The sequence below is a fragment of the Pinus tabuliformis genome, chromosome 6 (assembly GCF_031772625.1).
Source record: "Pinus tabuliformis cultivar Carrire ecotype Pingquan chromosome 6, CPIR1, whole genome shotgun sequence".
Classification (NCBI taxonomy): Eukaryota; Viridiplantae; Streptophyta; class Pinopsida; order Pinales; family Pinaceae; genus Pinus; species Pinus tabuliformis.
This window is the reverse complement of record NC_142292.1, coordinates 574214562-574502919: the sequence shown is the minus strand read 5'-3', so window position 1 is coordinate 574502919 and position 288358 is coordinate 574214562. Positions and strand designations below refer to the sequence as shown.

Below are 288358 nucleotides of genomic sequence, written 5' to 3'. Positions count from 1 at the left end.
CAAATCACATAACAAAGGACAAAGCCAAGGAGGGGTAACTTAGGAAAACCCATCGAAGTTGTAGACAAATAATAACACCACAATGATGAAAAAAGACACAAGAAAGTTGTTTGAGTTCCACATGAGCCTCACTCACAGGACAAGTGAGTGTCTCACTAAGTAGTCACTGGTGGCTGAGCTAAAGGCTTTAGAGTTAGATGCATGTTACGACTCTGATTCAAAACCCACCAAGAGGAATGAAAAAGGGAAGAAAATTATCGATGAAGATCCTAACGCCATTGTTGCAACACCCAAGGTCCAGAAGATTGATCCCAAAGATCCATAGGAAGGGGAGTGTCTCTTCCACTCGTAGATATGGGCGAAGGGGTCTTCGTTGCAGTTCATTGTCAACAATGCAAGCCAAAATAAACTCATCTCACCATAGGTCAGTGATTGGTTGGGACTATTGACCACACGACACTTGTAGCCATACAACATCGGGTGGCTCCACCAGGGACAAGATCTTCACGTCAGCCAACAATGTCACCTTCCCCAAAAAATCAAGCCCATCATGGATGAGGTGTTGTGTGATGTTTCTCCTCTTGAAGTATGCGATGTGTTATTAGGAAAAACATACTTGTGGAATTTTCATGTTGTGTATGAGTCCATGCCTCACTTTATTTATTTTACTTTGGGTGACAAGTTATATAGGACACCAGAGGTAGCCCCACCTAATGCCATTTCTTTGATCTCTACTAAGCAATGTAGTAAGATCATCTCCTAGACCAGGAATTTTGTTTTCTTTCTAATTGATTCTCAAAGTAAGGGGAAGACATGGCCACATCTATGGCCCCCAGGAAGGGGTCCCGCATGCAACAAAATCAAGTGGATAAGGTCATGGAAGAATACATGGACATCTTCTAGTCACCCATTGGGGTACCTTTGCACTTTCAGGTCAAGCATTCGATCGATCTGACTCCTGGAGAACCTCTACCCAGTGGGATGATATATAATTGCTCTATTCTAGAAAATGAGGAAATTGTTGGGTATGTGTTATATTATTTCCATGACCAATTGTAGGTGTTGTTACATTGCGTTGGGCGCAGGGGCTGGCAGCCCCCCTTCATGGCATCTAGGGCAGCACCCCGAGATTTTTTCTTTTTATGTGGACCCAATAATAGTTGGACGGACCCAATGATGGTAGGCAAACCTACCCATGTTTTTGCACATGATTTTCACGCATGGTTTTGGGCATGATGGTTTTTTTCCCATGTTATTTTGTAGATCTAGTCATGGGAACTGTAGTTATGTTCTAATCTAGGGTTAATGGATTGGGGTTTATGAATGCTCCAACATGTATATATATGTATTATAACATTGAAAGGAATATAATGAAAAAATAATTTGGTATTCCTAGTTTTGGGATATAGGGGTAATCCCTATGTATATTTGTTTTATGTTCTCACAATTGTATATTTTTCTATTTTAAGAATTTGTTTGCAGGTAATTTTTGTATAGGGTTAAAACCTACATAAATCAAGAAGAAGATGCAGGAGTTGCTACAAAAATAGTACTTCTGACCAATTTTCTTACCTTGTGGGAGCCTGATTGTAATTGTATAATAGAAGGATGGGACCTGGAGACTCTGCATTAATTATCAGGCACCAAAAAAATCATTGTTAGGAACAAGCATCTAATCCCATGGATTGATGACCTTCTTGGCCAGATTAAGGAAGCCAAGTACTTCAACAATATATTTTTGATGTATGTCTATTACTAGGTTCCAATAGAACCTATAGATGTAGGGAAGATAACCTTCAAATCCAAGGAGGGCATTTTTGAGTGGTTGGTCACGCTTTTCAGGTTGACAATACCCCCACAACTTTTATGAGGATGATGAATGACATCTTGTGGTCCTTCACCAACTTGTCTATGTTTGCATATTTGGATGACATCCTCTTCTTAAGCAAGATTTGGGAAGAGCACTTGGAACACATTCGACAAGTCCTTCAAACCCTGTGACAACACAAACTATTTTCTAACTTAGAGAAATGCACCTTTGGCATGAGCCAAGTCCAATATCTTGGTTACATCATTGATGAGAAAGGTATTCTTGTGGATCCAACTAAGATCCAACTCATTCTGGGTTGTCCAACCTCGACCACTCTAATAGAACTTCACAACTTTTTTGGCCTTGCTAATTTTTATTGGATATTTGTGTTGGAATTCTCTCATATCACTTGACCTTTGAGTCAAGTTACAAGGGCGGAGTGAAAGAAACATTTTCTTGGTCCGAGTCCAAACAAAAGGAGTTCATTGAGCTGAATAATTGCCTTTGCTTTGCACCTTTACTCACATTTCCAAACTTGAAACAAAAATTTTGAAATTGAGATAGATAACTCCGACTATGATATTGGAGTAGTTGTCACCCAACAAGGGAATCTAGTGGCCTATCACAGTGAGACACTTTTCAATACAATTCATAAATACCCCACCTACAATAAAGATATGTAATCTATTATGCAGGCTTTCCGGCAATGGAAACATTACATTCTAGGGAAGGAGATGGTCATCCATACAAACCACCGACCTCTCCAATTTATACAGACACAAGGGAAGTTGCAGAATGATCACCATCAAAGTGGTCCACATATATACAACAATTCCATTTGATCATTAAATACAATAAGGGTAACACCAATCACTTTGTAGATCACCTTGGTCGACCCTCAGTTGCAACGTTAACCATTGTTCTAGCAACGTTTGTGGCCATGAGATGTATGGATGGACAAAACCATACAAAAAATGATCCAAATTTCATGTTGGGTAGCAGAGGCCCCGCGTAACAGTTTTGGGGCTCAAAGCCCACAATTTTGGGTAAAAGTATGGTAAAGACTCCACGAAGTGCGTGGAGCGTGAATTGTAACGAGTCAAGTCAAAGGGTTGTCCGCCCGAGAATAATGTAAAATAATAGGAAGTGAGTCGGCCTGCCCATGGTCTGCGGACCATGGGAATGTATAAATAGAGCAAGGCTCTATGGCTAGAAGGCAGTTTTAGTTTTGGATCTGGAATGTAATGGGTTTATGAAGGTAATATTCTCTCAACGTTTGTAAGTTTGAGTCAAGGGTGTCAATGGATAGATAGAGGCTCTGCAGCTGTGTGTGCAGAGGCCTGGTAGAGTCCGCAGCTATGTGCGCGGACCCCTGCCGCTGAGTGCGCAGGGTGAATCTGGTTGTATTGACGGAAGATATTAATAATGATAAGTTGTTTATGAAATATCGCGGATCTATTGTATTCTGGCTTATGCATCTGTTATATGAGTTTACGTCTTTAAAGAATTATGATTGCACGCACTGGGTTTTATTGTTAATGTTTGCTTAAAGAATGTAACAAGAAGATTAGATCTGTAACAATTTCATTAATAAGAAAGTGCACCTGTGCAGATCTACGCAAAAGTTCGATAGCAATACAGAGTGGTGCGAGGCTGCAGAACAGTTCGCGACCCCTCCAGACCACATCAAGACATCCCAAGGGTGCGGAAACCTGGTTCCAGCACCCTCCCCTGCTACCTACGGTGAGACCTTAGTCTGCGCTCTATGGACTGTTGCTGAAAGGGCCAGTAGCTGTGGGATTTGCTTGGCTAATAACTCTTTTGAACCTGGGTCAAGGCCCAATAAGCTAACAAATGGTTCCGTTGCTGGGACTGGGATCTGCCTAAGGGATGTCTGATGTCGGAATGCTAGAACCCTACAAATAAAGAGGTTGAGGATTGGTTGGATCAGAAGCTTCATGAGTTCGTGGTACAGGAAAACAGAAATCCGCGGATTGTAGGTTTTAACTCCATACAGAAATTACCTGCATACGAATTCTAAAATATAGAAAATAAACAATGCTAGATCATAACACATAAAACACATATACACAGATATTTTCCCCTGGATCCCAAAACTGGGACTACCAGCTTGATTTTTCATTATGTTCCTTTCAATGTTACAATACATATTTATACATGCCAAAGCATCTAATACCATGGACCGAAAACCATCGCGTCCAATACCATGGACTGAAAACCATCACGTCCAAAAAACATATGCACAAAACCATAGGTGGGTCTACCCAACCTAACATAGGGTCCAAAACCAAAATTTTCCGGGGCACTGCCCTGGACCCCATAAAGTGGGGTTACGGTGCCCTTGAAACCCCCTGTTAACTACGTGGAAAGAATATAACACAACCCAAAATTCTCCCACTTGTTGTTTTCTTTCCACAGGGGGTCATAAGAGAGCTTAGTCATTTTCCCAGCCTTGAAATGCCCATTGTCTCTCTACACCAAGAGAACTTCTCAGAGCTCACAGATTTTGTCAATGCATCTGCAATATTCTTCAAAGTGTCCACCTTTACCAACAACACATTTTTGTCTTCTATCATATTCCTTACAAAGTGATACTGAACATGAATGTGCTTTGTCTTTGAATGATATGCAGGGTTCTTTGCCAAGAAAATTGCACTTTGGCTGTCACAGTCTATCCTTGTAGCTTCCTGTACTAACCCCATACTTGAACACAATCTCTAAAACCAATTTGCTTCCTTGCTTGCATGAGTGGCTGCCATGTATTCTGCCTCTGTAGTTGATAGTGCCACTAAAGATTGTTTCTTACTCATCCAACTGACTGCACCTCCAAATAGGTTAAACACATACCCACTTGTAGATCCTCTCTGATCCAGATCTCCAGCCCAGTCTGCATCAACAAAGCCATGAATATCCAACACTCTGTCCAATCCTAGTCTTCCTTGGTAGCACAGACCATAATCACTAGTGCATGCAAATACCTGAAACCCCGCTTCACTGCTGTCCAATGCTCCTTCCCTGGTTTTGACATAAACCTGCTCAATACTCCCACTGCATGTGCAATGTCTGGTCTAGTACAGACCATTGCATACATCAGGCTACCGACTCCACTTGCATATGGAACACGGGACATGTCCTCTTCCTCTTCTTGTGTCTTGGGACATTGTTCAGTAGATAACCTCACACCTACAGGAATAGGAACCTTCACCGGTATACTATCCTGCATATTAAACCTCTGCAGTATTCTCTCGACATACTTCCTCTGGTTTAACCAGAGCTTCCTCTTTGCTCGATCTCTTTTAATTTCCATGCCCAAAATATAGTTTGCAGCACCAAGATCTTTCATGTCGAATTTGGAGGACAATTGGGTCTTCATATCCTGGATAATTTCTTTATCATTTCCAACCAGCAACATATCATCCACATACAAGACCAGATAAATAACATGATCACCAATTAATTTAAAATACACACAGTGATCTGCTTTGCTTATGGTGAAGCCAAGTCCCCATGTAAATGTATCAAATTTATGATACCACATCCTTGGTGATTGTTTTAACCCATACAGAGACTTCTTTAACTTGCATACCAATTCTTTCTTACCCTTTGCTGCAAAGCCTTCAGGTTGCTTCATGTAGATTTCCTCTTCCAGATCCCCGTGAAGAAATGTTGTCTTCACATCCATCTGTTCTACCTCAAAATCAAAAGCAGCAGCAATAGATAAAAGTAATCTAATAGAAGCTACCTTGGCAACAGGAGAAAAAATATCACCAAAATCAATTCCCGGCACCTGGGAATAACCTTTTGCTACCAACCGAGCTTTGTATTTCTCCACTTTTCCTTCTGCATTTGTCTTCTTTTTTAACACCCATTTGCTGCCAATGGGTTTCCTTCCAGTCGACAACTCCACCAGATCCCAAGCCTCATTTTTGTGCAAAGATGACATTTCATCAACCATGGCCTCTTTCCAGAGTTTTCCATCCTCTGAATCTACTGCTTCCTTCACAGTTCTGGGATCATCATCGGTAATAGATAAAGAAAAATTTGAACAGAAAGCAGATGGTCTATACCTTTCAGGTTGCCTTCTTTCTCGAACTGATCTTCTCACAGCCGGAGTTTGTGGCTCTTCATATTCTGATTCCTCCTCTGCTGTAGAGTCTGATTCTTCCTCCTTTAGCTCAAACTCTATCTTCTCAGGTTCCTTTGGTTGGACTTCATGTTTAATAACATCTTTCACCTCTCTGAACACCACATCTTGGCTGTACACAACCTTCCTTGTTACTGGGTTCCAAAGCTTATAACCCTTCAAACCATCCTTATACTCAATAAATATGCACTTTTCAGATTTACTATCCAACTTGGTTCATTTCTCCTTTGGAACATGTACATATGCATCACATCCAAATACCCTCAGATGTGAAAGAGAGGGTTTCTTACCAGTACATACCTCTTGTGGAGTCTTATCCTCCAACGCTGATGAAGGTGACCTGTTGACTAGGTAACATGCAGTATCCATCGCCTCTGCCCAGAATTCCTGTCCTAACCTGGCACCACTGAGCATGCTTCTTTCCCTTTCCATCAACATCTTGTTCATTCTTTCTGTAACTCCATTTTGCTGAGGTGTATATGGAGTAGTTTTCTGCCGTGATATACCACACTTCTTACAGAATTCTTCAAATTCCTTACTGTAAAACTCTCCACCATTAATTTGTCCTCAGCACCTTTATTTTCTTCTCTGTCTGATTCTCCACGAGAGCCTTAAATTCTTTAAACCTGTCAAAGACTTCAGATTTCTTCTTAAGGAAATAAATCCATGTATTCCTCGAGAAGTCATCTATAAATGATATATAGTACACAAACTTACCCAGTGATGGTGTTATAGACATTTTTGTGCCTTACAGCATTGAGCATGAAATGTCCATAATCTAAGGGATCCAAAGTCCCTAAACATGTTGTTCCTACCCCTAGAGGAACAAGGCCAACAAACCACAACAATTCACAGAAGTTCTCCACCAAAAACTGCTCAAAAACAAGTCAATTCAGGATCAATTCAGTGGCTCCACTAGCTGTCTGCGCTGAATGTCAAAGCCAACACTGGCTACCTGCACTGCAACGCAGGTAGAAGCACTACCAGGGTGCGTTGAGCGAGAATTTCCAAATGGCAAGTTCATTCCAAGAGGTGTCAAGACCCAGGAAGCTTCCAGAATCTTCCTCAATGACACTTGCCTCAGTGAATTCGACTATGATGAGTAAGAGGTTCCCAATCTCCAAGTGGAAGCAAGAACCTCCAAGTGGAATCAAGAACTGACAGAGGGAGAGGACACTAGTCAAATCTCAAGCTGACTCATCCTCTCTCCAAACATCTATATATGGATCTCTCCTCCATGAGATCTAGACGCTGGAATTTTGTTATTGCAAAGAATTGCTGTTGGTTTGAGATTTGAATCATTGGGTGCTTAATGCTTTGAAGGGGGTGAAGATAGGAATTCCATTTGCTGGGAAGGAGATGCTGGATTGGAGCCCTCTGGGTTGTATCTCTTCCTGAACCTTGTTATTCATCAATAAAGCTATCTTGGTTTCTCCTATATACTGATGTATCTTTGATGTATGATTGCATTGGTATGTTTAGTTTATTTCTAATCCTGAACTAGTTATGAATATGAATCCATGTCTTGTGTAGTGTTCTCTTCTTGTGATCTTGTAGAAACCTCTTGAAGCTGGGCGAGCGAGAAGGCAAGTAGCCGGGAACCCTCAAAGAGAAGAGAGACCGGATCAAGGGACAAACGGAAGACACCTGTTAGTCCATCTATCTCTCTTCATTCTTAATTCATAAAGGAAGAATACTAGAATAGTTGTTTCTGTTTGTTGCTAAGGCACTGTCACACCTTAGGTGGATAGGATCGTCCTGCATAGGTATTTTTCCCCCCAACAAATTGGCGACTCCACTGGGGATATTTGTTTAGTCATTTTATTTGTGTTTCCATCATTGTTTGTTTCATAGACTCAACAGCAACAATCGAACTGCATCTGCTATTCTCAGATGCAAAGTAGACAGCTGCTGCTTTGATCCAATCACTGGATTTGTCTATGATCTGAACAATGGATTCACAAATGATTTGATGATCCTTTGTGATAGATCTTAGTACCCCCTCAAAGCATCCCTTTGATTGTATCTTGCTTGTTGCTTTTATTTGGCCTGAAACAGTAGATTAATCAGCAATCTGTAACCTAGAACCCAGTGAGAAACTCTTGTTTCTCCTTCAGCGCGACCCTTGTGAAGAGGTTCTGCATTTCAATGCAGGTCCCGTGAAGGCTACCTGCGCTGAATGTCAAAACCCCTGTGTTGAGGTTGCGCTGATCCAGTTAGGCCTTGTGGAGCTGGGGTTCTCTGCTCTGTTTTGCCCTGTTTTGATCTCTGATTTTTGCAGCCTGTAACCAGCATAGGTACCAGTCTGATAACTCCTTTTCTCTGCTTAAATTCCGCCTCCTTTTGTACAAAAATACTGTGAGTGTTTTTATGTGTTTGTGGCGTCATTTATAGTTTTCCTTTGCATGAGTGAAATAATCATCCTGTAGCCCTTGATTCAGATCTGTTGATTGTGATCTTAGGAGAGAGTTCATTGGCTGTTTACAGTTGGTTATACATTCATTCTTGCTTTTGGTTTGAGTTTGTCTCTTTTAAAGTGTCGAAACAAGAGTTTATTTCGAAAATCGTTAAGTGTTGTAATCTCTTCTACCCTTTCTGAGTTCGAAAAAGTAAACTTGTTTGTATTTGTCATTTAAAATCAAATTCAAAGTTGTGCAAAAAGCTTTCTTTGTAGGCATCAATACTAAGAAAGCGGAAAACAAACACCTGCATTGTGCATTTGCATCTTGGTAGTTTGCATGTTTGATTTAGGAAAAGTGCATTAGAGTGTGCTGATTGCTCTTTGAGAAAAGATGGTGTCTTTCTTTTCCCTTTGTAGCTAGGATTTTCATAAGTTGAAAAGATATAAAAAACTTGCTTATCATCTTTAGACTACATTTAGGAATTTGTATCATACATCTCGTGGTGAACCTCAAAAGGCAAACTTCTAAAAAGATCAACCTAAAATAAATTGAATGAACTTAACAACGCTTTGCAACATAACGCACAACATAGAGGTCTAGGCTAGAGACGTGTTCCGGCGTCGTAAAGCCTGGTGACTGTCGATCTCGTTGATGGTGGGTGATTCCTCCTGAGGGACGATAGCGCCAGTACGGATTGTGCTCCCACGTACCGTCGCGTATATATTGGGAGACCTATAGGCATAAAACCTTTATCCTTAGGAAGCCGTGTCGGCCGCCCTACTGATCGCAATGCACTGAACACAGCATTCAGGAAGATCGACTGCCCGTACCCTAAAAAGTATTCTGCGGTTTTGCGAAAAGTTTGGCACACCCTCTGCCTAGAACTCCAGAGCAGTTCCTTTTGGCCTTTTTCAGACTCTATAACGGAAAAAGTCCATCCGAGCATTTGTCACTTCGGGCTCGTTAAAACATCGAAGGAGACTAGAGTCATACTTAGCTTTTTCTCGACTCTTTAAAAGTGAAAAAGCAAGTTGTGTCTAAAGCGTCGTTAAAATTTATTTTAAACGGAACAATCACCCCTATTCCTGCGTTGATCTTTAGGTTGAGAAAATGGAGCACACCAACCAAGGAATTCCCCTTGGTGGAAATCCTAGTCCCTTCTCCTCTTGGGGAGATGTTGGTGCGCCTCATATAGCCACATTGTCGCTTCCAGGACTGACAATTGGCTTGCCGGTCTGGCTCTTCTCAACCAATGTCGTTCAGAACACCACTATTCCTGAACAGTCGAATCAACAGTCAGACCAGACCAAAGTTACCCACCAGCCTTCTACTTCATCTAATTCTCCCTCTCCTCCTTCCTCTTCGCTTGACGGAACTGGTAAAACAAAAAACCAAGTTCCTAAGGAGAAGAAGGAAAAGAAGAAGAAAGAGAAGAAGAATAAGGAGCCAAAAGCGACTGGGGGCAAACAAGTGGCGTCTGACCAAAATCCACACACAACACTGACTAGGCCTAAATCGCCATGTGTCATATGCAAGGGAGACCACTTCCACAGAGATTGTCCCTGTATCCCTCAGATACTAAGGGACTGGTCTCCCCGTTTGCACAATTCGGTGGCGTCAACCTCTGATAGCCATGTTGACAGCTCACCGTCAACTAGTGAAAGTGAAGTCACAGGACAGAGAGGGAAAGCTAGATTTCCCTGCAAACTGTGTGAAGGCGACCATGCCATCCACCGTTGTCCCTTCTTAGATGAGGCTAAAAGAGTTTTGGAAGATCGCCCTATTTTACGAGCGCAACTTCCTCCTGGATATCAAAAACTCCTGCCAAGTCCTTCACTAGTTGAGAACCCGGCTGGCCCGCCCAGTTGGTCAGCCGAAGCACCTATCATTGAGGATGAACCGTCTGAATCCATACCTGACGAAAGTCAAAAGGTTGAGGCGGCAGTTGACCTGGTTTTGCCTTCAGAGGCTCTATCCTCAAATGATACCACCACAGAAGAGAATAAAGACGACACCGTCCAAATTCTCTTCATCAACACAGACTCCGACGAACAAGGGGGCAATTTGCCCATTCCTTTATCGCAGGAAGGAACTTCGTCAGAGTCATACCCGACCATCTATTCGGTCCCTCCACCAAGCAACCTAGTTGTGTCCTTCGACTGGAACCAACTAGGCAGACCCCATTTGCCAGCAAGCATACCATTCAGAATTATCGTTCAAATATACAGAATGGTAATGGCTGGCACTATCATTGATGAGGGGGCATCTGTGAGTATCCTTTCCTCTATTGCTTGGAAAGCGCTTGGTTCGCCAGCACTTTTGCCTGAAATGAGAAATCTATCAGGCTTTGATAAAGGAACCAGTCGACCTTTAGGGATCCTCCCCAATGTGCCCATAACATTGAAAGGGAAGACCGTTCAAATTAACGTGATGGTCGTTCAAGGACCCTTGGATTATAACCTACTCCTTGGACAAGACTATATATATTGCATGGGAGCCATCGTCTCCTCACTCTTTAGAGTAATGTGTTTTCCGCATGAAGGAAGAGTGGTCAAGCTCGTGGACCAGCTTTCATTTCCCGGATCACGCATCACAAATAGTCATATACCATCCCTAAATGGTCTCTGCATGCAAGAAATGTCTCAACCCACGGTCCGTCCTCCTGATGAACGCGAGTAATCCGGGAGGATATGACTGGAACCCAGGGGGCATGCGTCCTGGTCTGCTTCGGCAGGAAAACTTTGGGTATAGGGTAGGTTTCCGCGGGAGAATATGACTAGTCTGTACCCCGCCCATGCTGGAAGGGGGTTATTCTAGAATAAGATTCTTTTGTCAAAGTTATGTGAGTTGGCGGGCTTCGTCGCTCACCTTTGTCTATTTCGGTAGATATCGCCGAAGAAGTGTTTTGTTTGAAAGATTAACGAGACAATCTTTGGGTAACCTGAAAGAGGTAGGCCTCTCTCGGTAAAACAATTGTTTTACCGGACTAAAGTAGGGGTAACCTTGAAACTCTGTTTTATACCTGGGGGCATGCAAACCTTTCGGAGTGCAAGCAAGGGGCGGCTATTTATTTTTTAAATTTTTAGGTCCTCCCTTTAAACCTGTAGGTCTAACCCTTTAAACTCGTAGGATTAGTCGTTTCCGAACTTGCATAATGAAAGGATGCGGGGCATAGCTTTGTAAGATGAAGCTCCATAAAAAATAGAATCTTAATGAGACATTCTTATCATATGACTGGGTAATCGAGCAGTTTTAGCACACAGTTCATGCTCGTTAAAAAATAAACGCAAGATCCGAGCAGTTTTAGCACATAGTTCATGCTCGTTAAAAAATAAACATAAGATCGAGCAAGTGTTTCAATCCGCGTTTAAGCTCGTTAAAAAATGAACTACCCGGTAAATAACCACAGTGAATGTAATATCATCAGCCATTAAAGCCTTGGTCGTGTTTGCACCATCACCTCCACTATTCCATTGGCCGATCGTTCACCTCCATATGTTTGTTTACCCATTTTGAGGAACAGCTGCGAAGACTGATTTCACTAAGCCATCCTTGTGACACTGCCGTGATTGGAAAATTCCAACCTGTACCTGGAATCAGCTGCTAACCCATTTTATCACTCGTTCCTCAAAAGACGAGTCTTCTTTAAGCTCTTTTCATCTGACTCGTAAAATATGAAAAGATTGCCGAGTCCTTGGCCTTCCAGCTCGTTAAAGGGACAGGAAGTGCTATCCGTCCTCTAGATTTTAATCTTTTTGGACCTGAGGGATTATTGCACAAAAAGATCGAGCGCTTGTTTTATTCGGCTCGTTAAAACTATCGAAAACTCATCCCTTCTGTATTGTTTTATACTTTTTCGGACTTAAGGGATTAGATGACGAAAAAGGACTTTTGGAGTTAACTTTACGTACCTTTTCAGACTCTCTAAAAATGAAAAGGACCGAGTTATCTTTGTCGTTAGACTCGTTAAAATCATTAAATAGCGACAAACTTGTCTTTAGACGAGAACGAGTTTCACTATCGCTAGGCTCGTTAAAACATAGCGATGGGATTGCCCGAAGGGCAGGTTATAGAACAAGCATATGTTATCCTCCTCAAGCTTGACAAAAATAAAGAGGTACTGGTCAGCAATGACTGGGGAAAAATTGGGAGAAACTCAAGAAAACTTTGATGGTAGCAAGTCGCTCTTGAACATGACACTTTTCCTTCGTACCACAATCGGGTTGGGTTGTTTCATTCACCGGTCACATCCATGGTCTCGCCATACCATCCATATTTGGGGTAATGCTACCAATCCATCGCATCAGTGTCGCCATATGTTCAAGAGAAGTCGTTCAGAAAAAGTCAACCGTATCCCATCCACTGCCGTACATTATCCTTCATCCTTTCATGACCGCCACCCTGAATCATATGTCACAGATCGTTTTCACCTCCATCAAAATCATTAGCTCCGTTCCATGTCATTGATGTGGGATTCATTAAGGCCCTCCTTTGACGGATCACTTCTTGTTGACATCAACTCATTATCCGAGAAGTTGATCTAGGAACAACCCCTCCAGTACTTTGAAGCTTGCATGCCTCAATGGCAAGTTTCTCACTTCCGGCGACAGGTATACATCAATGACCTTCGACCGAAAGATTTTGCGTGGTGTTCGACGCCAAGTCCATTATTCACACCACGAGAATTGTACTGCAGTACCTTGAGGGTCATTATCATTATCGGTGATTCCTCTCGCGCTTGTTAACGGTTTACCTCATTGACCGGTAATCAAGCGATGTCTTTCCATGTTCGCCTTCAGAACATTTCTCACATGGATCGACTTGTACTTAGAGTGAAGATCGAACGAGTTTGAAGACCCCAGATCTAGTTCCATCCATCCGGGCTGCGATATATATTCAGGAAAAATAAAGACATTGACATGTACATCATTGCAGCAGATAATCATCCTACCCAAAGGATGATAATTTCATCAAAATTATCAGTCTACCACCAGACGATTGTCTGTTCTATGTACAGAAAAATGAGTTTATAAAGCTAAGCATGGGAATGCCCGCCTCAGCTAGATCATGAAAGCAGTATGAAAAATAATGTATTGTATTGTATCTTATTACAGGTCTCCTCCCAGCATTGGATGAACTTCGGATCCCCCTGATAAAGCATTTCACCCGATAAACGACCTCATACTTTAGGGGGCAACTGTTATAGACATTTTTGTGCCTTACAGCATTGAGCATGAAATGTCCATAATCTAAGGGATCCAAAGTCCCTAAACATGTTGTTCCTACCCCTAGAGGAACAAGGCCAACAAACCACAGCAATTCACAGAAGTTCTCCACCAAAAACTGCTCAAAAACAAGTCAATTCAGGATCAATTCAGTGGCTCCACTAGCTGTCTGCGCTGAATGTCAAAGCCAACACTGGCTACTTTCACTGCAACGCAGGTAGAAGCACTACCAGGGTGCGTTGAGCGAGAATTTCCAAATGGCAAGTTCATTCCAAGGGGTGTCAAGACCTAGGAAGCTTCCAGAATCTTCCTCAATGACACTTGCCTCAGTGAATTCGACTATGATGAGTAAGAGGTTCCCAATCTCCAAGTGGAAGCAAGAACCTCCAAGTGGAATCAAGAACTGACAGAGGGAGAGGACACTAGTCAGATCTCAAGCTGACTCATCCTCTCTCCAAACATCTATATATGGATCTCTCCTCCATGAGATCTAGAGGCTGGAATTTTGTTATTGCAAAGAATTGCTGTTGGTTTGAGATTTGAATCATTGGGTGCTTAATGATTTGAAGGGGGTGAAGATAGGAATTCCATTTGCTGGGAAGGAGATGCTGGATTGGAGCCCTCTGGGTTGTATCTCTTCCTGAACCTTGTTATTCATCAATAAAGCTATCTTAGTTTCTCCTATATACTGATGTATCTTTGATGTATGATTGCATTAGTATGTTTAGTTTATTTCTAATCCTGAACTAGTTATGAATATGAATCCATGTCTTGTGTAGTGTTCTCTTCTTGTGATCTTGCAGAAACCTCTTGAAGCTGGGCGAGCGAGAAGGCAAGTAGCCGGGAACCCTCAAAGAGAAGAGAGACCGGATCGAGGGACAAACGGAAGACACCGGTTAGTCCATCTATCTCTCTTCATTCTTAATTCATAAAGGAAGAATACTAGAATAGCTGTTTCTGTTTGTTGCTAAGGCACTGTCACACCTTAGGTGGATAGGATCGTCCTGCATAGGCATTTTTCCCCACAACAGATGGAACCTTCACATGTCCAAACACATCACTGTGCACAAGCCCTAATATCTGTTTCGCCCTCTTACTACCAGAGGGGAAACTCACCCGATTCTGCTTCCCATAAATTTTCATAGAAATCAAAATCCAAAGAGCTATTACTCATACCTTCTACCATACCTTTACCATGAAGTATCCGAAGGCCCTTTTCTCCAATATGTCCAAGCCTTTGATGCCACAGCATGGTCTTCTCTCCAGAGACCACTATATTTTCTGCTCCACTTTCAGGAACCACATAACTATTGCACCCATCAATAACAGTGCTACCTTGCAGCTTGTACAAATTTCCAATCTGAAGTCCCTGCATCAATACCAGTGCTCCCCGAACCATCTTGTAGGTATCCTTCTCGAACACTGTTTTTACGCCTGCATCATCCAGCTTGCTAATAGAAATCAAATTTTGGCTAATGTAGGAATATGTAGAACACCTGGAAGCGTTCTAACCCTTCCACCTTGCAACTTCAACTTTATTTTTCCGTGACCAACGATTTTAGCCTTCCTGTCATCCCCCAAGGACATCACCACCATCATATTTCTCATACTTGCAGAACCACTCTCTATGGGGAGTGAAGTGAAAGGATGCACCTGAGTCAATCAACCATGCCTCATGATCTACATGTGTAATTGAAGAAGCCAAGTACACATCCCCACCTTCATCTGAGGTGGTTTTCGCCTCTGCAAAAGGAGCCTCATCAGATCCCTTTCCTTTTTCAGGAGCTTTAGATTTACAATCCCTTTTGTAGTGCCCTTCCTTTCCACATTTCCAGCACACCACCTTTACAGGTTTTCTTGGAGATTTATATCTCCCTTTAGATTTATATCTCCCACTCGATGACTTATTTTTGTTTCTGTTCTGGGTCCGCCCTCATACAGACAAGGCATCACCATTTTGGCTCTCCATATTTTTCCGTCTCATCTCCTCTGTCAGCAAGGACGAGACTATTTCATCAAATTGCAAGGCAGTTGCATTTCTACCTATTGCAATAACTAGACTATCCGACGAATCTGGTAGAGAACATAACAAACTGATGCACTTATCTTCATCTGAAATTTTAATATCAACAGATGCTAACTGACTTACCATAGTATTAAATGCATTCAGATGCTCTGTCACTGAGTCTCCATCTTTCATCCTCAGGTTATATAGCTTTTTCTACAGGAACAGTTTATTCACCAGAGACTTAGATTGGTACAAAGTCCCTAACTTTTCCCACAAATCCTTTGCCATAGCTTCCCCTGATACATTCAATAATACTGAATCTGAGACACACAATTGTATTGTGCTCTTTGCCTTCCGATTCAACTTCTTCCATTCTTCATCAGACACTCCCGTTGGTTTAGTACCCGGATCTACTACAATCCACTGGTCTTTATCCACCAATAGATCCTCCATATTGAGTTTCCACAACTCAAAACTCTGACCATTATATTTCTCGATCTTTATCTTTCCACTTCTCGCCATCTTCTTTCACCACCAGAATCGATCTCGCAGATCTCCCACTGAACAGGGTCTACCACAGGCCCGAGCGAAACCTCTCAGCAACAAAGGCATCCCCTTGAAGCCAAAATAGCTCTGATACCAAATGTAGGTTTTAACCCCGTACAGAAATTACCTGCATACGGATTCTAAAACACAAAAAATAAACAATGCGAGATCATAACAAATAAAACACATATACATAGAGATTTTCCCCTGGATCCCAAAACTGGGACTACGAGCTTGATTTTTCATTATGTTCCTTTCAATGTTACAATACATATTTATACATGCCGGAGCATCCAATACCATGGACCGAAAACCATCGCGTCCAATACCATGGACTGAAAACCATCGCGTCCAAAAAACATATGCACAAAACCATAGGTGGGTCCACCCAACCTAACATAGGGTCCAAAACCAAAATTTTCCGGGGCGCTGCCCCGGACCCCATAAAGTGGGGTTATGGGTGCCCTTCAAACCCCCTGTTAACTGCGTGGAAAGAATATAATACAACCCAACATGTATATCTGAGGAAAGGTGCTGGATCGCTACATATACACAAAAATCCACGAGATATTCTTCACGTATTTCTCGACAGAACTGTATGAGTGGATTGCGAGGCTAGCTGACAGTCAGGGAAGGTGCAGACTGGATCAGCCCATCGTGTGGACTCCAGAGTTGGTGCGTAGGCTGGAAGCGTCTAAAGATAAAATCGCATGGGCAGTAGATCACTAGTTGGATCGAATAATAGGAAGGTTTATAACCAAGTTCGTGATAGACACAACTATGAGTTACAGCGAGGCAGAAAGGCGCTTTCTCCAAGGACCGCGGGGTAAGTACATCAAATTGTTGAATACTTGGATTGAAATGCTGTTATGTGAAAAACATGTTATGTGCATCCATTGATGTCTAGGGTAACAAGGAGCGGAAGAGGCTACCGAGGGACCGAAGGATTAGAAAACAGTGCTCTGGTTTCACTCTCGCGAGAAAGCGAGGAGGAGCTTGCAGGGTTCTATCCGAGAAGCACAGTCTGATTGATATAGCAACACATTCCACTGATACCACCACCGTCCACGCCATCACCTACTTCACTTGCATCAAACCCATCTTCACCTACCCCACCTCCGCCACCACCAAAGGTTGGGATGGTGAGTGTGGTCAAGTTGCTGATATTTAGAGGCGTAGGAAATGAGGAACCAGATTAGTTCTGGTTCGTGGTAAAGGTTGTATGGGAAGCCCAAGGTGTAATGGATGATAACATAAAAAAGGCTAATCTAGTTAGCGAACTGCAGGACTGCGCGTTGATGTGGTATATAAAGTACTCTAGTGATCACCCGAATGAGGGAATAGTGGCGATTCAGGACGCGTTGAATAAAGAATTTAGCCGACCAAAGTCAAAAATGCAGTTGATCATCGGGTTCAAGGAGATCGCAATGATGCCTGGTGAAACTCCGTGGGATTTGGATCAGAGATTGAAGAGTACAATCCACAGGCTAACATGACGCTGACGGATGCGCAACACTGCGCGTGGTTTGTGGCGTCTTTGACGCCACATCTGAGGATGGAACTATCACAACAAAATATCTCAACCCAATCTAAAGCATTAGAGACAGCAATGAGGTTGCATGAAACTCCAATACAGTATCCGGGGCTGGGGGTTCGGCAAATCCACGCGCAACTACAAAACCTATGCTTAGAAATGCAAAGTTTAAAACAAGATAAGGCACCCCGGTCAGAGGAACGCATAGAGGTGTGGTGCCTAAAATGTAAAGGCCAGGGCCATGATAAGGACCACTGTCCGATATTCACAAACTATCTGGTAGGAGGGGGACCAATGCCATTGCGACTAGAGGCACAAGTAGGGCCAAGCACGGCGGCCGCACTCTGGTGCGCGATCTGCCAGGTGGGAGGAAAGCACACCACGGACAACTGTCATCTATTGCAGAAACTTATACAACCCCCTTAGCAGCTATTTTGCAATTTTTGTAGATCGATGGGCCATGAAAAATGCAATTTCTGAAGTTATGAGTTGCTGATGGATCGGACACCTGCTTATAGGATGCAAACCGAGGCGCGAGGTCAGGATCTAGCTGCACCACAAGCGTGGGGTGGATTCCAGAGACACGGATGGGGACGAGGAGGAATGGGACTCGGAAAAGGGTGGGGACAATTAATCTGCTACAATTGTGGAGGACCTCAATATTACGCGCGATATTGCATGAAACCGACCAGAACATGTTGCTTGTACTATTACCAATTCGATCATGAAGCAGTAGATTTCCCCACACTAATTGCACAAATGCGGGAAAAAGGGGTGCTTCAGGCTACTCCCATGCAGAACGTCCAAATGATGAAGGCAGAACCATGCGAGGAGGATCCTAACGTGAACATAATGCTCAGAAGTGGTGCAACTATAGGAGAAGATAAGGGGAAGCAACCTGAGGAGGATGCATGGGTTCATAAGGCCCATATAAAGCAACCTGAATTTGATTTGGAGTGTGTGAAGGAAGCGTTTATGGAAGCTAAGAAGAGCTTCGTGGAGACTTCTACTTCAGGTAGCAAGGACCAAACTGAGCCGGAGGTGGATACTTCTATGCTAACTACCTTTTTAGAGACATGCATGAAGCTACTACGGGACACTAAAGCGGTGAAGGGATTGCAATAATTGATAACTAGATGTGCAGGGTTGGGTGAACCGCGCATGGTCAGGAAATTAGGCAAGCGTGCTTTGTGCACCGGGCGGGAAATGCGGTTGACTACCCAGATCGGGACTATGAGATGGATCAGGTCATTCTGGACTTGGGGTCAGATGCGAATGTCCTACCTAAATAGACATGGGAACGCATGGGCAGGCCCACATTATAGTGGTATCCTATTCAATTACGGATGGTGAACCAACAAAAGATCGTGCCCATGGGGAGATTACAAGGAGTCACAATGGATATAGAAGGCGCGAGCACACAAACAGGCTTTGAGGTAATAGAAATTGTGGATGATAGTAACCCTTACCCAACACTATTAGGGATAGACTGGGCCATGGGCATGAATGGAGTCATTAATTCAAAAAACCAAAAGATGATATTTGAAAAGAAGTCCCTGCGCGTAGTCGTTTCGCTAGATCCGGCTGAAGGAGCATGCTATAATGAACCCGTACGTGATGATGAGATCGATGAGGACTTGGATCATATCTACTAGATCATAGCGCAAGATCAGGATTGGGTGAATCCGATAGCAGACAAGAGAATATCATGGGAACGCGACATTTCCTGTACATCAGACACCGATGAAGAGATTGAGCTATGGCAGAACCGATTGCATGAGGTAACAACACTAAATTGTAATCTGATGGTTAGATCACTACACCTTGTAACGATAGAAGCAAGGGAGCGGCCAATTGATAAGGGTGCAATGAAAGCAGAGGAACCAGTAGACTGTGGTGAAATGGCAAGTTTGGAAGAAAAGCAGCAGGGTGTGCAAACAGGGCTGCCATGTGCAACAAATACACCAAGGTGGAGTATACACCAAAAGACTAGGGGAAAGTGGTGTGAATATAGGAGGCAGGCATGCGTGCGGGTTGGAGGAAAAAATGGGGTGGGAATCCATCAGCAGCATAGGGTACAAGTGTATGGTGTGCCAATGCCTAACCGAATATGAATAAAAAATTCGAATTCACCGCAGCAATGTAGTCCGCCAACTGTCCACTGCAAAGCCAGTAGGAAAACAGGGGGGAGCACGAACAACGTCCGCCTGATAAGACGACCCACTGGGAATCTACGGGTACCCGGGATTTGATGGGCCTATAACAGGAGGGAGGAAAAGATGAGCTTCTCAATAGTAAGACAAGAGGTAACCAGAATGGGTGCGGTAGTAGAAGGCTTCACGAAATCAATGAAGAATGGGCACAGCTGAGAAGGAAAAGTGTGATGTTGGGGGACAGAATCAGCAGCATGAGAAATGGCGTCACACCAGTAGGCTGCGTGAATCTGCACATAAGGGAACCAGGTCTCACCAAGTATACCACGGTAATAGAGTGAGCTGTGACCTTGCTATCTTGGCTGCGACTGCACCAACGGAGGAGTGTACCTGAGACAACAACACCTAAGCAGACAAAGATACGAAGGCACTTGAAAGGTGCCCACAGCCCGGGCTAGAAGGAATGCTGAGACCTCACACCTGGGGCATGACCACCTAACTAGCTGTGGAAAGCACAGTCTTAGCGACCCGAGTAGTTGGAAGAGGGCACAAGACTATAAACAAGGCTGCGAGAGGCCGACACGGAAAGAAGGTTTCGTGCAGGGCCATTTAGTCAGCAAGATCACGGCTACACCGAAGGGGCTGTACTACCACGTGGGAAGGTTGGGAGGCGACCGTTAACGTTACTATTCCTGACAAGAAGTTGAAGCTACGACATAAAGGAGTGGGCGACGGGTCATTAAGATAGGAATCCCAAATTAGATATGCAAAGATCTTCCACCTAGATGATATTAATGAACTGAAAGTGGAGGGAAGGGATACATTCAAATTCACGAACCTGTGGACAATACTGGGACATTTGAAGGTTAAACCATTAAAGACCAACAAACACCCAGCTACCAGGCACCCCATGAGTACCATGGCAAGAACCCGAGCACAGTTCGTGGAAGAGCTGTATCCAAATCAAGAGGGGCTCGATGAAATGGTTGCAACCCCCGAGGTTCCAAAGCGCCCATGCACACTTCCGTCCCAGAAAGACAAGCAGACGATAGGGCCATTCAGGGTATCACCACGATTCAACAAATTGTCAATAGTTGAAAAGGGCAAAGAAATCACCACCGAACCTAAGGAGGACAAAGAAGATTTGCAAGCCCTAATCGCTCAGATTGAAGCACAGGATGAGGAAGAAGAGGATGCATTTCAAATACCTTCACTACCCCCATATTTCTCTCCATGGAACGGGATGGCTAAGATACCGTAGGACCTGGACGCTGCGAAGAGTACGCTCTAGACCCCGCTTCTTCCGAATGAGATAAGGTTTGATGGTTTGCCGCTGGGCTGTGTACCGAGTATCAAGTTCGAAGATTGGGATCTTGTGGACAGAAAAAGTTCCCCCAATTGGCTGTACAAAAATTACTACCGTGGAAGTGGTTAATGGGGGTGGAAAAGGCAGGATTACTTAATCTGAGGTGGATACCCCACTATCACTGCACGACCATCACCATTTTTGTTATCCGACGGTTACTTTGTCTAGTACATGATGGGTATCTCTAGTTGGAAGAGTCGATTCCTATCACAACCGATTTAGCACACCAGATTACTCACCTGCCTATTAAAGGGAACGACCCCATAAACATATCTGGAACAAGTAGCGATGTGGGTCTCGTAGAAGCAATGAAGGTTAAATATAAGTTGGAAAAACGAAAGCGTGGGTATGTAATAGAAAGAATTAAAGACTGAGGGGTGCGAGTCGCCACCCAGCTACTAGCCAATATACTCATGAGGAAATCCCGCGAAGATGAGGTGCCAGCCCCTGTCATTATGCTTGCGGAGCAGTGTGCAGAAGGAGTTCAGTTCAACTGGGCGTAATTCTTATGCGACAAATTTTTGACAAATTGCAAGGAAGCACAGGAAAAAGGTAAGACTTTCCATTATGCATGGTTGCTACTCTCAATCCTTCTGGTTGCAGGAGAACTACCGCCAGGTAGCCAGTTTCCTGGCATTGAGCACAACCTACTTGAAGCAGTGCGGTATACCTTGCTTTGGGCTACAAAGGACGCCACGAGGGCTCGGGAGATCAAGGTATTTTGGATATTCATGGAAGAAAGTATTTAGACATGGATCGCTCACAGACCGTAGATGTCCCCAACAGTCTACAACAATTTTCAAATCACGGCGAGTTCAAAGTAGACATGCACAACCTATATATCCGGGCGCGGAAGGATCCAAAGCGAACATGGGTCAAGCTTCCATTCATTGTAACGGATGATGCAATTTACGAGGTATTGGCAGCATGGCCTCCGGAATGGTGCGCCTTGGACTTGGCCACATTAGAAAGGATGGCAGCATAGTAGCAAAAGAAGGAAATCTAGCTGCGACTCACTAAACTGGTGGAAAGGACACGTCAGGGACAAAAGGCTGCTTTGCAGCGGGAGGCGACCTAGGCAGTAATTGCCAAGGAAATCACGGAAGATCAGGAAATTTCCTCGGAACAGGACATGTAGAAGGAATCAAAAACATGGGAACACACGTACTTCACCACAAAATCAACCCAAGGCAAAAGGCCGTGCAGTAAGGAATCGCCACATGCACGCAAAAAGTCAAAAACAACAAAGACTTTGGAGAAATAATTTCTTGACAGTAGCGAACCAGTGCGCAAAGTCGCTACCAGTGCATTGGAGGAGCTGATGACAGAGCAGACAACTGTGTTGGGGGAGCTCAGAGCGCAGCTGTAGGCATTACAGGTGCGACCCTCGGGAGGGATGATACCAAACCTAGCAGATGATACAGCCGCAGCCGAGCAGATGGTGCGTAGTCACACAATGAACACTTTAGTGTTTCCAACAGGTGCTGTCTTAACCGAAGCTGAGGGTGACATGCAAAGTTGGGGGTTGAATTTGACCACTTTGCCTCGAGAAACCCTCTACCAACTGCAGGATGGGGTAACTGCTAAGCTGCATGCTAGGGAAGGCCGCGCCCTCCAAATCTTAATGGAGCATAAGGAAAATCTGGAGCAGGTCAACCTACAGTGTGATGACTTGGTCACCCAAAACCAGGAAGTGGAATAAGCCATGGCAGTGGCTTTGTTATGAAACCAGCTCACAAAAAGATAGAAAAGAGAGATCCACGCCTTAGAATTCAGCCTCTTCGAGGGGGCAACCTCCTTTACATTACATAAATGAACAATTCTTGGATGATACAAATGACAAAACCTCCTTTCTATATATAGGAGTCTAAGGAGTCACAATATAATCCAGCCGACCTAACAATAATAATAATAAGCCACAAAAATAGCAATAGAGGGATTCTATGGGGCACAGAAATAACAATATGGGGGTAATAGGGGCACAACAATATAAATAGGGGGTATAACTACAATAGTAATGGGGTAATCACTAGTATTATAGGGACCCAACATGCCCCTCTCCTTCAAAAAAGTGTTGTCCTCAACGCTTGAGCAGTTCTGGATACTTCTGCATAAAATTCTCATCCTCCCATGTGGAATCTTCAGCGGATAAGTTCTTCCACTTGATAAGATACTCTGAAATTGATCGATTTCGTAGCTGTCGAGTTCTTGTTTCTGTGATTGCTTCCGGTTCCAATATAATTTTTCCTTCCTCGTCAAGTTTTGGCAATATTGTTTGAATTGGGAGCTTGTCACCTATAACCTTCTTTAAACATGAAACATGGAAAACTGGGTGCAATCGAGAAGCTGCAGGAAGCTCCAATTTGTATGCCATAGTACCAATCTTTTCCAACACCTTGTACGGACCATAATACTTTGGTGATAATTTATTATCCTTCTTAGCTTGCTTTAGGGACATTTGCTTATATGGTTGTAGCCGTAGGAATACCCAATCACCTACATCAAAACTTCTTTCACTGCGATGTTGATCTGCCTGTTGCTTCATTCTATTTTGTGCCAACACGAGGTTATCCTTTAAGAGTTGGAGGAATTGTTGTTGATGTTCGATGTGATGTTCCACTGCCTGAACCTTAGAATTTTCTCTTAAATATGATGTGATGGATGGTGGTTGATACCCATAAAGTGCCATAAATGGGGTCATTTTTGTTGCTGTATGGAAGGAAGTGTTATACCACCATTCAGCTAGAGGCAACCATTTGACCCATTGTGTCTGTTTATCAGATACAAAGCAACGAAGATATGCTTCCAAACATTTGTTTACTATCTCAGTTTGCCCATCAGATTGAGGATGATAAGATGAGCTATGAGCTAACTGAGTACCAAGACAAGAAAATAATTCTGTCCAAAAATTTCCAGTGAAAATGGGATCTCTGTCACTTACAATAATCTTTGGGTTTCCATGTAGCTTTTGAACTGTTTCCATAAATGCAGTAGAAACTGTACTGGCTTTAAATGGATGTGATAATGCACAAAAGTGTGCATACTTGGTAAGTCTGTCAACTACCACCATGATGACACTCTTTCCCTCAGACTTGGGTAAACCTGTGATAAAATCCATTGAAACCTCCTCCCAACGTTGGCTTGGAATGGATAAAGGTTGTAATAGACCTGGTGTCTTAATTGTTTCAACTTTATTTTGCTGGCAAACCAAACATTCCGCCACAAACTTTTGAATATCTGATTTAAGGCCATCCCAAAAAAATTCCTTCTTAACCCTGTGGTAAGTTTTTAAAAATCATGAGTGCCCTCCTAAGGGAGAAGTGTGCAATTCCATAAGAATCTTTTGTTTTAGCTGGGAATTCTTACAGAGGTATAAGCGATCTTTGTACCATAACGAATCATTTTCCAGCTAAATGTATCAGAAGTACTGGAATCTTGTTGTAGCTTTCGAATAAGTGCCCACACTTCTTCATTCTTCCATTCCTCCCTTGCTTCGTTTATCCAATCTGGTTGGATAATAGAAATGGCACACAACAATGCTTCCACATCCTCATCCTTTCTTGAGAGTGCATCTGCCACCACATTTTGCTTCCCTTTTTTGTAGATGATTTCAAAGTCATAACCCAACATCTTTGTGACCCACTTTTGTTGCTCTTCAGAGGATAATCTTTGTTCTAAAAAGTATTTAAGGCTATCATGATCCGTTTTTACCTTGAAGTGTCTTCCCATTAGGTAGGGTCGCCATTTCTTAAGTGCATGGAGTATTGCCAACATTTCCTTCTCATAAATAGCTTTGTTTAAAAACTTTCCCTTGATTGGACGACTTTCAAAAGCAATGGGTCTTTCATCTTGCATTAGAACAGCACCAATTCCATTTCCTAAAGCATCACATTCCACAATAAAGGTTTTTGTGAAGTCCGGCGTAGCTAAGACCGGTGCTTGGCACATTGCCTCTTTAAGATGTTCAAAGGCCTTTGTTGCTTCCGAAGTCCATGAAAATGAATCTTTCTTCAATAATGTTGTTAGAGGTGCTGCTATTCTCCCATAATTCTTAACAAACTTGCGATAATACCCTGTCAACCCAAGAAATCCTCGCAGATGCTTTATGGATGTGGGGATTTTCCATTCCTTAATGGCTTTAATTTTGCTAGGGTCTACCTTAACTCCTTCATGAGATACAATATGACCCAAATATTCCACCTCCTGGACTCCAAAGAAACATTTGGATCTTTTTGCATATAATTGTTTCTCCTCCAATAGTTGTAACACCCTGTCAACATGTTCAACATGATCCTTCCAAGACTTGCTGTAGATTAGTATATCATCAAAAAATACTAACACAAATTTTCTAAGGAATGGTTTGAAAATTGAATTCATCAAACCTTGAAATGTTGAAGGTGCATTGGTAAGGCCAAAAGGCATGACCAAAAATTCATAATGACCCTCATGAGTTCTAAATGCTGTTTTCGGAATGTCTTCAATCTTCATTCTAATTTGATGATATCCCGAACGAAGATCCAACTTGGTGAAGTAAATTGATCCATGCAATTCATCCAGTAATTCATCAATAACAGGAATGGGGAACTTATCTTTAATAGTGAGCTTGTTGAGCTCCCTATAATCTGGACACATGCGCCATGATCCATCCTTCTTGTGCACCAATACTACTGGAGCTGAGAAAGAACTTTGACTCGGTTGAATTATACCAGCCTCTAGCATTTCTGCAACCATACGTTCAATTTCACTTTTTTGGACATATGGATATCTGTACGGCCTGATGTTTGGAGGAACACTTCCTGGAATCAGATGAATAGCATGATCATGATCACGCATAGGTGGGAGACCTTTGGGAGTCTCAAATACCTTGGAATGATTGTCCAGGACTTTTTGGAGATCTGGAGAAATAGATGATTCCAATGTGGAAACATCTAGCGAACATAATTGTGCAATTACACCTCTTTGCTCCTTTTTTAGAAGCTTTGTCATGCCATTAGAGCTGATTATCTTTCCTGGTTTCCCTGCAATACCCCTTAATTCAACTTCCTTTCCTTCCACAGAAAATTTCATGAAAAGTTCTTGAAAATTAAAAGCTATTGTACCCAAGGATTGTAGCCATTGGACTCCTAGTACAACATCAGCACCTCCCATTGGAATGGAAAGCATTGGGCTAGTCAATACATATTCTCCCATGGATAGCTTGATATTATGGCACTTTCCAGAACAATTTATTGTTCCTCCATTTGCAATCATCACTTGACACTCTGGTGCTGGATATAGGAAGCAATTCAATTCTTTTGCTACCCTACAATGAATAAAATTGTGGGTGCTTCCTGAATCAATCAACACTATTACCTTTTTCTTCTTGATTTGTCCTACTATCTTGATGGTTTGAGGAGTGGTAATTCCTGCCAATGCATTACAAGATATGGTCGGATTTATTTGTTCTTCATCTAGGCTTTGTTCTTGGAATATATCCTCTTCTTTTGACCTTTCTTGCTCCTTTTCTTCTTCCTCTTCACAATCTATGTAGAATAATTTCTTCTCAGCACACTTATGACCTTTTGTGTATTTGCTATCACAATTGTAACAAAGCCCTTTTGCTCTTTTTTCTTCCAATTGTTGTGGTGTCAATCTTGTAGGTTGTGGAAGACTATGGGCAACAAACTTCCGTCTTTATAGTTGTGAACGGTATGCTTCCTAGTTGCCATAATTTTGCTTTCCATTTTTCTTGCTAACCTGAATGCCTTCTCTAATGAATCAGGTTCCCAAAGGCGCACATCATGTTGGATATTATCCTTTAAAGACCCTATGAACAAATCAATCCTATGCTCCTCTGGAATATCTTTTACCCTTATGTTCAACTTTTGGAACTCATCAATGTGCTCCATTATTGAACCCTTTTGTTTGAGACTTACCAATTGGCTAAAAAAAGTGTTTCTTTTTGTATCCTCATAATGTGTTACCAATTCTTCCGTAAAAATTGCCCAAGTGATAAATTGTTTACGAGAACAAAGCCATTGATACCATACAAACTGATTTGGTTCCAAATATAAAGTTGCCATACGTACCTTTTGTGTGTTTTGCACATTATTGAGATCGAAGAATTGCTCCATCTGTAATATCCATGTGGCGGGATCCTTGCCATCAAAATTCCTCACATCGATTTTTGGAACATGGTGAGTCTTCGATCCAACATTAGAGTCTATGGAATCATGATTAACATTTCTTTTATTCTCATCATGAGTTTCATTTAGTACCCTTTCACCCTTAGGGACGATTTCTTGTAGCAACTTATTCATATTTATCTTCAATTCGTCCATGTCTGTCTTCAAATCTATCTTCAAGTCATCCATCTTAGCTTCCACACCTTTCTTTAAACCATCCATCTTAGCTTCTACATCTTTCTTTAGACCATCCATCTTAGATTCTGTTCCTTTTTGTGCAAGGGACAGTTGTTTCACTTGGTCTTGTAATTTTGATATATCATGTTGCATTTCTTCCTCTTCTTCATGAGTCATGCTAGAGCTTTCAGGTCCCTTACTAGGTGTTTGCATTTTCTTTCCTCGGGGCATCAGTTACTGATAATAATGCTTTACTATGCCCTTTGAATTCCTTCAAACCAAGCTTATGCAAAAATAAAAAATAAAAACTACACACCTTTTTTTTACTTTGTAGAAGCCTGGTATTGAATCTGATGTATCTCTGTAATTTCGGATCATCCAATTCTGAAATTGCTACCTGCAGTAGCCTTCTAAGTCCTCTTTCCAATGCCACAAGTCTGAGCCAAATTGGATTCTCCAAGGAAGAGTTATGTGAAATCTCCCACAGTGACTTGCTTTTAGACTGGTTCAGTAGAGCGAATTTGTACGACGTGCCACGAGTCACTGTTTCAACTTTTGAATCTGAAACACATATACAAGAAACTACATTCCGTCCTCTTTCTGTACCTTTTTACGAAATTTCAATCCGATCCTCAGAGAGAGAGTTATGACGATTTTCCCCAGGTCACCTGTTTTGAATGTAATTCAGGAGTCTGCAAAAAGGCCAACTTCCTCAGATCATATCTCCGAAAATATCGCGCGAAAAGCTCTGAAATTCGGACCCAAGGTTCAAAGCCAATTCTTCTCAAATGGGTTGTTTTTGCGACTTCTGAAACATCACAGAAAAAAAATTTATAGCGAAAATGCCACGATGACCTGTTTGGAGCAGCGAAACCCTAGAATCCAAAGCTCTGATACCAAATGTTATGAAACCAGCTCACAAAAAGATAGAAAAGAGAGATCCACGCCTTAGAATTCAGCCTCTTCGAGGGGGCAACCTCCTTTACATTACATAAATGAACAATTCTTGGATGATACAAATGACAAAACCTCCTTTCTATATATAGGAGTCTAAGGAGTCACAATATAATCCAGCCGACCTAACAATAATAATAATAAGCCACAAAAATAACAATAGAGGGATTCTATGGGGCACAGAAATAACAATATGGGGGTAATAGGGGCACAACAATATAAATAGGGGGTATAACTACAATAGTAATGGGGTAATCACTAGTATTATAGGGACCCAACAGGCTTGCAGCAAGGTACCAAAGTTGGCTGTCCTAGCGGAACTTCCAATAACTGACAAGATTCATTACATGGCCGCCAGATTCTGTACGACCTAAGAGGAGGCCATGAAAGCTCAGTGGGAATTAAATTTGCAAATTGCGGAGCTAAGACTGAAGGCGCAACCACCCACACCCCCGGAAGTTTGAGCGCAGTGCCGCGGTGAAATTCAAGTAGGATTGGAAGTCATAAAGTGCATGGTCCAAGATTGCTCAAGATTGTTGGATCCGTCCCTCCTTACACTCACGTCCCTACAGGATGATCCAATGCTACAACATGTAGAAATAGAAGCGTGGGAGTTACAACAGGCGTATGAAAAAGTCCGGGGGACTGTGAAACTGGTCGCCATCACACAACGACTGGCCAAAATGAGGGAGGCCCAGGTTCTCAAGGCACAAGTTGACGCTGCTCGGCAAAAGGAAGCAATTCTTAAAGAACATATCCAACCTTGGCTTGATGAGGCATTCGCGGTCTCCACCAACATCGAGGGAAAGTTAGCACACATGCAAGCAACATCTAAACCCAGGCAAGCAATAGAATCAGATACTGATGCATCGATGGCTTGTGTAGAATAGCTACAACAGATGGCGGAAGATTTCGTTGCAGTTGTAAGTGAAGCGCAAAAGTTTCTGCATGACCTTCGCACGAAGATTTTTGAACTAGCCGAGTGACTCAAGATGAGTCACGATGATTGTGTTGGGGGCTTGTTGGGTAGCGGAGGCCCCGCGTAACAGTTTTGGGGCTCAAAGCCCACAATTTTGGGTAAAAGTATGGTAAAGACTCCGAAAAGTGCGTGGAGCATGAATTGTAACGAGTCAAGTCAAAGGGTTGTCCTCTTGAGAATAATGTAAAATAATGGGAAGTGAGTAGAATGTATAAATAGAGCAAGGCTCTATGGATAGAAGGCAGTTTTAGTTTTGGATCTGGAACGTAATGGGTTTATGATAATATTCTCTCAGTGTTTGTAAGTTTGAGTCAAGGGTGTTGGTGGATAGATAGAGGCTCTGTTGCTGTTTGCGTAGAGGCTTGGTAGAGTCCGCAGCTATGTGCGTAGACCCCTGCAGCTGAGTGCGCAGGGTGGATCTGGTTGTATTGACGAAAGATATTAATAATGATAAGTTTTTTTCTGAAATATCGTGGATCTATTGTATTCTGGTTTATGTATCTGTTATATGATTTTATGTCTTTAAATAATTATGATTGCGCACACTGGGTTTTATTGTTAAATGTTTGCTTAAAGACTGTAACAAGAAGATCATATCTGTAACAATTTCATTAATAAGAAAGTGCACCTGCGCGGATCTACACAAAAGTCCGATAACAATACAGAGTGGAGCGAGGCTACAGAATGGTTCGCGACCCCTCCAGACCACATCAAGACATCCCAAGGGTGTGGAAACCTAGTTCTAGCACCCTCCCCTTCTACCTCGGGTGAGACCTCAGTTTGCGCTCCGCGGACTGTTGTCGAAAGGGCTGGTAGATGCGGGATTTTCTTGGCTAATAACTCTTCTGAACCTGGGTTAGGGCCTAATAAGCCAACATTTCACCACCACATACTAGATGCTAGTGGATGGCAAGAAAGTACCATAATTTCACCTCCATGACACATTATTATGCTACTTGGGCCACCTTTTTGTTCCTACAAGCAAGCGAGGCAAGCTCATTTGGGATGCAAACCATAGTCGGGTCGCATGACACTTTGGTGTGGAGAAAATTGTGGCAGTACTACAGAAGAATTTTTATTGGCCAAAACTCTGACATGATGTTAGAAAATATATTAGACCTTGCACTACTTGTGCCATCACCAAGCCAACCATCAAGAAGGAAGGGTTATACACTCCTTCGCCTACTCACAACCAACCCTAGGAATCCATCTCCATGGACTATCTGTCTATCCTCCCTTCTACCAACCATGGTAATGATTGTGTATTTTTGGTCGTGGATAGATTTTCTAAGATGGTTATATTGGTGGCTTGCAAGAAGAGTATCATGACATAGAAAATTGAAAAAATCCTCTTCGAACAAGTGTGGGTACATTTTTGGATCTCGTAGATCATTATATACGATCAGGATAGAAACTTCTTTAACACATTTTGGTCGAGTCTCTAGTAATTATTGGACAACCAAATCACCAAGTCGACTAAATTCCATCCCCAGACTAATGGTTAGAAAAAGGTCGCCAATAGGATGGTAGTGCACATACTATGCATGTACAAATCCAATCATCCATGAACATAGGATGAGAGCCTTCCCTATGTGTAACAGAATTATAATAGAGATCTCCATAACTTGACTGGTCGAAGTCCCTTTCAAATGGGTATGGGATTTCAACCATTGTGTTTGATTGATGTTTCCATGCCTCATGCGACTACATAAGAAAAATATACACATGTACAATCCGAGGTAGATAAAGAAAATAGGTTTATTGAACACATCCAACACATCTTCCAATAGGTTCATGACATCTTGACTAAAACCAATGCCAAGTACAAACAACAATATGACCAACATTAGGTGCCACATGAGTTTTAGGTGGGTGATAAAGTTTGGTTGCATTTGCAGAATGAATACCTTATCGGAGCCCATCGGAAACTTCAACCACTCTAATATGGGCCTTATACCATCACCAAGGTTATGGGAGACAACACTTTTGAGTTCATAATTCCCCCATTCCTTAGCTTGCACCCAATGTTTAATGTGGACCAACTTCAACCATACTTCCCACCATTGCTGGACACATCAAACATTGTCGAACAACTGATACCAACAAATTTCTACCCAGACTGCATGGAACAAGCCACAACTGATCAGATCATGGACACACATATCAAGAACACTAACCAACAGAGGATCCAATTGTAACAGGTTGTCAAATTTCTCCAACTCCTACACCAAGGCAAGTGGATCACCATGGACCATGATCAACAAATGTTTTCCCATATCATGGAGGTGCTCAACACAATGGGGATCATTGCTTCCTAAGGGGGGAGGAATAAGCTAGGTGGATATTGGTGGCCATCCAACTATTACACTTAAACCCCCAACACTGTTTTCTTTTAGTTTCCTTAATTCTAGCACAACTTTATATTTTTGGCATTTTTTTGGGTGTTGAACTTCCAGAGTCGTTTTGAGGCCCTAAACGATGTTTTTTTTTAAACGTGCCAAACCCAATGCCCATGGGTAGTTACTTGCTAGGAAAATTTATTGGCCTCAGATATATCTTTCGAATAAGGTATTGCACATGCTAAAAAATGATCATATGGCTGATTGACGACTTCATGAATTTTGCATTCCAACTAATCCAATGAGGCTCACAAAATTTTGGCACTTCATCTCCTAGGGTTAGGTTTTTGTATGTTTCAGGTTTTCCATTATTTCTCAATAATAAAATGGCCTCCACGTTTCATTGTAACCAAATTTAGAAGGCATGTATCCATCACATCTCTTCTTAGATGCTATAGTGTTTTCTTCTCAAAGATGTATGAAAAGAACCCAATTAAGATTGTGGATGACAAACAATCTCAACAATATAAATGGCTACTAAACATTGTAGATCTACAACAACTGATAGAAATAAAACCTGCCAAAGTTCGGATCTATGCCACAATCATAGTTAAACAACAAAAAGAAAGAGTAATAACTCCAATCATCTAATGGAAACCAGATATGTAAAGAATAATTTTATTGTAATGCCTGTGAAGGGAACAAATAGATGTTACCAGTCCCCCTCTATGGGATGGGTTCTTGGCTATCCTTAAACGTCTTTAGCTTGTGTAGAGGCTCTCTCCTCTATAATGTGTTTAACCCAACAAAAATATGGTATGCGACAATGAAAATAATCAGAGTTACAACAATGAGTGCAACAATGAAAATAATCAAAGTGAATAATGAATGGAAAACCCTTCTATTTATAACAAAATATTGAGTTATCCTCGAATAATGAGCAATAATAAAATATTATTGATCCCATTCTTGGAATAACCACCTGGAATATTTTATTATATTTGTTTAGGAGGGAAAAAGCATTTAAACTTTTACTTAGAAATAATAAATAAATAAATGATTTATTTATCATCTCAAGGAATTAGTTAAGGAATAATAAAAAAATAATGATTTATTTAATTATTCCTAAGGGATTTAGTCAAATTTGACAAAGAATAATAATTAATTAGTAATTAATTAATTACCCTTAGAGAAAAATAAGATAATTAACTATTTATCTGTTTATTTTTCATGATTGGGTCAAATATGACAAGGAATAATAATTTAACAATGGTTTAATTATTTTTTTCTAGAAGAAAATGAAATAGATAGTGATTTATTTAATTATCCTTCATGCATTTAACTATAAATTACTTAACAAAGGTGGTTTATTAAGTAATTTCTCGCAGTGAAAGCAATTTTACTTACATGGCGTACTTCGATCCATCTAGTAAATTAAGCTAGATGATCAATTTTTGGGTGATAACAGATTGCCCCCCAATGTACGAGTGTTAGGATAAAAATGTATGACCGAAGTACGTTGTAAAGACACAATCACTAGACAACACAGGGGAGACAAAGAGAGAGAGAGAGACCAATGAAGCTGAATTGAAAGAGGATAGGGATAGAGGGGGTGAGACTAATGCACATCTCCTTTTATGTTGTGGCATAGGACCTCAATGAGGCGGGGGAGGCATACCCATACCTACCGAGATAACTTAGTAAAAAAAAAAAGGTTTGCCCAGAAATATAAGATTGAGCAATGAAGTACATGCTGAATGGTACATGACACGCTGGCATAACAGAGACAAAAAATAATACAATGTGTCCCATATACATAATGCACTTGGAAAAACATGAGCCAGGACTGAATACAATAATATATGAGTACATAAGATACAAAGGCCCTTCCCTCAATAAATGGGTGGGAGGGAGAGTAGAACAACCGGAGAAGCCCTGTTGAACAGGGAAGGGCTCTGCAAAACTAAACGGATCATCTGAAGGAGACGTCCATGTTATGAACACTGCAATTGGTAGGAACCGAACCCATCAACTTTGAGGAGCTGCATATGAGGTTGTAGTAGCATAGGAATGCATTCGGGTATGTGGGGGGATACTTGAAGGGCCACCCCCTCATGAGGTATCAAACATCTCACACACATTCGAGAATCACTGGTACAATCTGCTGCATCACTAGACGATCAAGTGTATGAATCACGAACATGAAACAATCAAGTCAAAGGGAAATAATGAGTCCCTCTGCTCGATCCGAGGCACCGAATAAGAATTAAAGCTGGAACCAAGATACATCGCCCTCTAGGTCATTCTTCTGGAATAAATGAGTTGATGTCAATAGAATAGGGCCTGCGATAGGTGAGGCAATGAGGATCCTCAACTAAGGCACCAGGGAAAATAGTAATGTGATTGATGGACTAACATCAGGGATAATGTGGAAAGTGATACTGAGGGACAAACAAATGACTTCCCGTGTCAGAGCGTAAAGTGCATGGTTGACCTGGCAGTGACTGACTCAACTCCGGATGGGATGGGGACAGTTTGACTGGAGGCCAAAATGGGCAACACATGATGAACGGTATGCAAATATGGATGGAATATTGTGACATGATATAATGGGACATGAAATAGACTCCAAAAATACAAGGGTGACTCATCGCAGATGCTCTGAACAAGGGTGACTTGATGACGTTGCCACATAGACTAGGCCCAGTGGGGACCATCAAAACATGAGTAAGCAATGCTTACTCATGATGAAAATTGACATATGGTACAACGAGTATTCAGAGGAGGAGGACCTCAAAGTACAAGTGTTTATTTGAGAAGAAATTCGATTTTGAGAGGCAAAGAAGTGACCCTTCTTGGAAAAATGAATTCCCGGTGAAGTGTCAAATCATAAAAAGTGAAGGAAGACCCATTATAGAACTTAGTGAGAGAACAATGTTGATGGTTCGTCAAATGGAGCTATGGTATGGTCACAATGTGTGACATAAAAACTGTGGGTTTTCCTATAGAATGGCGTGTTTCCTCCAATTTGAGAGGAGGAGAACGCCCCAAATCTTGTGTAGATCGTAGCGGAAAAACCAACCATCAGAATCAGGATCTGTGACTTTCAGGCAAGTGGCCTTACTTGTCTAAAGATGGCCTTAATTCTTCTTGGAACGATGGTTCCTAATGAAGAATTAAGGGAAGAGGAAAACAAGAATGAACTACTAGAGGAGGTCTAGAATCATCCTCACCCACGAAGTCAAACATGAGGACTATGTGGACATAGAGTAGAATATTTGAATATATGATATCAAATGTCTATGATATGCAATGTGCATATAGCTCGCCGGAGAGGTCGGTAGGAGAAACTATCCAAGGAATGGGAGGAAAATCAACCATACTTAGATCCAGTGGGATTTAGGTCGGGACTTAATTGAGAAGGTGGCTAGGGGAAAACCATCATGCCCCCAGGCATGGGATATTGCTTGCAAGCATATGTGATGGAGGGGACTGATCTAGCATGCAAAGGTGGGAATGATGCCCCCTAACAGGAGGAGTTTGTGGAGAGCCATTATGTTCCAAGTGCTTGAAAAAGGGATTCAAGCATCTCCACCCAACTTGGCATGAGATCCTCCAAAGGAGATGTAGGGGCCTATGTGCCCCCCATTATGTTATGGGTGTACTGGATGTATTTAGAGCTATGGGCTCCAAAAACTTATATAATACATGATATGGTTATGCATTTTTATATGACGATGATAGTTCGCCATGTGTTGTTTATGGTTATCTTCTGTGGTATACATGTGATAGATGCCAATCTAGAATGTTGTTTGTGATGGTATCTACATAGTGATTCTGGGCTCTAAGAACATGACTGAACATAATGGTTTCAAATTCACGTACCAACAGCTTAACTCGTAGATATTTTCTAAATAGGACTTGGTTATACACATGATACACACCATTCAATTGCATCACAAGTAGCAAGGAATCTAAATGAACATGAAGATGAAGGGCGCAATGAGAAAGGGCATCGATTAACAAACCTATAACTGCATCATATTCAGCCTGATTATTGGTGGCAGATCCAATGCAAACACCATTCGAAAGGACTAACATATGAAAGGGGGTAAAAATGGTTGAGGTTACCGACGCTAGATTCCGAGAGAAGCGACTCGCACCGTCATCATGACCGATATACGGTGTGGATGATGGATCCATCTGAAAGGTGCAAAAGACAATGGATGAGATGATGCAATCTATCTAACTACATAGTAGAAATAAAGACATGCAAATCAAAGGGATGTGCCATGAGCGAAATTTCTTGAGGTAGAGTGCATTGGGAGAATTAGGAAGGAAATGGCCTTCAAAATCCTTTGAAGAAATGCCCCCTTGATTAAGTGCAGGGGTAATAAGGGGTAGACATAGCTTCCATGGTGTCCTTATCAGGGTGGGAGATGAGTGGGCAAGAGGAACACTAACTACATTATGCAACGACGTTACCTGGTGCATCAACCTAAGAAAGAAGGTTCACATACGCATTGCTTGTAATGGTAGATGACAAGTTGGTAGATGGAGGATCTACAGATGTTGAGACCTTGGTTTCTATTGAAAGAGGTTCAATAGAAGCGTGCACAGAAACCTCAGAAAGGTTTTCCCGTGAGGAACTCAAGGATGACGACAGGTAAAGGATATGGCCTATGGTGTCTGTCATCTCAACATTAGGGGGAGGGATCACAATAGTGGGGCTAGAGTCTCCCTATTCTGGTTGACTAGTCGTACCAGATTCCATGGGTAGAGGAGTAGATGATCCACTGCAAGAAATCTCGTATTCACGAATTGCCCCAAGGAAATCACAAAATTCATCGAGACGAGGGAAATAGTGGGAATAGTGACCATGATGATCACATAGGGAACAATGGTGATTTGTGCGTAGCATTTTGAGTTTCGTAGGTGGGACCGGTAAGTTAACATGGACTTCCAGAATATTTGACTCAGGGAACGCTTCATGAACAAAAGGTTTAAGTTGAGGAAGTTCAAGATAATTGTTGGTGGTGTTCTAAACAACCTTACACAAAGCACACGAGGGTGTCGGCTTTGGGGCCTTAGGGGCTGGAGGAGCTTGGGGACCTTGTCTTTAGGTTCTTTCCTCTTAGCTTTGTCCCCTGGCCAAACGTTTTCACAACAGGAGCTAGTTCTTGTTGAGGTTGCGATGAAACTGAAGCAGCGACAAGAGTCACGGGGATCGGCTGAACTGGGGTCAAAGCATGATAAGGTATTAGCTGACCAAGTGAAATGCATGCAAAGGGATCGATGTACCATAATGAGGTCCCTAGAGTCATGTCAGGAAGGAACAACAAATCCATGACAGGGGCAGAAAATACTCCCAGAGGGGGGGGGGTTAAGAAAGGTATCTGGCCTGTAGGGTAATGTCCTGACCGAATAGCTCCTGGATGGTTGAGGCCTAGAGGAATAGTTCCTAGTGGAAACATAAGAGAGGCACCCATAAATAGAGGAAGTCTTGGGGGCTAGATCCAGAGGGCTTAGTTGGAAGAGCAACAATAGGGTGCTGAAGAGCTGGCTATTGATCAGGTGTACCATACTACTTAAGGGCAGCCCATGACACTTGTAACATGCAAAAAATCATAGAGTTAGGCTTTGAGATGGGAGGGGGAGGACCAGGAAAAGAACCCAACAATGAGGAATCTTTATAGACTCTGGGTGAAACACTGGTAGGAGGAGTTGAAGACTATTTGTCGGACATTGACAAGATAATGGACTCGGGGGAGGTCACAGATGCTGGCTCATACTAAGTCAATTGATAAATAGTAACGATCTTCCCTTCATGGGGGAAGCACATATTGTGGAACATCGTAGATGCGACAGATTACATGGCATATGTGTAAATATGACTGAAGAGAATGTTGTAATCCAAAAGGGCATCAATGACTTCAATGTCGACATGAACAGTCTTGCCCGCAAGGGTCACTAGATAGTTGCGGTACATACCAAGGGGCTAGGAAGAGTGTCCATCCCAAGCACGCAAAGTGATGGTGGAGGGGGACAACTTAGGTGACTTAAGTTGTTTCCAAACAACAATGGACATCAAACAGGTGGATGCGCCTTCATCAATAATACATCAGGAGATGATGGCATTACAGATTCGGACTGGTATTTGGAAAGCAACAGATGAAGGAAATGGGGGATGTTCTGATGTATCAACCAGGAAGACAATAAGACTATCATCATAATGATTTACTACACCCAAGGCAGTTAGTAGAGCTTTCTTTTGAGATGGGAACGAATGGAGTACTTCCAGCGTTGACATGGTAGAAGGTGATTGCGCCAAGTCATCTACTATACTATATGTATGGGTAGCTCAGTTAGACACTGCAATACGGCATAATGGTCCCTTTGGAATATTTGGGATGGCCTAAACTTTAGGTTGACAAATCTGTAACGGACCGTTTGGTGTTGTAAGAGGCTTAATATATGCTTTGGTTTTGGACTCAGTGGTAGACGAAGTCGATGGCTTGTCATATTGACGTGATCGAGTTTGCAGGTTGATATTGGAGGGATTAATCTAATCATAATTTATCATAAGGATTCGGTAATCACCAGGACTAGAAGGTTGGTGGGGATGGGCTGCTTGACCTAGCTAAGGTTGAGCAACAATAAATCCTTTTTGAGGGAAAGGATTTGTGAGCACTGCCAGTTGAGATGGTGCAGGATTCTGAGGCGATTGTTAACCTCTAGAAGTTGCTTAAGCTTCCCACATTTGGTGTGTCTAGGGTAAGAGAGGACAATCATGTGTATAATGGCCATGTACACCACAACATGCACAAGGCTTGTGCGTACGAATAGCCATGTTTTGCTTGGGTTGGCTGCCCTATTGTTGGTTGTTGGTGTTAGGCTGGTTCCCTTGGGGTTCACTAGGTTGATTACCTTGATTACCCTGGTTATCCTTCCCTTTATTCTTTTTCTTTGAATTTTGGGGATTGGTCACACTTTGCTGTGCAAACACCTGGCCCTGAGGGGGCAGTGGTTGTTAGGGCTGAGGATGAATGGGAGGTTACGGTGCTAATTCTTGAGGGGTTGGAGCTCTAGGCTGTGCATAAGGAGGAGCAACAGTTTGGTAGATAGGTTGGGGCCCTAAAAACATGTTGCTAGTAGGCGGGGTGTAAGTGTTGGAGGAATTGGTTCCCCCCTGTGGATACCCATAACTTTTCTGAGTATATGGCGAAGGGTATGAAAGGGTTCCAACGATACCGTCAGTGGTCCGGTGCAATGGCACTTCCAGGACGAGGGAGGTCTGGAATGATGGTATAGACATAACTAGATTGCTCATAAATCAGGTCATATCTCAGAGCAGTTTGGAGACATTCTTCCTTGGTTTGAGGAAAATGGGACGTGACATCCTTTCCAATGGGAGATAAAAGGCTCCTAGGAAACCAATCTAGATAGACACGTCTTCCAAGGGTGGGGCACGACGTGTGATCCTACTTCTACGCCACTCTTGAACATGGTCAGAAAGGCGAGTGGTGGAGGACTGACGGAATGAGGTCAATAGCTCCGTACCAGTGTCTTACCTGAGAGGTAACTGGAAATATGAAAGGAACACTTTAACAAGCGTCGCAAAAATGGAATGAGATGCAGAGGGTTGGTTTACATACCATTTTGCAGCATCTCTAATGAGTGTACATTGGAATAGCCTAAGACAAATGGAGTCATTGGTTATGGAGTTGGATGAACACCACATGTGAAAGGATCGAACATGGTTGGTAGGATCCTCTCCAGCGTTACCCTTAAACTCTGGGACGTATGAGGGAAACTTAGTTGGCTAGAAGTCCAACCAGCATCATGGTGTATGGGGTCATTTATCAATTGGCTAAAATTAGGTAGACTTAATCCAGCCATAAAAGGGAGCATCGAGGCTACTGGAATGGTTCATGAGACTGTTCCGCTTGATGTGACCATCGGGATAGACCCGGAGCCAACACCAGGTTGGGTTCCAGCACCGGCTGTGGGTCCATACATGGTGATGATATGTGGTGAAGGAGGCTCAGACTCAGATGAGGAATCAGGTGAACCAGTAGAAGAGTTGGTATGGGGACTCGAAGGGCTATGAAATTGAACTCGACGGGGAGGGGTAAAATGCCCAAGCGGAAAATGGGGGTGAAGGCCTAATAGTCTCCGCGAGAAACACCTTGGTGGAGCAATGGTGGTAAGACATACGTGACACATAAATGGTGAAGGGAGATCAACAATATGCCTTTGTCTCAATGAGAGGAGATACATTTATTATGTTAAGTCTTGGATTAGTGGTGCAAACCAAGCACACTTCACTTAAGGTGTGCTTGTGTGTGAAAGTGCATTTATTGATTAAGCCTAGATTGTGTTTGTAAAAAATAAGAAAGCTTGCTGAAAATAAATTGAAATTAATAACAGAAAATGAACAACAAAACAATTAACTAAACCCCACCCTAACTGGGTTTGCAAACACTGTGCTGGTTGGTGGCTAAATCGATGGAAAATACAATGAAATGATCAAGAGATCTAAATGTTGCCATGACTGGGATCAAGTGCCACTAAGCTGCTGGAAAGTGGTGCAGTAACAACAAAAAACCAGAGAGGAAGATTGCTGCAAAAAGATATGGGGATGGGTGAAACACCTAGGGAAATCAATGGGACCCTAAGGGAAATGACCAAACAAGTTTAAATGTGAAACTATGGATGGTAACAACCTATCCTAACAGATATGAAATAGAAGGGTAAAAATCTGGACAATGTTGCTGAAAGCGCTGCTGAAACTCAGACTACTCACTCAGCTGAACTCCTCCTAGAAATGTGGAAGCGTACTAGAAGCCCTAGGGGGGCTAAATTTGACTTCTACGAGTAAATTAAAGTGTATCAAGGCCTAAGTGGGATGAGATAGAGGTTAGACAACCCAGTAGATAACTCTCTGCAAAACCCAGAAATAGATCTGAGAAAAACGATAAAACCCAGAAATCACAGGTACTGACCTGTTTTCCAGTAGGGATCACACTTTTTAGGCTGATAAGTGTGCTCTTGCCTCTAGATCGCACTTTTTGGGCTAAAAAGTGTGATTTCTACTCCGTGGATCTCGGTCGGAAAATCTCGGAAAAGAGTGTCGCCTTTGTTGCGACTGGTTCTTGTGACCTGCGGAAAAGACGAGAAAGCTTGTGGAAGTCATAAATTTAACAGATCTAGGGTTAAGAAACTAGGAAACATTAAGAGAATTGAAAAAATAAGAAACCATAAGCTGAAAACCAATGGTCACCCAGGTTTCTGGATCTGAAGTATAAACCCAGTGGAGTTGTCACTTTTGTTTTAATGTTTTCTTCTCAAAGATGTAGGAAAAGAACCCACTTAAGATTGTGGATGACAAATAATCTCAACAATGTAAATGGCTGCTAAACATTGTAGATCTGTAGCAACTGATAGAAACAAAACCTGCGAAAGTCCGGATCTATGCCACAATCATAGTTAAACAACAAAAAGAAATAGTAATAACTCCAATCATCCAATGGAAACCAGATACGTAAAGAATAATTTTATTATAAAGCCCGCGAAGGGAACAAATAGATGTTACTAGTCCCCCTCTATGGGATGGGTTTTTGGATATCCTTAAACGTTTTCATCTTGTGTACAATCTCTCCTCTATAATGTGTAAACCTAGCAAAAATATGGTGTGCGGCAATGGAAATAATCAGAGTTACAACATTGAGTGCAGTAATGAAAATAATCAAAAGTGAATAATGAATGGAAAACCCTTCTATTTATAACAAAATATTGAGCTATTCATAAGTCATGTAGCCATCACATCTCTTCTTAGAGATAAGATACCATCGCCTGAGCTAGTTTGTTTCCATTCTACATGTAAACATTATGAGTATTTATTATTAACGAATTCAAGTTAAATTTTCACTATAGCTCTTTGTTTTTGTTTAAGTCTATATTTCACTTCGTTCTTGCATAAATCTGGATCAACTATTTTACCTATGGTTGCAATTTCTCCCCCTGAGTTCTTAACAACAAAACAATTACTTATTTTGATTGCTTACTTCTAATTTATCTACAACAAGGCTCCCCATGTCAAGGTTGTGTCACACATTTCCTCTTCTACGAATCTACTCTTGATACTACTACCCCTATGCTTGAAATTCCTTTTACTAATTATTTTTTGGATTGCTCCCCCTAGGATTATACTTATGTTTGTCTACATCATAACTCTTTTAATATGAAAGGGATGCTCCCCATGAACTAAATCTTCTCCTTGATGGGTAAATTTTATGCTTATATTTCCAACATTAAATTATCAAACCGAGATCATGAATTTCTAGATGCAAGATTAAAGCCCTAATCTATTGGTCTGATAATGAAATCTAAGACAACAATAAGGTATTACAAACTTATGTGCATGGATTTGTCTATGTCATTTTAAGCAATGGATCGGTAAGATTGAAAAATGCACAGACAATGAAGCAGCAAACAAAACATAATAGAAAACACATTACACAACAAAATTTAATAAGGAGTTCACCCAATACTCCTGGGCTACATCTCTCGGTCCAGCCTTCAGCGGTGGCCTCTCTATTATGTATTCAAGTAGAGTTCTGTTTACAATAGTGAGCTCAATTTGAGCCTCACACACAACAGATTACAATAACAAGAGCTTACTTGAACCTCTCAAGTTCTCTATGAGTACACAGACTCCCTCAAGGCTCTCTGTCTCTGTCCTAAACTCTGTCTCAGCATTTGCCTGAAAAATATTGCCCTCCTGCTGCGCTCTCTGTCTATGGCTTTTAAAGCCAACGCTTCTTATTTGTTTCGATTCCTGTCTCTCGGTCTCCCCGGCCTCTGCATGCTTTGAATCCCTCTGCTAACGTTATACCATCATTTCTTAATGCATGGAGAGGAGGTAGCCACCCATTCTGAAACGTAAGAGTGCCGCAGGCCTCTACAACTCCTGAAACGACCGCGCTCTATTTTTCACAGTGAAAATGTATTTTCATAGAGAAATTCCGCCAAAACTCAATATCTTGGACTTTAAAAGTCCTTAACTATGATTCATTCCTCTATCGGGTCCGCCTATTGGTCGTTGTCGCTTATCGCATCGACTCTTCCCTCTTCGCTTTTCGTTTGACAAACGAAACTGCGAAAACATATAAAAACACTGTAAAATCTCACATACTAGACTTCAAAATATATACGTTATCACCTAATTGCCCGTCGGGTTCAGTTCATCAGGTCGCTCCGATTGTGATATCACAATACCCCCGAGCCGTTATAAGCACTCCTGCAATCCCCTGATAGCGATCCTGTGATGTAATATGGGCCGTCGATCTGTGCGCTTGATCGACGGTCCATATTAACTTCGCCAATCGCCGTCACCATATATGTGTGTTAAGCGTTGATATTGTTGTTCGCCATCGCAATTCTGAAGTGGGTTCCATCGATAAGCGCCGATAGCCACCACCGATAGCGATCTGCTAATCGGATCTGGACTGTTGATTGGCCAGATCTGACGGCTATTGTGTCTTTTTGTTGTTCCACCTCCGATAGCTCCATTTTCTCTGTTTTCATGGGTTTTGGGCTTCCTGATAGTGTTTATTTTCCATGCTAAGGGTGTTCCTCTTGCGAATACTTTGATCCTTTTAAAATATTTTGATCTTTGGCATGATTTTTAAGGAGTTTATGAAGACTTAGAGAGCATTCTAGGATGAACTTGGATCACACCTTCCCACTGAAAAAGGCTTTTGGACCACCAAATGTTGGTTTTCAAGCATCGCTTAAGTGAGGATACAACTGCCTCACTTGCCCAATCTCTATCCATTTTGCATTGCTGGGTTTTGAACCCCTGAGTCCTATTCTTAGGTACTCGACATCCCCTCTACGCATAGTCCTCACCTTCTTGTCCAGAACTATATCTTCCTGCAACTCATTGAGGTATTCAGGCAACAGATCATCAATGGAAGGCAATTGACTTTGCTCTTCAGGATCTTCAATTAAAGAAGGTTCAAACAGTCTTAAATTTTTTGCATTTACTATTGAATAGATGTGCATGTATGTTGGCAGATCAAGGCAGAAATCTTTCTCACCAATTTTCTCAAGTACCTTAAAAGGCCCATACCTTATTGGCTTCAACTTCTTTCCTTCACCTTGCATTCTGTCCTTGCTAATATACAGCTAGACTTGATCGCCAACTTGGAAGTTGTGCTCCACCCTTGCCTTGTATTTGGCTTGCCTCTTTTCTAGCTATTCCTGCACTTCCTTGTGAATTTCTTGGATTTGTTCAATGAATATGGTCACTTTGTCCACACCACTGTGTCCAACAACTGTAATGTCTTTTTCAAAGACAAAATCCAAGGGAGACATTGGTGTAAAACCAAAACAGGTCTCAAAAGGAGATCTCTGTGTAGAAGAATGTTTAGCATGGTTGTAAGCATGTTGCACATAACATAAGTGTTCATCCCAAAGCTTGGAATGCTTACTGTAATAACCCCTGAGCAACTGGATCACTGTCCGGTTGACTACCTCTGTTTGGCCATCTGTCTGTGGATGAAAGGTTGTTCTTTTCTTTAGTCTAGTGTCCATTAATCCCCACAGAATTGACCAAAACTTCCCAACAAATCGGGAGTCTTGATTAGATACTATGGAAGTGGGTAACCCAAAATGCACCCAGACATGCTGAAAGAACAATTTCGCTGTTTGTTCAGCTGTAATCTTCTTATTACAAGGTATTAAAATAAAAATTTTGCTGAACCTGTCCACAATAACATATAAATATTCATGTCCCTTTCTAGATTTTGGCAATCCCCCAACAAAATCCACGGAAAAACTTTCCCAAGGATGGGAAGGAACTGGCAGTGGAATGTACAAGCCTAGTTTTCTATTGCTGGGCTTGATTTTAGCACACATGGTACACCCTCTTACATATCTAGAAACAATTTCATGCATTTTTGGCCAATAGCAGTATATTTGTAGTTGTGCAACTGTTTTACTTACCCCAAAATGACCTGATATCAGGGAAGTATGTGCCTCCCTAATTATGTTAACTCTCTCTGTTTGTGGAATGCATAGCTTTCCCAAATGATACAAGAGTCGGTCCTTAACATAGTAATCCAATTCTTCTACCTTTTTGCCATTACTTAAAGCTGCATATACATCTTTAAAGTCTATATCTTGAGCATATTGTTCAATGTAGCTTTCATGCATTACCGAGTTATGCTTAAGTATAGTAGATGCATTTATGATTGGTCTAGACAACATATCTGCGACTTTATTGTGTATGCCCTTTGTATATTTGATGACTAAATGAAACTGTTGTAGGAAACCCATCCACCTATAGTGTCTTGACTGCTACAGTTTAGTTTGTGAGTGCAAGTACCGAAGTGGCTGATGATCAGTATGTATTATTGTTTCTTTGCCCATTAAGTAATGTTTCCACTTCTTCACACTCTGAACTAATGCATACAATTCTTTATCATATGTAGGATAATTAACTACTACAAAATTAAAAGTCTCAAAATGGTAGCATATGGGTTTACCATGTTGCATCAACACTGCTCCCATGGCATAATCATTGGCATCTGTTTCGATCTCAAATGGTTGTTGAAGATTTGGCAATGCTAGTACTGGTGCTGTACTAATTTTTACTTTCAAGGTGTTGAAGTCTTTCTGCTATTTGCCTCCCCACTGAAACACCTTGTTCAATCCTATCAAAGTGTGTAAAGGAGATGCAATTAAGGAAAAGTTAGCAATAAACTTTCTCCAATATTGTGCTACCCCTAGGAAGCTTCTAACTTCGGTAGCAGACTTGGGTTTAGGCCAGTTTACAATGACTGCAACCTCAGAGGGATCTATCTTCAGTTCACCACCCCCTACAATGTGACCCAAATAATTCAAAGATGTTTGACCAAATTCACACTTTGATAATTTAACATAAAGATTTCCTATTCTCAAAACATCTAGAGTCTTCTTTACATGCTTCAAATGTTCTTCCCATGTTTTATTGAATACAAGAATGTCATCTAGATATACAATTACAAAATCATCAATAAAAGCCCTGAATACATCATTCATTACTATCATGAAAGTGGCAGGAGCATTAGTTAAGCCAAAATGCATAACTAGCCATTCATACAACCCTTGCTTTGTTTTGAAAGCAGTCTTCCATGCATCTTGCTCTGCTACTCTGACCTGATGGTAACCACTATGTAGGTCCAACTTGGAAAAGTAAATAGCCTCTTTCAACTGATCCAATAGATCATCAATTCGATGAAGGGGACAACGATTCTTGATCATTATTTTATTCAGTGCTTGGTAATCAATGCACATCCTCCACGAACTGTCCTTCTTTCTCACCAACACTATTGGAGATCCGCATGGTGATGTGCTTGGTCCTATGAACTCTTTCTCGAGCAGCTCCTGTACCTACTTCTTGATTTTTGCATTCTCTAAAGCAGATAACCTGTACATTCCGATGTTAGGAAATTGAGCATCTTGCTACAAATTAATACCATGTACAATTTCCCTTTTTGTGGCAGACCTTTAGGTTCTTGAAATAAGATATCATATTCGGAAACAACTCTTTCTAAATCAGCTTTTTGTTTAGCATCACAGCCCTCAAATACATTGGTTTTTTCAGGTTTCTTTTCTTTTAAAACCATCAGTAAAAATTGTTTGCATGAATTTACAATCCTTTTCATCTGCCCTGTGTTTATGGGAGTATAATTATTTTTGAGTTTGTGAGCTCTTACAATATATTCTATTCCATCTTTAACAAGTTGATACTTATTTTCAGCTCTATAGAAGATGGATTTTCTATCATACAAGTAAGGACTTCCTAAAACAATTCCACATATGTCCAAGGGAATTACATCCAACTCAACCTCATCTACGAATTTTGAAACAATGGCAAACCTAAATTTACATTGTCTAGTCACTTGTAGCTTTGCTTTATCACATACCCAACCTAATGGATATGGCTTCTTGTGAGGTGTGGTTAGTAGTCCCAACTTCTTTACAATTGCTTCAGAAATTAGTTTTACTTGTGAGCCACTATCAAACAAAGTATCAATCTTTTGATGCTTGGAAATAACTCTAATATGAAAAAGCTCATGTCTTCTTCTCTCATTTTCTTCACTATCAATAGTTTGGGTAGAATTACTAGTAGATGCTTTAGAATTTTTACCTTGTATACCTGTGGCTGTGATGGTTGTTTTATCACCTGAGTCTGACCCCAAATCTCTTTGAACATCAGCAAAAACCTTCTTCTTCTTGCCATCGAACTTCTTGGGTTTCAGCTCTGGATGCAAAGACCAACAATTTTCATCATCATGTCCATCCTTCTTGCAATGAGTGCATGAAGGTTTGGCCTTTTTTACAACATTGGCCTTCCTCTCTTTCCATTTCTGCTTCCTATTTTCCTTGTTTTTGCTTGTAGTGGGTTTTGATAACCCCCCAATATCTAGGTTCACATTCTTTCCTCTAGCCTCTAGATGGGTAGCCTAGACAGATACCTCATCTATGCTAGTAGGGTTAAACATGATAATGGTGTGCCTTAATTGCTGTGTATACCACCTATATACTTTAGCAAAGTTTCAGGTGAGTCTAAAGAAATGCCTAGAATCAAAGCTCTTTTCCTAAATTCTTGGGTGTAGCTTTGTACACTTTGCCCTTTTAATTGGCGAAGAGTTTGCCAATTCATAAGCTAGTGGATAGAATTGTTTTTTAATTGCAGAAACAAATTCACTCTAGACAGAAAGAGTTTTACCATGCTTCTTCAAGTAAGCTTGTGTCCTGCCTTCCCACCATACCAAGGCAGTTCCTCCAAGGCATAGGCTGGCCAACTGAATTTTACTCCTGTCTGAATCAATATTCTGCACCCTGCAATACACATAAATCTGTCTGATCCAGTTATCTAGCTTCTTTGCATTCAACTCTCCATCATACATAGGCAAATCAAATTTAGCATCTAATTTAACCAAAGATGTTTTCTTCTTTTTATTTTCAGGGCTATCAGGAGGTGTGGATAGAGGAGCCTCTTTTTCTTTCCCTTTGCCTTTAGAATGGCCATCTAGAAGAGATTCTTTTGTTCCTTTGTCTTGTTTGGAAGTGGAAGAATATTCACTTCGACCTTTCTTAAATTCTCTATACATTTCTTCTACCATGGCTCTCATGGTCATGAAACTATCCATGAACTGAGAGTCTGATTCCAAGGGGTTTTATTCTACCATTTTCCTCCTAGGATAAACTCTACCAATTTCTGGGTTAGTTTCAATCAATTCTCCTTCTCCTAATTTAAGCTTTGACCTAGTTATCATTCACTAACAGTCCAGCACAAGCTTGTCTAACCTTAACAACCTAAAGCTCTGATACCACTTGATCTGATAATGAGATCTAAGACAATAATAAGGTATTACAGACTTATGTGCATGGATTTGTCTATGTCATTTTAAGCAATGGATCGATAAGATTGCGAAATGCACAGACAATGAAGCAGTAAACAAAACATAATAGATAACACATGACACAACAAAATTTAATAAGGAGTTCACCCAATACTCCTGGGCTACACCTCCTGGTCCAACCTTCAGTGGTGACCTCTCTATTATGTTTTCAAGTAGAGTTATGTTTACAGCAATGAGCTCAATTTGAGCCTTGCACACAACATATTACAATAACAAGAGCTTACTTGATCCTCTCAATTTCTCTATGAGTACACAGACTCCCTCAAGGCTCTCTGTCTCTGTCCTAAACTCTGTCTCGACATTTGCCTGAAAAATACTGCCCTCCTGCTGTGATCTCTGTTTGTGGCTTTTAAAGCCAACGCTGCCTGTTCGTTTCAGTTCCTGTCTCTCGGTCTCCCTGGCCTCTGCACGCTTTGAATCCCTCTACCAATGTTATACCATCATTGCTTAACGCATGGAGAGGAGGCGGCCACCCATTATGAAACGTAAGAGTGCTGCGGGCCTCTACAACTCCTGAAATGGCCGCGCTCTATTTTTCACAGTGAAAATGTATTTTCACAGAGCAAGTCTACCAAAATTCAATATCTCGGACTTTAAAAGTCCTTAACTATGATTCATTCCTCTATCGGGTCCGCCTATTGGTCGTTGTCAGTTATCACATCGGCTCTTCCCTCTTCACTTTTCGTTTGACAAACGAAACCGCAAAAACATATAAAAACACTGTAAAGTCCCACATACCGGACTTCAAAATATATATGTTATCACCTAATTTCCCACCGGGTTTGGTTCATTAGGTCGCTTTGATTACGATATCACAATACCCCCAGGCCATTATAAGCGCTCCTGTAATCCCCCGATAGCGATCCTGTGATGTAATATGGGTTGTCGATCTGCGTGCTTGATCGACGGTCCATATTAACTCCGCCAATCACCATCGCCATATATATGTGTTAAGCGCCGATATCGCTGTTCGCCATCGCAATTCTGATGTGGGTTCCTCTGATAAGCACCGATAGCCACCACCGATAGCGATCCGTCGATCAGATCTGGATCGTTGATCGGCCAGATCTGACGGCTACTGTGTCTTTTGCTGTTCCGCCTTCGATAGCTCCATTTTCTCTATTTTCACGGGTTTTGGGCCTCCTGATAGTGTTTCTCTACCATGCTAAGGGTGTTCCTCTTATGAATACTTTGATCTTTTTAAAAGATTTTGATCTTTGGCACGATTTTTAAAGAGTTTATGAAGACTTAGAGGGAATTCTCGGATCCATTTGGATCATCTATCCTAGTCTAATGCAAGAAATTAACACCCAAATAACATGTGCATTAGAGAAAACCGAATTTCAATAAAGACGTGGGGACTAAATAATATATACTAGTCCTAGTTTCAGATCTCCTAACAAAGCTCCATAAAACAATATTTCACTTTGTGAGACAATGTTCATGCACTCAACAATAGGTTGAATTAAAAAAAACACAAGATTCTAGCTCTGGTCTTTAGCTTTTCTTCTACCAAAGACTAAGATAAAATATGAAACAAAGTATTGAAATTACAAGGTAAACACCTATGCTAAGACAACCAACTAATGCTCGATCAAAGTTTCTTAACCTAATTATGAGATATATGACAATCCTCTATTGATCAAATGTAATCTAGACAAAACATGAAAGGAAAAATTAGAGAATGAAAAATAAAACCTCTATACCTTGAATAGCATGAATTGCATTCAAACATCTAATTTATAAGAAAATTAGTGAAAGTAGAACGTTATGGATCCTCCCTAGATCAACTTTGTTTAACGACGAAAAGTCAAACTCTAGCATCAAGTGAAATTGATTGCTACTCAAATAAGGAGTTAGACTTAAGCACAAAAGGGCATGAACATATCGAGTAATAGATCAATATCAAGATATAATATCAAGTATTTATAAAAACGAGGTATTGAAACCATGGTATGAATCTAAGGACCAATACAGTTCCTTCTTATCAAAAAACTCATAATAAAATTGTTGATTTAAGGCAATGTATACACCTATGGCAGAGTGATGTTTCGAGTCTTCAGGGTTAATGATATTATATGTGATATATAAAACCAAAAATAACAAATCAAATTGAAATATAATATCGCTCAAAAAAATTACTTAGTTCAATACATAGTGAATGTTAGATATTTGACACTTCAATTCTCATGGTATAGTAAGGAATTTAACCATAATGAAAAGAAACAAAGCATCATCCAACACAAACTTTGATATTATAGTGAATTGACTCAATATTTGAGTATTATATGTTATAGTTTCTCATGAATAAAAACACACAACTTTTCCCTGTTACACACTCACACATAAGGTCATATATATATATATATATATATATATATATATATATATATATATATATATATATATATATATATATATATATATATATATATATATATATATATATATATATATATATATATATATATATATATATATATATATAGATAACATAATGCGACAAGAGATAACATAGATATTGCAATGAGATCGTCAAACCACAAACACAAACTATATTGGTAAAATACATATAATTTCTACATAACCAAGTGAGGGGTATTTCCCACTGATATTGTGTTAATTATATTATAGTCACACAAAGAGAATTATAGTGAAGCCATGAATTGAAGTCAAACTTGTATTGATAAAAGTATGTTACAACAAGCTTACCACTATATAGCACAGAGAAATATAGATTCACAGAGTTTACAAGAAAAGGATTCAAACATTAACTTATTATCGACTCCCCCATCAGAGTGTTGTCTAACCTTATTTATATACATTATACCACAAGTTCTTTCCCTCAAGGGGCCATCTACATAGATAAGAGTGGCTCCCCTATTTTAGGAAAAAAATCAGAACTCAAAATAACCAAGATACTAGAAAAAATATCTTCCTTATGCTTTATAACTTTTTCCAGGAAACATAGGAGTGTGTAAACAACCATATCTTCTCCATTTTACTCAATCCTGCTTTCATCTAAAGAGGTATGGGAATTGTATGTGCAATGTGGGCATACCTGTGTTGAAGAACCATTTATAACTCCCAAATCATATCTCCTTTTGGAAAATGGCCAATGCATTACTCTATTTATCACATTATTGAAAAAACCCATGTTCCAAAATTTCTAGATTTGTCTTCATTTAGCGAGAAATCACGTTGTAAATTTGTTGTTTGCAAACTGTTGCCAAATTGGGCTAAAGCGTTGTGCATGAAATATATGTCTACATGTGTGACTTGGGTGTGTATTTAATGACACAAAATCACATTGAGACCTCATACGTGAAAATTCATGTGGTCGATTTCTTTATAGAAGCACACACATATTCTAAATAATAATTTTGCGTACCAAAAGTGAACTACTAGTACAAGAATTAAATTGTAGTTAGCTATAGGAATTATACTTCATAAAAAATTATTAGTAAACCTAATATATAATCATATTTAATCACTAAAAACATATAAAAATGATGTATTAACCACATGCAATGTATGAAAGCAATTGATAAGGGTTTATGGCATAATTGGACATGTATTATTGGTGAACTATAGGGAAATGGTATAAGAATAATGACTTGATTAGGCGAAGAAATATGAAAAAAGAGGAGACCAACACTCCTTGTTTGCAACTCTCCCACTTTTTATTTTCTTACTGGTTTACTTTCACAATTTACTTCATTTTCAGCCTCTAATTCATATCCTACAAACTTTCCATTTCACCATCCTTTTCCTACAACTCACTCTCAAAACTCCCCATCTTATTAATGCGGCTTGAGGTGCTATAGTATCTCACTCATGTCTTACCAATAAAATGAGAGAAATAACACTCTCATACAACAATATTCTCCTTTATCTTCATTAAGGACATATATAGTGTTTGAAGTCCTAGTTGCTTTTGCCACTAATCTTCCATATCCTTCTTTTGTTGTTGTTGTTGTTTTTTTTTTTTTTGATGTGGTTCACGGACACCCGTGGTCACTAGGTGGCCGCTACGTCCATGGAAATATCTAATCTTGATCAAGGGTATCAATTCCCATGGCCAATAGCTAGGCCTAACCCCAAGGGCTTTAGGGAGAATTGACCCTGTTAGCTCCCGAACGACGAGGCACTTATTTGACCAGTTGAGCTAACCCTTGGGGCTCATATCCTTCTTTTGTTATTTTAAAACATTTAGAATAAAATGTGACCACATGTAATTTATAAACCATTTGAATTACACTTAAGATATTTTGCTTTAAAACTTCAACATACAAAATGTCTTCAAATTTAGAATTTTCATTGTCAAGGCTAACTATTCCTTTACCCATTATTCTAGGTAATCTATTATCTCCAAGAGTCACACTGCCACCTTTGATTTCCTTTAGAGAGACACATGCTTTTATCTCCTGTCATATAATGTGAATATCCATTGCCTATATACCATTGGATTTCTTTGTTTTGAACACATAGATCTAAACCACATTCTTCCTGCTTCTCTTGCTTCCTTATCCATATCTTTGTTCTTTGATTTCCATTTCTGACAACATCTTCTTATTTTCTTTGATTCAGAGGACTTAATATTCTTCTTCTACAATCTTGAGCTTTGTGTCGAACATTATTGCACTTGAAACATTCAACATGATCTAATAACGGGGAAAATGAACTGTAATTATGAAACCATTCTCATTAAAACTTCCAGGATTGTTGCTCACACAACCATTCCTTGAGATATTATATGATCCCCTACTTCTAATCCTCATATAGTCATTTTTACATAGGCTCTGAAATATATTTCCTTATGACCAAAATTATTACATGAAAATGAATAGACATAAAATAAATATTGATAAGTGGATATGAAGAGCCTTCTTAGTAGAGAAATTCTTCTAAATCCATTCCCAGATATCTGCTAGTCTTCACTTTCTTTCTTGTTGACGTTTGTATTATTGATAGGGTCATGTATTTTCTAATCCTTAGCTTCATTTATGACTTGTTTGCATTGTTGCTAGATCCTTTGAGCATATTAACATAAATTTTAGCTTTTTCTTCTTCTAGAATCATTGAGCTTGATTCCCCATTGGTAGTTTCACGATAACCTAGATCTGTTTTAATAGAGGGAGGCCTATGGTAACTAAGAATGTTATCTAACAATTTAATCCCTTTTACAAACTTTAAGTTTTGATTCAACTGAGAATTTTCCTTCTCTATATCCTTTCTTAAGAATACAACCTTTGCTTCTAGCTTCTCACAATTTCTTTAGCCGACTTATCAATGTATCTTCTATTTTCTTAGCTTATTCTAGTTCTATCTTTAGGAGGATAATTGATGCATCATCAAAATCATGATATTTATTTTCATATTTATATAATGGATCCTTTAGCCCTTTATTATTTCTTTTGAGTCTTTTTGTTTCTTCTAGGGCACTCACTATACCTCCTTCAAGATCCACCTCACCTTCAACTTCTTTTCCTGGTTTTGAATCTTCATTTTTATGATCATTAACTTGATCATTCATGGTTATGAGATAGATTGCACTTCTTCTGCATCTAACACATTGTTGGATTAATCACAAGCTTTTAACTCTTCTATATTCTTCAAATATTTAGAGGTTGATTCCTTATGAGTTGACTTTTGTATCTTCATTTCATATCTAATGTGAATTACATCTCCCTCATAGATGCTTTGTAGCTTATCCAACCTTTTTTTTGTTTCACAATGAATCACATTATCAAAATCTAATTTTGACAGGCCATTCAAGATGGAACTCATTACTTCTGCATTGTGCTTATCATCCTTCCTTACATCTAGTACATATTTCCAAGCATCAACACTAAAATAAATTAGATATGTTGTTATCCTTATCTTCCAGAAAGCATAATTTGATCCATCCAATAACGGAGCTCTATTTGTGTAAGAGCCATCTTGAATATCCATGGTCCCTTTTATATCTTCATTATAGTGGTTAGAATACTTTTGAAGGAACCCACTCTGATACTAATTGTTGGATTCACAAGTATATGGGGTGGGGGGGAGGGGGGGTGAATTAGTATAACGACATTTTTTACTTATTTAAATATTTGAACAACATAAAACATCAATCTCATAAAATGAATATGTAATACATGATATATGTGGAAACCCTTACAAGATAAAACCACAAAACTTCTTTATATGAATGATCTTCTAGGAACTAACCTACTATTACAATAATTTGTAGGCACCGATCTACATGATACACCAATCCCCTCTATTTTTTTTTAGCACCAACCTATAGGATACACCAATCCCCTATATTACTATGTAGGCACCAACCTATAAGATACATCAATCCCCTTTCTTTGTTTGTAAGCACCAACCTACTAGAGACACCAATCTCCTATGCTTCTTTTTAGGAACCAACCTACAAGAGATACCGATCCCATTTTTTATTTTTAGTCACCAATCGAGAGGAGACACCAATCCCTATTGTTGCAATATTTATCAGCACTAATCTACAAGAGAAACCAATTCCCACTATTGTCAATATTTGTAGGCACAATTCTACTTCACTAAGTTTTCTTTCTTATTCACAATGTATGGTAGTTGCTTCTACATTCATCTATTATACTTTATGCTTCTTCATTCACTAGGTATTTTAATTATTTTTTCCTTCACTAGGTCTACTTGTTTCTTCTTCCTTCATCAGGTCTACTTCTCCCAAAACTTGTTGTTTTTGGCTTCTTCTCAAGAACAAATTTCAAAAACATTCCATGTGTCCAATTTTACAAACATGATTATGAGATTTCTACCATGGGTTAATAGATATATCTTCTTTGTCTCATCCAAATTTCACAAACTAAAACATCTAAGAAAGAAAGTTATAGAAAAAATGCCAAGCTGACCTATTTGAAGCATGTTTCAAGAGCATTCATGAACACTAAATTCCTCATATCATATATCCAAAATTTTACTGAGAAAAGGTTTTAAATTTATATAACAATTACCTTGATATATCTTCTATGTCTCATTCATATTTCACATCCTGAAGCATCACAGAAAGAAAGATATAGTCAAATTATCAAGAGAGCATGTTTGAACAAGATTTCAAGAGCATTTAAGAAACATAACTTCCTTAAATAAAATCTATGAAATTATAGTGAAACAAGGTCTATAATTTGAACCACATGTTGGAAATATTCTATCTCTATCCTCTAAGTTTCAGGATTTGAAACATTCCAGAACAAAGGTTATAGAAAAAATTACAAGTCAACCTATTTAAAGAATATTTTAGGAGCATTCAGGAAGCCCAACTTCCTTAGAGCATATCTATGAAATTATAGCGTACCAAGGTATGAAATTTGAACCATAATTACATGACAATATTCTACCTGTTTCCTCCAATTTTTATGGTCTGAAACATCCCAAAACAAAAACTATAGGAAAAATTCCAAGCTGACACGTTTGAAGAAGATTGTAGGAGCATTTAGGAAGCATAACTTAGATGATATCTTTGAAATTATAGCGAATCAAGGTCTAAAATTTGAACCACAAGTATACGGATATCATTTATATGTATCATCCAAGTTTCAAATTCCGAAACATCCCATAAGATAATTTATAGTGAAAATTCCCAAATGATTCATTCACCCCATAAATAACATTTTTTCTTCCACTTTTAGACTTCACGAATTACCCCAAATATTATTCCTCAGCTCCTCTTGCAACCTCATATATATTTTTCCTTAGATTTTATTCAAATGAACTCATATTCTCTTTATTTATAGTGCATGTATGTTCACTTTTGGGTCTAACTTGTAAAACTGGTTGGGTCAGCTTGTTTGTAATTTGGTTGGGTCATCTTGATGACATATTTCATATCTCCTCATTCCTATGGATTTATAGGGGATGCCATATACCATTGGAAATATCTCAAAATAATATTTCCAACCACATATCCGATGCTCCCATTTGAGTTATGTAATTGGAGTAAAAATTCCTTCAAATATAGGGTATCCAAATGGAGCATTAAAAGTCGAAAAACAATATTTCCAACAATCTTCATTTTGCAATCCTTATCTTGGACATAAGTTGTCTCCCAATGCCTTTGGCATCAATGACAAAAATATTCCAATAATTTCATATTCTTAATTTTTATAACCAATTTGTCCTTCGATAATTTTTGAGATGACTCTTGTTGCTGCCCTACATAGTCCTCCACTGCTTGAGATTTTATAGTCCCTTTTAGAGGTGATGTCATGGATGGAGAATGATATCCATAAAGTGACATAAATGGGGAAATTTTTGATGAATTATGGAAGGATGTGTTATTACACCATTCTACCAAGTGAAACAGATTGATCCATGGTGTCTGTTTTTCAGGTACGAAGCAATGATGATATCCTCTTAAACATTTATTCACAATCTCAGTTTGTCATAATAGTGCAAAAATAGATTTTCCATCAGTGTTAATTTTATTGATGAATTAGGGATAGTTGTAATTCCCCTTTATGTATGCGGAGTCATGTTTGGAAGTCCCTACATGTACATGCAAGATGCAATCTTCATGAAAATTTCCAACGAATACTGACTCATCAAGGATGGAAAATAATTAACCATAAATGCGGACAATGGAAAGTTGAAAATTTCACTGGTAAGTGCCAACCAAACCAAGAAATTGATCATTTATAGAAAAAAAGTTTATTCTATCATTTTCAAGAGAGAACATTTTGTAGAAGAGTCAGTAAGAGTAAATACATCCCTAGAGGGGTGTACTAAGAAATAGAAGCAACAACTAGAAGAGTTGATACAAGCATACAAGGATGTGTTCCGAGAGCCTGCAGGGTTACCACCCAAGAGGGAAGTAGAGCACGAGATCTCGTTATTTCCAGACTCCCCATTGCTAAACATTGGGCTATACATGTAGTATGTTATAGAAGTGAGTGAGGTGAAGAAATAGTTTCAACAACTGCTGGAACAAGATGTCATTCAATCGAGTAAACCATGATGTGGATCACCCATCATCATTGTACCAAAGAAGCATGGGACTTGGAAGATGTGTACTGATTACAAGGCGCTGAATAAAATTACACTCAAGAACAGATACCCCCTACCTAAGATAGATGATCGGCTGGATCAGTTGCATCAAGTGAAATACTTCCTTCACCAAGATCGACTTAAAGTCTGGATATCACCATGTTTGAGTCAGTGAAGAACCTACCTAGAAGATCACATTCAAAACTAGGCAAGGTTTGTATGAGTGGTTATTCATGCCACTCAGCCTATGTAATGCATCAACTACATTTATGAGGTTAATGAATGATATAGTATACCCTTTTATAGATTCATTTGTTATTATTTATTTGGATGATATACTAGTATATAATGTTACCTAGGAAGGATCATATCTCACATTTGACACCATGTGCTGGAGACATTAAGGAAGCACTAGCTTCCAGGAAAACTCAAGAAGTATGATTTTGTAGAACAATATTTTGTGTATATGGGGTATGTGATAGGTATAGGAGAGATGAAGATAGATTCTGCAAAGATGGAGGCCATCATGAACCGGTCGGTTCCTATGTCTAATGTTTGAGGTTAGGAGTTTCATTAGGGTGGCACAATACCTGAGGAAGCCTCATTTTCATCGGTAGTAGCAGCACTCCATGTTATAAAAATAAGTGGTAAGAGCTTCCAGTGGGGAAAAGGTTAGTGGAGGGCATTTGAGGTGTTAAAGAAGAAGATCAATCAAGCACCAATTATGACATTACCAAACTTGCAACAACCCTTTGAAGTGGAGACAAATGCGAGTGGGTATGCTATGGGAGCGATCTTGGTGAAAGGAGGAAGGTATGTATGCTACCATTCTGAAGTATTTCATGGGTAATTTCTTAACTCCCTTCATATGACATGGAGCTCTATGCCCTGGTGCAAATTTTGAAGAAGTAGAAGTACTATCTGATGAGAAAGGAAATAATAATCCACACAAATTACCAGCCACTACAGTGCTTGTAGGCCCAAAGTAAGCTACAATAAATAGGCATTACAAGTGGTTGGTGTTTCTACAACAATTTCATCTAGTGATCAAGTATAGGAAGGGAAACACAAATAATTTGGACGACATGCTTTCAAGGCCACCTACATCAAATATTACAACTTTGGGAAATCTGATGCACATGGATCCATTCACCTATGATGCATATAGAGAGGCATATTAGGAGGATGAGGACTTCAAGGAGGTGTTTCAACAATTGTAGAGCCAGTTTCATGTTGATGATGGTGGTAACACAATTTACTACCATCTCTAGGATGGGTTACTATGACAGGATGGGTAAGTTATGTGTTCCTAAAGGTGAGTGATTGCAATTGATTAGAGAGGCCCACACCTCCAAGGTTGCAAGGCACTATGGATTTGGGAAGACAATGGGCAACTTGTAGAGGTACATGTATTGGCCCAAAATACAAGAACATGTAGCTAGGTTCATAAGAGGATGCATGCTTTGTTGTACCAACAAGCCTAGTAATAGGAAATAGGGTCTATATCATCCCTTACCTATACTCACTCATCCCTAGGAAAAAAATTCCATGGAAATTTTGGTAGGTTTACTAACTACTAGGAAGGGGCATGACTACCTATTTGTGGTTGTTGATAGGTTCAACAAGGTGTGTGTTTAGATGCCTTATAAAAAGACCATTAATGGGCAAGAAGCAATGAACTCATTCTTTGGACAGGTCTAGGTGCACTTTGGGATACCAAGGAGCATTGGTTCAAATAGGGGGACAATATTTCTCAGTGCATTTTGGAATACATTGTGGGAGAAGATGGACATGAAGTTAAAGAGTTCTACCACATTCTATCCTCAGATAGATGGGTAGACAAAAGTAGTCAATAATAATTTGGTGCAACTTTTGAGGGGTTACAATCAAAAGAATCTGAAGGCTTGGGATGAAATCTGGTATGTATACAATACTTTTATATTAAAGTAGTGCACACTTCTATTGGTAAGTCCCCATTTGAAACTTGTTTTGGATATTTTCGACCATCATCTTTAGATATTGCAAATGGGTAGTAAGGAGGAGTAAGGGAGTTTCTTACAGGGGATGCCTTAAGGGCCCAAAAATTTATTAAGAAGATCAGACATATCCATATACAGGTACAAGAGACACTACAAAAGTCACAAGAAAAATATAAGGTCAGGCATGATCAACATAGAATAGAGAACTCATTTGAGATGGGAGATAAATTATGGTTACAGTTGAACAAGGAGAGGCTTTTAGAGTGGAAAAGGTAGACAAATAAGCTCATAGGACCGTTTTTACCAATGGGACCCAATTTGGAAAATTTGGGTTTGAAACTTTATGGGCTTTTTGATGTATCAAATGATGTTTTTTTGGGGTAAAAATTTTCCACTCTAGCACCACACCTTATTTTCATATTGTACACACAAAGTCCTTTTGCAAAAGTTATGCCACTCAAAAGTTGACCTTCCTGTTTTCACCACCATAATTGGAGAGGCTGCCACGTTAGTGCCCATAACTCATGGAAAATGGGTTATCCACATGATTATTATGAAGAAGACTTTATAAAGACCATATTGTAATTTTGGTTAAGAATTGAGGGAGTCAGACCTAACCATTAGTAGGATATTAGGCTGTGTCATAACCAGGCCCCAAAGAGGAAAATGGGTTCCATTATTTTTTAGCACGCTTGTTCCATAGATGATCAAAGTAGTTGATAGGTAAAGGGAGAGAGTACACAAAGAGGATTTGTGCACTATAATATCCCACGAGCCACAAGACTTACTTCTCTATACTCAACGATTTTCTATTCAAAGAAAGAGAGTAGAGCGACCTCACCTTCTAGATGAGTTTTCTCCAAAAAGGTTTTCCTTGGTTATATCTTATGTCAAATCATGGTTTGTGGGATTTTATTTCACTGTTATCTATTTTATGCATAAATTTTAATTTTCATGTATACACAATAAACAATAATATACAAATCTAGGAATCTAAAGAGAAATAAACCCTCATACTGTAGATTTCATATTTTTGAAGTTTAATTTAATAGATCTACTGCAACGAAATGTCCAGTGGAATATCCACGATTGTTTATGGATCATGTGAGCTTGATATTTGGAGTAAAAATTCGTTCAAAAATTGGGTATCCAATTGGGGCATTAAAATTCCAAAAACAATATTTCCAACATCTTCATTTTCTAATCATTATCTTGGACATAAGTAGTCTCCCCCTATCTTTGACATCAATGACAAAAGTATTCCAACAATATCCCCCTTTTTCATTGATGGCAACTCTTAGTCAATTCTGCAATAATATTGTAGAAATTCGCAATCTGCAATGCTCTTTGTGCCTACATCTTCTCATACTTTGACATCAATGGAAAATGTATGCTCCCCCTAAAATTGTGCTTTTCATTATTTATAACTTTTCTTCTGTATTCAACTTTTCTTAGTGTCTACAGGTCTTCCTCTATTTTTGACTTCTATTAGTGACTGCAACTTCTCCCCTTGTTTGCTATCTCTCCTTAGGTCTACATATTCTCCTCCTTTGACATAAACTGTAAAGGGCTATTGATCCAAGCATATATTGGTGACCACCTGCCTATTCCACTTAGACCCCCAACACTTTTCTCTTTCAGTTTCCTTAATTATAGCACAACTTTATATTTTTGGTAGTTTTTCGGGTCCTAAACTTCTTTGACATCAATGACAATAATATTCCAACAATATCCCCCTTTTTCATTAATGGAAACTCTTAGTCAATTCTGCAATAATATTGTAGAACTTTGCAATCTACAATGCTCTTTGTGCCCGCATCTTCTCATAATTTGACATCAATGGCAAAGGGATTCTCCCCCTAAACTTGTGATTTTCATTATTTATAACTCTTCTTCTATATGAAACTTTTCTTAGTGTCTACAAATCTTCCTCTATTTTTTACTTCTATTAGCGAGTGCAAATTCTTCGCCTTTTTTCTATCTCTCCTTAGGTCTACATATTCTCCTCCTTCGACATCAATTGCAAAGGGCTATTGATCTAGGTGGATATTGGTGGCCACCCGCCTATTCCACTTCGACCCCCAACATTGTTCTCTTTCAGTTTCCTTAATTCTAGCACAACTTTATATTTTTGGTAGTTTTTTGGGTCCTGAAGTTCTACAACATTTTGAGGCCTTAAATAATGTATTTTTTAGAATCAAGCCAAGCCTAGAGCCCATGGGAAAGGGCTTACCAGGAAAATTTGTTGTCCTTAGATAGATATTTCTAATGAGGTAGCATTCATGTCAAATAAAGATCATATGGCCAAATGATGACCCAGGGAAGTTAACATTCCAACTAATCCCAATGAGGCTCACAAAATTTTGGCGCTTCATCTCCTAGGGTTAAATTTTTGGATGTTTTGGATTTTCAATTGTTTCTCAAATTCCTTCGAGCCTCATTATAACATAGTTCAAAAGGCATGTAACCATCACATCTCTTCTCAGAGATTCTACCATCACCCGAGCTAGCTTGTTTCCATTATGCATGTAAATAGTTTGAGTATTTATTATTAATGAATTGAAGTTCAACTTTCGCTGTAGCTCTGAGTTTCTATTTAAGTTTGTATTTTATTTAATTCCTACATAAATCTGTATCGGTGGCATCAGAGCAGTCTACTCTTTCTTTGTTTTTCTATGAATGTTTCCAACAAGGTCAGGGTATAAGGAGTTAGGAATTGAACTAGTTGTACCCATGTAAGATCGGCCTCATTGAGCATAACAACCTCCCATGGATAAAGAAAATAAAGATGGAGGAGCAGGAGATCCTTTCAAAATATTGCTCGAAGAAGCCCTCGATCAACAAAGGATCGAGATAATGGATATATTTTCTCAGATCCTTCAACAGGTATCAACGAGCGAAGCATATTCATTTAGAAGCCACCTACGAGGTGCCACTCCCTTTTAGGTACAAGTGAAATTTGACATTCATATATTTGAAGGCCGGATAGATGTAGATGCCATAGATAAATGGTTGAATATGCTAGAAGGATATTTTTCAGTTCATAATTTTTCCAATAAGGAAAATATTACTTTTGCACTCCTAAATTCCACTGTCCACATCAAGGACTGGTGGGAAACCTACTGTGGGCAGAAGGATGAGAAGAAACCCTCAATTTTTTTAGCTGCCACATGGAATAATTTCTAAGACACTATTAAGGAACAATATTACCCTGTATGGAGTTATGAAGATAAGTACATAAAATGACCACATTGCAACATGGAAGGGACCAAGACGTGCTGAAATTCACAAATATTTTTCACACCCTTCGCACGAAGTTGGGTGTCAAGGATTTTGATTGGCATCTACTACTCAAGTACGACAATTGTCTACAAAAAAACATCTAGAACTAGATGGAGTTTTTGGACATCTCCTTTCTTGGCGTCGCATACCAATATGTTATCAGGATTGAGTAAAAATTTAAACATAAGAAGCGAGACTTTGGAAGAAGCGGGACTTTGGACATATGAATCCGAAGCAAGGAAAAGGCACCCCCAAATCACATAACAAAGGACAAAGCCAAGGAGGGGTGACTTAGGACAACCCATCGAAGCTGCAGACAAATAATAAAACCACAACAATGAAAAAGGAAACAAGAAAGTTGTGTTAGTTCCACAACAACCTCACTCACAGGACAATTGAGTGTCACACCAAGTAGTCACTGGTGGCCGACCTAAAGGCTTTAGAGTTAGATGCATGTTTTGACTCTGAGTCAGAACCCAACAAGAGGAATGAAAAATGGAAGGAAATTATCGATGAATATCTTATCACCATCGTTGCCACCCCCAAGGTCCAGAATATTGATCCCAAAGATCCACATGAAGGGGTGTGTCTCTTTCACTCGTAGATGTGGGTGAATGAGTGTTTGCTTTAGTTCATTGTCAACAATGTGAGCCAAAAGAACCTCATCTCACCACAAGTCATTAAATGGTTGGGCCTACTGACTACACGACACCCGTAGCCATACACCATCGGGTGGCTCCACCAAGGACAAGATCTTCACGTCAGCCAGCAATGTTGCCTTCCCTACAAAATCAAGTCCATCATGGATGAGGTACTATGCGATGTTGCTCCTATTGAAGTATGTGATGTGTTATTAGGCCAACCATACTTGTGGAAGATTCATGTTGTGTATGAGTCCAGGCCTCACATTATTTATTTTACTTTGGGTGACAAGTTATATAGGATACCAGAGATAGCCCCACCTATCACATTTTCTTTGATCTCTACTAAGTAATGTAGTAAGATCATCTCCTAGACCAGGATTTTTTTTTTCTTTCTAATTCACTCTCAAATTAAGGGGAAGATCATGGCCACATCTATGGCCCCCAAGAAGGTTTCCTCCATGCAAAAAAAGTAGGTGGATAAGGTCATGGAAGAATACATGGACATCTTCTGGTCACCCATGGGGGTACCTTTGCACTGTCAGGTCAAGCATTTGATCGATCTAACTCGTGGAACACCTCTACCCAATGGGATGATATACCATTGCCCTGTTCTAGAAAATGAGGAAATTGTTGGGTATGTGTTATATTCTTTCCATGACTAGTTGTAGGTGTTGTTACATTGCATTGGCCGTAGGGGCTAAAAACCCCCCTTCATGGCATCCAGGGTAGCGCCCTGAGATTTTTTTTATGTGGACCCAATAATAGCTGGGCGGACCCAAGAATGGGTGGCAGACCTACTCATAGTTTCGCACGTGGTTTTCATGCATGGTTTTGGGCATGATGGTTTTTTTCCAATGTTATTTTGTAGATCTAGTCAAGCGAACTACAATTATGTTCTAATCCAGGGTTAATGGATTGGGGTTTATGAATGCTTCAACATGTATATATATGTATGTAACATTGAAAGGAATATAATGAAAAAATAATTTGGTATTCTTGGTTTTTGGATCCAAGGGAAATCTCTATGTATATTTGTTTTATGTTCTTTCCATTACATATTTTTTTATTTTAAGAATTTGTTTGTAAGTAATTTTTGTATAGAGTTAAAACCTACATAAATCAAGAAGCAGATCCAGGAGTTGCAACAAAAAGAGCACATCTGACCAAGTTTCTCACCTTGTGGGAGCCTGATTGTGCTTGTACAAGAGAAGGATGGGACCTGGTGATCCAGGTGGATGTTGGTGGCCACCCGCCTATTCCACTTGGATCCCCACCACTATCTCTACCAGTTTTTCAGTTTCCTTAATTATAGCACAATTTACTATTTTTGACATTTTTTGGTCTTGAACTTCCGAAGCCTTTTTGATGCCCTAAACGAAGTATTTTCGGAAAACTAGGGCCAACATGGATTTTTGGCCCATGTTGGCCATGCAAAAGTTGTAGTCCTCAGATAGACCTTTCTAATGAGGTATTGTGCGCTTCAAACGGAGATCGTATGCCAAAGTTCTGACCTCGAGAATTTGATGTACCAATTTACCCAAACAGGGCCCATAGTTTTGGTGCTTCATCTCCAATGGTTAGGTTTTTGAATGTTTAGGGTTTTCCATTATTTCTCAATAATAAATAGGCCTTTGAGCCTCATCATAGCACAGTTCACAGGCATGTAGCCACCACATCTCTTCTCAGAGATAAGCTACCATTTTCCGAGCTAGTCTTATTTCCATTCTATTTATAAACATATTTCAGTATTTGATATTAATGAAATGAGGTGTTATTTTTGCTGCATTTCTATATTTATGGTTATATCTGTAATTTCTTACATTTATGTTTAAGCTCAAATCACTAGTATCAGAGCGCTTTGCTCTTTCTCTGTTACCCTTTGCATGTCCCCAATGAGGTCGAGATATAAGGAGTTAGGGCTTTAACTGGTTGAACCTTCGCAAGGCCAGCCTCGCAAATCTTGACAACCTCCCATGGCAGAAGAGAAGAAAGACGAGGGGGCAAAAGATCCTTTCAAAATCTTGCTCAAAGAAGCCTTCGAGCGACAAAGGAACTTGATGATGGAAAATTTTTCCCAAATCCTTCAGTGACTACCCAAGGGCGACACATCTCCTTCCAGCAGCTACTACGAAAGTGCCACACCCTTTAAGGTACAAGTTAACTTTGACATCCCCATACTTGAGGGCTATATAGACACAAACGCTATAGATAAATGGTTAAATATGCTAGAAGGATATTTTTCTATTCATGATTTTTCCAGCAGGGAAAAGATTACTTTTTCACTTCTCAAAGCCGCCCCCCCACATCAAGGATTGGTGGGAAACCTATTGTGAGAAGAAGGACGAAAGTACACTGTCACTATTTTTAACCACACCGACTTGGAATTCATTTCGGGATGCCATCAAGGAGAAATACTACCCTGTCGAGAGATATGAGGATAAATACATAAAGTGGACCACGCTGCGATAGGGAAGGGACCAAGACTTGCTGGAGTTTACTAATATTTTTCATACCCTTCGCACAAAGTTGTCTATCAAGGATTCTGAGCGGCATATGGTAGTCAAATACCGCGAATGCCTACACAAGTACATCCAGGATGAGATACAGTTCCTGGACATCTCATCGCTCGACACGACATACTGATACGCTGTCAAGATCGAGTAGAAGTTTAAACAAAATAAGAGAGACTTTGTTTCTATGAATCCAAAGCAAGGGAAAGGTTCCCCCAAACTGGAGAACAAAGGATAAAACTAGTGCAGGGCAACCCAAGGCAACCTTTCGAAGCCGCAAGAAAATATAAACACTTTGAAGTTAAAGAAGGACACAGGAAAGTGGTGTGAGATCCATAAGAGCCCCACTCACAACCCAAGTGAGTGTCGGGCCAAGCAGTCGTTGGTGGCTGAGTTGAAGGCTTAAGAATCAGATGCATGTTTTGAATTTGAGTCTTAATGTGACAAGAGGAATGACAAAGGGAAGAAGAATATTGATGTAGAGCCCAATGCCACTGATGCCACCACCAACATCCTGAAGAATGAGCTCGAAGATCTAGAGGAGGGGGAGCGTCCCTTCCACTCACAGATGTGGGTGAAGGGTTCGTCGCTGCAATTCATTGTCGACAGTGGGAGTGAAAAGAACCTCATTTCAACAGAGGTCGTGAAGTAACTAGGCCTACCGACCACTCCACACCCGCAACCATAAAAAATCAGGTGGCTTCACCAAGGATGATATATCCAAGTTAGCTAGCAGTGTTTCCTTCCCTATGACATCAAGCCCTTCATAGATGAGGTATTGTGTGATGTTGCTCCTCTTGAAATTTGTGATGTATTATTAGGACAACCATACTCGTGGAAGTGACATGTTGTATATGAGTCTAAACCTCGCTCTATTATTGTTTCTTTGGGTAATACGTTATACGAGAGGTAGCCCCACCTATGACCGTCTCTTTGATCTCTGCTAAGCAAAGCAGTGAGATCACCTCCTAGACTAGGAATTTTTTTTCTTTCTGATTAGCTCGCAAAGTAAGGGGAAGAGCATATCCACATCCATAGCCCCTGGGAAGGGTTCCTCCACGCATAAGAAGAAGGTGGATACAGTCATGGAAGAATACATGGACATCTTCTCCTCACCCACAAGGGTACCCTTGCACTGTTAGGTTAAGCATTCATTCGATTTGACTCTCATAGCACCTCTACCCAACGGGCCGATATATCATTGCTCCATTTTGGAAAATTCCAAGTATAAGAAGCGACATGATCAACATCGGATGCCACACAAGTATCATGTGGGCGACAAATTGTGGTTGCATTTGTAGGAAGAACGCCTTACCAGAGCACATCGGAAGCTCAGACCACTCTGATATGGTCCTTACACCATTACTAAGGATGTGGGAGACAACGCTTTTGAGCTCAACATTCCCCCATTCCTTGGCTTGCACCCAATGTTCAATGTGGACCGCCTTTGACCATTCTTCCCACCATTACTCAACACATCAGACATTGCAGAACGACTCACACCAACAGAGTTAAACCAAAACTAGATGTAACTAGCCACAACTAATCGGATTATGGATACACAGGTCAAGAAAACTCACAAGAAGAAGATCCAACTATATCGGGTTGTCAAAGCTAGCCAACTCCTGCACCAAGGCAAGTGGCTCACTAGGGACCAAGTTCAGCAAAAATTTCTCCATCTCACGGAGGCACTAAACGCAATGGGTACCATTGCTTCCTAAGGGGGGAGGACTGATCCAGGTGGATGTTGGTGGCCACCTTCCTATTCCACTTGGGCCCCCACCATTGTCTCTTTCAGTTTTTCAGTTTCCTTAATTGTAGCACAATTTACTATTTTTTGCAGTTTTTTCAGTTTCCTTAATTGTAGCACAATTTACTATTTTTGGCAGTTTTTTGGGTCTTGAACTTCCAGAGCCATTTTGAGGCCCTAAATGATGTTTTTTGGGAAAAACAGGGTCAACATGACACGTCCACCTATGTTGCCACTCGAAAATTGTAGTCGTCAGATAGATCCTTCTAACGATGTATTGTGCACATGAAATGAAGATCGTATGCCAAAGTTCCAACCCCAGGAAGTTGATGTACCAATTTACCCAAAAGGGGCCTATAGTTTTGGCGCTTCATCTCCTAGGGTTAGTTTTTCGGATGTTTAGTGTTTTCTGTTGTTTCTCAATAATAAGTAGTCCTTCGAGCCTCATTGTAACACAGTTCAAAGGCATGTAGCCACCACATCTCTTCTTAGAGTTAAGCTACCATCGCCCGAGCTAGTCTTATTTCCATTTTGTTTATAAGCATATTTCAATGTTTGATATTAATGAAATGAAGTGTTAGTTCTGCTGCATCTTTGTATTTATGGTTGTATCTATAATTTTTTGCGTTCCTATCACTTGGAGACTCTACATCAATTATCAAAGACCAAACCAAACCAGTGTTAGGAACAAGCATCCAATCCCATAGATTGATGACCTTCTTGACCAGCTTAAGGGAGCCAAGTACTTCAACAAGATCAATTTGAAGTATGGCTATCACCAGGTTCCAATAGAACCAATAGATGTAGGGAAGACACCTTCAAATCCAAGGAGGTCCTTTTTGAGTGGTTGGTCATGCATTTCGGGTTGAAAATACCCCCACAACTTTTATGAGATTGATAAATGACATCTTGTGGCCCTTCACCAACTCATTCGTGTTTATATATTTGGACGACATCCTCATCATAAGCAAGAGTTGGGAAGAGCACTTGTGTTGGGATAGGGTCCCCTGTGGTCAATTTTGGGGCAAAAGCCCAAGCTTTTGTTATGTAAAGTGTAAAGTCTCTGCAAGTTGTGGTCATGGAGCACGTAGATAGTTAAGTGTCATAAATGATTTTTCCATTCTTTTATGTAAGTTGTGTCGGCTTTAGTAGATCTACCCATGGTCCGTGGACCATGGGATTGTATAAAATGAAGAGTCTTAGAGAGTCTAAGGCAGTTCAGTTCATGATATTGATGAAGACGAAGGTAATGGGTCAGTAGAAGTGAAAACCAAAGAGTCTTAGAGTAGAAGAAAGGCTCAGCAATTGAGTGCGTAGAGGCCTAGAGTAGAGTCTGCAACTGAGTGCACAGGGTAGTCTTGAGTCTGTAAGAAGAACTGAAGTATCAATAAAGAGATTATTCCAGAAATATCTGTGTTTTTTCCATTTACTTTTGTTATGAATGAATGCGTTTATTTTATGATGAATAATCAGGTTATGATTTAATACTGCATTGATGCGCGATTCTGCATGTTTCACATTGTTATAAGAACAAAAGTAATAGTATTTATTTACGCGAAGAATATATTAATGCATCTTAAAGTTATCAGACACTTAAGCCGATCTGGGTAGATACAAAGATAGGAACATTTGCAAAGGCACGTAAGTGGTTGATTCACTTGTTTAGGGTCCATGGAAGATAGTTGTGGACCTTCGTGGAGGTATAGAATCTAATTAAGAGAAGTTATATCGATAAGCCCTCGGGGCTTATCGATCTGCATGAAGGTAGGTTTAGGGCATAAAATGACATCACGCTCATCTCTGGGTCCGGAAAATTGGTTCCAGCATCCCCCCATACTGCTTCGGGTGAGACTTCAGTTTGCGCTCCGCGAGTTGATGATGAAAGGGCCAGTAGTGTAGGGATTTGTTTGGAAAACTTAACTCTGAACTTGGATCAGGACCCACTAAGCCAACAAATGGTTCCGTTGTCGGGACTGGGATTTGCATAAAGAGATTTGTGATGTTGCATCACTAGAATCCAACAAAGGAAGAAATTAAGGAGTGGTAGGATAGAAAGATCCATGAATTCACGGCGCAAGAAAACAAGAATCCTCAATTGAAGAAAGAACAGTGTTTAGATAGGTATTTGTACATAGAGATACATGAAATTTTCTTCTGGTCCTTCCCGGTCGAATTATATGAGTGGATTACTAAATTGGCAGACGACCAAGGAAGGTGGAGGCTTGACGATCCAATAGTGTGGACCCTAGAGTTAGTGCGGAGATTAGAAGACTCTGAAGATAAGATCGTGCATGTTGTCGATCACTGGCTTGATTGTGTCATCAGAGGGTTCGTGAGAGAGTTTGAAGTCGATACCTCGGTCAACTATAGTGAAGCAAAGCAGTGCTTCTTCAAGGGACCGCGAGGTAATTATTTAAGATCCTTGAATACTTGGATTAAAATGATGTTGTGTGAAAAGCGGGTTATGAAATTACCTTGATGTTTAGAGCTACGCGAAGTGGAAAGCTATTCATGGATAGAAGGAGAACAGGTCCTGAATATGGCCTGCTGATTGAGCCTCCTCTGAGTGATGACGAAGGAGCAGCACAGGCTTCTCCATGGAGCGTTGTCCAGTTAATAAGGCAAGGGTTCCCGTGAATACCCCATCCTCCCACACCACCTCCATCGTCACCTCCACAATATACACCTTCGCCCACACCGCCACCACCTCTGCGAACGTTCAATATGGAAAATGCAATGAAGTTGCATATTTTCAAGGGCTTGGGAAATGAGGACCTGGACCAGTTTTGGTTCGTTGCGAAGGCCGTATGGACGATCCAGAACATTACAAATGACATTTTTTGGGATTCAATTGCGTTAAGTAAGTCATTCATCTATGACCATTTCCATGAGAGGTAGTCGTAACTGACTAATTTCTCATGATTTTTGAATAGTCCACTTAGCACTCATTGCATTGGGTGATGCTCACAGGGGTGAAGAAGTGGGATTGAAACAAGTGAAATAAATCACATAGCGTCAATCATCACAAAACCCCCAATACTTACCATTATAGATGATCAGATGAAGAAAACAACGTTGGTTACTGGTTTACATGATCGCGCGCTAATGTGGTACATTAAGTACTGCACTGATAACCTGATGGCTACGTTGGAAGACATTCAAACTACGTTGAATAAGGAATTCAATAGACCCAAGTATGAAGCGCAATCAATCATGGGATTCAAGGAAATCATGATGAAGCATGGCGAGACACCATAGAGCTGGATCAGAGATTGAAATGCAATATCCGCGAAGATAACATGAATCTTACGGATGAGCAGCACCGCGAATGGTTTGTGGCTTCGCTCTTGCCTCATTTAAGGGTTTCTTTATCACAGCAAAAGATTGGGACCCAGGCGGAAGCCCTGCAGATTGCGATGAGATTGCATGAGAAATCGATTCAAGATACTTCTTTGGGAGTTCAGTAGATTCACTTGGAGTTGCAAAATCTTTGCCTAGAGTTCCAAAGTCTGAAGAAAGATAGAGCAGCTCGACCTGAGGTGTGCGAAGAAGTTTGGTGTTTGAAATGTAAGAGTCAGGTCCATGATAAAGATCATTGCCATGTCTTCGTGAATTATGTTACAGGAGGAGGGCCAATGCCTCTTAGGCCGGAAGCTCAAGCAGGGCCAAGTATGGGGCTCGTGCTATGGTGTGCTATATGTCAGGTAGCTAGGAAACATGTGATAAATAATTGTCACTTTCTGTAGAAATTTGTACAGGCACTAAAACAACTCTTCTACAACTTCTGCAAATCAGTAGGTCATGATGAGCGCAATTACCATAGTTATGAGTTAATGATGGAGAGAACACCTGTGTATCGGATGCAAATAGAAACTTGGCTTTTGGATCAAGGTGCTAGGGGAGCACGAGGAGGATATCAGGGGCGCAGACGAGGCTGAGGTGGAGGAGGACCTGCTAGAGTTCAAGGACAAGTTATTTGCTACAATTTTGGAGGGCCAAGACACTACGCACGAGAGTGCACGAACTTGACGCGCCTGTCATGCCGATATTGTACTCAATTTGACCATGTGATAGAAGACTGCCCTGTATTAATAGCTAAGATGCGGGAAAAGGGGATGCAACCTCAGTAGCCTACCCAGAACCTACAAATGCTGAGGACTAATTAACCCCGCGAAGAGGATCCTAATGTGAATATAGTGCTGCGAAGTGGAATGATGGTTGGCGAAGATAAGGGAAAACATCCTGAAGAAAGTGAATGGGTCCATAAAGCTCTCAAAAAGGAAGTTGGCTTTGATTTAGTGTGCGTGGAAGAAACCTTCATGGAAGCAAAGAAAATCTTCGTTGAAATTTCTACCTTGGGAAGCCAAGATAAGCAGTCTGAAGAAATGGACCCATCCATGCTTACTACCTTTATGAAAAACTGTATGAAGTTGCTACATGATAGTAAGGCCGTGAAAGGATTGCAGGAGTTGTTCAATAAATGTGCTAGTAAAGAAAATACTCCTAAGGGACCGCGTGTGCTCAAGAAAATCGGTAAACATAAGGCAAGAACAGGGCATGAGATGAGGCTCACTGTGCAAATAGGTGAATATGAAATGGACTAGGTTATTCTGGATCTTGGGTTCGATGCGAATGTTTTTCCTAAACAAACATGGGAGAGAATGGGGAGACCTGTGCTGTAGTGGTCTTTGATTCAATTGAGGATGGTGAATTAGCAAAAGACTATCCCCATGGGAAGATTGTGGGGAGTGACAGTAGATATTGAAGGCACGAGCGCGTTGGGATCGATTGGGCTATTGAAATGAATGGGGTGATCAATTTGAAGAAGTGGATGATGTCATTTGAAAGAAAATCGCTCTGCGTAGTAGTACCTTTGGACCCTGCAGAAGGACTATGCTATACTAAACCGGTATGCGATTATGAAAGTGACGATGATTTGGACCAAATTTATAAGATAACGACGTGAGATCAAGATTGGGTGAATCTGACAGCTGATGGACGTATTGCATGGGACCGTGAAAGCTCTTGCACATCAAATTCATATGAGGAATTGGAACACTGGCAGAATCAATTGCACGAAGTGTCTACGTTGCGTTGTAATATGATGACTAAATCGTTGCGCTGTGTATCATCGAAGGTAAGAAGTTTGCCTTATTATGATGGTTTAACTAATGTTGATAAATTTTTGGATGCATTTGAAAGAGAAGTGCCAGAGAAGCATCGCTTCCAAGCCTTCAACTTGGCGCTACGTGCTACACCTGCAAGATGGTTGGGTATGCATAAAGACAATTTTGATGGATGGCGCGAATACAGAAGGATGATGAGGGTGTGGTTTGGTCACCCAAAAGTACGATTGACAGAGAAATATGATGGGAGGAGTGACCCGCCCGATCACTTAGGTAAATGGACTGATGCTTATGGAGCAGAGCCGCAACCAGAGTGGTTGCATTTGTTCTTTCATAATTTAGATGTAATACGAATGAATTGGTACCTGGAAACAGAGCTCCACCATGGCATGGATGAATGGGATATTTTGAGACAGGGATTCTTGATGACATTCAACTTTGAGGATGGATTCGAGTGCATCGATGAAGCATTGCAGGATATCAAAGCAACGATATTTAGAATCCTGCAAGATCCCTTGGACTTGATTCAACCAAATTGGACCACCTAGTTGTGCCATGCGCTGGAGTGCTACAATGTGACTGCTGAAGAAGAAGAGGAGGATCCAAGGAACATTAATATCCCAGAGGTAGAAGGTCACCACAAAGTTGAGGGGTCACAGATAGAGAATCCAGATATCAGTGCGTTACTAAAAACTAGGCAAGTGAACATTGGAACAGAGGCAGAGCCGAAGTTTGTGAAGATAGGGGACTACTGGGATGATACTACAGTGGATAAGGTCGCTGATTTGCTCCGCGAGTACCAGGATTTGTTCCCTATAAAGTTTTCAGACTTGAAGGGGATAATAGGCAATTTAGGAGTGATGAAAATAACGTTGAAACTAGATGTGAAGCCTGTGAAGCAAAGGCCATATTGCCTTAATCCTAAGTACAAGGAAAAGGTCTACTTGGAGTTGGACAAGATGTTGGTAACGGGTATTATTGAACCAGTGGAGGAGTTCGAATGGGTAAGTCCAATGGTCGTTTAGGAAAAGAAGAAGGATGAGATAAGGATTTGCGTAGATCTCAGGAAGCTGAACGATGCTTGCGTTCATGATCCTTTCCCAACTCTGTTCATAGATGAAGTGCTGGATAATGTTGGCGGGTAGGAGGCCTATTCATTCACTGATGGGTTCTCTGGAAACCATCAGATAAAGATTGTGCCAAAAGACAAGAGTAAGACTACCTTCGCGATTGAGTGGGGATGATTTCAGTATATGTTAATGCCTTTTGGAATTAAGAATGCGCCAACAATATTTTCGCACGTAGTCATTATGGCGTTCAAAGAGTTCATTCACAAGTTTTTGGAGGTATATTTTGACGATTGGACAATGTTTGGGCTAGTAAAGCACCATGTAGCTAGTTTTCGCTTGATGTTGGATATGTGCAGGAGGTATTAGATCACACTAAAATTGAAGAAGTGTTTATTTTGCATCCATTTCAGAATCTTGCTGGGTCATGTAGTGTGCAGACAAGGACTAATGGTGGACCTTGCTAAGATCACGGTCATAATTAACTTGGAGGCACCAAGGAGTGTTAAATAGCTGTGTGCAACATTGGGTCATACTGGATACTATCGAAGTTTCATCAAGAGCTATGCCCAGATTACCGCGCCGATGGAAAATTTATTGAAGAAGGATGCTACATTCTGTTGGAGTGAAGAATGTTAGTGGAGCCTGGATGTATTGAAAGAAAAAATGGTCACCGCGCCAATCCTAGTCTTCCCGAATTGGAAGAAGGAATTTCATGTGCATGTGGATGCGTCATGTATTGCACTGGGAGTAGTACTGACACAGGTCAGTGAAGGAGAATTGGATCACCCGATAGCTTTGCAAGCATGAAGTTGTTGAAGGCTGAAAAGAACTATTTGACAATGGGGTGCGAAGGGTTGGCTATGGTGTATGCACTCCAAAAGTTCAGGCATTACTTGCTAGGCAGACACTTTAAGATGTATATAGACCATTCTGCATTAAAATACCTGGTCAAGAAGCTTGTGTTGGGGGGGCGGGGAGGGAATATGCAGATGGCTACTTCTATTTTAGGAGTACGATTTCGAAGTAATTGTGAAGCCAAGGAGATTGAATGCAGGACCAGATCATCGGTCGTGCATTGAAACAAGAGAGGAGCCTACTAATTTGTAGGAAGGACTGCCTGACGCAGAGCTCTTTATAGTACGCGTAACAGACAATCATTTTGCAGACATTATCCACTTCCTGGCTACAGGAATGGCTCAAAAGAGTACACTTGTTAACAAAAGAAGGAATTAGCGGTGCACACGATTGACTTTTCTATGGTTGCAGGCCACTTATATAAAATGGGATTAGACAAAATATTGTGCCACTATGTGCTTGATTTTGAACAAAGCAACATCCTAGCTGAAGCTCACAGAGGAGCTACGGGAGGCCATTATGCAGGAAAAGCAACAATGCAGAAGATTTTATGAGCTAGGTTATGGTGGCCAACATTGCGTAAAGATTCCAAAGCATATTGTAGGGCGTTCAATGGATGTCAGAGGACGGGCAGGCCATCGCGGAGGGATGAGCTGCCTCTGAATCTGCAAGTGTCATTGTAGCCATTTGAAAAGTGGGCAATTGATTTTGTAGGACCAATTCAGCCTCCAGGAAAGAAGACGGGTGCGCAGTATATCATCATCGCAACTGAGTATTTGACCAGATGGGCAGAGGCACAACCCGTAAAGGACTGTACAGGGGAAACATCAGTGAATTTCCTATTTGAATATGTGCTGACCTGTTACACAAAATATTTTCACCATGACTTTCTGTAGTCAGTGTGAGTCTATCACGACTCATACTGTCCTCCTTTGCAAGTCTCAAACCTCAGCTCTTCATGTCAAGCATTAAAAATGAGAGAAAGTCTTTAAAAATCTATAAAACTCTGGTTCCGCACTTTCTCTTACCGTTACCTGCGGTCCTGCACCCCTTGGTCATGTTACCTGCAGACCTGCCCGCTCTGTCTCTAAAGGAGTGGGTGCGGACCCCTGTGAAAGTCAAAAAGGCGCAAGTTTATTCTTAAAAACTCACTTTGGGTTAATTCTAGATGCTTCTAGAAGGAATATTGACGTGGTTGGTTCGCTCCTAGGTGGTTCATGCATCCCGTAACTAAAGGAGCTAACCCCTTGATGAGAGGAGCTTATCCCTTTGAAGGAGGGTTCTATCCCTTTGAAGGTGGACCTAGTAACTTCCCTCCTCTACACTATAAATTGAGGCATTGGGCTGGTTGCTAGGGAGGTTAAAAGCTGAATATTTTTGAGGGTAAATGATGTTGGAATTGAGACTTCCTAGTTAAGCTTGAGAGGAGAGATTACATACCTTTTGGCTTCATTGGGAAGAGAGTGAAACTTGTCAAAGTAGAGGAGATTCTTGTTGTACCCTGGGAGGAGCTTGTACAGCATCAAGGCACCAAGGTTGTAAAGTTCTTCTTTGATTAAAGTTAATACAATCAGATTCATTTTTCTCAATAAATTGTCTTCTATGGTTTATTTCATGAATTCCTTGATCATCATGATAAATATGGTTTATTATATTGGCTATGCAGGTGCTATTTGATATGTGCTTGTTTGTGTTTGCAGATTCTTTAAAAGAGAGCTCATTTGGACAAATGGAGCGTGGCTTCCACAAACTAGCACTGGACCTGAGGTAGGCCTAAAACACCTGTTGGACTTTATTTATAAATTGCATATTTAGAGAAATATAGAATTTGTTTGGTTTGCTTGTCGCTAAATATCATTAGATACTAGGGAGATCGGTCTTGTCCGCAAGAACGATTTATCCGCCCGACAAAATGGCGACTCCGCTGGGGACTTGAATTTTTGGTTTTTTCCTTTTCTTTTACTTTGACTTGAGAAATTGTTTCTCTGTTTCTGGTTTTTGCTTGCTGTGTGGGATTGGGTAGGTTTTTAGATTTTGAATTGTTTTTTTTCACGTTTTTGAGAGTGGACCGCACCTGCTATTTGTAACACAGTGTAGACATACCCGCACTGTTACTTTACTACACAGTGCGGTACCGCACCTGGTTATACCAGGGGCCTGCGGACCCTGTCATAATTTTGGAAAACTAAAATCTTTTCATCTAGTTAAGCTTAGGATTCGTTTATGTGTTTTAGCCTCTCTCCATATCTACATGTGTCTTGTCAGAAACTTTTCGTAGGTTGATTCCATTGGCATTTGGGTTTTAGGTGAATTTCTAGAAGCTTTGTGTGCCTGGCTTAATTTTTGTTTGGTCTTTGTAGTAACTCAGAGCTTAGAAGCCTTAGTAACCTCAGATCACCATGGTTTTTGCTGGTCTTCTTATGAGTCTCACCGATTTTTAAAATCTGCCTTTGTTGAGGAATACATCTTGTTTTTCTCTTTGCGAAGCTTCGAAAGAACTTATTTTGAAAGTTTTGGATTTCATTTAAAAAAAAGAAAACAAAAGCTGGTTGTTTTTTGATTAATTTGTGATTCTAGACAAATTAGTCCTTAGTTTGCTCATAGCTAAGTAAAACATCCTTGAAAATAAATTTTGTAAGCTTTTACTTCAATTAGTTTTTTAGAATTTATAGATCTCAAGATTAGATTTTTAATAGTTTTGAGTGTTTTATAAAAATTAAAAAAAAAAAATCTCTTTTGAAAAGTTTGTTTTTGTAGTATTTGAGTGTTGAAGGAAAAAGGATTTTTTCGTGAGCATAATTTGTGGTCTTGTTTTTGAGTTAATTGAAAAAGACAAAAAAGTTCTTCTTTTTATTTGTTTGTTAAAGAAAGATTTGTTTTTCAAGCAATTGCATTCTCAACTCTTTCTTTAGCTAGAAATTCATTGAAGAAAAAGGATTGCTTATCATCTTAAGTGCATTTTTAGTGTTTTGGAGTCGAGTCTTCACACCATAAAGTTTCATCTCCACACCTTTTGACTTAAGAAAAAACCAATAAAAATAACGCTTAAAGTAAAATCTATCTAGTAATCTTTTTATTTCTAGGGCTCTTTATCACCAACATAGCTTAGGCTAGTATCTTGGAGTAGGGAGTAATTAACTCTCCAAGATAGTAAAACAAACAAGTAGTTGTATCTTGCAGTAGGAGATAAATTCCAATTGTTACATCTATGATCTGGGAAGCTCCTCTTAAAGGAGTCAAGCATGAGGTCATATCTGAACCAGTGGGGTAATGAATCCTTCCTCATTGGGAATGATAGCAGATATACACATATTAAAAATGGTAAACCTCGGATTACCCATTGTCGAGGAGCCTGGGGTCACTTGTTGGTAAACCTTGGATTATGTCAAGGAGCCTTCAAGGGGATTGAGCTTGCTACTCTGCCCTTTCGTGTGTGTTGGATCATAGACTGTTCCCCCAGGTATATTTGTTTCTGTTGGTAACCATAGTGACCATATTCTATAGGATTCTTTCCTAAGGTGATGGTGGAGGGGAGATCCCACTGTACCTGGAGTAGACATCGACTAGACTCACTTGGATTTTCTAGGGGGTTCTCTTCACTCGATACGGTTTAGTGGAGAAACTTGTGCCAGTCTATTCATTAAGCAGGTTGTCGGGGTAACTGTTCGAACCGCCATTTATGTATTGAATTCTACGACGTTGGATTTCATCACCAACTAGTGTTTTCAGTACGGAAAGTTACTATTTGTGTGTGGTTTGACCTCCTCGATTCTTTAGGCGTGTGATTCAAAATTGTTTGGTTCTTTAGAAACTTTAGGTGGTTTTCATTGAGATTTTTCTTTGTTTGCGTGTGAAGTAATTAAAATTTTTAATCGTGGCTGAATTACCGAGGCAGTCCCGTAGACTTTGGGGACAACCTCCTGAGTTTTCACCAAGCCAGCTTGAAGGGCTACGAGCCCTTGTAACTCCTAGTGACAGTAGAGTTGGGTCACCTGAAGAAGGAGTCTTCTTTAGTTGTACATCCTGATTATCAAGTTCAAGCACCAGAGTATATTATTGAACCTGTTTCATTTTCCAAAGTAACTAGTAGTTTTTCTTCTACTAGTGAATTAGCCGAGGAACATGAAATTTCTGAACCTGAAATTGAACCTGCTGCTACTCCATCATTAGGATTTGCCTCTCCAACTTCTAGTGGTCTTGGTTCACCCTGGGTAGAAAGAGTCATTACCCAAAATCTTCCTTCTGGACTTATTGCTATTGAAGAAATTGTTACTTCGGAAGAAGGTATACCTATCCCTAAAAATCAACCAGCTATAGAACTTAGGGAGCGTGAATCAATCTTTTACAGTCCACCTAGGAGGGATGCTTGGTATCTTTCATTGAACAATATTTTGGAAAACCCAGGACTAAGTTTTTCACCACCTCGCATTCCTTTTCATCCAACACCTATGGGTTATTATCCTCCTTTGAATATGTCGAGACAGTCATCCATGTTTTATCAATCTCCAGAAACATTTTTATATGGTGGTCCTTCTATTCCCTCTGGGTATCAGTCACTTACTGGTACTTTTTCGGGAGCATCTCCTCAACCTGTTGAACAAGGGTTATTAACTGGTAATAACGGAACTAAGCTGTTGAGTGTAGAAGATATTCTTATGATGTCAGGTACCATTCCAAATCCGCAACCTCAAGGCGGCCAGTTACCGCCTGGGGGGCAGTCTCAAGGTCCTCAATTATCGCCTGGGGGGCAACCTCAAGGTACCCAGTTACCACCTAGGAGGCAACCTCAAGGATAGTACATACCTTCGGGATAGTACATTCCTCAAGGTCAACCCTAGACTCAGTATGTACCTCAAGGTCAACCCCAGACTCAGTATGTACCTCAAGGTCAACCCCAGTATCAATATGTACCTCAAGGTCAACCCCAATATCAGTACGTGCCTTAAGGTTATCAACCTCAAGGTTAGTACCCAACCCAAGGTTTCCAACCACCTTCAGGTCAACCATTTGTCTAAGGAACTGGAAATGTACCTTTGAATTATCAACCCTATCCTCAACCCGGTTATGGTCCTCAATATGCTCAACCTTCTATGGGTCCATACCCCGGAATGAACGTCGTGTGGGATCCATCTCAATCTCAACAGATCTTGCAATGGAACGTGCATTTGTCATCTCAAATTAGACAACCTTTGGTTTCTAGTTCAACCCAGCAACCTGTCCAACCTACCATTCAAACTTCTGCACCTTCTGTAGTTTCTCAGCCTGGGCCTAGTTCGCCTCGAACTCTGCCTCAAACGACTGCTGCAACATCTGTTCCATCTACCCCACCTACTTCCGGAGTATCGACAGCTTCGGTTTCTACTATTCCTGTATCAATTCGTCAAGCATCTTTACCTCAGTCTGGACCCACAATTCAGACTTCGGTTCAAATGCCTATAGGACAACCAGGTCTAAGTACGGTTGTCACAAGTCAACCTCAATTTACTTATCAATCGTACCAGGGACAGTACCAATTCGGTCCTGCTATGCAGAACCCAGTCTATCAGTATCAACCGTACCCTGGATATACTTATCAGCAACCTCAACAACCCTAGTACGGTCCGGTTAATCCTGGTTTTCCGGGAGGATATAATATCCCAAATGCAATTCCAATTCCTAGTTATCCTGGATATCCTCCTCCTGGGGCTGGTCTCATGACCCAGGGTTTTCGAGACCCTAATCGTCAGTTACCGTTCATTGCAACTTTGGACTTGCCTGATTTGTCGCACCTTACGAACGATCCGATTAATTATCTTCTGTTTTGGCCGCCAATGCCGAATAAGTTGCCTAGTGATATTCCTAAGTTTGAAGGTAAATCAGGAGAGGATCCGTCGAACCATGTGATGACTTATCACCTCTGGTGTGCATCTAACTCCATTTCAGATGATTCAATTCGTTTACGGCTTTTTCAACGCACTCTAATTGGTCTTGCGGCCAAGTGGTACATTGAGTTACCGCGAGCCACTTTTTATAATTTTAGTCAGCTAGCTACTTCGTTTTTAACTCATTTTCAGTTGCCAGTTAGATATGACAATGGCACGGAATTATTAACTTCATTAAAACAGTCAATGTCCACTTATATTTCAGATCACATGCTGAATGGAGACGTCGATGGCGTTTAGTGAAAGTTTTTATTCCGGATCAAATATTAGCAGAATGGTTTGTCAAATCTTTATTACCTAAAATCACTGAGGATGTAGCTAAGGCAGGAGTCATTACTCAAGAGCAAGTAATTTCTCAATCTCAGTACCTTGACCTCATTTATACGCAGTCGGGTACGTTACACGAGAAAATCCCCGACCTTCCTAAACAAAATCAAATAACTACAGCTCCTTCAGGGTCTCATGCCGCTGACGGTATGATTTGTACAATTAATACCAAAAGTAAGAAGAAATCTTCTCCTATCATAACTTTACCAGATTCCCCGATAGGAGATTCTTCCGTGGAAATTTCTACCGATATTCATGTTGTAGAGTCATCTACGGCCAAATCAAAATCCGGCGGTAAAAAGAAAGGGAAGAGGAAAAATAAAACAGATAAAAATTCAAAAGAGAAACCAGAAAAAACGGAATCTACTGATGAGAAATGTAAACCTCGTTATCCTTGTCTCATTTGTGACAAAGAGCATTTTACAAGAGACTGCCCTCATCGCACTGAGGTTGCGAAGATCGTCAAAGGTTCTCAAACGCCTTCTGTATTGAAGGATCCTTTTCCTAGTCAAGACAATAAGATGATAGGTTCTTCCTCAAATGCCTCAGAAGAACCCATAATGATGATGTCCCATGTTAGCATTGCGACACGATCGCAAGATTATGGAAGTAAAAGTCTTGTTGGTGGTAAGGAAGCAGAATCTTCTAATTCGAACCCATCAACTTCAACTCCCGGTTTCGATCCGCTACAGATCAAGAAACCTAACGCAGACTTAGTAATCAAACTGCCCGCCAAGTGTATACTTCGAAATTCAGCTTTCAATCCACATGCGAGAGCTGCTCAGAACTATAACATTGTTGAAGATTTGGCTATTTCACCTTCAGCAATGTCGGCTTTGGAGGTGTTGCAATCATGTCCATCACAGCGTAAATTGCTATTGTCGGCTATAGGAGCTGTTGATATTCAGGACTCGAACCTTATAATTTTCGATTTAGAAAATAGTACACCTCGCTTACCTCATCAAATGGCTTTCTAGATTCCAGTGTTAGTCAAAAACAGACCTTGCTATAGGACTGTGATTGATGAGGGAGCTTCAACGTGTATTATGTCGATCCAGTGTTGGAGATCGCTTGGTTCTCCTACACTTAACCAATCCCCGACGATTCTAAAGGCTTTTGATGGCCGTGGGTTCCATCCTTTTGGCATTCTACAGGATTTACCTATAGGGGTTGAAGGCAAAACTATTAATCTAGATGTGGAAGTGGTTGATGCCCCTCTACATTACAACCTTCTCTTGGGTCGTAGTTGGTCTTACGCTATGACTACTGTTGTTTCATCGGTCTTTCAGATTATAAAGTTTCCTCATAATGGAAATATCGTAACTATAGACCAACTAACTTACTTTTCATCTGACCCAGCCTCTTCTGAAAGTATCCAGCATGTCGGCAAAACAACTATCCCTTATAAGGATGTTGGAGTAGGACTAGTTAAAGATTCTGGTTTACTAGGAACTTTTTCCTTTCCTCCTCCTAACGTATCACCTTCTACTGCAACCATTCATATGATTTCATCAGACACTATTGTTTATGATGATCCTTGGATCATACCTTCCGAATCTGAGATAGATTCATTTGGTGATGCTATGCCTTTGAGTCCATATGAAATTGCGTATCAGGCCGTACAGTCGTTTTCCGACCCTTCTTCAACTGAAATTGACTTAATGAATGTGGTCCATGAAGAATCACTTTCAACGTCAAACTCAGATTCAACTGATGAGCAAATTCGTGAAATCTTGTCTGTTGATGATTTACCATGGGAAGATCTTCATCATAGATCTTTGTTTTTACCTGAGATTGATCGTTTTGAAAATGATTTTCCTTCTATTTTTACAACTGATTATGTCAAGGAACCTCAGAATCCATTGAAAAATCCTGATTCTGAGTTAAATTTGAGAAATATTTCTCGAACTATTCCTATTGACATTTCGGTAAAGCCTGGAATTGTTGAAAACATTCATATAGGTTCCTCTTGTACGGAAGATGAAATTCAAACATATAAGGCCCTATTTCAAGAATTTCGCGACGTATTTGCCTGATCATATGAGGAAATGCCAAGAATTGACCCAACAATTGTTGTTCATGAAATCAAAACTTACCCGGATGCTAAACTCGTCCGGCAACGTTTGCGTCAGATCCACCCGCGAAAAGATGCTGCTATTAAGGCAGAAGTTGAAAAATTACTTAAAGCAGGTTTCATTTATCCAATTCCATTAATGGATTGGGTATCGAATATCATTCCTGTTAACAAAAAACAAGGAACAATAAGAATATGTATCGATTATAGGGATATTAATCGAGCCTGTCCAAAAGACAATTACCCAACTCCCTATATCGATCAAATCATTGATGGTTGTGCCGACAGTGAAATATTTTCCTTCATGGATGGTTTTTCGGGTTACAATCAAATCAACATTCTACCTGCTGATCAACCAAAAACGGCTTTCATTTGTCCATGGGGAACATTTGCTTATTTCAAATTACCTTTTGGGCTTAAGAACGCCAGTGCAACTTTTCAAAGAGCCATGTCTTACGCGTTTCATGACATCAAGCACATTGTGCAACCCTATCTCGATGATTTACCTGCTCATTCATTACATCGAGCTGATCATCTCTTTTGTTTACGAGCAATCTTTATGAGGTGTAGGCATTATCGAATTAGGTTGAATCCACACAAATGTGTTTTCTGTATAGAAACGGGTCGGTTACTGGGATTTGTTGTTTCGAAAGCCGACATTCGTGTCGATCCCTCGAAGTTTGAAGCTATTGTCAAATTGCATCCTCCTTCGACTCTTTGCCAACTCCAAAGTTTGCAAGGGAAAGCAAACTTTTTACGTCGATTCATTCCTAACTACGCCGAGATAACAAAGGGTTTTACCTGGTTGTTGAAATAGAATACTCCATTCTTTTGGGATGAGATAGCTGACAAATCTTTTGATGCACTAAAACACGCGTTGACCCATGCACCGTTATTGCATCCTCCCAACTACAACCAGGACTACTTCTTATATCTCGTCGCCTCTTATTCCACCATTGGAATGGTGTTAGTTCAGGAAGATGAATTTGGTAGTGAACATGTGATTTATTACCTTAGTCGCACTTTGAATCCAACTGAGCTAAAATATTCACATGTGGAAAAATTGGCCCTGGCAGCTGTTCAAGCTGTCCAACATTTTCGTCATTACATTTTACTACGCAAAACTATTGTAATTTCCAATTGCAACCCTATGATCTATATTTTGACTAAACAATTGCTAGGGGGCAATTATTCCAAATGGATTTTTATCCTGCAGGAATTTGACTTGGAGTTTGAAAAATCTAAGTCAAAGAAATCTTTAGTTTTTGCGGAGTTGATGTGTGACTTCCCGCGTGCTGATACTGAAACTGTGGTGGAAGAGCCCATTGCGGATGAATCCTTGTTTCTAATCAGCACTCTTGATCCATGGTATGGAGATGTCATAGTTTATCTCCAAACCCAATCCTTTCAGCCTGAAATTTCAAGATCTCAGCGTCGGAAAATATGATTCCAATCCCAACAATTCAAAATTATTGGAGATACACTTTATCGTCGTGGGGCGGACTCTGTTTTCCGACGTTGTTTAACTCATGTGGAAGCTGAAAGGGTTCTAAATGACTGTCACTCTGGAGCGTGTGGCGGTCATATGCCTGGGTTTGCCACAACCCAAAAGATATTGCGCGCTGGCTATTTCAGGCTGTCTTTGTTTAAAGATTGTATTAACGCGGTCCGAAAATGCCACAACTGCCAAATTTTTGATCTAAAGATGCGCGCTCCACCTGCTCATCTCCACCCTATAATTTTCGTTGGTCCTTTTGCGAAATGGGGTATTGATTTTATTACATGTAACCCTCACTCAGCCGGGGGGCATGCATATATCATTCTTGCGGTAGATTATTTTACCAAGTGGGCCGAGGCGATGCCTACATTTTCGGCAGACGGCAAAACTGCTGCGATTTTTGTTTTCAATCATATAATTGCTAGGTTTGGTGTTCCACAAGCCATTATCACTGATCATGGGTGTCATTTTCAAAATATTATGATGGCTGAACTAACAGACCAACTTGGCCTGCGTCACGATAAATCAACTCCATATTATCCACAGGCTAATGGTCTGGTTGAAGCCATCAACAAAGTTCTAGTCATTATGATCCGACGAATCATTGGGATTCATAGGTCGAATTGGCATAACATGTTATTTTCAGCGCTTTGGGCATATCGAACCTCAGTAAAAACATCAACTGGTTTCACTCCTTTCCAACTAGTTTATGGTTTGGAAGCTATGTTACCCATTGAATGCGAAATCTCGTCATTGCAAATGGCCATAGAATTACTTCCAGCCACTTCCGAAGAGGAGAAACGTTTGTTGTACTTGGATCAGCTAGATGAGAATCGACGTGATGCTGCACTAGCAATCGAAACTCATGCCAAACGTATTAAAGCTCAGTATGATCGAACTGTTACACCTCGTAATTTTTTGGAAGGAGACCTAGTCTTATTGTACGATCAAGCAAATGATAAGTTGGGTGCTGGAAAATTCGTACCCATGTGGCATGGTCCTTATGTTGTTAAGCGAAAGCTGGCAAAAGGGGCCTATGAATTGGTAGACTTTGATGGAGTCTCTTTAGGTAAACCCAGAAATGGTCTTTACCTGAAGAGATATTATGCTTAAACCTGGGTGTGGAGATTTTAGTTAGGTTAGTTTTCTTTCTAGCTGGTGTGTTTTAGATTAAAAAGTGTGCTTAGCTTAGAGAGTGTTTTTGTCATTATTCCTGCTTATCTTGATTTTACTCTTGATATTGCAGATGTCAACGTCTCTCCAAACATACATTGGTTTTGCTGATGGTGCTTGTTGTAATACACGGAACATTTCTTCCGCAGCTTGGGTTATCTATTCGCCCTCTGATGAGTTGGTATCTATGCATGGGGTAAGCCTCGATCAAACAACGAACAAAATTGTAGAATATAGTGCAGTGATTGAGTTATTATCTGAATCCATCTCATTTGGGATTCAAAGTTTGATTATGAGGTTAGATTCTGAACTCGTTGTATTGCAGCTTAATAGAGTTTATGCCATTAGAAATCCAGTGTTATTGAGATTATTTTTGAGAGTTCGTCCCTTGGAACGTGAATTTGACTATATTGAATATCAGCATATTCCAAGATATTTAAATACATTAGCAGATGCAATTGCTTCTCGAATGTTAAGTAGACATTTGTAATAATCAAACAAGTAAATTTAAAAACATTCCATAACATGTTTTACAAGATAGTCGATAATAGTGATATAGCATAGCATAGAAGTGTGTCAAATATACATCGTCTTCGATCATAGGTTGAAAAACACCTTATGATCGGTAAAAATGATAAGTCCAAAAAGCAAAAATGTCATATGAGTCTACACAGGCGATCATCCTATCATTGGTGATGATAACGATAAGAAACCACTGTACGGGCCACCCTACAAAGGAACCTCCTGAAAGGTCCTGGGACCCCAATCACATAGCGTTGTAGCCTAAGAGGAATGTCATCTATGCTAGTCTCTGGAATGTATGCTGTCAAACGCTCTAGATGGTTTTCCAATTCGGCCAGGGTCTCTGTAGATTCGTCCCGTGGGGTTGGTGCTGCTGCAGCTGGCTGTTTCCTCTCATAGGGCCGGAGAGTGGCTGGTCGCCGTCCACCTACATCTGCATTTGAAACTTTTTACTATCAATTTTGGGACGATTTAAAAACAAAACAAACAATTAATTAGAAAATGTTGAAAATGATTTTACCTGGGTCATCCCATTGCTCTCCTGGTGGAAGAGCCATGTCTGGGTCACGACGATAATCCATCCCAACATAAGGAAAATCCTGAATAGCAAAAGCTTGGTTCTCCAACCAATGAAAATACTCAGGAGGAAATCGAACAACCTCGGAACCCTCCTCAGGATGACGGGCCATAACTGCAACCCAACGCATCAGTTTGGGCTCTCGGGAAAGTCCATCTTCAATGGAAAGATGCTGTGGTACCAACATTGGGACCCTCTCTAAACCAAAGCTCACAACTAAGAAACCATATCCAAAGTTTTTCAGTTGTCCGTTCTTTGCTCTAGTCAGTTGGCCTTTTACATTAGCCAACATAGCTTCGCACTAGTTGAAGACGGTGCCTCGAAAGCAGTCTACTGCCATCCGCATTTGGGATCCAGTGGCCATATGTAGTGTTGTGCTTTCGCAAAGCCTGGTGATAGTAAATGCAATCACTTTGAGTTCAGGACGGGAAATGGTTTTGATATCAATCCCTTTGTCCTTGGTTTGGTCATTACAAAACTCTATCCGGAGGCTATTGACAGACTGGCCACCTGGCCTAGTCCAAAATAGAGTCAATTGTTGACCTCTCTTAGGCAAACCAGTCAAAAAGTAAATTTCTTCCGGCTCCATTTCGAGCTGGTGGCCACCAATAATGAAACACTAGTCCTGCACATTCCACCTGTCCACCAGCCACTGCAGAAAGTCTACTTAGGCCCTCACGCCAGGTATGGCCCAAAATTTAAATAGCCCGCATGCCTTCAATGCATCTATCGAAGGTTTATGATTAATTGTGGCTAGGTCCACATCCTCGTGCTCCCGTTCCTGCCAGTCAAGCATGGTGTATACCGTACAGTGAAACAAAAACGCGGATTAGAACATCTTAAATCAAAGTTTTTGGGCAAATATTGGAAAATTTGGAATTTTAGAACATATGTCGCAGGGACTGCACCCTCTAAGATAGAGACAGTGTGTAGGTCCGCACTCTGCCTAAACAGCGGGTGCGAGCCCCTGACTTTTTTCTGCACGCGAAAAATTCGGGGTCCACAAGTTTCACATGCTGTGCCTGCGGACCCCCGCGAGCGGACCTTTAAATGAAATTTTTCCAAAAAATCAAAATATAAACCTAAAAACAAAATTTCAAACAGTTGAAATGCAAGAGTAAGGTGATGTGGATTACCTGGAGGTGATGGTGTTCTATTCCAATGGACGGATTTTCCGCAATCTTCACGAGAAGTTTCTTACCCAAAAGCTCTCTTTCTCACTGTGAAGGCAAACGGTAAAAATGAATTTACAAAAGCCCTTTTTATAAGATTTTTTGAATAAATGAATTTTTAATTTGTTTATTTTTCACTTTAAAGAGGTAACTTTGAAGCATTTTTATTTATTTTAAACAGGTATGAGTAATGTTTGAGTTTTTATGCAGGATAATGGATTTTTCAGGAAAAATTAATCATTTTCGACAAAAAACATTAGAGTCACCTTTAAGCTCTTTTCTGACTCCTAAAATATGAAAAGATTGCCGAGTTTTTCTTTTTAAGCTCGTCAAAACGGAATTAAAAAGACGGTCCACTTATAGCTCTTTTCTGATCGTAAAAACATGAAAAGATTGCTGGATTTTTGTCATTTCAAATTCGATATTGGTTATAAAACGACGTGTCATTGATCGCTTTTTTACTTTTTTGGATCAGAGACACTAATTATGAAAAGTACTCCTTGATCGTAATGGTCAAGCGGTTCTCTCAAGTATTATTTTATATTTTTTCGGGCTTGGGGGACACAAATTTACGAAAAAGGACAACCATGGAGTTTTCTTAAGTTTTTTCAGACTCCCTAAAATTGAAAAACGCCGAGTTTCTCCTATATTGTACTTGTTAAAATTTAACAGTAAATGACCTGTCCAATTACAAACAGGAATGGACCACTCCTTCTTAGGGTTCGAATTTAAACTAAGTTGGACTCATCCGAAGGATGAGCTTATAATCAAGCAAATGTTATCCTCCTCAAGCTTGTCAAAAATAAAGAGGTACTTGCCAGAAATGGTGGGGGAAAAGAAAGAAAAATGAACCTGTTTGTCATACTTTGTGTCTCAGAAAAACATTTAACCACTCTTGAACACGACACTTTTTATTCACCTGGGTTAGGAAATCCTTTGCCTAACAGTTGATCAAACCATATTGAAAGTCTTCAGCTGGTTTCTGGGTATTAACTTTGGGTCAATTGTCACCAAACCATCTGCTGTGTCGTTTTGTGTTCAAGAGGTCAGTGCAAATAAACCATTCATCTACAAAATATTTGTCATCCATCTTGACCATCCCTGAGTCAGTCCTTGCAACTATATTTCTTCAAACTTGATCTATGATTTCGTGTTGTGGGCTTGCCTACAACGGATCGCTTTCTATCGACTTCAGCTCATTATCTAGAAAGATGATCTAGAAATCGTCAGTACCTTGGGATCTGCATGCCTCAATGGCAGGTTTCTCGCCTTCGACAATAGGTTGCACCATTGACCTTCGATCAAAGGATTCCATGACATGTTCGACATCAACACATCTATTCACATTTCACGGATTGTACTGAGTACTTTGAGAGCCATTGACATTACTGGTGGTTTCTCTCACACTTGTTAACAGTTTACGTCATTGACTGGTAATCAAGTGGTTTCTACCATGTTCGACTTCGACACATTCATTCACATGGATAGAATCGTACTATTTCGGGAAGTAGAAATCAAAACCCTGGATCTAGTTTCCACCATCCAGGTTGCGAGGAATTTTGTATTCATTATACAATGGACTATTTATAAACAGATGGCTGCGCCCATAATGTGTCTACATGTGTCTATACTTGTGATGTATTACAAGATCATTCCTACATCAGAGCAGTTTAGTTAGTTTTCTAGTCAGTTTTGATCTGAGTATGGGAATGCCTACCTCAGCGATGATATGATCTCATATATATATTTTGTATTAAATGTTTTTACAAGTTCCAACCAGGCTCTCCACAAGATGATCCTCAAAATGATAAAGTACTTCACTCTTCTTAGATGATAAATGAAATCCTCATCTACTACAGACTTCACACTTTAGGGGGCAATGTGTTACACAAAATATTGTCACCATGACTTTTTGCAGTCAGTGTGAGTCTATCACCACTCATACTGTCCTCCTTTGCAAGTCTCAAACCTCAGCTCTTCATGTCAAGCTTTAAAAATGAGATAAAGTCTTTAAAAATATATAAAACTCTGGTTCCGCACTTTCTCTTACCAATACCTGCGGACCTACCCGCTCTGTCTCTAAAGGAGTGGGTGCAGACCCCAGTGAAAGTCAAAAAGGCGCAAGTTTATTCTTAAAAACTCACTTTGGGTTAATTCTAAACGCCTCTAGAAGGAATCTTGACTTGGTTGGTTCGCTCCTAGGTGGTTCATGCATCCCATAACTAAAGGAGCTAACCCCTTGATGAGAGGAACTTATCCCTTTGAAGCTGGACCTAGTAACTTCCCTCCTCTGCACTACAAATTGAGGCATTGGGCTGGTTGCTAGGGAGGTTAAAAGCTGAACATTTTTTAGGGTAAATGCTGTTGGAATTGAGACTTCCTAGTTAAGCTTGAGAGGAGAGATTACATACCTTTTGGCTTCATTGGGAAGAGAGTGAAACTTGTCAAAGTAGAGGAGATTCTTGCTGGACCCTGGGAGGAGCTTGTACAGCATCAAGGCACCAAGGTTGTAAAGTTCTTCTTTGATTAAAGTTAATACAATCAGATTCATTTTTCTCAATAAATTGTCTTCTATGGTTTATTTCATGAATTCCTTGATCATCATGCTAAATATTGTTTATTATATTGGCCATGCAGGTGCTATTTGATATGTGTGCTTGTTTGTGTTTGCAGATTCTTTAAAAGAGAGCTCATTTGGACAAACGGAGCGTGGCTTCCACAAACTAGCACTGGACCTCAGGTAGGCCTAAAACACCTGTTGGCCTTTATTTATAAATTTCATATTTAGAGAAAGATAGAATTTTTTTGGTTTGCTTGTCGCTAGATATCATTAGATACTAGGGAGATCGGTCTTGTCCGCAAGAACGATTTATCCGCCTGACATGACCAGGTTCGGTTTCTCAAGGATTTTGAAGAGTGATTGCGGTACGCATTTCCTTAATGAAACAATCAACACGCTAATGGAAGAGTTCCAAGTGTATCATTAGAAGAGTACGCCATATCAGCCTCAAGCCAATGGGATGGTGGAAGTGTTCAATAAGATATTGGAGAATGCATTGAAAAAGGTTTTCAATGCACAGAGGAATGATTGGGACGTGTGCGTACCAACAGTGCTATGGCCTTATAGAACTACTTGTGAGAAGCTGACTGGACATACACCTTTCAAGCTAGTCTATGGCGTAGAAGTTGTGATGCCGATGGATTACATTATGCCTAATATACACATAGCGACGTTTACAGGTATGGCGGACCACAGAGTCTTAGAAGAAAGGATCACACAACTAACAGAGCTCGAGGAAGATAGATTTTTGGCTAGATTCCATCAACAATTTCAAAAGGAGCGTGAAAAGGCATGGCATAATCGACACATCAAATTGTGCACCTTCAAGTTAAACTATTTAGTTTTATTATATTACAATAAGTTTGATAAATTCCCAGGAAAATTTTAGATGCATTGGCTAAGGCCATACGTTATTAAAGAGATTACCGATGGTGGAGCAGTTCAACTTGTGAAATTGAATGGAGATCCATTTCCGGGAAAGGTAAATGGAAGCTGATTGAAGCCATACACCGGGGATCTGGCCAGATGACTATATAAAAGTAGCACAGTCTTAGCACTCTAGGTAAGGAGGAGCAGACTATAAACTACACTGCCCAGGTTGAAGAGCTACGCGACAAGAGGTCTGTGTGGAATGGGAGAGTGTCACGATATCAGCAAAAGCACGAAGGGAGCTGCATTATAGGAGAAGAGATTGCATAGTGCAGCCAGAAAATGACCGTTGCTATCATTGTTCATGATTTGATAGTGAGAAAATTATTAAGAGGCACGAGAGGGGGGGGGGATTTAAGGCTGAATTTAAGAGTGAGATCTTCTGAAATCTGCTTCCAATCTAGCATTTATGAGCGGATTTTGGGGTGAACAATCGAATTTGAATTCGAATTTGCCTATAAATTACAGATGGTTGTCTAACGAGAAACACTTTTCCTTCTAATGATTTCTGTGTTGTGATGTCTGTTGTGCATGAACTGTGAATTCTTTGAGGATTTTCTTGACAACCCTCTATTCAATCAGTATCCTAAGTTTGACCGCAAACTTATTCATGACATCATGTTAGGACCAGGTCTCGCAAAAATTGAAAGTGCTGGAGGGTCTATTGCCTCTAAGGGAGCTGCCCATGAGGTTGTGAGTATGGAGGTTCCAGCAACAGTGCCTACAGTGGTGAGGTCACATAGGCTGAAGCCTAAGACGACAAGAGAGGTCCCCAAGCCGAAGAAGGATAAACAAAAGAAGACGCTTTCGGTGCGCGAGTAACCAAGGAAACATCAAAATACATAGGCTCGGAGAAAAGAAAGGGCAACTGCGCAGGAGAAAGGAAAAGTGGAATATGTGGAGGCCGAGGAGGGAACAAAAGACATATATATTAAGGGGGTAGACCCTATTTCGAAGTTTTCAGAGTACATCCCTCCGCGCCAGGTCAAGGTGAAGGTTCCGAAGGACCCAGATGAGGGACAGTTCCTCCTTAACACACAGCTACTACTAGAAAATATAAATTTTGAAGGTCCGCACTTGGCACGCATCCCACATCTGAAGCTTGAAGATTGGGATTTGGGGGACATCGATATGTTCCCCCACTTGGCTACTAATACCTTTATAAAGCGAGTTTTCTACAAGGTAGGGTTGTTGAACCTGTTATGGGTGCCTCACTACCAAAGCGTCCCCATAAATTTGACAGTCATTAAGTAGTTTCTATGCCTTGTGCATGACGGGTGCTTATGGTTGACTGAGCTAATACGAATCATCAATATGTTGATCCTATTAGGTTCCTATGCCAACATGAGTCATAATTTTGAATGACTAAGGTGAAGCTTTGTAATATTGTACATACCTTTGCTTTCTGCAAACGTTTTCCATATTAAAGAAATTAAAAAATGTAAAGAGGGCATGTCCTAAAAGAATAATCAAAGGAAAAAAAGAATGAAAAAGGTCAAAAAATGAAAATATATGAACCCAAAAATACAAAAAAAAATACCATGAAAGTGTGCAAGTCAAAATGCCACTGTTATTCACTTTCTGCATAATAATGATTGTGTGTAGCTTGTCACTCATGCCACAATCCATGATAGTCAAAATGTTTAAAATTGGCTCTTTCATGCTTTGAATTTTATGTTTATAGGTAGTGAATAAATTTGACCAAACAGTGTAATCTTGGCAGATCATTAGATAGGTAGAATGAATAAAAGGAGCTCATCAGCTTAATCTGAGCCCTTAGATGGTATAAGGCTAGAATTAGATAGTTTATTTTGTAAAGAAAAGAAAAAGATTTGTTGAGAATGCAACAAGATGATGGAGCTTAGTGGAAAGGAGTTGCCTTCACTAAGTGGGCCCGTAGGCCAAGTATGGCACAAAATCTATTTTTGGATCACAGCAGGAGTGATCAGAGTCTATTTTTAGACTGCTAGTCAAAAATAGAAAAGTCAAATATTATTGTCTCATAATAATATTTAGACTATAAACTTTATCTTATTCTCTTGGAGCACTTCAGTTTGAGCTATAGATGTGGCACATGTAGCTGTCAAAAGGAAATATGCTTTCTTTGTGGGTCAGTTGAGTTTTTGCATGCATGACTTCAATTAGAACTCAAGCAGTTGAGTTTGGTGGAGTTGATTGTGGAGTTGATGGAGTTGTGTTCAGTTTGACTTGGTTAAATTAGTTGTAATTAGTCTAACTGCAAATATACTAATGATGAGTTGTTAAAATAATTATTAACTCATAAAGCAACTAAATAATACATCAGTTAACTCAGTTGCATGTCAGTGCATGTACAGTTCAACAGGGACAGGTGTTATAGGATGAGATTGCTATCAATTGTGACTATAGTTGTGCATGAGGATTTGCACAAGCAATGTATTGAGTATGCCAATGAGTATTGTGTTAATTTGCCCAGTAGAATAGCCTGTGCTCACGTGATTTCCAATGTGAGTGATTCTCAGCAGGTTTATGCAATAGAGGCAGGCAAAGCAGTGGAGAAGATTTGAACTTGTGACTTGTTTGAGTCTGAGCTTTTTTGTGTGTAACAGGTGGAGATAGTGTTGGATACTTGTGAGAAGTATTGATTATGTAATGTTACATGTTCTTAATCATTAATATACAGATAGTGTGGGGTTTTCAGCTGTAAGCTTTCCCTGGGTTACAAACTGTGTTAATGTGTGCATGCTATTGATGTTTTATTGTTATTGATGCTGCTAAATTGATGATCAACGTAGAGGAGCTTATGTATTGTGTATGTATTCTGCAATAGTACATGATCAGGATAATCTCCATTGAATATGTGTTTATTATTCAAAATTTCTACATGGTATCAGAGCTGTTGATCATCATATCTACTATTCAGGAAGTGTTTACATTATATTTCTTTAGGCAGAGTCTGTAATAGGGCCAGGTAGCCTCTGGATTCATCCTTCCTTTGGAAGGTGAGATATCCAGTAAAAGCCCATACAGTCAATCTCTGTACGAGAAATATTTTGTTCTCACGAATCTTAGATCCGAGGCGGTTGAGTTTGGAGCTGGTGGAATTCGAATTTGCAGCAGTGTTTTCTTGGTGTCAAAGAAGCAATGTCTTTCAACGGATTGCGATTGGAGTATGCTCTTGAGGGCAGCTCAAACTATATTTCATGGAAGGAAAGGATGGAGGCAGTATTGGATGATAACGAGCTGAAGGAGTTCATAGAGGTTGATGTCCCAAAGCCTACTGATGCTACTCAAGCTGATGCTTGGCAAAAGAAGACAACAAAGTGTCGAAGGATTCTGTTGGAGGGCGTGAAGGATCACATTGTGTCCAGCCTGCATGGAAAGACTTCTCCATACTTGATGTGGAAGGCTTTAACATATCAATTCCAAAGCAAGAGTGATCAGAGGAAGCTGGCGCTCAAATCTAAACTCAGAAACATCAAATGCGAGAAGGGTGACAGTATGCCCAAGTATCTCACGAAGTTCACTCAGTGTCAAGATGAGCTGGGAAGTGTGGGGATTATTGTTGATGATGAGGACTTAGTGAGCTTGGCTCTCCTTGGTCTTCCGAAGAGTTGGTATTCCTATCAGGACTCTGTCAATGGTCGGGAGAAATTTCCAGGATGGGAAAGACTGTGGTCAGATCTTGTGCAGGAGGAGATCAGGCGGAGTACCAGGGACGGATCTTCATCAAAGGGAGCTAATGAAGAAAATTGCACTTTGGTTGCCAAAGAAAAGAAGGGGAAGAGCAAGAAATCTTCTCAGTTTGGTGTGAAAGGAAAGAAGCAGGACATGTCCAAGGTGAATTGTTTTCACTGTCACCAGCACGGACACTATGCCACTAATTGTCCGCAAAAGAAGAAGAACAAGCAAGCTGCTGGATCTGCAGCAAGAGAGGCTCTAGCCTCACATTTTGAGCCTGATTTTTCATTGATCGCATGCTTGGTTTCAAGTGTGATGGGATCGGTGTGGTTCTTGGACAGTGGTGTGTCTTTTCACATGACAGGAGATCGAGATTTGTTTTCTGATCTGGAGGACAAAGATCTTGGAGTGCACATCGAGATGGGCGATGATGGTAGATACAGTGCGACCGGTATCGGTACTATTTACTTTGAGAGGGAGTCTAGTAAACCCTTCGTATTGAAGGAAGTCATGCATGTTCTAGGATTGAAGAAGAATCTTATCTCTATGGTGATGTTAGAAGACAAAGGGTATGATGTTGTTTTCAGCGAGGGAAAGGCTTTCCTACGCAGCAAGACAACTGGTGAAACCCGGAAGATAAGGGTTCGAGTGAGGAACCTTTATCAGTTGCATGTAGATGGATGTGCAGTAATGGCATGCAAGGCAGAAGGATTGATGACCCGGGATGATGGCGAGTTGTGGCACAGGAGATTGGGTCACCTTCACCATGAAGCCTTGAAGATATTGTAGCAGATCACTACAAGGCTTCCTAAAGGCACTCTTGCGCAGTCAGATCAGTGCAAGGGGTGTACTTTGGGGAATTTTGTGAAAGCCACATTTCACAAGAAGGATAGTCACGCCACGACGATCCTTGAGAGAATTCACATAGACGTGTGTGGACCTTTCTCAGTTGCTTCGAAAGCAAAACACAGGTATTATGTGATTTTTGTTGATTATTTCTCTCGTAAGTGTTGTATCTTCTTCATGCAAAAGAAGAGCGAGACATATTCAAAGTTCTCTGAATTCAAAGCACTGGTCGAGAACGAGTCGGGGAAGAAGGTGAAGGCTCTTAGGAGCGATAATGGTGGTGAATACATCTCTGACGAGTTCAAGGATTTCTGCAAGGCAGAAGGGATTCGAAGAGAGCTCATAGCTCCCCATAACCCACAACAGAACGGGGTTGCTGAGAGGAAGAACAGAACGATCGTGGGTGCTGCACAGGCGATGTTGCATGATCAGGGCCTACTCCTTCACTTGTGGGCGGAAGCATGCAATACAACAGTTTATGTGCAGAACCGTTGTCCTCACAGGATACTTGGCATGAGTACACCCGAGGAGGCTTATTCTGGTAAGAAGCTTGATCTTTCTCATTTGAGGATTTTTGGTGCTAAAGTTTACATGCATGTGACGAAGGATGCCAGGAAGAAGTTGGAGCCGACCATAGAAGTTGGGATATTTGTGGGGTACACTGATACACCCCACAACTATCGTGTGTATTTTCCAGATAGTGGTAAAACTGTTGTGCGACGGGATATAAAATTTCAGGAGGAGAAAGCCATGAAGTGTTCGCTTGAGAGGGAGCTACACTTGCATGCAGATGAGGAGCTATTAGTTCCTAAGGATGAGCTTCAGGACGTGGATCAGCCACAGGACTAAGTTCATGGAGTGGAAGAGACCACTCATGCAGCGCCAACCATCAGAGGGCAAAAGCGCTTGACAGAAGCTGAGCGACTGGCTCAAGATGCAGAGAAAGTTGTAGGACCATCTACAGCCCAACACAAGAAGAGACAGTCACCTGATCGGTACACTGGATACATGGCTCTTATGAGCAAGTGTGTTGTGTCTGAGCCATCCTCTTTCGAGGAAGCTGTGGAGGATCCTGCATGGGTAGACGCCATGGTGGAAGAGTATGATTCTATTGTCAAAAATAGTGCATGGGAGATTGTTCCTAGACCGGAAGGGAAATCAGTGGTGGGTTCGAGATGGATCTACAAAGTTAAGCAGGCAGCTGACGAGAGTGTGGAGAAGTACAAGGCAAGATTTGTTGCCCGAGGCTTTTCACAGATAGAGGGGATCGATTATGAGGAGACCTTTGCACATGTCACAAGGTATTCTTCCATACGGATGATTATTTCTCTCTCAGTGCAGATGGGGTGGCACATTCATCATATGGATGTGAAGACTGCGTTCCTCAACGAAGTCATTGAGGAGGAGGTGTACATTGAGTAGCCCAAAGGTTTTGAGATCTTCAGTAGCGAGTCGCATGTGTGCAGGCTCAAGAGAGTGCTGTATGGGTTGAAACAAGCACCACGTGCTTGGTACACACGGATAGACAGCTATTTCACTGGACTTGGATTCTCCAAGAGCGAGGTAGATCCTAACCTATACCAGATTGTGGTGGAGGGTAAGTTGCTTATCATTGTACTGTATGTAGATGATTTGATTCTAACGAGTGATGAGCTGTTGATACTTTCATGCAAGGATGATCTTGCTAAGGAGTTTGAGATGAAGGACTTGGGCCTCCTTCACTATTTCCTGGGATTGGAAATTTGGCAGTGCAGTGGTGGACTGTTGGTTTCTCAGGGTAAGTACGCTCAGGAGATACTGGAGAAGTTCAACATGCAAGGCTGCAAGCCTGTTGATACTCCTCTTCCTCGAGGTTGGAGGAAGGAGGATGCCACTTCCGCAGAAGAAGTGGATGCCATTGTTTATCGACATTTGGTGGGGTCGCTTATGTATCTGGTCAATACACGACCCGATATATGCTATGCAGTTAACCAGCTTTCACAAGCTATGGTTAAGCCTACCAAGCTCTTCTAGAAGGCGGGCAAGCATGTATTGCGTTATTTGAGAGGCACATCGGGATATGGATTGTGGTACAGACAAGAGGATGAGGTGAAGCTATGTGGCTTCACGGATGCAGATTGGGCAGGAAGCCCAACGGACAGAAAGAGCACATCAGGAGGGGTCTTCAGTATTGGGTCTACAACAGTTTCTTGGTACAGCAGGAAGCAAAGATCCGTGGTACTTAGTTCAGCAGAGGCCGAGTATATGGCGACAAGTTTGGCTGCATGCGAGGCTATATGGATGAGGAAGATCCTAGTCGGTTTGTTCAGTTCTCATTTGGATCCTACTGTGATTTACTGTGATAACCAGAGTTGCATTAAACTCTCGATTAATCATGTATTTCATGATAGATATAAGCATATTGACATCAGGTACCATCATATCAGAGATTGTGTGCAGCGGAGAATCATGTTACTTTCGTACATTCCAACAGAGGATCAGGATGCTAATATCTTGACGAAGGAACTCACCAGGAGCAAATTCGAATACCACCGAGGCAGGATAGGGGTTGCTGATAATCCATATCTTGTTGAGAGGGAGTGTTGAGAATGCAACAAGATGATGGAGCTTAGTGGAAAGGAGTCGCCTTCACTAAGTGGGCCCGCAGGCCAAGTATGGCACAAAGTTTATTTTTGGATCACAGCAGGAGTGATCACAGTAGGAGTGATCAGAGTCTATTTTTAGACTGCTAGTCAAAAAAAGAAAAGTCAAATATTATTGTCTCATAATAATATTTAGACTATAAACTTTATATTATTCTCTTGGAGCACTTCAGTTTGAGCTACAGATGTGGCACATGTAGCTGTCAAAAGGAAATACACTTTCTTTGCGGGTCAGTTGAGTTGTTGCATGCATGACTTCAGTTAGAACTCAAGCGGTTGAGTTTGGTGGAGTTGATGGAGTTGTGTTCAGTTTGACTTGGTTAAACTAGTTGTAATTAGTCTAACTGCAAATAGACTAATGATGAGTTGTTAAACTAATTATTAACTCATAAAGCAACTAAAGAATACATCAGTTAACTCAGTTTCATGTCAGTGCATGTACATTTCAACAGGGACACGTGTTAGAGGATGAGATTGCTATCAGTTGTGACTATAGTTGTGCATGAGGATTTGCACAAGCAATGTATTGAGTATGCCAATGAGTATTGCGTTGATTTGCCTAGTAGAATAGCCTGTGCTCACGTGATTTCCAGTGTGAGTGATTCTCAGCAGGTTTATGCAATAGAGGCAGACAAAGCAGTGGAGAAGATTTGAACTTGTGACTTGTTTGAGTCTGAGCTATTTTGTGTGTAACAGGTGGAGATAGTGCTGGATACTTGTGAGAAGTATTGACTATGTAATGTTACATGTTCTCAATCATTAATATACAGATAGTGTGGGGTTTTCAGCTGTAAGCTTTCCCCGGGTTACATACTGTGTTAATGTGTGCATGCTATTGATGTTTTATTGTTATTGATGCTGCTAAATTGATGATCAACTTAGAGGAGCTTATGTATTGTGTATGTATTCCGCAATAGTACATGATCAGGATAATCTCCATTGAATATGTGTTTATTATTCAAAATTTCTACAAGATTGATAAGGGGTTGCTAGCCTAAATGCACCCAGATAAAGTGAAGAAAAAATGGTAGGATGAGTAAGTGGGTAAATAGTAGAAAGGTTGCACAAATATCATGTGATTATACAAAAGCACTTATGTCATTGTCTTAAATGCAATTTTCAAAAATGGTTCACAATTTGGTTTACTTAACATCCCCTCATTCATTTTAACCCCTATAACACTCACTAATTTCCCTTTCATAATAAAAATATTAATACCTATAGTTCTTTAAGTCAAAAAGGCTCAAAGCATTTCTCTGACTTCTGGTGGGACCGGACCCTTGGCTTGATGACTTAAGAAGGAAAGGTATTAAATTCCCTTGCAATTCATTCATCCCCCTCACAGAACCCCTTTTCCTAAGGTTAAATTATTTTTGCCTAGGAAAACCCCATGATAAACATATTTTATGAAAAAACCCATCAAAATACATTTAACCTAAGTACTAAGTGTATGGAAAGCGCATAATGTTTTGTATACCTAAGTAAAATACCCCCTCTGCTCATTTCACCTCATATTAACTTTTTATTAAATATGTATAATTCCCGAAAACCCATTAGCCCGTAGATGTTTAACTCCTTTATATAAATAATCCCACCCCTTATTTTATTTATAAACTATATGACTACCCCATATCCCAAAGAATATATTAAAACCCCGCCCACAGTCCTTAATCCCACATTAAAGTGCCCCTGATGAGATTAAGTGTTCATTTAATCCTATATCGCCGATGATTAGACCCATGGGCCCCCCGAAAACTTTACGTGTAAATCACCGTGCAAATCCATCCCCCGACCACCGCTGATCATCCCTCCCCCTCATCCAACGACCCGTAATCATATCGGTCGCGCCTGATGTCCGTCCTTTACCCGCCCGATAAGAAGATTTTCCTCCTGACCCCCGATGCTATGTGTCAAGTGATGAATGGAATCGAGTGACCCCTCCCGAACGCTACCCGCACCACAAAAGCGATGCGATGGCCCTCCTAAACCGCTTCCCCCATTTTAACCGAAAACCACCATTGTTCATCAATCAATGAACCCACCAAAATTAACGTTTTTTATATATAACCCCAATTAACCCTCTTTTCACTCTTTTCATGCATTTTCCATTTGAGAACTCAGAAAGCCGTTGCGACCCCTACAAACAGCAAATTTGCTCACAAACCTCCGCCATTGCTCCACAAACGCTGCAAACAGCCCAACTTGTTCATTAGTCCGTACCAGAACCGTACAGACCTCTGTAGCCTCCATCAACGTTTTTTTATATATAAGCCCAATTACCCCTCTTTTCACTCTTTTCACGCATTTGCCATTTGAGAAATCAGAAAGCCGTTGCGACCCCTGCAAACAACAAATTTTCTCACAAACCTCCGCCATTGCTCCATAGACGTTGCAGACAACCCAACTCGTTCATTAGTCCGTACCAGAACCGTACAGACCTCTGTAGCCTCCATCAACCACCATTTACAGTTAATTTCACCCAATTCTAGGCATTTAACTGTGGAAAACCAACTCCATTGTCAAATTCCAAGTAAATTCACCCTCGTAACACTGTTAATTAAGTAAAAAATATCAATTTTTAATTTAATTTCAACACTCTGAGCCATAACCATCTACAAGACCTCTGTTTACCCAAAAAACCCTTTGGAAAATCCCAAGAACCTTTGCACAAACACCTAGAGCATAATTCAAATCCAAAAGAATTGAATTATGGTTGCCCCCATCGCCATGGACATTAGACCCATTACCACTCCACACCTAGACCTAGACCACCTTCTCCTGGCTGACAGGGACTTTCAAATAAAAGATACCACTACCCTAGAGCCCCTACTCAAGGTGAATTGTCAAAGTAGGAACAAATACCTCAACCATGCTGATAAGAATGGCCTTTGGGAGTCAAATTTGCCCAAATACCAGTTCCCCCAAGTTCACATCTTTCCAGAAATTGTCCATATGTGCTATGCATGCTACGTCCCCAGCCACAGAACCATAATGTCTCATGACCAGAAGGTCCTATTCGCCATCACAGTTGAGTGCATTCATGAAATGATGTAGTTCCAACCATGGCCAAACCTAACCCCACTCTCAATTGGAGACCTATTAGACCAGTATCCCAGGCTAAGCTCTGCAAAGTTGGCCTAGTTATTCCAAACCTTTATTAGGGAGGAAAAACACATCCCCAAGGACCCCCCTCCATATGTAGCAACTATTTTCTCTCCATGGGGCCAGAACATTGTGGCCATGATATCATGTGTTTTAGATTATACCACAAGTGAGTACATTGATGAAATTATCCTTGCTTTCATGTCCATCTATACCCCATGACAACCTCCTGCAACCATATATGACTTTGCCACATTCATAGCTGACAAAATTCATGAGAAGTTCACAAGGATGGGAAATGAGAGGGTGTTCAAATATTCCTCTGTTTTATACCATCTATTTCTGTATTATCAGCTAGAGAAGTTTCCTTTTACCCTTCAAAAGCTTGACGCTAGGGGTCAGCCCAGATCTGTTATTTTTTGGACCCCACATTTCCATGAGTTTGGATCACCATATACCTACTCAGACTTTATAGATTCTTCTGTGCATCCAGTCATGACCATGCTCACTGGGAATCCTCCACCTAGGATAAGCCCAGAAATAAAGAGAGTCCTCCAGATTTCTAAGCAAACCAAGGTAGGTGACTAGTACCTCTATCAGAACCATACCGAAATCAGAATATATGGTTGCATGCTTGCACCGTATAAATTGCCAAGATACCTCCCCATGAGGTTGCTTGCCTTAGAATATTACAGACAGATCATCAATGCAGATGAAGTCAATTTTGTCAATGCCAAGAAGAAGGCCTATTTCAAAATCAAAGATCAATTAGGTCCCTTCATATGCAATTCTAGAGAGGCAGGGAAAGAGGTAGACCTAATCCTGCAAAGAATGAATTTCCAAAGGAGTTTTGTATGGAGATATGACCCTTTGGAATTCATTACCAAGAAGAGGCAAAAGGTCAAGCTAGGACCGCTCATCCACCACCCCATACCAGAAATAGAGGAATTTTCCAACCAAACAGAATGGGTGGAAGGTACCCTAGTAGACCAAGATAGCACCAGAGTAGATGTAGAAAATGCTCTAATTGATTTAGAAAAGCAGCTTGCTGACAACTCTTTTCTACAGGTACCAGAAGAATAAGAAAGAACCATGAGTACCCCTCCAGTCACACAGACTCCTGAGAATGAGGAGAAAATTCAAAAAAAGAAACAGAGAGGGAGCTTCCACATCAGGGGTGGACACCTCAAATTTGCAACAGGAATCAATCAAGAGGCAAAGACTAAATCCGGCCTCTGAACAAGAATACACAAAAGATTTGGCAAAGGTCACAAACACATAAGGAAACAGAAGCAAGCCTAACACTCCATCTGAAGGCATGCAAGAGCCTTCCACATCACAGACTCAGATGTTGGAAAGTCAACTTAGTGTGGAAGTGTCTTCATTCAGCAGGCCTGCTGATAGAGACTAGGACATAAAGGACATGTATAAGGAAATCAAAGCAAGAAATGAGAGGCTTAAGGCCCAAACTTATGCTCAGTACCTAAAGCTGACTCCCACCAATCAAACAAGGCTAATGTCAGCCTTTGACATTAAAGAGGGAAAGCTGCAAATGTCTTTTATTAAGCCTACAGCTCAGCAGCCCAAGACAACATCTGATTTCAAGAGGGTAGACTTTAAAGTATTGGTCAGGGATATTCATCCCATAGACCAAATTTAACTGCACAAACAGGAGGGAGAGATGATATACTCCACCCTAATAGGTAAAGCCTTAGCTGCTCATCAACTACAAAACTCTTTGAACAACATTTATGCACAATTTCAGTTAGAGAAGGCCTCCTCATAGGCCAAGGGTACAAGGATCAAGTCCTTAGAGGACTTAGTGATCGAATTGGGACACGATCCCAAGGATATAAAAGCTACAGACCAGCTTATAAAGAATAAAAATGATGATATTGCTGCACTTAAGAGGAAATTAAAAATACCACAACTACAATATCCTCAAACTCTAGAAGTCATAGAAGGCCAAACTAGAAATGAGGAGTTGATGGACTTGGTCCTAAAGTTGAATGATCAATTAAAGGAGACAGAAAAGGAGTTGGACGCTTTAATTCAACTGAAGCAAAGCGACATGGCCACAACTTCCAAAGTTGTCATCCCTACAATATCCATAGCAGCCCCTTCTACACTGGCAGCTTCATTGGCACCTACAATTCCACTTGCCACAACATTACCAGTAACAGAAGAATCTACAACAAAATCAAGTGCATCAGGAAAGAAAGCAACAGAATTAGTCAAAGCCATGGAAGAGATGTCTATCTAGGCCACATAAATGAACAGATTAAGAGAAAAGGTGGCAATTTTGCAAACAGACTACAAACTTGCCCAACTTAAGCAAAATGAAGAAGCACAGAAGGCCCAAAGAATGAGTGAAAAAATCAAAGTCTTAGAGAAAGATTTGACACTAGAGAAACCCCTAAGGCAAACCAAGGAAATGTTGTGGGCCAATATCATTGACTCCATCAAGGATATTTGGCCCTCAATTCAAGTTATTTTTTAGCAGACAGAGTTAGTAAAGATAGCTACAGAAGCTATCCAAAAGGTCAAAGAAGAATTAGGAGACATGCCTGAGGATGCCAATAGACTCATCCACTTCCTCAACAGCAAAAATAGGTATGAGCTCCAAGAAATCAATATAGAAGATAGAACAAAGACCATTTTGGAAATAAGGAAGGTCCTTTCTAAAAGGAACCTTATGCTTAACTTAGAAAAGAAGTGCCACAACTTGCAGATAGCCATTGATAGGTTCATGGATAAATTCCAAATTTTGAGGGAGAAAGGTCTGCCCAGTCCATTAGTCATCAATGATAAACTTATGACACAGCTGGACTATGATAACAGACTCAGGCAGTTGGCTAAGGAACAAGCAAGCACTTCATCCATAAAAGCCCTACCAATAGGAAAAGTGTTGTACAACACGTTTGAGAACTTGTTTTTCCTTGAGCATGAGATAAAAAATTTATTCCTCACCAAGCCCAATTTTGCCAAGTATACTGAAGCTGATGAGATCTATAGAAGAATGGTGAATGTAAAGTTACCTAATGCAGAATGGTGGGAGACAATGACTGATTTACTGTGATAAATTTATAGCAAAAAGTTACGGCACAGTGAAAGTGAAATCAGCCAGGTAAACAGATGAAAACGGGGCAGCATGGTCAAAGAGTATCAGGTGAAAAATAAAAATTAAAGAAGATTCCTGTGTGAAACACCACAACTGCAAGCCAACATAATGGGATACAAACTCAACCATAAAAGCCAGCAGTTCCAAATAAAAAGGGACAACATGAAACAGTTCATTATCTATCTCTATCTTCTTGCAAGAAGATATTTGTATTTCCTTGAATAAATCTCAAGTTGGTTTTGAGATATTTTTTAATAATTTTTTGTATAAATACTTCACAATTTGAAGTATGTAGTGTGGATTCTTAAACATTTCTATAGACTTTCCTTGATCAAAGACGGTAAGTTATTGTATCATTGTTTGGACCAACAAGATGGATTAATGAATAAAGCCAAGACATTTCACTAGATTCATGTGTAGTGCGAAGTACAGACAATTATTTTCTCTTGTGATTGTTATCTTTCTTTTAGAGTTTTCCATAATCTTTAATGTATTAAACAAAGTCTTTCGGTAGAAATCACATGAGATAATTTTTTGGCCGATGCGTTTCGGACCAACAAGTGTGGTTCATCATCAGGACCAAATATTTGAAATCTGAATGTTATAATATGGAATGATATCTCAGAATTTGCTTCATTGCACTTTGTTATGACTATTGTGCATGTTAATGTTTTCTGCTAATTATCTAAGTTAAGGAATTCTTCATTGCTCCTTAGTTTAGGTAGTTTTCCTCTGATCTATAGTAAAGGATTCTTAAGTGCCCTTTGCTCATGATTATCCTTTATTCCTCATTTTGATCTCGGTTTGAGGATTCTTAAGTGCCCTCTCACCCTAGTTAAGATCATTTCACCCATCCGACCTAAAGACTTATACTTCACTCTGCTAGCTTGCCCTTTGAACACTCCCTTTAATGAGTTAATCCTAGTTCTGCTGCCCTTCTTTGACTCCATAGCCCAATGGTCCAGAGACTTCATTCTATCCATCTGTTATAAGGATTCCACCATCCAAAATTCAATACAAATCCAAAACCCCCTGAACTTTAAGAACTAGCCTAAAATCCTAGCAAACAAAGCTAAATCATATAGAGAAAGCCCTCTATGAGTCATAGGTTGGCTAGAGCCTATACTTAAAAGATTGGTTTGTGGTTACCTCAGTCTTTTCCTTCTTCTGATAGCTTCTAGGGAAAAGTCGAGTGATAACATAGTGGCGACCATATTGGGGACTCAAACACTCAGTCCTAATAAATATTTAAAAATTTTGAATCTATATTTTGAGCCTCTTAAAGTAATTTATCAGAAGTTATTTTTAAAAATCTCACAAAAGAAAATAATTAGAAAATTTTTGAAATTCTAGCTTCAAGGAGAACTCATTATACTTGGGCTAACCCAGATCCAAACCCTACCCCGGTATTTGATAATCCCAACCTGATTTCAAGAAAATCAAAAAAAGAAGAAAGTTTAGCTAGTCACACACCATTGACTAAAGCTAATTCATGTCCTGATGAGTGGTTGTTTTTAGAATATATTCCCTTTGATGAGAAATTTGATTTTTCACTATTTAAATCAAAGTTTGAAAGTGAAATATACGATATTGTTCTAGACCCTGATTTCATTGCAGACCCTGGAGTCCAAAAAGCCAACCAGTCAATTGATGAATACATTTTGAATTCTCCACAATCATCCCTGAGTACTGCTAAGACCCTGAGCTTTTTGAACAATTGTCCACCACTTTCAGTTCACCGTTGTTCCCTTCAACTTCTGAAGTGCATTCTCCACCCCCATTTATATCTTCACTCCCTCACCAACCTATTACATCCCATTTACCATCTACTAGTCATGGTTCTTCATCCACATCTTAAACCCTCCTAGCCTACAGTCATGGAAAACAGATATGCTCCTCTTGTTTTACCTGCCCCACTTGTTGCTATGCCAACAAACTACCAGAGTAAAATTGTTCAATTTGATGGCACAGGGCACTACACTGCACATCACCATGTCAATAATATGATAGATTACTTCGAATTGCATGAAATTGATATTGTGGATGTTCAAATGGGACTATTTGCTAAAACTTTAGCTGGAGATGTTAGGAAATGGTTTAGAGCATTCCCTGATAATAGTATTGATAGTTTACAAGTATTTCATCAACAATTTTTGAACAGATGGGAAAAGAAGAAAAATACCCTACAAATCCTTTCAGAATATGAAAATATTAGAAGGGGGCCTAATGAAACTGTTCAAGATTACTGCACTAGATTTAACAATATATATAATGCAATCCCAGTTAATCTTAGACCCCCACCTGACTTAGCCTTAATAAATTTCCCTGATGGTTTTGACACAGATATGGCATGCCAACTTAGGGAAAGAAACCCCCCAACATTAGAAGAAATGAAAAGTGTAGTTGTTAGTGTTGAAACTAATTTGTTAGCTAAAAGAGCTAGAGTTAGAAACAAAAAGAGAGGAATTGCTAAAGATGAAGCTTCACCATTTGACATCAAAATAGATAGTCTAGCAAAAAGTATGGAAAGATTAATGGATAGAAATGATAAGATAGAAAGGAAACCCCAATGGGATAATCAACAAGCACCTCCAGTTAGAAACCCAAACTTTAGAAAAACCAAAACCAAAACACTGGAAAAAATGGACCTAATCAGAATATTAGGCCTCCTTTTCAAGAAAATTATGCAGAAACATCCCATCCTAAAGACCCAGAGCAAGACACACAGATTAACCTGATGGGATTAGATGATGAAGATGTTGTTTTTCTAACCCAAGATGATTAGGAATTGCATATGCTGCAGCAATTGCAATTCCAGTCTGGAGAGTCATTTGATTATAAACAAGGTTATGATTCTGCCATCTTTGAAGTGCATAATTAGTATAACCTAAGGAGTAAAAAGAACTCTAATATCTCTGCCAAAACTAAGAAAAGAGTGCCAAATCAACCCAAAAAAATCAAAGAAGCCCTGGTTTCTAAAATCCTCCAGATTCTTCCTAGAAATGACCAAAATCCTTCTAGCCCCACCATTGAAGATATAACCCTTAATCAACCTTCTGATGATCATCCATCCACTTCAATCCCCTCTAAAGAACTAGTGGACAAACCTCAAAACACCAGATTTGAAAACCCACATAAAGAGGTCCCAATAAAGGAAAAGAAGACCATCCTACTCAAATCCCTGCTGTGAAAATTCAAAACCCTCAAACAAAGAAAGCCTCTTTGCCATTCAATTTGGAAGCATAGGTAGCTAAGCTAAAAATTTCAATCCCTTTAACATAACTAATCAAGAATGAAACTTACAAATCACAGATAAACCAAACTTTAAACATTGTTGAAAATGAGGATTCTATTAACCTATTTGATGACCAACCAGAACTTATATTTGGTCCAGATGTTAATGGCAAACCACTAGAAGGAGGAGTACCACCTTTCTACATTAGCCTTAGCATCCATGATAAAATCATACACAATGTAATGTTGGATTCTGGAGCCTCCCACAACTTAATGCTGAAATCAATAATGGGGAAATTAAACCTAGATATTACAAGGCCTTACAAGGACTTATTCTCATTTGAATCAAGTCAAGTAAAGTGTATAGGATTGATTAAAGACCTGTGTGTTACCTTAGTTCAATATCTTGCCAAAAGCATCCTTATGGATATTGTGGTTGCTGACATCCCACCAAAGTATGGCATGCTGTTATCCAGATCATGGGGAGCCACAATTCAGGGATCTTTACAACTTGATATGTCATATGCAACAATTTCTATTTTTGGACAACCCAAGAATTTGTACCAAGAAACCTTAATGAAATACATGGTAAGTAGTCAAGATTGGCCTCAAAACTTTCCTATCTACTCTGTACATTCAGACATTGATTCCTTCATCCTGTATAATGTTGATCAAACACAAGAAACTCTTTTAGACAGTATTGATACAGAACCAAAAGAAATTGCAATTTCTATTCAAAATGAAACTAACCAAACTTTAGAACTTTCCAATAAACAAGGTGGCCAAGTTGCTTTAAATGAGGAAAAGTTTGTTGCACCAGATGATGAAAATTATGAGCATGAGATATTATGGCATCTTGAATTTGATGGGTCAGTAAATAAGTTTGGAGCAGGAGCAGGTGTATGGATATACAATCTGGAGAATAATCACTCAGAAGGCCATGCATACAGAATAAATTGTAAATGTACAAACAATAAGGCCGAGTATGAAGCACTAATTTTAGGTCTTAAATTAGTTAGGAATCTAGGAGATAAAAGAGTTTATATCATGGGAGACTCTGAGCTAGTTGTTAAACATATTGATGCTGTATATATGACAAAGGACCCTAGATTAAGTTGTTATAGAGGAACTATTGTAGAAATATTGAACACTTTCTTAGAAACCAAGCTTGCAGTAATCCCTAGAAAACAAAATATGAAAGCCTATAGTTTAGCAATGTTTTCTAGCACTTGCAAGTTACCCTTTCAACCTAACCATTAGTACATTGCTGAAGTTAGGCACAAACCTACAATTCTAGATAATTTGAAGAACTGGCAAGTATTTTCTAATGATAAACAGAGAAATAACTTTTTAAATTTAGAATAAGAGTTCGCAAATCATAACATAGCTACTGATACATCCATAGATCCTAACAATATAGATAAGATAGAATTAAATCAGATAGAAGGTGATGAACTAGATAGATTTAACCCAACTAAATTTACTAAGCCAGATGTAGAAAACCTAGAGCAAGTTGAGATTGATGAAATAATTAATGAAGACTTTGAAGTAATTAATCTCAAATATAATTTCTTACCTAAGGGATCAACCCCTTTGGAAGACTTATTTGATTCAAATGATGTTCCTAAGAAATCTAAAAAGGATCCAGTAAGGTCTGATATAGAGGAATGTAATATAGGCACTGATGAAAATCCAAAATTGATCAAACTTTTGAAAACATGACCTCCCACTGAAAAGGGGAAATACATCAAATTATTAAAAGAATTTCAAGATGTCTTCACTTGGAGTTATGAGGACCTCAAATCCTATGACACCAACATCATACAACACACTATTCCCATAAAAGAAAATCGAAAGCCTTTTAGACAAAAACTTAGAAGGATTAATCCTATATTATTACCTTCAAATGAAAAAGAAATTTAGAGGATGTATGATGCTAAAATAATTGCACCAATCAGATTTTCTGATTGGGTCTCAAACTTGGTGCCAACCAGGAAGCAAACTGGTGAGATCATACTTTGTGTGGATCTCAGAAACCTCAACAAAGTGTCACTAAAAGACAATTACCCTCTCCCCAAAATGGATCACAGTTTATAAAGGGTAGTTCGATAAACCAGAATCTCATTATTGGATGGGTTTTCTGGTTACAATCAGATCTTAGTTCATCTAGATGACCAACCCAAGACTGCCTTCACAACTCCTTGGGGCACATTCATGTATGTGAAAATGCCTTTTGGACTAATGAATGCAGGAACCACTTTCCAGAGGGCTATGGATATAGCCTTTGCAAAATAAATTCATTATTTCCTTGTGATATATCTAGATGACATTACTGTATTTTCAAAATCTGACAATCAACATCTGGATCATCTAAGGCAAGTCTTTATTAAATGCATAAATATATGGAATTTCCTTGAACCCCAAGAAGTCTTTGTTTGGGTTAGAAGAAGGAAAGTTATTAGGTCGTATTATTTCAAAAGATGGTATCCAAATAGACCCTGCAAGAATAGAAGCCATCTTACAGATACAACATCCAAGGAACATTAGAGAATTGAAAGCTTTCTTAGGGAAAATTAATTTTCCTAGAAGATTTATTTCTAATTTAGCAGAGTTAATTAGATCATTGAACAATATGCTGAAAAAAGATTCAACCATAAAATGCACTGTTGAGGCTAAGAAATCCTTTGAAGACATTAAATTGGCCTTAACTAAAACACTAGTGTTAATCAGTCCAAAATTTGACAGAGATTTCATCTTATTTTCCTTTTCTTTTGAGCACACAATTGTTGTAGTCCTACTGCAAAAAATGACTAGGGATATGAACAACCTATTGTTTTCTTTAGCAAAGCCTTCAGGGTATACATTTTATATTCTCATATAGTGGCCTACGTTCCTAATTCAGTAGTCAAAGACATACTAACTCAAGAAGGTCCAGATGGAAAAATGGGAAATTGGATTGCTACTATTTTAGAATATGACATAGAAATCAAACCAACTAAGTTAATCAAGGGTTAGGGTTTATCCAAGCTCATGGCTGAATCGAACTGTCAAGCCCTGGATATAAACTTTATTGCAGCAATAGATGATCTATGGCGACTGTACTAATCAGCCAGGCCTTTATTGAATCACCATGGTATGCTGATATTATTTATGTTTTACAGAACTTACACGATCCTCCTGAATTATCTAGGACTAAAAGCACGTTTTTGAAAATGAAATCCTTAAAATTTTGTATATTAGACAATGTTTTGTTTTGGAGAGATCATGAAGGTATTCTTGTAAATTTCCTATTAAAAGATGAATCTGACAGAGTATTGCAAGAGTTTCACGCAGGTGACTGTGGAGGACACCTTTACTGGGAAAACATTGCAGATAAAATTCTTAGAGCTAGTTTCTAATGGCCAACTTTGTTTTTTGATGTTAAGAAATATGTGACTTCTTGTCACAAATGTCAAATTTTTTAGGGAAAGAAAAAGCTTTTACCTTTACCCCTCAAGCCAATATCTGCTGAAATACCTTTTCAACAATGGGGTTTAGACTTCATTGGTGAAATTCACCCACCCTCCTCTGCCCAACACAAATGGATCCTCACAGCCATAGACTACTTCACAAAATGGATAGAGGCCATACCTTCAAGGCAAGCCACTGACACTGTTATCATAACCTTCCTTGAAACCAATATTCTATCAAGATTTGGATGTCCAACTAAGCTCATTACTGATAATTCAGCAGCCTTTAAATCCAAAAGAATGATAGATTTATGCAACAAGTATCATATAACCCTGGGCCATTCCACAGCCTATTATCCTCAAGGAAATGGACTAGCAGAATCCTCAAACAAAATCCTGGTAAACATCATCAAAAAGTTGCTAGAGGACAATAAGAAAACATGGAACAAGAAGCTAGTCAATGCCCTATGGGCAGACAGACTAACCACTAAGAAATCAATTGGTACTTCTCCCTATCAACTAGTTTATGGGATGGAAGTTGTTTTTCCATCTTCCTTGGGAACACCAGTGATGAAGTTTCTTCAAGAAATGCAGGTTGAACCAAATAGTATCTAGAGAAGAATCAACCAAACAATTCATCTTCAACAAACCAAGGAAGAAGTCTATATCAGGTCTCAAGTTGTGTAGGAAAGAGTTAAAAAGATTTTTGATAAAAGAACCAAGGCTGAAGATTTCTACCTTGGTTACAAAGTCCTAAAGTGGGATTCAAGGAGGGAAGATAGAGGTAAACATGGGAAATTTGATTTTCTATGGAAAGGACCATATGTCATTTATGCTTTCAAAGGTAATAATGTTTTATTCCTAAGAGAACTTGATGGTATAGAAGCAGAAGGTGGGCCAGTGAATGGTTGAATGTTAAAACATTGTTTTGAGCTTAATTACTAATTTTCACTTCCCATGTGTAAATATTCTATTTTCAAAGTCTAGTTTGGATTGGATGGTGATTTTTGAAGTTGAAGCCCAAAGAGAAGGCCCTAAGCTTTAAAATATCCACTGTCATAAGTATTAATAATGCAGAGGCATAGAGCAAAATTTTGCAAGCTAACATCAACAGCGATTCAGAGGCTACTGATCTACAAAGTTCTTGACATTTCACTAGAAAATGCCATCCCCAAGTGGAGCCACTATTAGGTTCCTATACCAATAGGAGTCATAATTTTGAATGACTAAGGTGAAGCTTTGCAATATTGTACATACCTTTGCTTTCTGCAAATATTTTCCATGTTAAAGAAATTAAAATATGTAAAGAGGGCATGTCCTAAAAGAACAATCAAAGGACAAAAAGAATGAAAAAGGTCAAAAAATGAAAATATATGAACCCCAAAAGACAAAAAGAGACTATGAAAGTGTGCAAGTCAAAATGCCGCTGCTATTTACTTTCTACATAATAATGATTGTGTGCAGCTTGTCACTCATGCCACAATCCATGATAGTCAAAATGTTTAAACTTGGTTGTTTCATGCTTTGAATTTTATGTTTATAGGCAGTGAATAAATCTGACCAAACAGTGTAATCTTGGCAGATCATTAGATAGGTAGAGTGAATAAAAGGAGCTCATCAGCTTAATCTGAGCCCTTGGATGATATATGGTTAGAATTAGATAGTTTATTTTGTAAAGAAAAGAAAAAGATTGATAAGGGTTTGATAGCCTAAATGCACCCAAATAAAGTGAAGAAAAAATGGTAGGATGAGTAAGTGGGTAAATAGTAGAAAGGTTGCACAAATATCATGTGATTATACAAAAGCACTTATGTCATTGTCTTAAATGCAATTTTCAAAAATGCATAAGTAGAGGACAAAGCAAAAACAATGGTTCACAATTTGGTTTACTTAACATCCCCTCATTCATTTTAATCCCTATAACACTCACTAATTTCCCTTTCATAATAAAAATATTAATACCTATAGTTCTTTAAGTCAAAGAGGCTCAGAGCATTTCTCTGAATTCTGGTGGGACCGGACCCTCGGCTTGATGACTTAAGAAGGAAAGGTGTTAAATTCCCTTACAATTCATTCATCCCCCACACAGAACCCCTTTTCCTAAGGTTAAATTCTTTTTGCCTAGGAAAACCCCATGATAAACATATTTTATAAAAAAACGCATCAAAATACATTTATCCTAAGTACTAAGTGTATGGAAAGCACATAATGTTTTGTATACCTAAGTAAAATACCCCCTCCGCTCATTTCACCTCATATTAACTTTTTATTAAATATATAAAATTCCCGGAAAACCCATTAGCCTGTATATGTTTAACTCCTTTATATAAATAATCCCACCCTTTAGTTTATTTATAAACTATATGACTACCCCATATCCCACAGAATATATTAAAACCCCACCCACAGTCCTTAATCCCATATTAAAGCGCCACGAATGAGGTTAAGTGTTAATTTAATCCTATATCTCCGGTAATTAGAACCATGGCCCCCCCTAAAACTTTATGTGTAATTCACCGTGAAACTCCATCTCCCGACCACTGTTGGTCATCCCTCCCCCTCATCCATCCTTTACCCGCCTGATAAGGCGGTTTTCCTCCTGACTCCCGATGCTACGTGTCAAATGATGAATCGAATCAGGCGACCCCTCCTGAATAGCGCATGCACCACAAAAGCGGTGTGATGGCCCTCCTAAACCGCTTCCCCCCTTTTAACTGAAAAACCACCATTATTCATCAATCAATGAACCCTCCAAAATTAACGTTTTTTCTATATAAGCCCAATTACCCCTCTTTTCACTTTTTGCGTGCATTTTCCATTTGAGAACTTAGAAAGTCGTTGTGACCCTTGCAAACAACAAATTTTCTCACAAACCTCCGCCATTGCTCCACAGACACTGCAGACAGCCCAGCTCGTTCATCAGTCCGTACCAGAACCGTACGGACCTCTGCAGCCTCCATGACCCACCATTTACAGTCAATTTCGCCCAATTCCAAGTATTTAACCATGGAAAACCAACTCCATTATCAAATTCCAAGTAAATTCACCCTCGTAACAATATTAATTAAGTAAATTATATCAAATTTTACTTCAATTTCAACACTTTGAGCCATAACCATCTGCAAGACCTCCGTTTACCTAAAAAACCCTTTGGAAAATCCCAAGAACCTTTGCAGAAACCCCCAGAGCATAATTAAAATCCACAAGAACTGAATTATGGCTACCCCCATCGCCATGGACGTTAGACCCATTACCACTCCACACCTAGACCTAGACCACCTTCCCCTGGTTGACAGGGACTTTCAAATAAAAGATACCACTGCCCTAGAGCCCCTGCTCAAGGTGCATTGTCAAAGTAGGGACAAATACCTCAACCATGCTGATAAGATTGGCCTTTGGGAGTCAAATTTGCCCAAATACCAGTTCTCCCAAGTTCACATCTTTCCAGAAATTGTCCATATGTGCTATGCATGCTATGTTCCCAGCCACAGAACCATAATGTCTCATGACCAAAATGTCCTATTCACCATCACAACTGAGTCCATTAATGAAATTCTGCAGTTCCAACCAGGGCCAAACCTAACTCCACTCTCAATTGGAGACCTATTGGACTAGTATCCCAAGCTAAGCTCTGCAAAGTTGGCCCATCTATTCCAAACCTTCATTAGGGAGGAAAAACACATCCCCAAGGACCCCCCTCCATATGTAGCAGCTATTTTCTCTCCATGGGGCCAGAACATTGTGGCCATGATATCATGTGTTTTAGGTTACACCACAAGTGAGTACATTGATGAAATTATCCTTGATTTCATGTCCATCTATACCCCAGGACAACCTCCTGCAACCATATATGACTTTGCCACGTTCATAGCTGACAGAATGCATGAGTAGTTCACAAGGATGGGAAATGAGAGGGTGTTCAAATAATCCTTTGTTTTATACCATCTATTTCTATATTATCAGACAAAGAAGTTTCCTTTTACCCTTCAAAAGCTTGACACTAGGGGCCAACCCAGATCTGTTATTTTTTGGACCCCACTTTTCCATGAGTTTGGATCACCATATACCTACTCAAACTTTATAGATTCTTTTGTGAATCTAGTCATGACCATGCTCACTGGGAATCCTCCACCTAGGATTGGCCCAGAAATAAAGAGAGTCCTCCAGCTTTCCAAGCAGACCAAGGTAGGTGACTGGTACCTCTATGAAAACCATACAAAAATAAGAATATATGGTTGCATGCTTGCACTGTATAAATTGCCAAGATACCTCACCTTAGAATATTACAGACAGATCATCAATTCAGATGAAGTCAATTTTTTCAATGCCAAGAAGAAGGCCTATCTCAAAATCAAATATCAATTAGGTCCCTTCATATGCAATTCCAGAGAGGCAAGGAAAGAGGCAGACCTAATCTTGTAAAGAATGAAGTTCCAAAGGAGTTTTGTATCGAGATATGACCCTTTGGAATTCATTACCAAGAAGAGGCAAAAGTTCAAGCTAGGACCCTTCATCCACCACCCCATACCAGAAATAGAGGCATTTGCCAACCAAACTGAATGGGTGGAAGGTACCCAAGTAGACCAAGATAGCACCAGAGTAGATGTAGAAAATGCTCTGGTTGATTTAGAAAAGCAACTTGATGACAACTCTTTTCTATAGGTACTAGAAGAACAAGAAAGAACCATGAGTACCCCTCCAGTCACACAGACTCCTCAAAATGAGGAGAAAATTCCAAAAAGAAACAGAGAGGGAGATTCCACATCAGGGGTGGACACCTCAAATTTGCAACAGGAATCAAGTAAGAGGCAAAGACTAAATTCGGTCTTTGAAGAGGAATACACAGAAGATTTGGCACAAGTCACAAACACATAAGGAAACAGAAGCAGGCCTACCACTCCATCTGAAGGCATGCAATAGCCTTACACATCATGGACTCAGATGTTGGAAAGGCAGCTTAGTGTGGAAGTGTCTTCATTTAGCAGGCCTACTGACAGAGACCAGGACATAAAGGACAGGTACAAGGAAATCAAAGAAAGAAATGAGAGGCTTAAGGCCCAAACTTATGCTCAGTACCTGAAGCTCACTCCCACCAGTCAGACAAGGCTAATGTCAGCCTTTGACATTAAAGAGGGAAAGCTGCAAATGTCTTTTATTAAGCCTACAGCTCAGTAGCCCAAGACAACATCTGATTTCAAGAGGGTATACTTTTAAGTATTGGCCAGGGATATTCATCCCATAGACTAGATTGAACTGCACAAATAGGCGGGAGAGATGATATACTCCACCCTGACAGGTAAATCCTTAGCTACTCATCAGCTACAGAACTCTTTGAACAACATTTCTACACAATTTCAGTTAGAGAAGGCCTCCTCACAGGCCAAGGATACAAGGATCAAGTCCTTAGAGGACTTAGTGATCAAATTGGGACATGATCCCAAGGATATAAAAGCTACATAGTAGCTTATAAAAAATAAAAATGATGATATTGCTGCACTTAAGAGGAAATTAAAAATACCACAGCTACAACATCCTCAAACTATAGAAGTCGTAGAAGGCCAAACCAAAAATGAGGAGTTGATGGACTTGGTCCTAAAGCTGAATGATCAATTAAAGGAGACAGAAATGGAGTTGGACACTTTAATTCAACTGAAGCAAAGTGACATTGGCCACAACTTCCAAATATGTCATCCCTATAGTATACACAGTAGTCCCTTCTACACTGGCAGCTTCATTGGCACCTACAGTTCCACCTGCCACAACATTGCCAGTAATAGCAGAATCTACAATAGTAGCAAGTGCATCAGGAGAGAAAGCAACAGAATTAGTCAAATCCATTGTAAAGATGTCTATCTAGGCCATAGAAATGAAAAGATTAAGAGAAAAGGTGGCAAGTCTGCAAACAGACTACAAACTTTCCCAACTTAAGCAAAAGGAAGAAGCACATAAGGCCCAAAGAATGAGTGAAAGAATCAAAGTCTTAGAGAAAGAGTTGACACTGGAGAAACCCCTAGGGAAAACCAAGGAAATGTTGTGGGCCAATATCATTGACTCTGTCAAGGATATTTAGCCCTCAATTCAAGTTATTTTTTAGCAGACAGAGTTAGTAAAGATAGCTACATAAGCTATCCAAAAGGTCAAAGAAGAATTAGGAGACATGCCTGAGGATGCCAATAGACTCATCCACTTCCTCAACAGCAAAAATAGGTATGAGCTCCAAGAACTCAATATAGAAGATAGAACAGAGACCATTTTGGAAATAAGGAAGGTCCTTTCTAAAAGGAACCTTATGCTTAACTTAGAAGAGAAGTGCCACAACATGTAGATAGCCATTGATAGGTTCATGGCTAAATTCCAAATTTTGAGGGAGAAAGGTATGCCCAGTCCATTAGTTATCAATGATAAACTTATGACACAGCTGGACTATGATAACAAACTCAGGCAATTGGCTAAGGAACAAGCAAGCACTTCATCCATAAAATCCCTGCCAACAGGAAAAGTGTTGTACAACATATTTGAGAACTTGTTTTTCCTTGAGCATGAAATAAAACATTTATTCCTTACCAAGCCCAATTTTTCCAAGTATACTGAAGTTGATGAGATCTATAGAAGAATGATGAATGTAAAGTTACATGATGCAGAATGGTGGGAGACAATGACTGATTTACTGTGATAACTTACTGCACAGTAAAAGTGAAAGCGGCTAGGTAAATAGATGAAAATAGGGCAACATGGTCAAAGAGTATCAGGTGAAAGATCAAAATTGAAGAAGATTCCAGTGTGAAACACCACAACTGCAAGCCAACATAAAGGGCTATGAACTCAACAATAAAAGCCAACAGTACCAAATAAAAAGTGACAACATGAAACATTTGATTAGCTGTCTCTATCTTCTTGCAAGAAGATATTTGTATTTCCTAGAATAAATATCAAGTTGGTTTTGAGATATTTTGTAATAATTTTTTGTATAAATACTTCACAATTCGAAGTATGTAGTGTGGATTCTTAAACATTTCTATAGACTTTCCTTGATCAAATACTGTAAGCTATCGTATCATTGTTTGAACCAACAAGCTAGACTAATGAATAAAGCCAAGACATTTCACTGAATTCATGTGTAGTGCGAAGTACAGACAAGTATTTTCTCTTGTGATTGTTATCTTTCTTTTAGAGTTTTCCATAATCTTTAATGTATTTGAAATCTAAATGTTATAATATGGAATGATATCTCAGAATTTGCTTCATTGCACTCTGTTATGACTATTATGCATTTCAATGTTTTTTGCTAATGATCTAAGTTAAGGAATTCTTCATTACTCCTTAGTTTAGGTAGTTTTCCTCTGATCTATAGTAAAGGATTCTTAAGTGCCCTTTTCTCATGATTATCCTTTGTTCCTCATTTTGATCCTGGTTTGAGGATTCTTAAGTGCCCTCTCACCCTAGTTAAGATCATTTCACCCATCCGACCTAAATACCTATACTTCACTCTGCTAGCTTGCCCTTTGAACACTCCCTTTAATGAGTTAATCCCAGTTTTTCTGCCCTTCTTTGACTCCATAGCCCAATGGTCCAGAGACTTCATTCTATCCATCTGTTATAAGGATTCCACCATCAAAAATTCAATACAAATCCAAAACCCCCTGAACTTTAAGAACTAGCCTAAATCCCAGCAAACAAAGCTAAATCATATAGAGAGAGCCCTCTATGAGTCATAGGTTGGCTAGAGCCTATACTTAAAACATTGGTTTGTGGTTACCTCTGTCTTTTCCTTCTTCTGATAACTTCTCTGGAAAAGTCTGAGTAATAACAGATCCATCGGATCACATTGTTACCTCATTCTGAACTAAATCCGGCTAAGGCATTTGGCGGAAAGGCGGGCGAGCATGACCTCATCGAGAAGATGAAGGACAAGTTCAAACTTGTCAAGAAACCATGCAGGTATTCCATTTCCAGTATTACTGACCCCCTGGTGAAGGTTTCCACCCAAATTTTGGCTAGCAAAGTGATGAGAAAGTGTCACGCAGACGAGGTGTCGGCACTGGTAGTTTCATTAGCGGCTTAGTGTGTGGAGGGCATATAGTTCAATTGTGTGTGCTACCTGTGTAGTGAGTTCCTCGTGAAGTGTAGAGAGGCACAGGACCATAGCAAGACATTTCATTATTCATGGCTATTACTCTCGATTGTTCTGGTCGCATGGGAATTACTGGAGGACACCCAATTTCTTCCAATTGAGACATATTTTCCTGAAGCCACAAAATTTGCATCTTTATGGGCCACCAAGGATGTTGATCGATTAGGGAAAGAAAAGTGTTTTGGGTACTGATGGAGGCAAGCATCCGCACAACCATCAACCAAAAGTCGTGGTTGTCACCAACCGTCTTTGAGCAACTATCTAGGTACTCAGAGTTCAAAGCGGACTTCCATTGTGTTTACATCTAGGCGCGGAAGGATCCAGATCAGAAGTGGTATGATCTCCCCTACTTAGCTACGAATGATGCCATTGTAGAAGTCTTCAAGCATTGGCCAACAGATTGGCACACAACATTGGATTTGGCTGCCGGGATTAGTAAGTCCGCGGAGAATTAGAAAAAGTAAGCGGTCGTCTAAAGTTTCTATAATTGGTTGAGAATAGGAAGGAGACTGAGCAGAAGGCCCGAGCAGAAGCGGAGCACGCCGCAAAGGAACAAGAAGATCGGGAAGAGCGTGGCTCTAACAGAAGTAAAAAATCCCTTTTTCCCCAAACAGAGGAAGAAGAGTGGTCAGAAGAGGGTGGTGGTGATCAAGAGAGCACTCCCTTCCGCATAAAGCGACATAGGGAACAGGAAAAGGAGGGACAACGAAAGAATGCCAAAGCCTCCAAGTCATCGCTTGATCCAATTGCCTTGACAAAGGGTGACTTAGATAATATTGGTGACAAGGTAAGGGACACGATAGCAGAACTGCTGCAGCAGTTTGAGCAATAGTAGAAGAAAGCACTGGTTGCTATACAGATGGGTTTGCACAAGCTACAGATCCAAACAACTAGACCCCAAGTAGGTGCAGGGCAGAGCAACGCGACATCGACTAGTTTGGCGCCAGGGACCACTCAAGTGGCAGAGTTGGTTCGATCCTTGGACCTCTAGGCTGTCGCGCTTCCTGATAGAGCTTCGAGCATGGAGGCGGACGTTGACTAGGGTACTGACAATGCTCTAAGGAATATTGGTCTAAACTTGGCTGCACTCCCGAGTGAATTCCTTCACACACTGCAAGAAGGTGTGATTGCAGAGATTCAGGCCTGAGAGCAGTGTGTACTGAGCATGATCAGTGAGTACAAGGTCAACAACGAACATATGTTCATTGAGAAGACAACAACGCTAGAAGCATGGAAGAAGGTTCAGGAGCAGAACGAGTGAACTATAGCCATGGTAGCCGAAGCATGCCAAATAGTTCCAGAACTACATATACCAGACGAAGCACCATTGGAGGCCAAGATTAGGAAGTTAGCTGCAAGTGTGTGTGATGCAAAAACAGAAGTGGCCAAGGTTCAGCTTAAACTAAACCTTAAAATCACATAGCTTGAGTTGAAGTCACAACCTTCAACTCCACCAGAGGTTAGAGCACAGTGTGAAGCCGCTGTGAAGGATGGGGTCATCACCATAAATGTCGCGGTGGTGGAATGCACTGTGCTCTTCGAGCAATCTATGGAGGTACTTATGACTCTACAGGAAGATCCTAACCTGCAAAGGTTAAACACAGAGGCCTGGGAGTTGTAGCACTAATATGATGAGGCAAGAGAAATGACGTGCACCATCGCTATAGCACAAAGATTGGAAAAGCTGCAAGAGGTAAAGCAATTGCTCAAACAGGTGGAAGCAGCGCAGTGAAAAGAGGCACTCCTCAAGGCTAGATTGGGGCCTTGGTTGGATGAGGCCTATGTTATCTCTGCCGCCATTGGGGAGAAGTTGGAAAGCTTGCAAAGGACGCAACAGAAGATTCAGGAAGATAGTGTGGGACCAGAAACAGAGCAGCTGGTGGTGCAGATCAAGCAGGCAGCCACACAGAGCGCGACTGAGGTAGCAGTGGCACAAGTCAATCTGGGAGGTCTTTGCAATAAGATCTCTGTGCTAGCAGAGTGACTTGAGGGCGAGTCATGATATTTATGTTGGGGCCTGGAGGGTTCCTACGAATACCCCATCCGCCCACACCACCTCCATCGTCACCTCCACAACATACACCTTTGCTCACACTGCCACCACCTCTGCCACTGTTCAATATGACAAATGTAGTGAAGTTGCCCGTTTTCAAGGGCTTGGAAATGAGGACCCTGACCAGTTTTGGTTCGTTGCGAAGGTCGTATAGAAAACCCAAAACATTACAGATGATCAGATGAAGAAAGCAACATTGGTTACTGCTTTACAGGATCACGCTAACGTGGTACATTAAGTACTACACCAATAACCCGATGGCTGTGTTGGAAGACATTCAGATTGCGTTGAATAAGGAATTCAGTAGACCCAAGTCTAAAGTGAAATCAATCGTGGGATTCAAGGAAATCATGATGAATCTTGGCTAAGACTTCAGTCCGCGCTCCACGGGTTGATGCCCAAAGGGCCAGTAGTGTAGGGGTTTGTTTGGAAACCTTAACTCTAAACCTGGGTTAGAACCCACTAAGCCAACAACTTGGAACACATTCGACATTTCCTTCAAACCCTGTGACAATACAAACTATTTGCGAACTTAGAGAAATGCACCTTTGGCATGAGCTAAGTCCAATATCTGGGTTACATCATTGATGACGAAGGTATGCATGTGGATCCAACTAAGATCCAACTCATTCAGGGTTGGCCAACCTCGACCAATCTAACAGAACTTTGCAAATTTTTGGGCCTTGCGACTTTTTATTGGAGATTTGTGTTGGAATTCTCTCATATCACTTGATCTTTGAGTCAAGTTACAAGGGCGGAGTGAAATCAAAATTTTCTTGGTCCAAGTCCAAACAAAAGGAGTTTGTTGAGTTGAAGTACAACCTTTGCTTTGCACCAGTACTCATATTTCCAAACCTGCAAAAACAATTTTGAAATTGAGACAGATAACTCTGACTATGATATTGGTGTAGTTCTCACCCAACAAGGACATCTAGTGGTCTGTCACAGTGAGACACTTTCCAATACAATTCATAAATACCCCACCTATAATAAAGAGATGTAATCTGTTATGTAGGCTTTCCGGGAACGGAAACATTACATTCTAGGGAAGGAGACAGTCATCCATACAAACCACCGACCTCTCTAGTTTATACAGACACAAGGGAAGTTGCAGAATGATCACCATCAAAGTGGTCCACATATATACAACAATTCCATTTGAACATTAAATACAAGAAGGATAACACCAATCAGCTGCAGCGCCAACCATTTTTGTAGCAAAATTTGTGGCCATGAGACGAATGGATGGAAAAAACCATACAAAAATGATCCAAAGGGTACCACCACATACCAAATGCAAGTGGATGGCAAGAAAGTACCATACTTCCACCTCCATGACACATTATTATGCTATGTGGGCCACCTTTGTGTTCCTTCAAGCAAGTGATCCAAGCTCATTTGGGAGGCACACTAGAGTCGAGATGCGGGAAACTTTGGTGTGGAGAAAATTGTGGTAGTACTGCAGAAGTATTTTTATTGGCCAAAACTTTGACAGGATGTTAGAAATTATATCAGCTATTGCAATGCTTATGCCATCACTAAGCCAACCATTAAGAAGGAAGGGTTGTACACTCCTTTGCCTACTCACAACCAACCCTAGGAATCCATCTCCATAGACTATTTGTCTATCCTCCCTTCTACCAACCATGGTAATGACTATGTATTTTTGGTCGTGGATAGATATTCTAAAATGGCTATATTGGTGGCTTGCAAGAAGAGTATCATGACATAAAACATTGACAAACTCTTATTCAAATGAGTGTGGGTACATTTTGAGATATTGCAAACCATTATATCCGATTGGGATAGCAAGTTCTAGACATTTGGTCATGTCTCTAGTCATTATTGGACAACCAACTCACCAAGTCGACTACATTCCATCCCCAGACTGATGGTCAGAAAAGGGTCACCAATAGGATGGTAGTGCACATACTACGCATGTACAACTCCAAGCATCAATGAACCTAGGATGAGAACCTTCCCTATGCATAACATAATTATAATAGAGATCTCCATAGCTTGATTGGTTGCAGTCCCTTTCAAATGGGTCTGTGATTTCAACCATTGTGTCTGATTGATGTTTCCATGCCTCATGTGACTACATAAGAAAAATATACACATGTACAGTCCAAGGCTGATAAAGAAACCAAGTTTATTCAACACATCCAACACATCTGCCAATAGGTTCATGACATCTTGACTAAAACCAATGGCAACTACAAACAACGACATGACCAACATTAGGTGCCACATGAGTTTCAGGTGAGTGACAAAGTTTGGTTGCATTTGTAGAATGAATGCCTTGTTGGAGCCAATCAAAAGATTCAACCACTCTAATATGGGCCTTATACCATCACCAAGGTTGTGAGAGACAACACTTTCAAGCTCATAATTCCCCCATTCTTTGGCTTACACCCAGTGTTTAATGTGGACCTCCTTCAACCATACTTCCCACCATTGCTGGACACATCAAACATTGTCGAACAACTAATACAAACAAAGTTCAACCCATAATGCATGGAACAAATCACAACTGATCAGATCATGGACACATATATCAAGATCACTCATCAACAAAGGATCAAATTGTAATGGGTTGTCAAATATGGCTAACTCCTACACCAAGACAAGTGGATCACCAAGGACCATGTTCAGCAAACATTTCCCCATCTCATGGCGGCACTCAACACAATGGGGGTCATTGCTTCCTAAGGGGGGAGGAATGATCTAGGTTGATATTGGTGGCCATCCACATATTCCACTTAGACCCCAAACACTGTTTTCTTTTAGTTTCCTTAATTAGCACAACTTTATATTTTTGGCAGTTTTTTGGGTGTTGAACTTCTGCAACCGTTTTGAGGCCCTAAACGGTGTTTTTTTAAACACACCAAACCCAACGCCCATGGGTAGGGACTTGCTAGGAAAAATTATTTTCCTCGGATATATATTTGTATCGTGCATGCCAAACAAATATCATATGACCAAATGACAACCTTGGGAAGTTGGCTTTCCAACTAATCCAACGAGGCTCACAAAATTTTGGCACTTCATCTCCTAGGTTTAGGTTTTTGTATGTTTCAGGTTTTCCATTGTTTGTCAATAATAAAAAGACTTTTAAGCCTCATTGTAACACAATTCATAAGGCATGTAGCCATCACATCTCTTCTCAGGGATAGGCTACCATTGCTCGAGCTATTTTGTTTCCATTCTGCATGTAAACATTATGAGTATTCATTATTAACGAATTGAAGTTCAATTTTCACTATAGCTCTTTATTTTTGTTTAAGTCTATATTTCATTCCGTTCTTGCATAAATATGGATCAACTATTTTTCCCTATGGTTGAAATTTCTCCCCCTGAGATATTAACAACAAAACAATTACTTCCTTTGATTGCTTACTTCTCATTTATCTACAACAAGCTGCCCATGTCAAGGTTGTGTTTAACATTTCCTCTTCTACAACTTTACTCTTGATACTGCTACCCCTGTGCTTGAAATTCCTTTTAATAATTATTTTTTGGATTTCTCCCCCTAGGCTTATACTTCCTTTTGTCTACAACATAACTTTTTTAATACCAAAGGAATGCTCCCCATGAACTAAAGCTTCTCCTTGTTGGGTAAATTTTATGCTTATATTTCCAAAATTAAGTTACCAAACCGAGATCATGAATTTTGAGATGCGAGAAAAATATATGCAAGATTAAAACCCTAATATATTCTAGTCTAATGCTAGAAATTAACACCCAAATAACATGTGCATTAGAGAAAAATGAATGTCAATAAAAACATATGGACTAAATAATGTATACTAGTCCTAGTTTCAGATCTCCAGAAAAATCTCCATGTAATAATCTTACACTTTGTGAGACAATGTTCATGCACTCAACAATAGGTTGAATTAAAAAAAAACACAAGATTCTAGCTCTGGTCTTTAGCCTTTATTCTACCAAACACTAAGAACAAAATATGAAACAAAGTATTGGAATTACAAGGTAAACACCTATGCTAAGGCAATCAACTAATGCTTGATCAAAGTTTCTTAACCTAAGTATGATATATATGATAATCCTCTTTTGATCAAATGTTATCTAGACAAAACATGAAAGGAAAAATCAGAGAATGAAAAATAAAACCTCTATACTTTGAATAGCATGAATTTCATTCAAACATATAATTTATAAGAAAACCAATGAAAGTAGAATTTTATGGATCCTCCCTAGATTAAATTTGTCTAATTATGAAAATTCAAACTCTAGCATCAATTGAAATAGATTACTACTCAAATAAGGAGTTAGACTTAAGCACAAGAGGGCATGAGCATATCAAGTAATAGATCAATATCAAGGTATAATATCAATTATTTATAAAAATGAGGTATTGAAACCATGGTATGAAAGCTAAGGACCAATACAATTCCTTGCTATAAAAAAACTCATAACAAATTGTTAATTTAAGCCAATGTATACACCCGTGACAGAGTGATCTTTCGAGTCTTCAAGGTCAGTGATATTATATGTGATATATAAAACTAAAAATAACAAATCAAATTGAATTATAATATCGTTGGGGCATGGTTTATGACAAACAAATAAAGGGGAATGGGGAACAAGGCTAGAGTTGGAATATTAAATGGATTTCAGCTAGAGTTTCAATGTATAAACAAAATAGAAATGCGGCTAGAGGGATATACAAAGGGGAAAATGGGGTTTGTGAAAGAAATGGGTTTTTTAGAGAATATGGGAATTTCTCCAAAACAAATTAGACTAGACCTGTCCTTCCTTCTTTAATCTCCAATTTTCAAAGCACAACAACCTCTTTCGGAAAAGCAATAGATAGATGCAAATGATTAATCAAACTAACAAATTATTTCTAGGGGTTATCATGGATAACAATGGCTCCAATGGGGATGATGTGCCCCTGTGGTGCAGCAAAGAACTAGTAGACCAGTTGCCTTATTGAAAACTTAAAACTGACAACATAATCTTCAAGTTTTTATGGCCTTCACTTCGAGCTCAAACTTGTCAAATATATCATCCACACTTGCAAATGAGAAAAACAGAAAAATGGAATATATACAATGGTATTTCTTTCCACTAGATCAAGAGATATAATGTTTGAGAAAAGTGCCATTAACAGGTCTTCCCACATATAGTTTACCATCCATCTCTTGCAATATAAATGTATTATTCTCATGATAGGTTGAAATCTTATATAGCCCCTTCCAGAGATTCTCAAACTTGTCGTGTTTTCCTTTATCTTCAATCTTAGCTTCCCACTTCAAAACTACATCTTGAGGACTGAAATTTTCTTCTTTGATCTTTTTGTCGAAATTATTTTTTATTATGTTTTGAGATTGTTGATTATTGTTATAAACTTCTTCTCTTTTTTCCTGCAGAGAAATTAGTTGGTTGATCCTCCTTTGGATAGAATTTGGTTCTTCTTCTAGTCCCTACAACAATTTCATGACCGGAACTCCAAGAGAACTAGGAAAAACAGCTTCAGTTCCATAAAATAACTCATAAGGAGAAACCCCTATAGATATTTTAGTACAAATTCTATCAGCCCATAGAGAAAATTTAAGCTTTAAATGCCATGACCTTTTATTTTCCTGCAAAATATTTTTGATGATTCTAACTAGGCTTTTGTTCGAAGATTCAACTAAGCCATTACCTTGGGGGTAATAAGTTGTAGAATGACCAAGAGTGATATTATACTAGTTACAAATAATTACTAGACCTTTTGATTTGAAAGCCTGAGAATTGTCAGTGATGATCTTCATGGGGCAGCCAAATCTTGACATGATGTTATTTTCTCGAAATTGAATAATGACTTCATTTGTAGCTTGTCTTGTGGGAATTGCTTCAATCCATTTTGTGAAGTAATCAGTGGTTGTTAAGATCCATAGATGTTGGCCTGAAGATGTAGGATGTATTTCGTCAATAAAATATAACCCCCACGACTAGAAAGGGGCTTCCATAAAAACAGGTTTCAAAGGCAATGAGAGTAATTTCCTTTTTCCTTAAAATATTTGACATTCATGATAAGCAACAACCTTTTTGTATACATCTTTGAACATTGAAGGCCAATAAAATCTTGTTATGAGTATCTTATTCACTTCTTCTCTCCAGTAATGATGTCCTCCACAATCACCTTTATGAAACTCTTCAATCACTTTTTCAGCTTCATCTTCCAATACACAGTTAAGAAGTATTCCACCTGAATCTTTCCAATACAAAAATTTATTCAAAATACAATATCTCATTGATTTCAACTTAACAAATCTGGATTTTGACTTTGTTAGTTCAGGAGGAGCTCTATGATTTTGCAGTACAAAGATAACATCTTTATACCAATCTGACATTGTAAACTTTTCTTCAACAGGGATCAGCTCTTCATCTTCAATTGTATCTAAATTTTCTGCTACAAAATTAATATCTAGGCAGTCAAAATTTGATTGAGTCATCAACTTTACCAATCCTTGTCCTTTTACCAATTTTATAGGCCTAATTTCCAAATCATACTCTAGCATAGTAGTAATCCATTTACTACTTTTACCATCTGGATCAACTTGAGTTAATATGGCCTTTACTACAACATTAGGTACATGTGCAATAAAGTGTGAATGAATGACATACACCCTGAAATCTTTAAGATCTTTCACAAAGAATAATCTTGCTTCTCCATGATGTTCTATTTCAATTCAGAATTTCCAAGTGTTCTACTGAAAAATGAAATAGATTGTTCATAACCTTGTTGTCTTTTCTACAACAATACTCCAGCAATTGTGTGTTCTAAAGCAAAAGTAAAAAACAAAAATTGCTTTGAAAAATCATGATTTATGAGGACTGGAGCCTGAGTAAAAGCCTTTTTTATTTCTTAAAATGAATTTTTAGCCTCTACTTTCCATTTAATATCACAATCTTTCCTAAACATATTTGTGATGTGTTTCACAATTTTTGCAAAGTTAGGAACAAATCTTCTCACAAAATTCACTTTGCCTAAAAAAGATTGGATTTCTTTTCTATTTTTGGGCAGACCAATTTTCTGGATAGAAAAATCTCTAGTTGGATCAATCTTAGTTCCTTCCTTTGATATAATATGACCCAATAACTTTCCCTTTGTTAAAGCAAAAATACTCTTAGTTGGGTTTAAATAAATACCGAATTTTCTGCATTTTTGAAAGAATTTCTCCAGGTGCTTGAGATGTTCTTCTTCTTTTTTAGAAAACATAGTGATATCATCCAAATATACCACTACAAACTTGTTTATCTCATCTGCAAATGCAATGTCCATACCTCTCTAAAAAGTTGCCCCTGTATTCATAAGTCCAAAAGTCATATTTGCATACATAAAGGTTCCCCAGGGTGTGGTAAAAGTTGTCTTCCTTTGATCATCATGATGTACCAATATCTAATTATAACCTGAGAAACCATCTAGCATTGACATCCTTTGTGATCCTACAATCTTCTGCAAAATATGATCCATTTTGGGAAGTGGATAATTATCTTTTAATGAAGCTTTATTCAAGTTCCTGAAATCAATGCATATCCTAATTTCCCCATTCTTCTTTCTCACGAGCACCAGGTTAGCTAACCACTTGGAAAACCTCAATGGTACTTTGATCTTTTCTTCAAAAAAAAAATTTATCTCCTTTTCAATCAATGACAAAAGAAATGGATTTATCCTTCGCAATTTCTGCTTGAAAGGTTTTTCATTTTATTTTATTGGTATTGTATGTTGAATAACATTTGGATCATAGCTTTTTAAATCAGCATAACTCCATGCAAAAATATCTATGTATTTCTTCATCAAATCTATATATTTTTGTTTTTCCTCAAGAGAAATAAATTTGGATAACTTGACATTCTTTAGATTTTCTGTAGTACAAAGATTATAAGTCTCAACCTCCTCATCATCAGATTTCATCTTCGGGTTTTTTGCCACATCATTCTGGTCAAATAACTTCTCAAGAGGAATCAGTCCCTTTGGAATACAATTGTTTTTGAGTTGAACAACTTCGGTATTGGATTTTGTTTCAACAAAGATGTTTTGCTGGTCAACTTGAATAGATTCAAATTCTTCTTTCAATTCAAAGAAATTTCTGACTTGCTAATCATTATCAAACACTTGCCAGTTTATTATGTTATTAGGTATAGTAGGTCTATGCCTAATTTCAACTTCATATTTGTTGTTGGAATGAATTAGAATTGTAAATAAACTTGTTGAAACAGCCAAAGAATCTGCAACATTGTTCTATTATCTAGGCTTGATGGTTAAATTATACTCTTCAAAATTTTCTAGTAATTCAAGAATCAAATCTTTGTATGCTCTCATTCTAACATCCTTAGTTTGATAGGTGTTGTTAACTTGTTTGATGATCAATTCAGAATCACCAAAAACAGATATTTTCTTAGCACCTAAATTCTTCAAGACTTCTAAACCCAAAACCAATGCTTCATACTCTGCCATATTATTTTTGCAATCGAAATTGAGTTTATAAGAGAAAAAATTACTTTCATCTCCCGGGCTAACTATCCATATGCCTTCACCATCTCCATCTCTTCTTGCAGCACCATCAAAGCTCATGTGCCACCACCCTTTCCTACCAATTTCTTCAACTTGTTGCTCCTTTTCTGCATGTTGATTTTATGTGTTGTTGGTGATTTCATTAACGAGTATCGATGAGACAAATTCAGTATCCATTGCATATACTGGAAATTTTTTAGGTGTGTCTTTGCTAACCATATATGCCATCCTAGACTCTCTATATAATGTCCTTTGTTCACCAAAAAATAGGATAGTAGCATATGACATATCCATCTGAATGGTTCCTTTGACTTTGGAATCCCATGATCTTGATAGCAATATGCCAAACTTTGGTGGAATACCAGCCACAATAATATCCATCAATATAGTCTTAGCAGGAATTAGACTTAAAGCAACAACCACATCTTTTATTAGACCTATACATTTCACCCTTTTTGAATCAAATGAAAACAAGTCTGTGTAAGGCCTAGTTATGTCTAAACTCAATCTTTCCATGATGACCTTAGGCCTTAAATTGTGTGATTCCCCTGATTCTAACATAGCATTATGTACTATCATGGCATGGATGTTTAAACTCACATAGAAAGGTGTTACTTCTTTATTCTTCTCATCTTTTGCTCTTGGCCCTAGGAACATAGTAGGATGATCTTCATGCAAATTCAAAATATCAGATGATCCAGCTTTAGCATTAAGCATTCTAACAATTTTCTTTCTGTATTCTGTAACTCTTATTATTTCTCCAAAGGGGACAGCAATTTTTATCTTTGAGATTTCATTCTTCAAGTTGAAAATTGGTTGTGTCTTCTAAACTTCCTTTGCAGGGATTTCGTTCTTTTGTTCTGTAACTTTGGAGCATCTTTCTTAGGCTGATTTTTATTTGCAACTACATGAACATTTTTTTTTCTCAAATTATAATGATTTTGTATCTCTAGAATAGCATGTTGATATCCTTCTAAGTATTTTGATTGTGGCTCAATTTCATCACCATCCAATCAATTATAAGACTCATCATGTTCTTCTTTTGTTAAAAACATTCATTTTTCATCTCCATCTAAACAATGAATAATATCTTCTCGGATCTTTGGTTTCATTTCCTCCTCATCTACCATGTTTTGATAGAAAGGAGTCCTAACTGGTTGGTCAGGTTGATTTCTTTGTTCTCTTTGCCTCTATTGAATTTGACCCCTTCTAAAATTTGGATTTCTAACTTGTGTCTCGAGTTGTGCAGCAGAAGGATTGTTCCCAAGGGCTAGTATTTCCATTGTTTTCATTATAGTATCAAATTTAACATCAAAAGATGTAGAAGGCTTTTCTTCCTCTCGTACGTTTCATTTACCAATTTTAGACCTCTTAGTTGCAACCATATTAACTCCCACTTTCACAACATCATTTTGCATGTCATCTAAGGTAGTAGACTTTCTCTCTCTTAATAGAATGGAAAACTCATAATCAAAGGCCTCAGCATAATGTAACTGAGAAGCTCCTAGGGGAGGCTTAATGTGAGCAAGAATGGAATTATAGACTTTATTGAATCTTTTTGAAAAATCTTGTACTAATTCATGGCTTGCTTTCTTCAAATTGTTATATTCAGTCAAAGCTTGTACAGGATTAACTTTACTTCCTCGTTTCCTTAGGAAAGTGTCTTCTAATTCATTCCAATCATGTAAAATTCCAGGGGTTAAAGCTTTGAACCATTTTTTCACCTCACCAATGAAACTCTATACAAACAACCTCATTTTAACATCTTCATAATCTACCTCTTCCAGGTCTATAAAGTCATTGAACTGGTCAACATGTTGTTCTGCAGTTATCCCCTCCTCACTTCCAAAAGTTTTTATTATAGTGGAGTACCCTTGAGGTAAGTCATGAAGTACGGTTGGTAAAACAAGAGGAGCATATCTAGCAAGGCCTGCGATAGCAGAAGTACTAGCAGAAATTCCAACAGGAGGGGTAAAAATGAAACTAGTATGGGTAGTGATCAAAGCAGATGTACTTGAAGGGGCTTAAGTGACAGAGACTTTTGTACTTCTTTCAGGTAAAGGGAAACCAATTTATTTTCTTGAAAAAAATTCAAAAGGATCAAATTTTTTTATTTTTTCTAAAGACTCTTGTTCAAGTGACAATTCTAATGTAGCAATTTCCCAAAAGCCTATCTTTAACTTCTTTAGGAACCTCAAAAATAGAATCTAACTCTACTTTTGGTAAATCATTTTCTGATTTAGATCTTAGTAATATAGGCTTATACTCTTCATAATTTCTAATACCTTCAATATCTATAATATCTCCATATGGTAATTAAGTAGATCTTAAGAGAAATAAAGTACCTGATTTTGATGAGCTAGCATCTTTTTTGAGAATTTTTTTCTGGATCATCAACTATTTCTGGTGGATTAGGGTCTAGATTTCTCCTCGTATGAATCTTTTTAGAAGCCGCCTTTAAGTTGAGAGTACCAGTGGAGTTGCCAAGGTAGAAATGCAGCCTCGAACAATCTAATCTCTTGCTACCTTCAAGAGCTCATCTTTTGAAATGAAACATCCACGATGATATAACTTTCGGACTCATGGAAAACGAAGCATGATGCATCTTCCTCGTCAAGTTCTGGAAATATTGTTTGAACTGGGATCTTCTACAACTTTTGAATGAGTGGCCACACTTCTTCGTCCTTCTTCCATTCATCCATTGCTTCATTTATCAAATTGGGTTGGATAATATAAATAGCATAAAAAATGCTTCCACATTCAAAATATCAGATGATGCATCTTCAGTATTAAGCATTTTAACAATTTTCTTTCTATATTATGTAACCCTTATTATTTCTCTAAAGGGGACAACAATCTTTATCTTTGAGATTTCATTCTCTAAGTTGAAAACTGGTTGTGTCTTCTCAACTTCCTTTTCAAGGATTTCTTTCTTTTTTTCTGTAACCTTTGGAGCATCTTTCTTAGGCTGATTTTATTTGCAACTATAGGAACATTTATGTTTCTCAAATTATATTGATTTTTCATCTCTAGAATAGCATGCTGATAGCCTTCTAAGTATTTTGATTGTGGCTCAGTTTCATCTCCACCCAAGTCATTATTAGACTCATCATGTTCTTCTTTTGTTAAAAACATTTCTTTTTCATCTTCATCCAAACAATGAATGGTATCCTCTTAGATCTCTGGTTGCATTTCCTCGTCATCTACCATGTTTTGATGGAAAGGAGGCTTAACTTGTTAGTCAGGCTTATTTCTCTGTTCTCTTTGCCTCTGTTGAATTTTAACCTTTTGAAATTTGGATTCTAACTTGTGTTTCGAGTTGTGCAGCAGGAGGATTATTCCCAAGGGCCAGTCTATCCATGAGCCTTTCGATTATTTTCATGATGGTATCAAATTTAACATCAGAATATGGAGAAGGTTGTTCTTCCTCTCTTACTTTTCCTTTACCAATTTTAGACCTCTTTGTTGCATCCATATTAACTTCCACTTTCATAGCATCATTTTGCATGTCAGCTAAGGTAGCAAACTCTCTCTCTCTTAATAGGATGGAAAACTCATAATCAAAGGCCTTAACATATTATAGCTGAGCAGCTCCTAGGGGAGGATTAATGTGAGAAGGAATGGATTTATAGACTTTATTGAATATTTTTGAACAATCTTGTACTGATTCATGGCTTGCTTTCTTTAAATTGTTATATTCAGTCAAAGCTTGTACAGGATTAACTTTGCTTCCCCATTTCCATAGGAAAGTGTCTTCTAATTCATTCCAATCATGTAAAATTCCAGGGGTTAAAGCTTTGAACCATTTTTTCACCTCACCAATCAAACTTTTTACAAACAACCTTATTTTAACATCTTCATAATATACGTCTTCCAGGTCTATGAAGTCATTGAACTGATCAACATGTTGTTCTGCAGTTATTCCCTCTTCACTTCCAAAAGTTTTTATTCTAGTGGAGTACCCTTGAGTTAAGTCATGAAGTACAGTTGGTAAAATAAGAGGAGCATATCTAGCAGGGCCTTCCATAGCAGAAGTAATAGCAGAAATTCCAATAGGAGGGGTAAAAATGAAACTAGTAGGGGCAGTGATGAAAGAAGATGTACTCGAAGGGGCTTGAGTGAAAGAGACTTTTGTTTTCGAAGTAAAGGTATTTCTTTCAGGTAAAGGGAAACTAATTTATTTTCTTGACAAAATTTCAAAAGGATAAAATTATTTTAGTTTTTCTAAAGACTCTTGTTCAAATGACAAGTCTGATGCAGCAGTTTCCCAAAACCTATCTTTAACTTGTTTAGGAACCTCAAAAATAGAATCTAACTCTAGTTTTGGTAAATCATTCTCTGATTTAGATCTGAGTAATATAGGCTTATACTCTTCATCAAATTTAATACATTTAATATCTTGAATATATCGAGAGGGTAATGAGGTAGATCTTAAGAGAAATGAAGTACTTGATTTTTATGAGCTAGCATCTTTTCTGAGAATTTTTTCTAGATCATCAACTATTTCTAGTGGATTGGGGTCTGGATTGCTCCTCATATGAATCTTCTTGGAATCCACCTTTAATTTGAGAGTACCAGTGAAGTTGCCAAGGTATAAATGAAGCCTCGAACAATATCATCTCCTTCTACCTTCAAGAGCTCAGCTTTTGAAATGAAACATCCAGGATGATATAACTTTCGGGCTCCCGGCCGACGCACCAAAATGTTATCATTAGGCTGGAAAGGGTTGGGTTATATCAACCTTCAACCAAGTGTAACTATTTCAAACCAACTTTTGACTAGAAGTTAGTCCTTCTAATCTGAGAGGTCTCTCTCAAAATATTTATAAATGACTGTGATAAGCTCAAAATTCAAATGACTAACTCTGATCTCTTTTTGTGATTTTGTAGGTGAAGAAAAATGTGATGACTGCCACAATTGGGCATGGAATCAAATTAAGATAAATTATGATCAACAATAGTATTTAATGGAAGTTGAGGCATCTATGGCTTTGAAAATGATACAAATGAACACCCACAATCATACACAGTAAATGAAGGAAATTGGAGCAGTTTGACAGATTTCCAAGTAATCAAAATACTATGTAAAACTTGAAACAATATGATAAAAACCCATAAAATCCATGACATGAATCTCAGGTACAAAAACAGATTTGTTGCAGATTTTCTATTAAAAGATCAAAATATTACAGAAGGTCAGTTCTTCACATTCTCCATCCATCTTCTCAGAGTCAAAAATCTACTTATTTATAGAGAAAATATCTCTTTACATATCTTGCCACCTGGGCCAAATTCAATTCATTGTTCTAGAGACCTGTTCCTGCTTTTCTTCTAACTAACAGAGTTTTCATAGGGATTTTTTGTTTTAACAGAGTTTGAATACAAATAGGAGTCACATCTAAACAAAATTTATCTAATTGTTACAATAATTTAGGAAAAAATTGCAACTGTTTGTAATGTTGGCACTGTATTTGTGGAAATTCAAAACATCCAGCCTTTCAAATCCTGCGGTGCTATTTCTGGGCCTTTAAATGAGCAATGTTGTTTGTCCTGCTGGCAGGCGTACCATTTGCTGATTAAAACGTGTTTGAAAGTTCCTTCACTGTCCTCTTTTTCCCACTTTCGTCTTTTCTTTGCATTCTATTTGATGACCATGCTGCTGGATATATGCTGAAAAACACCCTTGATGTCCCACTAAGCAGAAGCGAAATGGATATTTTAATATTTTTTGATCTAGGTCATTGTTTCAGGCTGATTCAATATGGGTCATTGATCCGAGCCTGTTGTTATCGCAATCACAATACAGGAGAGGGGCCTTTTACCATATTCCATAATGTTTTTCTGACAGGCTCGACCCGAAACTTTAACAAACTACAATATATAAAATATCGCATCCATCGCAATAGAAAGTCGGAAGGGGGTTCAGCGAAGGAGGAAATTGTGACTTGAGCGATCCCCGATTGCGATATCACAATCAGTGGGGGAGGACTTATCGCAAATAGTGTGGAGAGAACCATTGCAATCAGTGAGGGGAGTCTTATCGTAATTGGAGGGCGGGACAGAAATTTGTGATGTCAACGGAGGAACTTGCGATATGCGATTATCACAATCGTAAAAGGGAAGGGGAGACAGGCGGATGTTATATTGATTTATGAGAAATTTCGATACGTGGCCTGCGGGCCCAGTTTATTGCAGCTAGAGTGGTGCGGGGTTTATGTTATATATAATGCAAAAAAGAATGGGGCATGGTTTATGAAAAGCAAATAAATGGGAATGGGGAACATGGCTAGAGTTGGAATGTTAAATGGATTTCGGATAGAATTTCAATGTATAAACAAAATGGAAATGCGACTAGAGGGATATACAAAGGGAAAAATGTGGTTTGTTAAAGAGATGGGTTTTTTAGAGAATATGGGAATTTCTCCAAAACAAATTAGACTGGACCTATTCTTCCTTATTTAATATCCAATTTGCAAACCACAACAACCTCTTTCAAAAAAGGAGCAAATAGATGCAAATGATTGATCAAAATAACAAATTATTTTTTGGGGTTACCATGGATAGCAAGGATGTTAACTGATTTCACATTGTTCATCCCGACCTTCTCAAGTAATTTCTCTACGTACTTCTACTGTGAAAACATGAGCTTTCCATTTTTCCTATCTCTATGTATTTCAATGCCCAAGATTTGTTTTTCGGCTCCTAGACCCTTCATATTAAACATCCTAGTCATATGAGCCTTCAACCTATTGATATTTGCTATGCTTTTACTTGTGATGAGCATATCATCACATACAACACTAAGATAATGAATATGTCATTCAAACTTTTAAAGTACATACAATAATCATACTCAGTTGTAGTATAATTTTGGCTCATCATGAAGGCACCAACTTCTTGTACCATTACTTAGGCAATTGCTTCAGGCTATATAATGATTTTGCAACTGCCCCTCCCATATTTACCCACTTTTACAAGCTCTCCATGGTAATGTGAGAAAATTACTACTATGACATGACCTGACCTCCAAATTCTAGTTATGGAAGTGGAGCCTACGAACCAACAAGTTATAGTTAACCCTCAGGGACTACAAACCACTCAGGAGCCTGCAAACCACCCCAAGTGATTAATCCCTAAGTTGGAACCTTTTTTTCTCATAGTTTACTCCCCAACAGCACCCATAATATTACATGCATGTAGTTGGGAGGCTATAACCACACACATAGGCCTGCTCCATGTGGTTATGACCTAATTTCCCCAGTTCAATGAATGTGATCGCAAGATATATGCCACTTTTTTAGGAAGCCTCTAGAGCATTGCCCATAACTTCCTGTAACTTTCCAGAATCGTGATTAAGGTGATAACAATTCTAAACATTCAAACTTGAAGCAAGAACTTTACCTAGGCTGCCTAGTACACATTAGACATTCCGTCAAACATATTGTAAACATATAAGGTACAGGTCATGAATGCATATCTGATGTTAAATATTTGAACTTCATTTGAATATAACTAAGAAGTTATAATTCCCTCTCAAGTAGCTACAACAACACTTGTTATCCGATGCATTCATCAACCATTCAAATACTTATCAAATCATGAACAAGAGCCATAACTAGAGTACATCATATAACCATGTTTATAATGAGCATATAACTAGAATATTAACCATGACATGTCAGCCATAAAATCCACATAACAACAAGTAAAAGTGATCATAGATCACAATAGGAAAATAAATCTTATTAACTTATGCAAAAACCAACCAAGTCAGGGGCTTCCACGTACCACCTAGTGATAGATTCGGCTAAACCAAATCTTTCTTTCAGCCAATCACTCCCATGCCATATTCCAAGCATGAATGTGGGATCTCATGGCATAAATGAAGACATAATCAACCAGCGACTCTAGAGGTTAAAACACCTCCATGTAGAAATAACTCGAAATTTGCAGTTGCTAATGAAATCGGATTGAGATCAATAGACACAAATTTCTTCTACTCAATTTGTGGAAATGAAAAAATACAATAGAAACACATGCAATCATTCAATCCCAATGAACACAGTATTTTTACTCGGGAACACAACTAGGTAAAACCCCTCCTATGTTTTTATTATATCATATGAGACAATGATCTATTACAATGACTGCTTCAATCCTTGAAGCTCAATCTGCACTGCAATACTAATCTCTTGTTTTTATTTCTCTGACCAACACTTAGCAAAAATAGGCCTCCAACTTCCTCCTATTTCTTTGCACAATTCCTACTCCTAAAGAATAGGAAGCTCCTATTTCTTTGCACAATTCTTGAGGAAATTAGCTCACCTGCTACATGAAAAAATCTGTAAACTCACTAGTATACAATAATAAATACAATTATGTTTTTTCTCTCTAATCAACTAGGCAATTCGAATTTCATGCATGACTAGCGCTATTTTTAGTAAATTAACTAGTTAACTAAGAGATCAATGAGTTAACAACAGTTACAATTAATCAACTGAACTCATACTGACTCTATTCATTACTAGAGCTATATAATTGATTTTCACTAACTATATCTCCACTATATTGCTATATCTTAGCAATCAACTCATGCACAACTCTACTTCTTGCCCACAAACTTGAATTGACTAACTTAACTAAGTGGCTTGGCCATATCACTTCTTCTAACTACAACTCAATTCACCATGTTGATGTGGAAATTTGAATTTCTCCATTTGACTAAGACGCACGTCAAATGAATCCTTTTCTTACTAAAATTCAACACTTCACCCTCAAGCTACCATGATCTCACCTAAACTAGTCCCAAGATCACAAAACAAAACCAAGCTTGGATGCCTCAGAATTTATTCACCATACCTTGAGAAATTTTATGTCCCCACCCACCTATCAAGGGCCTCCTTGAGAAAACCATCTCCACCCCCAACCCTTGGGAATTTTCCTGAGACCACTTAACTCGGTTCCAAAACCTTTCAATAATCCAAAGCTCAACAAAGAATGAATCACATCACACCATGACTATCCAGGAAATGGCAAGGCAAGGCTTAAACTACTGTCAAAATAGTAAAAACCCAAGCCAAGACACAAATGAACCAAATAAACAAATGCATGTACCATGCATTCACATCCCAGCGATGAAATCACACATGTAACCAGTTACATGCAAGATCTTCCTACTAAAGTCGTTGATCCAACCTTCTCCTTGTTTTCCTTTTCTTTCCTTTGCTTGCTTGCTCTCTCTCTCTCTCTCTCTCTCTCAAACTAATCCAAAGCCAAAACTGACAAAAGTTGTGAATTGTTTCTCTGATGCCTTTTTATCATTGATGTCTCTTTTTTTCTCATTTTCCTTCTAATTTCCTTAGCATGCAAATTTATGTCTCTTCACCTTCCTTTTCTCTTATTTTCCTTTATTTCTCATAATTAAATGTCAAATAATGTCTCTTCACCAATTTCCATATCCATTATTACACCAAAAGTGATACCCACTAAAGTGTTTTCCCAACATTCATCTTGGAATACGTGTCACATGAACTTGGTCTTATTTTTCCTTTATTATCCTTTATTATATGAAACTTTAACCTAGGGCGATTACAAACCCCTCCCCCTTAGGGTAACACTGTCCTCGGTGTTCTATGACACCTATGACTAGAAAACCACTGAAAAACAAAACATATTGCTTATGGAGCTTTATAACATAACTTGATGCAGTATTTACAATGGCATGTTGTTAAAAGAAAAACAAACATACCACTTATTGGAGCTTTGTAACACAACTCATTGTGGTATTTAAAACCATCCATATAGATACACACACACACACACACACACACCAAAAACTCATTTGCTTAAACCAACAAATAATGAAGGATAAAAAGCTTGCATCTGATCAGCCATCTCCCATGTAGCTTCATCAGGCCCAAAGTGCTTCCACTTCACTTTAGCTTGCTCTATTTCTCAGTTCCAAATCGTGAGGTGTTTTCGTTGCAATATGAATTGAGGTTCTAGATGGAACTCTCCCTCTGGTTCCACCTTCAATACAAACCAATCAATCACATGATTAACATCCTGCACATATATCTTAATTAATGAAACATGGAAAACATCATGGACTTTGATTGTTGGAAGTAGTGCAAGTATGTAGGCCACTGGTCCAATCCTCTCAAGGATCTCAAAAGGCCCACAATACAGAGGTGCCAGCTTGGCACATGACTCAATCCTCAAGGAGATCTCTTGTGCTTGATGTGCAAGTACACATGCTCCCCATCCTAAAACTCCTTGAATGCTTTGTGTTGATCTACATAACTCTTATGTCTTTCCTATTTTGCCTTAAAATTCCTTTTGATAACCTACATCTCATGCTCCATCTCAAACAACATATCCAGTCCAATCAATACCTCGTTTACTGGATCACTCCAGTTTATAGTATTATTACAACTCCACCTGTAAAGATCCTCAAATGGACTCATCTTCAAGGATTCTTGATGCCCAATATTATTAGCAAACTCTACCAGTGGAAGATACTCCTCCCACCTCCTCTGTTGATGCATGACATACATCCTCAACATGTCCTCATGAATCTTGTTGACCCTTTTTTTCTGTCCATTTGTCTATAGATGATAATTTGTACTGAAATCCAACTATGTCCCCAAGCCTACAAATAACTCCTTCCAAAACTTGGAAGTGAACTTGGCATCTCTATCTGATATGATATTCTTGGGAACACCATGTAATCTCACTATCTCTCTAATGAATATCTTAGCTACCTCACTAGCTGAATCAGTAGACTTCATTGCAATGAAGTAAGCTACTTTACTCAACTTGTCAACCACAACCATGATGGAATCATGTTTCTTTGATGTCCTTGACAAACCTGTAATAAAGTCCATGGAAATGACCTCCCATTTCCATTTTGGAATCAAAATAGAATGCAATATACCAGCTAGATGCTTACACTCATCTTTCACTTACTGACAGACCAAACATCTAGAAACAAAATCAGCCACCTCTTTCTTCAATTTTGGCCAATGGTATAAGTTCTTAACTACTGTCAAAGTCTTTTGATATCTTGGGTGACCCGAATATGGCTTGACATGAAACTCCCTCAAGATAAGCTTCTTGAGCTCACTGTCATCTGGCACATAAATCTTGTTCCCAAATCTGACCAAGCCATTTGCTGTAAGATGATACTCCTCATCCTTATCACCTTCACCCTGTTGTTGTAACCTGTGCCTCAGCTGTTGGTACCTGTCATCATGTTGCTTTGCCTGTAAAATTTGTACTACAAATTTGTAATATAAGAACTCACATTTGAAACATGATTTACCTACACTCTCCTACTGAGAGCATCTGCAACCCTATTTTCCTTTCCCTTAATATACCTGATGTCGAAGTCAAACTCACTAAAGGTATCCAACCATCTAGCTTGCCTTGCATTCAGATTAGGTTGGTCAAACAAGTACCTCAATCTACTATGATCACTCATCAGAATAAACCGCATGTAAATAAGATAATTTCTCCACATCTTCAATGCATGAATGATAGCTTCCAACTCAAGATCATGAGTCACATAGTTTTGCTCATGTGCATTCAACTTCCTTGACTCATAGCATACCACTTATCCTTCCTGCATCAGGACTCCACGAAGTCCTTTCTTGCAAGCATCTATATATACCATGAACTCCTTATGATCCAAGTGGATATTGGTGGCCACCTTCCTATTCCATTTGGACCCCCACCATTATTTCTTTTCAGTGTCCTTAATTGTAGCACAACTTACTATTTTTGGAAGGTTTTCGGGTCCTAAACTTCCAAAGCCGTTTTGAGGGACTAAAATACGTTTTTAGGGAAAATAAGAAATTTGCAAAAGCCCCAAATTGGTTTCCTTCTTATTTTCGACCTCCTCTTTTATACCTTCAAGATGAGGTATTATGATAGCCAAACGAAGATTGTATGCCAAAGTTACGACCCCGAGAAGTTGGTGTACCAATTTCCCAAAAGGGGCCCATAGTTTTGGTGCGTCATCTCCTAGGGTTAGGTTTTTGGATGTTTAGGGCTTTCCATTGTTTCTCAATAATAAATAGGCCTTTGAGCCTCATTGTAACATAGTTCAAAGACATGTAGCCACCAAATATCTTCTCAGAGATAAGCTATCATCGCCCGAGCTAGTTTATTTCCATTTCTATATGTAAGCATATTTCAATTCTTTGATATTAATGAAATGAATTTTTATTTCTACTGCATCTTTGTGTTTATGTGTATATCTATATTTTTTTGTGTTCTTGCATAAGTCTGGATCACCTTATCAGGATCTGTAATCTTCAAGATTGAAGCATTTGTAAGCAAATGCTTCAACTTCTCAAAACTAGTTGCACACTCGTTATTCCATTCAAACTTATTTCCTTTTCTCTGCAAATATGTAATAGGATAGGAAATCCATGAGAAGTTCTTGATGAACTTCCTGATGAACCTCATGTAATATCCCGCTAGTCCCGTGAATGATTTGACGTCATCCAACTTTCCTAGGAGTTGGCCACTCCATGATAGCTTTAATCTTTTTTGGGTCCACTGTTATCCCTTCCTTGGAAATAACATGTCCCAAGTAATGAACCTGAGACTAAAATAAATTGAACTTGCTAATCTTGGCATACAAGTTATGCTCTCTCAATAATCTCAACATTGATCCCAGGTGCTCTGAATGCTCCTCCTCATTCTTAGAATATATCAATATATCATTAATGAACACCATCACAGACTTTTCCAGATAAGGATGCAACACACTGTTCATCAAACACATAAAAGTGTTTGGAGAATTAGTAAGACCAAAAGGAACCACCACAAAGTCATAATACCTATACCTAGTACGGAATTTAGTCTTGTAGATATATTATTCTTTGATGCACACCTGATGATATCTTGATCTCAAATCAATCTTTGAGAAAAATGCTACTCCCTTCAACTAATCAAACAAATCATCAATCCATGTCAATGGATACCTATTCTTGATCATCACCTTGCTCAGCTGCTTGTAATCGATGCACAACCTGAGAGTGCCATCCTTCTTCTTCACAAACAACATTGGTGTACCCCAAGGCAATACACTTGGCCTTATGTATCCTTTACCAATAATTTCCTTAAGCTGCAACTTCAATTCCACCAACTCTGGAGTGCTCATTCAGTGAGGTGCCTTTGATGTTGGTGCTTCTCCTAGTACCAACTCAATAGATAAATCCACGTCCTTTTGAGGCAAAAACTCTAAAATATTTGCAGGAAACACATCCTAAAACTACTGCAAAATAGGATACCTCTTTAGGACTTCATCATCTTCAACATCCTTCCCTTTGGCACTGGAAATATGCACTGCTAACAGTACACACCCCTTCCTACAACTATGCTTAGCCTACATAGTTGTAACCATTCTTATTTATGTATGCTTCTTCTTTCCCTGCAAGATTCTCTTTTCTCCATCATCATCTAGGCACTCAATAACCTTCTCATATAAATCTACCTTGGTCCTATGAGTAAACAACCAATACATGCCCAAAATCATAGTACATGATCCCAACAAGCACATTTAGATGTGTTGATGTAGGCATACCATTCAACTCAAATGCACAATCTCTCACCCAATAATGAACTCTTTTCTTGGTCTAGGTAGCCAACTACAACAACCAAGGCTCTACATGCACTTCTTTATTCAAGACACACTTATCCACAAAGTCAGGACTAATATAACTATAATTAGATCTACGATTAATAAAAATGGAAACAAATTGATCATAGAGTTAACCTTCCATCTCAATAATAGATGCTTGATGATCCACCTTCCTACTGTCAAGTGCTGCATAAATTTGAGGAATGCTCTAACCAACATCCCCAACTGTTTGCACCTCCTGAGCATTGTAGATTTTAGGCGTGCCACCCTGGTACAATGGGAAATCCTTCTTGCAATGATCCTTGCCACAAATACAACATTACAATAGTTCTTTGCCACTACCTTTATTCTATTTCTCTCTAGGCTAAGGTCCATGTCCTTTCTCCACTGTATTAAACTTCTTGTAAGGAGCCACATTTTCTTTCTCAACTACATCTTGAGGTCTTCCCCACTTCTGATACCATTTTCCTTTAGCCTTCTCATTCCCTTTCCAATCATTCTTAGACTTGGACTTACACTTATATTTCTCATAACAATGCTTCAATTTCCCAATGACTTCCTCCAATGACCGAGGCTCATCATACTCAATCTTATCCTTGGATGCTAAAGGAAATCCACTTATGAACCTTTGGACCTCTGTCTTCTAATCCTTGAGATAAGACACATACCTCAATAGCTCCGAAAACTTAGTTGTATACTCTTCATCTATCATGGAACCCATCTTCAACTCATATAATTCCTTGGTCTTTCCATCATAATATCTCTTTGACAAATACTTCTTCCTCAAGAGTCTTTTAAACTCAAGCCAACTCAACTCTTCTACCTTGATGCCTCTGACACTCTTCACATCTTCCCACCAAATATCTGCTTTCCCCTTGACACTAAAGATAGCTATCTTGGCTTTCATATTCTCTATATAATCATGCAATTCAAATAACTTCTTCATCCCAACAAGACATGCTTCTGCATCTTCCAGTTTCTTCATCTCTCCATCAAATTTAGGAGGCTTGGTTTTCTTGAACTCATATGCAAAGTACCATTTCTCACTCCTCCTATAAGGATGATGGCGATGATGAAAATGATGTCTCTCTGAACAAGAACTAGAATAGAACCCATAAGCACTACCTCTCCTATCAGGTGTATCTAACCATCTGCCACCTCTGACTATGTCATCCCTATCCAACCTATATCATGATCAAGACCTGCTATCATATGCCCCATTATTCCTTTCCTCCTATCCATGAATAATTCTTGGTTGTCCCCGTATCTGCAAATCTAATATTCTCTAAAGGATCATTACATTAACCTCAACTTTCTTTTCTCGAGCTCTAGCAAGCCTTTCCTGTGTCTTAATCATCCTTTTATTATCTAACTTACAAATTCTATTTTTTTCCTTCAAGCTTCTCAATGTATCTACTATGTCAAGAGAATACTCATCTCCTTGTTGTTCAGCTGATCTGTAAGGAGATTCATGTGAATTGAAATCCACCATTTTGCTTGTCATCTCTAATCTTATTCTTCCTACAAAGATGCCATGTTAGATAAACCAAATAGAAAAATGATCAAACATAGCTTAATGAAGTTCAGGGGAGGTTATCTCATCTACACAAACCAGTCCATATTAGAACAATATACATGTATATAAATATAATGATATCAGCATGTCAACCTATCAACTTCTCACATTATGCATGATAACAAAAATTGTAACATCAACTATATACATGACAACCATAGCCACTGTAATGCATGCATATGACTGACACACCTACATAACAATCACATTTATCCTATCTAGTCTTAGTGGTTGAACTTGGAAGCTTTGATACCAATCTATAACCACCCCTCCCACATTTACCCACTTTTACAGGCTCTACAGGGTAAATTTGAGTGGAGTGCTACTATGGCATGACCCAACCTCCAACTTCTAGTTATGGAAGTGAGGCGTACAAATAGACAACTTACAATCAACCCTCAGGGACTACAAACCACGTAGGATCCTGCAAACCACCCCAGCTGATAAATACCTAAGCTAGAAACTTTTTCTCACACAGTTTACTCCCCAACCGCACCCATAAGACTACATGCATGCAGTTGGGAGGCTATAACCGCATGCATAGGCCTACTTCCATGTGGTTATGATCCAATTTTCCTAGTTTAGTGCATGCGGTTGCAATATATATGCAACCATTTTAGGAAATGTCCCATACCAATGCTCAGAACTATCTATAACTTTCCATAATCATGATTAAGTTGATAATCATTCCAAACATTCAAACTTGAAGCACGAACTTGACCTAGACTTCCTAGTACACATTAGACATTTCGTCAAACATATGGTAAACATATATGTTACAGGTCATGAATGTATATCTGATCTTAAATATATGAACTTCATATGAGAATCACCAAGAAGGTCTAACTCCCTCTCAAGTAGTTGCAACAACACTTATTAACCCATGCATTCATCCGCCATTCAAATAATTATCAAATCATGAACACGAGCCATAGCTAGATCACATCATAGAACCATGCTTATAACTATAATATAACTAGAATATTACATTAATAAGTCAGCCATAAAATACGCATAACAACAAGTAAAAGTGCTCATCGATCATAATAGGAAAATAATTCTTATTAACTTATGAAAAATCCAACCAAGTCAAGGACTTCCATGTACTACCTAACCATAGATTAAGCTGAACCAAATCTTTCTTTCATCCAATCACCCCTGTCCCATATTCCAAGCACGAATGTGGGATTTCATGGGATAAACCAAGACATAATTAACCAAGGATTCCATAGGTTAAACCACCTCCACCCTCAACCTATTGTGATCTCACCTAAACCGGTCTTGAGATTACTAAACCAAACCAAGCTTGGATGCCTCAGAATTTCTTCACCATACCTTGAGGAATTTTCCTATCTCCACCCACCTATTGAGGGCTCCCTAGAAAAAACCATCTCCACCCCCCACCCTTAGGAATTTTCCTAAGACCACCTCACCCAATTCCAAAACCTTCTGACTATCCAAACCTCAACCAAGAATGAATCCCATCACACCATGGCTATCCAGGATATGGAAAGGCAAGGCCGAAACCACTGTCAAAAAAGGAAAAACCCATTCCAATGACAACAAATGAACCTATTAGTGTCAGTCTTTCCAGCCTTCCTCCAGTGATCAAACATGCTCTTACAAAGTGATTTTAAGGTGCCAAGGTCAAATTTTATCATTTCAGTGAGTCTTCAAGTAAAATTTGGTCACTAGGCATTAGGTCTAGGGTTTGCTTTCACTCCTTTCAAAGTTGTCCAATTGTCAGTCTATGTCACTATTCAGATGAGTCTACCATCATTCAGAGGGTTGTCATCATCATGTCAGGTTCCAATGGGTCATTTTACACCTTGTTCATGCTTCAGTTGCGCCTAGGTAAGGTCATTTCCCTCTCCTAGGGTTTTGACGGCAATTTCTCTTGGACGGTCAAATAATCAGCAAAACTTGTATCATGATGTTCATCCACCTTCCCCTATCATTAATGTACCTTATTAAACATTTCCCATCACTAAGATCCCCCAAATTCCTCATTTTCACACAAACCCTAGTTTCTTGCTACAAAACCTATTTTCTAGGCTAGGCCTGTGTTTTGCCCTTTTGGACCCCTTCCCCTCACTCAATTTCAGAGATTACACTTTCCCCTACTTCTTAACATCCCTCCCTACTTTCAAAAATTTCCTCAAGAATTTAGAAGCTCCCTATCCCCTTCATTTCGCTTCATTTCGACAAATCTCTTGTTCCACACATCGGGGTAAGTTTTACTCAAATGATGTTTCTGAGCAAGGAAAGATGAATTTGGAAAACTGAGAGAGGTTTTTGTCCACAACAGGCCAAGGAAGAAAAACCTCCTTCACGTTTTACACAGGTGTCATGGTTTTAGAGAAATGTCAAAAATACAATTTCCTCGGGAGAATTGATGCACCTCTAAAGTGACCTTGGGAAAATCAAGTTTTCTCCTAGATTGGTTGGCTAAAGGACTTTATTGATGAATCAAATGACAACTAGACATATAGAGCTTTCCAATGAGCTATCATGAGCTCAATTTGGAGTTGAGGAAGGCATTCCAAAGTTGACTGCAACATCACTCTTCCTTGAGGCAGCCTCATTTTGCACATTTTGACCAGTCTTGGGAGATTTGATTTTTGATAGGGCAAATGAACTCCAAATTGAAAAATTCTAGTTGGGTTGGAAAGTATACTCAAAGACCTTTCCAACTAGCTATCCTGAACCCAATTTGGACACCAGGAAGGCCTCCAAAAGTCGCCTGGAAAAAGGCGCGGCACACTGGGAAGGCGCAGCGCATTGGGCAGTAATTTCCAGTGTAAATTTACACTGGCGCGGCGCACTGGGCTAAAAAGCCTTATTTCTCTAAAAAACTCCCTCAAATTGCCAAAATCACTCAACTCTTCTAGTGTGCAAGTAATTTAAGCCCTATTCCTTGCTAGTGAATGATTGTTTCATGCAATTTATGGTGGTTGTGTAAAAGAAAATTCAAACCCTAATACCTTGCAATTTGTGCTCACAAACAAGTGCTTAGGGTTTGTAGTTGGTGTTTTGTTTCCAAATTCCATTCCCTCACTTCCACACTCTTTGTTTCCCACATTCATTTTCTAGTTTCATCCCCATATCCCTAAATTCACTAACCCTATATTCCTAAACTCCCACTATCCCAAACCCTAGTTGTTATCCCTAAAGCTCCCTCATTCACTCCTAAGCCCCTTTTTCCTATCCCTAAGTCACATCATTCCCTATCATTCCTATTTCCCCATCTCATTTGTAAAATCCCAAGTTACTCCAACATTCAGTGGTTGTCCCCTCCTCCAAAGTTTGTCAAATCGTCAAAGGGCAAACTACCACTTGGCAAGACTTCATTGTTCCCACTCTCCCATTTTTGCCACAGTCCCTCATTTCCCTTTGGCATACATTTGGCATTGAAATAAGACACCAAGTTCTCATTTCTCATTCTCAACAAACCAAACATACACTTGGCATAGACTTTCAACACCATGGAGGCGGGCACCGATACATTATATGACCAAGACAGTGACTTTACAATTGAAACTACATGCACCAGGAGGGCACTAAAACGCCATAAAAGGGAGGATAGACTCCGAATCTTGGCCGAAGCCTCTTTGGCTGAGCATGATGCTTGATGAGGCACCTTCAATCCAAATTTCAAGAAATTTGGAGCAATTTTTGCATTTTGGAAATTTTTTGCACAAAAAACAGGGTTTTCCCCCTTATGTGTCGCGCCACGTGGCGCGCGCTTTTGCTAGGGAGCTCCAAATTGCAAAAATTTTACATCATTGGATTTGGCATGAAAAATCATGACTTATGGGGCATGGCCAAGAAGTTTGGGCAAGTTTTGAGTCCTCAGGAGGTCAAAAACACTCAAAAAATGACCTCACTGCCCCCATTTTGACACACAGGAAGCAGTCTTGGGAGATTGCAATTTTGTAGGGGCAAATGACATCAAAATTTAAAAATTCCACTTGGGTTGAAAAGTAGACAGGAAGGTATTTCCAATGAGCTATCTTGGGCTCAATTTGGACTTTAGGAAGTGCCTCAAACTCAGCCTCAAAGTGGCGCGACACATAGAGGATTTGGCGCGGCGCATAGAGGATTTTTGCTCAATTTTTCACATTCCAGCTTAGAAATTCGGCCAGTTTGACTAGTTTTGCTTTTTGATGTAATTTTTGATCTATCTTGATGTAATTGGATAAACATGATGTAATTTTGGCACTTATTTACTTGTTCTAGAGGATTCATTCACTAAAAGGTGAAAATTTAATGAATGAATCAGTTTCCTACCTTATAGAGGCAAGTTGTTTTGATTGCCTAGATTTTAGTGCTTTGTTTAGAATTGGTTGAAACAGCTCCTAGAATGATGAGCTCGACCCCTAGAGGCAAGGGAATGGGTTGGACTAGTCTATATCATGTAATTCCTAAGTCATTTTCAGGGTTGGACACTAGGGATTGCTTTGGCATATCATTGTACATTCTATCTCTGCATTTTTGGCTAAGGAAAGACCATGGTTTTGCAGCACTGTTTGGGATCCATGTGGCTTTATGTTTTTGATGGTGTGCTTCTCTAAGTAATTGTAAGTTCATTAGTGTTATGTGTATCATTTTCCTATCTTTTCTTCTGAATTTGAACAAATGAGTGATTAAGGTGGAATCCATTAACTGTTATACTCTACCTTTGAATTTGTTTAAATTTCCATGTTTTCGTCTGTTTAAGGAGAATTCTTGAGACTCTATTGCTCTCCTTAGCTCCTCACCAGTCCGATCTATTCATTCACTCAATTTAAAGCATCAAAATGATTGCCTTCCTTGCCCCAATCAGAACTCTGCAGAAACTGTGCCTCATCCCCGAGCCCAATTTTCCTTTCCCGGTTTTCAACACAAAACCCCAAAAAACTAAAAACAAACCCTTGTACTTCATACCTAGCCTAAAATTAGCTTTTATTTCAGTCATCTCGAGCCCCATCGCTTGTATTTTACCGAGATCGACCCGGAGAGAGCCCTCTCTTGTCCTCGTAGGGCTAGCTACGAGGCTGAGCGTGGTTTGATGTGGACCTAGAACCTTGTCTTTTCAGCCTGAGGCAAATCTAGGCTCTAACAGAACCAAATAAACAAATGCATGTATCATACATTCACATCACAACAAGGAAATCACACATGCAACCTGTTACTTGCAATATCTTCCTAATGAAGTTGTTGATGCAACTTTCTCCTTGCTTTCCTTCGCTTTCCTTTGCTTGTCATTTTCCTTCCTTTACTTTCCTTTGTTTTCCTTTACTTGCTTGCTCTATCCTCTTGGAGATCTCTCTCTCTCTCTCAAACTGATCCAAAGCTAAGACTGAAAAAAGTTGTGAATTGTTTCTCTAATTGCTTTTTATCATTGATGTCTCATTTTTTTCTCATTTTCCTTCATTTTCCTTCTAATTTCCTTAGCATGCAAATTTGTGTCTCTTCACCTTCCTTTTCTCCTATTTTCCTTTAATTCTAATAATTAAATGCCAATTATTGTGTTTGTCGATTCCTTTTCTAATTTCCATAGGCATTATTAAAACAAAAGTGATAGCCACTAAAGTGTTTTCCTGTAACAACCTGGGTAAAAATTCCATGTAAATATATATAAGACGACGATTGATGGGACACTTATTCCAAGATGAATGTTGGGAAAGACATCCTAGTGTGGGGTGTTCATTTGGTTTTTTATGGCTAAGGAAATTGGAAAAGGCAATGGATAAGGCTTTGGAAAGGCAAAATGGCACTTTTGGCACATTTATTTTTGAAAATAATGAAAATTAGGAGAAAAGGAAGGTGAAAGGTCATAGGTTGCATGTGAGGAGGAAATTGAAGGAAAATGAAGAAAATAGAGGCTTCATTCATAAAAAGGTTTATGAGGATTAGTTGCTAACCTTTGTCAGTTGAGTTTTGCAGCTCTCTCATTATTCTCTCTCTCTCTCTCTCTTGGACACTTAGAGTTTTCTTGGAGCTATTTTGGCATTGGAGCGAGAAAGGAAAAGAAGGCAAGAGGAAGAAAATATCAAGTTGGGAAAGATAGGATCAAGCAGCTACAGCATGCTTCATTGCAAGTATCGACTTGCATGTGTATTTTCCTTGCTAGATTTGGCATGCATGGCATTGCATGTGGTTCTTTTCTATCATGGCATGGGTTTTTCCAGGTGTAACAGTGTTTTCAGCCTAGCCTTGCCATTTCTGAATAACCATGGTGTGATGGGGTTCTCATGTTTTGGTTGAGCTAGATTGTTGGATGGATTCGAAGCTGAGTGGGGTGGATCTCCGAATGATAGAGCACATGGCCTAGTGGTCCCTGAACCAGACTGTGGATCACAGTAAAGCCACTAGCCTAGTGACCCCTGAGCTAGATTGTGGGTTGCAGTAAAGCCAGGATTGTGTTGCCTCGGTGGGCCTAGGAATCCTTGTCGGTGAATGGCAAGATATACGGTAAAGCCAAGAGGTGGTTTTCTCTCTGTTGGGCCTAGTAATCCCGGGTTTGGGATATGTGGTAAAGCCTAGAGAGTGGGTCTCAGTTTAGGGCCTAGTGATCCAGGTTTGAATTGTGGTAAAGCCTGAGAGACTAGGAGACAGGAAAATTCCTCACGGTGTAGGTGGAGAAATCCGGTGGCATCCATGCTTGTTTGGCCTAGTGATCGGGTGGAGATCATGGTAAAGCATGTTATGATGTGTTCATTGTGTTGGCCTAGTGATCCAGGATGGATTACGGTAAATCCTGGTTGGTTCTTTTGGTTTGAGTCCCACATTCATGCTTGGAATATAGCACGGGGGTAAATGGATGAAGAGAGATTTGGCTCAGCCATTATATGGTCGGGTGGAATGTGGTAATCCCATCTCTGGTTGGTTTATTGCATTCATTAATGAGAAATTCATTCCCTTGATTTTCATGTGTAAATGTACTGTTGTATATGTGGATTTCATGGCTGATATGCTTATGATATTTCTGTCACTATTATGTTGGTTATATGTATGTTTTATGAAAACAGCTATGTATGGCTCTCAGCATGTTTTTACTTGTGAATGAATGGATAATGTATCTATGGCCTAATAGATAATAATGCAGCAAATGACATGAGGGAACAATGGTTCCTAATGATTCTCAAATAAGTATGAGATCCTACACTAAATTCTATTGTTTACACCTGTAGGTTACATGTTGATGATATGTTTGATGAAATGCCTGTCATGGCTAGTAGGGGTCTGATTAAGGTATTGTTCAATTTATTACTTTGGCATCATTGTTTTCTTATACTTTTACTGATTTTAATCTATCACTCCATTCTGGGCAGTGACCTGGGCTCTGGGCCTAAAAAAATGGCTTAAATCTCTGGGTCCCTGGCACATAACTAGCAATTTTAGTCTTTAGTCGCTGGTAGGCAAGTTTGTGAGAGCGAATTTGGGTTTCTGGATGCTCTCTTTCCCATAGCACGGGAGCAACTTAGGCCTAAGATGTCTAGAACATCAGTGGGACCCAGGGACAGGTTGTCTAAGTGGCTGAATTCTCTCCTGAGGATTCTGAAGCTGATGTTGGATGACTATGTGTGATGTTTTCGTTGATTCCACTTCCTTAAGGTCACATAGGAGTTCGAATCCAATCATAGTAGCCTCTCATCTCATGTTTACCGCGGTTGGCTAGTTACTTGGGTAGATGTGGGAGGAGGGTGTCACATTGCCTAGCATTCAGCTTGGAATATGTGTCTCATGACCTTGTCCCTTTATTATCCTTTATTACATGAAACTTTAACTCGGCGCTGTTACAGATTTCTTGAGATTGAAAACTAATCTTATATTGCAGTGTTGCATAGAACCTTCTGGTTGTTCCACATAAAACTCCTCATCCAAATATCCATGCAAGAATGATGTTTTATCATCTAATTATTCTAACTCCAAGTCAAGCAAAGAAACTAGTTCTAACACAATGCGAACAAAAACAAGTTTAACAACTAGAAAAAAAAAATGCATGGAAATCTATACCTTCCATCTGTGAGTAACATTTTGCAATTAGTTTGGCCTTACACCTTTCAATATTGTCATCAATACCTCTTTTCAATTTGAATACCCATTTTCATCCAACAACCTTCCTATTTTTCGGGAGTTCTACTGGGTCCCATGTATTTTTTTCTCCAAGGCATCCATTTCCTCTTTCATCACTACTTTCCATTTCCATTTGTCACCATTGATATCATTTACAAATTTATAATAGCAAGAATTTTCTTCAACATCGGTAACCAAATCAGTAGATGAAACAAATTTGGTGTACCTTTTTGGAGCTTTTATCTCTCATGTAGATCTTCTCAATGTAAGTTTCAGAACTTCAACACTTTCCTAAGTGTCTTCAACATCTACAACTTCTTTATCTCTAGAAGCTTCTTCTTGCTTCTATATGTTTGTAGATGAATCTGTCTCAAATAGAATTTATTGACATGGTGCATGTTCCTATTTCACATCTTCTACATGATCTGATTTAGTAAGAGAATATTCATCAAATATCACATCTTTGTTGATGATGATTTTGTGGGAATTAGGGTCTCGCAATCTATATCCCTTATGAACGTCATCATAACCAACAAATTGTATTTCTTTAATTAATGATCTAATTTAGAATGTTAGTTCTTAGGAATAAAAGCATATGCATCGCAACCAAAAACCTTTAAATTTGAATAATCACATGGGTGACCTATCCATACCTCTTTAGGAATTTTGTAGTTTATTGCAATAGATATTGATCAATTCACCAGATAACAAACAATACTAACTGCTTCTTTCCACAAATCTCGCTGCAAATTAACATTGCTTAGCATGCTCCTTGCTCTTTCTAGAAGAATCTTATTCATGTGTTTTGCCACGTCATTTTCCTAATGAGTATTAACTGTAGTTTTATGTCTAATGATCCTAGCCTCCTTGCAATATTATTCAAACTCTAAAGAAGTAAACTTGCCTCAGTTATTTGATCTTAGACATTTTATTGTCTTTCTAGTTCTCTTCTCTACCATAGTTCTGAATTGTTTAAAAGTTTTAAACATGTCAATTTTTGTTTTTAATACATGGATCCATGCATTTCTAGAAAAATTATATATAAATGACAAAATATGATGATCCTCTGAAAGAAATAGTAGGGGATGGTCCACAAACATCAAAATGAATGTATTCAAGAATACCTTTACTGCTATGAATGTCTTCTTTAAATTTATGCCTACATTATTTGCCAAATATACAATGTTTATAGAAACTTAAATTCAGAGATTTCAAATTTTGAAGTAACTTGTGGTCAATGAATACCTGCTCATATGACCCAATGGTTGATTCCATAAACGAGTGGACTTTGTTTCCTCCTCATATGCCATTGTTGCTTCGATGATATGATTACCTCCCACGAGCTTGATAAAGATTCTCTGTCTTTGTAGCCTTCATGACCACTAAACTTCCCTTAGACACTTTCAACATTCAACCTTGACCTGAGAACCTATAACCACCAGAATCTGATACTCCCAAAGAAATTGGATTTTTAGTCAACTTAGGTATGTGTCTTACATATGTTAATGTTCTCACAATACCATCAAACATCTTAATTTCGACACTCTCAACCCCAATGGTCTTATGGGAAATATTATTACCCATAAGGATAGATCCACCAACAACAACTTCATAAGCTGAAAACTAATTTTTGTGTAAACACATATAATGAGATGTGTTAGAATCTAATAGTCAATCTTCATAATATTTAGGAACATCACAAATGACAACACTTCATCAATCATACCTGAACTAGGTTCAATTGGATTTGCCCCCCTTTTTAATTCTCCTTAGATTCTTGTCTTTTTTAGTAGTCTTTCTTGAGATTCCAGGATTTGTTGCAGAACCAACATATTGGTTTGCTCTTTTTGGCTTTTGATTTTGACCTTAACGAACCTCTTGATTTGTCTCCTCTTTCTCTAGAGCGTCCTCTAGCCGCCATTGATTTAGACGTTAAGGTTTTAACACTTGATTTCCTTCTCACTTCTGGAGACAGCAGAGCTCCAACAACAACATCAAATTCAATAGTTTTTGTTGTGCTTAAGTTGACACATGTTACAAAATGGTTCGATGATTCACGTAGTGAACACAACAATGTAACTCCCTTATCTGTGCTATCAAGTTTGACATCTATAATATTTAATTGGAAAATAATAGTATTAAACACATTTAGGTGATATGTGATTTGTGTACCTTATTTCATATTCAAGTTGTACATCTATCTCTTTAAGTAGATTTGGTTCGTCAAGGATTTGGTCATGTATAAACCTTCCAATTTGATCCACAACCATGTTGTCATAACTTCTCCGACGATGTTAAATAAAACATCATTAGCGAGACACAACTGAATTGTGCTGAGGAATTTGGCATCAAAGTCCTCCCATTCATCATCGAACATTGTCACAGGTTTCTTACTCCTACCACCTGACTCCTTATCCAACCCTTGTTGTACTAGTAGATCCTGAGTTTTTAACTTCCACATTTCAAAATTGTTTTTCACGTTAAATTTTTCAACTTCAAATTTTTCATTTCTCATAATTCTTTACATGGACTTTTCTCCCAAGAAAAAATTTAAATATGTCGTCAACACACAACCCCCCCCTTTTATTAACAAAAAGTTGTCTAGAAAACCCCATTGAAAAAAATGTTCTTTAAATAGTTCTTAAACCCCATTTATAAAAATATTGTTACTTGTTTCAAAAGCCCTACTCCATTTTTCAAAACCCAAAAGCCCAATTCTCATTTTTCAAAAACCAAAAATTTGATTCTCCTCAAAATATTTTAATAAAAATATTTTTCTTCCAAATTTTTTTAAATGGTTTTTCGTTCTTCAAACAAAAAAATTTCCTTCTGAAAAAAATGTTTCTAGGGTTTATTTACAAAAAATACCCTATCTCCTTATGAATTTGGTGGCTAGGGTTTGATCCAGTGTTTAGCATGCAGACTGGCTCAACCTCCACTCAAAACATTTTCAGCCTTCTTGCTGCTTCTTTGCTTAGATTTTCATATCTCCAAAATATGGGTCTTGGTGTGGCTTTGAAAAAAAAAATCATGTCCCAACTTCTTTCTCTTGCATGTGGGCTCCTTTACTAGCATATTTGGTGCTTCTTTACCACTCTTCCACGAGTCAATAAGTCAAGGGTTTCAACTTTGCTTAGGTTAGGTTGGATTTAGTAATGGTTGGGTTTTCTTCCACCAATGGTTATCATGTTTTTGTTCGTTACAATTTGGATCCCTCTTCAAGATCCTCTCTCTACTGCATGGCACGATCTGGATCTCTCTTCAGGATCCTCTCTCTTCTATATAGCTAAGCACTCTTGGCGAATAATCCTCTCTCTGTTGCATTGGTTAAGCACTCTTAGCAACATATCCTTTTTCTTTTTCACAACACGATCTATATTTCTCTTTGGGATCCTCTCTCTTTTATGCCTCTTTTATGGCAGCAACATGCAACTGCACCTAATGTGTTGCTCTCTACACCAATTTGTTTGAGAGCTCTCAACATGAATCTTGTTCTTGGAAACAACCTTTCACGACAAAGTCTACTCTCAACATGAATCTTGTTCTTGGAAACAACCTTTCACGACAAAGTCTAAACATCTCTTTCGTTAATCTCTAATACCATTTGTTATTCAAAGTATGTAAACAAAATCGTTCATATAGAAAATGGCACACAAAATTATATAGAGTAGTACACAAGATTTACATGGTAAAATCGTGACAACTTGTTAAGGAAACATCCACGAACAAGCAATTAGGATTTTTATTGTTCAAACAACCTATTACATTCAAGCTTACACTATTTTTTAACATCCTCATTTATTAGAAAGATATATGAAATACACTTTGTTACAATAGTTTTGATAACGGTATTTTTTATTAGTAAAACCCAATAATTAAAACAAATTTAAATTAAATTTACATTTACATTTACATATTGTCTCACATTTTAACATATTGTGGTTTGTGTTCTGGGATCATATATTGTAGTGCCTACATGTTTTAATTTTACTTTAGGAAAATTAAATTTACATTTACATTTACATATTGTCTCACATTTTAACATATTGTGGTTTGTGTTCTGTGGGATCATATATTGTAGTGCCTACATGTGGAAAGAGTCAAAGCAACGACCCTTTCTCGGGTTGAAACATGTATATTCTTTTCAATTTTTTCTCTTGGGAAAAAAAGATTTCATGACTACATTTTAGTGTTGTTAAATAGTAAAAGTCAATATCATAAAATGTGTGGTTTTTTTATAATGAAATAATTTGAAAAGTTATATGTATATTATGTATCATTTCCACTAGATCATTTTTTAGTTATTGCATTGAAATGTTTTTTTACAGCGAGGGATGATAAAATATCATTTTTTAGTTATTGCATTGAAATGTTTTTTCTACGGCGAGGGATGACAAAATGTTTTATTGTGTGGAAAATTTTTATTTATAATTTAGAATAAGGGAGATGTATCATTTTTATTATGTTTATCGTGTTTAAAGATGTTTAATTTCTTATATTTTTATTGTGTAATAAGTTGGCAAAATAAAAGAGATGTATAATTTTTTCCATGTTCATTGTATCTAAAAGATCTTTTACAATCCAATATGAGGGATTTGTGTAATTCCTTCCATGCTCAATGCTCAAGGAGAGTTGGAATTTGGTATTTAAAAATAATAATAATAATAATAAATTATTACAATATTTACCATTTATTATATTTCAACATCCACTTTAAGTAAAATAATTTTATATCAACTTTATATACAAAGAAATAATTATGATGTGTAAGGTCCATTCGTCATCAAAATTGAAGTTTTGATCATGTTGGCCAAAATAATAAATCTAAAAAATCTATTAAAAGAAAAAACTATATAAAACATTTAAGTAATGTCGGCTCATAAAAAAATCAATATCAACTTAAATTAAATGGTTTTATATCAATCTTACATGTAGAAATAAAGTAATTGAGAATTGACGTGTAGCATTTTAAAAATTATTCATAATTGAAAAAAAGTATTCCAATGCCTAGACAAGTTAAATAATTTTACATCAACTTTATATGTGAGATAAAATAATTGAAAGTAAAAATTTCTTACTTTTTTAGAGATGTAATTCCTTGAATGTTTAATATGGAATTGACAAATGACATTTAAAAAATATTAACCAATATATATATTAATCTTAATATTTTCCATCATCATTGCAACTAAGCGACTTTTACAACCCAATAGAGGGAGATGTGTAATTCATATGTGAGATAAAATAATTGAAAGTAAAAATTTCTTACTTTTTTAGAGATGTAATTCCTTGAATGTTTAATATGGAATTGACAAATGACATTTAAAAAATATTAACCAATATATATTCATCTTAATATTTTCCATCATCATTGAGTAGGAGGGAGATGTGTAATTCCTTCCGTGCTTAAATGGGAGTTGATATATATATAGAGAGAGAGAGAGAGAGATCCACTTCAAGTAAAATAATTTTATATCTTATATAAGGAGATTATTTTTTTCCTTTTATACTTGTCGGAGATATGTAATTCCTTCCATAGTTGACATGTGTCATTTAGAAAATTATTCCTAATAATAATAATAAATCAATATGAATCAAATTTTTTTTTTTATATAGATAAAGTAATTGAAAGTTGACACATGATATTTAGAAAATTAATTATAATAAAAAATTACTTCGTTGTGAATAAAAGAAAAAATCAATACCTAGGTGAATTAAATAATTTTATATCAGCTTGCATGTGTAATAAAATGATTGAAAATATAACATTATTATGTTTAATATGGAATTAACGAATGATATTTCAAAAAATATTAACTAGTATAAATCCATGTGAAACTTCGATAGGGATCAAATCTCTTGAGATGCAGTAAAGGAGTTCAAAACATAAAGAAATGTTTGCCACTTCAAAAGATAGATGCTATACTAATTCTGTATATATATCTTTTCTTTGTGTAAATGACATTTTTGAATGCATAAATGAATTCAACAACTTGAAAATTCCTTCAAGCACTTGAATTGTGTAGCCTACACAACTTAAACTTACTCGTATAATCTACTAAAAGATATACTTAATAAAAGACTAAAATATAAAGTGGAACTATTTGAAATGTTTTAACCATAAAATATATTTTTTTAATAATAGTAACACTACTTAAAACATTTAAAATTTTATTTTTTTCAATTACTTTATATAATATATAGTAAGTTTTTTTTAAATCATTAATAATTTTATATTAAGAATTAAATAAATTACACATTTCTCTTCTTATTATTTTTAGTAAGAATTAATTGAATTGCACTTTTTTTACTTTCAATTGCTTAAAACATATCTCAAGAGACTTGAACCCACAACATGAGGTTGGGTAAACCAACTGATCACCAAACCCCTTGAGCTACAATGCTTTTAATTAAAACTATGTATATTCATTTTTATTTCTAAAATCTTTTTTTTTGAATTGGTTTGTGGCAAACCAAAAACTCAAAGCTATCTTAGTCATCAAAACTATTCAAAGATGACACCAGGCTTCAACTACTTCAACCCAACCCATATTATTCAGATATAACACTAAGCCTCAGCACATCAACCCATACTAGGCTAGATTTATGCCCATGGGATTTAGAACACAAGACTTTTTCATCAAAAAAAAATACCTTTACAACGCACCTTGTCATTCACTACTAACTATTATATGTCCAATATTTTTCTTAAACCTTTATTACATGTAATATTCATTTTATTAAAAAGATCAAATTACTTAAAATCATGATAATTCTTCATCTCCGAAAATAAGAAAATTAATCATTATTAACTCATATTTACCATGCATCTTTATCATTTTTAAAGAAAAAGAGCATAATGTCATATCCCTATTTGCAACTACCCTGAGTAAAAAGTAATTCTAAATTAAAAACTTACGAATCAGTTGTTGAACCGATTCTTGAATCAGTTATTGAACCGATTCTTGATTCCTGTAAAATTGAACGAGGGGATGCTGGTCGGGGATCTTTGATGGAAGAGCGTGAGACTGAATAGGATTGAAGGTCGCGTGTTCGATCGGTATCTTTGTTGGGAGACATATGAGTATATAATAGAGACAGGCGGAAAACAGAAAAGAGGAAAGAGGAAAAACATTTTTCTTTTGGGATGCTATGTCTGGTTAGGATCAGATGGCATGAGGAAAAGAACTTCCTGTACACGCTAAGTCTGGTTAGGATCAGATAGCGTTACTGGCGAGTCCAGTGTTATTGCGGTCGAGTAGGACCTGCAATTGCTTGGGGGTGGAAGATCAAAGAGAAGTCTTCCTACGGTCGGGAGGTTTGGCAAGCAATAACAAGTAGGTTGCGGAAGAGCAGGTATGGCTCACAATGCTCACATCTACTAGAAATACTTCTGTTATTATTCTGTGTTGAAGGAAAAACCACTGGTAATAACTGCTATTTTCTTGAGAATGTATGATAAAGATGAGTAATTTCTATGACACAGACAGAGAGTGTTATTAGCTGTTCTTTCTTAAGTATAAGATGTAAAGAAGGTTAATTTCTTTAACTCGGACAGAGATTAATATTAGCTATTCCTTTCCTGAGAATAACATAAAAGCAAGAATAACTCTATAAACAGAGATCGATACTAGCTACTCATTCATAACTGAGTATAAGGAAGAACAAAAATCTTTTGTATTATAACAGTCTTTTGCATATAATAGAGAACGCAGTCTTTCGTATTATAACAGAGAATGCAGTCTTTTGTATTATAACAGAAAATGCAGGGATAGGCCTGCGATAGGGAAAAACGTAACCCATTCCAAATGTTTTGCATCCTTTAGCAAATAAGAAGCTAAACCAAACGTACAGGCCTCCTTATTAAACGAGAATATACAGTTCTGTAAAGATTACTGAGAAACCCTAAGACGCGTTCAAGAACCGAACCATGAAACATTACACAGCAACATTTTAAGATGTAATGGACACAAGTGTTCCGCATCAAAAAGGAAACTATAGACTATCTGAACATTAAAGCTTATACATTCACATTCACAGCAATGTCGAACTGGAGTCTTCCTTCACGCTGTAATATATAAAACGCTGAAATGAAACATGCACCATTCTTGTATAACATATGTATGGACGCCGAGGACAGAGCAGGGTAACCAGGGTTACATGCTCTCTCAGGCGGTTATAGCCGGTGGAAACCCTGACCTGGTAACTATTGCAGCGGGAGCTTACGCTCCGCCAGTGGAGTAACCAAGCCGGAGTCGAATGGCCTTAGGGTCATTCATCTGAACGGTAGTAAAAACTCAAACATGCAATAAAAGACCTGGAAAATACATTTATATTGTTCATTGGAAGCAAATGGCACGGCCCATTGGAACAAATGACCAGACGGTCGTAAAGTCACTATATCCATATACAACAAAGACTAAACAACCATTAGAGCCGAAGCCGAGCTCAAGAAATAATATTAGACTGTTTTTCAAAAAAGATAAAATGTCAGTACTGTGTCTGAGACAGAACTGTAAATCATTCATGAGCCAGTAATTCAACCCTCGGAGTCCTAGCGAAGGGTTTTAATATACAAAAGGTTAACACTACATGCCTTCAAGAGACCCTGAGCTTGTGCAGGGAACAGATTTGAGACGCAGTGTCAGAACCCCTGTCAAGCGGACGAGCACAACTTAGCCTCTAACTACACAGAACTTGTATGTATAGCGGCGGTAAGTGGGGTTGAAACTTACCTGTCGGTGAGGAAGACGAGGAGAAGAAGAACCCTCGTCCCTTATGGCGGAGGGACTCCATTCCTGCACAAAAAAGCTACACGCTGTTAGCATCATATAAACCTGGTATTAAAACTGTAAGGAATCCAGAGTAAAGAAACTAAACAATAATCATAACCGAGCTGCACCTGGTTTCTGCAACACGGTATCTTATCTCCAAACAGCAATGAGGATGAATGGTGGCCCGATCTGCATGCCTGAGGCAAAAGACCGATGTGGCGGAGCACCATGAGTCTACAGAGCTGGAACGAGGCGGAGGAAATGGAATAAACATTATGGCAACCCGAAAGTTCAGACAAGTTATAAACCCTCCAGAAGGTCACTAGCTCGTGGCTCATTGAGAACCCTTGATCTGCAGAAGGAATTGTCAACCATTCGATTGCCGGTTTACCGTGGAGGTTCTCTGGCGCGAAAAGCAACAAGGCCGAGGAGTCAGGGCCATGTACAGGGCGCACATGGCAAGTTTGCCATCTGCCTCTCATCTTTCCAAATGGACGATGGAGGATGCTTACACCTGGTCCGAGAATACGATGGCCGGACAGATGATCAATCCCGATCTCTCGGGATATGTAATAAACATTCCATTATCAACATTTGCATACAACCATACATTTGCGGGGTCAACGAATAATCTATTTCCATAGCCTGTGGGTTATGTCCTTTTCATTTACATATGATTAAGGTATAATGTAAACTGAATCATTGAAGTCATGAGTGTGGGGAACGTAAGTGGATATATATGGATGCGAATATAACAACATATATATCAAGCCATGAATATAACAAAGTAGCAATGCTTATGTATTTGTAAGGTTTGAATGCATCAAACAATGTGTAAGTCATAGTAATAATGCTTAGGTAGAAAAACTAACATTGTTGTATTATAATAAATAAAATAAAAAAAAATTGTGGAAGCGTGACAAATTGGTATCAGAGCTAAAGGTTGCAATACTGGCGCCTTTGGGAATTGGTAAGCGGAAAGGATATTGAAGTACGCCATTAGTAGGCATTAACTCAGTTATGAGTTTAATCATTCGCATATTCATTTGTGTCGTACACTATTTTTGGTATGACAGGTGTGATTCATGTTTATAACTTCTTTGAGAAGTAGGTAATAAGTTGTTGCATAACTACATTCATAACATTGGATTCCTGATGAGGAAAAAGACAATGAAACTTTTGTCGCACTTAAGAACAATATTGAACACTCAGTGAGGAAGTGACAATCAACTACCAAGTTTTAATTTGCAAATATGGCAATAACAATGATGCATAAATTGAACTAGATTGAAATTACAATGAACGAAACTTAATAGGCTAATGCATGAATATAAATCAGGGGAAACATCCTTGAATAGGATGAAAAATTGTTTTAAAAAAAAAAAAAAAAAAAACATGCAATGAGTCAAGCAGCGAGACTTGATTTTCATAACTAACTTTGATTCAGTCTTATCATGGATGCATGAAGATGATTGGTAGTTGAGATTGGTTAGTGTTGTATGACTAACCCATGGAACTTATATGCATTAATTGAATTGGACTAAGATTGCTACAATCCGTAAACAAGTGAAGTTGATTGATGTCGCATGCATGGAATGTGTGTGTGAAGATTCTTACTCTCTCTGTGCTATAGTTCTAGTTGTTTATGAGAAGAGTTCTTAATTTTATTCACCATGGGAATGCATGATGAATAGTATATGCTTATGTCCTAATAGATTTAAAGATGATTGCCCTCTAATTAAGTGAAATCCATTAGCATGGTATGTGTTTATCATTACTGGTTGAGAGATAAAAACCATTGGAGCCTTAATGATGGTTGAATTTATCTCTACTATGGGAATGATGGATTTCTTATGCATGTTGCATTCCAGTGTGAACCTAATTGGAGAGGCATGTTCGGTGGGTAACATTTCTAGGATCCATTTATGGTATAGTTACATATGATAATTACTCATAAATAGACTACCTGTGTTAATACAGTTGTCAGTAAACTCTAACTACCTTCCCCAGCTATAGATGCTTCCAAAGGAAAAGGAAGCAAGGAGAAGGAAGAAGACCGTGCTGTAGGGATAGACGGAGATGGGAAAAGAAATCGCTAAGCCTGGTGATGACTAGATAGAGCAAGCTCTGGGTACCGGAATCTTGCAGAAAACTCTAAGTCTGGAAATGACTAGATAACGCTTGATGTGCATGTGAGTATTCCCTTGACCATGCTTAAGGAGTTGGAAAATGATAACTATAGTGTATTGATGTAATGATTTTCGTAATGCCTCCTTGGAGTTATTATTCTGAAATGGACACATAGTACTGTTATGATAGTTGTTGCATCCAGCATCAAGTGGTAACTCTGGTGCGTGTGTGACACTTAGGAGATTATGCTTCTAATTGCATAAAGTAGAGCCATTGCTTCCGGTAAGGGTGGTTTAACTTGTTAAGTTATGCATAAGATAAGTGTCTTGTTCACTTTCTTGAAGAACATGTATGAATGTTTTATATGATTTCTTAGTAGAGGAAGTATTTGAATGCATACAATAAAAGAAAGGTTCTTTTATAGATTTTCTTGGTAAAGAAAATGTGTTAAAGCATGCAATTAAAGATTGATTATTTTGTATGCTTTCTTAATAAAGCAAATAAGTAGTTCTTATTGGGAAGACTCCACGTGAGTCTTGTATGTGAGATGCTTGTCTCTTGTCTATAAAATCTTGCTAAATATGGCCAAAGTAACTTCCTGAGGAAAGAGTATATTACATATATACATAAACATAGTCTCATCCTAAGAGTATGCATGCTTCATGTATGAAGATGCAGGATTTTATGAGAATTTTCTTGAAAATAGAGGTTCTTTCCTTAAAGACACATTAGAATAGTGTTCATACAAGAACCAAAATCCTTACTTGTTTCATGAAAAGTTTCATGAAAAGAACTATGTGCATTGAAGTAAAGTAATTGTGTTAGGAGAACACATGTTGCATATGAGTAGCTATTGTGACTTTGAAATTTTAAGTCGGTGTGTACTTAGAGAAAGTGGTCATGCTAGCTTCTTTGAAAATAATAATCTCTTGGAGAGATTGTCTTGTTGGATGAGCTGTGTCGATTGCTTGATTTTGATACATAAAGGATAAGTAAACTTTGTTTTTGTATCTTGATTTTTATGCCTAAAGATAGATATCTTTAATAATTTCTTGAAAAGGGAATCTTGAGAAACCCTCACATCGGAAGATAGAGAAATGAGGATTAAAATGACTTCCTTTAAGAAAGAGGTATGTGGTTTATTGTATGAAATGCTGGTAGTATTCTAGTGAAAGGAATATGGGTTGCATACATTAAAGAAAGGCTTATATGATAAGCAATGGTATGCACAAAGATTAGCCATTATGATATAGAGTTATGATCTTTATTAGAGAGATTATGTTTAATTACATTAACAATGCATGACTAAAGCTAGACATAGTAAACGTAAGCTAATACTCCATTAATGATGATTTGAATTGGAACAACAGACTATGGCAAAATTGGAAATGTTTAGATTATTAACTCAACTGTTGTTGACATTTATACATTAATGAGTATTTGCATATGCTTTTATACATGACAATATTGTATGCATGAACATTCTTGGAAATGGAATACGTGTTAACTGATGCATATTTATAACTAACGTTGCTGATGGGATTAAGTAGTGGTAGCTTAATGGCAACAAGAAAACTCATCACGTAAATTGCTGCAATGTGAAATGCAATTATAAATGAGAAAGAATGATGTTATATGATATGCATGAATTATGTTATTTGGAAAATTTGCATGCATACAACGTGTATGATGGATATGTTTCCCATCAATCTTGATGTTGTGGACCCATGTTGGGGTTAAGTGTAAATGCATGGTATACATGCATGTCTGTTGTGCTAAAGATAATGTTCATATGGTTCATTGTGTAAATTACTTTGAGAAAGAGATGAAAAAAGAGAAATATTCATGCTATGTCTGGTTGGGATCAGATGGCATAAGAGGAAAGAATTTCCTGTGTACGCTACGTCTGGTTAGGATCAGATAGCGTTTACTGGCGAGACCAGTGTGATTGCGGTCGAGTAGGACCTGCGTTTACTGGCGAGACCAGTGTGATTGCGGTCGAGTAGGACCTGCGTTTACTGGCGAGACCAGTGTAATTGCGGTCGAGTAGGACCTGCAAGTGCTTGGGTTGATGACAGTTACCTGCCCAGAGGGGTTGATGGTACTTGTCTGCCCAGAGTTGGGTTGATGGCAATTACCTGCCCGGAGGGGTTGATGGTACTTGTCTGCCCAGAGTTGGGTTGATGGCAATTACCTGCCCAGAGGGGTTGATGGTACTTGTCTGCCCGGAGTTGGGTTGATGGCAGCTACCTGCCCAGAGGGGTTGATGGTACTTGTCTGCCCAGATTCATTCTCCCTGGAATTCTTGAGCTGGTTGGCCAGTGAAATTCCATGTTAGACCTGGTAAGGTCTCTATCAAAGAAACTGTCTGGATGTGAAAATGACTCGGTTTGGTTATGGAAACCAGTTCCCATGGGTTGGGAATTCTTTAGCCTTTATGGTACTCATAGTTAAAGAAATTAACGAATCAGCTATATGATATGTTAAAGATGAATTCTATATATAGTTGTGTAAAATATGTTATGCACGTTTAACAGGAAATGAATTTAGTACTCAATAAGGAATTATTGGAAATTTTAATTCCTTTATCATATTATTAATCTTGTGAAAGTCTTAGTAGGGACTAAGACCATTTTCAAATGATGCAGTGATTGATTGTTTTAGAGTTAGGGCTCTTTTGATACATCTAGAAGCACTTTGCGGATGTCTTTAGTAAGAATTCGTTCAGTGTGCACGTGAGCAGTGATTTATCATTTGATGATTGGTGTTAGTGCTCTTTAAGTACTTGTAAAAAGTACTGTGATTTAGAAATCATCTAGCATTGCACAGTTGAATTGATAGTCAAAAATTATTTCATTTGACTCAAAATATAGTGACTAATGCAATTTATTTGTTAGTCATATATTACAGGAATTACTTACCGTGGAGGAATGAAGAGATTTCCAACTACTATTAAAATGCTTACATGAAAGTATTCATGGTTTTCAAAATAGATGGTAAGTAATGGTAAGTTGACACAGAAAATTGTTATCATGAATGAATAAGGGCCAAGTGGTGGCAATTAAAAGTTGCATAGTTTGCAATTACGAATGCTTATGATTATTGATGCTTATAACTAATGATATTTCTTATGATTATATCATTATTGTTTCGGGTATTGTCATTAATTGGAATAAAATCTTGGATTCCAAAGAGGAAGGATCATCATTGTGTGTGGATTAGATGATTATACATTGAGTACAATCTAAAGTTCCAACAAGAGATGAACACCGAGGACGGTGTTCCTGTTAAGGGGGGGAGTATGTCATATCCCTATTTGCAACTACCCTGAGTAAAAAGTAATTCTAAATTAAAAAACTTACGAATCAGTTGTTGAACCGATTCTTGAATCAGTTATTGAACCGATTCTTGATTCCTGTAAAATTGAACGAGGGGATGCTGGTCGGGGCATCTTTGATGGAAGAGCGTGAGACTGAATAGGATTGAAGGTCGCGTGTTCGATCGGTATCTTTTTGGGAGACGTATGAGTATATAATAGAGACAGGCGGAAAACAGAAAAGAGGAAAGAGGAAAAACATTTTTCTTTTGGGATGCTATGTCTGGGTAGGATCAGATGGCATGAGGAAAAGAACTTCCTGTACACGCTAAGTCTGGTTAGGATCAGATAGTGTTACTGGCGAGTCCAGTGTTATTGCGGTCGAGTAGGACCTGCAATTGCTTGGGGGTGGAAGATCAAAGAGAAGTCTTCCTACGGTCGGGAGGTTTGGCAAGCAATAACAAGTAGGTTGCGGAAGAGCAGGTATGGCTCACAATGCTCACATCTACTAGAAATACTTCTGTTATGATTCTGTGTTGAAGGAAAAACCACTGGTAATAACTGCTAGTTTCTTGAGAATGTATGATAAAGATGAGTAATTTCTATGACACAGACAGAGACGGTTATTAGTTGTTCTTTCTTAAGTATAAGATGTAAAGAAGGTTAATTTCTTTAACTCGGACATAGATTAATATTAGCTATTCCTTTCCTGAGAATAACATAAAAGCAAGAATAACTCTATAAATAGAGATCGATACTAGCTACTCATTCATAACTGAGTATAAGGAAGAACAAAAATCTTTTGTATTATAACAGTCTTTTGCATATAATAGAGAACGCAGTCTTTCGTATTATAACAGAGAATGCAGTCTTTTGTATTATAACAGAAAATGCAGGGATAGGCCTGCGATAGGGAAAAACGTAACCCATTCCAAATGTTTTGCATCCTTTAGCAAATAAGAAGCTAAACCAAACGTACAGGCCTCCTTATTAAACGAGAATATACAGTTCTGTAAAGATTACTGAGAAACCCTAAGACGCGTTCAAGAACCAAACCATGAAACATTACACAACAACATTTTAAGATGTAATGGACACAAGTGTTCCGCATCAAAAAGGAAACTATAGACTATCTGAACATTAAAGCTTATACATTCACATTCACAGCAATGTCGAACTGGAGTCTTCCTTCACGCTGTAACATATAAAACGCTGAAATGAAACATGCACCATTCTTGTATAACATATGTATGGACGCCGAGGACAGAGCAGGGTAACCAGGGTTACATGCTCTCTCAGGCGGATTATAGCCGGTGAAACCCTGACCTGGTAACTATTGCAGCGGGAGCTTACGCTCCGCCAGTGGAGTAACCAAGCCGGAGTCGGATGGCCTTAGGGTCATTCATCTGAACGGTAGTAAAAACTCAAACATGCAATAAAAGACCTGGAAAATACATTTATATTGTTCATTGGAAGCAAATGGCACGGCCCATTGGAACAAATGACCAGACGGTCGTAAAGTCACTATATCCATATACAACAAAGACTAAACAACCATTAGAGCCGAAGCCGAGCTCAAGAAATAATATTAGACTGTTTTTCAAAAAAGATAAAATGTCAGTACTGTGTCTGAGACAGAACTGTAAATCATTCATGAGCCTGTAATTCAACCCTCGGAGTCCTAGCGAAGGGTTTTAATATACAAAAGGTTAACACTACATGCCTTCAAGAGACCCTGAGCTTGTGCAGGGAACAGATTTGAGACGCAGTGTTAGAACCCCTGTCAAGCGGACGAGCACAACTTAGCCTCTAACTACACAGAACTTGTATGTATAGCGGCGGTAAGTGGGGTAGAAACTTACCTGTCGGTGAGGAAGACGAGGAGAAGAAGAACCCTCGTCCCTTATGGCGGAGGGATTCCATTCCTGCACAAAAAAGCTACACGTTGTTAGCATCATATAAACCTGGTATTAAAACTGTAAGGAATCCAGAGCAAAGAAACTAAACAATAATCATAACCGAGCTGCACCTGGTTTCTGCAACACGGTATCTTATCTTCAAACAGCAATGAGGATGAATGGTGGCCCGATCTGCATGCCTGAGGCCAAAGACCGATGTGGCGGAGCACCATGAGTCTACAGAGCTGGAACGAGGCGGAGGAAATGGAATAAACATTATGGCAACCCGAAAGTTTAGACAAGTTATAAACCCTCCAGAAGGTCACCGGCTCGTGGCTCATTGAGAACCCTTGATCTGCAGAAGGAATTGTCAACCATTCAATTGCCGGTTTACCGTGGAGGTTCTCTGGCGCGAAAAGCATCAAGGCCGAGGAGTCAGGGCCATGTACAGGACGCACATGGCAAGATTGCCATCTGCCACACATCTTTCCAAATGGACGATGGAGGATGCTTACACCTGGTCCGAGAATACGGTGGCCGGACAAACGATCAAACCCGATCTCTCAGGATATGTAATAAACATTCCATGATCAACATTGCATACAACCATATATATTGCGTGGTCAACGATTAATCTTTTCCATAAGCTGTGGATTATGTCTATTTCATTCACATATAATTAAGGTATAATGTATATTGAATCATTGAAGTCATGAGTGTGGGGAACGTAAGTGGATATATATGGATGCGAATATAACAACATATATATCAAACCATGAATATAACAAAGTAGCAATGTGTAAGTATTGGTAAGGTTTGAATGCATCCAGTAATGTGTAAGTCATAGTAATAATGCTTAGGTAGAAAAACTAACATTGCTGTATTATAATAAATAAAATAAAAAAAATTTGTGGAAGCGTGACAAATTGGTATCAGAGCTAAAGGTTGCAATACTGGCGCCTTTGGGAATTGGTAAGCGGAAAGGATATTGAAGTACGCCATTAGTAGGCATTAACTCAGGTATGAGTTTAATCATTCGCATATTCATTTGTGCCGTACACTATTTTTGGTATGACAGGTGTGATTCATGTTTATAACTTCTTTGAGAAGTAGGTAATAAGTTGTTGCATAACTACATTCATAACATTGGATTCCTGATGAGGAAAAAGACAATGAAACTTTTGTCGCACTTAAGAACAATATTGAACACTCAGTGAGGAAGTGACAATCAACTACCAAGTTTTAATTTGCAAATATGGCAATAACAATGATGCATAAATTGAACTAGATTGAAATTACAATGAACGAAACTTAATAGGCTAATGCATGAATATAAATCAGGGGAAACATCCTTGAATAGGATGAAAAATTGTTTTAAAAAAAAGAAAAAAAAGAAACATGCAATGAGTCAAGCAGCGAGACTTGATTTTCATAACTAACTTTGATTCAGTCTTATCATGGATGCATGAAGATGATTGGTAGTTGAGATTGGTTAGTGTTGTATGACTAACCCATGGAACTTATATGCATTAATTGAATTGGACTAAGATTGCTACAATCCGTAAACAAGTGAAGTTGATTGATGTCGCATGCATGGAATGTGTGTGTGAAGATTCTTACTCTCTCTGTGCTATAGTTCTAGTTGTTTATGAGAAGAGTTCTTAATTTTATTCACCATGGGAATGCATGATGAATAGTATATGCTTATGTCCTAATAGATTTAAAGATGATTGCCCTCTAATTAAGTGAAATCCATTAGCATGGTATGTGTTTATCATTACTGGTTGAGAGATAAAAACCATTGGAGCCTTAATGATGGTTGAATTTATCTCTACTATGGGAATGATGGATTTCTTATGCATGTTGCATTCCAGTGTGAACCTAATTGGAGAGGCATGTTCGGTGGGTAACATTTCTAGGATCCATTTATGGTATAGTTACATATGATAATTACTCATAAATAGACTACCTGTGTTAATACAGTTGTCAGTAAACTCTAACTACCTTCCCCAGCTATAGATGCTTCCAAAGGAAAAGGAAGCAAGGAGAAGGAAGAAGACCGTGCTGTAGGGACAGACGGAGATGGGAAAAGAAATCGCTAAGCCTGGTGATGACTAGATAGAGCAAGCTCTGGGTATCGGAATCTTGCAGAAAACTCTAAGTCTGGAAATGACTAGATAACGCTTGATGTGCATGTGAGTATTCCCTTGACCATGCTTAAGGAGTTGGAAAATGATAACTATAGTGTATTGATGTAATGATTTTCGTAATGCCTCCTTGAAGTTATTATTCTGAAATGGACACATAGTACTGTTATGATAGTTGTTGCATCTAGCATCAAGTGGTAACTCTGGTGCGTGTGTGACACTTAGGAGATTATGCTTCTAATTGCATAAAGTAGAGCCATTGCTTCCGGTAAGGGTGGTTTAACTTGTTAAGTTATGCATAAGATAAGTGTCTTGTTCACTTTCTTGAAGAACACGTATGAATGTTTTATATGATTTCTTAGTAGAGGAAGTATTTGAATGCATACAATAAAAGAATGGTTCTTTTATAGATTTTCTTGGTAAAGAAAATGTGTTAAAGCATGCAATTAAAGATTGATTATTTTGTATGCTTTCTTAATAAAGCAAATAAGTAGTTCTTATTGGGAAGACTCCACGTGAGTCTTGTATGTGAGATGCTTGTCTCTTGTCTATAAAATCTTGCTAAATATGGCCAAAGTAACTTCCTGAGGAAAGAGTATATTACATATATACATAAACATAGTCTCATCCTAAGAGTATGCATGCTTCATGTATGAAGATGCAGGATTTTATGAGAATTTTCTTGAAAATAGAGGTTCTTTCCTTAAAGACACATTAGAATAGTGTTCATACAAGAACCAAAATCCTTACTTGTTTCATGAAAAGAACTATGTGCATTGAAGTAAAGTAATTGTGTTAGGAGAACACATGTTGCATATGAGTAGCTATTGTGACTTTGAAATTTTAAGTCGGTGTGTACTTAGAGAAAGTGGTCATGCTAGCTTCTTTGAAAATAATAATCTCTTGGAGAGATTGTCTTGTTGGATGAGCTGTGTCGATTGCTTGATTTTGATACATAAAGGATAAGTAAACTTTGTTTTTGTATCTTGATTTTTATGCCTAAAGATAGATATCTTTAATAATTTCTTGGAAAGGGAATCTTGAGAAACCCTCACATCGGGAGATAGAGAAATGAGGATTAAAATGACTTCCTTTAAGAAAGAGGTATGTGGTTTATTGTATGAAATGCTGGTAGTATTCTAGTGAAAGGAATATGGGTTGCATACATTAAAGAAAGGCTTATATGATAAGCAATGGTATGCACAAAGATTAGCCATTATGATATAGAGTTATGATCTTTATTAGAGAGATTATGTTTAATTACATTAACAATGCATGACTAAAGCTAGACATAGTAAACGTAAGCTAATACTCCATTAATGATGATTTGAATTGGAACAACAGACTATGGCAAAATTGGAAATGTTTAGATTATTAACTCAACTGTTGTTGACATTTATACATTAATGAGTATTTGCATATGCTTTTATACATGACAATATTGTATGCATGAACATTCTTGGAAATGGAATACGTGTTAACTGATGCATATTTATAACTAACATTGTTGATGGGATTAAGTAGTGGTAGCTTAATGGCAACAAGAAAACTCATCACGTAAATTGCTGCAATGTGAAATGCAATTATAAACGAGAAAGAATGATGTTATATGATATGCATGAATTATGTTATTTGGAAAATTTGCATGCATACAACGTGTATGATGGATATGTTTCCCATCAATCTTGATGTTGTGGACCCATGTTGGGGTTAAGTGTAAATGCATGGTATACATGCATGTCTGTTGTTCTAAAGATAATGTTCATATGGTTCATTGTGTAAATTACTTTGAGAAAGAGATGAAAAAAGAGAAATATTCATGCTATGTCTGGTTGGGATCAGATGGCATAAGAGGAAAGAATTTCCTGTGTACGCTACGTCTAGTTAGGATCAGATAGCGTTTACTGGCGAGACCAGTGTGATTGCGGTCGAGTAGGACCTGCGTTTACTGGCGAGACCAGTGTGAATGCGGTCGAGTAGGACCTGCGTTTACTGGCGAGACCAGTGTAATTGCGGTCAAGTAGGACCTGCAAGTGCTTGGGTTGATGACAGTTACCTGCCCACAGGGGTTGATGGTACTTTTTTGCCCAGAGTTGGGTTGATGGCAATTACCTGCCCGGAAGGGTTGATGGTACTTGTCTGCCCAGAGTTGGGTTGATGGCAATTACCTGCCCAGAGGGGTTGATGGTACTTGTCTGCCGGAGTTGGGTTGATGGCAGCGACCTGCCCAGAGGGGTTGATGGTACTTGTCTGCCCAGATTCATTCTCCCTGGAATTCTTGAGCTGGTTGGCCAGTGAAATTCCATGTTAGACCTGGTAAGGTCTCTATCAAAGAAACTGTCTGGATGTGAAAATGACTCGGTTTGGTTATGGAAACCAGTTCCCATGGGTTGGGAATTCTTTAGCCTTTATGGTACTCATAGTTAAAGAAATTAACGAATCAGCTATATGATATGTTAAAGATGAATTCTATATATAGTTGTGTAAAATATGTTATGCACGTTTAACAGGAAATGAATTTAGTACTCAATAAGGAATTATTGGAAATTTTAATTCCTTTATCATATTATTAATCTTGTGAAAGTCTTAGTAGGGACTAAGACCATTTTCAAATGATGCAGTGATTGATTGTTTTAGAGCTAGGTGCTCTTTTGATACATCTAGAAGCACTTTGCGGATGTCTTTAGTAAGAATTCGTTCAGTGTGCACGTGAGCAGTGATTTATCATTTGATGATTGGTGTTAGTGCTCTTTAAGTACTTGTAAAAGTACTGTGATTTAGAAATCATCTAGCATTGCACAGTTGAATTGATAGTCAAAAAAATATTTCATTTGACTCAAAATATAGTGACTAATGCAATTTATTTGTTAGTCATATATTACAGGAATTACTTACCGTGGAGGAATGAAGAGATTTCCAACTACTATTAAAATGCTTACATGAAAGTATTCATGGTTTTCAAAATAGATGGTAAGTAATGGTAAGTTGACACAGAAAATTGTTATCATGAATGAATAAGGGCCAAGTGGTGGCAATTAAAAGTTGCATAGTTTGCAATTACGAATGCTTATGATTATTGATGCTTATAACTAACGATATTTCTTATGATTATATCATTATTGTTTCGGGTATTGTCATTAATTGGAAAAAAATCTTGGATTCCAAAGAGGAAGGATCATCATTGTGTGTGGATTAGATGATTATACATTGAGTACAATCTAAAGTTCCAACAAGAGATGAACACCGAGGACGGTGTTCCTGTTAAGGGGGGGAGTATGTCATATCCCTATTTGCAACTACCCTGAGTAAAAAGTAATTCTAAATTAAAAAACTTACGAATCAGTTGTTGAACCGATTCTTGAATCAGTTATTGAACCGATTCTTGATTCCTGTAAAATTGAACGAGGGGATGCTGGTCGGGGCATCTTTGATGGAAGAGCGTGAGACTGAATAGGATTGAAGGTCGCGTGTTCGATCGGTATCTTTGTTGGGAGACGTATGAGTATATAATAGAGACAGGCGGAAAACAGAAAAAAGGAAAGAGGAAAAACATTTTTCTTTTGGGATGCTATGTCTGGTTAGGATCAGATGGCATGAGGAAAAGAACTTCCTGTACACGCTAAGTCTGGTTAGGATCAGATAGCGTTACTGGCGAGTCCAGTGTTATTGCGGTCGAGTAGGACCTGCAATTGCTTGGGGGTGGAAGATCAAAGAGAAGTCTTCCTACGGTCGGGAGGTTTGGCAAGCAATAACAAGTAGGTTGCGGAAGAGCAGGTATGGCTCACAATGCTCACATCTACTAGAAATACTTCTGTTATTATTCTGTGTTGAAGGAAAAACCACTGGTAATAACTGCTATTTTCTTGAGAATGTATGATAAAGATGAGTAATTTCTATGACACAGACAGAGACGGTTATTAGCTGTTCTTTCTTAAGTATAAGATGTAAAGAAGGTTAATTTCTTTAACTCGGACAGAGATTAATATTAGCTATTCCTTTCCTGAGAATAACATAAAAGCAAGAATAATTCTATAAACAGAGATCGATACTAGCTACTCATTCATAACTGAGTATAAGGAAGAACAAAAATCTTTTGTATTATAACAGTCTTTTGCATATAATAGAGAACGCAGTGTTTCGTATTATAACAGAGAATGCAGTCTTTTGTATTGTAACAGAAAATGCAGGGATAGGCCTGCGATAGGGAAAAACGTAACCCATTCCAAATGTTTTGCATCCTTTAGCAAATAAGAAGCTAAACCAAACGTACAGGCCTCCTTATTAAACGAGAATATACAGTTCTGTAAAGATTACTGAGAAACCCTAAGACGCGTTCAAGAACCGAACCATGAAACATTACACAGCAACATTTTAAGATGTAATGGACACAAGTGTTCCGCATCAAAAAGGAAACTATAGACTATCTGAACATTAAAGCTTATACATTCACATTCACAGCAATGTCGAACTGGAGTCTTCCTTCACGCTGTAATATATAAAACGCTGAAATAAAACATGCACCATTCCTGTATAACATAAGCATGGACGCCGAGGACAGAGCAGGGTAACCAGGGTTACAAGCTCTCTCAGGCGGATTATAGCCGGTGAAACCCTGACCTGGTAACCATTGCAGCGGGAGCTTACGCTCAGCCAGTGGAGGTAACCAGGCCGGAGTCGAATGGCCGTAGGTTCATTCATCTGAACTGTGGTAAAAACTCAAACATTCAATAAAAGACCTGGAAAATATATATTGATCATTGTAAAGCAAATTGCACGGTCTATTGAAACAAATGACCAGACGGTCGTAAAGTCACTTTGTCTATAAACAACAACGATTAATCAACCATTCGAGCCGAAGCCGAGCTCAAGAAATAATAACAGACTGTGTTTCAGAAAGAATAAAATGCCAGTACTTGGTCTGAGACAGAACTGTAAATCATTCATGAGCCACAGTAATACAACCCTCGAATTCCTAGCGAAGGGTTTTAATACTCAAAAAGCTAACACTACATGCCTTCAGGAGACCCTGAGCTTGTGCAGGGAACAGATTCGAGACGCAGTGTCAGAACCCCTGTCAAGCGGACGAGCACAACTTAGCCTCTAACTACACAGAACTTGTATGTATAGCGGCGGTAAGTGGGGTAGAAACTTACCTGTCGGTGAGGAAGACGAGGAGAAGAAGAACCCTCGTCCCTTATGGCGGAGGGACTCCATTCCTGCACAAAAAAACTACACGCTGTTAGCATCATATAAACCTGGTATTAAAACTGTAAGGAATCCAGAGTAAAGAAATTAAACAATAATCATAACCGAGCTGCACCTGGTTTCTGCAACACGGTATCTTATCTCCAAACAGCAATGAGGATGAATGGTGGCCCGATCTGCATGCCTGAGGCCAAAGACCGATGTGGCGGAGCACCATGAGTCTACAGAGCTAGAACGAGGCGGAGGAAATGGAATAAACATTATGGCAACCCGAAAGTTTAGACAAGTTATAAACCCTCCAGAAGGTCACCGGCTCGTGGCTCATTGAGAACCCTTGATCTGTAGAAGGAATTGTCAACCATTCGATTGCCGGTTTACCGTGGAGGTTCTCTGGCGCGAAAAGCATCAAGGCCGAGGAGTCAGGGCCATGTACAGGACGCACATGGCAAGATTGCCATCTGCCACACATCTTTCCAAATGGACGATGGAGGATGCTTACACCTGGTCCGAGAATACGGTGGCCGGACAAACGATCAAACCCGATCTCTCGGGATATGTAATAAACATTCCATGATCAACATTGCATACAACCATATATATTGCGTGGTCAACGATTAATCTTTTCCATAAGCCGTGGATTATGTCTATTTCATTCACATATAATTAAGGTATAATGTATATTGAATCATTGAAGTCATGAGTGTGGGGAACGTAAGTGGATATATATGAATGCGAATATAACAACATATATATCAAACCATGAATATAACAAAGTAGCAATGTGTAAGTATTGGTAAGGTTTGAATGCATCCAGTAATGTGTAAGTCATAGTAATAATGCTTAGGTAGAAAAACTAACATTGCTGTATTATAATAAATAAATAAATAAAAATTTGTGGAAGCGTGACACATAAATAGTGGTACCCTGAATCTTTTAGGTTTTAATCTTTACAAAAATTTTTTAAATTAAACAGGGTAAATATTGTTTATTAAAAATCAAATTTAAATTTAAAGAAAGTATATTTTAACAAAAACAATTGACAAAACAATCACTAAAAGCTTTTAAAATTTCACATTTTATATATTTGGAGAATTAAAGACAATAGACAAAACAAATAATAAAAACCTTAGACATCACCCATAGGCCCATAGCTTAGGAGGATACAAGCAATATAAAAGTAAGTCCCATCACCAACTACTGCTTCTAGAATTTTCAACTCCTGCCTCTAGAATTTTGGTGTTTAGAATTGCCTCTAGAGTTTTGGTGTTTGGAATTGATTTGCAGTAATCAGTGTTCAAAATTTAACATTTTCATATAAAACCTTTGGTAACACACGTATCAAAATTTAACTACAACATTAAAAATTAACTAATTTGGGGTGATTTATTTATTTTTAATATAATTTTTTTTAATTTCACAGTGAAGTTTGTCCCTGTTATGTTTTTTCGAGTTTATTACTGTGAAGTTTGTCCTCGTTATATTTTTTTCTAGTTTATTAAACCATTATATTCACTTTACATTGATGAGAATTTTAATTATAAAATTTTGTTTTTCAAGATGTTAATTTTTAAAATTTTAAAAATATATATAAAATTTATCCGTTTCTCATAGTATTTACAAATTTATGGAACAAAAATAAAAACCAATTAATATATAACATAAATTAAAAATTCTATTTCAAGTTTTTAGGGGACCTGTGTTATATAATTTTTTAATATATATTTTATTATGCTCTATCCCTCAACATAGAAGGCGTACCAGTAAGGCAAGTAGGGTTGCAGAGGCAGACAGTCCCCAGTGCCCACTATCATGCAGATTTATCGACTTCCGAGGGTAGTAAAAAGTTGCATAGACATGTAGTGGGTCAAGGATATTGAGATACTTCTATGTGACTACTCCATGTTGTCTCTCCAGTGGCTAGAATATTGAGATGATCCCTGTTTTCATGTGACTACATGTTGTCTCTAGCATGTTTGTGTTTCCATGCTTTTACTGCAGACAGACGACAAAATTCCAATTGCATGACATTCCTTTCTGCTGCTCACTTTCTTGGAGTGCTCTGAGCTATAAAGGACAAATCAACCAACATGATCACTGCCATGCTGACCCACCTCCTATGTGACAATGGTGACAAAACCACCCACCGCATGCAGACTCTTTTCCCAGATTCAAAGAACCCAAATCGGCTTCTTCTTTTCTTCAACCAATCTGATTGTTGCAGGTGGAAACGTACATCCCCACTGCTTGCACATATGACTTGCTTTCTTACTTTTTCAGGACCTTTACTTTTGTGACAAGGTTGTATCCTGATCTTCCCTGACTGAGCTCTTTATCTGCTGTTTGGCTTCAGTATATTAAAGGGATACTTAGCTGGACTCCGACTTTATCAGTTCATCCTCAACAGTCAACGAAAAATCCTCAAGTAATAAGTTTAACTTTAGTATATAAAAGGGATATTTAGTTGACTGGGATTTTATTAGTGCATGTTAAACAGTATATACAAATCTGAAAGTAGTAAGTTATAACAACTTACTGACAAACTCACATGCAATTTGATTTTTCACTGTATATTCATATTCTAATCTTCCTTTTGATGGATATAATTAGGTACTGTTAACCCAAAAAGCATGTAAACTGATCCACTGCAAAAGACATAGATTCACTGAGCCAGAAAAGGTAGCCTAGTGGTAAGCATCTGTTTATACAACAGATATAAAATCAATATGGGATCCTGCTGCAGGATCAAATACTGCTGAAAAGTTGTGGGTGCAACTGATCTCAGTGCGACCCCAGAGAGCTATGGAAAATGACTGTAAAATAAAAACACTTGTTCCCTTTACTTTAAGATACCACTAATAAAAGGGCTACGTTAACAGAAACTCAGTAGTGGATCAAAAAAATTAAACTTGTTTTTGCATTAAAATATTATGCGTGTTTCTCTCAACTCTGCATTTGATCTTCTGTGACATACATCCTATCATCAAAAACCATCTTGGAAGGAATCCCGAAGTACGATGGGAAGAGGGAGACAAAAGGTACCAGGCAGCAGATCTCCCACAGGCCACAGTGATTACTATTCAAATATTTTTTTAACAACTTGTACAGCTGCAAAGCATAGTTTTTTTGAAGCAGGTCAATTTCAGATCAGAATTATGACATTAAGAGATTTACGAAATTGTCTGTTTACTTGAAAATTCCATCTAAGATCCAGATCCCAAGCTAAAGGGAACTGCGATGGAGACCTACGTTAAAACATGCCAAAAACTGAACTGATATAAAACTTACCCTTACTATAGAGAATCAAATACATAAATCAAGATGAAACTGCTGATATGTATGTAGCGGAAAACTCCATTGGACCATTATCAAACACAGGCAAAATCTTAAGAAGAAATACTATATATACTTGAAACATGACCCTGCAAGAAAACAAAATTCACAACATTACATGATGGGCTCTAAGCCTTCTTAGGTCAAATACATCCTCGGCAAATGAACAAATACAATGTCTTTCTTCTACTTAGGTCAACAGTTAGTCTCCCTCAATTTCACTATCAATAAGATTAGTCGTGTAAGCAGACTGTACATGTATCCAGTATGTACATAGAAACAATTCTTCCATCCATCTAATTGGAGATTCTGACTGAAAACAAGTATGGCTCAAGGAACTAAGTCTATAAGCTCAGAGCGATAACCAGTGAAGATTTATTGCTGTAAACCGAAACCAAAATAACAATTGTACACTCCAGAGCCCTTGGATGCACTTTGATGACATGTGGAAAAAAAAAAATGCCACATTGCTTTAAAATCTAACTCTGAGAATGGCTCAAATGCTCAAATAGGTGGAGCAGAGGATTAGACTTCCACTCTCCAAATTATATTATCAAGATTTTCCTGAGGCTTTCCCAAAGCAGCCACCTTTGATCGGTTGTTTCCAATAGTAGATTTGCCTCTGTCTTCACGAGGAAGTTCACAGGTCTCACTCATAGGACTGCATCTTATGTCTGCAGGAGGAATAAAGCAATCCATGGATAGTCCAGGAACATTGAAGGCAACTTCTTCAATCGTCCACACCTCTTCCATACGAGTCTTTGTGTGGCTCATTGCAACCTCTCCGAATCTGAAAAAGGAAACAGTGGTTTGTCCTGAATGAGCAATCATGACACCATCTACAGCTCTGTAGTCCTCCAGGAATGAATTTATTGTTGTTTCCCAGTAAATTGCATCACCTCCAGTGGATTGAATGCGAGTAAGATGAGAATCCTCCATGTAAATCAAAAGCCCACTTCTCTGGCTGAAGTAGCCAAAAAGAACATGCCTAATAATGTCTGCAGGACCATCACTCCTAGATGCCAACGTTGATGGATCTGCTGAAAGCTTGAGGATGAAGCACTCTTCTCCATTGATTTGCTTCTCCCCAATGCATTTTGCATTGGCAAACATGGTTGCAGTTGATCTTGGATCCAAACCCTGCATAAAAGACAAGTTAATGATATGATTAACTAAGTATCGGCCAATTTTGAAGAGAGCTTGCTAACTGTCCTATGTCCATAACCATCCAATCAAAGATTCAAACACTGTTGATCGTGACTGAAGAATTGTTAACTTGCTTTTATGCTTCTTCTAGATCTTCTAAAGGAACCAACATCCTCCATCATAAATGTATCTCGTTTATAGAATTCATCATGGACAATTAACGAAGTAGGAGGTTTGCAGGAACTGAATGCTATATATCCCTGCATCTCAATACTTCCCTAAAACGTCTAAAAGCTAAAGGAAGAAAAGAAGACAGGGCAGGAATTCAACCTGAAGAGCTCTGCGCAATGGTCTAACAGGGCCTTTAGCTGCATGGGCACCAAGCCAAGGAGTGTGTCTCCATACAAGCTTTCCGTTGCATCCTGCATGGACTTTGCTTCCCCCTACTGCAAGCTCCACGTACCACATATCAGGCATCATCTGCCACAGAACAAAGCCGCCCGGCTCTGACACCTTGGATGGATTTTTAGTCTTTGTTATTTTGGTAGCTGTCTCAAACTCCGAAGTTAACATTTTGACTCTGCCCATTGCATAAGCATTTCGGATCGAATGCTGGTTCCTAGCTCCTGAAGCTGCTATGTATTGTTGTAAAATATACTGAGCAGAGGAGGATTCCTGCAAATAAGGATCAAACCAAGTAAGCCTAGTTCCCAAAGAACCCAAAAGGAACTCATCCAACGACTTGTAGAGCACCTAAAACTAACCCAGAGACAATAACATCGCTGATTCTAAAATGCCCTTTATGCTTATAGAAAGCAATTTACCAGGAGATCAAAAACCCACCCAAGGATTACCCCATGGAGCCAGAAAATAAGTATACAGATACATCCAAATATGGCAACCCTCAATGCAAGTCACCCAAAGTTCAAAACCCTCCTATGTAATGATCAAGGAACTTAATCTCGTCTGCATGTATAGAAAAGCCATTCAAGGCTTTACAATAACTAAAAAGTGTACCCAAAGATGAAACCCGCCTCAAAATTTATAACCTGAACCCAACAAAGGAATAAAGAAGAACATAAGGGAGAAATCAAACTAGTCTGCTCTGCATGCATATAGAAACCACTTTAGAGCTACAATGGCTAAAACAAATTCATCCGATGTTCAATCCCATAACATAAATCCAGTTCTATGAGCCTGCATACCAGCAAAACTCTCTGAAACCAAAGCAACTGAGTGAAAACTTATGCGTGTATACATTTAGGTAAAATGCTGATAACAAAAATTATTCTTACAATGGGAGTGTCCTTGATGCTGAGATGAGGAAGAGGGTCATTGCTAATAGTAACAGGTGCAAGGGGAGTGCCCAAGACTCCGAGCAGAAGATGAAGATCAGAACGTTTGTAGCCTGAAACGGAAGGAGTCTTTGCAAGCTGCCCTTTCATCCAGTTCTGCAAGCCACTCCATCCTTCTTTTTTGCCTGAATTCTCAAAGTCCTCTGGCTCGGGCCCTTCCATGAGAGGAGCCAGTGCCTCTCCAATACGCCTCACGCTTACGGACCTTGAAAACCCATTCTCTGGATGTGGTTTTCTTCTGATCAGTGTCACCAATGCAGACCAATCCTCCCATGAAGCCATGCTTTTTAGGAGATTCTACTTTTGATTCAGCTTAGAATGATCCCTACTGGTATTGTACTCAGAAGGGCTATTGTTTCCTGGGAATGCAAATGGGTGTCTCTCAAACTGCCCTACAATGCTTCAAAACATAAAAATTTATACTATTAGTCAAGCTATCATCCGATCCACTGACGATAAAAGCACCATGCTTTCGATAACATCTCAAGCTACCAAACCCCAATCATGTTTCTCCCTCTCCCCCACCGCAGTGGAAGTAATCCCAGAACAGAATTTATGATTCAAGCTATCAAAATTCCTTGAACCCACTAAACACACAGAAATTTCAGAACCACCCACATCACCATTCGAGCAAACAAAGACTACTTGCTGCACTGGATTGTGGTTGCATGCAAATAGATTGAAAGCAGTAAAATCGCAGGAAAAATAAAGAGAGAGCTATTACGCTGTTGACATGCATGCATGTCAACACTAATATATAGCTGCCCGCAGAGAGGACTACGTTACAATAGAAAGTGGAAGGGATGAGAGGATATGGAGAGGAACGGAAGGCGTCTTTTTAGGAATCTACTGAATACGAACACCAACCATAACTGCACAGGTGAAGGCTTTGAGCAACAGGGCGCGGAATGAGATTAGGCTTCTTTGCCTCAAAGTACAAAGTATCAAATCAACCAAATTGAATAATGTTGTTTCATGATTGCCAGATGGAAAAGAGAAAGATAATGAAGGATGACAGTATCCAACTTGCAAACATATATATATATATATAAAAGAATTATGACAGTACCTAGGGGTGTGGTGTAGTTCCAAGTTGGAGCAATTTTTTACCTGTGTATAATGCACTTGGATTGTAGTCATGAGTGAAGATTTTGTGTTGGGTGAGATTTTTCCCTTCTTATTTATTTCTTCCGAATTGTAGTAATTGTTAAAAATTTAAATTTAAATAAAGGAAAAAGTAACGAGAGGTAAAAGTGTGATATCAAAATAAAAATAAGTAATAAAGGCGCTAGCTTAGTGATGGATGGTGCTCTTTGGGTTTTACTAATGTTTAAATTTTATAAAAGTAATTGGTTATTGTTTTTTTTATGGTGCTCTTTGGGTTTAAATTTTATAAAAGTAATTGGTTAGTGTTTTTTTTATGGTGCTCTTTGGGTTTAAATTTTATAAAAGTAATTGGCTAGTGGTTTTTTACGTTGTTTTTTTGGGTTTCACTAATGTTTAAATTTTATAAAAGTAATCGCTTAGTGTTTTTTTGAGTTTGTAAAAGTAATTGGCTATTTTATTTTTGAGGGTGGAGTGAATCAGTAATTTTATATTCTCTTAGTAAATTTGAAATAGTGCTTTGACTTTTTAATTTTTAAGTTAATTTATTTTTTTATTTTTATTATATAGAATAGAAGGAATAAGATGTTTGTTACTAAGACTTTATATTGAATAGAAGAAGTATTAATTATTTAGATTTAAATTTTAAAAAAATATTTGGGTACTCTTTTGAAAGTAGTAGGCCAGTGAGAAAAGTGAATCACTAATTTTATAGTCTCTCCATAAATTGAAATATTGTTTTGACTTTTTTATTTTTAAAGTAATTTATTTTTTATTTTTATTAATTGAAATAGTATTTTGACTTTTTTATATTTAAAGTAATTTATTTGTTATTTTTATTATATAGGATGGAAGAAGTGTAGATAGCTTAAAATGAGATCCTTATCACCAAGACTTTATATTGGATAGAAAAGAAGTATTATATCACCTACATTTAGATTTTATAAAAATAATTGGCTAGTCTTTTGAAGGTAGTAGACAAGTGAGAAAAGTGAATCACTAATTTTATATTCTCTCCATAAAATTGAAATAGTGTTTTGACTTTTTAATTTTTAAAGAAGTTTATTTTTTATTTTTATTCATTAAAATAGTGTTTTGATTTTTTAATTTTTAAAGTAATTCTTATTATTATTATTATATAGGATGGAAAAAGTATTGATGGCCTGAAGTGGTGGAATGCTTATCACCAAGACTTTATATTAGATAGAAGAAGTATTGATCACCTACGTTTAAATTTTATAAAAGTAATTGGCAAGTCTTTTGAGGGTAGGAGACAAGTGAGAAAAGTGAATAAGTAATTCTACATTCTCTACATACAATTGAAATAGTGTTTTGACTTTTAAATTTTTGAAGTAACTTATTTTTTATTTTTGTTATATAGGATGGAAGAAGTATTGAACGCCTAAAGTGAAGTGAGACCCTTATCATCGACCCTTCATATTGGATAGAAAAGAAGTATTGTATCACCTAGGTTTAAATTTTATAAAAATAATTGGCTAGTCTAAGGCAATTGACAAGTGAGAAAAGTAAATCACTAATTCTATATTCTCTCCATAAAATTGAAATAGTGTTTTGACTTTTTAAATTTGAAAGTAAATTATTTTTTGTTTTTATTAATTGAAATAGTGTTTTGATTTTTTTTTATTTTTAAAGTAATTTTATTATTATTATTATATAGGATGGAAAAAGTATTGATCACCTAAAGTGGATGCTTATCACCAAGACTTTATATTGGATAGAAGAAGTATTGATCACCTACATTTAAATTTTATAAAAGTAATTGGCTAGTCTATTGAGGATAGTAGACAAGTGAGAAAAGTGAAATAGTGATTCTACATTCTCTCCATACAATTGAAATAGTGTTTTGACTTTGAAATTTTTAAAGTAATTTATTTTTTATTTTTATTTTATAGAATGGAAGAAGAATTGATCGCCTAAAGTGAGATCCTTGTCACCAAGACTTTATATGGGATAGAAAAGAAGTATTGTATCACCTACATTTAAATTCTACAAAAATAATTGGCTAGTCTTTTGAAGGTAGTAGACAAGTGAGAAAATTGAATCACTAATTCTATATTCTCTCCATAAAATTGAAATAGTATTTTGACATTTTAATTCTTAAAGAAATTTATATTTTATTTTTATTAATTTATATAGTGTTTTGATTTTTTTTTTTTTTTAAATAAATTTTTTTCTTTTATTATATAGGATGGGAAAAGTATTGATCACCTAAAGTGGTGGGATGCTTATCACCAAGACTTTATATTGGATAGAAGAAGTATTGATCACCTACGTTTAAATTTTATAAAAGTAATTGGCTAGTATTTTGAGGGTAATAGACAAATGAGAAAAGTGAATCAGTAATTCTACATTCTCTCCATACAATTGAAATAGTGTTTTGACTTTTTAATTTTTAAAGTAATTTATTTTTTATTTTTATTATATAGGATGGAAGAAGTATTGATTGCCTAAAGTGAGATCCCTATCACCAAGACTTTATATTGTATAGAAAAGAAGTATTGTATCACCTAGATTTAAATTTTATAAAATTAATTGGCTAGTCTTTTGAAGGTAGTAGACATGTGAGAAAAGTGAATCACTAATTGTATATTCTCTCCATAAAATTGAAATAGTGTTTTGACTTTTTTATTTTTTAAGTAATTTATTTTTTATTTTTATTAATTGAAATAGCGTCTTGATTTTTTAATTTTTTTAACTAATTTTATTATTATTATTATATAGGATGGAAAAAGTATTGATAGCCTAAAGTGGGATGCTTATCACCAAGACTTTATATTGGATAGAAGAAGTATTGATCACCTACATTTAAATTTTATAAAAGTAACTGGCCAGTCTTTTGAGGGTAGTAGACAAGTGAGAAAAGTGAATTAGTAATTCTAGATTCTCTCCATACAATTGAAATAGTGTTTTGACTTTTTAATTTTTAAAGTAATTTATTTTTTATTTTTATGATATAGGATGCAAGAAGTATTGATCGCCTAAAGTGAGATCCTTATCACCAAGAGTTTATATTGGATAGAAAAGAACTATTGTGTCACCTAGGTTTAAATTTTATAAAAATAATTGGCTAGTCTAAGGTAGTAGACAAGTGAGAAAAATTCTATATTCTCTCCATAAAATTGAAATAGTGTTTTGACTTTTTAAATTTGAAAGTAATTTATTTTTTATTTTTATTAATTGAAATAGTGTTTTGATTTTTAATTTTTAAAATAATTTTATTATATTATTATATAGGACGGAAAAAGTATTGATCACCTAAAGTGGATGCTTATCACCAAGACTTTATATTGGATAGAAGAAGTATTGATCACCTACATTTAAATTTTATAAAAGTAATTGGCTAGTCTATTGAGGGTAGTAGACAAGTGAGAAAAGTGAATCAGTGATGCTACATTCTCTCCATACAATTGAAATAGTGTTTTGACTTTTTAATTTTTAAAGTAATTTATTTTTTATTTTTATTATATAGAATGGAAGAAGTATTGATGGCCTAAAGTGAGATCCTTGTCACCAAGACTTTATATTGGATAGAAAAGAAGTATTGTATCACCTATGTTTAAATTCTATAAAAATAATTGGCTAGTCTTTTGAAGGTAGTAGACAAGTGAGAAAATTGAATCACTAATTCTATATTCTCTCCATAAAATTGAAATAGTATTTTGACATTTTAATTCTTAAAGAAATTTATATTTTATTTTTATTAATTGAAATAGTGTTTTGATTTTTTTTTTTAAATAATTTTATTATTATTATTATATAGGATGGAAAAAGTATTGAACACCTAAAGTGGTGGGATGTTTATCACCAAGACTTTATATTTGATAGAAGAAGTATTGATCACCTACGTTTAAATTATATAAAAGTAATTGGCTAGTCTTTTGAGGGTAATAGACAAGTGAGAAAAGTGAATCAGTAATTCTACATTCTCTCCATACAATTGAAATAGTGTTTTGACTTTTTAATTTTTAAAGTAATTTATTTTTTATTTTTATTATATAGGATGGAAGAAGTATTGATTGCCTAAAGTGAGATCCCTATCACCAAGACTTTATATTGGATAGAAAAGAAGTATTGTATCACCTGCGTTTAAATTTTATAAAAGTAATTGCCTAGTCTTTTGAAGGTAGTAGACAAGTAAGAAAAGTGAATCACTAATTCTATATTCTCTCCATAAAATTGAAATAGTGTTTTGACTTTTTAATTTTTAAAGTAATTTGTTTTTAGTTTTTATTAATTGACATAGTGTTTTGATTTTTTAATTTTTAAAGTAATTTATTTTTTATTATTATATAGGATGGAAAAAGTATTGATCACCTAAAGTAAGATGCTTATCACCAAGACTTTATATTGGATAGAAGAAGTATTGATCACCTACATTTAATTTTTATAAAAGTAATTGGCTAGTCTTTTGAGGGTAGTAGACAAGTTAGAAAAGTGAATCAGTAATTCTACATTCTCTCCATACAATTGAAGTAGTGTTTTGACTTTTTAATTTTTAAAGTAATTTATTTTTTTAATTTTATTATATAAAACGGAAGAAGTATTGATGGCCTAAAGTGTGGTCCTTATCACCAAGACTTTATATTGGATAGAAAAGAAGTATTGTATTACCTAGATTTAAATTTTACAAAAATAATTAGCTAGTCTTTTAAAGGTAGTAGACAAGTGAGAAAAGTGAATCACTAATTGTATATTCTCTCTATAAAATTGAAATGGTGTTTTGACTTTTTGTTTTAAAGTAATTTATTTTATTTTTTATTTTTTTTACCAAGGTTGAGTAGTTGATATATTATCAAAAACTTTGTTGGAGCAAGCTCCTATTACAAACGACTGTAAAATGATAAACATCTAAGCCATGAGATAGGAACATAGTCTCTTCTCCTAGGCTGGTGTTCAAGACTTCATGTATTTTAATGAATATTCTAGTGTACTTCCTAATAAACTAACCTACTGGAAAGAGAAATTTACATGTCATGGATTCTCTTAACGTTTTTCATGGCTTGTAGATTGTTTGCTCCCGAGTTGGCTGGTTCTTCTTTTAATATTTGATCAAGTTCTCTCCTTCATTGCTTGTGCTATTGTTTTTGTAATATGCCACTGTGATTCCATTTGATTTGTTTTCTTGTTCTTCCTTTGGCTTTGTGTTTTGCCCTTGTTTTGTTGTGGTTCCTCAAATTTGTATTGCCTAAGGTACTTCTTCTTCTGTTGATGTTGACCGCTTTCCTTTTGTCAGACATGGGAATCAAAGGAATCAATGAACAAGGTTATCAGATTAATAACGGCCAAGATTAAGTCACATAGTGCGGATTCATGGGATGGACGGTGGAGATTAACCAGAGGCACTGGTGGAAGAGGAGTCTGGAGGAACCGTCGCAGCCGTCGATGAATAAAATCTACGGTCATCGGGCGTGAACAAGTCCGAACGATAACCAAAGAGAGAGGCGGATTTATAAACGAAGATGGTATTTTGGGCGCAGAAAAAACCGTGAGGGGTAAAAGGGGGGGTTCACCCGATTCCACTGACCGAGAGACATGTAGCAGCGGAGGAGAGAGAGAAAATCGCTTTTCGAGCAGGTAATCTTCGGGCTTGATGTCGGCCCGATATTGATGTGAACCGTCTGATCCATTGAGGACAGATCAACGATGGAGGAGAGTCGCACAAGTTTGGATGGACGGGCTGATCGACAACCGTCAGATCGAGCGCCAGATCAACGATCCAGATTTGATCGGAGATCGGAGAGAGGAGAGAATAGCGCTGCAGAAAAGGCTTGGGAGAGCGGACCCGACGATAGATATAGATGCGATTGAAAGCTTTTTTGAAGTCCGGTTTAAGCGCTCGGTCATGTTTTTCCTTTGTATTTTGATAGAAATGAGGTCCCGGAGAATGACAGAATTGAAGGAGGACCGAAATCTAGACATAACAGTCAGGGAGGAGGGCTGAGATAAAGGGAGGGGAAGATGGAAGGTGTGGATGCTTAGAGGGGTTTTACATTGCAATGGGTCGCTGAGTGGAGGGAGTGAAGAGAATGAAGGGATATGGGGTGAGCAAGCTGGGTAAGAAGAGGGGAGGGGGCTTAAAATGAAGTTTGCATGCTTAGCAAAGGTAACACTGCAGGCTATTATAGAAGGCAGGAAGGGGCTATGAAACCAAAGTAGCACTATACTAACATGGAAGGTGAAGATTTCTTCACTGAGGTTGCTTCTGCGATTTTTTTGAATGCACCCTCTGTTATAATGCTTTAATGCCGCCTGAAACCTGCCTTCGATGAAATAGTTTGCAACGTGGTTCTTGTGACCATGATTGCAATCTTCCTTCTTGTTGTTTCTCATACTAGAGTCTGAAGTTTCATGGATTTTCCTTTGCATTCCCATGATTTCCTGGTTGTTACTGCAATGATGTGTCCTTTGTTGCTTTTTTACTGTTGTTTTTTTATTTATTGCTTTTATCCTTGTGATTTTTCCTTGATTTTGGTGAGCTTTATACTTGTGCTTTTTGTTGCTCATTAAGGAACAGAGTTGTGATATTCTTCCTGGTTTTCATGAACATGCCCTTCATTTTTTTCCACTGCTTGGTTTGCAAAATAATCTGCCTGTTGATTGTGAATTCTCAAGACATGTCTGAAGATTACATTGCCAGAGCCTTCCAAGTTCTTCCTGATTCTTCTAAGAATTCTGTTCATGAACTCATTGCTTGGATTTTTGTTTCTTGCCATTGCCTCTATTATTATGGCTGAGTCTCCTATTATGATAGGATTTTGAATTTCTCTTTTTTTATGATTCTTGTTCGCATCAACAAGTTGTATGATTCTGCCTTATTATTTGAGATTTGTCCCAATCCCCATTCTTATGTGACATTTTCTTTCCCATCAGGATCTAGGATTATTCCCCTTGCCCCTGCCTTTCCCGGGTTATGCTTTGAGGCCCCATCAAAGTATAGACAGTATCTATTCTGATTTTTCCTCCAGTTTGTCAGTTCCTCTTCACTCATTCTTATTTTCCATATATTTCCTGAGTTTATCTTCCTGTGTCCTTTTTGTCCATTATTATTTATTATGGCTTTGCTGAGCCAATCTCGCTCTTCCTATTGAAGAGTGTTATAATCTGTTGGTGCTGTTCCTTTGACATTGAGGATTTCAGAAGTTAATCCCCACGTTTTTGAGAGGGTCTTCCCTATCCTTGGAATTTGATTTTTGAAAATGCATTTATTTCATGTCAACCAAATTTGCCAACATAGAACTACTGGAATGGACTTCCATATTCTCTGAATTGTGACTTTCTTCTTTGTTGTGTATGGATAGGCCTTCTCAAGGGTCTAAAAAAAATCCGGCAAGGGCTTTTCAAAGTTTATTCTTATTTCTAGTGGACTTATCAGTTGTTGCCAACATTCTTTGGCAAAGGTGCATTCTTGGAATAAGTGCTGAATATTTTCTTCAGCATGCATGCATAATGGGCATCGTGTTGGGCCTTGAAAGCCTTCTTTTTTTCTAAGTTGTCATTGTTCAATATTTTCCCTTTTAAAAGAGTCCAGATGAACATTTTGATCTTAGGCAAACTTTCTGATTTCCATGCTATTTTCCAAGAGTCCTAGTCTTGTTGATTTGGTTGTTCCTAAAGGATTTTATATCGAGTCCTAACTATGTAATGTCCACCACTTGGGTCCCAGAGATAAGCATCTTCCTCATCAAAGTGGATTGGCACTGCCCCTTTTAGGAGCTGCCTGATTTTGCTCCATTTTCCTTCGAGATTTGCTAGAATTGCTAAGCTTTTCCAATCTTGCCACTCCTTTTGATTCCATAGAGAGATAGAGTGTAAAGTATTGAAACCTTTATCTTTCATCCACTCTTGTATGTCTTCAATTTCTGGATGATTTTGTAGTGGTTCTTTTCCCATGATTCTGTCCTCCCAAATTGAAATTGCTTTTCCATTACCTGGGATTTGAGAAATATATCTACTCATTAATGGAATTGTTTTTTAACCAGCTTCCATACTTGGGTACATTGTCTTATTGTGATATTTCCATTAAGCAGTATTTTCCTGGTGCCATCCATATATTTTGATATAAGAGTCTTTTTCCACTAGCTCTCTTTTCCTGTAATTAATCTCCATACTATTTTCATTCCTAGTGCTACCTTCATAAGCCTAGGTATTTGTATTGAATGGCCTCCTTGTTCATAAGGTAGTACTACTTGCTCCAACCTGACCAAGCTATATTTTTTGTTTTCTTGCTTCCCCCCGCCATAGAAAGCTTCTGAAGTTTAGCTCGATTTGTTTGTGGGCACTTGCTGGGGCCATGATTATGGCATATTGGTAGATAGGTAAAGCTGCAAGGAGTGCTTTGATTAGAATAACCCTTCCTGCCATATTCAGCCACATCATACCCTAACTTTGTATTTTGTTTTTCAATTTTTCAATTTGTTTAGTCCATATTTATGTCTTCATGTTCTCTTTTGAGATTGGAAGTCCTAGACAAAAGAAGTGTGTCCATTTTTCCTGTACAGGGATGTCTAATATTTGTGAGATCCTTTGCATAGTTCTAGGAGGGGTATTCCATCCATATATCCTGCATTTTGTATTATTTAATAGCCCACCTGAAACCTGTAAAAATTTATCCAGAACTTTTTTGAACCTCCTTGCTATTATTGTTGATGCCCCTCCCAGCAGCAACGTGTCATCAGCAAAGAGTGAGTGGTTTATTGTTTTTACTCCTTTTTCTATTCTGATCCCTGTGATATTTCTTTCCTTTCTTTGATTTTCCAGAGCCTTGCTTAGTGTTTCCGCCATTATAATATATAGGAAGGGGGAGAGAGGACAACCTTGCCTAAGGCTTCTTGTGCTTTGAAAGAAATCATTGGACCTTCCATTTATGACGGGGGCAATCCATGGAGTAGAAACAAATGCTTGTATGACTTCCACTATTTCTCTTGAGAAACCAAGTTTCTGGAGGACAACCATTAGATATGGGTGACTGACCCTGTCAAATGCATTTGCCATACCTAGTTTGATTACGAGACCTTTTTCTTGCCTTAGCATGCTGGAGTGTACCGCTTCTTGTACAATAATTACATTATCTATGATTTGCCTGTTGGGCACGAATCCTCCTTGATTTTTAGATATGATTATTGGAAGTACTTCCTTGATTCTATTTGCAATTATTTTTGTTATTATCTTATATGAAGAATTGCAGAGAGAGATAGGGCGAAACATGTTGAAAGTTGAGGGGTTTGCTTCCTTTGAGATTAGAGCAAGATAGGAGGATTTTGTGTTGCCTCCTATTTTTTTTTTTTAAACATTATTCACCATTCTTAAGAAATCCTTTCTAATGGTATACCAATGAAATCTGTAGAATGCTATTGTGAAACCATCTGGCCCTGGGGCTTTGTCCGGATGTAGGCTCCATATGGCTGCCACTACCTCTTCTTCTTTGGGTTCCTTGCAAATTGCTGCATTTTGATCTTTTTTATTTTTTTTTGTGTGCTTTAAGAAATCTTCACTTTCAGCCATTTATTTGTTGGCTGAAAGTAAGTTTTTAAAGTGTTGATAGGTTGCTTTTTTTAGTTCCTCCGCTCCTTTGACCTCTTGGCTTTCGACTTGAATTTTTTCTATTTGGTTTCTTGCTCTTCATATCTTCATTTTGTTATGGAAAAATGATGTGTTTTTGTCCCCTGCCTTGAGCCACAAACTTTTGGATTTCAATCTTGCCTCTTCTTCTTATTTCTTGTTTTCCCTGTATATTTCCCAAAAGATTTCCTTCTCTCTTAGATAATATTGCTTGCTTTCTTCTTTGTTTTCTTTTTTAGTTTGCATGCTGTCCATTTTATGTTGTAACTCTTTTTTCTTTTCTTTTCTTTTTTTATTTCATTTGCTCTTGCCCATTCCTTTAATTTGATTCTTGCAGTTTTTAATTTTGTTTCCCAAATATACTGTGGTGATCCTATTACTCTTGTATCCCATGCTTCCTTGACTAATTCATTGATTTCTCTGTTGCTGTCCCAAATTGAGCTGTATCTAAATGGGAGCGGACCCTAGTTTTCCATTTTGCCCATGACTATTATCATCGGTTTATGGTCAGATGCTGTGGTATGTAAAATTTTTGATTTTATGTAGTCGTGCACTACTACTATGTTTTCTTGTATCATAATTCTATCCAACCTTTCTTTTATGTTACTTTTGCCCACTCTTTTATTGCTCCAAGTGTATTTCCCATTGTTTGGCAGGATATCTATCAAATTGTGTTGTTCCATTATTTCTTCTAGAATATCTTGGATGGATTTGTGTGATATGTTCCTCCAAACTTTTCTTCTATGCTTGTTACCAAATTTAAATCTCCTCCTAGTATTATTTTCCCAGCTTGCACTTCTTTTAGTGCTTCTTTTAAGGTGTCCCAACACTGCTCTTTTTCCTTGTAGTGATTTGGGGCGTATATATTTATGATATTGTACTTCTTTTTAGTACTGATTTGCATTAGATCCGTTTGGATCTAGTGCTGATATTTTTTGTATTTTATTAATTCCCAAGTTCCTTTTTCCCATATTGTGCATATACCTCCTGACGCTCCTGTTGCCTGTATTGCTACCCCTTCATAATTTCTGATTTTTTTTTATATTTTTAGTTTCTTGGCTATTTGTTTTTGTCTCCTGAATCATAAGGATGTCTGGGTTTTCTTTTGCCAGAATATCTCTTGTGGCATTTTCTTTAATGGACGATCCCATTCCTCTACAATTCCAGGAGACCACTATCATTATTTGCTTGTTGGGTGGTGCATGGCTCCTTTCCCTCTTTGCTAGCTATTTTCGTTGTTTTTGGTACTCCTTCCTAAGAAGGTTTCCATAGGTTGATGTGTTCCTAATACCATTTCCTTTGCTGCTGCTTCATCCCTAATTTCTTTGTTTGTCTTTCTTCCTGATTTTTTTTGGTTTTCTACATTTGGGGGTACTTCCTTTGACTGCTTTCTGGTTAGGATTCTATCTACTGGGGGGGGGGAAGGGGTATGAGTGTTTGATACCAGAGGGGATGAGGGGGGATTGGGGGTATGTTGTGGGGATCTGGATCTGGATCTAGATCTTGGTCTAGGGGATGGGGGGGCTGAAGGATCCAGAGGCTCAAAAGGGTTAGGGCTAGCAAGAAGGTTATTAACTTTTGGTGAAGGAGGATGGAGATCAGAGGATGTGGAGGGTTGTGAGGAAGATAGATTTGGTTGTTTGTGGAGTGTCTTCTTTCTTTTAACCTTTTCCCATTTGTTCTTTGGTTCTTCACTGTTTTCATTTTCATTTTCTTCTTTATTGTACATCTATTTGCAAAATGACCGTATTCATGACATACATTGCATTTGAAGGGGATTTGTTCATAATCCAGTTGTTGTATGTGCATCCACTGGTCCACTTTGATTTTGATGGCTTCTGGTAGCCCTTCCCCAAGATCCACTTCTACACAGATTTTGGCGCATGCATGCATATTTTCCTTTGGCTCACACCTGTCTATATATTTCCCAACTGCATTTCCTATGGCTTTGACTGAATCATCCCCCCAACAGTGAAGGGGAAGGTGCGATAGTCTAACCCAAATGGGGACGGCATTGGGAACATCCATTTTTGGGTAAATCTATCATCCATCTGTTTAGATACAAACCCCTAGTGTCCATAAAATAAGGTCCATTCCTAAATATCAGATCTTGATCCTCCATCGTTTCAAAGTGGAAGGTGTAGTAACCTCTTCCACAAAACCTGATTGAGATTTTCCCATCTATTGACACAGTCTAATTCCTTTCTACCCATTTTTGCACTGTTTTGGGCGATGGCCATAACCCAGTGAACTGCCCCACTAATCCACGCTCCGCCAGAGAAAGTGTTGCTCTACAAGGAAGGGCAGGTGGGAGTGAGATTTCAGGAATATCTTCCAATCTTTTAACAAACTTAGTGACTGATGGTCTGTTCTTTGTTGGGCCCATTACAGAAATGAGAGAGGCAAAGGTTTTTGTTATTCCTTCATTTTCTTGTTGTTGATCTAAAAGAGGCTCTCCGTCCTCTAATGCGTCCATGGTGCTCAGGCCCCAGCAGCAGGAGGGCGTTGAGGGGCAGCTGCGAGCTGCTGCATGTTTCTTGTTGCGTTTGCTGGCTAGGATTGCACAACGCCTTCAGCAAGCATTTTTAAAAACCAACATTTTTTACTAATTTATTTTTTATTTTTATTAATTGAAATAGTGTCTTGATTTTTTAATTTTTTAAGTATTTTTTTTATTATTATTATATAGGATGGAAAAAGTATTGATCACCTAAAGTGGGATGCTTATCACCAAGACTTTATATTGGATAGAAGAAGTATTGATCACCTACATTTAAATTTTATAAAAGTAACTGGCCAGCCTTTTGAGGGTAGTGGGCAAGTGAGAAAAGTGAGTTAGTAATTCTACATTCTCTCCATACAATTGAAATAGTGTTTTGACTTTTTAATTTTTAAAGTAATTTATTTTTTATTTTTATTATATAAGATGGAAGAAGTATTGATTGCCTAAAGTGAGATCCTTATCACCAAGAGTTTATATTGGATAGAAAAGAAGTATTGTGTCACCTAGGTTTAAATTTTATAAAAATAATTGGCTAGTCTTTTGAAGGTAGTAGACAAGTGAGAAAAGTGAATCACTAATTCTATATTCTATCCATAAAATTGAAATAGTGTTTTGACATTTTAATTTTTAAAGTAATTTATTTTTTATTTTCATTCATTGAAATAGTTTTTTGATTTTTTTATTTTTAAAGTAATTTTATTATTATTATTATATAGGATGGAAAAAGTATTGATCACCTAAAATGGGATGCTTATCACCAAGACTTTATATTAGATAGAAGAAGTAGTGATGACCTACGTTTAAATTTTATAAAAGTAATTGGCCAGTCTTTGAGGGTAGTAGACAAGTGAGAAAAGTGAATCAGTAATCTCCATTCTCTCCATAAAATTAAAATAGTGTTTTGACTTTTTGATTTTTAAAGTAATTTATTTTTTATTTTTATTAATTGAAAGAGTGTTTTGACTTTTTAATTCTGAAGTCTTTTTTTTATATTGGATGGAAGAAGTATTTTTCACCTAAAGTGGATGCTTATCACCAAGACTTTATATTGGATAGAAGAAGTATTGATCACCCAAGTTTAAATTTTATAAAAGTTACTGATAGTCTTTTGAGAGTAGTAAACAAGTGAAAAATGTGAATCAATAATTCTACATTCTCTCCATAAAATTGAAATAGTGTTTTGACTTTTTTATTTTAAAAATAATTTATTTTTTTATTTTTATTAATTGAAATAGTGTTTTGACTTTTTAATTTTTTAATTTATTTTGTATTTTTATTATATTGGATGGAAGAAGTATTGATCACCTAAAGTGGGATGCTTACCACCAAGACTCTATATTGGATAGAAGAAGTATTGATCACATTCTTTGGGAAGTTTAATTCCCCCAAAATGACTTTCATCCTCAACTCTTAAGTGACTTCTATGCTCAACTTCTCCTCATAAGATTTGAACCTATGACCTGGCTGATTTACCACTTTTATTAAAGTAATTTTATAAATAATATTTTATTTTTGTTTAATGGTATATTATTATAAGTATATTACATGTAAAATATATGATTGTATTAAAAAATGTAGAATATATGATTGTATTAAAATTTTGGAGTGGACACAAATCTAACTATATTAATAGCAGGTGCAATTAAAGTTAAGAGCCGTCTCTCGCTAATTTTGTCGACATAAATATTCCTTAGTATGTGGTTTCTTAATCACACTAGTCTTACACCTCACTAATAAACTAACAAATAAATGGGAAAAATTATATATTTCTACCTTACTTATTTTTCAAATTAAAACACTAAATTGAATAGTCAAATTAATTGTGTTATTTTAATTTGGTAAGCTAATTTCACTAGTTAATTGTTAATCTTTACGAGGTGAGGGCTCATCATCATGTTAATGAGTTTTGTATTGTTTTTGTACTGCTTTAGTATGCCATATGCAAAGAGGTTTTTGTATTGGTTTGTTGTGAACATATTTATGCAGGTAACTATTAATGCCTTGTCTACGTAGTTTGATTTTTATTTTTTATTTTTTATTTTTTTGGGGTAAGTTTTTGCAAGTTTTTCTAACAATTTAGGAAATTAATCCAAGGATTTAAGGTTGTTATTGATAACACCTAAAGTTGTTACTAATAGAAAGATAGAATGATGAATTTTGTTTTCACTACTGAAACATAGAATATGAGAGAGTTTTGGGGAGATAGAAGCGATCAAAGTAATATCAGTTTTTCAATAATATAAATACATTTACGAAGCTTACAAAAAAAAGACTTTATAGTTAATACTATCCATCAACTATAACCTATAGGTGAATACTTAGAATTTTCATAAAAATAAATAAATAAATTTTTAATAATAATATTAATTTGTAAATTTTAAATATAATATAATAACTTAATAATTAATACTTAGAATTTTCATAAAAATAAATAAATAAATTTTTAATAATAATAATAATTTGTAAATTTTTGATATTATATAATAATTTAATAAGTTAGTTTTAATGAATAATTTAGTTGATGTGAATTTTTGGAATTTATGTCAATTCTCAAAGAATAGAGAAATACATAAAATTTTCAAAGAATTTAAAATAAATAAATATTTTTAACAATATTAAAAATATGAAATTAGTCATTACGGAGGTGAATACAACTAGGGTACCTATTTTTAGAGGTGTCAATTTCCAACTCCTCTTCATTGCCAAGAATACTTTGTTGTTGTGCAATCTAGTGAAGCCCCAACTTGATCATGTAGTCCATGGTGGTCTTAGGGTCGACAAGTTACAAGAATCAAAGGACAAGCTCTTAAATGTCCCAGATCTGGAGTACCTCAACCCTACGCGTGATGATCTCTATAGATCTATTCCTATTCATGCAAATATGAGGTGTGAGGATCGCTTTCATGTGGTTTTGCATAGTCATCTTCTCTTACATGCAGATCTGGATGCAGTGAGGAAGGAAAGGGTAGCGAGAGTCTCAAACCTGTGGTGTCTTACTTCTTTGGTAGACGGAGTGGAGGAGGGGGACTGGGTTAAGTGGCTCTCAAGAGATATTTTGCTAGGGGTTCTTAATCCCTTTCTTCTTTCCAAGATGAATGTAGAGCATTCCACTTTGCCAGACTTGATGTATAGTCAATGTCTGAGCCATGATCTAGTAATGGATCATGGGGAAGAATTTCAAATTTTTTTGAAGACTCTAAATGGGAAATCAATCCTCATAGGGGCTTGGTTAGTGAAACTAGTTTCATATTTGAAAAAAAATATGCAGGACGTATTGGGGTTGCTAGCAAATGTTTATAACCTAATTTATGAGGGATAATTATTGCAGGATGCCATCAAATTGAAAGTGTGTGACGTCAATCGCAATTCTACAATCATCATAAATTTGAGATTGTGGGGTGTAGCCCTAGGGTAGAGAATTCCACATGGAACGACTTAAGTAGTTAATGGTCCAAGTTCTTTTAAGGATGTAGTGAGAGGGAAAGTTGCCACACAAACCCCAAATATTACTATCACAGGGCCTTACCTAGTTGAGAAGACGGAGAAAGCACCAAACATGTCAGTAAAACTGACAGAAGTGAGTGGGGTTATCACTATTCTCCATGCTAGAGCTCTAATCTATTGATTTAATGGATTTTGGCCCAAGTATGAAGATCTACATCAATGGATCTACCTCAACTAGAATAAAATTTGTGATATCTATCTGTGTGCAAAGGGATGTTTTCTGGTTCAAATTGACAATCAGACATATTTGGACTATGTCATAAATAAAGCACCATGGTTTTGGGGAAGGGCGGGTCTCTTTGTCACTCCATGGTTTCCATATTTTGATGCCAAAACAACGGTGGTTACAAATATGTTGGTATGGGTAAGGTTGCACAATCTCCCACTTCCTTTTTGGCACCATCAAGTTTTAGAAGGCATTGGAAATTCATTTGGGAGATTTCTAAAGATGAATCGAGAAATAATGTGTAGAAATTCCTTGTAGATTCAAACTGCTTATGTAATATGCTAAAACAAAAGACTTGAATCTACTCTAATCATCAGTGGAAATAATTAATTAATCGAGAAATCATAACATAAACATGAAATAAGATTCAATCAGATATGCTCAGAGATTTATCTAAGGGGAAGGCTTGTTGCTCAAAACCCCTTCCTATCTGTATATTGCATTAGATCAAAAAAATAGAGAAGAAATACGGCGTGTTCAACCTTAACGATCTCCGCACAAGTATGATCTATCTGTTTGCTTCCTAGACAAGCTTTGGTCAATACTTAACCAAATCCAAGCTTATCAAGCTCCTATTTCCTTGTGTTGTTTCCTTGGGAATTAGGCCCCTATCAATTAAGGAAATTCCCAATTATAATTACGGTATCCTTGTAGGCTCTTCTTTGACTGCATGCACAACCTATACAACTCAGAAAATTATACAAGTTATAGTACATTGCACTTGAACTCCAATCTCAACTAGGTAACTCGAATTTCATGCATGAATGAGTTAACTATGGTTGATTTATCAGTTAATTGGTTGAACACTGAAGTTGCACCCCAATGCTAGACATCCTACTAGTTCCTCCAACAGTTGGAACTATTTTAACTGACTCTAACTCAATTTAACTGACTCTAACTCGATTTAACTGACTCTAACTTAGTTTAACTCAATTAAATTATTACAACTCAAATTAAACTCAATATAGTCTCCTAAAATTTAGGAACCACTCTACATGAGGCCCTCAACTCAAATTAACTGAGCCAACTAAGTGAAATTATCTTAGTTAAATTGTATAAGTTGTCTTGTGATGTGGAATTACAATTTTCTCCTAATTTAATTCAAGGGAAAATCAAATCAGGATTTTCTTGTTGCCAGTTTCAACACTCCCTCTCAACAAGAAAGGGATTCACATCTACCTCAATTTGGCACCTTTGGAATGTACGAAATGCGACACTTATCATTGTTGTTGTTTCTACTACAACATCTGCAACTGAAGGCATTAAAAAAAAAACTGAAACAATTGTGTCTGCAACTGTCTACTGGGAAAAATGTGTTGTTGTTAACTCTGCTACTGAGCCTCCTGCTCTGTTGTCAACACTCCTCTGCACTCCTCAGTATTTGACTGACATTGATCCTCCTGCTACTGAATACTGTGGGCCCCTGTAGCAAGGTAATGATCCATGAGACAAAAAAACACATCAATGGACCTTGCCCAAATTTTTGCACTCCTGGGACTATTGCTTCACATCGCCCCACCTCACACCTGGAGGTATGCCTGCATGTGCTCCCTCTGCCCACTTAGCTCGAAATCTCCCCCTACTAGAGGTCTCTACTTTAGTGGATGTTTCCACTTTGTCTCCTCTTTTATTCTCCATTTGTGACTGCTCCAAAACTTGTTAAGGCTACTTCTGAGGCTCCATTTTGAGAGGTAAATCATGCTCCCTCTCAACCACAACATCTCTAATCCATGCCTTTCTCCTCAAGGTTGTGAATGCATCTTCCTCTAATGTGTAGAGGCCCTTGATCATGACACAAAATTTCTTGATTTAACATGAAGCAAGATGCTTGACGTAGACCTTCCCATCTCTGAAGACTACCTCATACCTTTGTATTCAATCCTCAATTTATTCATCAGTTCAAGTTTCTTGGCTTCATTGCTATTTCTGAATAGATCACTGAGAGTCTTCTACATAGCAAAGGGAGTCTATTTTCCATGTATTTTCAAGACTATGTGGTATCTCACACCCTCTAGGATGATCCTCTTGGCTCTAGCTACACACCTTCCATTTTGCTAGATTTTGAGCATCAATTGCTACCAGTTTTTGGATATCATTATCAATGAATTCCTTCAACCCATTATCTTCCAGAACTACCTCCATATGATCCTTCCAAGAAACATAATTCAAGCTACCCTCAAGGGCATACTCAAGTCTTAGTCCATAGAAAGCCATCCTACTAGTTCTAAAGAAGTGATCCTGCAAGTTCGATCCTCCAGCAATAACAAGTTCAAAATATCTACTTTATTGTGAAACCTGATCTATTGTGATTCTCACTCTCATACCATGTAGAAATTCCTTGTAGATTCAAACTACTTATGTAATTTTCTAAAACAAAAGACTTGAATCTACTCTACTCGTTAGTGGAAACAATTAATCGATCAAGAAATTACAACATAAGCATGAGACAAGATTCAATCACATATGCTAAGAGATTCATCTAAGGGGAAAGCTTGCTGCTCAAAACCCCTTCCGATCTGTATATTGCATTAGCTCAAAAAAATAGAGAAGAAATATAATGCTTATTCAACCTGAACAATCAATTCAAAAGTATAATCTATCTCTCTACTTCCTAGACAAGCTCTGGTCAATACTTAACCAAATCCAAGCTTTCTAAGCTCTTATTTCCTTGTGTTGTTTCCTTGGGAATTAGCCCCCTATTAATTAGGGAAATTCCCAATTAGAATTACACAATCCCCGTAGGCCCTTCTTTGACTGCATGCACCACTTGCACAACTTGGAAAATTATACAACTGATAGTACATTTCCCTTGAACTCCAATCTCAATTGGGTAAATCAAATTTCATGCATGAATGTGTTAATTTTGAACATTGAAGCTGCACCCCATTGCTAGACCTCCTACCAGTTCCTCCAACAGTTGGAACTAGTTTAACAGAATTTAACTCAGTTTAACTGAATTAAATTATTACAAATCAAATTAAACTCAACCTATGCTCCTAAAATTTAGGAACCACTCTACATGACTCAAGTTAGGCCTTCAACTCGAATTAAGTGAGTCAACTAAGTGAAACTAACTTAGTTAACTCATACAAGTTGTCTTGTGATGTGGAATTACAATTTTATCCTAATTTAATTAAAGGGAAAATTAAATCAAGATTTTCTTGTTGCCATTTTCAACAGAATGGATGAAGGTATCTTAAATTTTTCCCACATCTGCATGGAGATAGACCTAATCAAAGGCTTACTAGATCGCATCCATCTAACTCATCAAGATTTCAAGTGGACACAATGGCTAGACTTTGAAAATATTGCATTTAGGTGTCAGATCTGCTATGCCTGCAAGCAAAAAAAAGGACAAAGAAAAGATCCCAAAAGCCAAGGGGATGGGAATTTATAGATATGTCTTCTTTAGAAGATGAAGATGAAGAAATGAATGAGAGTCTTCAACAACCAGAAGCACAAAATCAATAAGGTTCCTAAGTCCAAAAGAGGGAGAAGAGAAGAAGAAGGATCTTGCTAAACATGCTGAAATAGCCACCGATTTAGTGGTGATCCAGACTCTGAGAAATCAACTTGAGGAAAATGGAAACATCCAAGGAGAAGCTGAGATCATAGTAGCACAACAACAGGTGATCATACCCTTTCAAAAGGAAGTCGGAGGCATAAAGCGAGCCCATACATCTGAGAGTTCGGATTCAAACAAAGAAGTTCCCTAGAAGGTGGAAGGTGGCCAACTGGAAATAGTATCATCTGCTCTCAATCAAGGAGTTTGGCAAAAGGTGGAAAAAAAAGGAAAAAATGGGGAACTAATTGATTGTTATCACACTTAACCCCGAAAATTTTATATAATTTTTATTTTTTGTTTCTCTTTTTTGTGCATCGACCGAAATGTTGATCTAATCGAATGCTTTCAGGCATCTGGAAAATATAATTTTATTTCTTGTTTATCTAGTCAAATAAAATTACGACTTTTTCTTTGAAAACAAATATTAATTTCTTTAAAAATGTAATTACACATTTTAAATATTACATAACATTTTAATAATTTAGTTTTAATGAGTAATTTAGTTGATGTGATTTTTTGAAATTAATATCACCTTTCATCCCAAAATTTAAAAGGAAAAAGAGAATTTACAATATTATCTAAAAACATATATAAGAGAGAATGGATAAAAATCAATATTTTTTAAAATGTGATAATTGTATAGAAAAAAAGATTGTGTTAGATTTACTTTTCTTCTATTTAAAGAAATAATAATTTCGAATGATAATTTAATATAATATAAATTGGGATTGTGTTAAAAAAATTATCATGGATGTATAAAAAAAATTATATTAAATTTATTTTTTAATATAAAAATAAAATAAAATAAAAATTAATTCAATACAACATAAATTGCAAACTTAAAAACAAGATATAAATAAAAATCAATACAACATAGATGGTAAGCTTGAGAATAAAATATATTTAAAATAAAAATAAAAATATTTAAATATTGATTTCTTTTTATTTGTTATAAAAATTTTTATTATAAATTATATAATGATAAAACTTTTTAATAAGCATTTAAAAAAATATTTTACAAAACACAATAGTAATTTTTTTATAACTGAAATATTTTATTAATTTTATTGTCTCTTAGCATTATAATTATATTTATAAAACTTAAATCTCTAGTCAAATAATTTAATATAAATATTTGTTCATTATTATCATGTGGCACATTCGATGATTGCGCTAACCCCAATTAGTTTCACTTAATAAAGTTTAACACTATATATATTTATATATTTATAAAAAAAATAGTATTTATTTTTATTGGCTAAGATTTTAAACATTTTATTGCAAAATACATCTTAAATTGTGATTTTGCAATCATTACCTTTTATTAATGCAATATACTCCATTCTTATCATATCAATACTTTTTATACACTAATAATTATGTTTAAAACATTTAATTGAATATTTTAATTCAAATTTATATATATATATATATATATATATATATATATATATCTATATATATATTCAAATTTTAATAAAATAAAAAATATATATTTTAATAAAATAAAACATATGCATTGTGGAAAAGCAATATTTGCGGGAACGGGGAGCGATGGCAAACCTCCAAACACCTAGGGTTTCAGAATGCAGATGCAATGCCGCCGCCGACCCCAGAGAACAGCCAAATCTTGGATCTGCTTGGAATCTGGATGCAGGGAACACAAATTTCGATCCATTGCTCTGGTTCTCCCCCAATCTCACTGCTGGTAAGGATATACATGGCCCGGATCAGAGATTTCAACAGAAGAAGGTATTATCTTCCCTCATGATGCAGGCCGATACATTTTTGATGGATCTGGGTTATCCTCCTCAAATCCCTGGGAGTTTCGCGTTAATATGCCCAGATCATACACAGATCTGGATATCCGAAAAACCATGGGAGGATGAACTGTTTCGACAAGCCAGAGACGTCCACTCATGGAGGGTAATGATGCTTCTTACGTCTCCTCTGTACCCACCCGTCCAGTTAAGGGATTATGGATGTGGGGATCTGCGAACTATGAACACGGATGCCGGTCCTGGAGCAAAACGAAGGGCAGATGCGTCCATATTGGTGGTGATATGGCCAGAAAGCACTGCCTGTGCTGAAGGAAAATACCGCCGGCAGCCCAACCCTCGGCTCCCCCTCGACAAGCTACAGGCACGATCTATCGATTGCGGGCAGACCCAAAATGATATACTCGAGTACCTAGTTTGGAGGCATCGGATGCAGGGCAAAATCAATTGTGTAGAGGCTGGAGTAAAGCGAAAACGACCAGAGGGGTTGGGCGCAGAGAAGGGGCCTGAACAAAATACGATGCCATTTCCTTTCGATTGGCTAGATCCAGCAAATCGAGATCCTCACAACCCCGAACCACTCAGCATGGAAGCCGATCTGGTTCAAATCTTTATAAAAACAGCAGAGGGCAAACACCATTGCATGAGGATCAGTCAGAGAATGATTATTCAGGATTTAAAAAAGGAAATCCAGGGTTGTCTTGGAACCCCAATACAACACCAAAATCTCATATATGCGGGATACAGCTTGCAGGACAAACAAACCCTCCTGCAATACGGCATCACCAAAGATTCAACCATCATCTTAAATCACCGACTGCGTGGCGGGAGCACTGGAACTAGCTCCAAATATACAGGTTCCTTTCGGGATGCTGTGAAAGGAAAGGAAAAAATGAAAAATACTGAAGCACCACCAGCAGAGGCCCCTGGACCATACATTGTTGAACAAAAACCAGAATCACCTACGCTACAAGTCGCTATGCCAGAGGTAACAGATCTGCATTCTGAGTTATGTAAATGTGCAGTTATATGCAGGTTTAATGGCTTCTGGCCAAAATCAGATGCCTTACACCAATGGATCCATACACAATGGACAACAGACTGTGAAATATACCTTTGCCCCAAAGGTTACTTCATAGTCAGATTCAACTCAGAACTGGAACGTGACAGCATTATCAACCAGGGGCCATGGTTTTGGGGCAGTGTTGGCCTCTTCCTTACCCCCTGGTTCAATGCATTTGACGCTAATACAATGAAGGTTTCAACGATGCCAGTATGGGTAAGGCTTCACGGCCTCCCCTTACACTTTTGGCATCATAAAGTATTAGCTGCCATTGGGGATTCCCTGGGGAAATTCCTAAAAACAGATGAAGATAGGGTCATCAGAGGAATATTCACTTTTGCCAGAATATGTGTAGAAGTGGATCTGAGTCAAGGACTCCCTGACCACATCACTTTGAACTTTAATAACTCACAGTGGATACAACAGCTTGATTATGAGAATACAGCGTTCCGGTGCAGGGGATGTATGCAAACAGGGCACTTACAATATGACTGCCCACTTGCTCGAAAGGACACTAGGAGAACCAAGAACCAGCATAAAAAGCCCAAAGGCTGGCAGCACACTGTACCAATAGAGGAAGAAGACACATATGTGGAGCCCACAGAGAATCAACCAGAACCCGACAATCCAATGAATCAGACATCTACACAGGTGGAGAATGCTCTAGCTGTACATTCAGGAACTCACATTTCGGATCTGCAACGAGAGCCACAAATGGAAATCAGCGGCATCAAAAGAACTCATGGATCAGAGGGCTCCGAATCTGACAAAGAAATCCACCTAATCACCATGGAAAATCAGCTTGCCATCATCACACCCACTCCCGACACTGGAGGTTGGCGACGGGTGGAGAAAAAGAAGGGCAGGAAAGCATAATCTACTAGTCTCTAATCTTGTAGTTTCCTGTCAAAACAGGAACAATTACTTGCAATTTTGTGTTTTTACTTTTATTCTGTTCGCTGCCTGGTTTACAGGAACAGCCATTCGAATATGCATTATGCATCTACAAAATGTAATTTTATCAACATGAATAAAATTACGACTTTTTCCTAAGGGAAAAAAAAAAAACATATGCATTGTTATAAACAAAATAATAAATAAGTGTTATTATTTTTTTTCAATATAAATTAAAATTTTAAAAATAAAATCTATGTATTTTTATAAGCTAATAATTATATTAAAATATTTTTTATTGAATATTTTAGTTCAAATTTTAAGAAATAAAATATATAATTTTTGATTTGGATAGAAAACATTGATTTGGACGACTAATATAGTTCAAATGTAAATGCAAGCATAGCATATTATAGTTTTTTAAAGTTATGTTTGAATAAGCATTGAAATTAGGGCCTTGCTCTTTAATTGCATGGATGAGGACTTTAGCAATCAACAAAATTCAAATTGATAGAATGCTTAACCTTAACACTAATTTGAATTCAGTATTTTTACTATAATTTAGTTATATTTAAACTAAGCGCAGGAGTAGCTACTATGTAGCGCTTGTTTATTTTTGAAACTTATATCTTTTTAGAAAAATAAATTAAAAAATATATTAATCCAAAAAATATGATATTGGATATTAAGTCGAAGGAATCATCTGATTTTTTTAAGGAAAGTAGGATAGCATTAAATTTGTACTTAAGAATCCATTATATTAAATATTAATTTAAAATGAGCTATACTAAAATATTTGGTGAGTTATTTTGTATATATGATATGAATATAGTAAAAAGGGTTACTTAAATAGTTGAAATATTATTGGATATCTAATTAATTTTGGGTTGGTAATTATTCCATTTTCAATCTTTTCTCAAAAAAACATCAATTTAAATGAACATATTTATTAAAAATAGAAAGTCATCCTAAAAAAAATTATATTATGCATATTATTTTTTGATATTAACATTGATAACTCAATTATCAATAATATATATTCTTCATACTCAATTTTAAAATATGTATTTTAATTCATTAATATTATGTTTTTGTCTATCTATTATTTATTACTAATTTAGATCAATCTTAAATCTAGATTTATTAAGCGATTTAGAGCTATCCAATTTATTAGTGTAATTTTTTATTTTTTATTTTTTTTTATTTAATTGTATGTCATGTATTAATTCTTTTATTTGGGGCAAGAGGCAAGGGTGGGAGATTAAAATCTACATGATCTTGGAGGTAACAAAATAGCACATTTCATATGTAGCCTTGGCAATATTCCAAATAATTTAGTAGAAGCATTAGACAAACACTATCACAAAGTCTCTCCTTAATACTAGAATAAGAATTGAAATCTCTACTCGTGATAGAAGATTCAACATTGGTCATTAGATCCATGATAAGGAAGGTCTCCTTACGGGATATAAAGCTCAATTCTCTCCTCATTAAAATTAAGTCTTTAGCAAGACAATTTGAGCAAACACGTCTTTATCATATTAAATGTGAATAGAATATTGGAGCCAATCATTTTGTGAAGGTTTCCTTAGCAATGAAGGAAGGTGATTTGGTCGCAAGATTGTGTTTAATCCCCTGATGAATTCACCCACCACCACCTCCTTCCTCTCATGAATTGTTGGGGGGGGGGGGGGGGGGGGGTGCTTTGTTTAATGCATTTGTTGGTCCTTTCAAGGTCTGGGTAGGATGATGTGTTCAAAAATCACTAGCTGCTTCTTTTAGCTCAACCTGTGTGTGGGTAATTTGAGTGGTGCGTTGGGCTTTAGCTACATATCTTGGATGATAGACACATTCATCGTGAGTTTGCTTTGCTTGGGGGAAGGTTTTCTTAGGGATTTAGTAAGGGTTTATTCTCCATTTTATGTAAGTACAATGTCTTATAGTAGGGAAAAATATCCTCCTTCTCACAGGTCTCAACAATTAGGGCCTTTATTTAGGTATTCCTAGTGGAGTCGTTATTTAACCTATCCCGTTATGCAATTTCTAGGCATCTACATCTCCAAGCATCCTCTAGATTCATGGTTTATGCTAGCTATATGAGTTAATGATGTTCTGGTGTTTATCTTCTTTCACACTACTCTTGGTGCATCACATAAGAGAAAGAAGATTTGTCTGCAATTCCAAATCTCTACTATTTCTTCCTATTTAGCTATATTTATGTTTAACTTTCACTGTTTGATAGGCTAATTATGGATAAACTATGAGTCATAGAAGTAAGGAAGGTACTTCTCTAATAAGAAGAAACCATTCAGGTTAATAACGCATACAATCACTCATAATGACACCATAATGAACCTTTTCCATGTAAAGAGTTGGCATTCTAACAATATCAAAATTGGTTGTGGTAGACTTTGATCCCTCCTTTTGGCCCAGAGAATGGACGTCGTATCTCTTGGATCCAACAACATAGAGAGTGGTCAATCAACTCATGTTGAAGAAGACTCAATCCATCAATCAAAATATCCAATGGGAATAGAAGCCCCCCCTCCCCAATTCAGTGGGACGAGAAGCACAAGATAATGCTTAACTATATATAATGACTATACGTTTTTTTCTTATTGTTTATATTATGGGAAGTTTTGTTAAATTGTTAACGTGCAAGAAAATTTGGAATTCTAGCCTATCTAGAATGCTAGAATGTGTATTAGTTAGCCCAAATGTTTGTTTCTTTTCTCAAACTTGTGAATTTTACTTGCGTTCAATGATATGTATTGTTCTTAGCTTCTCGCCAACCATTTTAAATAATATAGTTATTGTTTCACATTTTTTCCATAAGTATTAATTCTTTTATATGAAATGATTAAAAAATTGCATCTTAAGAAAATTGATCTCTTGGATACTTGATAAATCTAAGTTTAAAATTTACAGTGATTTTTTTTTTAATGTGATGACATTTATACATAATTATTTATTATTATTATTATCACATAATGATAATATATCCTTAAAGTGAACTTTAAAATAACTTACTACTATCATGCAAAAATATTATTATAATACATTTTTTATTACTATAAAATTAAATATAAAATCAGTGTTTAAAATATGTATTATTATTTTATTATTATTATTATAATAATTTCGTTTTTTGAAGTGTAAATTATTAATCGAAGCATGTTACTGAAAGATTAGATAATTTTCTATCCAGTAGACAGAGTGACCCTCCCTTAAACTCCACTAATTAAAAAAAGGAAAAAAACAACTTAGATTCCAATCTTTATATATAAAGCATGTTACTGAAAGATTAAATAATTTTCTATCCAATAGACAAAGTGACCCTCCCTTAAACTCCACTAATTAAAAAAAAAAAACAACTTAGATTCCAATCTTTATATATTAATTATATAAATGAGATAGACAAATGTATATATTTATTGGTTAAAATAATACGAATAAAATCAACTTCATACAAGTTACCAATTTTAATTTATATGATCTCATTGTTTGATAAATAAATATAATAATATTAAAATCAGTCGAAAGTCATAAAGTATAAATTATTTATATGCCTATCACTATTATTCACATACTTACAACCGGGAAAAAACATAACAATACAATAAATTAGTTAGACGCAGCAGTTTGATTAATCCATTGAAAGTGACGGGTTGGTTAGTTTCACATGCACGGTAGTTTATTTCATCCATTGACAATGCAAAGGAGAGATCTGAATTTTGTCAATGCAAAGCAGAGATCTGAATTTTGTCAATGGATTGATTTGACAAGTACAAAATTCAGTTTAATGTGGAGAAGAAATAAGAAGAAATCAAATTGAATTTCAGCATATGTAAGGGGAAAGATGTTATTAATCGCTCGTGGATTAATCTCATCAATAATTACTATAAACTTTTATTTATTTATAAATTATAATTACATATAATTTATATTTATAAAAATTTGAAATTGTATAGATTTTAAATATTATAAATATATATTTTAAATGGTGTAAATTTTAAAATATAAGATTAGTATAAGAATTGAATTTAAATGAAAAGATAATAAATATTTAAAAAAAATAATCACTCAAAATAAATTAAATTAACATTTATTTACAATATTATATAGAGTACCTATATATTAAAAATTATTTATAAAATATTACACTATAATATAAAGTTGTAATATTATTAATATTAAAATGAAATATGATAGTGTCATATTTACTTAAGTGTTTTTTTAGTGTAACATGCTTATTTCCTTATTACTTTGATTAGGGCGATACAGTATTCAAACTCGACTTTCAAGGTTAAATTATGGAGATAAGATTATCAAAATTTCCTCTTCTTGCGGCCACCTCAAAATTTGATTTTGATATTGCAATCATCTTTTACTTGTTGAGATTTTTCCAATGGTACAAGTTTCATCTCAAACTAAGCTCCTAGCACAAAGTTATGCCCCTTTGAAAATTGTCCAATACATATGCCCCATTAGCATTTGTGTTGTTGCTACATGTTCGACACATGGCAACATTCTTAGCCACGTTTCATCATTACATGGGGCAATAGGGTGCAATGAGGTTTCCATGTGGAAACCCATCCATGTTAGCTAGCCCTGTCAACTTGCACATCCACAACTACCACGACCTACCACGTTTAACTTGTACCTAGCCCAATAATATCGAGAGGAACAATCTAATAGCTCCCTCATACGCTCACGACACCTAATAGTAGAAATTTCGATACCTAGTAATGGTCTATTAAATGATGGGAAAAACTCTGCTTACTAACAGAGGTATTAGGATATATTAATCATAGGGGTTCACATATAGAGGGTCCTCCAATATAATCATGATACCCAAATCTCGACATCTCGACATTCGATAGCCTGACAGCCATGGAATTTCCATCTTTGTTACCACCTGGCCACCACCTGCTATCCTAGTTTCCTTTCTCCACTACTTAAGTGCCACTTTGATATCTCTAACCATTGGTTGCCACTTGCCCTTCCCTGCCACATACTCTGATCCACATCATGTCACATCTTTGTGCCACATTGGCTATCCACATCAACTCCATGTCAATGTCATGTCATCAAGTGCTATTCTATGTACCACATCACCATGACACATCAATCCACATCATCATGCCATGTCAGACACCTTATAAAACATTGTTGGTATTAGGAGAAAATTTCAATAACTAGGTTTTGATCACTTGACACTCAACTTGTGAAACCCTGACACCAAATAGTCGATCACTTAGTTGTCATGACATCATTCACTTCACGATCTCTTGAAAGTCTAGCTTCAATCTCCTGATGACCTAATCCCATCATTTGATGTCCCTGATCCTCTGTGTTCGTTAATTAACAAAATTTCAGGTTATGTCTGCAATGGGGCTTTGTGCTAGTTATTGTTAGTTAAGTCCTCCCTAGTAACGATAGCCTATTGAATACCCACCCCTTATATACTAGCTCTTGGTCATGTCCCTTATGTTGGCCATGTGACAAGGGGCTAGGGCCAAAGCCCCTAATCTCAAATTCTCCAGCTTACATTGGCTTTCTAGCTTCTTGCCAAACTTGACATTCCATCATCCTATAGCTTCTAGGGTTGATACATCGCAGTCCCAGTCACATACCTTTTCCCCAAAAAATAACCAATGATGTTGGGTTAGGAGTTTGGGATTGGTGTCTAATTTAGGCACTACTCAATACCCTGACACCTAATATCCCAACCTCCCATGAATTAGGCTCTACTAACTGCATCAGTCTACCATGTCATAGGCCACATCATGCAGCTCTTCCACCCATCTTGTAGACTATCGTCCTTTAATGGTTCTTAACTTCCTTTATTCGATGGCTTGATGAGTTCTATATGTACATCAAGGGTTTGGAAATACTAGTAGTGGGTATGCTCTTGACACCCTATTATCGATACCCCAGATCTTTGATATTCACCCTCCCAGGTTAAGCCCACTTCCAATTAAGTTATTGCTTATAGCCCTCTTATTAGCCATATGACCAAGGACCAAGTTTGGTGCCTTAATCCAAAAATTTCCAAGGAATTGTTAAACCAAAGGGGAAATTCCATCCCTGAATTTATTTGCAACTTGAAACCAAAGGGGTTGACCCTCAAATTTCTTTTGAGAAAGGCATGATTGTAGAGGATATTTTTTAGTCTGTCTTGAGAGCTAACAATGACTTGAAAAGGCACCAACTATACTTAGAATATTTATAAATCCATAAAGGTCCCCATTGATCATGAAGACATCCTTAATCCTCCCTCCCAATGCCACATACTAGACCATGGCATCCCAACCATGGGACCTTACCACTAAACAATGGTCCAAACTAAGAGAAGTGCACAACCATTCAATCCATCAGTTGGCATAGCAGGGCTAACACAAACACTAATAACATGACTAGCCTACATCAATCCCTTTAATATACTATCCAATCAACTCAAGAGTTCTTTAGTGAAATCTATAAAACTTGTCATAAAATTTTTAGTGAAGACATCTCTCTTCTAGGTCCTCACCTTGTTGTCAAGGATACTGTCGTTGATTCTAAGTCCAAAACACTAATAAGACCTCTTAATATCCACAAGAAACATATGGCTTCTTTGTCCTGTCTAAGGTAGACCAATGTTACAAATTAAAATTTATGGGGAGCTCCTTTACATCCAACCAATCATCATGGTTTTCCAAGAGACTGAGGGGCTGTCTTCCCTTGTCTACTCATTCATATTTCTTATTTGGTCAAGGTCGGTAACATCAAAGAACATAAATAATAACCAGAACCATAAGTATAGCAGTCCTATTCTTGATTCTTGGCCATACATCATAAAAATAATTAAACCACCCATAAGTAGGCATACAAATGTCGCAACCATTAAACTAGATTTATGTCATAAACAAGCATCACATAAACCAACATATATATTCAACATGCAACTCATAGATACACATTCTATCAACATTAGTTTTATTTATTTGCATAAGACAACATTGCAAAATTCAAAGTACCCAAGGTAACTTATCTAATTACAATCAAATGCTCCCTGCAACAGATGAAGGTTGACCTATGTTCCACCCCACCATAGGCTCAACTACACTGCTTTCTTTCTCATAGCTAGCCCCCCGAGCTAGTCCATGAAGCCGTGAGGAAAGTTTTCACACCAACATAGGGTGGAGTTCTGAAGCCAATCTCCTTCATCCATTCCAAACTCTTCATTTCTCTATCTCATTGCTCTCAAACTTCTTGAGTGTTGATTCTTTGTCTCTTTCCACTCTCCACTATCGTTGGTCTCCTCGCTTCACCCTTACTCATTTTCCACATTCCCCCATGAGTGCCTTGCTACTTCCTTCCTCAAATTTTCTTCCTTGATAGGATTACATGGGCAATATGAAGCCTCTTGAAGGTAAGGTATGTATCCCATACCTCTGAGTGGTTTGGTACTATTGTCCCACTCCTCCCATAACTACTCACGGTTATTACTACACCTTCCCACAAGATATTTTATTGGGAACATTTAGCATTTTTAGAACATTTGGGCCAACCAATAATCCATTGACAATTGTTAATTTTCCAAATCCCATTTGTTGGCTTCCCTCCTCCTCATGGATTCTCATGGTTCGTATTAAGGATTCACCTCTTCATCAACTGGTATTATATTATAGTTACACTTGTTCTTGTTCTTTTTCCTATTTACACAATAGTTAGAAAAAATTAAATGCAATACTAGAGTCAAGCAAGGGTGACCCTTGTCCCCTACCCGTTTTGGCATATACATTGATAAGTTAGAAGAGTGTTTGGAAAAAGCATTTAATCTCAAGATTAAATGAAATCCACCCTATCCCATCATCCTCATCAAACCAACCCTTTTCCCCATTGAGTACATAGGAAGAGGTTAAACAACATGGAAGACAAATGGTTTCTTGAAATTTCTTCTAGCTCTAACCAAGACCACCTTTGTCTCAAGCAAGGATGGCATAAAGATTCCTAATTTTGGATAGACCATTGAGGGATATAAGAGGAGATTGTTTTGTAGAATAAGGATAATATTAAAAATATTATTATACCAAAATTTAAGGAGAAATTATGGGGTGATAAAGAGTTACAAGGAAAAAGAAACTAAGGTAGCATAAGGATGTGATCAACCCAAATATCGAAAATCAAAAGTATCTCTTTTTCTTGAGTAGTGCAAAGAAGAAAATAAATGTTGCTAAAATAAGAAAAAATTCTCATGTGCTCCATAGTGAATGTAGAAACTGGATAATTCCAAAAACACCATGGGATGAAAGGGTATGTCACCTTTGTGACACTAATTGGGTCGAACATGAAAAACACTTTCTCTTAGATTGTCTAGCTTATAATTTTTTTTTTTTGTAAAGTGAAGTTTTTATATTTCTCAGCAAAACATAGATACATTGATTTTCTAGTTGACTCCCATAGGGGCTTCTTTCTTCTTCTCCAACATCTACAATTGAAGGACCAGACTCTAATGCCAAGATAAGAACCCAATACATATGAGGCTCAACTAAGTTAGGCACCCATGCCGGTTGCAAGATGTTCACCCCATTCCAATGCATGCCCAACAAAACAAGACTTATAGGTTGCTCATAAAAAAACAAATCCGAAGCGATACTGAAACAAAAAATACTAATTCCCAAGACGACTATATGGGCTCTTTGCCTTATTTAAGAAAAAACGCTTTCTGACACACCAACATGTCAAGGAGCATCAAGATAAAACAAAATATACCCCAAAGAAAACAAATCCACAAATATAGGGAAGGACCTACCATCACAAGAAAACAATAATCAACTGCAAGCCAAAAACAGGCCTAGAAGAGTCAGAAGAAAATCACGAGAGAACATAACATCTCGCCTGGAAACATAAACCAATAAACTAACCATTGAAAAAACCATTCTGCATGATCATTGGTAATTATCTGAGGAGGAGATTCTAGTAGGGATCCTTGCCCTAGAACCCGGAGGATCCATCAAGTCTCCATTGTTAGATTCACAAGGAATAGGGATTCTACATGTGCTAGGTGGGAACTAATCCTGTCCAGGAAAAATCTTTGGTTCCTGAGCATCCTTTTGATTTCTTCCAAGGAAGTGAAGAAATTATATCTTTCTACTTGCTTGTCCCTTAGAACTAGACCCAAGAGGGTCTTCATCTGCCAATGTAAAGCCACCGAGTTTAAGTATTGCTTCTTCCTTCCCTTGGTATGACCAAGTTTAGGAACCCATGTTGACATATCCTCCATAATCTTTGAATCTAAAAGATATTGATGTTCAATCCTTGCTTGAGTCTCCAGCTTTCAGATTTCTTTCCTAGTCTCTGGAAAAACCACATTAAAATATGTGGTAATCGAGTTATGAGTAAAGAGTGTAGCTCCTCACTGACCTTGAGGAGCATTGCCACCTCCACCTCTTTTGCACCTCATTCTCTATCTGAAGGCATGGCTAAAACCCTAGGAGCAAACTTCAATCAATTGCTATGAATTCCCCTCCTTGCAAAGAAACAAGAGAAATTACCAAACCCACCAACAACAAGACTCGGATGCCACCCTACAGGATCATCCAAATACCTTAAGACATAGATGCCTGAATCAACATAAACTCTAAGAGGAAAAAAGGCAGGCACAACAACCTCAAGTTGAGAATAAAACCCTGCAACCATTAAGCACAAATAGAGGTTGGGAAATACCCACAAGCTTTAAGAGATAAAACAACAAGCACAACCCCTAGACACAAAAACCTGAGCTCTATCCAAACTATTTGTAGACTTAACATGCTAGCCTCCAGATCACCAACCAAAAAAAGGATTTTCGTATAGAATTAGGAAGACATTGGAAGCTTAGAACCCAAAAACCCATGCATAGAAATAAGACACCCTCACCTTGCAACACAACCTGTGGCTAGCCAGCCTGACCCAAAGACAAAGACACCAAGACCCAAGGACCAGATTCTGACCAGAAACTGAAGACCCAAGAACACATGCAGAAAAATAACACACCCTTATCTTGCAACGCTACCTGCCACCAATATTTCAAACCTAAAGGCATAGATACAGAGACCCCAAAACCATATTCGACATAATTAAAAAGCAAACAAACCAAGAAAAATGAATAGCGAAAGAACTTGACCTAATACACTGTGACGAAAGACTTTGCAACACCAACCTTACAAGCTTTCCACCATGATACATGGAGCCATTCTCTCAGGTAAAAGGGCAAAATATTCCACCACCTTCGTAAATGTGTGGCTCTACCTTTTACCACTACTATTTCAAACTTTAACCATGATGCTAGGTAACTTTCTATGCTAGGCAAGAAGTAATGCTCATAGTAGGAGGTTGAGGGTTTACCTTCGCCTCCATACATACCCTAAATAATACAACTAGACTTTGTCATGCATGCGCTATAATTTTGTGTCGCTAAAGACTTAATTTCCTATCACGTCCAATGGGGTAGCGAGTACTATCACCAATGTCTCCACATCCTTCGCATTAACACCCCATCACAGGATCTAGCTTATACTTAGATAAGATTTTAATTTGAAAATATTTGTTACATTACTAACCTTCTTAACCTTTTAAATCAACAAAACTATAATAATTTTAGAACCCTTAATTCTTTTCGAACATAGAAATATGTATATATATATATTTTTAAATTCCAAATAATCTTATTATTTTGATATCCAATTAATAATATTTAATCTCAATAAATATTAAACATTATCATAAATAATTATATTAATATTTTATAATTTAAAATTATATAAAATATTTCATGTATTCATTTATATTAAAAATATAAAAGTTTATATTTCATTTAATAAGTTAAAAACATATTTCTCATATATAGATGTTGGGGTAAGTTTTGAAACGGCAAGACAAGGTTTTTTTAGATTGAACTTAATTTTTTAAGTAACATTCTAGAATTTTCCAGTTAAAGACTCGAATATATTTTAAAGCCATGTGTTTTACTAGGCTAAATTTTAATGGAAGATTATATTCAAAATTCAAGTGTTTCTGTGTATTCTAAAGTGGTTATCGGATAAAGATTAGATCAGGTCGTTTGGAGCAATTTTGTTATTCTTTTTTATTTGGATTCAATTTTATGAGTAATATGTTTTAAATTTTATGATATATATATTTTGAAAATTTTCATTTATTTTAAATTTTATTTTTAAAACCTTTAAAGTATTTTCATAAAAAGAAAATACATATTAAAATTATGATTGGTGTTAAATTTATATGTTAGTAATAATGGTTTTATTAAAAATGTATTTGATGAAGTTATTATAGAGTGTATTGAATTTTTTATTAGATATCAATTTAGATTTATTTTAATTTTAGGTTTATTAAGTGTTGAGAGGGACTAAATCTATTTTCATTCTAAAAGAAGTTTGTACATGAAGAAATTTGATCTTTCTTTGCCTTTGGTAGATACAAAATTAAAATGGATCTAGAGTGGTTTAATTATTATTATTATTATATTTTATTTTTATGTAATTTGACAAGTCAAAATGATTTAATTAATAATTATAATTATTAATTTAATTTATTAATTATTTAATTTTTATTTTTATTTTTATGTAATTTGACTTAGTCAAAATGTTTACATAACATAACAAAGACATAATATTACAATATCTCTTGGATACTAGATTGGAGAGCGCCTCTCGAAGCAACAAAAAAATGTTTATGAGAATATGTCGTTATCTTTTATACAGATTTTTTGAGAAATGTTTACATATAACATCTCACACACAAAAAAGGGAAAATAGTAGTCTCGATGGTTATAGATACTTGGAAACAAATTCCAAATTAGAGATTGTACCAATTTAGGTTGAAGAACATCGAAATATTGTAGAGTTGAAAAAGTCTCTATCCTAATTTTTGAGGGATGCGATGTGGATATGGCTTTAGTCATTCCAAAGGAATTGGTTAGCTTCCATTAGTTATCCTATTTAAATTAAGAGGAATGAGGTGGCAACACATATTAGATAATTGAGACTAAGAAAGGGAACAAGTCCTTTCAACTATTTTAGACAAAACAAAGTAATGGGTATTATCGAATTACCTCTTTCAACCTCAAGTTAAATGATCATATCAGACACAAATCCAAAAAATAAAGGGAGGCTAAATCCAAAAAAGGAAAGGAAAACTTGTCAACACTTAACCAAGAAATGCAAAAAATTGATATCTTTCTTTGAAAATTGTAAAGTATTTAAGACAATATTCTATCATTAGCATACACAATACATAATTAATCATTTAAACTTAGAACAAAAGTTCAAAATTAAATATCTAACCTTATAGGTTTTGGATTCATAATTATGTTGAGAAGGGGTGGGGGGAATAAATATAATGATTTTTTTTTACTTATTTAAACATTTAAACATCATAAAACATCAATATCATAAATGGAACAATTAACACAAGATATACATGGAAACCCCAACGACACAAAACCACAAAACTTGTTTATATGAAATATCTTGTAGGCACCAACCTAATATTTCATCAATTTGTAGGCACGAACCTAAGGAGACACCAATCCCCTCTGCTTCTTTGTAGGAACCAACCTCTGTGAGACACCAATCTCCTCTACTACTTTGTAGGTACCAACTTACATGGGACACCAATCCCCTATGTTTCTCTATAGGAACCACCTACAGGAGGCACCAATTCCCTTTGTTGCTTTGTAGGCACCAACCTACAACAGACACCAATTCCCTCTATTGCAAGATTTGCAGGCACCAAACTATTGGAGACATAAATCTCTATTATGCATTCTTACAACTTATTCCTTCACCAAGTTTGTTAGCTACTTATGCTTTCGCTAAGTCTGTTGCCATTGCTTCTTCCTTCACGAGGTCTTCTTATTGCTTCTACCTTCACTAGGTATACTTGTTACTTCTTCTTTCACCAAGCCTATTAGCTTCTTTTGCCTTTAGTAGGTATCTTGTTGCTTCTTGCTTCACCAAATTTGCTTCTCCCAAAACTTATTGTTTTTTGTTTCTTCCCAAGAACAAACTTGCACAACATGCCACATATCGAATTTTTAAAATATGGTTCTAAACTTTCTACCGTGAATACTTAGAGTTCTCTTCTCCTTCTCCTCCAAATTTCACAGTCTTAAACATCTCCAAAAGAAAGTTATAAAAAAATGCCAAGTTGACCTATTTGAAGCATATTTTAGTAGCATGCAAGAACACTAATTTCCTTAGATCATATCTTTGAAGTTATAAGGAAAAAATGTATGAAATTCCTACCTTAGGTACCAACAAATCTCTTTTATGTCTCCTCCATATGTCACAATCTGAAACATCTCAAAAATAAAGTTATAGCAAAAATACCAAGTTGACCCGTTTGAAGCATGTTTCAGGAGCACTCAAGAACACTAATTTACTCATATCATATATCCAAAACTATATAAAAACAAGAATTGAAATTTCTACCAAATGTACCTTGATATATCTCCTCTATCTCCTCTGAATTTCATAGACTAAAACATCATAAAATGAAAGTTATAACAAAAATACCAAGCTGGCTTGTTTGAATTAGATTTCAGGAGCATTTGGGAAGCCTAATTTCCTCAGATCCTATTTCCAAAAATATAATGAACCAACATATGAAACTTTAACCATAGGTAATTGATAATATTCTATTGTATCCTTTAAGTTTCATGGTTTTAAACATCCTAGAAGATAATCTATAGTGAAAATGTCAAGCTGCCCTATTTGAAACATATTTCAAGAGCATTCAAGAAGCCTAACTTCCTCAGAGCATATATTCAAAATTTCAATAAACAATATTTGAAATTTTAACCACGGGTACACGAAGATATTCTCTCTAGATCCTCCAAGTTTCACAATATGATACATTCTAGAAGAAAAGTTATAGCGAAAATTACAACATGGCTTTTTCACCCTGCAAAAGACATTTTTGCTTCCACCCTTAAACTCCAAGAATCACCCCAAAAATATTATTCCGCTCCTTTTGCACATCTCAGATATGTTTTTGCTTAGATACACTTCAAATGAACTCATCTATCCTTTATTTGTAGTGTTTCTATGTTCACTTATGGGGCCAACTTGTAAAATTGGTTGGGTCAGCTTGCTTGTACTTTCTAATTTGGGCCATCCAAACAAAATCTTTCATATCTTCTTATTCCTGTAGAATTAAAGGGAGCGCCATATACCATTGCAAAAGTCTTGCAATAGAATTTCCAACCATATATCCTATGCTTCCATTTGGGCTAGGTAATTGTAGTAAAAAAGCCTTCAAAAAATAAGGTATCCAAATTAGACATCAAAAGTCCAAAAGCCTTCAAAAAATAAAGTATCCAAATTAAACATCAAAAGTCCAAAAACAATATAATTTCCAACAATCTTTAATTTCCCATCTTTATCTTAGACATCTATAATCTCTACATGTCTTTAACATCAAAATGACAATAATATTAAAAAAAAAATCTACTAAATAATTATTAAAGATTAAGTGTTTAAAATTAAAAAATCCAAAATATTCCATTAATCATTTAAATTAAAATAAATATTTGACTTATAAGTTAATTAGATAAATGTAAAATGTTGAATATCTAAAATTAGGGAATATAAATTTTATTATAATTTCTCCGTTAACAATATAATTGTTTGATAAAAATTAAAGATCTCATATGAAATTTAAAAAATATATGAAACAAAAGTTCTAGGCACCAAATTAAAATGCTTATTATTTTAGTTTTACTTTATCTGAGATTAATTTATTTTTTAATTCTAATAATTTGAATATATATATATATATTTTATATTTTATATATATTAAATTAATTAATTATATATAATTATATATATATATATGTTTATTTTGTAAAATACATTATCGATAAACTATGTGTCAAAAATAAATTGGACTCAATCTGTCATAAGAGAAACTAGATTTATTGGTTGATAGCAAAAGAGACAAAGTAGTAATGAAAATAGGCTGATGTCAATAATGAAGGTATCCTATCACAACAGAACTACTAGAAACCATAAATAAATAATAGAAAAACAAACTCGGAATTAGAAGATGTCACAGGAACAAGGTCCCTTGCACTTGTTCCAACTAGCGTAGAGGGCTTGGACTTACATTGGAGATGTGTTAGGTCCCTATAATACTAGTGTAGCCCCCATATTGTTATTTTTGTACCCCATAGAATCTCATTATTGTTATTGTTGTGCTCTTACATTATTATTTTTATGTAGGCTTTGATTATATTGTAACCCCTTAGACCCCTATATATACAAAGGAGGTCTTGCCATTTGTATAATCCAAGAATTGTTTGTTTATGTAACGTAAAGGAGGTTTCCCTCTCTAAGAGGATAATTTTTAACTTGTTGATCTATCTATTTGTGACCTGGTTGCATAACATTTGGTGTCAGAGCTTTGGATTCTAGGGTTTCACTGCAATTTTCGTGGAATTTTCGCTATAAATTTTTTTCTTCGAAGACTCAGAAGCTGAAATTGAAATCACATGGATTCGAAATCTTGGTGAACCTCATGTACGAATTTCAGTTCTTGTCTCGCTATATTTTCATAGATATGATCCGAGGAAGTTAGGGTTTGCCAGGCTCCAAAATTCCATCTCAAACAAGTGACCTTGGGAAAATTGTCATAATTTTTTCTCTGAGTATCGAATTTAAATTTCGTAAAAAGTGAAAGAAAGAGGATGGACTGTAGTTATTTTGGTATCATTTTCAGGGCCGAAGGTCAAAATAGTGACACGTGGGACTCCGTACAAGTTCACTCTACTAAATTAGTCTATAATCAGGTCGTCGTGGGCGATTGGGCATAACTCTTATTTGAATAATCCAATATCGATAAGACTTGTGGGGATGGAAAGAGGACTCAAAGGGATACCACATAACACAATTCAAACCTTGGAGACTGTTATGAAACCAGCTCACAAAAAGATAGAAAAGAGAGATCCACGCCTTAGAATTCAGCCTCTTCGAGGGGGCAGCCTCCTTTACATTACATAAATGAACAATTCTTGGATGATACAAATGAAAATACCTCCTTTCTATATATAGGAGTCTAAGTGGTCCCAATACAATCAAAGCCTACATAACAATAATATTGTAGGGCACAACAGTAACAATGGTGGGCTTCTATGTGGCATAATAGTAACAATATGGGCACTACATGGGTACATCAATATAATAAGTGGGTTATACTAATAACAATAAGGAGTTACACTAGTAGTATAGGGGCCTAACATGCCCCTCTCCTTCAAAAAGCGTTGTCCTCAACGCTTGAGTAGTTCTTGATGCTTCTATATAAAATTCTTGTCCTCCCATGTGGAATATTCAGCGGGTAAGTTCTTCCACTTGATGAGATACTCTGAAATTGATCGATTTCGTAGCTGTCGGGTTCTTGTTTCTGTGACTGCTCCAGGTTCCAATATGATTTTTCCTTCCTCTTCAATTTCTGGCAATATTGCTTGAATTGGGATCTTTTGCAACTTTTGAATAAGTGGCCATACTTCTTCATTCTTCTTCCATTCATCCGTTGCTTCGTTTATCCAATTTGGTTGTATAATATAAATAGCACAAAACAATGCTTCCACATCCTCATCCTTGAAGCATCTTCCCATTCGGTAAGGTCGCCATTTTTTAAGTGCATGTAGTATTGCCAACATTTCCTTCTCATAAATAGCTTGCTTGAGATGTACCAGTAAAAATACCCAATCACTCACATCAAAACATTTTTCACTACGATGTTGATCTACCTGTTGTTTCATTTGATTTTGCACCGAAGTGGCGTTATCCTTTAAAAGTTGGAGAACTTGTTGTTGATGCTCGATATGATCTTTCTCTACTTGAACCTTTTTCTTCTTGATATGTCCTTCTATCTTTTGAGGAGCGGTAATTTCTTCCAGTCCTTTACAAGATATGGTCGGATTCATTTCTTGATGCTCGATGTGATCTTTCACTTCTTGAACATTTTTCTTCTTGATGTGTCCTTCTATCTTGATAGTTTGAGGAGTGGTAATTTCATCCATTGAATTACAAGATATGGTTGGATTCATTTCTTCTTTCTCGATGTGATCTTTCACTTTTTGCACCTTTTTCTTCTTGATATGTCCTTCTATCTTGAGAGTTTGAGGAGTGGTAATTCTTGCCAATGCTTTACAACATATGGTCTGATTCATTTCTTCTTTCTCTGGGGTGGTGTCCTGACGTATATCCTCTTCTTTTGATGTTTCTTGATCCTTTTCTTCCTCCTCTTCATATTCTATGTAAAATAATTTCTTCTCAGCACACCTATGACCTTTAGTGCATTTGCTATCACAATTGTAACAAAGCCCTTTTTCTCTTTTTTCTTCCAATTGTTGTGGTGTAACCCTTGTAGGTTGTGGAAGGCTGGGAGAAACAACACTTCCATCTTTATAGTTGTGAGGGGTATGCTTCCTGGTTTCCATAATTTTGCTTTCCATTATCTCACAAAGCCCTTTTACTCTTTCCAATTGTTGTGGTGTTTCTCTAAAGAAGGTGTTGCTCTTTATATCCTCATAATGTGCTATCATTTCCTCCGTGAAAATTGACCACGTAACAAGTTTTTTACGAGAACAAAGCCCTTTGTACCATAAAAATTGATCTGGTTCTAAATATGAAGATGCAATACATACCTTTTGTAACAGTTGTACACCATGTATATCAAAATATTGCTCCATCTGAAGTATCCAATTTACCGGATCCTTGCCATCAAACTTCCTCATCTTGCTTTTTCTTGATTTTAGGAGCTCTATCTTGAAATGACTGTAACTCTGTACTTTCAGATCTTTAAGTTTTGAACTTGTGACCTGTAGTAGCCCTCTGTGTCCTCTTTCCAATGCCACAAGTATGATCCAAATTGGATTCTTCAAGAAAAAGTTATGCACAATCTCCCGCAGTGACCTGATTATATACTAGTTCAGTAGAGCGAACTTGTATGAAGTGCCACGTGTCACTGTTTCAACCTTTAACTCTGAAAAATATATAAACAGAAACTACAGTCCGTCCTCTTTCTGTACCTTCTTACGAAATTTCAATCCGATGCTCAGAAAGAAAGTTATGACGATTTTCCCGAGGTCACCTTTTTTGAGTGTAATTCAGGAGTCTGCAAAAAGACCAACTTCCGCAGATAATATCTCCAAAAATATTGCGCGAAAAGATCTGAAATTCGGACCCAAGGTTCAGCGCCAATTCTTCTCAAATGGGTTTTTTTTGCGACTTCTGAAACGTCACAGAAAAAAAGTTATAGCGAAAATTCCACGATGACCTGTTTGGAGCAGCGAAACCCTAGAATCCAAAGCTCTGATACCAAATGTTATGAAACCAGCTCACAAAAAGATAGAAAAGAGAGATCCACGCCTTAGAATTCAGCCTCTTCGAGGGGGCAACCTCCTTTACATTACATAAATGAACAATTCTTGGATGATACAAATGAAAATACCTCCTTTCTATATATAGGAGTCTAAGTGGTCCCAATACAATCAAAGCCTACATAACAATAATATTGTAGGGCACAACAGTAACAATGGTGGGCTTCTATGTGGCATAATAGTAACAATATGGGCACTACATGGGTACATCAATATAATAAGTGGGTTATACTAATAACAATAAGGGGTTACACTAGTAGTATAGGGGCCTAACAGAGACCCAAAATTTCAGAGATACAATAGATTCAGTATCGAGCTCCTACAAAGCAAGAAAAATGTGTGTATGTTTTAAAATCTGCATAAGTTTTGTTTGGAAAATTAGTTTGAAGTGATTCAAACGGAATATTAAAGCATATATATCATTAATTGATGCCCCTAAGAAAGAAAATGGAAACACCTAGTAAGCAACCCGAAACCTCTACTATGATGCATGAAGAAGAGGAAAAAATGCAACATGATATATCAAAATTACGCGACCAAGTGTAACAAATTTCACACCCACAAAAAGTAGCAAAAGCTAAAATGGATGGTTTGAAGAATTGTATGGAAGCTAAGTTGGATGGTTTGAAGAATGACATGGAAGCTAATATAGATGGTATAAAAAGCGGCGTGGGGGTTTTGAATGATGGTTTGAAAGAAGACATGCAAGAAATGATGAATGTCAAGATAGAGGGGTTGAAGGAAGGTTTGGAAAATTTGATCGAAGAAAGACGTCCCAGTGGTGACAAGGAAATCCATGAAAATAATGATGAAAACAAAATGAATATCAATTACGATTTTAAATACTCAAATGCGGGGTTTAAGAACCACCACATTCCAAAGATAGATATGAGGAAGTTTGATGGAAAGGATCCGGTAACTTGGATACTACAAATGGAGCAATATTTTGATCTACATGATGTGAAACCCTCACAAAAGGTACGTATTGCATCTTTATATTTAGAACCCAATAAGTTTGTATGGTATAGATGGCTTTGTTCTCGTAAACCACTTGTCACCTGGTTAATTTTTATGGAGGAAATGATAGCACATTATGAAGATACAAAGAGAAACACCTTATTTAGCCAATTGATAAATCTCAAACAAAAGGGTTCAATGGTGCAGCACATTGAAGACTTCCACAAATGGAATATTAGGGTAACCGATATTCCATAGGAGCATACGATTGATGTCTTCATAAGGAATTTAAAATATAACATCCAACATGAGGTTCGCCTTTGGGAACCAGATTCCTTGGAGAAGGCATTTAGGGTGGCAAGAAAAGAAAGTAAAATTATGGAAACAAGAAAGTCTACCACTCACAACTATAAAGATGGAAATGTTGCTGCTCATAGTCTTCCACAACCTACAAGGTTGACACCACAACATTTGGAGGGAAAAATAGAAAAAGGGCTTTGTTACAGTTGTGATAGAAAATACACTAAATGTTATAAGTGTGCTGAGAAAAATTATTCTACATTGATTGTGAAGAGGAGGAAGAAAAGGAACAAGAAATATAAAAAGAGAAGGATATACACCAGGAACCAACCCTAGAAAAAGAATAAATGAATTCGACCATATCTTGTAATGCATTGGCAGGAATTACCACTGCTCAAACTATCAAGATAGAAGGATATATCAAGCAGAAAAAGGTATTAGTGCTGATTGATTCAGGTAGTACCCATACTTTTATTCATTGTAAGATAGCCAAGGAATTGAATTTCTTCCTTTATCCAGCACCAGAGTGTCAAGTGATGGTTGCAAATAGAGGAACTATATATTGCTATGGAAAGTGCCATAATATTAAGCTAACCATGGGGGAATATGTCTTGAATAATCTAATGCTTTCCATTCCAATGGTTGGTGCTAATGTTGTACTAGGAGTCCAATGGTTACAATCTTTGGGGATGATAGCTTTCAATTTTCAAAAAATTTTCTTGAATTTTTTTGGGAAGGAAAGGAATTTGAATTAAGGGGTATTGCAAGGAAACCAAGAAGATAATTAGCTCTAATGGCATGACAAAGCTTCTGAAGAAAGAACAACGAGGTATAATTGCACAATTATTCTCACTAGCGGTTCAAACATCAAAATCATCTATTTATCCAGATCTCCAAAAAGTCTTAGACAACCATTCCAAGGTGTTTGAGACTCCCAAAGGCCTCCCACCTATTCATGATGAGGATCATGCGATTCACTTGATTCCAGGAAGTGTTCCTCCAAACATCAGACCTTATAGATATCATTATACCCAAGGAATGAAATTGATGTATGGTTGTAGAAATGCTAAAGGTTGGTATAATTCAACCTAGTCAAAGTTCTCTCTATGCTCCAGTAGTATTGGTGCACAAGAAGGATGGATCATGGAGTATGTGTCCAGATTATAGGGAGCTCAACAAGCTCACTATTAAAGATAGATTTCCCATTCCCGTCATTGATGAATTGTTGGACAAATTACATGGAACAATTTACTTCAAAAAGCAGGATATTTGTTCAGGATATCATCAAATTAGAATGAAGACTGAAGACATTTCGAAAACAACATTCATAAGTCATGAGGGTCATTATCAATTTTTGGTCATGCCTTTTGGCCTTACTAATGCACCTTCCACATTTCAAGGTTTGATGAATTCCATTTTCAAACCCTTCCTTAGAAAATTCGTGTTAGTATTTTTTGATGATATACTAATCTACAACAAGTCTTGGAAGGATCATGTTCAACATGTTGACAAGGTGCTCAAACTATTGGCAGAGAAACAATTATATGCAAAAATATCCAAATGTTTCTTTGGAGTACAAGAGGTGGAATATTTGGGTCATATTGCATCTCATGAGGGTGTTACGGTAGACCCTAACAAAATTACATCCATTAAGGAATGGAAAATCCCCACAACCATAAAGCATCTTTGAGGATTTCTCGGGTTGACAGGGTATTATCGCAATTTTGTTAAGAATTATGGGAGAATAGTGGAACCTCTAACATCATTACTGAAGAAAGATGCATTTTATTAGACTCCAGAAGCAACAAAGGCCTTTGAACATATTAAAGAGGCAATGTGCCAAGCATCGATCTTAGCTATGCCAAACTTCACAATTTTTTTTATTGTGGAATGTGATGCTTCAGGAAATGGAATTGGTGTTGTTTTAATGTAAGAAGGAAGACTCATAGCTTTTCAAAGTCGTCCAATCAAAGGAAATTATTTACACAAACCTATTTATGAGAAGGAAATGTTGGAAATATTACATACACTAAAGCAATGGCGACCTTACTTAATTGGAAGACACTTCAAGGTAAACACATATCATGATCCAAAGATCTTTTGCTTATTATAGATGTATTAAAGAATTACATGCATAAATTGTAGCTTAAACATAGAAATTTAATGTGCACATGAGAGAAGAGGAGAAACACATAAAGCATGAAAGAAGACAAGAAACTTGATAACAGAGTTCATCCGACTTGGACTACGTCTCTGGGCCTTGCTCAATCAATGAGGAGGCCTTCATTCATTAAGTGGCATGAGAAAGAAGAGTACAAGCATCAATTACAAAAAGGAGTTTTATACCTCCATACTGAAAAATGGCCGAAAAATGTAGAACTCTGATGGAGAAACGAACAACACCATTGCGTTCGTGGCATCGAGAAATGCTAAAACCATATAAAATTTGTCAAAATTTGACAAAGTGAAAATATGGCCCACCTGCAAAATCCTGCCTCAAACTACGTGCGCTCTCCTCCTCTGCCTAGGTGCACTGATAAACTGAATTTAAATAACAAAATGGTGGCAAAATTCATAAGAAATCCATTGGGCTGAGTTGGTTTAAGATTTGTTTGTTACGGAGGAGGTCGGGCGGTCAAACCCTGCCCCCTCCCTTTTTTACATAGCCGAACTTGTTAAATGGCGAAGGTAGGTCGAGCTGGGCCTGCCTTCGGCAGCTCACCCAACTCACCTTCCCCCTCTCCTTATGGCCCATATAGTGTTTTAATGGGCAGTGGTTGGAAGGTTGGGTCCGCGCCCCAAGGGCCGAGCCAACTTTAATGCATGTAGTTTGTTTTAAATGGGTTGGGTCCATGCCCCAAGGGTCGGCCCACCCAAACCTTTACGCTGCGTACAATGGTCCCATGTAATGGGGGGAGGGGCTGGGGGTCGTGGCCCACCCTTATTTTAAACAAATTTTTGTTATTAAAACAATCTGCCCTTTTTCAAAATTCAAAATTTTGACCGAAAGAGTCATTTTAACCAGGCGACAATTTTGCCCGAAATTTGGCCAGAGTTGGTCAGATTCCGTCCACCAGAAAAAGTCCAATTTGTGTCTTCATTAATCCTGCCTAGTTAGCAAATTCAACCCAACTTTCATTTCCTCTATCTTCCTCATCCGAACTCGGATTGGAGCGTCGTTCACACTGTTAGAATCAAGGTGACGAGTACTTCAATTTGATGTCAAGTTAATCGTCTTTCTGCCACTTTGAATTTTGAGCCTTTTCCATGCCACTGATATCTGGAGATCCACTTGGATCAATCCTCCCCATTGAGGAGCTTTTGGACCGCTAAAAGCTTTATCAGTCAATTGGAAAGTGAGGGAATTGTTCCCTCACTCTTTCTTTTTCCATCCATTTTTCCTTGCTAGGGTGCATCCCCTTGAAACCAATTCGAAGGTATTCCACATCTCCCCGTCGTGAAGTCCTGGTCCTTCTGTCAAGGATGATGTCCTTAGGTAACTCATCAAGATACTCTAGTGCAAAGTCATCAACTGTAGGAATTGTGCCCACCTCTTCGGCGTCCATAATCAATGGTGGCTCATACAACTTTAAGTTTTCCACATTCACTACGGAGTACATTTGCATATATATCGGAAAATCGACACGGAAGGCATTGTTTCCAATCTTCTCCAAGATGGTGAATGGACCATACCGTATTGGTCGCAACTTCTTCCCTTCTCCCTTCATCTTGTCCTTGCTGATATGGAACCACACTTTGTCACCCACTTGAAATTGATGGTCGACTCAGTGTTTGTCATGTCGAACCTTGTATCGGGCTTAACTTTTCTCCAACTACTCCTGTACTGTTTGGTAAATCAATTGGATCTGCTGAATGAACCGCTGCACTTTGTCCCTATCATCACATCCACTAGAGTCATCTTCCCTTCCAAAGACCATATCAAAAGGATCTTTTGGCAGGTAGCCAAAAGATGTCTCAAATGGTGAACGATGCGTAGATGAGTGCACTGCTCAATTGTAGGAATGCTGCACATATGGAAGATGCTCATCCCACAATAGCCTTGCAACAAGTGTACCACAGTGCGGTTGACAACCTCTGTCTTTCCGTCAGTCTGTGGGTGAAATGTCGTGATTCTTTTCAACTTGGTGTCCATCATCTTCCACAAGATGGTCCAAAACTCTTCGAGAAAGAGAGAGTCCTTGTCTGACATAATCGATGTGGGCAACCCAAAATGGACCCAAACATGCCGAAAGAAAAGATAAGTATTCTGCTCTGCAGTGATCTTCTTTTTACAAGGTATTAAAATACACATCTTACTAAAACGGTCAATGATGACATACAAATAGTCATGTCTTTTTCTAGACAAAGGCAAACCTCCTACAAAATTCATCGACACACTTTCCCATGGATGACTCAGAATAGGGAGTGGTGTGTAGAGCCCGAGTTTCCTATTAGAAGGCTTTGAAACAGAACACATCACACATCCCTTTACACAGCGAGCCACAATGTTCTTCATATGAGGCCAAAAAGAAAATCTTTATACATGACAAAAAGCTTTTTCAACACCAAAATGACCAGACACAAGGGAGGTGTGGGCCTCCCAGATTACATGTACCCTTTCTCCTGTGGGTATGCATAATTTTCCAAGGTGATACAACAGTTTCCCCTACAAGTGATAGTTGTCCACCTATGAACCATGGGTTAGTTTTGCATAAATATTTTTAAAGTCATCATCGTTAGCATATTGTTCAACATAACTTTCAAAAGATAACGAAGCATTATACAAAATAACAGAAGTAGACGTAGGAGGGTGAGATAGCATTTCGACCACTTTGTTGCTAGTTCCCTTCTTATAGTTTATTACCAGATGAAACTACTGAAGAAAATCCATCCACCTAAAATGACGAGATTTCAGCAACTTGGTTTGTGATTGAAGATACTGCAAGGGTTGATGATCCATATGGATGATGGTCTCCTTGCCGATCAGGTAGTGTTTCCACTTTTTCGAACTCTGGACCAAGGCATATAACTCCTTGTCATAAGTGGGATAGTTTATCACAGCCTGAGAGAATTTCTTTGAATGGTAACATATCGGCTTCTTTTGCTGCATCAGTACAACTCCCATGGCATATCCGCTGGCATCTGTCTCGATCTCGAATGGTTGTTGGAGATCTGATATGGCTAAGACCAGTGCAGTGCTGATCTTTTCTTTTAATGTTTCGAAGGACTTCTGCTGCTTTCCTTCCCATTGAAAGACTTGCTTTACACTTTTCAATGTGTGTAAAGGTGCTGCAATAATAGAGAAATTGGCAATAAATCTCCTCCAATATTGTGCTACACCCAAAAAGTTGCGAACCTCGGTTACACTAGTAGGCTTAGGCCAATCTATAATTGCTTCAACTTTAGAAGGATCAATTTTTAGCTTGCCATGACCAACAATATGACCTAGGTAAACAAAAGAGGTTTTCCCAAACTCACACTTTGACAATTTTACATAGAGTTTTTCTTTTTCCAATACATCAAGCACTTTCTTCACATGGCATACATGTTCATTCCAACTTTTACTAAAGACAAGAATATCATCTAGATATGCAAGAACAAATTCATTAATGAAAGGCCTAAAGAGATCATGCATGACCCTCATGAAAGTGGTTGGAGCATTGTAAAGTCCGAATGGCATCACCATCCATTCGAACAACCCTTTTTTGGTCTTGAAGGGGGTTTTCCACACATCTTGCTCTGAAATTTGGACCTGGTGATAACCACTATGAAAATCCAATTTGGTGAAATAGATAGCATTCTTTAACTGATCTAATAAGTCATCAATGCGGGGAAGAGGGTAACGATTTTTCACCATGATTTTGTTTAGTGCTCGATAATCCACACACATCCTCCATGTGCCATCTTTCTTTAGCACTAAGACAATCGGTGAGCCGCATGGAGGAGTGCTTGGTTTGATGACCCCTTGGTTCAATAGTTTCTGCACCTGGTTTTTGATCTCCTCCATCTCAATGATCGACATCTTGTACATGCCAATATTTGGTAAAGGAGCGTCATGCTGCAAATGGATCTCATGTTGGATTTCCCTCTTCGGAGGTAATCCCCTTGGTTCCTGAAACATCTCATCATTGTTAGAAATTAATTCGCATAATTCCTTTTTATGCACATGATCACAACCCTGGAAAGCATCGAATAATTCTGCATCTTTCCCCCTTACAACCATAAGCATGCAACCCTTGCTAGAATTCACCAACCTCTTCATTTGTCTTGCACTTACAAGGCTGGCATTGATTTTAGTTTGATGAGCCCTTACAATATATTCTACTCCATCTTTTGTGATTTGGTATTTGTTTTCATGACGGAAGAAGATTTCTTTTCTATCATATAGATATGGACTCCCTAACACCATGCCAGAGAAATCCAATGGTATCACATCAAGTTTTACCTCATCCACTAACTCAGAAGCAATCACAAATATAACCTTGCACTGCTTAGTTACATTCAGTTTTCTTTATCATGTATCCATCCAAGTGGGTAAGGTTTTGGATGTGGTTTGGTTTCTAAGCCTAGCTTCTTTACCAAGGACTCTGAAATTAAGTTTGCTTGGGATTCGGTATCAAATAGAGTTTCCACTTTTGTATGATTTATGATAACTCTAATATGAAATAGCTCAATTCTCTTTCGTTCATTAGGAAGAGACTCATCTATTGAACTAGTGCCTTCATGTGATTCAGAATTAACATGAGGTGTAAGAGTACCTTTTATTCCTGCTGTTGTGATCAATGCTTCATCTCTCGAATCGGATCCAAGGTCTTGTTGCACAATTGCCACTGTCTTTTGCTTGCCTTTTCCTCCATACTTCTTTGGTCTCTTTTCCGGGTACAGTTTCCAACAATGATCGTTGTCATGACCTTCCTTTTTGCAGTGAGTGCAATAAGGTCTTTCTCGTTCATCTTTATTGGTTGATGCCATCCTCTTCTCCTTTCCTTTTATTTTCACTTTGGGTTTTCCATTTGGAGGTTTGAAAGGTGGTTTCTTGAAATGATCATCTCTTTCATTTTTGCCCCTGTTCTCAAGATGGATGGCCTTTACAGTGGTCGAGTCAATAGTAGTTGGTTCAAACAATAATAATGAATGTCTAACGTAACTATGCAATGATCCAATATACTTAGTTACTACTTCAGGTGAGTCAAGTGCAATTCCCAAATTAAGTGCCTGTTTTCTAAATTACTCTGTAAAGCTTTGAACATCCTGACCTCTACCTTGCCTTAAGAATTGCCAATCCATTAAGGCTTTTTGTTTATAACCCAAGGGATAAAATTGTTCCTTTAATGCAGAAATGAAACTAGGCCATGAAGAAAGAAGATTACCCACACTCTTTCTGCTTCACAATTTTCTCTCCCACCAGACGAGAGTGATGCTACTTAGCTGAAGAGAGGCCAAATGAATTTTTTCCTCGTCCTCTTTGATATGTTGAATCCTTTAGTAGATTTCAATCTGCCTAATCCAGCTATTAAGATTTTATGCATTACTTTCACCATTAAACATGGGAAGATCAAATTTGACATCTAATTTAAAGAAAGGTTTCTTAGATGCATCCCTTGAATTTCTATGATGATGGTGATGAGAGGAAGAAGAACTTTCACTTGTGGAAGGAGAAGGAGGGGTTCTACTTCACCATTTCCATGCACTGAACCTTGTTCTTCTGCCTTTTTCCCTTCTGCTTTCTCTAGTCTTGAAAGCAACTGGCCGACATTTTCTGCCATTGTATAGAAGGTTTTGCGGAAATTGAGCTCTTCTTCATAACGAGCCTCTTCATCTGCCATGTTTCTCCTTTGATGTGCACGCCCCGCTTCGGGATCAAAAGAATTTAGTTTCCCTTCGCCTCTTCGGATCATGTTTCTTATTAGCATACAAACATGCAATTCACATCTAAAAAGACCTGCTCCAATACCACTTGATCCAAAGATATTTTGCTCATAGATGTATTAAAGAATTACATGCATAAATTGTAGCTTAAACATAGAAATTTAATGTGCACATGAGAGAAGAGGAGAAACACATAAAGCATGAAAGAAGACAAGAAACTTGATAACGGAGTTCGTCTGACTTGGACTACGTCTCCAGGCCCTTATCGATCAATGGGGAGGCCTTCATTCATTAAGTGGCATGAGAGAGAAGAGTACAAGCATCAGTTACAAAAAGGAGTTTTATACCTCCATAATGGAAAATGGCTGAAAAATGTAGAACTCTGATGGAAAAACAGATAGCACCATTGCATTCGTGGCATCGAGAAATGTTGAAACCATATAAAATTTGTCAAAATCTAACAAAGTGAAAATCTAGTCCACCTTCAAAATCTTGCCTCGAACTATGTGTGCTCTCCTCCTCCGCCTGGGTGCACTGATAAACTAAATTTAAATAAAAAAATGGTGGCGGACTTCATAAGAAATCAGTTGGGCTAAGTTGGTTTAAGATTCGTTTTTTATGGAGGAGGTTGGGCGGTCAAACCCCGCCCCCTCCCTTTTTTACATAACCAAACTTGTTAAATGGGGAAGGGAGGTCGGGATGGGCCTGCCTTGGGTGGCCAACCCACCTCACCTATCCCCTCTCCTTATGGCCCATATACTATTTTAATGGGTGGTGGATGGAAGGTTGGGTTCGTGCCCCAAGGGCCGGCCCACCTTTAATTCATGTAGTTTGTTTTAAATGGGTTGGGTCATTGCCCTAAGGGCCAGCCCACCCAAACCTTTACGCTGCGTACAATGGTCCCGTGTAATGGGGGTAGGGTCCGGGGGTCATGGCCCATCCCTCCATAAATAAATTATGATACGGGTTGGGGTGGGGGGTTGGTGGCCTACCACCCCCTTTTTTTAAGCAAATTTTTGTTATTAAAACAATATGCCCTTTTTGAAAATTCAGATTTTTGACCGAAGGAGTCATTTTAACTAGGAAACAATTTCACCTAGAATCTGGCCGAAGTTGGCCGGATTCCGTCCGCCGGAAAAATTCCAATTTGTGTCTTCATTAATCCTGCCTAATTTGCAAAAGTCAACCCAACTTTGACTACCTCTATCTTCCTCACCCGGACTCGGATTGGAATCAGGGCGATGAGTACTTCGATCTGATGTCAAATTAATTGTCTTTCCTCCACTTTGAATTTTGAGCCTTTTCCATGCCACTGGTGTCTGGAGACCCACCTAGATCATATCATGATGTTCTTAAATACTTTTTGGAACAAATATTATCTTCAGAAGAGCGAAAAAATGGGTGACAAAGATGTTGGGTTATGACTTTGAAATCATCTACAAAAAATGGAAGCAAAATGTTGTTGCAGATGCACTCTCAAAAAAGGATGGGGATGTGGAAGCATTGCTTTGTACCATTTATAGTATCCAACTGAAGTGGATAACCAAAGAAAAATGATTCATTATGGTACAAAGATCGCTTATATCTTTGTATTAATTCCAAACTCAAACAAAATATTCTTTTGGAATTGCACACATCTCCCTTAGGAGGACACTCAGGATTTTTAAAAACTTACCATAGGGTCAAGAAAGAATTTTTTTGGGATGGCCTTAAATATGATATTCAAAAATTTGTCCCAGAATGTTTGGTTTTCCAACAAAATAAAGTTGAGACAGTTAAGACCTCGGGTCTACTACAACCTTTAGTCATTCCAATCCAACGTTGTGAAGAGGTATCAATGGATTTTATCACAAGTTTACCCAAGTCGGAAGGAAAGAGTGTCATCATGGTGGTAGTTGATAGACTTACCAAGTATGCACACTTTTTTGTATTATCACATCCTTTTAAGGCCAACACAGTTGCTATTTCATTCATGGAAACAATTCAAAATCTTCATGGAAATCCAACGATTATAGTAAGTGACAGAGATCCCATTTTCACTAGAAATTTTTGGATGGAATTATTTTCTTGTCTTGGTACTCAATTAGCTCATAGCTCATCTTATCATCCTCAATTTGATTGGAAAATTGAGACAGTGAACAAATGTTTGGAAGGATATCTTCCTTTCTTTGTATCTGACAAACAAATAATGGGTCAAGTGGTTACCTCTAGCCGAATGGTGGTATAACACTTCCTTCCATACTGCAGCAAAAATGACCCCATTTATGGAACTTTATGGATATCATCCACCATCCATCACATCATTTTAAAGAGAAAATTCTAAGGTTCAAGCAGTGGAATATCACATCGAGCATCAACATAAGTTCTCCAACTCTTAAAGGATAACCTCACTCTGGCATAGAATCGAATGAAACAACAGGCAGATCAGCATCACAGTGAAAGAAGTTTTGATGTAGGTGATTGGGTTATTTTATGGATACAACCATAGAAACAAACATCTCTTAAGCAAGCTAAGAAGGATAATAAATTATCACCCAAGTACTACGACCCTTACAAGGTATGCAAAAGATTGGTACTATGGCATACAAATTGGAGTTGCTTGCATCTTCCCTGAGTACACCAAATTTTCTATGTTTCATGCTTAAAGAAGGTTATAGGTGACAAGATTCCAGTTCAAATAGTGTTTCTAGAACTTGATGAAGAAGTAAAAATAATATTTGAGCCTGAAGTAGTCACATAAACAAGAACTCGACAACTATAGAATCAATCAATTTCAGATTATCTCATTAAGTGGAAGAACTTACTCACTGAAGATTCCACATGGGAGGATGACAATTTTATACAGAAGCATCTAGAACTACTCAAACATTGAGGACAACACTTTTTTGAAGGAGAGGGGCATGTTAGGTCCCTATAATACTAGTGTATCCCCATTATTGTTATTGTTTTTCGCATGTAGCCCCCATATTGTTATTGGTGTACACATAGAAGCCCACTATTGTTATTGTTGTGCCCTTACATTATATTGTTATGTAGGCTCTGATTATATTGTGAACCCTTAGACCCCTATATATACAAAGGAGGCCTTGTCATTTGTATCATCCAATAATTGTTCATTTATGTAATGTACAGGAGGTTTCCCCCTCGAAGAGGATAATTTTTAGGTCATTGATATATCTATTTGTGAGCTGGTTGCATAACAAGATGACTCTCTGGTTGATCTAAGAGGGCATCTAATCTCACCAAGAAAAACCTTTGGTGTTGCTACACTCTCTAAATATCGTTCAAGAATGAAATGATATCATTCCTATCTTCATGCTTCTCCTTTAGAATCGACCTAACTGGGTCTTCATCTGCCAATGCAAAGTGATGAGTGCATGTATTGGTTCCTTCTTCCACTATTATGATTAGGTTCAAGAAGCCAATCAAAGACCTCCACCATAACTTGTGTATCTAATTAGGCATGACGATCATGAGTAGTATTTGTTTGAAGTTGATGACTCTCCTCCTGAATGCTATGAGATGTCACTGAATGATAAATCATTGCCGCTTCTTGGGCCTAGGACTAGGTTCATGGATGGCCTTGGTAGCCATGCCCTCCAACTCCTCTATGGTTGTGTATCCTTTGTTTGGGCATTGCAACTAAGAATTAAAGAAAACAAACATAGAACTTGGATTGCAACCAACTCCCCCAGAAAGAAACCCAAGTGCTAATGCATATACTAGTACAAACCTACAACAAAGAATCCCATGGAAGCCATATTTCCCCCTAAAGCAGCAACAAAGAAAAACATAGCAAACACTCGATGACTCATTCTAGCCTGAACCCCAAGAAAACAGGGAGATTTAGGAGGAAATAAATTTTACCAAGCCAAATCGAGGGGCAAGAGACCAAAGGATTGAAACCCTAACATGTTCGCTATGAAAGGGACAAGACCAGGCTTCATAATTGACTCAGGAGCCACCGATTGATCAAAGACTTGGAAACTCAGCTGAAAGGAAAGAATCAATAAAAATACAGGGACCACAATAGAAACTAACCAACCCCCAATGAGTAAAAAGAAATGAAAATCCAAAAACAAGCAAGACATTTCCCAAACATCGCTACTTAGGAAGGATGGGACCGATAGAAGCCATGACTGTGACAACTAAGTGAAGGTGCTGACATGGTTCAAAAAACCAACCTAAAATCTCCATGTACCCCTTCACAATTATTTTACCACTCCAGACCTAGGTGCGATGCTCCCACCCTCAATGAATGCCAAATATTCAAGTGCAAACTCTAGGAACAATGGTAATTAAAAGCCAACGTGGGTCACTACATTTGTTGTACCCCATGTTGGTAAAAGCCAAATCTCACTCCATATTCTCGCCACGTAAACCATAAATTCAGGGATCTTAAAGAAGGGCATAGGGAATTTTAATCTCACTAGTGGAGGGGGTGCACTCCCACATAAACATAAATAACCAACTCCACTCGTTACTATCACAATCTAAGGTGCCTTCAAAAGGAAAACTAAAATGTCGTAAAAAAATTAAAGCTGACAGACAACTTGCAAGGGAGGAGTTGATTACACCACCCCCTCTTGATTGCAGCGAGAGATGATGGGATGGTAGACACCCCTCCCAATCTCCTCTACCAAATATCTATTCCCATCATCAAAAAAACATAAATTTTATATTAATTTTAATATAATTTATTACTTTTTATTAACTAAAATAAAATACGTTAATATTTACAATTTAAAAAGAAAATGTAGCATTTAATAATAAAGCATCAAACACAAATAATTAAAATATACCACAATTCCACTTTGTTTTAGAAATTGTATATTTCACTAAAACAATTATGGCTAATTTTTCATGCTTTCAACCTATTATGACCATATACCTTAAGTGCATCCATAAAGATGTTTTTTTGGGTTTTCATGAACGCTGGGGCTCAAATTCAATGGTATTTTAATGAAAGGTCAAGTCGTTTAGCTAGAGCAATCATTCAATTACTTTTAGCTAAAAAAAATTAATTGTAATAAATAATAATTATAATTACGATTTATAAATAATATAAAAATATTAAACTAAATTTTAATTTCAATAAAAAAATATTTTTATTTAAAAATTATAATTAAAAAATAAAAAATAAAAATCCAAATAGCTTTGGAAACAAGTACTCATGATATCCTAATTGAGATACCATTCAATTCCACTAAAGGTGGGCATTATCTAGGAATAATAAAGGACATTATGAATGTCACTTGAATTCGTGATGCTATAGCCAAAACCGCTTTCTTGATCATATTGATTTCTTGGTTTTCAATGGCATTCGGAATTTATACTTTTAAGAATTTATCTCTTTGAGTGAAATTTTTTTTATCAACTTTTGTTATATCCTATAGGTTATTTTTTAAAGAATTTATATTATTAATTTAGTTTTTTAATTAATATTATATATTTATTCAATTTTTTTTGTTATATATTATTTTTTAGTTTGTAGGTAAAGGTAATTTTTAGTGTTTAAGGTTGTTTAACAATAAGCCCTGAAAGTTGGGAGGAAAGATTTTCTAGAAAATCTTCTCAAATCATCGATATCTGATAAGTTAAGTATTCATTAAAAAATATTTGTGCGGGCTGTCAATAAACAATATGGATGAAGGAGCCTCCTGTAAAGGAACCACTCTATGGAAGCTATGCAGTCGTGGCTGGGAGTTTTTTAAAGATCACCTGTACAAAATCCCTGGAAACGGGAAAAGAATCGAGTTGTGGGAAGATAAGATCATGGGCCTCCAACCCCTCAAATTCGCCCCTGAATTTGAAGATCTGCGTGACTGGCTCACTGAACATGGCATCCACAAGTTGACAAATATTTCTTCATGGGACTCTGGTGGGAATTGGATCGGCTGGGCTTTCGACCGCCTCCCAGATTGGTTGCTTCCTCAACATCGCCTCTTCCTTGTTGGGATATCGGGAATGGCTCTTGTGCACCTCTGTTCAAGGGACATTTGGGGTTGGGGAAAGACTGGTGCTTACACAACATCGCAAGGCTTTATAGCTCTCCAAGGACAACACCCGCAAATCCACTCTCCTTCGCTATGGCAGCATGTCTGGGACCCCTTTGGTCTCCCAAATATAAACTTATTCTGCTAGGTTCTCATGCACAAAAGGGTCCTAACAGGAGACAACTTAGCGAAACGTGGAATTATCAGGCCCCATAGATGCCCTCTTTGTTCCTGGGCTCAGGAAACACTTGATCACTTGTTTATTGACTGCCCCTTCACTCAAGAAGTATGGACGCACGTTGTGCATGGGCTCAATGCTCAAACCCCAATGCATCTCACAGTAGTTAATTTATTCGCCTCCTAGAAAGTGTGTTCCCCTCACGCGTTGAAGAGAAAATCCACGTGGACCAAAATCTGGTATGCAATACCAAAATTCATTTGCTGGGAAGTGTGGTTAGCAAGGAATGAAGCCATTTTCAAAAATAGTCTGCACTCCCCCATTGTAGTGGCTGCCAAAGCCAAAGCATTGCTGTTGGAAACTATCGAGAATCGACCTCATAAGCTAGACAATGAGCTCCTCCGAGAAGAGATCAGCTGGCTAGGTGGATCTTTGAGGCGTGCCAGCAATAAAAAGAACCCCTCTTGGCCTTGCTCCAACCCAGAGTGGCAGCTCCGGACCTCTGAACTAGATTTTCAAAAGTGGTGGAAGAAACAGGGCAAAGTCACTATATTTTTCCACGGAGCCTCCAAAGGAAATCCGGGGATATCAGGAGCAGGGAGGGTAATCTATTCCCCAAACGGACACAATCAAGACAGTTTCAGTTGGGGCCTAGGACAGAGCACTAACAACCAGGCAGAAATCTTAAGACTACTCAAAGCTTGCCAGTTTACTTTTGGGAACGAAGGAAAAAACATTCAAGTCTTCGGGGATTCAGAAATCCTGATAAAAATCCTAAATACAGGTGACTATCTCAACAATCCAGCGCTCAACAAGACCCTACAGAGACTCAGGAAAGTGCTGCAGAACTTCACCACCAGCTCCTTCTATCACATCCTCCAAAATCTAAACAAGGAAGCAGACATAAGGGAAAACATGGGCTGCCTCTTAGCCCAAGGAGAACTTTCAAAGAATGACGAAGCACCTGTCTGGCACCCTATTCCATAAGAGAGAAGTCCCCGAGCTGTGCAAGAACAGGACAATGGCGGCAATGTTCTCCCTGTAGCGCCCTCCAATCAGCAAAGTATCTGTCTCCATGTTTTTCCAATGCAGGTTACATACAAATGAACTCATCACATCTGAACTCTGATGACTGCCCGGTCTATGTCATGGCTCTGTTACAACATAACGAACAGGACCTCATTCCCTGCTCGTCCCACTCAACTCGGCCAATACTCCTTCTCGCTTAAGGCATTATCTATGCATTCAACAAACAAGAAAGTTCATAAAACATCGGTTCAGTTAAAAATTTCCATGAAGGTAGACGAAGAACAGAGATGACGCGTTGATTGATTCTGGGCGCCTTCAGGTTTCGTTTCTTCCTATCATCTTGAAACGGAATTGAATCACATGTTTGTTTCTCCTTTTGACGCTTTTGTGCAAGGTATCCTATGTAACTACAACAGCATGGATTCTGTTGATGCTGTGTGGATTGGAAGCAATCTGCAGAAGGAATGTAATAGGGATTGATTAGGCTCCAGCCCAACCTTTTATCACTAAATAAACATTTATTCATTCTTGTTAAAAAAACAATAAGGCCTGAAATTATTACAACAATATACTAAATAACATATAATTTTTTGGAATTGAATGTAGGTGACGAGGATAACATTTATTCCTCTCAACCACCCAAGATAAATTCAATTGACAAGTTATATATATATTTGGAGGATTTATATTACGTAAAATTTTGTGGGTGGGGCATGTAGATGAGTTACATTGGAGAGAAGAAAAAAAAGGTAATTGCTAGTAATTTAGAGCATATTGAGTATAAGCAAAGCCCTCTAGAACAACTAAAAAGAGAAGTATAATTTTATGAAAGTACCTAACTATATGCAGTTTGCAAGGGAGGACTAGAATATGACAAACTTTGAAGAACATGCAAATCAACCTAGGTTATTATCTTCGGTAGTCATGAAAGAAGCCACTTGATTTGTTACTTATGCATTTAAGTTGAAATTTAGGACTTGGGGAGAAAAGTTCCTTGAATTCCCAATTGCAATGCTAACTAGGGGAGTTGGAGACTGAGATGCAAGTTTCCCACTAGGTGATATTGAGTCCAATTTTCATCGAAGGAACCTAAATTTAGCCTTAACCCTATGGAGGATCTACCATTGTGAATTCCCATGGTCACTATTTCCTAAGCTACTAGAGTATCAATGTGCCCTTGAAGGTGCCTGATAGTGTCATGTTAGTCTTCAATTAATTCTAGATGGCACTGGAAAGACTCCTTAATTATGGGATTTCATGAGATGACATTGGTGAGAAGAAAAAGTTACCAGATGACAGGGGAAGACCCTCATTGAGGGAGAAGGAAATGCACAAATCAATAGGTAGTTATATGGTGACAATTGATTGGTGGAAGAGTCCTCAATGCTTCATGGAGACCATTAACTTATGATGCCCCAACCCAATGGAAGCTACCACCTTCAAAACCAACATTGCTTCATAATTAAATTGTTGAATAGAGAGATCCTTCATCACAAACAAAATCCCACCAGAAGCTTACAAGATATGTGTGTATGCCATCTGATGGGATGTAGTTCATGTAAAACTGTACGAGTGATCAACATGTATTTCAACCACCTATAATAGAATTTAATGCATTCTATTCAACATGGAATGCATAAAGGGATATATTGATAATAGAGCTTAGAGTTGATCAAATTATCACCCTCTATCAATATTTCTTGACCAACATTCATTGTCAATAGTATCCTATTTTTCTTAACTGTAAATTGTAACTAACATTTTTCCTTTTTCAACACTTACTCATTTTTCTCATATGTCGGTTGTGGGAGCCTTTATACCCAATTTCTTCCCACATGGTTCACTACACAAAACATCGACAATTTATCTTTATTGTGTATGCTCTCATTTTCCTAAAGTCATCCTATACCCACATTCCACATTGATTATTTTGTACCCACATTTCCACAACCTACAAATTGCACCCTTTTATCATACTTAGTCGTTTTTACATCCATGTGGATTGCAAGAGACCTTTTTCTACTTACTTCCTCATATTTTGAAGCCTAAGTGACTTGAAATAACTGACAAATCTCCACACTTAGTTATTTCCATACTTAACAACTTCACTTGCATGTGGATGCAAGAACCCTTGCTTGACACTATCCCATACTCACATCCCACATCTCACATCCTGCATCCCACATTCATTTTATTTTCGTTCTCTTTTTCAAGACACATTATCTTAGCTAATGCATACTTTGCACAACCAAATTTCCCTCTTGTAATGAATGAGGAACATTTTCCACCAAGATCTGGCTATCCTTTCAAATTGAATCATTAATTTTTATTATGAACTGCCTTTTTCTCACACATATTCACATAAAAGAGCATAGTAAGACACTTTACATTACCAAAGTTTCCAATTAATCTCATTTTAGTTCATTCACCTGTTGAACATTGATAATAAGTTGGATAATTTATTATTTTTCATCCATCTCAATGCTTTTAGAGTGGAAAAAGTGGAGGAACCAGGTCACAAGACAATTTTTACTGTCGGGACTCAGTTTGGAAAATTAGGGTGTGAAACCTTCCAGAAGCAGTTTGAGGCCTCAAATGGAGTTTTTCTAGGGTACAAAATTTACTCTTAAGCATGACACCTTTTATCACTATTTTTCACACATATATATTTACAACGATGCAAGAATCACCTTAATCAGAATCCATATGCAGAAATTATGCTACTTAGAAAATGACTTTCCTGTTTTGATCACCATAATTAGGGAGGATGACACATTAACCCCCATTATTCATAGAAAAGGGTCTATCCATGTGATCATGATGATTAAGAATCATGAAGAGTCTATCTTGTAACTCTTGTCAAGAGTTGAAGAATTCAAACTTCACCACTAATAGGCTATTAGGTCGTGTTGTAAGTGGGCCACTAGGAAGAAAATGCTTTTCATTCTATTAAAGTGAATTTTTTTCCATAGATGAGTAGAGAAATCGAGAATAAATAGTGAGAGAGAAAATAAATAGGTTTTTTTCACTATAGCATCCCATGGGCCACATGTCTCACTTCTTTGTACTTGCATCCATTTCCATTCAAAGAAAGAGAGCAGAGAGTTCTCACCTTCTAGATGGTTTTTCCCCTGAAAGGGTTTCCCAAGTTATATCTTGTGTTAATTTGTGGTTTATGAGTTTTAATTTGTTGTTCTATATTTTATGCACATGTTATTTATTACATTCATAAGCATAAAATTGAATTTACAAATCCAGAAATCTAAGGAGAAATTAACCCTCATGACGTAGATTTCATATTTTAAGTGTTATGTGATCAGATCTATTGTGACGAACTGCCTAATGGAATATCCATGGAATTTTATGGATTAGTATCAATGGAAGATGTTAAACATAGTAAGAAAATAATTTTGTGGAGATATGTTAATACACTTAGGCAACAAGATTATGATTTCTAGTGGTTCATTGCTTATCGATGGTACTCAAAGATTAACCCAAAGGAAAAGAGTAGCAATAAGGCCTGAACTTCAAGGATTGTACATGATGGGTGCATGCTCGAAGTATTTGATTTTTGAGACTCAGTTTTGATGGTGCACTAATAAATTTGATAGTAAAAAGAGATATATATGACTTGAAGAAGTTAATAATACCCCATTCCTCTAAAACCCAGTTTATTCAAGAATATGCTTCAACTTTAAGAGGACAACTAAGTTTTTTTATACTGTAGAGGTCAATTCCTTCTTCACTAATCACAATGGAGGATAGGGAATTATTAATAAGTTCTTAAAAAGACCTACCAAAGAACTAGTTAATGCCAACAAAATTGATGTCGACACATTGAGCAGTCCCTATGTGGAATTTGCCTAGTTATTTGCAAGCATTGTTGATTAAGATTCCACTGCTTTTGTTCTTATATATGTTATTTATGTTCTACATTAGTTTATCCACAAGGGAGATATTTTCAACTGGGATCATACAATTTATTCTAAAATTTCATTCCAATTTGGAAGTTTTACTCAAACAAAAAAGTTTTATATGTCTTAGTATTTGGTTTATACTATTCTCTATTGGAATGTTTCCAAAGGAATTTCAAGGTCATAAAATTAAAATTTTGACTTTGAATCAATATATTTATGGTACCCCTTGCTCTGGAAGCACAAAGATCAATTCCATTTTCACCCAATACAAAATTTATTCCTTGAAAAATGTAGGAAAATGTTGGCTAGTCCTTCAGTTAGAAGATGCTCCTCTAAAGCCCTTTCCCTTTTAGAAAGGAAGGGAATTCTTTCGGTGAAAGAAGAATTGTCATTTATTTGCTTGCTTGAATTTGAAGAGAAGCCCTTAGTGCTTCCAATTTATATTTATGATATGTTTTTCTTAGCAGAAGTGTGTCGAAAGTACAAGTATTGGGCACATTTCTTCAATGAAAAAAGAAATAAATAATTTATGCCTTTTTGTATTAGACATAGTAGTTTCATTTTCAAGAGTATTTCCAAAATTTATGAATATTCTAGTTACCTAGAGATTTTTAAATTAAATGAGTTAGAATCAAACGAGGGTATTGACCCTGAAACTATATTTCTTGCTCATCTTAATTTTATTGGATATGGTTCTCTATTTCAAGTAAGATAGGTTGAAGGTGGAGGAGACAATCATGTCGATCCTAATACCCCTCAAGTTATCCATGAATATGTCAACTCCTTGCATAGTAACAATAAGTAGTACGGACAACATAGACATTCTGTTGCAAGTGTTGCTTCTACCACTCAACAATCCTAAAAGAGTACTTCTACATCTAAAAGTCAGTATGCAAGAAAAGAACCGAGGAGAAATGGTAGTGATGGTGTTGGAGAAGTTGGTGATGGAAATCATCCCAAGTTTTATCTAGTACATGATCATGTTGCTAGAGTCAACTCAAAAAGGAAAAGAAATAAAACATAAGGGAATACCAAAGATACACCCAAGGATATGAATATTTAAGTAATGGACATTGATGACCTTAATGAAATATTAGAGGTACTAGACTAGGGTAAAAAGGAAGCACTGCAAAGCCTACCAATTTTTGAAGAATTGGCTTGAGAAGAGCTTGTTGGTTTTAAAATTGAATTAGTTACGTTAAATCATGCAATGTATGATAAAGGTTCCAAAAAAGTACAATTTGAACAAATGAATTTAAAAAATAGGTAGGTTGTTGATAATATAAATTCATAAATTGACATCAAAGGAATAAAATTTTGTCCAAGTTGAAATTCCATCAAGAAATTGGAGATGCATTGGATTATTCAATTTTTTTGTAGGAAATAGGAAATGTAGTGTTAAGGAGGAAGTGGCATTCTTACCTAATTCATTGTTTGTTGAACCAATACCCACCATCAGACCAACTCAGGTTTCATAAGAGACGAAGGAAAGTAGTTCGAGGATCATAGTAGCTTCAAGTTTGTTAATCATAATCTATCTGTACGCGATAGATAATATAAATAAAATGATCAAAATAATCTTGTAAGTGTGGGAAGAAGCCATGACCTCAACCAACTTGTCCATCATTAATTGGAAGTGCCATTCTTACCTAATTCATTGTTTGTTGAACCAATACCCACCATTAGACCAACTCAGGTTTTAGAAGAGGCGATGGAAAGTAGTTTGAGGATCATAGTAGCTTCAAGTTTGTTAATCATAATCTATCCGTATGTGATAGATAATATAAATAAAATGATCAAAATAATCTTGGAAGTGTGGGAAGTAGCCATGACTTCAACCAACTTGTCCGTCAATCTTATTTCTCTCATTGAATATTTACAAAAGGACCTAGAGATGATGAAATGTTTTACGAGGATTCTTTAAATACATTTATTATGAAAGTGTTAGATATGAATGAAGCCCAAAGAAAAGAACAATTGTTTTTGTCCCAAGGTAGAAGGAGGAAATTAAAATTTTGTTGGAAGGAAATAATTAAAATGCTCCTACAATTAATTTCCAAGTGTGACAACATTAAGACAATAAGAAATGATTTTCTTTAAGTTAATGAATATGGATAAGAAGCAAGAGGGTCCCAATTTATTTATGGATGTGGCATTATTAACCTGAGATAAAATGCAATAACATGTTGATGTACTAAAGATCACATGGGGCAATTACTTCAATAGACTTGTTGACTTTCTCAAAGACAAAAAATAAAAATGGTTAATTCATTTTGTGGAAAAGAATGAAGACCAATAGGAGATAGTCCATAAAGGCAACTATTATTTAGAGGAGATTGAAGATAAATTATGTGAATTTTGAGTAAGGTAAGGAGTGAAAATTGCACCATAATGTAGGAAAAATTGACTTTTGCTGCAAGCTCTAACTATGTTCAATTTTGGATGTCAATGCACTACTCACATCAATGTTCTCATACACCTTCTTCTGTAACTCTCTCATTTTGTAGGGTTGTTCACACGAAAACCCCTCATTCCACACACAAGGAATTGTTTATCATCGACAATTATTCTACTTGTTCTGCTAGATTTACTCATGCTGAAATCCATAATTTGTCACTGGATTCTTCTAATTCATGGAGACTTCTACAAAATTTGGAACCTATATAGGTTCTACCCAAGTTCAATCTCAGTCTTGCCTAGAATTCCAAATAGGAATTCTACCCAACTCTGTTTAAAACAAGTCTTATCAATCTCATTTATTCTCCTTATAGCCGTTGACACAAATGGACTATCATTTATCAAGGATTATGTACATATTTTGTTAATCTCAATATAACTAACATTCACCAACTCAATTCTTTTTAAAAAACTCATAGAAATACATAGAATTACACACACAAATATGATGAATTTTCCTTTTCATTCATAATGAAGTTGTATATGCATAATACAAATCACTGATCTACACTCTTGTGATGGCCTACTCTATTTTTCCATGGTTAGTAGTCTTCTTCCTCACACTTCCTCACATTTTGTTTCCCAAAGGCTTACATCACAAATTTTCCTACATCCTAAAATTACTCCATAAATCACTCATGCTTTTCAAGGAAGATTCACTTTTACCTTATCAATTACCTATCCATAGATTTCCTAAAACTATGATTCATAATTTATATAATAATTAAAGAAACTAAGATTATTTACAAATAAAGAATTAGAGTTCCTTTTCAATGTTGAAACCCCATTTTGAGCTTTTTCTTCAAAAACTATATGGCTTGGAAGTTGTAATGCTCTTGCATCAAACTCCCACGATAGAGAAACTTCATGACCTCCTGATCATGTGTCATTGATTTATGAATCCCCTAGGATTCCAAAACTTATGTTGTAATTGCCAATTCATCCCAACATGTTGTTGTCCTATCGCTAGGGTTGCCTTCAGATCTCAAAGATTCCAAATTATATGCTACTCTCGTCCACTTGCCTCGTTGATGCAAAGCTTTTAGCCAGCTATATTTTACGAATGGATGGCCTTTTCCTGTTATTGTACCTTCTTTTGATCATCCTCTTCATCAACTTCCACAACCTATTAATTTCCTCATTCAACTTTGTCCTTTCTTGTTGAAACTTACTTTCACCTCTTACTTGCTACTGCATATCTTCCTTATGCATAATAGTTTCAAGGCTCTTACCAAATTTTGGTTTATACACTTGCTTCACTATTTTCTGCTCATGCTTTGCAACTTCCTCTTCATTATTTTATTCCAAGACAATTTCCTCTTCTTCATTATTTAATATGCAACTTCTAATTTACCAATCTCTCTTAAATACGTTTCAACTCTTCACACAAATCAATAAACTTACCTTGAATTGAATTTGTACCACTCATGTCATAATCAACATTTGTGTCCTCTGTCAACCATTCCTCTAAGAGCTTTGCTTCCTCCTCGAAGTCCACATCTCTTTCCTCTAGCATGATACCTTCATCATCCCTTACAAGCATTGCATTCATATGTTTTTCTTCATCATCGTCATCCTTTGGGATGTCTTCCTGAGCCAACTATGCCCTATTCACTTTATGAGACTGTGATTCCTCATTTACCTTCATCACATATTTATGGAAATGTATTTCTTTAATGTTTTGTAAAGATACCCATTCATCTTCTCCACTTGTAATAGAATTCAAATTCTGCTTTTCCTCTATCTCTTTGATAGTTGTAATGGTTTTACTTCTTCATCAAAACCTACAACCATACACAATTTATTAGATTTAAAATCATAAGGCTCACTAGTCTCTTTCGATGCTTTAGACATCAAATTCTCATGTGGTCTAAACTTCCACAATAGTTCACGAGAATTGTAGTAAGTCTCTCATTCTCTTCATCCCCCTCTCCAAGGATATCTCCTTTCTTTAGTTCACATAAGTGAACTTCTGCTTCCTTCAATGGCCTCTATTTAAACTCATATCCTTTGAGTTTCCCTATTCTCAACCAATCATTCAACCAACTCTGCAAACTTTTCAAGCTTCTCCTCAAATTCCTTGCAAATAATTTCATTACAGGCCAATTGACCTTCTTCTTTACATTCTATCCACATCTCTAGTCTTTTGCACTCTCCTGTAGCAACATTTTCATTACAATGAGTTGTTCTTTCATCTCAGCCATTTCTCGGTCAAATTCCTCTTGACTCATCCTTATATTTATTCCATTTTCTTTGGCATCTTGTTTTATTTTTTTGTGGCCTCTCCTTGAACCCATGACATGAAAATCAGTAGTCATATTCTTATCCCCTCCATGAACTTTACTTTTTCCACTTGAAGGCTGCATCGAAGCCTCTGCAATAAAAAAGTTACTCCTCAACCTATTACAATACCTCACCAAGCTATCTTTGAGCCTGTCCTTTTGGTATCTGTTGACGCATCGACCAAAACCCTCCAAAATTTTGCCTACACCATAATTTTGGAGCCTATTGAGGATATAATGATCTGTCTTCATGGTCACTTCATCGTTGATTGATGTTGTATTAAGTGTCTAAGTTTTCTTCTTAGGTTCTAACGGTCAAAGTCACTTGCTCATGCATGCTAAGTCTTTGCTGAATCTATAAGCACACTTATTTTATGCAAGCTTGAAAAATTATAGCATCATCCATCAAGAAAGTGTCTATGAAATGTTCAACCCATGTCGATAGTTAGTGCACACTTTCAACTGACAGTCTCTCTCACTTCGATTGCAATTGTACTTTTAATTCGGTGATTTTTTTTAACTGTAGCTTTTGTGCACTGCCACTTTTGTTGCGTGTTGCTTTTATGTTCATGGTTATCAATTTTGCTCAGTTTCACTTTAATAAGTGTCATTTTTATGTTATCTTTTCTCTTGCATGTTTCTCTTTCAAGGTCATTCACATTTTTCAAGTGTCATCATGATTTTTTCCTCTTGTTGTAGGTTTCGCTTTTGTTGTTTTCACTGCTACATGTGTCACACCTTTGCGCATAGGTAAATTTATTTCTAGTGCAATATTCTGGATTACACAGTCCTACACATCATTAGAATATGCGCTAGACACATTTCTATAGTTTAGTGCACCTTTTGTTCTTGATCGAAACTTTTGTTGTAACTTGTTTTCTAGGTGTCATAATGTGTCATTTCAATTGTCGCACTTAGAAATAAGTGTCACTTTGATGTTGTTTCGAGGTGTGAAGGCATGAACCCTCATATCAGGAGATGAGCCTATCCTATTCATGAGCCTCATTGATGCAACCTTTCTCATCATTATTGGTGCACAAAGTCCTCCTCAAGATCACCTCATAGCTATTACACATTATGAACCTTCCAAGGGAAGTCACTTAACCCTTCTTTCTTTTGTTGGACAATTGATGGTGGTTGTGTTAGTATTGGCATTAATGTTGGCATTGATGTCAACCAGACTGACATGAATGCTTGTCGCAACATATTCATGCGGTAATGGCTCAAGAGCTCTCCTATGGTAGCTGCAAGATTTATGTAGAGAATCATCACAATAGTAGGCTTGTTGGAAAAGCCATAAGATGATGACTACTGTGTTGTTCAGGAGGAATCCCATGGTTGTTGGAGTGCTTTGTAGAAAATCATCATAGTAGCAAGCTTACTGGAAAATCCATAAAATTATGACTACTGTGATGGACCAGATGGAATCCCATGGTAGCTGTAGGCTTCATGTAGAGAATAATCATAGTAGCAAGCTTATTGGAGAAGCCATAAAATTATGACTATGGTGGTTGGGAGCTCAACATTCCAAGCAAAAGAAGAAGAGTCAATGAGAAAAGTGTGGTAGAGAGTTTTCATCCATCTCAGAGGTAGCAAATGGACTCGAAGCCTACATCAGACCTTCTTCATTGGAAATTTCTGAGGAAGAGATTTGCAATGGTATATAAAGGTCTAACAATGCACTCCTAGATCAAAAGATATGGTTTGCCAAACTTCGGGGACTTGAAGGCTGAATAAGGATAAAATATCGAAGATAGGAGACTATAGGGACTCAATATTGGAACCCCAAAGATCAGCACATCCGAGCATCGGAACATCGGTACATAAAAGTATCGGATATTGGGATATTAGAGTAGGTGGCATAGCAGATATCAGAATATTAGAACTTCTTAAGAGAGGAAATTTTAGAAGTTACGATATCCAGCAGGGCCAATAGTGCTAAAATGCGCCGAGGATTGTCGAGTGAGTTAATAAAGGAATTGTTGCATAGTCAAGGATGATCGGGAATCCTTCTCTCTCCTCCAAATGAACACATGGAATCATGTAAGTGGGCCCAAGAAAGGGTAGTGGCTAGTGATGTAAGCATATTGGAGGATACGATATCAGACATGGAAATATCGTAACGTTTCAATTGAGAGAGTTACAATATTGAGGGGCTCCGATATAGAGCTAAGCCCTAGTCACATGTTTTGGTCCCATGAGAAGGACAACACACATGGAGCTAATTATAAAAGGAGCCAAGGATATCAGACAACAAAATATCGTAAGATTTCAACTATGTAAGCTATGATATTTGGGGGCTCCGATATATTACTAAGCCATCAGTCACAGGTCCGATCCTATGAGAAAATGCTTGCTAAAGGAGCTAAAGGCAAAGGGGGCCAAGGATATCGAAGAAGTGTAGTATCAAAAAAATTTTCCGGTGTAATTTATGATATGGTGGGTTCTGATGAAGCAGTACAATGAGTTAAAGTATGCATGGGTCAGCGATTATAGAATTGAATGTAGAATAAGGGGAGTTGATCGTTGAAATGGGAAAAACCTACAGAAGACTTGTAACAAGGAATCAAGGAAATCATTTTACAGAGATGATTATGTGGATTAACAAAAGCAATCGGTTGCTTCGCGCGCATGATTGAGAGAAATAAATGAAGTCAGAATAGAAATCCCCGAGGACTGACAATCTTTGTTGAGCAATAACTAAGAATGGGACTCTCGAAGGAGTGTGGACGTCATTTGAGATTTAATTTCTCAGCATGGATATTTACACAGTTGTTCAGTAAAAGGCTCCATGGACCATTTATGATTCAATATTATGATAGGAAACCACCAGGAGACGCAACAACAACAAAGGGAGCCATGTCAAAGTATATTTGAGAATTTAGAGTACATACAACAAAGATAACCTTGTGCAGAGTGCCTATGAGAAACAAAACCATCATTTGAAATTAAAAGATGTGAACTGAGGAGATTGAGTTGTGGTGTGAGAGGTGTGAGAAGAGATAATGAGGTCTAACCAATGAGGACAACACTGAGTGAAAAAACAACAAGGGTAGTGTTGAAGAGCAGAGAGTTGAGAGCCCTTGCGAGATGAGGTAAAGGGCTAAGGATTTGTTGCTGTGAGCAGCAAATAAAGAACTATTGCATTAGAGCATAGAAGATAGAGTGTAGAAGTTGAATCTGCAACCAGCTTTGGTATTTTACTTGTAATTTTTATGCCTCTGTTTTCAGTTTGAAAATTGTATGAAATAGTAGAACAGTGGCAAGAGAAGGTTGGTGCTTGCACTCTGAAGAGGTTGGTGCCTCATGGAAAGTTGATGCTTACTTACCAAAGAGGTTTTGTGCCTCCTGTGAGTGGGTTCTCACAAAAAAATATATGAAATTAAGTGGGTGCTTAATTTACATCATAAAGAAACAAAAAAGTTGGTGGTTTTTTCCCTCTGGGTTTCCACGTGAAAAACACTGTGTAAAATGTGTGTGTTTCTCATGTGATTGTTGTATGAACATGTATGTTTGAAATTTTTGTTCACTTATTTTGTGAATGAATGATCTCACAAGTAAAAGAATATAAGAAGCGACTGTAAGCATATATATATATATATATATATATATATATCATAATTACTGATTCACCCCCCTCTCAGCAATTCCTTATTTCAACATCTTTTACTCACTAAAATGAGTTTTGATCACCTATGCCTTGCATGGAACATGGAGTACTCCTAACTAACAATGTGGACCTCTTCTACCCTCTTGTAGAGGAAAATTGTGTAATACAAATACCCTCCTATCCTCACAGTGCAGTGAAATTCCCCCTAGGCAAAGTGACTTCCTTCCTATGGCCTCCCTTAATGAAAATCACATTCCAAATGGCCAAGCACCAACTGCTGGGTCAAATTTCACTAGCCTAGATGGAAAGTCACATTCTAGAACAAAAGTGACCGCTTTTTCAATCAAACTGTGCCAACGCTCAAGCTTCTTGTTCCTCTCAACGCATGATGCACAACGAAGCATCATTGAGTCTCCTTCACTCTTCCCAATGTGCTATATTCTCAAGCCTCTTCCTTGATAAGTATCCCTTAGCACATGGTGCAGTATGAAGAGACAATGAACCTTTGACAAGTTAAACAACTCTTTCCTAAATGCCTCCTCTTCTTTTGAGTGCATAGCGCAGTCTGAAGCCCGAAGACTTCATCCTTCACTTTTTCGCTTCCCCTTTGCACTGAACATTTGTCTAAGCCTCTCTTCTTCAGTGCATGGTGCATTAATAAGGCTCAATGAGGCCTTCTCTTATCCTTTAACCAGTTAAAATTCTCTTTCCAAGTCTTCCTCTCTTTCCTTCTTAGTGCATGGAACAATATTAAGTAACAAGATTCCCACCTTGTCCCTTCAGCTTCCCCACTGTGCTAGACCAAGGAAAACCCCTGCATAGTGCAGTAAAAATGAACATTGTAGCTTTCTTTGGTCATCATAATGAGTTCAACTGTGCTTTCCTTATCAATCCTCTTTCCTCCAAACCTTCCACAAGCCTATCATGGGTTGTTCATTCCATGAGCTAGGTAGTGATAGAGTAGATGATTTTAAGATTGATTTTTCTTTGTCATGGATGAATTTGATTGGTAGAAGTACCTTCCTAGCATGAAAAGGTAATTCTGAAAGAAGATATCAAGGAGAAATCACAAAGAATCGCTTTCAAAGAAGAATAACATAGAAGAACCATAATGAAAAATGAAGCAGTCCCTGGACCATGACAGAAAGAAAACATTGCAGATGACTCAGAGGATTCCCGGAGATGATCAAAACCCTTTGGAGGGTGAGGATGAAGAACACAAAGAATATTTCATGAAGATGGAATGCATACTAGATCTTTCATGAATATTGAAGACAAAGTAGCAAAGAGGACAACTTGGAAGTGCCACCTGATCATGAAGTCTATGTCATCATTATCTAGTTGTAATATGTACAAGTGTCATCATAATGTTCAAGATGTGTCCATATGTCAAGCCACATCACCACGTGGAATGTAATGATGTATTTCCAAGAAAAGTACAAAATGTAATGTGTGGAAGTCCAATAGTCATATGTGGAATATGAAAGGTCACTTAGTCACATATGGACAAAAACATTCTTTAGGAGAAGTCAAAAGGTCATTTAGAGAAGTCCAAAAGTCATTTAGAAGTTAAAGAGTAGTTTAGAAGTCCAAATGACACATTAGAAGTCCAAGAGTCATGAGGGTAATTCAATAGTAAAGAAGAGATGGAAGTTCATTCCTCTTGTTATAAAATCCACCTCATAACTCAAGCAAGAGGCTTTTGGAGGTTTAAGCTTTGGAGAGCTAGTCTTGGCTTCTCTTACTTGGCATAAGAGAGAAAAATATTCTTTGTACAAGTAAGAAGTGACTTAATGTTCCACTACTGGAACTAGTGCCTCATATTTGTAATCGTGTACTTGGATATTTCACCTAATTGGAACTCAATGAGTCAACACATTTTCATGCATGTATCAGAAATGTTTTAAGACTATTCTTGGGATGTTTACGGTATATGTTGTGTTCATATGTACTGGAGAAATTAAACTATTTTGGTGGATTTGGTACGCATCTTGTTGAATGTGTGTTGTAATCAATTCAATGATCATTATGTGAACTATTTCCCTGATGAATATTTTCATGCTCTCATGTGTCTCTCTTAGGTTAGTAATATCACTTCCTTCAAGAGACTCTCTCTCGTCTTCTGCTCGTAAAGGTATCCTTTTACACATTGTAACCTGTGTTTCACATTATCATCTTACTTGCTTGTCCATGTTTTATGTATATAATATCTTGTGTTATTCATTGAAACCAAGGAAAACCTTTGTGTTATGGTGTCTGAGACGATACTCTGGATGAGGCTCCTAATCCAAAACAGTGTGAGGTATAGTTGGGACTTCATGTCGGGGAGACCCCTTGTATGTTGGTGGTATCTAGCACCTTCAACATTTTGGCACTAGAAGGAGGGCCAAATGACAAGATGTTCAGATTAAGTATGTTTTGACTCTCTTATATTTAATGTCTATATCCAAAATCATAATCCCAAAGTATTTTTCCAACCTATCCCTTGGTAAAATTTTCATCTTTGAGGAACAAATTCATGACTTGTCTCAATTCAAGTTTTATGGTGAGGGAAGTACACAAATAGCTAAACACATATATGATTTTCTTGGTTTTTGTGAATCTCATGAAACCAATGAGGAATGTATTTTCTGTATACTATTCACCCTCACCTTTGAAGGTCGTGTTAATCGATGGTGTCATACCTTACCATATGCTTCCATCCATTAATTCAATCAATTCCTTAAGGAGCTTCATAAAGAGTTCGATAGGTATAATTACCGAGATGTTCTTAAAAGGATTAATAAACTAATAATGTACCCTAATGAATCAATTGAATATTTTTCTAATCGTTTCCTTCACTTATGTTATGAGTTTCCTAGAGAAGATTTAGATTGGGACTTCCTAAGTTAAAAGGAAGTTTGAAAATTTGGTTCTCATCTCTTTACAAGATGAGTCTAAACCCCCTAATGATTTTTCTTTCCCAAATTTTGTGAATCATGAGACACCTCTAATTTCAGAGGAGTAACCTCCTATTCCTTTTGTTCCTTTTCCTCTTCCTTTTCCAGTGACAATTAAAGTGCCTCTACGTATTAATGATCAAGTTGGGAAATCTGAAAATCAAATTCCTCATCCACCTTCTCACTCTACATGCATCTCTCATGATCTAGATCCAATAGAGGAAGCCTTGAGATATTTTATGAAGAAGACTAACCCCTCCATTCCTCACGAAGATATTAACTCTCGTAACTTCCATTTTGAATCTGATTTGGATGTGTTTTCTCCTCTATCATCCCTTTCTCATGGTCCCTTGCCCCTTGATTTTCTTGATCAATGTCTTCCAAATATAAACAATGATCAGGTGCAAGGTAGTCACTTTTCACAGGTAGAGGAGTAGGAAGGTGAGGATTGTTTTGATATTCCTTCTCTTTTTCAAAATCCTCCATGTCAGGATAATGTTCTTTTATCCTTGGTTGATTTTGAATGTAAAAATACCACCCCACATTTACCTTCTTTTATAAGACCTTCAGGTAAATGTGAAGTGGAGTTAAATTATGACAGAACCCAACCTCCAAGCTCCAGTTTTGGAAGTGGGGCGGATAAAGTGAACACGTACTAACATCCGTCAGGGCTACAATACACTTGGGGGCCCAAAGGTCCACCTCAGGTGATCAAACCCTAAGTTGGGGATGCTTTTCTCAAAACGTCACCCCAAACCACATGCATGACAAGCCTTGGGTACAATTATAGGCCTCCAACCGCATGCACAACTCTACCTCCATGTAATTATAGCCCAAAATATCCAGTTCAGAGGGTGCGGTCTCAAGATCTGAGCCAATTTTCTAGGCCAGCTTCCAGACCACTACCTATAACTACCTATAACTTATCGAAATCATATTTAACATGAAAAGATGATAATCATTCAAACTTGAATTAGAAAATTGACCTAGACTAACTAGAACATACTAGGAATTTCATCAAACACATGGAAAACATGTAAGCTACATGTCATGAATGCATATATGAGTGTAAACCTCTATACTTTAGTTGAAAATCACCAAGAAGGTCTAACACCCTCTCGAGTAGCTATAACCACACTTGTTATACCATTCATTCATCAATAATTCATCAACTAATCAAAGTATAACAAGAGCCAGAGCTAGAACATGCTATAAAACCATGGTTATAACCATCATATAACCAGAATATTAACCATGAAAGAACAATGATCAAAACAACATAATAAAAAGCACAAGTTCTATAAATCACAATACGAAAATAACTCTTATTAACATATACAAAATCAAACCAAATCAGGGACTTCCACGTACCACCCACCATAGATTGAGCTGAACCAAATATTTATTTTAGCCAATCACCACCATGCCATGTTCCAAGCATGAATGTGGGATCTCATGGGATAAAACAAGATATATACAACCAAGGGAATTCAGAGGTTAAACCATCTCCACCCTCAAACTACTGCGATATTGCCAAAACCGGACAAGAGATCACAAAACTGAAACAAGCTTGGATGCCTTAGAATTCCTTCACCATCCCTTGAGGAATTTTCATGTCTCCACCCACCTATCGAGGGCTTCATGGAGAAAACCATATCCATCCCCAACCCTTGGGAATATTCCTAAGACCACCTCACCTGAATCTAAAACCTTTCGACAATCCAAATCTCAACCAAAAACGAATCCCATCACACCATGGCTATCCAGGAAATGGCAAGGAATGGCTAAAACCACTATCAAATCCAAAAAAACCCATGCCAATGATGACATATGAAACAAATGAATAAATGCATGTACCATGCATTCAAACTCTAGCTAGGAAATCTCACATGCAACCTGTTACTTGCAAAATCCTCCAACTGAAGTTGTTGATCCAACCTTCTCCTTGCTTTCCTTGCTTATACTTTTCCCTTATTTGCTTGCTTGAATTCTTTCTTCTCTTGGTTCTCTTCTCTCTCTAAGACTAATTCCAAATCCAATCTGACAAAAATATGTGAACTGATCCTCATAAGCCTTTTTATTATTGAGGCCGCTATTTTCTTCATTTTCCTTAATTTTCCTTCTAATTTCCTTCTCATGCAAATTTGTGTCTCTTCACCTTCCTTTTCTCTTATGTTCCTTTATTTTCATAAGTAAATGCCAATTAATGTCTCTTTTCCTTTGCCCATGCCTTTGCTAATTTCCTTAACCATTTATAAACTGAAAATGATGCCCACTATAGTGATTTTCCCAACATTCAACTTGGAATACGTGTCTTATGACCTTTGTCTTATTTTTCCTTTATTAACCTTTATTACATGAAATTTTAACCCAAGGCTATTACATTAAATCTAGCAATCTCGGTGATGAATCAAATGAAATTGATTTTCCTAATCAGTATGAAGTCTTGGACAACCATCATTCTGATGATTTTGACACCATTATTATATGTAATGATGGTTTCCCAAGTGCGGCATTTGATCTTTCAGTTTCTCAAGAAAATTTTGTTTTGAAAGACTTAGATCTTGAATCTATTTCAATTAAAGAAGATGTTATTGTGGGAAATTCCTCTTCATCTCACTATCCCCTATGTTCCACCTTTTGTAAGGCATTAACTTGTGATGGAGATACTCCTTCTAATGAGTTGGATTTTAAATTGACACAGAGTAGTGAGATCATTCATGATCAAGAAGAAGGTAATGAAATCATTGAGTATCCTTTCCATCCCTTGTCATTTCCAATTTTGTATGAAGAAAATTCTTCTATTAAGGTTACTCATGGAAGTCATTCAATCTATTCATCCTTAGATGTGAAATTAGAAGAACCTTATGACTTGGGTAATCTATTTGTTGAAGATGTAAATTTTGACCAAATCAGCAATGTAGATGGCTACCATTTGGATAGTAGAGATCCTATTACAGTTATTGGTCGTAGCTTTCCACACACCATGCTTGATTTTATTCAATCTTGACAATCCGATTCTACAATCTCTGAAAGTTCCAGGACTTGTCAGGAAGTCGAGGCACTTCAAATTCCATTGATGGTTATGTCAAGTTCTCACAACTCTAGTAAGATCCTCGAACAAAATCAGATTTGGATTTTCTCACAAAATTCTTTCCGTAGCATGGTTTCACTAGATGTAAACTCCCTCCTGAAAGATGTTTGGTGTTTTTGATACAAATCTTTTAACTTTCAAGATTCAATGTCTAATCGATTTAAGGATTTTATTTCAATTAGTTCATCTCCATGCAAATCTCTTGTATCAAACTCAAGTTTGGAATAATTTCCTCTCATGAATGAGCATAACTATGAAGTTGATCATTTTTAAGATTATCATTGGCCGAAAGATTCATAATTGTCAGATTCTTTTGAAAATAATCAAGTCCTAGTTTTTCTTGTGAATGTTCTGATGCTAATAATTTTATTCATGGAATCAGAGAGACTCTTGAGTGTTAATGAATGCTTGAGTTATATGGTGAATAAAATTCCTCTATTTTACCCATTACATCCAGGCTAGTTTCATGTGTTTTCTATACTGATATTCCTTTTTCAATTCTTTCGATGATTGTGATGTCAATTCAAATTGTAACCATATACAAGGGAATTGTTTGTCACATTCAATATGTGAGGAAGATGATTCTAGCATTCAAAGCATTTGTAAAGCTGTTCAAACAAATCTACCTTTGTTGTCTACTAATTAGGAGTCTTGTGCATTAACCAATTCATTTGATCATCACTGTCATTCAATTTGTTGTTTTCCCACCATTATATCTCATGATAGTTGTTTTACGTTGATTGACCCTTATGATTTGTCATCTCATTATTCAGATACTTGTCAAGCAGTTGAGGCATTTCAACCTTCGCTGATGGTTATGTCAATACCTCACTATCTTGACAAGCCTTCTGAACATGATCGAATCCATTTTCCCTTACAAGATTCTCATCATGATTATGTGTTATTAATTGGAAGTTATTCCTTTCATGGATTTCAATATTTTAAAGAGGATAGTTATGGATTTCATGGTCCACTCTATGATCAATTAGAAGCATCTTACTTAGCAAGCACTTACTCTAATAACATATCTTCGTCTTTCTTGATGTTTTCTAAGAAGAACAACACAAATGCAAGTGCTCTCACAAGGAATTGTAGAGGTTTGTATGATTTCTATTCTTATCAAAAAGTTAAGGTTGTAGTTTGGGTAAAGTCAGGTTTTATGACACATATTTCTTCTTGTAGGAAATACCTTCAATGTTTTGTGCAAGATTTTCAAGCTTCTATATTTTTTGTTGCACATTATTATATATTGGTTTTAATTTCTCTTATCTTTTTGTTTGCAGGTTGGGACCAATTATGGTGGCTTCATTGGAAATATCATTACACTTAGCCTTGACCTTTTATCCAAGTAGGTTAGGAGTAGGTCTATTTGTATTCTAGTTTCCTTGAATATGTGTCTTGCACTAGCTCTCCATTTAGTCTCTGCATTTGTTTTGTTTTCTTGTTTTCTGTTCTGCATGTTGCATTCAATTCAACCTCCATTTATTGTGTTATTTTGATCTTGTTTCATGGTTTTGTTATGTCTTTTCTTTCGTTTTTTTGTTTAATAAGACCTTGCGTGAAAGATACTCCTTTTGGCTCAAAATACAATGTGGCAAAGTTGAAAAGGGCAATTGTTATTATGAATAATGATTGGATAATCTATTACGTCTTCTCCATTTGGTTTTATATATCTTTAAAATTTGTGATGTCTAAATGGAAAATACAATTCGTGCCAGACGAAAAGCCTTTGATTGAACGATGAAGCCTATATATTTATTAAGATCCTCATTCTGATTCAACCTTGTATTAAATGGTGTTTTGACCTATTGACTCAATTGAGTAGAGAAGGGAAAGGATTAAAAATATAAACAAGCATATTGACTTCGGTTATCTTTCAAATCCCTCAAACAAGGAACCAAACTATTCTACTCTCAATAAGTTGGGATCCCTCTTCCATCAGAAAAATAAATAAGTTCCTTTGCACATTCTATTAGTAATTAAATAAAGAGGTGAAGAAGAAAAATGTTTCCTCCATAGACAAGTGAAGTAAGAAACTTCACTGCGATACTATTCAGGATTGCTGGAAGCAAAGCAATGCTTTTGGTTCCTAGAGGTGACTTTGTTGGGGTACTTTTTAGGCTCGCCGACAGCGAAGCAACACCAGTAAATGTTCTTAAAATCTTGGTATACTTATTAACCTTTTCCACTATCGAAATAGTTGAGGTATGCCTAGTCTATGTTGACGTGATTTACGCTGAACAAGGAATATAAGAGACTATATCATTAACAAGGATAAGTGGAAAATAAAAAGTGTTCCACACAGAAAATCAATACTTTCTAAAAGACTAAGGCCTTTCACTCAAAGGTGGAACCTAAACAAAGAAGTTGGAGTTCTACCAGTGTGTTTCCAAGTGCTGGAACCACAATCAAAACCCTCCAAAATTTTGCCTACACTGGAATTTTGGAACCTACCAAGGATCTAATGATCTTTTTTCATGGTCACTTCATCATAAATTGATTTTGTATTAAGTTTCTAAGTATTATTCTTGGATTCTAATGGTCAAATTCACTTTATCACACATGCTCAGTCTTTGTTGAATCTATAAGCAAACTTCTTTTATGCAAGCTTGAACAAGTATAGCACCGTCCATCAAGATAGTGTATATGCAATGTTCAACCAATGTTGACATTCAATGCACACTTTCAATTGACATTTTCACTCACTTTGATTGCCATTGTACATTTAGTTCAATGAGTTTTCTTAACTATCACGTTTGTGCATCATCGCTTTGATAAGTGTCGCTTTTACATTCACGGCTATTAGTTTTGATTTATTTCACTTTAATAAGTTTCTTTTTCATGTTATCTTTGCTTTGGCATATGTCCCTTTTGAGGTCATTCAAATTTTGAAAGTGTCATCTTCATGTTTTCGTCCCGTCGTAGGTGTCACTTTTGTTGTTTTCACTCCTACATGTGTCGCACCTTTGCACGTAACTAGAGTTAGTTATAGTGCATTATTATACATTGCACGGTCCTACACATCATAAGAATATGTACTAGACACATTCCTACAACTTAGCACACATTTTAATCTCAGTCAACACTTTTGTCATGACTTGTGTTCCATGTGTCGTAATGTGTCATTTCAACTGTCGCACTTAGAAATAAGTGTCGCTTGCTGTTGTTTCGAAGTGATTTATATCCATGGTTCTTGTGTATCCTTATATATTTTATTAGTGGTTTTCATGTGTGTGATCCAATTTTGAGTCATGTTCAAATGCATTTCCATCTCTTACTCTACTAATCCCACACTTAGCCATTATGGAGCTCTTCTTAGTCCTACTACCCAATGCAAGTTATAAAGGGATGAACCCTCTTATTAGGATATGAGCCTAGCCTATACATGAGCCTCATTGATTAAAACTTTATCATCAATTTTGGTGCACTAATTCCTCCTCAACATCACCTCAAAGCTACTGCACATGCTGAACCTTCCAAGGGCAGTCACCTAACCCTTCTTGATTATACATACTCACTACACCAAGTTTTGATCACCTCTACATTTTATGGCGCATACAAAACTCATAATTGAAAACATGGACCTATTCCACCCTCTTGAATAGGAAAACTATGCAATACAAAGACCCTCCCATCCTCACAGTGTAGTGAAATTCCCCCTAGGAAAATTGATTTCCTTCCTACGACCTCCCCTAATGAAAAGGACATTCAAATTGGCCAAGCACCCAATGTTGGGTCAAAATTTGCTAGCCTAGAAGGAAAAGCACATTCCAAAACAACAATGACCCCTTTTTTAGTCAAATTTCACCGACCCTTGAGCTGCCTCTTCTTCTTAGCACATGGCGCACAAAGAAGCATCATTGAGTCTCCTTCCCTCTTCCTAATGCGCTCTATGCTCAGGTCTCTTCCTTGAAAAGTCTCCCTGAGTGAATGGTGTAGTATGAATAGATAGTGAACCTTTTACCAATCAAAAAATTATTTCCTAAATTCCTCCTCTTCCTTTTAGCACATAGTGCAGTTTGAAGCTTGAAGCCTTCATCCTTCCCTTTTCCCTTTCCCCTTTACGTTGAACATTTTTCTAAGCCTCTCTTATTCAAAACATGGCATAGTAATAAGTAATAAGGCTCAAGGAGGCCTTATCCTAGCAATTGACCAATCAAAATTCACTTTCCAAGCACTCCTCTCTTTCCTTATTAGTGCATGGCACAATATTAAGCAACAAGCTCCCCACCTTGTCCCTTAAACTTCCCCACTATGATGGAGCAATGATATCCCCTATTTATAGTGTATAACACAGTAATAATGAACATTGGATCCTTCCTAGGTCACTGATGAGTTCAACTATGTTTTCCTTATCAAGCCTCTTTCCTCCAACCCTTCCACAAGCCTATCATGGGTTGTTCATTCCATGAGTTAGGTAGTCATATAGTAGATGATTTTAAGAATGATTTTTCTTTGTCATAGATGATTTTCATTGGTAGGAGTACCTTCCTAGCATGGCAAGGTAATGCTTAAATAAGATATCAAGGAGAAAACACAAATAAACACTTTCAAATAAGAAGCACATAGGAGAACCATCATGAACACATGAAGCAAACCTTGAAACATGACAAAAAGAAAACATTGCATAATGACTTAGAGGATTCCCAAAGCTGATCCAAAACTATTTGGAGGGTGAATATGAAGAACACAAAGAATAATTCGTGAAGATGGAATGAAAATCATATCTTTCATGAATATTTAAGACAAAGCAACAAAGAGGAAAAATTGGTAGTTCCACCTCATCATGAAGTGTATGTCATCATTGTCTAGCTATAATCTGTACAAGTATCATCATAATGTTTAAGATGTGTCCATGTGTCATGCCACATCATCATGTGGAATGTAATGATGTATTTCCAAGAAAAGGAAAAAATGTAATGTGTGGAAGTCCAAATGTCATATGTGGAATATGAAAGGTCACTTGGGCACATACAAACAAAAAAGTATTTAGGAGAAGTCCAAAGGTCATTTAGAGAAGTCCAAAAGTCATTTAGAAGTTGAAGAGTTATTTAAAATTCCAAAGGACATATTATAAATCCAAGAGTCATGAGGGTAATTCAGAGTCAAAATTAAATGAAATGTCATTCCTATTGTTATAAAATCCACCTCGTAACGCAAGCAAGAGGATTTTGGTGGTTTAAGCTTTGGAGAGCTGGTCTTGTCTTCTCTTTCATGCATGTATTTTGAATGTTTTATGACTATTCTTGGGATGATTACGGTATATGTTGTGTTCATATCTACTAGATAAATTGAATTATTTCGATGGCCTTGGTACTCATCTTGTTTAATGTGTGTTTTATTCACTTTAATGATCGTTAAGTGAACTATTTTGCTAATGAATATTTTCATGCTCTCGTGTGTCTCTCTTAGGTTAGTACTATTACATCCTTCTAGAGACTCACTCTCTTCTCCTGCTCTTGAAGGTCTCCTTTTACACATTGCAACCAGTGTTTTGGAATGTCAACTTACTTGCTTGTCCAAGGATTATCTATATAATCTCTTTTTCTATTCATTCAAACCAAGGAAGACCTTTGTGTTATGGTGTCCAGGCTGATACTCCAGATGGGGCTCCTACTCCAAATAGTGTGAGGTCTGATTGTTGAAAAACGCAGCAATAGATTCTCAATTTGATTTTTCCTTGATTAATATGAGAAAATTCAAATTTCCACATCGTCAGACAACTTGGATGATGTTAACTTGCATGACATGGCTTTTGTCACCCAGTTTAATGAGTAAATTCAAGTTGGAGAAGTTAAAGTTTAGTTCTGCATGTGTGATTTCTAATTTGTAGAAATAAAGGTCATTTATCTGAGATTGTTTTCACTTACACTAGTTCCAACTTTTGGAGGAACTAGTGGAAGGTCAGTTAAGCAGTGGGGATTCAGTCAAACTCAACGATCATCTAGTTAACTCATCAATCAACTCAAAATAGCTAGTGCATGCAGATTATTTGAGTTACCTAGTTGAAGTGGAGATTCCAAGGCAGTGTAACTTTAATTGTAGACTAGTCTTGAGTGTACAAGTTTTTGATGCAGTCAAATCATCATCCTAAGGAATTGCGTAATTCAATTAGAGGAATTTCCTAAATAATAAGGGCTAATTCCTTAAGGAACAATGCAAGGAAATAGGATCTCAAGCTGAGGAAAAAATTGGCTAAGTCTAGGTTAGAGGCCTTTAGTGAGCAGAGAGATTGGTTGTGCACTTGCAGGGTGAGATCACTTGAGCAAAGAAATTGTAATACATCTCTATTCATTTGATTAATGTAACAAGAATTGGGGTTTTTAACATATTTCTTTCCCCAGATAAAAATACTTGTTGCATGTGATTTATTTCTTCTTTCATGTTTGAGATTTTTGTTCTAAATTGTGAATTAATGTCCACAAAGAAGTAGTGTATATTTGTGTCTTTTGATTTTGATTAAAAATTCATGAGTAGTTACAAATATACAACCTAATTTCTACATGGTATTAGAGTTGGATTCACATTAGAGCAAGAAATTCGAAGTTGTTTCTTAGAGGTTTGAATTTGAAGATCGGTGTAGTAGGATTTCTTCAAAGCTAAGAAGATGGCCTTCAATGGACTGAGGTTAGAGTATGCATTGAAAGGCACCTCTAATTTTGTTGCATGGAAGGAATGCATGGAGGAAATATTGGATGAAAATGGATTTCTAGAATACATCAAGAAAAATGTTCCAAAACCTTAAGCATATGATGCCCATAACCTTGGTCAGTGGAAGAAATATGTAGTCAAGGCGAGGACAATAATCTTGGAGGGAGTACGAGATCATATTGTCTTGAATCTCCATGGAAAATAAAATTTGTTCATGATGTGGAAAGCATTGAAATAATTGTTTGAGAATAGTAGTGACCACAGGAAGTTGGTGCTCAAGGATAAACTTCAAAGTATCAAGATGCAAAAGAATGATACAATTCCGCAGTATTTGAGCAAGTTTACACAGTGTCGTGATGAACTTGGCGGGGTCGATGTTAATGTACCTAAATAAGACTTCGTAACCTTAACCCTTCAGGGCCTTCCCAAGAGATGACATATCTATCAATATTCAGTGAATGGGAGGGATAAAATACTGAGTTGGGAGTGCTTATGGTCTGATTTAGTACAAGAGGAAATAAGGTGGAATACCAAGGATGAGACTTCATCCAAATGAAGGATGAAGAAAAATTTGCATTGGATGGAAAGGAAAATAATCGAAAAGGGAATAAATCCAAATCCAAACTAGAATCTAGTTAAGGGGGAAAGAAGAAATATTTGTCAAAAATTAAATGCTTCCATTGTCATGAATTCGGGCACTATGCCATGAAATGTCAACACAAGAAGGCAAGAAACAAGACGTCAAGAGGAGCAGCAAGTGAAGCCTTGGCTTCATAGTTTAAGCTTGACTTTACCCTCATCGCATCTATGGCTAACACAATGATGGGGAGCGTGTGGTACTTCGACTACAATGCATCATTCCACATGATGGGAAACATAGATTTTTTCAGTGATCTAGAGGAGAAACATTTGCATATTCACATCGAGATGGGGGATGATGGAAGGTATAGAGTGACCGGGATTGGTACAGTCACCTTTTAAAGGGAGCCAGTCTCCCCCCTCAGGGTTAAGGATGTCATGTTCGTTCTGGGCCTAAAGAAAAATCTTGTCTCTATTGCAGTTTTGGAAGACTATAGTTATGATGTGATCTTCAACAAAGGAAAGAAATTCCTAAGACACATAACCATGGGACAGGTGAAGCAGATTGGGGTTTGTGTGAAGAACTTGTATAAGCTAGATGTGTAGGATTGCGTTGCATTGAGCATAAAGTTAGAGAAGGTGTAGAGCTGCGATGTTGGTGAACCTTGGCAAAGAAGACTTGACCAATTGCATCATGGTGCTTTGAAGACCATGTAGCAGATAACCATAGGTCTCCTCAAAGGAGAACTTGAGCAACATGATGTATGCAAAGGATTTACTTTGGGGAAGTACAAAAAATCCACAATCCATGACCAAGACAACAAAGCACATGCATTCCTTGAAAGGATCCACTCTGATGTCTATGGACCTTTCTCGACAACCTCTACTGCTAGGCTCAAATATTTTTTCATTTTTATTAAAGACTTCTCACAAATTGGTGGATCTTATTCATGTGGAAGAAGGATGAGACATTCTCCAAGTTCGTAGAATTTAAGGCACTAGTTGAGAAAGAAACAGGTAAGAAGGTGAAGGCTCTCAGGAGTGATAATGGAGGTGAATACGTGTCGAATGAATTTAAAAATTTATGTGCAAAAGAAGGCATTCGCCGAGAGTTGACAACACCCCACAACCCACAACATAATGGCGTGGCTCAGAGAGAGAACCGTAGCATTGTGGGAGCAGTGAGGGAGATGTTGCATGATTAAGGCCTACCTCTACATTTATGGGCCAAGGAATGCAACACAATAGTCTATTTATAGAACCAGAGTCCTCATCAGATTCTAGGCATGATTGCACGCAAGGAGGCTTTCTCGGGGAGAAAGCCGGATGTGTCAAACTTTGGGATTTTTGGAGCCTCTGTTTACTGCTATATTTGCAAAGAATTAAGGAAGAAGCTAGAGCCGAGAAGATAATTGGGGGTATTTGTGGGTTACATAGAAACTCCCCACAATTACCGTGTGTACTTGACATCCCTCAGAATGAAAGTTGTGTGAAGGGGTGTAAAATTTGATGAAGATAAAGCCATGCGATGCTCTCTTGAGAGGGAGATTTAGATCCCACTAGAAGAGGATATTTTAGCTCCAAAGGAGGAACCTCAAGAAGTTGTGGAGAAGCTACAATTTAGGGAGCAGAGAGTGGAGACAACCACTCAAGAAAAACCATCTAGAGAAGGTAGGAAAAGGACAAGGGAAGCTGAGAGACATGTGCAGGATGCAAGGGAGAATGTGGGTGATCCTTCAAATCAACGCAGGAAGAGAAGGTCAACAGATTGGTTGATGCAATTATGGAGGAATACCAATCCATTGTAAAGAAAAGTGTTTGGGAAGTGGTCCCAAGACCAACAGATAAATCAGTTGTGGGTTTGAGATGGATCTTCAAAGTAAAGCATGCAAGAGACAGAAGCATAGAAAAGTACAAGGCTAGATTTCTGGCCAAGGGGTACTCTCAAGTTGAGGGGATTGACTATGAGTAGACCTTTTCTCCTATAGCAAGGTCCTCATCCATTAGAATAATTATTTATCTAGCTGCACAAATGGGGTGGAAGATCCACCAAATGGATGTAAAAACAACATTCCTCAATGGGGTTATTAAGGAGGAGGTGTATATTGAGAAACCAGAAGGCTTCAATACTTTTGATTGAGAGTATCATGTGTGCAGACTCAAGTGAGAATTTTATGGTCTCAAGCAAGAACCCTTTGCTTGGTACACCAGGATCGATAGCTATCTCACTGGTTTTGGCTTCACCAAAAGTGAAGCGGATGCAAACCTCTATCATATCTTGGTAGAAGGTAAATTATTGATTATTGTCTTATATGCTGATGACTTGATTTTAACTGGTGATGAGAAACTAATAAGATCTTGCAAGGATTACCTTGTAAGAGAGTTTTAAATGAAGGACATGGGTCTCATGCACTACTTCCTCGGATTGCAAGTATGAAAATGTGATGGGGAATTGTTTGTCTCTCAAGGAAAGTATGCCAGTGAGATACTTCAGAGGTTCCACATGTATAGTTGCAAACTCATGGAGACACCTCTAGCAACCAACTAGACAAAAGAGGATGTCACTTCAGGTTAGGAAGTGGATGCTATTGTTTATTGACAGTTGGTGGGTTCACTAATGTATCTTGTGAACACATGACCAAATATGTGCTATGCAGTCAACCAACTAAGCCAAGCTATGGTTAGGCCAACCAAGTTATTTTGGAGGGTAGCTAAGCATGTTCTACAGTACCTCAGAGGCACTACCCAGATTATGGTATAGACAGACAAAGGCAGTGAAGTTATGTGGCTTCACATATGCATATTGGGTGGGCAGTCCATCATACTGAAAGAGTACATCAGGTGGAATTTTCAGTGTTGGTTCTGCAACTATTTCTTGGTATAGCAAGAAGCAAAGATATGTAGCACTTAGCTCGACAAAAGAAGAATACATGGCTGCCAGTCAAGCAACATGTGAGGCAATATGGATGAGAAAGATACTTGTTGGATTGTTTGGTAAGATGATGGATCCAACTGTGATAATCATAGTTGCATCAAGCTCTTTGAAAATCCTTTTTTCCACGATCAATCCAAGCATATAGATATCTGGTATCACCATTTACGGGACTGTGTGTAGAGGCTAATAATGTAGTTGCAGTACATTCCGACAAAGGAACAAGTTGCTGACATTTTGACAAAGGCCTTGTCAAGAGGGAAGTTTGATTTCCATAGGTGTAGGATAGGGGTGGTTGATAATCTCTTTCTTGCGGAGAGGGAGTGTTGAAAAATGGAGCAAGAAATTTTCAATTTGATATTTCCTTGATTAAATTGAAAAAATTTGAATTTCCACATGAAAAGACAACTTGGATGATGTTAACTTGTGTGACATGGCTTGTGTCACCTATTTTACTCAGTAAATTCGAGTTGGAGGAGTTAGAGTTCAATTATGGATTTGTGATTTCTAATTTGTAGCAATCAAGGTCAGTTATCTCAGGTTTTTTTCCAATTAAACTAGTTCCAACTTTTGGTGGAGCTAGTGGAAGGTCAGTTAAGCAGTGGGACTCTAGTCAAACTTAGTGATGATCTAATTAACTTATCAATTAGAAAAAAATAGCTAGTGCATCTAGAGAATTCGAGTTACCCAATTGAAGTGGAGATTCCAAGGTAGCGTAACGTTAGTTGTGGACTAGTCTTGAGTGTACATGTGTTGCATGCAGTTAAATGACCAACCTAAGGAATTGAGCAATTAAATTAGATGAATTTCTTAAATAATAGGGGCAAATTCCTCATGGGAGATGTTGTAGCAGCTACAACCACCCTCCAAAATTTTTGGCTTGCATCGATTTCAAAGCCTCCCTTGAAGAGTTCACTTGATGACTGCACACACTCGAGTTCACTCTGTGAGCTCGTGTGAGTCTTTACATCCGCCTTGATTGTTCATTACATTCAACTCTCTGCATGTTGATGTCCAAGTCATGCTTGCAACCATGTTCAGGTTATGCTCGAATTCTTCGCTTCATATGTGTTTGTTGTGTTTGCCATGAAAGCATGTGTCGCACTCACACACGGAGTCACATTCGTTGTCGCGCAAGCATCATTTCGATCAATGATCAATTAATCACGAGTGTCACACTCGTTGCTTGCACCATCGGTCAGTCATCTTGAACACGTGTGTTTGGATGGTTTGGTCATTTTGTCGTCAATTCATGCGAGTATGTGTTTGTATGATCACCTATGCACCTTTCGACTATTCACACACTTAGTCATTTTGCTGAAGTTCTGATGACCAGACTCCTCACTGACAGTCGGACCATCATCCTACTTTTGCTCAATCGACTGTCAACTAGAAAAATGCGGAAGCACCAAGCTAGACCTTCCCAGATGTGCTGCCCACAAGAAATCCAATCAACTCTCATGTTTGTCTCTGGGATAGTCAGACTCGATAGTCACCCTGGGACTAACTCCCCTCCAAATTTGTGCAGAGGACACTAACCTCACCCGCTCAACTGACTGAGGAAATTGCACAAACAGGCCAAACATACACCAAGTGCCCATCCCCATTTCCTTCAAAAAATTGCGTAGTTTTCCCAGTCAGTCATCTAGACATTCGACCAACTGTTCATCTCAGAAATTGCGCAGTGCTCATGAAAAAGCATTTCAGTACCCATTAGTCATCTCAGCTCAGAAATTGCGCAGAGATGATCAGCAGACCGGCCTCCCAACCTTAGTATAGTTTTTCCAGCTAGTAGCACCTAGCAGCAGACTGCCTATTCCCTCCAGGAATTGTGTAGTCCCTGTTTCCAGTGATTGAGTAGTCAACTGCCAGTTCTATCTGGGGATTACGTAGTTTTGGCTGCTAGTGACCCCAACAACCAACTGCTAGTTTCCTTTATGAATTGTGTAGTTTTGGCTACCAGTGACCCCAACAGCCAATTGGTAGTTCCCTCTGGGAATTGCGCAGTTCTCGCTACCAGTCTCCCGGGCAGTTCCCCAAAAAAACTGCGCAATCCCTCCCTGCTGACCCTTCATGCAGCCTGGCCTGTTCCTCTGGAAAATTATGCAAATATAGTTGTCCAACCCCCACTGATTGTTTGTAGAGGAAAATGTGCAGAGCATGCCTGCCTTGCCCTCCTGCAGCCTAGACTGTACCTCCCAAAATTTGCACAATTTTTCCTCCCAATTGAGCCAGACCTTGCAGATAGTCACTATCAACTCAGAGTGTCTATTTCCATCTCCCAGTGACTCTTGCGCAGTTTTCATTAGTAGTTTCCCAGAGCCATCATCCCACATCATTGCCCTACTGCCTCTCTTAGTCGATTGCATCCGAATGATCATGTGTCATGGTAGACTAGGAGGTTTTATATTTTATGTCGTCTCGTCATGAGTGACTGTAGGTATAAGTACACCAACAAACATGTCAAGATGACGAATGGGATGAACGAAGGGAGCACATGCAGATGGACAAGATCACCAATGGACGAACGAATAGAGCATCCATAGTGGACAAATGTGACGAACATGCACCTTCACGAACAAGTGAGCTTGTCAAGCCTTCCAGCATGAAAGCAAGGAACAACATGCTAAAGCTTCATCAAGAAAAACAAGGACCATCAAAGACTCCACACACTTAGCCATGTTGAGGTGAAGCTATGATGCACCATGAAGACATCCATCACTCAACATCACTATAGCTTGACATGCACTCTAGCAGCAACACTACCAGCATTGTCATGTCAAGTCATGTCGAGTCAAGTCATGAGTCATGTTGCCCACATATCCACTATGGGTTTTTTGTCAATGAATGTGTTGTAACATGGAAGTCCAAGAGACCCACTTGTTGAACATAGATTCATGTAAGTCAGAAAGTCATGGAAGTCGAACGGTCATGAGGGTAGTCAAACAAACACAAGGTTTAGTTTCACCCTTGGCCATAAATGCCCCCCTCATTTGTACATGAAAGGACTTTTTCACCTCAACTCGTCCCACATAGCCAAGAGAGTTTGTCATATTTTCTTTGAGTAGTAACTAGTGGCTCCAACACCCCGCTGACGGGGTTAGTGATGTATGGTGTAACGATGTGTCTTGGAACTTTTGGTTAATTTAGAAGCCTGAGAATAGTCCAACACGCTTTCACACATGTATTGTATTTGTTGTAAGGCTGATCTTTACCACTTGTAATGCATGTTGCTTTAACCTGTGTTCTACATATGAACTGATTCATTTGTTGTAATGCATAATCTAGTAATGGAAATGTGTTGTATATGTTGTTAATTCTATCCCATCCGTGTCGATGCTCTGCCGGACATCAGACAAACCTTTAACATGAACCTTTTTGTAATAACCATTGCACTCGTTTGGACTGATTCCTGAGTGTTGTACGTGTTATCTTACCTTGTATGTTGTGACTGCCGCATCCGAGTGGAATTCTCTGCCGGAAGCTGTGTACGTCCTTTTGTGTTGTGTGTTCTTAGATGAGTTGGGACTCATTCATTTCAACTTGGAACTCACCTTCAGTCTCTTCCCCTCACAGTGAAAGAACCATTGGCATAAGTACACTTACACTCACCAGGTATGCGAACCTCACTTCTCGAAGGCAAAGCAAACCACTCTCTTATGCTGACAAGCAAGAGTTGAGGCAAATCCTTAAGATAATGGCAACCAGGCCATCATACTGGATGGGAATCCCACACCAAACGGTGTGAGGTCTAGTTGGGACTTCATACCGGGGTGATCCCCTAAATGTTGGCGGGTCCAACACTGTCAACATTTTTGGCGCTAGAAGGAGGGAAGCCAATTGTACATGGCTGAAATTCCCCTCACACTAACTCATCAACCATCTAGTCAAGGAAGTAACTCACACTCCCTCTCTCATGACTCAACAGTTGGTTACTCCTCACCTCCCAAAATTGAACATGAGATTTCATATCAACACCTTCACTCTTTTTGTCCCATCATTCGCCAGTTCACGAAAGCAATTGGAATGATCCTAGGCGTACAGTATCTTCCACACACATCTAAGAATCCAAAAGACACTCCCATAGGGGTTGTTGTATCATCGGTGGAAGAAGAAGTCCTTTATACTCTTGAAGGTTTAGAAGAATCTATTGAAGACGGAGAGGAACCTCCAATCTTCTTTGAAGACAGACAAGGCACTCTTGTGGCCTTGGATCAGACTCCGGTATAGGAGGTGGAGGGTAAGGTAGCAAAGGAGGTGGAGGTGGAGACGAACTAATAGAATCAGATCTGGAACCATCAGATTCTGAAGGAGAGGAAGATGATGAAGAGGATGAAGAAGACAAAGAGATGGCTGACCCAAATCTTGAATGGATGACTCAAGGACCATTGGCTCTTCTGTCTGTCCTGCACAAGATGTCAAAGCAAGCAGAGAGAGTGAACATCAAGTTTAACCCTGACAACGCGGTGAAGGTAGAAGACCACTTAGACAACATCTACCTACAGCTGCAGACCCTTGAGGTACGTTATGACAATGTAGCATGTATATTGTTTCCATGTACCTTGGATGACTGCGCAAATGCTTGGTATCACAACCTTCCACCCAACTCCATACATAATTGGGGTTATTTCAAACGTATGTTCCTTGAAAATTTTGCTGATGACACGACCCCGACCATGCTACTCAAATAATTGAAAAGCCTCAAGATGGAGGGAAAAGAGAAAGTGAAATATTTCAATCAGAGGTTTATGTGTATTTTGAACAAGTTTGCAGCAGACACCAAACCTCATGACTCCATCACTGTTGACTATTACACGTCCGCACTGCCAACCACCATTGCGCAGTTCATCAAGCGAGCTGCGAAGCCAACACTTTTAGAAAGCTATGAAGAGGCTATTGCTATCGAGAAAGACTTGAGCACCATTGGAGTCATTAAGGATGACGAGTCAACAAAAGACTCCAAGGATGCGAGCAGAAAGCCCGAAGCAACGATGAGCAAGGGTAGAGACAAGGAAGCAACTGATATTGAGACCCTCACTCGCCTTGTCAAGAACTTGACCATCGAAAAGTCCGAACTCAAGCAATGGAAGATGGAAACATTCGCAACCAGTCATCTGCCTAGACAGAGACAAGCAAGCAGTTCATCAATCGACTCATCAAGCAACAACCAGTTCAGTTCCAAATTTGCACACAAGACTATGTTCAAACTCGATCAATGCACTAATCCTAAGTTCTGTTCCTTCCATGAAGAATTTCATCCTGAGAACTCTTGTTTAGATTGGAAGCGAGTTGTTGCCTCTATCTATACTCATACACTCGATGTGGATGGAAACATACAGGAGAGGTTAGAAGACACTGATGATAACGAAGAGGTTTCACTTGATGAAGCATCAAGTTCTAGGCATGTGGTGAATGCACATCAGTGCTCGCAATTAGTCTCGAAGACAAACACCGAGAAGCAGCCCAAAAACGAAATGATCGTTATAATATTAGAAGTAAAGGGGCTCCCCCTACACTTGGGGAAACATAAGAGAAAGTGAGACAGCTGATAAAGAAGGTTGATCCATTGACTACCTCCAAGCAACAAACAAAAAGCAAGTCTAGGAAGATAGTGGTGGATAAGAGTATGTCCATAGGTAGCAAGTTGTAAAACACTCCGTGGGACGGCATGAACATCTGGTCCACCCCAGACACCTCGGTGAGTATACCACCTTTAGATTACAACATAGTTGATGGCATGAAGAAAAATCGAGAAAACATCAGTTTGTTCAAGTTAGCAAAATTCTAGAGTCAACGAGATATCCTGCTGTGTACATTAGGACAAACAACAACAGAAAACAAGACCTCTACCAGCAAGGGAGCATGCACATCTCCCAGATCACTATCCACTATGCTCAATACACTTCAGATGGAAGAAGAAAACTCAGGTTTCCCCCCATTCCAGCTTTCATTCAAAGTTTTCAACTACAATGTTCACAACTGCTTGGTTGATTCTGGCGCGACAGCCAATGTCATGTCGCTCTCCATTGCTAAGAAGATCAATGAACGATGGAGCGAAACATCTGCCATAATCATCCAAATCGATAGCACATCAGTACCAACCATTGGTGAACTACGAGATGTGATCATCCGACTATCCCATGACATTCGAGTCCACCAATGCATCAACATAGTTGTTTTGGACATACTGGAAGAATATGGCCTGCTACTCAGAAGAGACTGGTCCAACAAGCTAGATGTATATTTTGATACAGACTGGTCTCGCATGTGGCTTTCGTATAAGGGTAGATGCAACCAAATCTGGGTGTTATCGGAAAGGTATATGAAACACAATGTCACTCCCCTTAATGGTGAGAACGAACCATTGGCCTTTGCAGAACTCATGTTTGGCAAATGCTTCCTAGAAAGGACATTGGTGTGTTATCTTGTACGACCAACCTCAACCTCATTGGACAAGTTGTTGGGACTCCTTCCTCGCCCAACTGATGATAATGAAACTTGTACATTTTTTTTTTCCCGATAGTAGCAGTAGTAGCAACAACGGTAGTAGCAGCAATACTAGTACACCAAACAGTCCATGTATAGATGAGTTTTGGGCTATGAGCCTTGACAAGTCAGGGACACATGATGGCCCAAGGACCGAGTGCACCTCATTCATCCAAAATAATGGACAATGCATGATTTCAAGCTTTTTGAAGTTCTAAGTCACAAACAATGATGCTAAAGCACTAATGATAAACACCCGAAGGACAAACACTATGAATGAATAGAGAAACCTGGGAATCCACCATGATTCGAAGATGGGCAATCTCGGTACAAGTTACACACTCAAACAACGACCAACCATTGACTGCTTGGTCGAATAGTACCTGGATGGGTCTGCATGAGTAGATGATGACCTGAGTACCCACTAAATGCAAACAATCCAACATGAGATTCCAGGTAAAGGAGAAAACAAGCCATTACAACAAAGCATAGGTAACACATACATGTTGTTTGTACTCCTTTCACCGAAAATATTGACTAACATTTTAAGTGTTTCGATTTCTTGCAAAGTTTGTGTTAAGTTATGGTATGTTCTATGCTTATAACAATTTACTTCTTTTGCTTATTATATTCCAAAGATTAGCAATCACACGTACATAAAGTAAAGTGCAGATAGAACATTAAACGATCGACAGAAAACAAGCCAAGACAAGAGACACAAGATGTGGCGGCTAGCCAGGGATAAACCCCACAATGTGTGGGGAAACCCTTTGATCAAATATTCTTTTATCTTCAATAATTCAGCAGAGAGAAATAGTACAATAAATCTGATTCATATCAGCAGTAGCAAACCCTAGATCAATAGCATCAACATTAGCGACTTCATTATCAAACTAGGGCAGACGATATCTTGCAAACCGTTCGTCGGATTGACTTCATTCCACCACCATAAGTTGTGGCTTTCAGAGGAGGTTCAGATGAACCTACAACGCAGTTCCAAAGAGGAGATCTTCTAGGCCACGTAGGTCAATCTTTACTTCTGCAGTTGCAGCTTCAGTTTCAGCAGTTTCCGGCTTCAAACTAGGGCAGTCGATATCTTGCAAACCGTTCATCGGATTGACTTCATTCCACCACAAAAAGTTGCGAATTTCAGAGGAGGTTCAGATGAACCTACAGCGCAGTTCCAAAGAGGAGATATTCTAGGCCATGCAAGTCAATCTTTACTTCTGCAGTTGCAGCTTCAAATTCAACAGCTTCCGGCTTCACATGTGTGAGAGAGAGACCCATTTCAGCGTAGTAGATAAGAGACTCATTTCTGCGTAGTAGAGAGAGAGAGAGATGTGATGAGATGAGTGAGTCCAAATGAGGAAAAGTCCTCTTATATTTATACACAACGTTGGTGGGTGAATAGATGCAACTGTTGGGCTTTTGAGCCTACATGAGTTGTAGGTCGGCTTGATAATAATTCCATAATCAAAATAAATTCATATCTCCATGAATACTTATCGGAATCAGATGATCTTTATATCAATCCTACACCTCTCGACGAGAGGAATCTAATAAAAATATTATCAACCATGAATAAGATGACCCACATGAAGTTTTGCCCTGGTTGCCAATTTTAACACTCCCTCTCAACCATGGAGAACTTCATCTGCAATCTGTCTATCGGTCGTTACTATTCATCCATCAAATGCACTGCCCTGTACAGCCTGACCCTTGCCCTGCTCTGCTCTATTCTGCCCGTTCTGCTTTGTCTTGTTCTGCCCTGCACTGATCTGTACTTTTTTGCTCTGTTCTGCTCTGCTCTTGCATTGTTCTGTTCTGCTCTGCTTTTGTCCGAATTATGAAGAAGAAGAAATGATCGAGGATGTATCATACTGACTCAAAGTCAGTCTCAGAGTATGTACCACTGGTCCCAGACCAGTCTCAACCAACCCAAAGTCAGCGTCATAGTGAGTACAACTCCATTGATCCTAGACTAGTATCATCCTCCACTGACTCAAAGTCAATCTCAGAGTGCGTACCACTGGTCCCAGACCAGTCTCAGCCAACCCGAAGTCAGCTTCATAGTAAGTACCACTCCTACCACTGGTCCCAAACCAGTATCACAGTCTCAAAGAGTGTACCACTGGTCCCAGACCAGTCTCAACCGACCCGAAGTCCGCGTCATAGTATGTACCACTCTCACTGGTCCCAGACTAGTACTGCACTGACACGAAGTCAGTCTCAGAGTATGTATCACTGGTCCCAGACCAGTCTCAACCGACCCGATGTCAGTGTCATAGTATGGTACAACTCCTACCACTGGTCCCAGACCAGTATCGCAGTCTCAGAGAATGTACCACTGGTCCTAGACCAGTCTCAACTGACCCGAAGTCAGCGTCATAGTATGTACCACTCTCACTGGTCCCAAACCAGTACTGCACTGACACGAAGTCAGTCTCGGAGTATGTACCACTGGTCCCAAACCAGTCTCAACGGACCCGAAGTCAGCGTCATAGTATGGTACAACTCCTACCACTGGTACCATACTAGTATCACAGTCTCAGAGAGTGTACCACTGGTCCCAGACCAGTCTCAACCGACCCGAAGTCAGCGTCATAGTATGTACCACTCTCACTGGTCCCAGACCAGTACTGCACTAACAAGAAGTTAGTCTCGGAGTATGTACCATTGGTCCCAGACCAGTCTCAACTGACTCGAAGTCAGCATCATAGTATGGTAAAACTCCTACCACTGGTCCCATACCAGTATCATTGATCCCAGATCAATGGAGGTCATCCTAGCGTAGGGAGTATGGTAGATACAACGATGCGTCCATCGGTACTAATATGGTCCCTAACTTCATTTCCCTGCTCATTGATCAGATGAGAGGTACTTCCCATGAGTCCCAGACTGCATGGGTAGGATGCCTCGACAGGAGAACTAATCAATCCTGTCCTCACAGGAGAACACGTCAATCCTGCTACAATCACCGTGGAGAACACATCAATCCAGGCTGCCATGGAGAACACATCAATCTAGGCCTCACAGGAGAACTAATCATCTTGCTGCACAGGAGAGCAAATCATCCTGTTCCACAAGAGAGCGAATCATCTTATCCCACAAGAGAGCGAATCATCTTGTTCCAGTGTGCACCACTAGGGGAGGGTGAGTCACCCTGTGGTCATATGTTGCTCCAGTAGGAACCGCAAGCCCTCAGAGCTCAATGTATGCAACATGTAGGACCCTTGTACAAGGGTTTCTTGCCGACTCCAAGTCGTTTGGGAAAATCACAGATTAGATCTTTCCTCGGGGCTTTGACAAGGTGTATCAACCTGTACATCATCTTAATGTGATGGAGCTTCCTTGCTCATCGACTTACCATATCCGAGATGATGTCTATTTGCTGGAGCAATTGACGAATACAGGATTCCTCAATAATCGAATCCCACCTCTGGTTGTTACAAAGAATCACAATGGTATCCAATGTAAATCCAAACAGCTCACTGAAGATCTTTCGCAACCAGACTGCCTCACACGAGGTTATGCTAGCAACAATATATCCTGCTTCGGTGGTGCTCAAAGCCACTGACTTCTGCTTCCTGCTCATCCAGGATATCGAAGCAGATCCCAAGGTGAAACAATACCCGGAAGTGCTCTTACAATCCACCACACTGCCTGCCCAATCAACATCAGTATATCCAAGTAGTCTCACATCTCCGGCAGTGTATCTTAATCCATGAGAGATTGTGTCCTGAAGACATCTCAGAAGATTCCTAGCATCAATCCAGTGAGGCTCAACCAAATATGAGCTCACAATGCTAACTGCAAAACATATGTTCGGACGGAGGTTCACGAAGAACATCAATGCGAATGAGTTTTTGAAACTTAGAGGCATTTCCCAAGTCTGGTCCAACATCACTACCATATAACTTCTAAAAGTTAAGATCCTCGAGGTAGTCACAGGCTTGCAGTCCATCATACCGAATCTTTCCAATATATTTACCACATATTTTACTTGAGATAGGAAAATTTCCCTTGGCTTCTACCACACTTCAAGTCCTTGGTCCTTCATTTCAAATTCAGAAGCCATCTCCCTCTTACATTTGTGAATGAGAGGGTTTGCACCTGTTAGAAAGAGGTCATCCACATACAACACCAGTATGAGAGGCTTGTCATCTTCAACCTTAAAGTAAAGGTTAGGATCAGCTTCACTCCTAGTGAATCCCAGCTTCATCAAGTAGCTATCGATCCTCTCATACCATGCTCGGGGTGCTTGCTTCAGCCAATAAAGAGCCTTCTTCAACCTGCATACATGAGATTTTCAATCATAAATCTCAAATCCTTCAGGTTGCTCCACATAGACCTCTTCTTTGATAGAACCATGCAAGAACGTGGTCTTAACATCCATCTGATGTAGGTTCCATCCTTGTGAAGCCACAAGGGCTATGGTCAAGCAGATGGTCATATATCTGGCAATAGGTGCAAATATCATAGTCTATACCTCCCTTCTAGGATAAACCACGAGCAACAAAATGAACCTTATACTTTACTTTTCCATACTTCCATTTGCTGCATGCTTTATCTTGTAAAGCCATTTTGAAATAACAATTGTCTTGTCCAGGGCCTGGGAACTACTTCCCAGACATCATTCTCCATAATAGAATCATATTCTATGGTCATAACATCCTTCCATAGTTAATGCTTGACGACATCTGAGAATGATAAAGGCTCATTTTGTATGATTGTGCTCATGATGGTCAGGTATCCCTGATACCTGTTAAGTTTCTTAGTTTGATGGAAGGTTCCTCAGGGTGCAGCATGTCCTTCAGCATCATCAAGTATCCCCCTAAGCCATGAAGGCCTCTTCCTAGAAGAGGAAGGCTCATGTGGATGAGGATCAATTGGATCCATGGGTTCTTCTACATCCGGCATTGATTCATCATCCTTTTCTTTCGGTTCCCTGGTGTCGGCTTCTTGAGAGCTACTCAAAGTCAGCAGATTGTCCACCTTGCTGAGAGCCATATCTTTGTCAAAGGTGACATCATGACTAATCACGACTTCCCTTTGAACGGTGGTGAACATTTCTTCAGGAGTTTAGGAACCCAATGCTTGATGAGGGCATCGATTTTGTACATATACGGCGATGATTGTAGTTTCAGCCCATAGAAACTTTGGAAGTCTTTGATCATGTAGCATGGCCCGGGCAGCTTCCATCATCGTGTGGTTCTTCCTTCCCACCACACCATTCTGCTCAGGAGTATGTGGTGTAGTAGTCTCCCTCTTAATGCCAACCTCAGGTATGCCTGAGTAAACCAATTGTAATATATCGTAGGTCTTGCTTTGGCTTGAGGGGAATGGTCCCCTTTTGAGCTTTCCTTTGGCACATCTCGGACATACACCTTCTTTCTCTACTTGGAATTCGGGCATCCCTGTTACCATCTGTCTTACATCGAGTAGAGCTTTGTAATGAAGGTGGGCAAACCTCCGATGCCAAAGTTCGGACTAAAGAGTTGTGTCAGAAGACATGACACCTAGCGGACTTCCATCGACCTGATATAATGAATCAATACTAAACCCAAGAGAAAAGGCATCTTTAACATTATTTTTCCATATAAATACCTTGCCATTGCTGAAGGTTACCTTGTAGCCTCTGTCTTCCATATCCAAGGTGGACACTAGGTTCCTTTTGAGGTCAGGTGCATTTAATACATCCTAGAATTTCTAGCCTTCTTGAATGCTTGTCCTCTTCCTTGATTCCCAGCTCTCCTCTTACCTTTGCTGTTGAATTTGTCATTCCTTTGATTGCCATCAGAGGGATTTCGAGTTGCACCACTGTATACTGTACCATGCTTCTCTAATCATGATTATCATCATGCTACCCATGTCCATGATTTTATCCATCATAATGCTGCTCAAACTAGTGTTCATCATCATCATGCTATCCTATATGTCCATGATCTCATGTTGCCCTTTATGTCCATGATCTCATTCATCATGATGCTCATGATCTCATACTAGGGGGGCTCTTATTGGAGTTTGCAACCTCTTATCGGAGTATGCAACACCTCTGTTTTGGCATGCTGAGCTCTGAGGGAATAGCCGAGCCTTTCTCCTCACCTTAGCTATTGAACACAATAATGAGAAATGACCTCGCTTGTCTCCTTATCGTACCCCTACCCCTCATCCCACTTACGATATGAGAGATTTCATTACGCTTTGGTTGACCAGCCCTCGCTCGGCCATCACCGGCAGGGTGAGCCTGTCGAACTCTCGACTGTCAAGGCCGCCATCGGCTCGACTGATAAGGCAGCCATCGGGAGCGCTCAAACCTCCGCATCCTAAAATGGAGAGAATCGCAAATGTAACATCGTCATTTTCTTCTAGCCTTAGGTCCATCCTTTCCTTTTGATTTAGTCCCGGAATTATTTCTTTTCTTAGCATGAGAAGAAAAGGAAACAGGAGGACCTTTAGGCATGGGCATTTCTTGCACTTCTTCCCTTGTTTCTTCTTGAATGCATCTAGCCAATAATTCCTTAAAACCAGGAATTACATTATAGTTCAGAAGAGTAGTCCTGAACACGTACCATTCGGATGGTAATCCATTCTATCGTAGATTTCCTTAGAGGTGTCCAGTTCAGAGATGTAGGCCACCAAGTGCTTGTCGATAGAGTCCCGGATGATCTTCTATTGTTTTGACTTCTCCATTTTTCCATTTGTTCCAGGTAGCAGCGGATGCATTTGATGGAGGCTCAACAATATTGCCTCTCACATGATCCAACACTCCTTAATTCTCAAGGGTTAGATCGATAGACATCTTCCATCCGTGATAGTCAGCTTTCTCACGGAGCTTGTCTTCAGCAGGAAAGAGTGTTGAGGACCCCATAGTTCTTTTAGGATAACCTTGCCATTATTCTCTTCGATGATTGCTCTTGCTCTTGCTCAGGCTTTGTCTTCACCTCAGCTCTGATACCATGTTAAGTTATGGTATGTTCTATGCTTATAACAGTTTGCTTCTTTTCCTTATTATATTCCAAAGATTAGCAATCACACATACATAAAGTAAAGTGCAGATAGAACATTAAACGATCGACAGAAAACAAGCCAAGAAAAGAGACACAAGATGTGGCGGCTAGCCAGGGACAAACCCCACAATGTGTGGGGAAACCCTTTGATAAAATCTTCTTTTATCTTCAATAATTCAGCAGAGAGAAATATTACAATAAATCTGATTCATATCAGCAGTAGCAAACCCTAGATCAATAGCATCAACATTAGCAGCTTCATTATCAAACTAGGGCAGACGATATCTTGCAAACCGTTCGTCGGATTGACTTCGTTCCACCACCAAAAGTTGCGGCTTTCAGAGGAGGTTCAGATAAACCTATAGCGCAGTTCCAAAGAGGAGATCTTCTAAGCCACGCAGGTCAATCTTTACTTCTGCAGTTGCAACTTCAGTTTCAGCAGTTTTCGGCTTCAAACTAGGGTAGTCGATATCTTGCAAACCGTTCATCGGATTGACTTCATTCCAGCACCAAAAGTTGCGGCTTTCAGAGGAGGTTCAGATGAACCTACAATGCAGTTCCAAAGAGGAGATCTTCTAGGCCACGCAAGTCAATATTTACTTTTGTAGTTGCAGCTTCAAATTCAACAGCTTCCGACTTCACATGTGTGAGAGAGAGACCCATTTCAGCGCAGTAGAGAAGAGACTCATTTCTGCGTAGTAAAGAGAGAGAGAGAGAGAGATGTGATGAGATGAGTGAGTCCAAATGAGGAAAAGTCCTCTTATATTTATACACAACGTTGGTGGGTGAATAGATGCGACTGTTGGGCTTCTGAGCCTACATGAGTTGTAGGTCGGCTTGATAATAATTCCATAATCAAAATAAATTCATATCTCCATGAATACTTATCGGAATCGAATGATCTTTATATAAATCCTACACCTCTCCACAAGAGGAATCTAATAAAAATATTATCAGCCATGAATAAGATGACCCACATGAAGTTTTTCCCTGGTTGCCAATTTTAACAGTTTGTCATCATACTTGGCTTGCTAATTTAAATCCTGCATGTAAGAAATCTCGAAAGATCTGCTTACGTATTGACTTCAGAAAGTTGAACCCTTCTTAGAATAAAAATAACTACCCTGTGCCATCATCCGATCCCATGTTGCACACAGTACCTGAAACAGTGGTGTTGTCTTCACTTGAAGGTCTTCTGGAATGCCACCAGGTTTTGATAGCAGAGCCCTGTGGACAGGCACTGATCCATGAGAAACTTGGCTCACACACCTATCTTTTGCAATCACTTGATGGGAGGATTGATAATCTTCCTGTCAATGACCAAGTTCTCAAACATTAGTTTCAGTAGGTCGGACTGCACCCATGACATGTACGTAGTCTGCTTGTTGTTTCATTTGGTTTATTTGCTTATTATCTTTGCTTTCGCTTTGTTTGATTCTACTTACTGTATTTGTTCATGTTCATTTTGTTTGTTTGATATATTACTATTTTTGTTTCCAGAAATAAGTGTTGCCAACTACTACGTTCTCGCTTTTGAATAGAGTATGTGGAAAATTTGAAGAGACTCATGACACTGCAGCACTTGGCAAATATTGTGTTCACCTTTTCTGTGCTTGATTGTAACTTTTGGCCAATGAAGTCTTGACGGAAAATATAAACCATCTGTAAGGGAAGCTTTGGTCCAACCGTGAACCTGTGTCCATACTGGGAAGCCCCGTACCTATACTCAGCATTCTACTTTGTGTGTCTAAGCTAATCCAACTAGTAGAGACAGAGAAGGGGAAAATCTAAATGAGTAAACCTATGTCAGAGGTCTTACATGCTTTTATAAAGGAACAACCTCTTATGCTCTCAATAAGTCGGGATCCCTCTTCTGCCCCAAAATAAATAAGTGCCTATGCACAGTCCTCTTGAAAAATACAAAGGTGAAAGAAGAGAAAGGCTTCTTGCGCAGAGAGGTGAAGCATGCAACTCCACCGGGGTACTAACCAGGCTCGCTGGAAATGGAGCAATATGTGTGTTCCTACGTGACTCCATTAGGGTACTCTCCAGTCCTGCTGGTAGCAGAGAAACACCAGAGATGAAAAATTAACTCTGAAAATCTTCAACTCGCGAGCTAAACTACCCTTCTCGGATTCGAAAAAATGAGATTCAAGCTGATATTTTGAATGTGTTTAAATGAGTTGGCAAAGGGTGAACCACGTATGTCCATGGGGTAAGTGGGGAAACTGAAGTAACCTGCACAACGATTCAATACTCCCTAAAATACCAAGGCCCTGTGCTAGCAATGAATTGAAATAGAGAAGCTGGAGTTCTACCAGTGCGTCGCCAAGTGTTGTAGCGGCTACAACCACCCTCCAAAATTTTTGGCCTACATCAATTTTGGATCCTACCTTGAAGAGTTCACTTGATGAGTGCACACACTCGGGTTCACTCTGTGAGCTCGTGTAAGTCTTTACATCCGCCTTGCTTGTTCATTACATTCAAGTCTCTACATGTTGATATCGAAGTCATGCTTGCGACCATGTTCGGGTTATGCTCGAAGTCTTCGCTTCGTATGTGTTTATTGTGTTCGCCATGAAATAACATGTCGCACTCACACATGGATTCATATTCGTTGTCACACAAGCGTCGTCTCAATCAATTATTGATCAATCATGAGTGTCGCACTCGTCACTTGCATTGTTGGTCAGTCATGTTGAACACATGTGTCTGGATGGTTTGGTCGTTTTGTCTTCAAGTGATGTGAGTGTGTGTTCGTATGCTCACTTATGCACCTTTAAACTGTTCACACACTTAGTCATTTTGCTGAAGCTCTGACGACTAGAATCCTCACTGACAGTCAGACCATCATCCTGCTTTCGACTGTCAACTAGAACAACGTAGAAGCACCAAGCTAGTCCTTCCAAGATGCGCTGCTCGCAAGCAGTCCAATCAAATCTCATGCTGGTCACCCGGACAGTCGAACCCGGCAGTCACCTCGGCACTAACTCCCCTCCAAATTTACACAGAGGCCACTGACCTCACCCGCTCAACTGACTGAGGAAATTGCGCAGATAGGCTGGACAGACACCAAGTTCCTGTCCCTGTCTCCTTAAGAGAGTTGTGCAATTTTCCTAGTTAGTCATCTGGACAGTCGATCGATTGTTCGTCTCAGAAATTGTGCAGTGCTCATGAGCATGCGTTCCACTGCCCATTAGTCAGCTCAGCTCAGAAATTGCTCATAGATGATCAAAAGGCCAACCTCCCGGCCTTAGTGAAGTTTTCCCAGCTAGCATCTCCTAGCAGTAGACTGCCTATTCCCTCCAAGAATTGTGCAGTTCCTGCTGCCAGTGACTGAGCAGCCAACTGCCAGTTCCCTCTGTGGATTACACAGTTTTGGCTACCAGTGACCCCACAAGCCAACTACCAATTCCCTTTGAGAATTGCACAGTTTTGGCTGCCAGTGACCCTAGCAACCAACTGGTAGTTCCCTCTAGGAATTGCGTAGTTCTAGCTACCAGTCTCCCAGGCAGTTTTCCAGAAAAACTATGCAATCCATGCCTGCTAACCCTTCATGCATCTTGGTCTGTTCCTTTGGAAATTGCGCAAATATGGTTGTCTAGCCCCCGCTGACAGTTCGTTCTGAAAAATGCACAGATGATGGCTACTTTTCCCTCCTGCAGCCCAGACTGTACCTCCCAAAATTTGCGCAATTTTGCCTCCCATACGAGCCAAACCTTGCAGACAGTCACTATGAACTCAAAGTGTCTGTCTCCATCTCTCAGTGACTCTTGCGCAGTTTTCATCAATAGCTTCCCAGAGCCATCATCCTGCTTCATAGCCCTGCTACCTCTCTCGGTCACCTGCATCTGAATAATCATGTGTCATGGTAGACTAGGAGGTCTGAGATTTGATGTTGTCTTGTCATGAGTGACTGAAGGTACAGGTACACCAAAAAACATGTCAAGATGACGAACAAGATGAATTAAGGGAGCACATGGAGATGGACAGGATCACCAACGGATGCACGAACGAAGCATGCGAAGCGAACGACCGCAACGAACATGCACCTTCATGAACAAGTGACCCTATCAAGATTTCCAGCATGAAAGAGAGGAACAACATGATAAATCTTCATCAAGCGAGCCAAGGACCATCAAAGAATCCGTCCACTTCGCCATGCGGAGGTGACACTAGATGCACCAAGAAGACATCCATTACTCAGCAGCACTGTAGCTCGACATGCACTCCAGCGGCAACACGAATGTACCATCATTGTCATGTCAAGTCATGTTGAGTCAAGTCATGAGTCATGTTGGCCACATCTCCACTATAGGCTTTTTGTCAATCAATGTGATGTAACATGGAATTCAAAGAGATCCACTTGTTGAACATAGAGTCATGTAAGTCAAAAAGTCATGGAAGTCGAACAATCATGAGGGTAGTCGAGCAACCACAAGGGTCAGTTTCACCCTTGGCTATAAATACCCCCCTCATTTGCACATGAAAGGACTTTTCACCTCAGCTCCTCCCACATAGCCAAGAGAGTCTATAATATTTTATTTGAGGAGTAAGTAGTGGCTCCAATGACCCTCTTACGGGGTTAGTGATGTATGGTGTAACGATGTGTCTTAGAACTTTAAGTTAATTTAGAAGCCTATTAACAAGCCAACACGTTTTCACACATGTATTGTATTTATTGTAAGACTGACATTTAACACTTTTAATGCATGTTGCTTTAACCTGTGTTCTACATCTCAACTAATTCATTTGTTGTAATGCATATAT

At 38.1% G+C, this 288358-nt stretch overlaps 1 protein-coding gene across 1 annotated transcript; it reads right to left on the bottom strand.

Annotated features, from left to right (window-relative positions):
• Positions 1-180206: 180206 nt before the first annotated feature.
• LOC149259814 (uncharacterized) lies at positions 180207-183661 on the bottom strand. The gene is made up of 3 exons (XM_089419203.1): positions 182597-183661; positions 181632-181976; positions 180207-181295 (listed from the first exon to the last, which is right to left on the bottom strand). The coding sequence occupies exons 1-3, from the start codon at positions 182936-182938 to the stop codon at positions 180681-180683; spliced, it is 1302 nt and encodes a 433-aa protein (XP_089275329.1). The 5' UTR covers positions 182939-183661; the 3' UTR covers positions 180207-180680.
• Positions 183662-288358: the final 104697 nt, after the last annotated feature.

Excerpts from the sequence above, each read along its gene's own strand:
- LOC149259814 (XM_089419203.1), bottom strand. The coding sequence starts at position 182,938 with ATGGCTTCATGGGAGGATTGGTCTGCATTGGTGACACTGATCAGAAGA. Across the intron at positions 181,977-182,596 it reads GCATCAAGGACACTCCCATT|GAATCCTCCTCTGCTCAGTA; the intron begins GTAAGAATAATT and ends CCTTATTTGCAG. Across the intron at positions 181,296-181,631 it reads CATTGCGCAGAGCTCTTCAG|GGTTTGGATCCAAGATCAAC; the intron begins GTTGAATTCCTG and ends TCTTTTATGCAG.